This window comes from Spermophilus citellus (assembly GCF_964194105.1).
Source record: "Spermophilus citellus genome assembly, chromosome: 2".
Classification (NCBI taxonomy): Eukaryota; Metazoa; Chordata; class Mammalia; order Rodentia; family Sciuridae; genus Spermophilus; species Spermophilus citellus.
The window spans coordinates 21891694-22164970 of record NC_138183.1 but is presented as its reverse complement, the minus strand read 5'-3'; the positions used below and the strand labels follow the sequence as shown (position 1 = coordinate 22164970).

At 40.6% G+C, this 273277-nt stretch overlaps 1 protein-coding gene across 1 annotated transcript; it reads right to left on the bottom strand.

Annotated features, from left to right (window-relative positions):
• Positions 1-124672: 124672 nt before the first annotated feature.
• SUSD1 (sushi domain containing 1) lies at positions 124673-243792 on the bottom strand. Its single transcript, XM_081279303.1, has 17 exons — positions 243541-243792; positions 231498-231611; positions 228514-228669; positions 219524-219676; positions 218222-218401; positions 200821-201000; positions 190965-191062; positions 190215-190401; positions 183196-183305; positions 180643-180835; positions 159323-159414; positions 158260-158446; positions 146015-146111; positions 142401-142659; positions 139482-139521; positions 129167-129260; positions 124673-128837 (listed from the first exon to the last, which is right to left on the bottom strand). Coding segments are annotated over exons 1-17 (2247 nt in total). The 5' UTR covers positions 243647-243792; the 3' UTR covers positions 124673-128836.
• Between the last annotated feature and the right edge of the window lie 29485 nt (positions 243793-273277).

Sequence of the window (273277 nt, the reverse complement as noted above, 5' to 3'; positions counted from 1 at the left end):
TCACTGGCACTTGATAAGAAAAACCCAGTGGTCCCTTTGGCCCCTCTCCCCTGGGCTTATAACTTCAACTCAGCCTCTTAGGTCTTACCACTCCTGTGACTAGGAACGATAAATCTAAGAGGACTGGGATAATGTTGCTGCTTGAGACCTAACTGGGAAATCAACTAAGCTGCACCCAAAGTCCAGGGCAGGCTTTTCTGGAGCTGGTGGCATTCCCAGGCCTGTTTTACCACTAGCCCGTGAGAAACAATACCCTTCGCTGAAATCATATCTCAAATATGAAGAGAAAGAATAGACAATGTTATACCTCCCTCCAAAATCCTGTTGAAATCTAATGCCCAGTATGAAGGTAATTCAGGGTGGGGCTTTTGTTTGGCCCTTACCAAACACTGAGTCCACCAGCATCCTGACAGAACAGTCAATAAACTTACTGCCACCCAGTCTGGTATTCAGGCACAACAGATAAAGAATCTAAAAGGGATCTGGCTGCAAACTGCTAGACTCCACTCCAGCACCTTGACCCAGAAAATAAGCTCATTCCTCCCAGTTTGTGTACCTCTAAAGTTTAAGAAATAAAGAAAGGTTGAGTATAGCTAGACAAATCTTGAAATTCCCTCACCCTTACTCTAGAGTGAAGCAGCCCAGGTGTCCATTGAGAGTTGTGGTCACAAGGGCTCAGTAACCTGCAGAACTAGGAGTAGCCCCTGTATATAAGATAATCAGGCCATAGTACTGTATGTTCCTCCACTGGGTCATTTCAAGCTCGGCCTATTTAATAACCATCTGTATTCTAACTCCTTTTTTTGTTTGTTTGTTTCAGGGATTTAACCCAGGGGCACTTTACCACTGAGCCACACCCCAATCCCTTTTTATTTTATTTTATTATTTTTTTAAATTTTGAAACAAGTCCTCTCTAAATTGCTGAGGCTGGCCTTGAACTTGCAACCCTCCTACCTCAGCCTCCTGAGCTGCTGGGATTATAGGCGTGAGTCACCATGCCCAGCTTGTATTCTAACTTAAAAATCCTTCTAGAGAACCAGATTCAAACCTGCAAAACAAGAATGTAAATTACTATAAAGCCATTTAAGGTAAAATGCTTTACATACATTATCAATAGAGAAGATAAGTGCATACCACACGAGTACATTCATGTGAATGAAAGTGGTTCAGGCTTTTCCTTCTGAAGTTTATCAGGATATAGTGCTTGATTTGTTATTCACTTCAAGTTATCATTGCCTGTACCAATTTCATGGTGGTGGAAAGAAAACAAACATTACAAAAAGGTGAGCAACTACGCCTGTGGAACTAACTGCAAGGATATGTGTTTAATTGAAGAATTTGCTTTACAAATACTGGTTTCTGCAGGAGAGTTTAAAATCACTTTCAGCACTTTCTAAAGACAAATAGAAATATTTTTAATAGAACCAAAATGTACTTAACCTTCACAGGGTCCCTTGCCAGTTCTGGGAGAGATTGGCAGAGACTGAGTGCCCCTGGGGTGGTTTTACATGGTTATGCTCTTTAGGCCGTTAGTCATCAGGACACCTGTGCTGATAGCAATGAACTATATCTAATATCTGATTTAATCAGTGTGGGGAGATCATTTTTTTCCTACAGGACTGAGTCTCCTCTCCAACCTTCTCTGCTGCCTAAACACCTCCCATTGCAATTATGTGATCTTTGTGCTTTGGCCTTTGTCCCCAGTCCTGGGAATTCTGTCATCTCCCCTCATGACTGACAACATCAGGCCCATGGGGATGTTGGAGAAGCCCAGCAAACTGGTGCAGCTCTGCAGCAAGGGAAAGGAGTGAGGTTAAAAGTCATTCCATAGAGCTGATGCCTGAAAATAGTGAACATGATCATCCAGAGAGTCAACTGATGAGAGCTAAGGACAGAGTTTTGGGGACCTGTGTAGAGGTGCAGTGGGAGAAAAACATCCAGAAAGCCTGGCTGCCCAACCTTGGGTTAGACTGGAATTTTGGTAGCTGTGGGACTTCAGGCAGCTGTCTTAGTCTCTCTGAGCCTGAGTTTATTGCATGTAGAATGGTGGCTATTAAAGAACCTACTGATTAAATGAAATAAAGCACAGAGCCAGTTAGTTGCATTCTACCTCCAAAAAAGTAAGAAATATTAAAAGGAGAGCCAAGGGGGTGCCTTGGAAGAGAAATTTCAAGTAGGAAATGCTCAAGAGAAGGGTCACAGACGATTAGGACCAGCCGGTGAGTTCTGGAGCAGGCCTACTCCCTGCTCAGTTCATTGTGAGTTGTCTTGTGACAGGTGAAATATTCGCATGGGGCTAACATAGCTTCTTTTTTAAAAAATTTTTTTATTAGTTGCTCAAAACATTACAATGATCTTGACATATCACACATTTGATTCAAATGGGGTACGTAATCTTATTTTTCCACGTGTACAGATTGCAGGATCACATTGGTTATACAGCCATGTTTATACATAGGGCCATACTAGTGTCTATTGTACTGTGCTGCCCTTCCGATCCCCCCTCCACTCCCCTCCCGTCACCTCTTTCTACCCAATCTACTGTGACACGTTTCTCTCTCTTTTTTCTTCCCTAACATAGCTTCTTTACGAATGATTTTTGATTGACAATAACATTTTATTCCATGAGTGAGAAAAGAGTGGAACTTTCAGAGCCAGAAATTGTTCATGCCCCTGAGAAAGCCCATTTACCCCTTGTGCCAAAGATATCTTTTTGGCTGCTCCTCTACTATAGAGAGGGAAAGCAGGGATGGGACTGTTGGGTTAGGAGCTTGTGAAGAAGAAATGAAAGTTATGGGCACATATATTTGGAAACTGCAACAATGATGCATTTCTCATACAAGGTCCCAGTAATAGTAAGCTAAAAAAAGAATTTTGATTTTTTTTTTTTTTTTTTTTTTAACAAAGGGAATTCCTTGCCCTGGCCACAGTGCACATTTTCATTTTGTTTTTAATCTCTGATTTTTGCTTATGTTGCTTGTTTTATTTCCTGCTTTGTTGCTATGTTGATCTATAGTTTAACCTCTGATTTTGGCTTCTTTTCTGACCTCATTATTTAAATATATGAATTTTTCTTTTTCTTTTCTTCCTCACTCTGCCCTGATGCCCCATACTGGATATTAAACCCAGTACCTTCCACTGAGCTACATTCCCAGCCCTTTTATTTTGAGATGGTGTCTCACTGAATTGCCAGACCGGATTTTCCTGCCTCAGCCTCCTGAGTAACTTGGATTTTGGGGTATGTACCCTGATTAATTTTTTTTTTTGATGAGGGTAAGATTTAATATTTTTACATGTATAACCATTAGCCCCTGGAATTTCTTCCATTTATTAATCTTATTTAAGTGAGAATCTAATTTCTTATTATTTATTCCATATCTATTTTCATTTTAACCATATAAAACAATGCATGTGACCAAACAGAACCCTTCCCTCTTGGAAACACTTTGTATTTAGGGGTGTCCTCAAGGCAGGATGGGGTAGATATGGAAATAACTGATTAGCATTTGTGCAACTCAACAGCCCACATATGTTTTCCAAATAAAAGATCAGCCTTCCCAAATGTGATTTCCCTCCCTCTTTTCCAAAGAAAACCATTTTTAGTTTTTAAGTAACAGTATTTTCAGAGTCTGTATGTATTTGTTGTCTGAAATAAAGCACATTTGGCCTTCAGTACATTTCTGAATTCTGTTTTCATCTGTTTTCCTAATTGAAGTTAAAAAAATTTATTTTTTTTCCTATGCTCTAAAAATCTAAAAAATTAGGTGTAAGGTCAGGCAAGGGTGGCGACCAAAGGAGGAAGATTTAAAGAGGCCGCTGAATGAGGCTTTGAGACTCACTCCCGGCCGGAACTGACAGAGTGGACAGGAGGAGGGTCTGAGGAGAAACCTCGTGGGGGCTTGGCCAGACTGGAATTTTATGGGGCAGGAAGGGAAGGGCTTGGGACAGGAAAAGGGATTTTTGGAGTCCCTTGTCCCACTGGAGTTGGTCGGGGGAGCTGGCTGAACTCCAGGATTGGCCAAGGGATCCCGCTGATTGACAGGTGTTTCCGTGCTGATTGACAGGTGTTTCCGTGCTGATTGACAGGTGTTTCCATGGGCACCTGATTGATGTTTCTTTCATTTGTGGGCTGCTTGGTGCTTTGTTCCTAAGTCACCGCCACCGACCTGACATTAGGAACTCTGTTCCTTGAAAGTTTGAAAGAATTTATCTGTAAAATTTGGGGGGGGGGGGGCTGGCACTTACATAACACTTTCAGTTTATTTGATTGGTGATGATCAGTTCATATTTTCAAAAGTCAGTTTTAGTCATTTGTACCCTAGAGATGCACATAGCAGTCTCATAATTATTTCTAAACGTTTTCTTCTTCTGATCATATATACTGTCAGTCGGGAGGTTTGCAGCCCCTGTGCTGATTGAACTTGGGCCTCTGTGGTTTGAGAGCGGAGTCGAAGGCAAGGCCATCTCTCCCATGTCTATGAACTATCTAGAAAACCAGGCCCCCTTGCACCTCCTCTTAAAACCCCTCCATTCCTTCAGGATGAAGCCCAACCCTTTCTCATGGCATCAAGGCTATTTTAGGTTAAGTCCCAGCCAACTTCCAGCCTAGACTCTTGCCACTTTCTCTCATCCACTCGTATAAACTCCTTTATAATGAACTTCCTGCCATTTCTGACATCTGGCCTTTCCTGTTTTGGACCTTTGTGTGTGTTGCTTCTTCCACTGGGCCCCGCAGTTCCTCTGACTAACTCCCACTCTTCCCTGCAGGATCCACTCAGACGCTAACCTCAGGTTGGTTACCCCAGTGTCGGTGCCGCCACAGCCTCACCCTTCACTTCTGCTTAACACAGGAATGATTTTAATTGTTTTCATCTTAGATGGGGAATGTCAAGGGCAGGAAGGATCAGTAACTTACTTGGCTTTGCACGTACCAAGCACCCACCTGACACAAAGTCCTTTTCATTGAACAAATTAGTGAACAAATAAAGATAAGCACACTGCTATCACCAATTTTATACAGCCAGCTAATCACGTCGTAGTAGCAAGGAGTACAGACTGTGTAGCCGTCTTGGGTTTCATTTTCCAACATCACCATCTGCTTTTGTACAAACTTTGTGCCTCAGTGGATGCCAATGTTATCAGTTTCTCAGGGTTGATATGAAGATTAGGAGATAATGCACTGAAAAATCATACTTTCTAGAAAAAATTTGTGTTGTTATGATATGGATCTCAAGTACTAAGTCCTGGTCACTAAGTGAGAACAAAAGCCCAATGACCCAGTAGACACAGAAGCTTTTCTTCCTCCAAGACTTGAGGGAAAGAACCATTCATGGTCTGAAGCAGAGGGTTACATGATCTTTTCTAGAAGAACTGACCCTCAGCCCTTGATTATTTTCAGAGAAAATAATCTAATAATGTTAGATTATTACAGTAGCATATAAGTATGCTACTGTAGCCAGCATAATATGTCCTGAGTGTTTGAACCAATGGATGAACCTGAAAGACATCATTGCACAGACCTGTATTTTTACAAAAATAGTCCACAAAATCTGAAAGCTAAGGTGTTCCCAGCAAAACATGGCATGTACTTACTGCCTGGAGTAAGACACATGCAGAACATTGAAGAGATTTTATCTGGCTATGATATTTCTAGCTGTTACTCTTGTGTTTTATTATTATTAATTTTTTTGTTTTGTTTTGGTTCCAGTGATTGAACCCACAGATCCTTAACCACTGAGCCACACCCCCAGCCCTTTTTAGTTTTTGAGACAGGATCTCACTAAGTTGCTTAGGACCTCAGTAAGTTGCTGAGGCTGGCCTTGAACTTTTGATCCTCCTCCCTCAGCCTCCTGGGTAGCTGGAATTACAGGTGTGTGCCCTGGAGTTGTTACTCTCTTGATGGGTAACTGGTTCTAGAAAATTCAAAGACAGTTTTCAGGTGTTCTCTGACTCTGAGCACTGAGAGTAGTGAGCCCAGGGTGCTGAATCTTTTCTAGAACTAGCCATCAAAAGGCCCACCTGACTTTGCAGGTTATCAAATTGTAGTATGAATAAGAGTCATTTTATATCCCAAGAGCGGTGCCCTTTTCCCATGTAGCGAAGCCAAGGACTTATACCTTTATAAGCTTCCCTGAGACTCAGACGCAGGCACTTCCAGCCACTCTTGGAGGAACAACTCAGAAAAGGTAGATCAACAGGATGATGCATTTTATACAAGTCAGGCTTAGGGTCTGGAGGGTTAAGGCTCAGATCCTAGGGCGTCATTTTGTTGATCTCCAGGTAAAGTGACCCAGGAGAAGTGTCATCACCAGAGGTTCCCACAACACACAGGAATCTGCAAGTCAGGCCATGTGGAATGGTGGATGTTAGTTGGCCATCAAGCACTCTGTACCAGATAGGGAAAGTAGAAGCAGAGGAAAACTCATTGAAAAGATAACAGAAGATTTTGTTTTCAAAAAAACTTATTTTCTCAGAGACTGGCATTTTGAACTTTGTCACTAGGGTAACAGAAACTTAAAATTTTGGTTTTGTTTTTGTGTGTTGTCTCAAGACTACCATTGTTCTAAGGAAAATGAACTAAAGTTGCCAAATGAAAATAGGAAGCACTTTCTATCATTCCGAGTCCTACTGACTCCTGCACTTGCCCAGCGTTGGGGAATTCTGGTCCCATAGTCACTAGGACTACACAGATAGAGCCAGCACAGGACTAGACAGCTACAACGACCCAGCCACCAAACGAAGAGTCCAGACAGCTAGGAGCTCATTAGCATCTAGGGATAAGGATCCAAATCTGTCAGCCTTGCCTCTTCCTGTGACCATCTCTGTGAGACGTTGACCAATTCCATTAATGTCAACAGAACCAGAAAAAAAAAAAAAAAGGTTTAGCTTTCTTGCATTTGAAAATAAAGACCCAACTCCAAACTGCTCAACGGAAAATCCCAGTTATTACTCCATATTTCAATGTCAGGCAGCCCACCACTGCTTGAGGGATTCCAACAGCTGGCTTGACAAATCATGAGGCAAAATAAAGATCACAAAGGGAGCATGTAATTTTCTGGGAAGAGGCTAAATTGCATGACCAAAAAGTTGTGGCTAACCTAGAGGCAGAATTAATAGGAGAAATGAAGTAAATTTCAATTTGGGGGCTGGGGGGTGTGGCTCAAGCGGTAGCGCGCTCGCCTGGCATGCGTGTGGCCCGGGTTCGATCCTCAGCACCACATACCAACAAAGATGTTGTGTCTGCCAAGAACTAAAAAATAAATATTAAAAATTCTCTCTCTCTCTCTCTCTCTCTCTCTCTCTCTCTCTCTCTCTCTCTCTCTCCTCTCTCACTCTCTCTTTAAAAAAAAATTTCAATTTGGACACAATGAGGGGGAAAAACATAATGAGGACTTTTAAGGACATATAATTAGAGCATAAAAAATGAAATAATGGAGTGAAAAAGTATGGTTTCTAAATTTAGAATTCAATTAAGGAAAACCCATCAATGCTTCTGAGAACCAAATTAGTGTTTGGTGGGATCCCAATAACCCCCCCCCCCCCAAGCAAGACCAAATAAAATGGTAGCAAATGTAGTGATTATTAAGAGAAATCACCCTTACAAGACAGAGAGAACACATCAGGTGGAGACTTATAGTCTAATAATAGATTTCCAGAAACAGCACAAGATAGAAAAAAACTAAAGAAAGACTTGCTGCCTTAGATCTAAATGACTGCCCTATTTCCAGGTGAGTTTAATGAAAAGATACACTCTCGGTGTGCTGTGAAATTTCTTAGCTCCAAGGATAAATTTGCCATCCATCAGGTAGAAAGCACAACTTATTGACAAAGGAATGGGAGTTGGACCAGCAATGCTATTATAATTTAAATATGAGATGTCCCTTGCAGCCACATCAATGTTTATAGCAGCTCAACTCACAATAGCTAAGCTATGGAACCAACCTAGGTGCCCTTCAACAGATGAATGGATAAAGAAAATGTGGTATATATACATGATGGACTATTACTCAGCCATAAAGAAGAGTGAAATTATGGCGTTTGCAGGTAAACATATGGAACTGGAGACTGGAGAATGAAGGGAAGAGAGGAGAGATGAGAATAAGAAAGATGGTAGAACAAATAAGACACAGTTTCCTATGTTCAATATATGAATACACAACCAGTGTAACTGCATATCACATACAACCAGAAGAATGGAAGTTTACACTACACATGTGTATAATGTCAAAATACACTCAACTGTCATGTATCTCTAAAAAGAACAAATTAAAAAAATGCATCTCTAATCTTGGGAAAAAAATACTCAAGAAAATAACCCCAAATATAAACAGCCCCAGGGGAAGATAAAGTACAAGAAAACAATGGAGGTTAACAAATCTTATGATAGTTCTGATCTAAACAGTTGCCAGCCTGACTTGGGACAGGAAGAATTTTTGAATTGGATGAGACTGACTCTCGGGGAATTTCTAAGAGCCTCACCTAAGATTCTAAGTTATCTCAAAACCTGGGAGTTGGAGTGGGAAGACCCTGGGGGAATGGAAGTGGTTTCATGCTTTGTTGAGGTTTATGAATTGGGAGGAAGGGGTGCAGTGCCTGTCAACAGCACACTGCAAACGGCTTAGGACTCCTCAGAAAAGGCTGTGCTGAGACTCCTATCTGTTCGTACATCAAGGACTTCTTACTGGTAATAGTTTCTCCCTCTTTCTCTCCTCTATTATCATCATCATCATCATCATCATCATCATCATCATCTATATTCTTCTCTTTCTCTTTACACAGGACAAATTAACCACAGTTTGCAAATTTAGCCCCTATGCTTTTCCAAAACTCATCAAAATGTTCAGTTGAATGAAAAACAAACCTTCTCCCTTAGTAATTATACAGAGGACCAGCAGATAGCTGATGACCATGTTCTTTCCTGTTATAAGATCTGCCCTCTTTGGAGGATTGCATTTTTCAATAAGGCTTCTTGGCCATTGTTACAGTCCTGTAACAATGCGCCACTGAAAAGCTCTCAACTTGGAGGCTAAGTTGTTAGGGAATGGAGGTGAGCCAGGGTGGAGCATGGAGACAATGGCAGGGCTGGGGCATAAAATGTCTTAAAGGGCCCGTTGAGGCATTTGGCAGTAGGGAGTCATTGAACATGTTGTGCGTGAGATTCATCTGGCTGCTCTGTGGAGGGTGAATTAGAGACAAGGAGCCTGTAGGCAGAGAGACTCACAGGAAAGTTGTTGCTCTAATCCTAGTTAGGAATGCTGTTTATCCCACCCCTCTGACCTAGGGGTGGCTATAAACTTTTTTTTTTTTCCTTTTGCACTGGTCAAGGGGAATGTACTTTTTACAAAATCCTCACTATCTACAGTGGGAATTCTTCCTTTTTCTGTATCAGTCCTACACCAGCCTTATGAGGATCTGACCTCCCAAAATAAAAGTCCACATCAGGACCACAGCCCACTTATTTAACTCCCTGCCTTCACTTTACCTCCCAGGAGGTCACTCTCCAACCACTTCCTGCATAGGACCCTACTGGCTTTACTTCCTGTTCTAGTCTCCTACAACCCCTTGGACTTGATGACCAACTTGGCTTCCCCACTTTTCCCTGATACTCAAAGTTTGATTCTGTAGCATGTTGAATTAAAACTTTAGTTGAATTCACAGCCTCATTAGTCCTACGACAAAAGTTATGGCATGAATCAGAAAGAAATACATCCAAAAGAATTGATGCTTTTTATGTGACTCAGAATACCCCAAATCCCACTGCGCTTCTCTGGCCAACAAATGCAGCTCCTCCTCCTCTTTTGTCAGAGAGCCCAGAGTGATCTTGCTAGATGGAGTTAGTTACCTTGAAAGAGGAAGGTGATTCTTTTCATACCCTCTCTTCTCTGATTGCCTCTGGTCTTAAAACCAGAATTATTTCCCATCATGCCCTCCAAGTTCCAGAACCAAGAAGACGACAAAAATGTCAAAAGAGCATTAAGTTTTTGCTCATTCTTATCAGCAAAACCCTGGAGAACATGTGTGAGAATGAGAACTTGGCCAAGAAAAGAAGGACATAAATAAAGCTGAATTTTTCAATACAGTGTTCTTTTCAGAGATTTCAGATGAAATGCCAACTCCAGCAGCTGGAAGTGATTCTAATTGTTTTTTCTCAGTTTGCTGACTAACAACTGTGGCTCAAAGAAGGACCACACCAAAGGAGGCTAACAGGCCAGAAATTCCTGCGTAGAATTAACAGGATTCAATACAATGCCTTAGGAAGAGATTTTAGAGTGGATTTATCATATAAGATTCATTCACCTCAAAACCATGCCCCTCCTCCCCAATAAAGACTAACAATATACAATAAACAAAACAACATAATCAACATCACACTGGGTCCTATGATAGCCAAACTCATCCGTGGTTCATTGTATAACTGGAATATATTCAGCAATTTGAATAATTTCCAAATTGACTTCTAGACCCTTTCATGAGGACTATAATGGCAAGAAAAGCAAGTTAGGGTTTTAGAAAGCTTTGAGAAATACATTGGTTCCAGGAGTGCCAGAGTCTTCATAAGCCCCTGAAGGCCAAGGATGCAAACAGGAGAAACTGTGCTGAAGTGGTCTCCTGGATTCCAATTGGGAATGGAATGGGGCGTCGGGCACACAGGCAAGAAGACGCACACCCATGCATGAGCAGGGAACCATCCAAAGGCATGGAATCTGTAATTGGCATAACTGGCAAAAGTGCTGATGTGGTCATAGGAATAGTTTGACTCTTTGGTGGTATCTAATTAACTAATCAGAAGATCTAAAATTGAACCAAATAGGCATCCCACCCCAAATTTTATTTAATTTATAGAACCCAAAACTCTAAGTCTGGTTAAAAAAAAAAAAAAGAGTCCTTACTCCAGTCAGTACAATAGACTCCTGCCTCCTCACTCAATTCCTGGGTCTCATTCATTTCAGAGGCTCTAAGCCCCTCAAATGAAAAAGACTGTGATATCATGACAGGTGTATACTTGCCTCTTTCTTTTCATCTTTTCCAAAAGAAACAACTCTTTATCAGGGTTAATGTATAGTTAGGGAAAGAAAATATCCAAACCTTCAGTTTTGAAATATGAGAGGTCAGAAAGCCACTATGGACTGCCAGTCAGTGCCAGCCTTATGATGATCAGGTTGCTAATACTCTGACTGATCAGCTCCACACCAGGCCTGGTGAGACTTGAACTCATCTTGTGACTGACTGGATAGTTGGTTGAGTGGATAGTTGGAATAGATAAATTCAGCAATTCATTTAATTTTCAAATTGACCTAATGCTTGTCATGAGGGCTATTGAAGATAGAAAAAAAAAAATTGGGGCCTTAAGAGCAGTACTGTCCAATAGAAGTATAATGTGGGCCACATGGCCAACTTTAAATTTCTGTAGCCACTTTTTTTAAATGTATTATCTCTTTTTAAAAATATCTTTGTTTATTTATTTTAATGTGGTGCTGAGGATCGAACCCAGTGCCTCACACACACAAGGCAAGCGCTCTACCACAGAGCCACAACCCCAACCTCTGTAGCCATATTTTAAAAAATAAAAAAGAAACAGGTGAAACTAACAGTACATTCTATTTTATACAACATATCCAAAATAGGACCATTTCAACATACAATCAATATAAAACTTAGCAATGGCTTATTTTTGTACTGTCTTGAAACAGTAGTGTATAATTTCACAGAACATGTCCATATTGATTAAACAAATTTCAAGTGCTCAATAGCCACATGTAGTGTAGCTATGGTACTGGACAGCACAGTTTCATAACCTCCCTGTTTGCCATGAGAGCAAGCCCACAGCAATGCCACCATGTTCCTGAAAAAGCCTCAGAAATGCATGTGCAATCACAAGACAGCCGAAAGCTGCAGGGATATGGTGCCTCTTACAACACCTTGGTAGATAGATCGCAAGGAAATCTAGAGGACTCACAGGAACATAATTAGGTAGTGGCTCAAATTTTATCTGCTGCTCCAGATGTGGCATTTTAATAAGGGAACAAGGCACAGTTTCCAACGCCTTGTCGTGGTAGCTGTGTGGTGTATTCAAATAACAAGAAAACATCACCTGTCATTTATTTTCCCTTGGCAGGCGGGGCTGGACACTTCCTTGACTTACCTGGAAATTTCATCACCTCTGCCATTGTGCCACATTTTAGACCATGCTTGTCTTTCTCCCTTGACATCATGTTGGCCCATTATATTGCTGATATCAAGCTAATAGGATTTGGAGACCAGGATGGAGCTAGTGTTTTGGATGCCTTGAGAAAGACACACATGTGCCCGAAGTAAGAGAAGCATCCCATGAACATGTAGGGGCTACCACTTCAATGAAGGATAAGTCCCTCATAAAGTCCAGGGACTGAGTTATCACCTTCAAAGGAAGAAGTATGTGTACTTGCAACATCTAGCATTAGTGTAAACCTTGCATTGTGTAGCACTAAGAAACATAGTGTTCGGTAAACCTCTTCAGGCTTTGAGGCAATGTATGCTACATTAAAGCATGGATGGTGTTTTGATCATTTTGCTGTCATCTCAAAGGCTTGCAGGATGGAGAGAAGAACCCAAATCTGATTTTAACAGTTGACACTCAGGAGCCTTGAAGATCTAGTGGTGTTAGATGGATCTGTGCAATTATAAGATGCTAAAGAGCTGCTGTGGCAGCCCTTAACAGGACAGTCACAACTAAGACCCTGAGGTTTTAGAGAAAAGACGGGTACTCTTTGGCAAGTAACTGTTCTTGAGAAGCAGTTGCCTTTGGTGGATAGAAGATGGAATCCTGTCCATGGACATTAAGAACCCATGCAATACAGACTGTCCATGATGAACTAGATTTTATCTGCCTTCCAAGCCATGAAGTTAAGCATGATTGACATCTAAAGGTCCTGGAGTTCCTAGCAAGTTATATGAGCAGGACACTAAGAGTCTCAGTGTGCCTACTCTTTCACACTGCCACTTCTTCACTGACATATGCCTATGGTCTCATGTGGAGTCCCTTATATGCAGGCCCCCATAGCAGGAAGGAGAGCTCACCCAAGGCCCCCATAGCAGGGAGGAGAAAAGGTTTTGTACAACTCAAGAGCTCACATTTCTGCTTGCAAAGGCTGATGTGACCATTGCTGTGACATGAATGCCCACTTCCCAGCAGGATAACCAAACCAAAGCCTCTGCAGGGATGCCATGATGCAGGGGACCAGACAGCTACCTGGTGGCAGATTATTCACATTGGACTCCTTCCATTATAGAAGGTAGTCCTCCCTAGAAGAGATGCTTTTTCTGATTTTTAATTCGTCTTCTCTGCCCTCTCTGCTTTTTCCAGCTGCCACACACTCCACAGGTTCTAATCAAGAAGCTCAATTTACAACTTAAGAAGAAAATGAGCTGATGTTGATGGCACCCAGCTGCCTCACCATGTATGCTGAACTCACCGGACTTAAAGATGGTGGAATTGTTGATCGAAGACTTAGTTATGAAAAGGACTAGGAGACAAAACCTTGAAAGTATGTGCTGAAGTATGTGCTCTGAACCAGAAGTACTGATTCTTCTTCAGCCCAGATATATAGGTTAGAAGTAGTTTAGCATTTCTCAATACCACATCTAAGGAACCATTAGATCACTTTTGATTCTTGTTTCCGTAACTGTGAGCTCTGGTAGTTTAGAGGTCTTAGAAGCCAAACAAGGAATATTTCCATCAAGTGACACAAAAAATGATGATGCTGACATCTGGATAGTTTGAATTTGATAAGTCTTTTAGTCCAACCCCAGAAAAACTAGTGGCAACAAAAATTATTGGCATCCCCAGAGGAGAAAGAGGAATGGAGAATCTTTGTGGATAGTGTTGGTACCTGGTACTCCTTCACAGGAGGCCAATATCCCTGCAGGATGTTGTCCTTCTTTTCTCAGTTTGCTTCTGGACCCTCAGATCAAATCACTCTATTCTGTACTCAAAGTTTCCTTAAGCATCCAGGCCCAGGGATGGCAGGGTATTGGAAAATGAGGTGATGCTAATTATCCATGCTCCTTCTTCCTAGGCCAACTGCCAAAGCAACTCTGAGATATATTCATGAGTTATACAGCTCAAGATCAAAACACTTACCTTTCTGGCTGATAAAGGCAACCATGACACGACTGGCTTAGATTTCCTACTGCTGATCACCAAAATTGTAGTCCTTCCCTACTAAGGGTCAGAACATGTTCTGGTAAGTACATTGCAAGGGAAAGCAGAGAACCTGAATTTGCTGAGAGGAGGATGCTCCAAAAAAGAATATTTTCATCCTCTCTAGTTAGTCACTCTTTCTCTCTTGGGAAATCCATGTGAAGGATAAAGGGGTTGGAACAAGCCCGCCCATCCTTCTTCCACTTCTCCATGAGAGTATGAGGAATGGGGCAGGTGTCTTCCCTCAACACTATGCCTCCCACACTGCAACACCCACTGAGTCTAGGGACTACCAGCAGATCTAACATGTAATCCATTCTGATGGTGAAAGAGACCTTTTCCACCTGTAAATATCCTCTGATATCCTATATGAGAAACAATGATCTTTGCCGTCTTCCCTGGAAGAGTAGTAGGTCAACATGGCAGTCATATTAGAGGGAAGACTAGCAGTCTGGAAGAGCAGTATTTGGGGACTGATAGTACCACCACCTTTAATGTCAGAGCTATAAAGACCACTCAGGTCATTGAAGATTTGGGATGGGATATTGGGCATTGAACAAGTGATAAGAGGGGCAAAAGCTGAAAGACACAGACCTGCGGGTATGAATTAATCAGTAGGGCGAGATCAGCTGGAGAGCAGAGAGCCTCTCATGGGGAAAGACATGCCCAGTAGGAAAGATGGAGGGGTGAGACTGAAATGATGGTGAAGCTCTAGAGCAGCAATCAGCTCAGGCTGCTGCCCAGGGAAGAGTAGTGATTGCTCAGTTGAAGGACCTACATGGAATTCTATTCTATCTTCTGATTTCCAAACTGTGTTTGGGGAGGCCAGTAGAGTTGTAACAGGTTTGCCCTGGACCTGTCTGCATGGCCAACATATTACGCTTCATTACACATGTAATTTCATAAATCACCAACATTCAGAGTAACCTGAATCAGTTCATTTGTTACCTTAAACTAAAAGGGGCTAATAGACCAGCATTCCCATTGGCAACTGTGCTATATATGACCATATAAATTAGTATTAAAATTTCTGATCCAATAGTTTTAATCCCACTGATAGTAAGACTTGAAGTCTTAGCCAGGTATGTTGGCACATGCCATAATCCCAGTGACTCAGAAGACTGAGGCAGGAGGATCTTGAGTTCCAAAGCCAGCCTCAGCAACTTAGTGAACTCCTAAACAACTTAGTGAGACCCTATCTCAAAATTAAAAAAAAAAATCCTGGGGTTGTGGCTCAGTGATTGAGCGCTCCTGGGTTTAATTCCCAACACTGTCTGAGCCACATCTCCAGCCCTTTTCATTTATTTTAAAAATTTTGATACAGTTGCTTAAGGCCTTGCAAAATTGCTGAGGCTGACTTTAAACTCTTAATCCTCCTGCCTCAGCCTCCCAAATTGCTGGGATGACAGGTGTGCACCGCTGCACTTGGCCCTGGGGTATTTTTGATCAGCACAGAACTTGCTGTGATCATTTCTTGCATCCAAATCATCAGTGTTGCAGCTTCAGAAACCTCACTGTTGACCCTTAACCTCTTTTTCCTGACATTTCTAGCAGGGGCTTCGGGGGAGTAGGTGCATCCATATCTAGTACTCTCCTGAGGTCTGAGAATGGCATGAGCAATCAAATGCCTACAGCAGAACTCCTTGCCACAGAAAGTAAAGCACCTGGGTGGAAATGGACACCCTGGTTGTGGGCAGCTAAGCTCACTGGGGAGGGGCAGGAATACACCTGAGTAGCCAGGAGCTCCATCCTCTAGCCACGATCTCATTGGTCCAACCCACGGCCACCCCACGTCCTCACCGCTTCATCCCCCTTTTTTTTTGGCATCTGCTACTCTCTCTTCTCCTCCTTTCCCTGTCCTCCTTCCTGTCCCCTTCTCTCTTCAGGATCCTAAGTGGTATGAGTAAAGGTAAGAAAGCATTTATGGAATCCAAGTCGTCTCCTCCAAAGAGTTTCCAGTGATAAAAGGATGGATTTTTTTTTCTAAGTTGATTGTAAATTTTCTTTTTTTTTTTTTGTCACCCATAAAATTGTAAAGTTTAAAAGCCACTTTATTTACAAAGGTATGGGAGAACAGGCGCTCTCATACATTGCTGGTGGATATATAAGTTCACAACCTCTGTTTGAAAATTACAAATACACATGCCTTTTGACCCGGCATATCCACTCCAGGCATTTCTTCTGTGAGTATATTTACAGATGCAGCAAGCTTTACTTTTAATGTTTTTTAGGGAGTGTCCATTAAGAATGGCCCTGATGAGGAAGTGGCATTCTTTGGAGTTCTCTGCAGCCTGAGATATGAGATGACTCAGGTTGAAGCCAACAAATCTGTGTGGATGGAGAATGAGTAGGTAGATGGCATCTCTCCCATCAAACCTTCTTCTGATTTTTTCCTACTGAATACTCTGGATAGCACCCCATGACACCCTTGTGGATTGAAGCTGAATAACTCAAAACTATTCACCAAAAAGCTATTCTGCTTTTCTGACAAACAACAGAGGACAAGAGGATCGTGGCTGTGTAATATGAGATGTTGGGCAAGAGGTGATTAAAAAGCAGTAGCTCAAGTTACACTTGCCATAGAGGCATTGAATACCATTGCACCCCAAATGCCAGAGTGTTGTGCAAATGGAAAAGTCATCTTCAGTTCTCATCTCAAGCATGAAGGGACTCCTCTAGCCACGAAACTCCTTGTTGTCATCATAACTTGTATGAACACAGCCACTAGAGGTCAAGGGTCCCAGCAGAGTGCAAGCCAAGAGCCTTGGGTTGGCAGTTTGGAAGGCCAGCCTTACTAAGCTATTCCCACACTCGTCCTTAGACACTGGACCTTCCACATGTGCAGAAAGAGAGTTAGTCACGCAGCCCTATAGAAAGAGGTAGGTAGCCCATGTGAAACAGGGATGTGAAGGCTGCCTAAGGAGAATTAGATCCAATTTAATTTACCTCTCTGCTTTAGGGTCCCCAGTGGTATCCTCTGAAGAGCCAGAGATGAGAAAGTATTGTGAGTTTTTATTTATCAGTTTGTTTTGGTACTGGGGAGATTTATCACTAAGCTACATCCACAGCCTTTTTTATTTTGCATTTATTTTTTGGTGATAGTGGGGATTGAACCCAGGGACACTTTACCACTGAGCCACATCCCCAGTTCCTTTTATTTGAGACAGAGTCTTGCTAAGTTTCTGAGGCTGGCCTCGAACTTGTGATGCTTCTGCCTCAGCCTCCTGAGTTGCCGGGATTACAGGCCTGCACCACCCCACCCAACTCCCTAGTGGTCTTTAGCCAGTGTGTACAATAGTCCTCCTTTAGTCCTTTTCAACATTTCATTTCGGCATCTTCATTTAGTTCTGAGAATGGTGAATTGCAAAGGCAACTTCAGAATCATCTATAAAAAATAAAGACAAAGACATGCTGCCTGTTACCAATTTCCTTCTCACCGTTCTGGCCACACATCACCCCAGCTCATTTCAGGGGGAGGGGCATGAAAACTGGATGAAAAGATCACAGCACTTGCTGATTTATTGGCCAAGCCATCCTGTGCTTTATTACCAATCTGTGGTGCCAAGGCCTCTAACAATTATACTGACCTGGGAAGAATCGTGCTAGTGGGATGATGAAATAGAATAATGTTTGGGACTCGAGTGCCTGGATGAAGGGAGACCATTCAGATAGATTTATTCAGAAAATAAAGTGAGCCATTGAGAGGCTGGAAGGGAGCGAGATAGGAATCCTGCCTGTAATTGTAGCTGCGGTCACTGGGAGGACAGGTGTTTTCCCTCTGATAATAAGTAGACTGTAATCCTAGGTGCGAGTATGAGCCATTGTCAACAAGGGTGTTTCCAGAGAAATTCAAAGTAATCGCCCAAGACACAATATCAGCCCATAGCAAATTCTCACACTCAAGAATGACATTACAGGCAGGCAGGAAATAGCAGTCTCGATGCAGCATGTTAGGTAATAAGGAAGGCACTGGTTCTTCTAACTCAAAGAACATCCTCCAATGCTTCAGGAGCCAGCCAGGCAAGCTATTCCAGCAACAGAGAGGTGTGGCTCTTGTGCGTGGTGACACACTGTGAACACCCAAGCTCTGCAGTGCTCATTAGTTGCGTAAAGGATGGATGAGTCAAAGATCATGCTTCCTAGGACATCGGCCACTTGGCTGCTCCCAGGAACTGGCTCCAGTCTGCCACTGGCCCCATATGAGCAATCCTGGGGCTGAGGGTGAACCCAGAGTCACCGTCAACACCTGAGTCTCAGTGGAGTAGGTGGGGAGGCAAGATAAAGAGACTCCTGGCTCACATCCTTTAATCTGAAGCAGGGATTCAGTCAGGGACTTTGATTCTGTGAGCATCTTCATTGTCTTCAGGGCATTGTGAATTTGTGATCACTACCCAGTGGAAGGTGCACAGTAAGAATCTGGTCCCACGATTATGTATCCTAGGGCTGGAGGAGGAGGGCTTCAGCCTCAGAGTTTTCAGCTCTAGCAAAAGTCTTACTTCTAAGATAGGGCCTCCACTGACCAGTCAATTGTGACCAAAGCCGGGGTTTTATGTTCTTTGCAGTAAACTCCTTCCAAAGTCTCCCTGGCTGTAGTACTGGTATTGACACTGGTCACACTGCTAATCCAAAGTCCTAAGGTAGTTGAGGATCCCTAATGGTCCAGGAAGAATCAAGTTCTCCCATCCACAATGGTCCAGGAAAAATCAAGTAGTCAAATATTCCCAGGTCTAAATCCTGGCTGAACTTCTCAATATGGACCAAGAATTAATCTCTGGCTCTTCATTTCTATATCTGTAAAATAATATTCACTTTGTAGGTTTCTTCAGAAGATTAAATCACAACAGGTATATAAAGCAGGTAATTAATTCAGGTATATGAAGCACCTAACAGAATACCTAGCACAAGTAAAAGCCCATCAATGATAGTCCACAACAGAGATTAGTGAACGTCAGAGTTGGAAGGATTTTTAAGTTATCCAACAAAACCCTCCTGCTTTTCTGTTGCCAGAATCCCCCATCCCACACCCAAGGCATGTGACCATCCATCTTCTGCTTTGAACCCATCCAAGGCAAGGGAATTCTCCTTAGGAGTTATAAATTCTTCCTGATATGGGGCTGAAATATAGCTCTCAGGGGCTTCCGCTATGTGAAACAGCAATGCTGCGCTCAAGTAGGACTAGTCCTGCTGATTTTGCAGACTATATCCTGCTCGGCTCCAGGGTTGCTCTCAACATAGACTCTGACATAAAATGGTGCAACCCTAAAATTCTACAGGATGATGGCCCTGTTATTTAAATATCTGTTGTCAACCTCATATCCTCTGGACTCTTTCCTTCTCCAATGACAACACTCCTGAATTCCTCCAACACCTCGCTGGATGAGTTTGGCATCTCCCATCACTCTAGTCACTGTTTGAATGCTCAGCTATGTAGCTGGTTCTGAGCACCATGCTCTGCCATCATCTGACCAGCTTGAGTAGTGAGATTCACTTTTCACACCTCATCCTGCCTGTCCCTACTCCATCCTGACCTTGCACAATTTTTGTTGTTAAGTTTTAGTTCTCACTTAAGAGCAGGACTTTATATTTACCCCTGTGAGATTTCATCTTGCTAGATTCTGTTTATCATTCAGGAGGGTGAAAACTTCTTTGTATCATACAACATTCTCTTAGAATGATAAAGATTACACAAGACTCATTGGGCCAAAATAGAGCTCTTTCTTCACCTCTTAGAAAGTTCCCCTCATCTTGACATTGAATCATTTCTCTTTTTTCCTTATTTCTTTTCATTCTTGTTTGCATTTTTCTTTTAATTTTTTTTATTGCACTAGTATCCAGCTGTCTTTATTGTAACTGCAATTTTATTATGGAAGACTTTGTTTAGTTTCTTGTTCAAGTTATTATTTCTTCAGCAAACATTTATTGAGCACCTGCTGGGTCTTGGCACCACACTAGATACTTGTAGAGCAGGCAGGGCTGTGGTGGTAAATGTTTAACAACCAAATACCCAGGAAGAAAAGCCCTGGTTTGTCATGTTTGCTGACTTCTGGGAAATAACTACTTCCAATATGGCAGATTTCAAACTACCAGTATGGTGTCATTGAACATGGAATTGGTAAAAGATTCATGTCCATGATCAACTTTAGTGAACCAGCATAAGCCAACTCCAGCACACACTGATAATTGTCTCTGCCTCAGCAAATCTTCATGAGGTTCTTAGTCTGGTAATGCAGCATCTACTTCCCCTCTAGACCCACCATGGATGAACCATGTGAAAGGGTGGAACACCATGTGTCTGGTATGATTTATTCTCAGTAAGCCCATGTTGTTTTGTAGTTGTAAAGGGCTCTTTGGGGTGCTCAGAAACCATTCTTTTCATGTTTCATTCAGAATTATTTCCAGAAACAACAATAAACTCATTCACCTTTAGTTTATGAGATCTGACTTCTTTAAGACACTGACCAATGTTTGCCTCCTTCTAATCTTCTAACACTTTTATTATTCTCCATAAATCCTATAAGTTCTCCATGAGCAATTTGGAAATTTCATTCCTAAATTCTCTCAGTACCTTGGGGCAAATTTTAATCCAACACTGGAGCCTAGAATTTATTGTGACTCTTCATTCATCTTCAGCTTTGATTCTATCTAGTATGATTTTTCTCTTTTGGATCTAAATATCTTTCTACTTAATGAGGGAGATAGAAAGAAAATAAAGATAAATGTCTTTTCTCCACACTTCCAGGGAACAAAATTATTTTTTCCCCAACAGTGAAAGGAAGAATAATGCCTTCCTCCCAAAATGTCCATGTTCCAGTGTCTGGAGGGAAATGGTATGGTCCATGTAAATCTGTTGTTATATGGCAAGGAAGAGCTAAGGTTCACATGAAATAAAACTTGCTAATAGCATATCTTAAGATAAAGGACTATCCCAGTGAGCCCAATTTAATCCCAAGGCTCCTTTAAATGAGGAAGAGAGATACACAAAATATCGAAAGATGCTATACTTTGAGCTTTGAAGATATAGAAAGAGTCCCACAGATAAGGAGTACAAAGGGCCCCTAGAAGCTGGAAAAAACCAGACAATGGATTCTCTTCTGGAGCTTCGAGCAGGAAAACGGTAGTGCTGACACCGAGATTTTAGTCTAGTGAGACCCATTTCTGATTTCTGACCTCTAGAAATGTAAGATAACAGATTTGTGAGGGTGTTTTTCTTTTTGTGGTACTGAGGCTTGAACCCAAGCTACATCCCCAGTCTTCTTTTTTTTTTATTTTTATTTTGTGACAAGGGTCTTGCTCCATTGCATGGGCTGGCTTTGAGCTTGTGATCCTCCTGCTTCAGTCTTCCAAGTAATTGAGATTGTAAGCATGATACCATTGTGACTTGCTAATAAATTTGTATTTTTAAACCATCATGTTTATGGTGATTTTGTTATTGCAGCAACATAAAACTCATGCACTAACCCATCCCAAACCTCCTTCTCCCTTGCAATCTTTCACTTTAGAGGTTGGAGAGCCCAGTACTTGCTATGTTCACAGTTCTGGATGTGTAATGGAGACTCAGATACCACTTTCACCAAAATAAGGTGTTCTGGAACTTCAGAGGACCTTGACCACTGCAGAAAGTGCTTTGGCTGTCAAAACACGCTGTGGGAGAAAGTGATACTCACCTAGAGATAATGTTACTCTCACTGCAGTCACATTCATGAGGGAACTCTCCAGTTCCCCAGCTCTATCTTTCAGTGACGGGTGCACACACAGCCTCTTTCCAAAGTGTCTTCATAGCATTAAGAATGCTACATCTGGAGAGATTGCCAAATTTAGCCAACCATTCCACCTGGAACCACCTTTCTCTACAATCTCAGTATCCTAACTCTTGAAAACAGAGGTCCACCTCATTTCAATCTCAACACCCACCATGTTTTCTAACTCAAAAATCAATGCCATTTCTTCCAGAGAACAACTCAGTTTATCACAGTAAAAGTGCATTGCTGCTTCCTCACTTCTTCTGAGGAAAATGCTTCATTAATACCTCAAGCCTTTCTCTTGTCAATCAGTGTTGCTTCTCCATCACCGCTTCTCTCTTCCCCTCTCCCTCACTCTCTTTTTGGTACTGGAACTGAACCCAGAGGCACTTTACCACTGAGCTACATCCCCGGCCCTTTTTAAAATTTTGTTCTTTTTAGTTATACACGATAGTAAAATGTGTTTTGATTTATCATATACACATGGAGTATAACTTCCCATCCCAGCCCTTTTTAAATATTTATGTTGAGACAGGGTCTTGCTAAGTTGCTTAGGGCCTTGATAAGTTGCTGAGGCTGACCTCAAACCTGAAATCCTCTTGCTTCAGCCTCCTGAGTTGCTGGGATTATAGGCTGGTGCCACCACAACCTATCCATTGCTTCTCTTAACTGCTGCTACCTCTGCCCATCACCATGAATCCATCAGCAAAACAAAGCAAAGCAAAACTTTGCCACATATTCCAGCCTTATATGAATGAAAATTTCAGTAGATGAAGAAGAATTTATTTATTGCTGTTTCTTGCCCTTTCCTTCCCTCCAGTTAGGTGGGCAACCTGCAAATCTTTCCCATAACCATTGTATTTGTTCTTTCTTCTTTTTTTTTTTCCTTTCCTATACTTCCATAGAGTCTCTAGGCTAAAGGAATTGATTTCCACACCACCATAAATGTTCCTTTGATGGCTCTGTTTTCTGAACTCAGGTACCCTCTGTTCATTACTCATCAGTATGTTCCGGTGCTGTGAGGTATCCCAGCTTTCTCATGTGACAGGCATCCTGCCTTGTAGTTCACAGTCCAGTTGGGAGAATACTAGATAACTATGCGGTGAGTTAGGAAGTGGCAGGAAAGGAATTGATAAGGTGCAATGAAACCCAGACTTAGGTGAGGGATCACTCCCAGTTTGAGGTATGTCTCAAGGAGGAAGAACTTTTAAACTAGACCTTGAAAAGCATGAACGGTGTAAAGACATGAAGGGGGTGGGTGGCATCACAGGCAGAGGAGATTTCATGTGATCAAAAAGTTGAGAGGTGTGATAAGGCCAGTGTATCTGCAGAGAAGAATGGCATTCAGTGTGGGGGTGGGGGGAAATAGATAAGATAGAAATGTAGGTGGAGCCAGACCTTGGAAGGCTGTAAAGTCAGCAAACAGGGTTTGGTCTTTTATCCATAGCCAAAGAAAATCTTGGAACCCAGGTGAGTGCAGAGTGAAGTCATGTATATTGTTTTAAATGTATAATGGCTGCTAACCAAAGAAAGAAAGAAGAAATGTTTGTGTTCAGATATTTAACCAAATTGTATTGGTTGTCATCTAAACTCTGATCTCTTTCTCAAAACAATTTTTAAACAAAATTTCCAAATTAAAAGGGACGAGTGAAGAAAATACACTTTAGGTTCTGAAAGGTCCTACCTATGCATAACCCGGAGAAAACTAAGGCTGGAAACAAAATGTTACCCGGATTCCCAGGTACTGGGCTTCTCCAAGCCATTCAACTGGAGAAAGATGATAATCAGGAGGAAACAGCCCTCAAAGAGCTGCAGCGTAAATGACCTTAGAATGACATGCAGACATTCAGGAGCCTAGATTGTAACTCTTCCTCTGTCAGTGATTCATAGGTCCCTTCCCTTCTCCTAGTCTCTGTTTCTCATCTGAACACTATTGCGGTGTTTAAAGTGGCCTCTGAGGTTCTTCACTGCCCTTAGGATAGGGCATATCTATGGTGCCTCAGCCATGGATAAGATAGAAATGTAGGTGGAGCCAGACCTTGGAAGGCACAAAATGAATATACTCCACTATTCTTGTTTCATCTCTGGGACTTCTCTTGTCCTAAAATGCTATACATAGATTTCTGGATACAAAGAATTTCAATCATAGCTCCCTTAATTCTATCACCCTTTTCTAGTAGATTTGGGTAAGCAATGAAGAGAGATTTTAGCAGGAGTGATGTTGAAGAAAACCAATCACAAACCCTCTGTCCAAAAACGGCCTGCCCTAGAGCACAATTTAGAAAGAAACAGAAAAAGCATGGATTGGTACAATTAACTAGGTTGTGAAATGGGGTCAGGATCTGTATGGGTGGTAGTATTGGTAAGTGGTTCCTGAATAGGGATCTGCCCATCACAGGTTTCCTAGTCCTAATGCCTGGAATTTCAGGTAGGCCTGGGACAGAGCTCGTGGTCTGGAAATGCAGTTGTCCGTCTATTGTCATCACCTGTCACCACTGAGGGGCAGGACAGTGCTGATGGAATGGCAGAGGAGTCAAAAGTAGAGGCAGGAGTAGGGCCAAGAATGGTAAAGGAGGTAGGGAGGATCCTAAAAGCTGCCCCAAGATCTTGCAGCATAGCTCGCCTATGAAGGAGACAAACCCTTCTCTGCAGATCTTTTTCAGGGACAACTTCTATCATCCAAGGGTAAGAGCCTTCTGGAAGTTAAGCCAAATCTTGTGCTGGAGCCAAGGCTCCATCTGTAGTGAAGTCCCCCACCCAGGCCATCAGCCAAAATGATGACATGGGGCCAAGCCTGGCACTGCCCAGCTAGAAGAGTGCCTAGGTGAAGCTTACCCCTCGACTAAGGAGGAAAATGAGGCTCAGAGAAGGGGAGGGCCTTGTCAAAAGCCATCATCCAGCAAGCGGCTGCACTAGCACTGATGTGGGGCCTCCTGATACCAGGCCCGGTGGTTAGAAGAACATCAGCCCCGAAGTCAGGATACATGGCTCCAAATCCTGGCTCCACCTCTGTCCACTGCGAGATTTGATCAATTTTTCAACCTCTTTCAGATTCAGCTGCCCTTTTTGTAAATATGGTTGCCACAACAGACTATACCACTCAGGGCTGATATTCTGATCACATGAAATAACAAATGAAAAGCACTTAATATAATGACTCACGTTTAGTAACTGCTTGGTACACATTGGGAAAAGTTGCCTAGATTTTTTTTCCCTCCCCTTTGTAATAAATGATCCCCACCCCCAATTCTTGTCCCCAGACTGGGAAGATATTGGGATTTTCCAGAGCTAGTTCTCAGTGCCATCCCCTTCAAAGCAGAGGTGGTAGGGGGGAAGGGAACAGGGACTCTGCTCTCGAAGCCCCACCTTTCTCCATCCTCTGTCTGTGGAGACTGGGGTCACACATGTAAACATCCTTGGAGAACAAATAGGTATGTTACCAAGTGAAGCCTGACAGATGACAAATTGGAGAGAATGATTTGGTCCTAGACTCAGGTCATGGCCTTTGCTTGCACTTGCTGTGATGCTGAGAGCTTATATAAAACCAGTCACTATGGACCAAACATAGCTTGAGTTATAAGGATGTTTGAAATGTCACCTGAGTGAGAGCACGTGGAGGGTTCTTATGCCAACATGAGCCAGGTACCTTTTAACACGTGATCTGGGCAACAAACACCCCCGTGCTCTTGTAAGTTGCATTATTGACAGCTCAGGGGCAAATTGGTGACCACACATAGAGAGAGATCAGTGCATTTTGGGTTTTTTCTTTTATTCTATTTCATATTTTATTTTTTTTGTTTTTTTTTTAATTATTTTATTGTTGGTTGTTCAAAACATTACATAGTTCTTAATATACCATATTTCACAGATTGATTCAAGTGGGTTATGAACTCCCATTTTTACCCCGTATACAGATTGCTGTGTCACATCAGTTACATTTCCATTGATTTACAAATTGCCTTTCTAGTGACTGATGTATTCTGCTGTCTATCCCATTCTCCACTGTCCCCTCCCCTCCCCTCCCCTCCCCTCCCCTTCTCTCTCTCCATCCCCTCTACTATAAATCGTTTCTTCCACTTATATAATTTTTCTCCTACTCCTCCTTTCCTCTTATATGTAATTGTGTATAACCCTGAGGCTCACCTTCTAATTCCATGCAATTTCCCTTAACTCTCCCTTTCCTTCCCGCCTATCATCCCTGTTTAATGTTAATCTTCTTCTCAAGCTCTTCGTCTCTACCCTGTCCTTGGTTACTCCCCTTATATCAAAGAAGACATTTGACATTTGTTTTTTAAGGATTGGCTAGCTTCACTTAGCATAATCTGCTCTAATGCCATCCATTTCCCTCCAAATTCTATGATTTTGTCATTTCTTATTGCAGAGTAATACTCCATTGTGTATAAATGCCACATTTTTTTAATCCATTCATCTATTGAAGGGCTTCTAGGTTGTTTCCACAATCTTGCTATCGTGAATTGTGCTGCTATGAACATCGATATAGCAGTGTCCCTGTAGCATGCTCTTGTTAGGTCTTTAGGGAATAGACCGAGAAGGGGAATAGCTGGGTCAAATGGTGGTTCCATTCCCAGCTTTCCAAGAAATCTCCATACTGCTTTCCAAATTGGCTGCACCATTTTGCAGTCCCACCAACAATGAACAAGTGTACCCATTTCCCCGCATCCTCACCAGCACTTGTTGTTGTTGGACTTCTTAATGGCTGCCAATCTTACTGGAGTGAGATGGTATCTTAGGGTGGTTTTGATTTGCATTTCTCTGACTGCTAGCGATGTTGAGCATTTTTTCATGTACTTGTTGATTGATTGTATGTCCTCCTCTGAGAAGTGTCTGTTCAGGTCCTTGGCCCATTTGTTGATTGGGTTATTTGTTATCTTATTATCTAATTTTTTGAGTTCTTTGTATACTCTGGATATTAGGGCTCTATCTGAAGTGTGTGGGGTAAAGATTTGTTCCCAGGATGTAGGCTCCCTGTTTATCTCTCTTATTGTTTCTTTTGTTGAGAGAAAACTTTTTAGTTTGAGTAAGTCCCATTTGTTGATTCTGGTTGTTAACTCTTGCGCTAAGGGTGTCCTATTGAGGAATTTGGAGCCTGACCCCACAGTATGTAGATCATAGCCGACTTTTTCTTCTATCAGACGCCGTGTCTCTGATTTAATATCGAGCTCCTTGATCCATTTTGAGTTAACTTTTGTGCATGGCGAGAGAAAGGGATTCAGTTTCATTTTGATGCAAATGGATTTCCAGTTTTCCCAACACCATTTGTTGAAGATGCTATCCTTCCTCCATTGCATGCTTTTAGCCCCTTTATCAAATATCAGATAGTTGTAGTTTTGCGGATTGGTTACTGTGTCTTCTATTCTGTACCATTGGTCCACTCGCCTGTTTTGGTACCAGTACCATGCTGTTTTTGTTACTATTGCTCTGTAGTATAGTTTGAAGTCTGGTATCGCTATACCGCCTGATTCACACTTTCTGCTTAGCATTGTTTTTGCTATTCTGGGTCTTTTATTATTCCATATGAATTTCCTGATTGTTTTATCTATTTCTACAAGAAATGCTGTTGGGATTTTGATTGGGATAGCATTGAACTTATAGAGAACTTTTGGTAATATCACCATTTTGATGATGTTAGTTCTGCCTATCCATGAACAGGGTATATTTTTCCATCTTCTGAGGTCTTCTTCTATGTCTCTTTTTAGGGTTCTGTAGTTTTCATTGTATAGGTCTTTCACCTCTTTTGTTAGGTTGATTCCCAGGTATTTTATTTTTTGGGGGGATATTGTGAATGGAGTAGTTGTCCTCATTTCCGTTTCAGAGGATTTGTCGCTGATATACAGGAATGCATTTGATTTATGCGTGTTGATTTTATATCCCGCCACTTTGCTGAATTCATTTATTAACTCTAATAGTTTCTTTGTAGACCCTTTTGGGTCTGTTAGGTATAGAATCATATCGTCTGCAAATAGTGATAATTTAAGTTCTTCTTTTCCTATTTTTATGCCTTTAATTTCTTTCGTCTGTCTAATTGCTCTGGCCAGTGTTTCGAGGACTATGTTGAACAGAAGTGGTGAGAGAGGGCATCCCTGTCTTGTACCAGATCTTAGAGGGAATGCCTTCAATTTTTCTCCATTCAGAATGATGCTGGCCTGTGGCTTATCATAGATTACTTTAACAATGTTGAGGTATGATCCTGTTATCCCTAATTTTTCTAGAGTTTTGAACATAAAGGGATGCTGTACTTTGTCGAATGCCTTTTCTGCATCTATCGAGATGATCATATGGTTCTTATTTTTAAGTCTATTGATGTGGTGAATAACATTTATTGATTTCCATATATTGAACCAGCCTTGCATCCCAGGGATGAATCCTACTTGATCATGGTGTATAATTTTTTTGATACGATTTTGAATCTGATTCGCCAGGATTTTATTGAGGATTTTTGCATCTAGGTTCATTAGAGATATTGGTCTGTAGTTTTCTTTCTTTGAAGTGTCTCTGTCTGGTTTAGGTATCAGGGTGATGTTGGCCTCGTAGAATGTCTTTGGAAGTTCTCCCTCTTTTTCTATTTCCTGAAATAGCTTGAAAAGTATTGGTGTTAGTTCCTCTTTAAAGGTTTTGTAAAACTCTGCTGTATACCCGTCCGGTCCTGGGCTTTTCTTAGTTGGTAGTCTTTTGATGGTTTCTTCTATTTCCTCTATTGTTATTGGTCTGTTTAGGCTGTCTATATCTTCCTGACTCAATCTGGGCAGATCATGTGACTTAAGAAATTTATCGATGCCTTCACTATCTTCTATTTTATTGGAGTATAAGGATTCAAAGTAATTTCTGATTATCTTCTGTATTTCTGAAGTGTCTGTTGTGATATTGCCTTTTTCATCCCGTATGCTAGTAATTTGGGTTCTCTCTCTTCTTCTCTTCGTTAGCATGGCTAAGGGTCTGTCAATTTTATTTATTTTTTCAAAGAAACAACTTTTGGTTTTGTCAATTTTTTCAATTGTTTCTTTTGTTTCGATTTCATTAATTTCAGCTCTGATTTTAATTATTTCTTGCCTTCTACTTCTTTTGCTGTTATTTTGCTCTTCTTTTTCTAGGATTTTGAGATGATATATGAGATCGTTTATTTGTTGGTTTTTTCTTTTTTTAAGGAATGCGCTCCAAGCAATGAATTTTCCTCTTAAAACTGCTTTCAATGTGTCCCATAGATTCCGATATGTTGTGTCAGTGTTTTCATTTATCTCTAAGAATTTTTTAATTTCCTCCTTGATGTCTTCTATGACCCATTGATCATTCAGTAACCTATTGTTCATTCTCCAGGTGATGCATGATTTTTCCTTCCTTCTTTTATCGTTGATTTTCAGTTTCATTCCATTATGATCAGATAAGATGCATGGTATTATTTCTACTCCTTTATATTGTCTAAGAGTTGTCCTGTGACATAATATATGATCTATTTTTGTGAAGGATCCATGTGCTGCTGAGAAAAAAGTGTAACTACTTGATGTTAGGTGGTATATTCTATATATGTCAATTAAGTCTAGGTTGTTAATTGTGTTGTTGAATTCTATAGTTTCCTTATTTAACTTTTGTTTGGAAGATCTGTCCAGTGGTGAGAGAGGTGTGTTGAAGTCTCCCATGATTATTGTATGGTGGTCTATTAGACTCTTGTACTTGAGAAGAGTTTGCTTGATGAACGTAGCTGCACCATTGTTTGGGGCATATATATTTATGATTGTTATGTCTTGTTGGTGTATGGTTCCCTTGAGCAGTATGCAGTGTCCCTCTTTATCCTTTTTGATTAACTTTGGCTTGAAATCTATTTTGTTTGATATGAGTATGGACACTCCTGCTTGTTTCCGAAGTCCATATGAGTGATATGATTTTTCCCAACCTTTCACCTTCAGTCTATGTATATCTTTTCCTATCAAATGCGTCTCCTGTAGGCAACATATTGTTGGATCTTGTTTTGTGATCCATTCGACTAGCCTGTGTCTCTTAATTGGTGAGTTTAAGCCATTAACATTTAGGGTTATTATTGAGATTTGGTTTGTTCCTCCAGTCATATTTGTTTATTTATGTTACTAAACCTGATTAGTTTTCCTCTTTGATTACTTTCCCCCCTTTACTGTCCTACCTCCCACTGATGGTTTTCAATGTTATTTTCAGTTTCCTCTTCCTGTAATGTTTTGCCAAGGATTTTTTGAAGAGATGGTTTTCTAGCTGCGAATTCTTTTAACTTTTGTTTATCGTGAAAGGTTTTAATTTCATCTTCCATCCTGAAGCTTAATTTTGCCGGATACACGATTCTTGGTTGGAGCCCATTTTCTTTCAGTGTTTGAAAAATGTTATTCCAGGATCTTCTAGCTTTCTCTATTTCATATTTTAAAATTCCGTATTTTTATTAAGAAAGGAGTTTCCCAACTTGTCTCCCACCCTGCATTCCCTGTTAACATACCTATTTGTTCTCTGAGGATGTTTACACATTTTCAAACAAAACTATATAATTTAGAAATTTTAGACTCTTATGTAGCCGTTCCTTCAAAAATAAGCTAAGTTAGAGTTCGATAGTTTCTTCCAGTTGTATTTTACCGCAAGCACATATTATATTAGTTTGTGTTCTTTGCTGTAACAAAGAACCCCAGACCGAGGGGCTTAAATGGCAGGATTTATTTCCTCACCGTTCTGAAGGCTGGAAGTCTGAGTTCAAGTGCCAGCAGGGTTGGTTTCTTCTAAGAACTCTCTGCTTGGCTTGTACATTCCTGTTGTTTCTGCATCTTTGTGTGATTTTTTTGTCTGTGTGTGTTTGTGTCCTAATTTCCTCTTGTGAGAATACCAGTGATGGATTAGGGCTCACATTGAATGGCCTCAGCCTTAATTACCTCTTTAAAGGCCCTAACTCCCAATGCAGTCACATCCTAAGGTATTGGGGAATAGAATTTCAACATGTGAAATCCTCTCTCTCTCTCTCTCTCTCTCTCTCTCTCTCTCACACACACACACACAGCCTTATAAACCACTGAGGCACTGGACACAGGGCTTCTGGGCCCATTTTTAACTACTAGGGGCAGAACACCAACAGAACCTAGAGACACAAAGAATCCCTCAGTCCTTCACACTGTTCAGAGTTGAGACCTGGAGAAAAATCCTGGAAAAATGCAGGGATACCTTGTGCTGTCACAGAAAAGAGAGATCATGTGACCTCTGTGAAAAAAAGGCGCGAAGGGGCGTGTGTGTGTGTGTGTGTGTGTGTGTGTGTGTGTGTATTTTCAGTTGTTTATGTTTGTCTCTACCCTTTTCCTCTGAACGTCCCCTCCCTTTGGGGCTACCTTATCAGGACACATCTGGGCCTGTGAATGTGCTCTCAGCTTTTAGACTGTTCCATTTCTGGGTGACACCCATCCTCCCTGTTAGTTGCTGGCTCCTTAAGGCCCTCTGGGTATTACTTTGATGTGGCAGTCAAATCTATTTTGGTGGTTTTTATGCCATGATTAGAAAAGACTTTCCTACTTTAAGATTTACATAAATATTCATCTATATATTCTTCTAGTAAATGCCAAGTGATGCCACTTTTTTAAAAAATGGCTATCCCACTTTTCCAATGTTATTTGTTAAATTATTCAATTTTATCTCACTTATATAGCATATTGAACAGTGTATGGACAATGAGCCTTTTCAGTCTCATTGAAGACCTCTCTCTTCTAGATCTGTTTTCAGAATACTAACGTATTTACAGGCATACTACATTATGCCATCATGCATCATATATAAAAATGTTAGTTTTTATACTATTGGTAAATCAAAAGTTGCATAAGTTATATAAACTCTCCCCTTTCCTTCTCGTGCTACTCAAGATTCCCATGTACAAGGTCTAGCCCTAATTCTGCCTGATCAGAGCACAACAGATATGCCCCAACCTCTCTCCTTTAGTTTGTGTAAGACATGGACCTCTCTCATGTCTTACACAAAAGCAAGCAGGGCCAATGGACTCAACCTGTGACTCTTGAGTTGTAAATTTTCTGAAGTTATCAAACCTTCATTTTTTATGTAACAAGGAGAAAGTCTTCTGTAGATGCTTAAAAATTGTCTCAGCAGGTGGTCCCAAACTTTATCTCTAGGAGGGAGCACTCTTTGTTGAAAAAAAAAATATTGTTATTGTTTCTCTAGGCATAAAATTTCATTCTTGAAAAATTTGATTCTCAAATTATAAAGCCTGGTCATGAAGCATGGAGTAAAGAAGGGAGTTTAATCATTTAGAGAGCAAAAGGAATTATTTTAGACTCCTAAGAGGAAGAGACAGAAACAAGATAGAAGAGAATTAGGAAGAGAGAAAAGGTAGAGGCCAGTAACAGTAAAATTCCCAATGCTGGAAGAACTAAAAGGACTTTTAAGAGAGAATTTAGCCAGGTGCAGTGTCACATGCCTATAATTCCAGTGACTTGGGAGGCTGAGGCAGGAGGATCATGAGTTTAAATCCAGACTCAGCAACTTAGGGAGTCCCTGAGCAATTCAGCAAGACCCTGTCTCTAATAAAATATAAAAAAGGGTTGGGGATGTGGCTTGGTGGTTAAGCACCCCTGGGTTCAATGCCTGGTACAAAAAAAATAAAATAAAAAATGGAATCTAATATTCAAAGAGAGTTGTTAGCATTAGGGGACAGAAACTCCTCAATTTCTCCAAGTGTTCAGTATCTTCTCCTCAGATGAAGACCATGTGTGTGGGAGGGTGGGGTGGGTGCAGTTGGGGAGAATCAAGACCAACAGCTGTACTCCATATCTAGGCCCAGGTGTTGTGTAATAGCCCATAATTTAATTTATTCAGAGGATATGCAAAATGGAAACCATGAGAAGGTTATTTGTCATGACATTTGCAAAGTTTGGGGAAGGTCATTGATTTCTACAAGTTATAGAATGGGAACTTTAAATTATACTAGCAGGGTGATCTCAGCTGACAACTTTCAGTTATCTAAAATGTCACTGATTATATCTGTGTGTTTATTTGCAAAGGAACTGACATTTTTCACATCTTTGACAAAATAAATCTCCATGTTGCCCAATTCACCTCCCAGAAACTAGGGGGAGGGGGGAGGGATACCCATAATTTCAAAGTCTACCAGTTCTTTCAATGGTCTTTTTAAAAGCAGAACAAATTAGATATGATTAAGTTTTTATCTGTAAAAGGTGGCTAATTAGGATAGCTTCTTCTCAGCATTGTAGTGAAGATGAAATAATCAGTATGTCTAAAGTACTTTCAAGGGCCCCGCACACGGTAAATTTCCTGTGTTTATTAATATGATACTAATAGTCTTCCATCATTTTCCTGGTAGAAAAGGGGAATTGATCTGGGTGGGGAATTCTAAGAGGAAAGGAAACTGGAAGCCGGGAGAGACAGAGGCCCAGAAAATTGACTATGTAACCCCCACTCCACCTGCAGCATCTCAAACTCAGAGGAAAGCTGATAATTACCCAAAATGCCTGTGTGAAGTTTTTGAAGTTTTTGGAGACAGTTTCAGAAGGAAGAATCACAAAACAGAAGCTGAGCCATGGGAGAGAGAGAACAGCTTCGGGAAGTGAAATGTAAGTGAAACAAAGAGGATTTAGAGAAGTGAAACTTGAACTTGGGGCCAGAAGTGACCAGAAGCTTGCAGAAACTTCCCAGGAATCTACATACATAATGGAAAGGAAACTGTTCTTCCCACAGAATATGAGATTAAAGAAATCTTACCAGTTTTTTTTTTAAAAAAAAAACACTCAATTGATAATTTTAACTGACCTAAGGTTACATTGAAAATAGAATGTATGAGAAAATCAACAAATAATTGAAGTTAAAAATATATTAGATGAAAATTTCTGGGAAAGAGGGTAGTTTAAATGTCCATTTCCAAGGTCCCTCCCTGTCCATATCCATTAAAATAAACAAAAATATCCAAAATAGAGAAGGCCCAGTCTTCTACATATTGAGAATACTGACCAGGTGCAATTCAATTTGTACCAAACTCTAAACTGGTGCTAAGAGTCAAAGTACAGCACTCAAGTTGGTAAGCATTGTTGTTCTTGGTAAGGGACAAAATTCGGAGGGTCCCAATAGTACTATCCAATATAGAGATGGGGGAAGTTGTGGGTTACCACATTTGGGATAATTTCCCCTATAAGACATCAACAACAAGTAGCTTCCCTCATTGATTTGACACTGCTTTGACTCTAAATAGGTCTTTAAGGCAGCTGCAGAGCAGAAGCATTGTGTGGGACAAATGGGGAGGAGGCAGGTGTGAAATACATGCCAATCAACAAAAACAAAAATACCATGAGCATCTCCCTAAACAGACTTCCACCAACATGGCTGCCTTTTACCCAAACTGGAATGTAATAGAAGTTGGAGACTCACTCCACTGCTTTCCCCAGTCAGAAGGAAAAGCCCCCAAATTGCCTTGTTGATTTGATATTGCTTACAACTATAGGATTTTAAAAAAAACTTCTGAAGGAAATAGCAATTGCTCAGGTGATTTTTTTTAATGATAAAAAAATAAACTAACAGAACACAGGGAAGAGTCCAGAAGTAGAACATTCCATATATGACCTAATGATTTTGTTGTTATTGTTGTACTGGAGATTAAACTCAGGGGTGCTTTACTACTGAGTCACAACCTCAGTCCTTTTTATTTTTTTAATTATTATTATTATTTTTTTTAGTTGTAGATGGACACAATATATATATTTATTTATTTATTTGGTGCTGAGGATCAAACCCAGTGCCTCACACATGCTAGGTGAGTGCTCTACCACTGAGCCATAACCCCAGACCCCTTTTTATTTTTTATTTTGAGACAGGGTCTTGCTAACTTGCTAAGGCTGGTCTCCAACTTGCCATCTTCCTGCTTCAGCTTCCCGGGCCTCTGGGATTATAATCATGTGCCACTGAGCCCTACTTGGCCAATTGATTTTTTTTTTTTAATAAAGGTAACATGTTAATTCAAATAAGAAAAAGATCATTCTTTCAATAAACTACATTGTTGAAATTCTTTGCCTCATCCTAAATCTATACATCGACTTTTACCTGAACCTATACACAAAAATTAACCAAAAAAATGAATCGTAGACTTCAATGGAAAAATGAAAACTACAAGTCTGCTAAAAGAAAATGGAGAAATTTGTTTGCATGTTTGGCTTAGACAAAAATTTCTTAGATAAGACTTAAAAACCATAAGTCATCAAAAAAAAAAAAAAAAAGATAAATTGGAACTTCATCAAAATTTAAAACTTCTGCTCTATAAAATATACTGATAAGAAAGCAACAGTCTGGGAGGAAATATGTACATTTGCCTAAGCACTTATATCAAGAATATATAAAGAATTCTTATAGCTCAATAACAATGAGACAAGCATTCAATTTTTTAAAATATTCAAAAAGTTTTGATGACCAACTTATAAAAAAGAGATATATGAGGGGCTGGGGATGTGGCTCAAGCGGTAGCTCGCTCGCCTGGCATGCGTGCGGCCCGGGTTCGATCCTCAGCACCACATACAAACAAAGATGTTGTGTCTGCCAATAACTAAAAAATAAATATGAAAATTCTCTCTCTCTCTCTCTCTCTCTTTCTAAAAAAAAAAAGAGATATATGAATGAACATTGAACACATGAAAAGATGTGCAACATCATGAGTCACTGGGTAAATGAGAACTAAAAATACAATAATATACCATCACATGCCCATTAGAATGGCTAAAATAAAAAAGATAGGCAAGCCAGGCACGGTGGTGCATACATGTAATCCCAGTGGCTCTGGAAACTGAGGCAGGAGGATCGCAAGTTCAAAGCCAGCCTCAGCAAAAGCTAGGTACAAAGCAACTCAGTGAGACCCTGTCTCTAAATAAAATACAAAATAGGGCTGGAAATGTGGCTTGGTGGTCAAGTGCCCCTGAGTTCAATCCCTGGTACCCGCACACACACACACAAAAAGATAGACAATACCAATTTTTGGAAAGAATGTAGAATACTGGAACTCTCTTACATTGCTATTAGGAATGTGAAAAGCTACAGTCATTCTGGTAAATAGTTTGGTAGTTGGTTATAAATTTTACACTTATAATATGACCTAACACCCAATAACATGAATGAATCCGAAAAATGTCTGCTGAGCTAAAGCCAGACACAAAAGACTCCATACTGCAAGATTCCACTTATATGAATCTCTAGAAGGCAAATCTAACATATTAAAGCAGATTAGTGGTTGCTTTGAGCTGGCAGTGCTGGAAGGGCAGAAAGGAATCACTTGGAATGAGGAAAATGTTCTCTATTTTGACTGTGGGGGTGCTTACAGTGGTATACACCTTGGTCAAAAGCCATTTATTCACTTCAAATGGTGCATTTCATTGTATCTAAATGATACTTTAATAAAGTTGACTTAACAAAATTTAAAAATCAAGTATTTTTATTGGAAAAAGTTACATTATATAAGAACATTATTTTATGACGATAAACAGGAACCTGAACAGCCAACTAAAGGCTCAGTGTGTGGGGAGGTTGAATAAGCGTATTATATCCTCATTGTTTCAAAAGAAGAGGTTAGCAGACACTTAGGAAAAAGAGATTCAGATTCAGATCAAGGTAATGATCTCATTTACCAAGAGTTGCAGGTTCTCTCTCGTGAATGTGCAAGAGAAGTGTGAGCGAGAGGTCAGTGAACTCCAGAACCTAATGTAAAACTGTGGGAAAGCAGAGCAGAAAGTGCTTGGGACTTGGTGAGAGAAGAAAATGGGCCTTGGGAGCATCATCAAAATAAAAATAATAATAGTGGTCATAATAACCACTTACCAAGTGTTTACTGTTTGCCAGACATTCTTCTAAGTCTTGTATCTCTATATGAGCTCATTCAATCCTTTGAACAACCCTGCAAAGTAGGAATGACTATCCCATTTTACAGATGAACAAACTGAGGCAAGGTGAAGATAAGTCAAATGCCTAAGGTCACAGAGCTCATAAAAGCTGAGCTAGGCTTAAACGTGGGCAGTCTGGCTCCAGAATCACAGTTCCTGTCTCTACACTATTTTGCCTCCCATTACAGTGCTAGGTGTCACTGCCATTTCCTCTCCCCAACACTGTCTTCCTGGATGAATGGCAAGATGATGATAGTGGTCATGGAAGGTCAATTGAGGAGGGCTCTTCTGCTCTCCATTCCTGGTGGATTGCCTCCTGGTGTTTACCTTGCTTCTCCCCTGACCTGTAGCTGAGAAATTACAACCTGAGGACACAGTGCCAGCAAAAAAGCAGTGCCTGGATAAATTACTTGAGAGATTCCCTAAGGAGTGGAGTTGCCTTGGTCTATTGGGGAAACAGCTAATATGGAGTGATTCATCCTGGCAGAGCCTCCCCCTGCCCACTTGTCCAGAGAAAAAGACTACAAAATTGGGCTCTCATTCCCGTAGTCAGGACACAGGGTCAACTCAGGTAGCTAACAGACACGAGAAGTATGAGCTCACAAGAAATAACAATGGGACATCTGAGGAACAAAAGCACTATAAAATAAAGATCCCAGCTGAGCGTAGTGGCACAAGTCTGTAATTTCAGCAGCTCAGGAGGCTGAGGCAGGAGGATCACGAGTTCAAAGCCAGCTCAGCAATGGCAAGGTGCTAAGTAACTCAGTGAGACCCTGTATCTACATAAAATTCAAAATAGGGCTGGGAATGTGGCTCAGAGGTTGAGTGCCCCTGAGTTCAATCCCCAGTATCCCCCAAAATTAAGATAAATAAATAAACAAATAAATAAATAAAAACCACTCTGAGAAGCCAACATCTGAAAAAGTAAAATTAAAGGACTCACAAAATAAATAGTCAAATTAAGTAACATAATGTCCCCAGAAATACAGGAGAGGAATTAGAAACACAACACTCTAGGGCTGGGGTTGTGGTTCAGTGGTAGAGCGCTTACCTAGCACATGTGAGGCCCTGGGTTCGATCCTCAGCACCACATAAAAATGAATAAATAAAGGTATTGTGTCCAACTACAACTAAAAAAATGAATATTAAAAAAACCCACAAACACTCTGGAAAGGATGATAGATGTTATAAAGAAGACACAATCTCATTAGAGAAATAAGGAAAGTAAATAACTTTAGGTATACTGCTGCCTAAATAAGCAATGAAAGAAAGTTTAAAAGCAAAAAAAAAGGGTATGCCCATAACAACACATACCTAAAACTAGGCCATTACAACACAGTGGGAGAGAAGGCTAGACCAGAGGGATGAGATCACACTAAACACTTGTCTTATTTGGGGAAAAGACATAGGTGACTTAAAAGTGTATAAAGATACTGACAATATGGTGACAGGGAGAAACACATCAGCTAACAAGAGCCAAAACTAAGGTAGAGAAACACCTTGATTTCAGGAAATTTTTGGAAGAAATTTTAACATTTCCTTCTCAGAAACTGTTAGATCACACAGACTTTAAAAATTAAGTACCAGAATAGAAGATATAATAAATATGAGATTGAATTTAAATCAGAACTTTTCAACATATTTTTTCTAAACATATCTGAAGAAAGTGACATTACAGCAGTGATTCTCAAAAACTAGGAAGTCCAGTTGAGAGAGACAGGGAAAATACAAATGCACACAAATTAGCAAGAATGAAGGAAAACTATTCTTCTGATTAGAAGAGTCAAAGTTAGCTTAAAACTTAAAGATTTTAAAATTTTGTATGAAATTCTAGGACACTTGACTCAATAAGAGTGAGGCTCTAATTAAATGAAACATGGAATACTTATCTTTTTTTAAAAAAAAAACTCCAAGATCCTTCTCTCATAAGTCTTAGAACTAATATTTAGTAAGAACCAACCAACAGTGAAGCACTTGCCTGTCCTAAGCTTTCTTCTACATATCAACTTGTTTTATCTTCAAAACAACCCTATGAGCCTGGTACCATTATCACCCTCATTTTACAGAAGAGGAAACCAAGACACAGATAAAGTGCTTTGCTTGAGGTTATCTAGCTTACAAAAATGTGCCAATAACAAGCAAATAGAAAAGTGTTTACTAAGTATTAGAATGTAAGAGAGGTAATATTGTCATTATCATTTATATTTTTTAAATTGAGGTATCAGACACAGGGAGGATTAAGTAATTTTCCCAAGGCCACGCAGCTAAGAAATGGTGGAGCAGATACTTGCATCTAGTTCGCTTCACTCCAAGAGCCCCAATGTGTGTTCCCTAACTTGTTTCTCATAATGAGATAAGAGTAGCTCTATATTCTCCTTGTGAAAATGACTAAAGACTTTATTAGGTGTGTGTGGGGAGTGAGCTCCAAAGATCTCCTTTAAAAATGTAATATACATTATACAAGTCTATACATACATGTGTATGCATTGTTATATAATGTGTATATCTGTGTGTATATATATAAATATATTTATATATTTATACATAGAGACAAACAGACAAACTGAGAAAGACAGAATAATTGGGAGGCATAGGCAGCCTGAGAAGAGTGCTTTGAAACCAGGCACAGTGGCACACGCCTGTAATCCCAGCAATTCAGGAGGCTGAAGCAGGAGGATTGCAAGTTCAAGACCAGCCTAAGCAACTTAGTGAGGCCGTAAGCAACTATGTAATGAGTCTCTGTTTCAAAATTAAAAATAAACAGGACTGGGGATGTAGCTCAGTGGTTTTGAAGTGACCTGGTTTTAATCTCTGGTACCAAAACCCAAATGTGCTTTAGAGCCACATCACATGTGTTAACTCCTGCTCCACCAATTTATAAACTGGGTAACCCTGGGCAAGATACTAAGTCACTCTGTACTTCAGCTTCCTCTTTTGTAAAATGGGGACGATAATAGTGCCTAATTCCTATGGAACTGAGTTGCTTCATGGAGAGTGGTTGATACAGGGTAACTGCACTTTTTTTTTTTAAATAAACTATTTGTTAAAGGGTATTTCTAGGGAATATTGCAGTGTTGTTACTTTTTACAACTAGGGGAAACTGTTTGCAAATATTAGGAGAGACCTTAATGTAATTGTTAGGTAGCTCATCAGCCATGAATGGATGAGCAGAGAAAGGACAACTAAGGTCAACTGAAAAATCACAGGGAGGCTGATCTGACAGGCAAGCACCTGGAATTGGGGGTTGGCATGTCCAAACCTCCCCTGGCTCTAATCACATCCCTTTAGGAAAAACTACTGTTTCAAGAACATGTCACACCCTACCAGGAATGCTCACCAAAACATGCCACAACCCCCAATCACCGAAGCAACCAAAACATCATCAAGACCTTCACAAAGAAAGATTGCTGAGGGCTATTCAAAGAATAAAAAAATAATTAAGGAGGGAGTAATTTGAGCCAAAAGCAGGGAACTCCATTTCCTTAAAAACTCCAACTCTATGAGCACCATACCATCCTCTCTTTGAGGCCCAGGTGGCTGTGCAGTTTTTATGCCATCAGTCAAAAGGTGGACTTTGTTAGGACTCTCTGGAAACTTTCCTGGGAACCCGCTTCCCCCACCAATAAAATTGGAAGGCAGGAGGGATGTGTGGCTCTCCTCTCTTCCTTGATGGTGTCCTCTTTTCCCTTTTCCTATCCCTTCAATAAACTCATGCCTGCCATTCTGAGCAACGTGTCTGAAATCTCTCTGGCATGATTGCAAGAACCAGGAAAAAAAAAAAAAGATGCTGTGGCTTCTCATCGGAACTGTTCCCTGAAACATAACTAAAACCATGTGACACTGATGCAGAAATAGGTCAAATAATGAACTAGAATAGGGTCCTCAGAAAAGTCCTAATTATATTGGAATAGTTATAGATGTTGAAACTGTAGAAACAGTGGGGAAAGAATAAGGTATATTGTAGCCATTTGGGGGAAATGGTTGGCTGTTGGGGAACAATCAAAGCTGAGATCAACAAAACATCTCCATTTCTTCTACAGACATGAAGCATATGGCTGGCGTTGCAGGACAGGCTTACTTCTCCACCTCCCTGCAGTAGATATGAGTTGGTTTAATATGTTGCTTTGGCTTTCCTCTTTTCTGAGTTAGGGTAGCCACCTAGCATGGGAATCAGGTGTCCCCTTAGGACAGTGTTCTCAGCCCTTGCTGCACAGTAGACTCACCAGGGGAGTTTTTACTATTGTTCCCCTGCATCCTGAGTAATTAAGTCAGTCTCTAGATTGGGACCCAGATATTAGCATCTCCAAGCCCCCTTAGATGATTCTAATGTGCAGTCAGCCTCAATAGCTACTGCTTTATGAGATATTGTTTTACCAAACTGATATATTCAATGTTGATTTCCTAGGGGGGGGAAAAACAACTCTTCATACAAGTTGTTTAAGAGGCTTAGGAATCCCACATTCTTCCCATGAGCAGACTAGTTAACATAAATCTTGCATTTAGATTTTCCCTAATGAATGTCATTGCCTGAGCTGTCACACAAGAATGGTATTTTCACATTTCTTTGGTGGAAGTGAGAGGAGATTCTGTAGAGCCTGGCTGAACCCTGACCTGCATGTCTATCTGTAAGGCCCTTAAGAGCAAGGGATCCTGTGTGCTTGTCAGACTGGTGTATCCCTGGAAATGCAAGTCTGAGCCAGTTAAGAACAGTGCCAAGTAATCACTAACCCACCCTATATAGCCTGACACTACAAGAAAACCAAGTCTTTTTCGGGTCAAAAAGTTCTGCTTGTGTTTCCAGCTCTTTCTTCTTTACTTCCAATTGGCCAGTTACCTGAACTCAGCTTTACCTAGGAGCCAACAATATAAGGAAGGAAATGGATTATTCCAGGTCAGAAAGGTTCTGGGAAACTTTAAGTCAGCTTGCCTCTGGAGAAAACACTTTTGGCCCCTGTTCCAATCTTGGTAAGCATCTCCATCTTCTGGCTGAGGGAGAAGAAACCCCTTCATCCTTTTCCAGTTAGTGCCTCTTTCTAGACCTAACTTCCTGAGCTTATGCTGAAATCCCGTAGGAGAGGCAAGTGACTTCAGATTAGGCCACTAAAGATAAGGCTGAGCGGGGGAGCAGTTTCCAGAGTCATTCATTGATGTGTCCACAGTGCCTGCTTGGGGAAGTCCCTGTGATAGGCTTACAGAAATATATTATTATAGACATGTACAAAACATTTTGTGTGTTTCTAGAAATGTGTAAAAGCTACTCTACGGGAGCAAGGGCAAGTGGAAAATGCAAGGGCTCTGATTGAGAAGTTTAAGGAGGTATCTGTCTGCTCACATGGACAATCTCCTTTCCCACAGTGTCCATTGCAGACTTTGGTCTCCACGTGGAATCGGAGCCACTGCTAAGAAATCAAATACTGTGCAGACCAAGCCTTACACATCAAAGTAGAGTTGGCACAGGAAGCACAAGAAGAAAAAGTAAGAAGTCTCATCCAGGTCCAGGAACCCCTGGGCATCTCAGGGACACTGGAGTAAGAGTGAACCCAGGCCAGCCTCAGCCAGCTCTGCGGGAGAGGCAGAAGCTGCACTTGACTTTGGTTTCAGCCACGTGCACTCCTCTGTCAGACTGTCATCTGCTAAGCTCTTCCCATCACTCCCTCTGCTTTTATGTCACACACCTAGAGTCCCCTCCCGCATAGAGATCTTATGGGCCCCAAAGTGAGATCCTTATGAGAAAGTACAAAGAGAAGAAAAAATGTGGGTCTGGAAATCAGGCCAGAGCTCATGGACCATGTACCCGAGGACACCATCCTTTCCTTCTCTGATCTCAGTTCCATATTTTAAAGGGACAAGAGGCTCAAGATTTTCTCCCCTGCCACCTGTGTAGCACCCTGTTTTCCCCCATCACAGCAGCCCTACTGAGATTGCTTCATGTGTCGGCCTACCGGATTATGAGCTCAGCCCAAGAGGGGCCAGGTCTGTCTTACATATCCTGTGTCCTCAGTGCAGTGGCAGGTACATAGGTACTCAAAAATATATCTGTTGTATGAGAAAGGAAGGAGGAAGATATCCTCCCAAGCCCCAGGGACCTATTTGCATGAAGGCTGCTAGGAGTCCTGAAAGTTCCTGCAAATTAACAAGGAAGAAAACTGGTTTTCTCCATTCCCTAAAAAGGAAAAACAGTGAAGCAAGTGGCAAATGACAAAATAGGATGTGATCTAGATTTTCAGGCTCTATAACCCTGAAAAAGCAAAGTTACCTGTGGGCCCCCAAACCTTGTGAACCTCCCAGGCTGGTCCTTCCCAGGGTGTAGACTGACTATAGTGGCTTTTTCCCAATGGTGTTAGAGGCCTGAGGCTTTGCCAAAGCCAACAGATGAGACTCTGTGAGGGCTTTATAGTTTACACATATTTTTTGTTTATTTGTTTGCTGTGCTGGGCATGGAACCCAGGACCTCCTGCATGCGAGGCCACCCAGCCCTACACACACATTTTCTTATTCTTCAAAGAACTCTGTAGAATTGGGAGATTGCCTGGGGGCTGAGGAAGAAGGGTGACATTAGAACAGAGTGGGACCTGGGAAGGACTGACTAGAAGGGACATCAGAGTTGAGGGCCCCAGAGTTTTCCCCCTACCAGGAATAATTTGGAGGGAACTCTGGTGTGTGCCCTTAACACACACAACATCAGAAAAGGGAGGAAGGGGTGACTGAGCAGGTGGACTTGGAATCTCAGCAGGTCTATGTCATGACAAATACCTCTGAATATAATCTGGGTTCTTGATTTAAAAACGGGAGCCGGGGGAAGGAAAAACGGAGAGAGATTTAGCATTAGATTACTTTTACAATAACCCAACTCATACTCAAATTTTGGAGTCACAGAACCAAATGCTTAGCCTTCTACAGGAGTATCCCGAACTCTCTAGAACATCAACATCGCTGGCAACCATTTGGTTCAGCTTTTCCTCCCACAGGATGGGACTGGGGCGTGGTAAGTGAGGCAGTCCCTGGAGGGGCAAACCCTAAGAGGTGCCAAAAAAACTCAGTAAACATGTTCAAAAACTTTTTTCAAAGACTCAAAATCAATGCCAAAAAAGTTCACAGTGAACAAAATAACAGTACTTTCAATAAAGTCAGGATCTAGCCCTGTACTTGCTCAACTTGTGAATGCCTCCTTCAAACTCACCACAATCCTAGCTCTGAGCAAACTCCTTCTCGTTTGGGGACATTTACACTTGCTGTTCTTTCAGTGTGGAACATTCCTTCCAGATCCTTACCTCCGTGGCTCCCTCTCACTGTTTAGGCTTCTATTCTAATGTCATCCTTCCAGAAAAACTTTTCCTTCTCTGACTTAAGACGGATCTTCTTACAGTTACTCTCTGTCCTATCACAGTTTTATCTGACCACTATGCAATTGTTTTATTTGCTTATGTATTTGCTAATCCCTCTTCAGTGATTGGCACATAATACATGCTCAAAAAAATATTAGTTGAATGAATAAAGTAAGCTCCCGTCTATGAGAGCTCATGCGAAGGGCTTTATCTGTATTATCTCATTTCATTCTCCCTGTAATCCTCTCCGATAGGTTCTATTACCACTGTTTTACAGACAACCAAACTAAGGTTTAGAGAGATTGGGAGACATGATCGAGGTCACGTGACTTCCTAGTAAGTTAATTGGAGACTAGCCATCTAGAAACTATTTCTCTTCACCACCCGCCGCCACTCAGGTCCCAGTCTCATCAACTCTCACTTGAATTACTTCAGTGGCCTACTAACCAGTCTCCCAGCTTCTACTGTCGCCCTCAGCAGTCCTTCTGAAAGAGCAATCTGGAGTTCTCAACTTAGACCAGTGCACGTCTCCCCTAAGCTAATCCCTCAGTGCTGTCCATTTCTCTCAGAATATAAACCAAGGGCACCTCTTGGCCCCCACACACTCTCCCCTGGCTTGCTCAGCTCTAGCCACTCTGGCTTCCTCCTTGTCCCTTGAACACACTGGGCAAAATTCCACCTCACTTATTTCTCCTTGGACTGCTGTCTCTCAGATAGCCACATGGCTCACTCTCACCTCCTTCCCTGGGCTCAAATGCTGAGCATCATCTAAAGAAATTGCTCCCACCCCTGCATTCCTGCTGCCTCTTAGCTCTCCTCCCCAATAGGATTCATCTATCCCCCTCTAATACATTTTCCTTTTTTTTTTTTTTTTTTAGGTGTTGATGGACACAACCCAATGCCTTTATTTTTATGTGGTGCTGAGGATCGAACCCGGGTTCTGCCTGTGCTAGGCGAGCGCTCTACCGCTGAGCCACAATCCCAACCCCTTTTTGCTTTTTTGATTATTTGTTTATTTGTTTATTGACTGTCTTCCCCTCTGCAGAGGATGCAAGTCCCGTTAGATCAGGGACCCTTGTCTTTACTTGTGTGTCCTGGCCCCACACAGATGCTCAATAAAGCTTTTCTGAGTAAATGGTAAAATGGTGAAGCGAGGCTATGAAACCAGGTGAATTTTCTCTGAGCGCTCTTAACTAAATCAGGAGGCAGTGTTGTGTTGTTCAGGGATTATCTCCATGACCGCTGCTTTCTACTATTACCCAAGCCTGAATGAAGGCTCAGCCTCGCACAGCTGTGAGGTCACTTCGCAGGCATCTGACTGTAGGTACTTGACTTCCTTATCTCTCTCTTCCAAGGACAGATTTTACTCTTGTATTCCCCAAGTCACCTCTGCCTGCCTCACTGAGCCATTGTTCTGACAACAGTAACATCCCAACCCTTTCCTCTATAAAAAGCACCACCAAAGGCAGCAGTGGACCCAAGGGCCCAGGGAGGGGTTCCGGTAAGATCCACTCCTGGAGAAGCTGTCCCCATATCAGTCTGAGCTTGGGTCAGCTTCCTTCCTGCTGTCCCACCTGTAGACACAGAGTAGAACTAAACCACATGCTTTCCCACTTCTTCACCTCACATCGCTGTGTAACTCTGTGGATGAGAACTTCTCAACTGTCCTATCAAGTTTCACGAGAAAATTGTACTTCTAGAAAGCAGATCCGACCTGTGCTCTGGCTAATTTCTTCTTTGGCTTTGTATAAAAGGTGCTATGTTTCTGGCTTTCCTCAGGCCCCAAGAACTGTATGTGTGCATGTGTTTAAACAAGTTTAGATCCCATACATTTCATTCATTTTAAGCACACAATGAAATGGACTTTAGAAATTTCACCCAGTTGTGCAGCCAACACCACAATCCAGTTTCAAAATCAATCCCATCACCCCAGGAAGGTCCCTCATACTCATTTACAGTCAGTCCCCACCTTACCCTCAACCCCAGGCATCCACTAATCTACTTTATCTCTACAGATTCACTTATTTTGGACATTTAATATCAACGGAATCATCCCACAAGTCCGACTTTTTCTACTTAGCACAATGCTTCTGAGTTTCATCCATGCTGAAGTGTGTACAATATTTTGTTCTTTTTTTTATACAGTATCCCAGGTGTGTGGTTATAAATGGGATGAAATGAACAGTTCTGGTCAATGGGTCCTATGCAACTCTAGGTGTCTCCTGGAGAAGTCCTAGACCCTGGTCACAAGGCTCCCTCAGCTCTCTGAGGAACCTTTCTGCAATTCTGTCTTGGTAGGAGGCCAAGTCTTTTGTAGCAGGCATCAAGGTACCTTAAAGATCCGATGTCCTCAGATTAATGTCCTTTAGAGGTCCTGGGTCTCCTTAGGAGACTGAAAGCTCTTGGCAGGGAGAAACTGGGTTTTCAATTGCTCCTGTCTTTTCTCAGTCTCCCAAGAGCAGTGCTGAGAAGAAAGCAAGTGTTTGATAGATGTGTGTGTGAAACAGAGACACAGTGGTGGGACTGCAGATAGTCCCTCCACTCCCTCTCCATTCCTTCAGCCTCACTGCCTGGTGCCAGCTGTGCACTTTAGGGCTGCAGTACTGCACAGGTGTACAAGAAGAGGGTGGCTGTGCCACCTCCTCAGGGGCTGTGTGTCACGAGCCATTTGTGGATTGCATGTGGATCACTGTGCACGGAAGCCTCGTGGATAGAGATATTTGGTGTCTGGGAATAACTAAAGGTCAGTTGCCCAGGGAAAATGTGAATCTTTCCCGCTCTGCAGTGGCCCAGCCCACACAGCACCTAAGATGGGTATGACCTGCAAAGATGTCAGTCAACCTGCTGACTTCGAGACATCAGGAAGCAAGACTTTGCCCTGAAAACCTTGTCCCTGCCTTTGAGGTATCCCCTTAAATAAACCACCAGAGCCATTTTTCTTTTGTCTAGTTCCAGAACCCATAGACTAGATCTATCAGGGACTTCGTATTATATAAATATATTTCTGAGTATCTGGTTTTGTTATTTATTAATTATCTGAGATTATAAGTTTTAGGGTGGTTTGGATTCTCCTGCACAGAAACAAGAACCCCTTATTGAGACGCTGGCCGTCGTCCTCCCCTCAGAAAGCCGTGGACTCAGATATCCCTCTAGTCAGTTCCGCAGGATACACAGAAAGAGTACAATCCCCTTCCAGTGGGTTCTCACTCTGGATGACTTTAGACAGGGTTTCCCTTCTGCAAAAGAGGGAAAATGCGTACTCTACATAGCCATGAGGAATAAATAAGATATCTATAGCATACTCCCATTCCCTCTCTTTTCTTAGCCCTCAGTCCAGAGATGAATGAGATGGTGCCATGGCTTTAGTGGTTTGCTAAGAGTGGTGGTCACATGATGCTAAGGGTGTTCCCATCTCAGTTGGAAGCATTTAACCTGTATCAGAAAGGTATGCCAAGGACTCTGAATTCGACTTTGATCTTGGTGAGATGTTGCAAAGACACAGTGGCAGATGGGAAGCTGGATGTGTTTCATTTGATGTGCATAATTGAAGTCCCTAAAAGAAAGGGCTTGTTTTGATTTTTATGTTTATTGTTAACATTAAAAGATTTTGAGATTTCATATTCTAATATAGATTTCTGATTTCCTTCAAAAAAAAAAAAAAAGAACAGAAGATCTGGCAATCGGGTTTCATGTGTGGAAGGACAAGCACCCTCTAGCTCCGACTAGGTGAGCGTTCTTCACCCATGCTCCTTCACACTGCCAGCCTGGCTCTGAGGCTCTTGAAACCAAGTCCCTTTAAAATATGATGCCCAGCAAGGATCATTCCTGGAATGCACAAAGGTTAAGTAAAGCAGGTGAGTTGCTCAGAGATGCAAATTGCCTGCTTGGTGGAAGGGTGGGGGGGCGGCTGTAAAATTGCTTTCATCTCCTCTTATCCAATGCAGGATGTAGATGCTAAAGAGAGCCTGAAAAGGGGGGCAGAGTGGCTGAGCTTGGCCTAAAATTTTGGCTAGGATTTAGAATAAGGAGGTTTGCTTAAGAACAACTGTCCTGACTGCCCTTTACTTACTAGAAGACTGTGTATATAAAGTGCTCAGCTTGCTGTCTGGCACAGACACAATGACACTCACGACACACTGGTGGCCAGTGTCATTGCTGTACCCATCACTAACCCTTGACTTCCTGGCACATAACTAGCTCCCTTACCTTTCTTTAGTCCTGACCCTCTAATGGTCACCTCCCCTGCATCTGCCTCCTAACCTCTTCCTAATGCCTGGCTCACTCATTTGCAGCCCTGTTAAACTAGCACTAGATGTGCTAGTGTCGTGATCCTGCTTCTCTTTCTTGAGTAGCAATAAAGTCACTGAAGGGAAGTGAGCCTGCCCGCTGGCCTTCTGAGGAGGAAGTGGCAAGACATCCCTCTCCACCATGGTCAGGCTGTGCGTGGGAAGAGTTATCTCAGCCCAGAGCTGGTGGTGTTGGAGAAGTAAGGAGGACAAAGATGCCCACAGCATGGGAAGAGTAGGGACATTGGTACCAGCTGGAAAGCCACCACTTGCTCTCTGTCCTGAGACAGAGGGGGCTGAGCAGGAGAGCGCCTGCTGGAATTCTCCTCCTGGAGACAGCTCTGGTGAGAGGCGTGCTCCCAAGTTCTACTTCTAACGAGGAACTGATCTTTGACAGATCACATTAGTGAGCAACTGAAGAGATGGGGCCTGCTCTAAGGTTATCAAAAGGCCAATGCACCATAAATGCAGCTGGTTATTCTCCCTGGTGGTAGAAAACCAACAGCATCACCAATCATAAGTGTGACCTTCCTCCTCTACTTCTCTGTTGGGTTTCTCTTCTTGCTTGTTTTCTTTGCAAAGTGGGCAGTTCAGGAGGCTAAGCCCCAAACAATGCTTCCTTCCTTTCTGAGGTGTCACAGCTCTGTGAGCCCAGATTTACAGCCTGTATCTTTTCCCCTCCCAACCCCAGCCCATCTGTTCCACAAAGATGAACCCTAAAGCCCCTTTAGGTAGTGGGGGCCTAGCCCCAAGTGCCAGAGAGAAAATTGCTACTTCTTCTCTTTCCTCCTACCGTGTGATTGGCTTTGAGCAAAAGCTAATTCTAGGCAGCCTCTGTCAACTTCCTGAGGTTGATGTCTACCATGATCCTTTTGGGAATGTATGCTTCCCTGTTACTGGTGGGGAGAGAATCTGGGGAGCCCTGAAGGCTGAAACAGGCGCAGAATCTGAGCAATGTTGGGCTATGAGGATGCTGCTCCTTCTTTAGTCCTGACCCTCTAATGATCACAATTGCTACCACCATAATGGTGTCCTACTTGGGATGGGGGTACAGGGAATGTACTTCACTGTTGTGTGCACTGATGCGTCATGGTGGGATTCTTCCCTCTCACTTGTTATTCAGGACCCAGGGTTGTGCCAGCCCAACACACATGGGTGCTCTGCTTTACCTACTACCTTGTGGAGATGATAGTATAACTAAAACACTCTGTGCATTTACTTTGTTTGACCAGGCATTTTAGTATCTTTACTAACTCATTTGCTGCTCATAATAAAGTATGCAATATGTTTCTTTCATCTTTCAAATGAAAAAGCAGGCTTAGAAAGGTAAGTTGCCCAAGGTCCCCCAACCAATAAGTAGTAGAGCTAAGATTTGAATGCAGAAAATGAAACTCCAAAGCCCCCCACTCCTATTGCCATTTCCACATCTTCTCATAAAACTCAGGGCCTGAGGAAGGCCAGAGGTCTATACAAGGATTTCCTTGGGGCCTAACCACGAGCAAGCCCTCTCTAGGGAAGAGAACTGGAGGCAGCTCTCTGGTCCCCTCAGTTCTAGGCTGGCGGGGAATAAGTTGATTTCAATGAGAATCTGGCATCTGGCACTTATAACACTAAGGCATAGCTGAATGCAGCAGTGCACACCTGGACTCCAGCTACTCAGGAGGCTAAGGCAGGAGGATCCCAAGTTCAAGGCCAGCCTGGGAAACTTAGCAAGACCCTGGCTCAAAATCGAAATAAAAATAAGAGGCAAGTAGTTAAGCACTTGCCTAGCATATGTGAGGCCCTGGGTTCAATCCTCAGCTCTACTAAAAAAACAGAACACGCACGCACGCACGCACGCACGCACGCACGCACGCACGCATCTGTCTGAGTCTTCAGATCAGAAAGAAAATCCTTTTGGCAAACTCCTCAAGAGAGCCAGCCTCTAACCAGCTCCCTGGGGCTCATGATCTGGTAGAGACAGTGAACTCTTGTCTTCACCCTGTGTCTCCCCTGCCCCCCACCTGAAAGAATCCTCCATGCAAGACAACTCGCTGGGAAGAATTCCAATTTTATTGCAAAAGGCTGTGTGCTTATATAGATCTAAGGAGAGATGGCAGGGCTTAGATAAATGGCAGGCCACCGTTTATTGGCAAGTTCTTCCAGATATCAGTTCCAGAGCCCAGGAATTAGTTCTTATTGGGGCTAAGGTTCCCCGCCAGCGAGATTTGAAATTGGCCCCGGCGGGAGTGTTCACACCCGCGAGAACTTTTCGCGCCAGTGAAAAAAAGGGGGAAAGTAGGAAGAGAAGGTCTTTAGGCGCCATGTTGGGGTTTTTCTCTGGGGTGCAGCTGCCATTATACTTTTCCCAACACCCCCACTTTTTACTCTGAAAGGCCTTCTCCTGTGCCTTGACTAAAAAGAGTCCCCACCCTGAAAAAGACCAACCACTGAGCTACAGATCAAAGAACATCCATCACTTTCCTGACCCAGGGCAGCCTCAGTTTGCACTACCTGAGCCACTCTGCCCCCAGAAAACCCCCAGGCCAGCTGAAATGAGTACCACCTGGCGGACTCCACCGTGCAGCTCATGGGCCTATAAAACTGGGTTGTGCTTATGCACTCAGACTACACATACCAATTCTCAGAAGCTTTTTTCTTCTGGCAGAGTATGAGCCGAAAACACAGTGCCTTTTAAAACTCAGTTTTTGTCACTCTCTTAAAAAATCTGAGACCTGAACTCTTATTCCCACCCAGTCAAACCTTTAACCTCCACTTCCTCTGTTCTTCAGCCTTCCTTAACAGGAAAATTGCTGACAAACTGCCCCGCTCCGTGCACTCTCTTATAAACATGGGTTTGCTTTTACTGTTTACAAAAGTAAAATATGTCCAATGTGGCTTGAGATGCCTTACGAAGACAGAATTGGCCCACCTTACCCATGGACTGAATGTGGAGGACGAGAGAAGGGCAAGAGTCGGGATGGAGGCAGAGGTTTTTGGTCTGCAGTTGTGGATTGAGAAAAGACTGATAGAATTCCACAATTCCACTTCCTGAAAAAGGGGTATCCTATCCAAGAAATTGTAAAGAGAAAATCTGAGAGTTCCCCAACCCTCCTAAATGGGGGGTGAGGGCGGGTTGAAGGACACTTTGATCCCCTGTGTTTGCACCCTCTTTTGCTCCTGTGGATCAACAAAGGTCAGAAGCAGCTTCCATCAAACCAGAAGACCTTGGGGCAGCAGGGGAGGCAGAGGTCCCCCACACGGTGCGCTGGAGGGGCACCTGAGCCAAGGAGTAATTAGTATTTGGGAGAACTGGCCCCTGGCCGAGCCATTTTACCAAACACAGAGTAGAAACCACACAGATCAAAGTTGCCCAATTAGGGCTGCTCCTGGCCCAGGAGCCCGCTGCCGTACCAGTCAAGTAATGGGGGTTAAAGTTTCCACTTGCTAAGGTACCTCAAGTACAAGAATCTTGCTAATGATAAAAAAGTATGAGACACAGGTAAGGTGATAGGGGAGACTTTAGGGGCAGTGGGAAACTTCTAGAGCCTTGCAAGTCAGACCTCAAAGTTCCCTCCTGTATGTAGGGGATTTTGAGAAACCAGTGCAAATGATGCGAGTTTTACTGCACTGTATTAGAGGTGAGACAGGCCCCATTTGTTTATTTCTCCAAAAAGATCACTTTGGGCACTTGGTGGGGGGAATAGTCAATCTTGTTTATAATTCAGATGTCTTGTTGTTTCAACATCGTCTTACACATACTTGCACACGCACAAGGATTCTGCAGAAGTCCTGAGACCTCAGGGCACAAGCAGGCCAGGCAGGAGCCACAATAGTCCAAGAGGTTAATCTTCTTGTCTCTTACGTGTTGTCACCCCAGAGGCTCAGGGTTGTCTCTCAGAGAGAGGTGGGGGAGAAAGAGAGAGAAAAAAACAGAAAGAGAGAAAGAGAGAAAGAGAAAAGAAGGAAAGAAGGAAGGAAGGGAGGAAGAGAGGGAGGGAGGGAGGGAGCGAGGGAGGAAGGGAGGAGGAGGGAGGGAGAGAGGGGGGAGAGAGAATTACAGGCCAGAGAGCAGCTGCCTGAGGCCATTTTCTCCACACAGAGTACCAAATATATTTCCCAGACATGCTCAAAAATCTCTCTCCTCAAGGACCCAGCTCCCTATGATGGGCTTATGTTTCCAAGTTCTGGGGGAAATTTTCTACTGCATCCTCCACTTTGGGCCCTACCACACAAATACAAACTCAAAGCACAGGCCAAAGAAGTCTAAAATCCTCACTACCTTTTGGGGGTTAGGGATGGGAGAGGAAAATAAATAAGACAGAGCAAAACCCCTATTGTTTTCTGGATAAATTATCATTACCATGCTGACTGAAGCCTTCAATGTCTAGTTAGGATGCTGAACATTTCAGAAAGAGGATTGTCCTCCCCTCTTTTTGTAGGTGAAAGCCATGGAGAAAGAAGCATGAAGTGAAGAAAGAGGAGACACACATTAATGCAATCCACTGACATGCGAGTCACCGGCTGTCAAAGTCACAGAAACATCTCAGAGAATCAGACAGCCTCCTGCAAATGGTACAGAGGATGACATGGAAGAGGATAGGCACATTACTCAGGCCTCCTCAGCCTATGGAGCCACTTTCCCCAGAGAGAAATAATTGATGTGGGCCCACTAAGCTGCCAATATTGACAATGGTCACACATGTGGAGGAAGGAGAGCAGGGGAGACCAACTTGGTGGCCTTAAGAGCTCTTTTTCTATACAGGTCCTTGGGCACTGTCTTCTTATAAAATGCTACTTCCTACGTTTTTTTCAGACATCCCTCCTACACCTAATTGCTCCCATACTGCCTCTGCTCGCCTCCAGACTGCTGGCATCCACTTCCAATTCTTGGCTCAACCCCATGAGCTTGATGTTTAGGCTCATCTTGGCTTCCCAAGCTCCCCCAAGCAGGATTCAAATCATGGTTCTCTCTTCTCACACTGAAGCCCCAGGTTATTCCTGCTAACTCCCATTCTCTGGCTGGCTGCTAAGAGCACAGCCTGAGATAAATGCATGCTATTCTCTCTAAAGTCAAGGCCAGGCAGGTGTCCTTGTGCCAAGCTTCTGTCCATGCTTGACATGACAGCTCTGGCTTGCTGGGTCTTTCTGTGGCTGGGCTTCATATTGCTCTTTTCCAGGGATTTGGGCGATTATTCTCTACCAATTACAAATTACTCCTTGCTCCATTGAGGGGAAGAGAAGAGACCTTTTCAGTGCTGGGTCCCTCGGTCCCAAGATACTGGCCTGCTACCAATGGTACCATCTACCCCTAAGGCTAACAGCACCCTCTGGTGGCCATGATATAACTGCAACTGAGGACATTATTAAATTTATTTTTGTAGTTTTATATATTCTACTTATTCTAGTAATTTTGAGTAAATCTATAAAGGTGGGCATTATTATCATCACAACTTTACAGATAAGGAAACAGGCACAGAGATTGAGCAACTTACCCAGGATTATACAGCTAGCTAAGAATACAGCCTGACTCTGAGCCCAGAAATCTGGTTCAAAGCAAAAGACAGTAACTACCCACCCCACTAAAACCCCCCAGTCCTCCTAGAGAAATTCTGGGGCAAATGTGCATCAGGCCTCCAGGTGGGTGGTGTGGACCCCATCCTCATTTCACACTTAGCAGGTAAGATGAAAGGAGGACAGTACTTCTACTGATTGGGCAAGATACTGCTCCACGACTCCTTAGGTTCCTGAGCATTAAGCTGCATAGTACGTGGCCTCAACCAGCATAAGATGGTCACTGTCACAAGCTGCGGGTCAGGCTAGGGGAAGAATAGTTAGCTCCTTGTCATGAGGTCCAGCTCTTTGGCCAAGAGAATGAGTACCATGACCTTGAATTATGTACTAGAAAGAACTCAGGGATATATGTTACAAAGAACTCATCAGTTTCATTTTCCTGGGCTACTAAGGCCACTCTGTGAAGGGAGAAGTAAGGCTCACACTCAGCTGCCACCCTAGACCAGCAACTTGAAGGAACCACCCCAGAGCTCAGTAACCTGAAGAGGTGCCCAACACCAGTCAAGGATTACTGTATTACGTGAGGGGCAATGTCAGATTCGTCATCTTCCTCTACCAAGACTTGGCCCCAGTCTGAGCTACATGAGGTCCCTGTTATCTGAGGCTGGGGCCTGTGACAATTCTCCTGCATTCTTGGCTTTCTTTCCACTTTTGCTAGCTATATACCTGGAGCCCTGAAAACCTCATTCTACCCACTATCCCCATTGCAGGAATTGTGGAAGAATACAGCCAATATCTATAAATCCCAGCCCCAGGTAGGTGCAGACTTACATTCCAACAATGAAGGTCCACAGCTAAAAGGATTTTTCTGAGGAAACCAAATCTTTAATTTGCATCTCTATTATATTAGAAAGGATTTAATTTACAATTACTGACAAGATTTTGTGGAACAGAGCCTTTCAAAGATTGCCAGAAGGGCTCATGAAATGGGTAAACACATCTTTCTCCAGGATCCCCCCCTCTCTTTCTGCTACACAATCTGTGAAGTTAACTGCCAGTCCCCCAGTAGCTATTGATAGCAAAGTGAGGGTTGCCAGAGAGTTTGTCCCTCTCCAGAGGGACAGCCCAGTGTTCTACACGGGAAGAATAGGGACAGAGTACTAGGGTGAATGTTTATTCCTGTTGATGTTATCTTAAAACATAAAGAAGCCTACAACAAAACATCAGAGATTCTCTTAATTTAGTGGTTCCCAAACTGGGATTCCCAAAGGTAACACATTGAGCTATTTGGATTATTTCCAGTACCATATTTCATCTAATCTGAGGCTCTGTCAATGTAAAATACAGCATTATTTATGTACTGCTGAGGGAAAAAAAGGCTGTCCTTTGAACTAACTGCCATATTCCTAAGATGTATTAGGTTTAGAGATGTTTAAAATGTGAAAAGTAGCTTATGTTTTAGAATCAGTGAAATATGGTGTGTTCGTGTTGTTAGGGTGAAATGAATCACTCCTTATAGAGTGCCTAAAGCAGTACTCAACAGATTTCAATAAATGTTAGATATTAATATTAATTATTTAAATATCTTGGCTATTCATATAGTTAGGATTTAATCCTAAGAGAAATAGGAGGCCAGATTCAGGGAGAATAACTCACTTTCTCATGACAGAACAGGGAGGTAGAGGTTGAGTTGGTTGGTTACGAGGAGACTGAGGGTAGATTAGAGAGATGGACTAGGAGGGGCTGGGTGCACATACTCCCTGGGAGGACCTGTAATTCACCATATGGAACCAGGCTAGAGAACTGGAGCCCCTGCAAACCGGAAGTAAAGCCCAGCAAGGAGAGTATAGATGAAAAGATTCAAGAAATCTGTATTAATACCTTTAAAATGGGGCTGTGAACCAGGAGCACGCCTACCAAGAAAGGGTCCCTCACCATCCAAAGAGTAATTGTGTCCTTGGTGGTGCTGGGCATAATGGAGGGATTACACCACAAGAAAAGGGAAAGATAGGCTGTGCTGTGACACCTCCATCCCCCATAGGTTCTTTGTGACTCCTCATTCCCTCCATATCCTTCTTCAGCATCCCCTCTGATCCCATACTCCATGCCACATTGCCCCACGTTGTCACCTAGGACTTACTAGGGTCACAAGTTAGAACCCCAAGAATTTGTGAAGAGTGGATGTCTTCAGCCAGAGCAAGGAGGGCCCAAGGGGAAGACAGCATGTTAGCCATCTACTCCTACAGGACAAGGCCAGCCAGTTCCCAGCATCAGCCCTCTCCACATCAGATACTTGTTGCAGAAGTCATCCTCCAGCCGTGAGCTTTTCTCTGGCTCAGAATATGGAACCCACCCCTGGTGGCTAATCCCAGACCTTCACATGGGCAGGCCTGTTGAGCATGAATAACAGGGGCCACAGCCAGCATCTCATTGTGGGGGTTCTTGTTCCTGCCCAGGAGGATGTAAGCTACCCTAAAACAAAGTCTAAACTAATTAGTGAATAACAAAACACAAATAGTCAGAAATATATTTACAAAAGCAGAGCTCCTGATCTAGTCCACATGGGTTCTGGAACTAGACAAAAGGAAGATGGCTACAGTGGTTTATTTAAGGGGGTACATCAAAAGCAGGGATAAGGTTTCAAGGGTGGACTCTTGCTTCCTGATGTCTTGCAGTCAGCAGGTTGATTGACATCTTGACAGGTCACACCCATCTCAGGTGCTGTGTGGGATCTTTGGCAGAGCTTGAGGGGGAAGTTCACCTGCATCAGGTGGTCAATCCCTGTGGGGGTGCCCCAGGGAGTTCCCAAAGCCAGACTTATCCCTTCACGAGGCTGCTATGTGCAACACAGTCCACACACATCCCATGGAGGGCTTGTGACAGATGGGTATACAGTACAGGGGGCCAGATTAACTCATGTGGCTCTATGTCAGGGAGAAAAACCTCATTGCAGCAGTGAGACAGTCTGAGAGAAAAGCAATGGCCTTTGCTACTACCCAGCATTTGGCCACGGGCTGTCACAGCTACAAAGGCTTGGCAAGGGGACTGCCTGTGCTTCCTGTCCGCTGGCTATCAGGGCTCACAAGAATTCATTGACCACTTACCAGTGCACAACCCGTCTCATGCACAGCTCTTCCTCCCTAATGCCCACCCCCCCACACACAGAAAAGCATAGAAAAACCAATAAAAGAAGGGCCAATAGTTTCCCATCAAGCCTTTAGTGTTCATAGCTGACTTGGGTTAAATCTCTTCTAGAATAATATAAAAGGAAATGAATTCCTCAAGCAAACCATTTTAAGACAGAACCACTTGATTCAAACTAAGTGTTAGGAAATGTCAAGAGAGTTTACTTCCTCTACAAACAATTGTCTCACATCTCAAACTTAAGATTTATGATTTTCAAACCTCAGGTCACCTTTGAAGTGTGAAGGCTGAAAAACAACCTCCCATCTCTTGAGACTTCTAGCAAATTCCCCAATTTCTATCCCTCTCTGGAAGATATTCATTGCACATCAAAGAGAGACTTTGATCAAATACATATTGTTTTGGGTTCAAGGTTAGACATTGTTTACTTTCTTTTTGACCAGTATAAGTCAGCATACATGCGCATGAGTACACACAAAAATATCATCCTGGTTTTCTTGACTTTTTAAAAATTTTGCCCAAAGATGAACTTTACTACTGTTATTTGCTTCAAAATATTTTTTTTTTAAAGAGAGAGTAGGGGGAGAGAGAGAGAGAGAGAGAGAGAGAGAATTTTTTTTTAATATTTATTTTTTACTTCTTGGCAGACACAACATCTTTGTTGGTATGTGGTGCTGAGGATCGAACCCGGGTCGCACGCATGCCAGGCAAGCACGCTACCGCTTGAGCCACATCCCCAGCCCCAAAATATTTTTTTTAACAAGACTTGTTCCCAAAGTTAGACATTTAACTCTTTACTGTAAATAAAAGGTAGATATTGCTATCATCTCTTGCCTAAACAACAACAGGCATCTCCCTCTACCCCAAATTCTATTTATGCTTTTATTTTTCTCCTTTATGTTCTTAGGTCAGTCTTCTTTGAAACTCTACCTCTTCAACAAGCATAAATGAACCACTTCTCTCCTCTCTCCAAGGATCTAAGAATGCCAGACTGGCTGGAGTTTGTGCTGAGAGAACACTATGAGGTTGCTATGAGACAAAGGTCAAGACAATGTCCTTTAGATCACTCAGAAAATTACGAGTGGAAATGTGCACATCCTTAAGGATCAGAAGAATACTACCCTAACGCTTTAAAAAAAAAACTGTAGTTAACAGCTTGAGTTTAATGTATATACCATAAAATTCATCTATTTAAGATTCATGATTTTAATATATTTACAGAGTTGTGCAGTGATCATAACCTAATTTTAAAACACACGCAACACCCCAAAATGAAACCTGGTGTTCATACAGTCTCCCATTCTCTTTCCCTCCAGCCCTAAGTAACCACCAATCTAAGATTTGCATTCTCTGGGCTTTTCATACAAATGCCATCTTAAAGCATGCGTGCTTTTTGTGTCTGGTTTCTTTCATGAGCATGTTTTTGAGGTTTGTCCAGGTTGTAGCATCTATCAGGACTTCATTTTATTTTTCAACTGAAGTGAAATCCACACAATATTAAATACATTCACAATGTTGGGCAATCTTTATACCCATCCATTACCAGGACCATCTTTGTCTTATAAAATGGAGACATTATGAATTAAATAACTTCCCATCTCTCTTTCTCCCAGCCCCTGGCAACCACCAGTTCTACTTTATGTTTCTATTGTCAAGTAGTGTTCCATTGTAAGTCTATAAAGCTGTTTTTTTTTAATATCACCAACTGATGAACAATTGGACTGTGTCTTCTTTGACTGTTGTGAATAAGGCTGCTAGGAGTATTTTCATATGCATTTTTTTTGTATAGATATGTGGTTTTATTTTTCCTGTGTAGTCACCTTGGAATGGAATTGTGGGTATGAGTTTCCTGTTGCTGCTATCACAAACTTAATGGCTGAAAATAATGTAAAATTATCTTGGTTTTGGAGATCAAAAGTCAAAATGGGTCTTACAGATTAAAATCAAGGCATTAGCAGAACTCTGTCTTTTCATGAGACTTCATGGGAGAGTACATTCCTTGTCTTGTCCATCTGCCAACATTCCTTAGTTCATGGCCACATCATTCCCAGCCTTGGCTTCTGTTGCCTTATCTCTGCTTCCACCTCAGTTTGTTTATAAGGATCCATGGGATTACAGTGATCTAGAATAATCTCCTTGTCTCAAAAATCTTAAATTAATCATATCTGTGATATCCCCTTTTCCATGTCAGAAAAAAATATTCATGGGATCTGGGAATTAGGATGTGTACTTTTGGCAGGGGAACTGGGCTATATGGTAATTATATATTAAACATTTTGAGAAACTGAAAAAGTATGTTCTAAAGTGGCTGCACCATTCCTACCAGCAACAGATGAGGGTTTTTTTTCCCTTTTTTGGGGGGGAGGAGGGGAACTGAGGATTGAATCCAGAAGTACTTTACCATTGAGTCACATCCCCAAGTCCTTTTTTATTTTAAGACAGGGGTCCCACCAAATTGCTTAGGCTGGCCTGGAACTTGCAGTTTTCTTACCTCAGCTTCCCAAGCTGCAGGGATTATAGGTGTGCTACACTGCTCCCCGAGAGTCATAATTTCTTTACAGTCTAACACTTGTTCTTATCTGTCACATTTATTATCACCATCCTAGTGGGAATGAAGTGGTCTCTGATTGTGATTTTGATTTGCATTTCTTTAATGAGTAATGATGTTGAGGATATTTGCATGTGCCCAGGATCATCTGTACCTATTTGGTTTATTTTCATCAGAGACAGGGGAATGGTAGAGATAAAATGCACCACTGAGCTTTCCCATTGTGTGCTCACCTTTCTCACCCATGCCCCCTTCCTGAACCTCCACTGTCTCCCCACACCATGCTATAAAACCAAATATTTTTTCAGTTTTCTAGTAGTATTCCATTATGTGGAATACTTTTTTATATCACCCATTGATGGATATTTGGATTGTGTCCTCTTTGGCTATTATAAACAATGCTGTTATGAGTATTTTCACTAGGCACTCCAGTTCAGGAAGATGAAGGGCTATGAAGGAAGGGCGCCTGGCTTAGGCCTGCTTTCTTGTTGCCCCCAACTGTCCCTCACATTTGATAGTTGCCATTTCACAGCTGCCAGTACCAAATGACTATAAGGAAAAGGAAACCCTGGTTCAGACCCAAACCACAGTACCTTATTTCAACCCACAGCTGGACCTGTTAAGCCCAAGTGGCAAAACCCAGCATATCTCACGCTCCTATTTTCACCTCTCCTTTCCCATCGCTGTCAGATAATTTGGCCTATAAGACTTTGCTCTGGGGAGTATATGATCATTTTCTTTCTGCAAATAAGTGGTGCTATGAATATTTCTTGGACAAGGGAATCCAACTAAACAAGGCAGATGGCATGCATATAAGTACCTCTCTTCCTTAAATAAAAAAAAAAGCAAAAAAAAAAAAACCCACTAAAATAATAGTAAACCCAAATGTTTTTTTAGGAGGTATAAACCAACAACAGCAAAGAGAATTGTAGAAAAAACCACCATAGATTCAGATGTTGGCAATACCTTTTTTTTTTTTAATGTAAAATCAGTAGAGGAGATGAAACTGCCATTAGAGAAAGGAGAAAGGTGGGGATCCTGTATGGGAGACTGAGGAAGAAGTAAAATGACTGCCACCATGGAAGGCCCAGACTCGGGGACACTAGTACCTCCTACAGCAATGGAAGAAGCCAGAAGACAGTTGAACATCTGTAACAGAAAAGACTATCCTGGTAATTTTTTTTTTAAGAAAAAAAATGTTTGTCTTCCTCATCCTAAGAAAAAGCAACACTCAATTACCCTTGGTCTATCTTAAAGAGGATTAAGATACAGCCACATTTTTCCTGCTTTGCTATAGTCAGACCCATGTTGAATATTGTCCACTCTCCCTTGTTTGTGTTCTCTCCTCCTTCCAAGTTCTTGTCAGTCTAGACTTTGCCTTCTCCCTCCCGTCCCTCCCTAAAGTTTCCCTTGCAGTTGCTAATCCAGGGGGTACACAGTGGACCATGAAAGACTGGATCTCTCAGCAGCCTGGGACGTTCTTCACTCTCTTCTCTTTCTTGAGATTCTTTTCTGCCCTCGGTTTCTGAATCTTGGCACTCTTGTGGGGTCTGGCTTCTCCTTCATGGCCTTCTTAACAAGTTCTTCCTTTAGGGGAGAGGTCTCCTAAATGTTGCTTCTCTTGGGATTCCATCTTGATCTGGTTTCCCTCTGCCTACTAGACCATCCACCTAGATGCCTACTAGAAACTACACAAAGGTTTTTCATGGATGAATTAAACTCAACTGAACTTCTCATCTTCTCAACCATCTTCTATTTCAGAAAAAGGCACTGCCATAGAAACCATAACCCTGACTTCTGTCATTTTAATCTTAAATGTGCCCCAAAGGCCCATGTGTTAAAGGCTTGGGTGGGGCCTGGTGGGAGGTCTTTAGGTCTTTGGGGAATGCCCTCAAGGATGGTTATGAGACCCTTGTCTCTTCCTCTTTCTCTCTTTCTCTTTCACTTCCCCAGCCATGAGGTGAGGGGTTTTGCTCTACCACATCTGTCGGCATCCTGATAAGCATATCATTTTCAGCCTTACATTTTAAATGGCCTAAGAACAATGGGCCAATTGATCATGGATAGGAACCACCCACATTGGAAGATAGAACAAACATTTTCTCTTTATTATAGTAACAGAAAGCTAACATGGCGGTACTCTTACATGTCTCTCTCCCGGTCACTGTTCTGCTTATCACTACCTCACAAATTATTCCAAAATGTATATAAGCCACCACCTATTTTGCTTCTGGTTTTGTGGGTCAAGAACTCATGAAGGATCCGGCTAGGCAGCTTGTCTCTGATCTGTGTGGCATCAGCTATGCATCTGAGTTCAGAGGATCCACTTTCAAGATGTCTTTCAGTCACACGTCTGACACTCTGTTCTCCTTGATCTCTTTACCTTCACCTGGCTTCGCATCTTCCAGGGTCTCTCCACATGGCTTAGCCTTCTCAGGGTAGTCACATTTCTTAAATGGAGGCAAGGTTCTGAGAGGGAAAGTGGAAGACTCCAGGCCAGTTGCATACTACTACTGGAATTGGCACAGTGTGGCTTCTTCCATATTCTATTATTCAGAGTAGTCTTGGGGCCCATGCAGAGGTGGGAGGTGGAAAAAGCCTCCGTTCTCTTGATATAGATGGAAAACATTGTGACCAGCTGTGGAAATACCATCCGCCACCTTCACCCACACAATTCATTACCAAGTCTTATCCATTCTACCTTATAGATAACGCCCAAGTGTATTTACTTCTCTCCTTCACCACTGTCATTGCCTACAAGTCACAGTTTTTTTCTCTCCAGGACTTCTGTCTTAGCCTCCTGATAGGTTGCCATGGTACTTTCAGGGTCTCCTCCATTTCTCTATGTAATTGGAAGAGCTATCCCTTTAAAAGAGCTATCCCTTTAAAACTTTATGTTTCTCCTTATTTTTGAAACTTTTACAGGGCTCCCTATTACACTTAGGAAGATCATAACAACATTCACAAGTCTCTCCACTCATCTACCCTCATCTCTCACCCCACAACTTTTTACTCGACACTTTAGGCCGATGGAAAATTTTTCATTTCTTGAATTCACACTATCTTATCTTTCCTCTCCTGGCATTTACACATTCTCATCCCTCTTCTACCCCATCTTTATCTAGTTATCTCCTCCTCAACCTCAGCCTTTAGGTGTCAGTTTAAAATCTACTCTAAGTAAACTTTCTTAGACTCCAAGACCAAGTTATTTAGTCCTGCCATGCCCTTGGCACTCCATATGTACTAATCCTGTGCTAATTATTACTCTTAAAAATTCATCACCTTTTGTATTTCTTTGTTTGATGCCTTTTAATCTGTTCTGTATATAGATGCACCTGTATGTAAGTACCTGTTCTCTATATAAGTGTACCTCTAGTCTCTGGAACATTCCTGTCCATAGTACATGCTCACTAAATATCAGGTAAAAGAATCTTCCTTTTACTTTTTATAGTTTATTTTGCCATGAACTGATAGTGGTGTGTTAAATCTCCCATTGAAATTGTGGCTCTGTAAGTGTAATATTGCCTTCCCTGTTTAATTTCCATTTACAATGGAACTTTTTGTTTTTGTTCTCCCTTCTGTTTTTTTAATTTCTTAGAGAGGTGTTGGGTTAGATCTCTTTTAGACAGTATGTATTTTGATTTTAAAAAATAATTTGGTCTGGACTCAGGCTTGTCAGGGACAACAGGCTCTGTGCCGGATGCTATGTGCTTCAGGTGAAGAATTCTCCATCTGGAGGGTCCCCCAGGGTTAGTTGGAGACCCAGCAGAAGCCAGAAATGATGTGGCTTCACCTGCTGAGCCAGGTGGGAGCAGAATGAGTAGGGAACATGTGCCAGTCAGGAGGGCTCAAGGCACTTGAGGACTGTGACCCAGAAGAGAGCCATCTACCTCAAGCTGTCACCACTGTGCTTCTGTCATGCTACGTTTTGTGCTTGAAATCATATATTTCACTGGGAAGACTAAATATAACTACTTCTAATGAGTAATTGAAAAAATTACAAGAGAAGCCGACTATTTGCCATGCAAAATATCATTTGTCCCAAAGACCAAGGACAGCAGGGCACTGAGTGGCCGCCATCACAAGCCAATCATCAGAAGGCAGCTCCAGTAACAAAATCCTGGTAACAAATTTATAATGACTACTATCAAGGTTTACAAGGACAAATGCATTTTATGAGTGGTGATCTGAAATCAGTAATGCATCAATAAATGTAACAAATTTACAGTTATCAGATAATGACACATATCAGCTGCTGGTGTTGAAATTAAGAAGATTCGGCTTACACAATTAAGCTTTTGGGTGCAAGATGTTGCATTGATAAATTAGATGAGTTTTAAAAAAAACATTTTTAACCAAAATGGAAACCAAAACAAAGTTCGTTTCCATTATGATATGAATGGCAAAAATTGTCTAGCTCACAGAAAATTCCTATCTCATCATAAAAAATAGAAATATTTGAAGCGATGGATATTTTAGTTGGATTTAATTATTTTACACTGTATATGTATCATGGTTAGCAGAAAGACAGATAAAGATAAGATCTCATTCGTTATACTTATTTATCTATATATATCTATCTTGGGGTACCAGGTATTGAACTCAGAGGCTCTCGACCACTGAGCCACATCCCCGGTCCTATTTTGTATTTTATTTAGAGATAGGGTCTCACTGAGTTGCTTAATGCCTCGCTTTTTGCCAAGGTTGACTTTGAACTCCAAATCCTCCTGTCTCAGCCTCCAGAGCCACTGGGATTACAGGTGTGTGCCACCTCACCTGGCTCCATTTGTTTTAAATGCTACTACTAAATACTCTGGCACACAGTCAAAAACTGAACGGATTTGAGCAGTGCCTGCTATGCCAGGATACCTGGATGTTGTTTCTCCTTCAGCAATTTTTTTCCCCAATTCTGGGGATCCAACCCAGGACCTTAGCACAAGTAGACCAATCCTCTACCACTGAGCCCCACCCTCAGCCCATTTTTTCTCTCTCAAATAGAGCGTGCAATGTGGAGGGCTATTATAGCAACTTTGCTTGCTCTAACATGAATTGATCTTAGTATTTTTTCCACCCAGCTTTATTGAGGTATAACTGACAAAAATTATATATATTCAACATGTTTTGATATGTGCATATATTATAAAGTGATTACCACAATCAAACTAGTTAACATCCATCACTTCATACACTTACCATTTGGGGTATGCAATAAGAATACTTAAGATCTACTCCTAGCAAATTTGAATTATTAGTTATCATCACCATGCTGTACATGAGAGATCCAGAATTTACTCATCTTATAACCAAAAGCGTATACTCCTTGACCAACATCTCCTTATTTACACCTTCCATTATCACCCCTGGAAAGCACCATTCTACTCTGTTTTTGATGCTGATTTTTTAAGATTCTACGTGTAAGTGAGATAATGCAGAATTTGTCTTTCTGTGTCTGGCTTCTTTCACTTAGCATCGTGTCCTCTGGGTTCATCCACGTTGTCAATCTTATCTTTCACTGCCCTTTAAAGCACAGAGAAGGGCTGAGGATATAGTTCAGAGATAGAGCACTTGCCCAGGATGTATTAGGCTCTGGGTTCAATTCCTGGTACAAAAAAAAAAAAAAAAAAAAAAGAAGGAAGGAAGGAAGGAAGAAAGAAAAAATAAAGGTACTGAGAAGAAAAATATGTGCTATCAAGGAACACATACCTCCTTCCTAAAGCCTTACCTCCAATGCCAGAGGCTACGTTGGCTGTAAGTATTCATCCTTGTCTCCTTCCAACATGGAAGGAGGTTCCAGGACTTAGTTTCATCCACGTGCCAAGGGAGCACTTTGAAAGTGCTCAGGGAACTGTCCTACTGCTAACATAGCTGTCCCTATATAAGTAGAATGAACTCAGGACGGTTCTAGCACAGAGGAAGGATGAGGACAATGCAGAGTCTTGGTACCTTTCATAGATGGTTTCAAGTGTCTTCTTCTCTTGAAATATGGAAACCTATTATAAATTTTACCTGCCTCAAATATAGACTGAAAAGAAGTTCATAAGAAGCAGAAAGAAATGTACAACAAAAGTTTTGCTTCATTATATTGAACAGTAAAGACATTAAAGTTACTAAAGATAGATTCAAGTTACTAAAGATAAATTGACAAAAAGATGGATTTTCTTTAAGAGATTGATTTTCTTCCTTCTTTTTTTTTTTTTTGTACCATGAGAGTTGTACAAGAGTTGTTTAGTCTTCTAAATAGCAATATCTAAGTAACATACATTCCTAAACTTGCCCTCTTGAATGTAATTCCTGACGGGCACTTTCTTCGTAGACTTAAAATGATCACATACATTTTAGAAACCGTGTCCTCTGTATATTTCATATTTCAAACTTGAGAAATTGGACAGTTGTCGTTGAATGGAAACATGTATCTTATAGTTCTAGAAAATCAAGTTGAACTTAGAAAAAGCTTGAATCTTAGTTTGGTGAAACTGATTTATTCTGCTAAAACAAAGTAGAGGACAAGAAAGGGAATGTTGGCCAAAAGGCACAAAGTTTCAGCTAGACAAATTGACTAAGTTCTGAGGTTCATTTTACAGCATGTAGATAATCGCTAATAATAATATATTGAGCACTTGAAAACTTCTGTGAGAGTAAACTTTGCCCATTCTCATCACACACAAAAAAGAAATATTTAAAGTGATGGATATTTTAGTTAGATTTATTTTATTATTTTATTTACACTGTACATGTATCAAAACATAAATATACACATATCAAAAGTTGTACACCATAAGTATACATAATTTGATTTGTCAACTACACCTTTGAAAAGCTATGATGGGAGGATGACAAGAAAAGAAAGAAAGAAATACTCTTAATTGCTAAATGTGTTAAATACTCTTTAATTAGAAGAAGGTGGATTTGTCATATTTTCCTTAGGACTATGAGGGAGTATGGGTATGGTAGAATGAGAAAACAGTTTCTTTCTGGTAAATAAGTTCTGCAATAAATTGTTTCACTAGCTCTCAAACCACTTGCCTCGATTTTGATAGGAAGTTGGTTCCTTTAACCTCTTGGTACTGTTGTGGTAAATGCTACATTATAAATTAATGTTGACATGAATTGACAAATACGCAGAGTATTTCGTATACTTTTTAATGTTAAGCTCAAACTGAACATCTGTATAATGGATCAATTTGGAATTTGGAAGCATTTTAAAACAGGCTTTCAAATTATATACAATTAATTTTATACTTGTATTAATGTTTCCTCTGTGTCTTTGGGGTAATTTAATTTCTAGTGTTTATAAGGTAGCTATCACCTATCGCCTATTTTCTGTGGCTATAACAAAATACTAGAGGCTGGGTACTTGATAAAGAAAACAAGATTTATTTAGCTCACAATTTTGGAGTCTGAAAATCCAAAATTGGGCAGCCTTGTCTATTTGAGCCTCTGGTAAGGTCCTCCTTGGCTGTGTCACAGGAAGTGAAATAGCAGTGCACAGAAGATGCCAAATATATTGGGTGGCCTACTTTTATGACAACCTGCTCTAGTAAGAGCTAATTCACTTTAAGAGACCAGCATTAATCCATTCTGAGGGTTGTGCCCTCATTATCCTAATTACTAGGCCCCACCTCCAAAAAGTTTCACCTTCTCCCACTTTACCACACTGCAAACCAAGTTTCTAGCTCAGGCACTCTTAAGGGACACCTTCCAACCACATAACAGCGCTCCTGAAAGGAGTCTTGGTGTGAAAAATATTGTTTTCAAAAACACATCACTGTGACACCTTTGAGCGTCCTACTTTCAATATTGTCTCTTTTTTTGAGAGGCAGGGGCATAACTTAAATGATTCTGTTATTAAAAGATTTTGAAACTTCAACACCTCCAAAACTCTTTGACTATGTTCATGGCTTTAGATTTTATAACTGTCACTATTTTTTGTATACAAGGTATGTGGCCTGTTTTACAATTCAAATGTCTATAAGATATTAAGTATAAACCAAGCACAGTGGCACACACCTGTAATCCCAGCTACTCAAGAAGCTGAGCAGAAGGATCATTTGAGCCCAGTGACTTGAGGCCAGCCTGGCAACATGGCAACATAGAGACCCATCTTTAAACACACACACATACACACACACACACACAAACATTTATATACATAAATATATACATATATGTGTGTGTGTGTGTGTGTGTGTGTGTGTGTGTGTGTATATATTAACTAGCCTACCTATTTCCCCTTTACTATACCCTCAACAACTGTAAAATTGACACATTCATGATTTGTCACCAACAGACAAACACGATACATGCAGTGAGGTTGTGATTAGAAGAGATGAACCTTCTAGCAAGGTTGTAAAGAGCACTGCTCAGTTTTGAAAGAAGCATGTTTCTAAGACCTTAGGAGCTTGAGTAACCTTTTCATATTTCTGATTGGAAAATTAACATCTTAAGGGTCACTGAACCCATAGAGAAATCTTATGACCTGCCATGCAAAAGTCGAGGCATGATTGGTAATAGTGGCATGAGAAGGCTCTCTCAAGAAATCAGAGAAGGCTGAGTACAGTGTCGCACACCTGCAATACCAGCAACTTGGGAGGCTGAGGCAAGAGAATCACAAGTTAGAGGCCAGCCTTGGCAATTTAGCAAGGTCCTAAGCCACTTAGCAAGACCCTGTCTCAAAATTAAAATGGACTGGAAATATAGCTCAGTGGTAAAGCCCACCCAAGTTCAACCCCAGTTTAAAAAAAAAAGAGAGAGAGAGAGAGAGAGGGGAAGTGAAATGGATGTTCTCTATCCTGCAGAATCTAGATCAAAATGGCACCTGTTTCCTCTTTTGCACCAAACACCTGACAGATCTGTGGGTTAGAGAGGCTGTTAGAACAGTGGGATTGGGGTTTGAGGTTGACAGGGAAAGGGAAGAGAGTACAAAGTGTCAGGAGGAATAAGTTCTAGTGATCTACTGCACAGCTCGGTGACAATAGTGATACATATTTCAAACTTAAAAAAGTGGATTTTAAATGTTCTCATCACAAAGAAATGATAAGTATATTGGAAGACAAGATACGTTAATTAGCTGATTTGATCATTCTTTAATGTATACATATATCAAAATATCACATTGTGTCCTACAAATATATATTTATATATATTATTGTATCCTATAAATATACATATATATTTTTTAATTTGTCAATTAGAAATAAAATTTTAAAAAAGAAATGTGGGTTAAGGGATAGACTAGCCACCTGCATGATGACTGCTCTTAGGAGTGGCCGGCTACCTAATCTAGGCAAATGGAAGCAAGAAGTCAACCCCCAAAGTGTAGGACCCAGAGGCTGGGGAAATAAAGTTAATCTGGGAGTTACGAGAGCATGGTGAGAGATGTTGACAGTTTCCACATCACCACTGACAGCCTGGCCTGTAGATCAGACTACTGTTTGGTCTCAAGATGTGCAAAGGATAGTAACGCTTTCCTGACTCTGGAACATTCTGCCTGCTTGCCCATGTGGTTCAGCCTCCTGAAGTTGGTGGAACAGAAGCAGCTAGCATGGAAAAAAAGAATTCCACCAGATTCGGGGGCCACTCTCTTGACCCTTTTAAGGGTTCAGTCTTTCCCCAACTCAGCTTCTCGGATGGGAGTTAGTCCTGGGGAGAAAACAAGGTGGGCAGCTCGAGATGTGCAAGATCTTGAGGAAGGGAAGGAGATGCCTAGAGAAGAGGCACATTTTCTGAATGGGACCCCAAAGACTCATCAAGAGCAGATCTGTGTGGGACAGTAGTTTTGTGACATAAACTAAGAATTTTTCTATCCCTTTCTCTTCTATTTCTCTTTTTCAAACAGACTGTATATTCAAAAGTGACTTTCAGTAGAAAGTATCTTTTTTAGACCCATATATGTAGTCATATACATATATATAGCTTTACATTCATATGTACTTAGTTATAAAATTTATTTAATGCATTACTCATATTTTTCTCATTTCTTAGGAATAAAAAGTCATATTTTTTGAATGGTGTATAATAGAAAAACAATTTTAATTTTTTTTAGAGAGAGAATCTTTTTTTAAAAAAATATTTATTTATTTTTAGTTTTCGGCGGACACAACATCTTTGTTGGTATGTGGTGCTGAGGATCGAACCCAGGCCGCACGCATGCCAGGCGAGCGCGCTACCGCTTGAGCCACATCCCCAGCCCAACAATTTTAATTTTAAAATAGCTTTATGTTAGGCCCACATCTTATAAACAAGTATGATATAAATTCATTTTAAATACTGTGAAAAATTCTCTTAATTATTTTAAGGCAAAACTCTGTGCTTTCTTATTTAACAAATGACATGGGTTGAGGTTGTGGTTCAGTGGTACAGCGTTTGCCTGGAGCGTGTGAGGCACCACATAAAATAAATAATAAAATAAAGTTTAAAATTTTTCTTTAAATTTTTCTTTAAATTTTTCTTTAAATTAATTATAATTTTTCCTAATTTTTCTTTAAATTAATTATATACAAATTTATAACTTTAAACCAAAACTGTAAATGTCATGTTGAGTTTGGTTTCGGAATCAAGCATATACTAAAATGAGGAACTAAATCAACAGCCGATTATTCCATCAAAAATAGACAATATCCATTTTCATAACTATTTGGAATTTGTAAACTTTTCTTCTTTTTCTTTTTCTTTCTTTTTTTTTTTTTGGTTCTGGGGATTGAGCTCAGGGGCACTCAACACTGAGCCACAAGCCTAGCTCTATTTTGTATTTTATTTAGAGACAGGGTCTCACTGAGTTGCCTAGCACCTTGTCATTGATGAGGCTGGCTTTGAACTCAAAATCCTCTTGCTTTAGCCTCCCAAGCCCTGGGATTACAAGGGGTGCACCACCACATCCAGCTGGAATTTGTAAACTTTTGGAATATTAAAAATTGGTTTACTGTTTTAATTTTTGAGTTAAATTTTTGAATAGCAAGATCAGAAAGAAAGTTCCAGGGGCTGGGGTTGTGGCTCAGCAATAGAGCACTCGCCTAGCGTGTGCAAGGCCCTGGGTTTGATCCTCAGCACTACATAAAAAAATAAATAAATAAAACAAAGGTATTGTGTCCAACCACAACTAAAAATAAATAAATAAATATCAGGGGAAAAAAAAAGTTCCAGGCTGCTAACTGGAAACTGGAGACTTCCTCTGCACGTGAAACTATCTCAGTATATACTCTTCATTCCTAAAAATGGAGAAAAGTAGATAAATATAATGGCATTTATATACTATTTTTTTAAAAAATATTAAATTTTGAAGAACTAGAACTCCTTGTTATCCTATACGAGAACTTTGAATAAATGCAACATGTAATAGAATAAAGATTATCTTGAAGAGAATTATTATGAGTCCTTTTCCATTACTTTGTAGCATATATTTGAATACCAGGACTTCTTATGTTTTGCCTTTAATGAACATTCAATTGAGAGCATAAATAATAAAAACAGCTGTCTAATCAGGTAATGAGCCCTCCAGACAATTCACTCACTACAACACTTTTCTACTCCTCCTGACACATGTGCACTCCATGGCACCTGAAGGCTCTCAACTTTATATTATCTGGAAGAATATTGATGGAGGAAATAGAAATCAAACCAGATGCCATTAGCTACCAGGAATGATGAATCCCCTGAATGATCACTTGGAAATGCAAAAGCAATTAATATTCAAGACAGCAAGCCAATAAAACACAGTTTTAAATTATCTTAGAACTTTAAAACTGGCTTTATTTCATTTTATTTTGTTTAAATTAAGGTGAGGTCTGACTGTGTGGCCTAGGCTGAAATTTCCTGAGTATCTGGGATTTACTGGTTCAAATCATAGCACCTGGATCTCTCTTTTCTCCTCACATACAAACATTTCTGCAAATTACTACATCCAATGGACTTAAAATTACTAAAGAGATATAAACTTTTAAATGCCTATACAAATTTACCAAGATAAATGGGAATTGATTTGTCTTTAAAATATAATTGTTGAAGCTGGGTATGGGTGATGGTATGTGCCTATATTCCTACCTACTTAGGAGACCAAGGCAAGAAGATCACTTTCAAAGCCAGCAATATAGTGAGACCTGTCTAAAACACACACACACACACACACACACACACACACACACACACACACACACACAGTCATTGGAAAAGATGAAGCCACCTCTAAGCCCCGTTTCTTTCATGGAGAAAACAGACAAGCAGGCTTTTAAATAATCTTTTTTTCATGTCATGTGTTGTCATTTGCACTGGGTTACAGAGCATATTGTTCAACTGCCCCTCTGCCGTACTGGCAGAGTATGTGAGAGGGAGACAGGGATTTCAACAAGGCTGCCCTGGACTGTCCCCGGGAAGGACATCCCCAACAACTATAGGCAATAACCAACAGCTAAGAAGGGATGTGAATTTTTTGAAAAGCAACTCACATACATTCTAGGACATTGTCACTCTGTTTTTGCATCACAAATAATTGTTCTTTCAACCTGGTAAGGAAACCAACCTGCCTTGTCCAACCTGCTTTGCTCTAGAGTCCAAAAGAGAAAACTTAAATGAATTTTGGCATAACAGTTGTTTGTTTTACTGCTTTCCTTTAATGAACCAATTTTAACTGCCTCCCTCTGCTGTGTTATATTTGTTCTAACATCTGCTCATCTAATATTTTGTCCTAGCTAACTTTAGTGGCAATGACAGAGTAACTTCTTTTGGGGGAAGGGGGTAACCAGGGATTGAACCCAGGACACTTAACCTCTGAGTCACAGCCTCAGCCCTTATTTATTTATTTATTTATTTATTTTGAGATAGGATCTCACCGAGTTTTGCTTAGGGCTTCACTAAGATGTTGAGGCTGCCATTAAATTTATAATCCTCCTGCCTCAGCCTCCTAAGCCACGAGGATTATAGACATGCGCCACTGAGCCTGGCTAGAGTAATTTCTTAAGGTGCCTGAAGAAGCCATCCCTCAAAACCAAATCCAGCTGCTATCACAGAGTTCTTCAGACCACGTCATGCTACCTCAGTTCTCCTGAGATGTATGCCATGGTTTGGTACAACCAGAGAGCAGGAAGGTGATGTGGTTACCAGCATTGCACGTTTTCTCTTTTTCAGACTCACTCATATAATCAAATAAATCACAAAATTGCTTTTGCAAATTTAGTAGGAAAGCCATCCAGGAATTTAAAAAAAAAGCCAAGAAAGAAAATGCATGATGTCCTGAATCAGCCAGTGTCCTGTTTCTTTCTTCACTTCCATTCAGGCCCACAGAAGCACCACAAGGAAAGGAGACTGCAGTGTTCTCATCTTTCCAAAAAAACCCAAAGCAGTATTACCATCTGCTTGGGGTTCAGATAGAGCCTCTTCCCCCTGCTCTCATCTCACGCACCCTGCATATAACACGAGTTGGAGGGGTGAGTGCTCGCTGTGCATCAGGCACTTCTCTTGTTTGTTTCATAATAACAAGAATAGCCAAAAATAAAACATGACCCAAAGAAACAGGGCCCTCGTGGACTGATGGGGGGAATGTGAACCAGGACAGGCACTTTCTTAGAAGGTCCAACAGGCTGCAAAGAAATTTTGGAAATGAGAAAGTTCTAAAATTGTATTATGGTAATAATAGCACTGTACACATTTACTAAGAATTATTGAAATGTATATTGTATTTCTAATTCGTGATATTATGGCGAATTAGTGAATTTTTATGTAAATTATAATTCAATAATTCCATAAACCAAAATAATTCTATAATTCAATAATTCTATAAACCAAAATAAAGTACTACTGTTCCTCCATAGATATTAGTAAGACTATTAAGTCTGCAATGTGTGCATTAAGAAAGTATCGTGAATTCCTCTTCAATTTTAAAAAAAAGTCTTTTTCTACTTCATCACAATAATATGGGCAATAATATCAAAATGAGATACTTTGTTCCTTATTTTAAAATATCTTTTAAGAGTAATTTATTTTTTAAGTCAAAAATAACAATAATGTGCTATGGCTTATAATAAATATAGAAGTAAACTATAAGACAACAACCAATAGGGCAAAGTTCAGGAGAAGAGAAATACAAGATTACTATTACAAGATTCTTATACTATACATGAAGTCATATAATTTTACATCAATACATTAAAGCTATAAATTAAAAATCAACTTCTGGGAGCACAAATTTAAAAGGTTTAGATTATATACTCATAAAGAAGGAAAAAAGTATTTTAAAAAATGCTCAATTAGCTGGGCACAGTGGTGCATGTCTGTAATTCCAACAGCTTGAGGGGCTGAGACAGGAGGATTGAAAGTTCAAAGCCAGCCTCAGCAATGGTGAAGCGTTAAGCAACTCAGTGAGAACCCATCTCTAAATAAAATACAAAATAGGGCTGGAGATATGGCTCAGTGGCTGAGTGTCCCTGAGTTCAATCCCCAGTGCCAAAAAAAAAAAAAAAAGAAAAAAGAAAACCCTCAACAACAACAACTCAATTATTCCAACAGGACTCAGGAAAAGAGATTGAAGAACAGATGGGGCTTATGGAAAACAAATAGCAAGATGGTATGTGTAAACCCATCTATATCCTTGGTTACATTAAATGTAAATGGCCTAAACATTCCAATTTAAAGTAATAGATTGCCAGATTGGTAGAAGAAAAAAGTAAGACCCAAATATATATGGTTTAAATATAAAGATACAAATAGGTTTAAAGTAAAAAAGCAGGAAAAAATGTACCAGACTAGAACTAACCAAAGGAAGCTGGAATGGCTATATTAATATGAAGTAAAGTAGATTTCAGAGCAGAAAATATTATCATAATAACAATTCCAACATTATTTTATAATGATAAAGGGGTTAATTTACAAAGAGGACATAAAAATTCTAAATATGTGAAGCAAAAACTGATCAGACTAGAATGAGAAATAGACAAATCTACAATTATAGTCAGAGAAAATATAGAAGACTTGAATACTAGCAACCAATTTATCCTAATTAAAAGTCATACAACATGCCCTCTCACCACAGTAGACACACATCCTTTCAAGTGCGAATAACACATTTACTAAATCAGACCATATTCTGGACAATAAAAGTTACAATAAATTTTAAAAGATGTAAGTCACAGCTGGAGCTAAAATTAGTCAATCTTCTTGTAACTCCTAGAACTTCTCTACTATTTGAAGAAGGAACTAATAAAACTGATATAAGAGCCAGCGTAGTGGCACATGTCTGTAATCCCAGCAACTCAGAAGGCTGAGGCAGAAGGATTGCAAGTGTGAAGCCAGACTCAGCAATTTAGAAAAAACCTTAGCAATTTAGCAAGACTCTGTCTCAAAAAATAAAAAGGACTGGGGATGTAACTCAGTAGAAAGTGCTCCGGGTATTCAATTCCAGTACCAAAGGTATAAAACAAAAACAAACAATAAAACAACCTGATATAAGTTTGAAAAATTTTAAAATAATATATAATAATTATATATATTCACATTTGTACTATGTAAAGACATAATGACAATTATCTGGGTCTGGTTCCTCTTATTATATTTTTAAAGATCAAAATGTAGGAGAGAAGACTGTTATATTACATGGGAAATAATTAATGTTAATTTTCTTAAAATTGATTATTGACATACTCCATTTTTTTAAGGAAATGGAACTTAGTGGAATTGGAAAGAATACATGTGCCCTCCAAATTGGAAGGGGAGAAAATATAGTTTATATGGAAAGAAGAGACAGAATGGGGGGGGGGGAAGAGCAGAAGGGAAAGGAGGAGGAAGAAAGGAAGGAAGGAAAAATATAATTGAAATAAGATTTTTTTAAAAAAGACAAAAGCTTTGTAAAACTTTTAAATATTCCATATAATCTTGAATTAATAAATATATTAAATATATGTAAATATCATTTCTTTTATGATAGTCACAGCAAAACACCCCAACAACAACAACAACAAAAACTTTAAGTTCCGAAACATAGAACTTTCTCAGATCATATTTTCAGACCACAAAGCATAAGCAGACACTAATCATAAAATATAAAACCTGTACTATTAGGAAGGGGAACTCTTATTGGCTCCGCCCTCCCCATGCGACAGGCTTCCCTGCCTACCCTGCACCTGCCTCACACTCTTCTCTCAAGACAGATGGTCTGATAGCTGCCCTGCTCACTTGGCCTTTCTTTTGCAGCTCTATGTGCCTGGGGATTCATGATGCCACCTGGTGATAATCAGACAATCTCTTAGAGCCCAGCCAGCTCTTACTGCGTGATGTGTGACTATTTGGTCCTAAGATTTAGAGCAGAGCCTCTGTTTAGACATGACCTCAAATTCTAGGCCCCGGACTAGCTTCCCCAGAGTGTCTCACTAACCATGATTATAAATTGGCTCAGCTATGAATAAATGATACTTTGAGTCCCATTTGATTAGAGTTTCTCATATACAGATCTGCATAAACCTGTAGGGCAAATTATAGGGTGACTAGATGAGGATGACTTAATGCATTTCTGCCTTCCCATCCTTAGCCATTATTAACAAGTGTCACAGAAGTTCCATCTTGACTCCTAACATCTACCAATTAAAGATCAGAAAACACTTCTCCCTCCATCTTCAAAAAAAATGGAAATAACTATTGCAAATTATTTAGCAGATACAACCTGTCAATACCAATGGAATGCTGCCATTTAATAGTGTTTTATTACTAAATAAAGACTAATGATGTGTTAACATTTAGTGATAGGAATTTAAACAAAATTCACCTTAATGAAATCCAAATCAAGATCAAAATCATAAAAACAAAGGTAGAAACTAATTAATTAAGAAACAAAACTGGCTAGAACAGAAAAATCCATCTAGGAGCGATTTCTTTAGGAAAACGAAAACCAATTAGAAAGCAGAATTTCTCATAAACCTAATTTTTAAAAAATAAGGGAACACAAATAACTACATTTACTCTGAATTTTAAAAGGATAGTTACAGATGCAAATATTCAGAGATCATTAACAAATGCTATAAACTGTTGAGTGCTAGTGAATATGAAAATTCACTATTTTCACTCTGCCAAGCTCCTTACTAACCCCACTCCCCCAAAGCTCCCTTCTGCACCCAGCAGCCCTGAGGCTCTTAGAACAAGGCCATTGGCCAGCTCTTCACGTTTGGCAGGGCTGTTTGACCTCTTTCTCTACTTAAAAATGCAAAAAGTTCAGGTTACTCTGCAAAGCTCAGGGCACTTGCCCCTTCCTTTCAAGTGGCTGTGACCTTGTCTCTTTTCAAGTTCAACTCCAGCCCCATTCTTAGACTGTAAGAAAGACTAATTGAAAAATAAGCTTGGAGAAGGTGGAAACTAGAGGGCAGAGAGCCCAGAGTTTGACCTGGAAAAATAGTGAACGAAGGACTTTATTATAGGAGAAGAAAATGGGGGAGTGGAGCAGGTCAAGGGAGAATGATACACGTTTCATGTGGGAAAAAAATTAAACTGGCTAGCACCAGGCTCTTGAGTTAAACTTCTCATCTAGTTGCACCATTTCTAAATTTTAGTTGTATAACTTCTGATTTTATTCCTCCTGTAAATTAAAGATCATCACTACTTAGCTCACTGAAATTTTAGGAGGAAACATAGTAACGTGGAAAAATTTTGTGAAGAGTGAGACTTGAAATGATGGTAGCTCAGAGAAGAGGGAGGCTCACTGTTCATTGGGAGATAGGGCAATGCCTGCCTCAAATCTGGTCTAGAGTGGTCATAACATTAAGCTTTCAAATGCAACAGTCATATCCTGTCTGTGCAGACACAGGTGGAGCTACCAGTAAGTGGGCTGCTGTGAGCCTAAAGGCCTGCTTAAGTCAGAAGGTCCAGTTGTCATGGCCATGGTGGGAGAGCATGACTCCAGAGACAGTAATCTCTCAAGAATGCAAGTGAGGGCAACATGAGACAGCCCCTCTTGCCTTCACAGATCTATATTTCTTGACCACCAAGGCCTTTGGGCAAGAGGGCCTATGAAGCTTGAGTGGGGGCAGAGAACTGGAGAACTGACCTTTGATTATGAAACAAGTATTTGAAAGCCCTATTGGGACTCAGACTCGTGTGGGCAAGCATAGAGCCGGTGAGGACCTTAAGTAGACAACTCAGACCAAGTGAGACTAGGGGCTGTTGAGTCCATGTACTTTCATATGTGAGGTATTTGGACTTTGGTACAGAATTCCTCTGACTCTCCTACCAAATACTTAGTCAAATAACACTGGTCACTAATGCTTTCTCTAGGGAGGAATGCAAAAGGAGAGTTGAAGTTGGTGTCATTAGTAGCAAATTGGGAGGGAGACTGCATAGGAAATGGAAATTCCTGAAGCAGACCATAGTATAATGTAGTTTAGGCCAATGAAGGGGGATTGTTCTAAAAATGATGTGGTTAACCATTTGGGAAAAACCATAAGCTGACCAACCAAATGGAGAACAAAATTGATACTTTACACCAAAATGCATTCAGATAAAATAAAGATTTAAATGTAAAAAAAATCATAGTAGAATATGTAAATATTCATATGATCTGTGCATGTGAAACATCTATAGAAGCATAACATAAAATTAGAAACCACAGATATCAGTAAGAATAAAGGTTATATAAAAGTAAGCATTTTCTGTAAAGCAACAATAAGAACAATAACAGAGTAAATAAAAATTATGAAAATATTTATAACACAAATATTTTTTCAAAAACCAGCTGTATCTTGAAAATATACAAATTGAAAAATAAAAATTGAAAAATAAAATTCCAACATAAAAATACACAAAAACATGCATTTTATAACTGAAGTTATACAAGTGGCCATGAGCTTAGGCTGAAAAAAAAAAAAGATTTAATTTTAGCAATTATTGAACAAGTGCAAATTAAAAGAAAGGGGTATCAGTTTGTTTGCCAGATACAAAGATACAAATAATTACAATGTTGTCAATCATGTAAGAAAACGTTTTCCCTTCACCAAGGATGAAAATGTAAATTAGGACAAATTTCCTGAAGAGACTAGACAATATAAATTAAAAGTCTTTAAAATTGCATTTAATTTGTTCAATAATGTGACTTCAACAATTTATTCTAAGAAGGGACTAGAAATTTTTTTAATAGAGAAAACTCCCCAAATGACCAAAATTAATAAGTAGGCTACATAAACAATATTATACATTATATTATTAAAATTAAGAAAATAATATTTGTTATTTTTGAGAAATGTTCATATATATTACAAAACAGTGTATAGAGTATGATTCTATTTTCATCATATACTATATTATGATATTATATATCTATTTGCAGATTCTGAAAGAATTTAAGAGTTAGTTCTTTTGTTTACAAGAAACTAAAGTTGACCCAGCCTAACTTAATAAAAAAAAAAAAGAGGATGAATTTATTAGAAAAATTATGAAACTGAAGGAAGAATTGTTCTTCAAAAATATGATTGGATAAGGAACAAGAACAATGCCAAGATCCTTCTCAAGAGATGGATTTGAGGATTTCTTGCTCTATTTCTTTGATGAAATGGTTCCCATTGAGGTTCTGTCTATAGCCCAAATGTAAAATTTTAAGAAGAAGGTTTCTGATTGATCCAACATTGATCAAAAGTGAGTGTTTGGATGAATTAATAGCCAGGTGGAGGGCTGGGGATGTGGCTCAAACGGTGGCATGGTCGCCTGGCATGCGTGCGGCCCAGGTTTGATCCTCAGTACCACATACAAACAACGATGTTGTGTCCACTGAAAACTAAAAGAAAATAATAATAAATAAATATTTTTAAAAAATAGCCAGGTGGATAGAGGCATGGCTATGGAGGCCCTTCCCTGGCCAGGAGGAGAGACTCTGTGATCGACCAGTGTTCTCAGTGGTACTGCTAAGAATATGCACCATGATGATTCTCTTGTGGTGAGAGTATGAATGCCTTTTTATTTTGGTTTGTATAGCTCAAGAATGGTTTGGTTGCAGGAAGCCTAAACCCAACTTTTCTTAGTCTTTTGATAATGTCTACTTTCTCCCTAACAAACACATTGAGAGCAGGGCCCAGTTAACCTAGGAACAGCTGGAAACAATTTCAGATGCTGCCATTTCCTCTTTTCATCTCTCACTTCTGATTCTTTGAGTTCTTTCTGACTTTTCTCTGAATTTTCCACATAACAGGAAACATGGCTGCATGAAGATCCCTGGACTTTCCTCTCCTTGTTTCTGTACCAAGAGAAAATGGATATGGACTCTCTCTGGTTCCAAAACCCCAGAGAAGACCCTGATTAGCTTAACATGGGCAGGAATCTTTACTCTTCCTTCCATTATATCCATGCTACCTGGCATGTGGCAGAGTCGCCATCAACATGCTAAACAGGGGACATGAGGGAGATTAAGAAGCCTGGTCCACGATGACCCTGAGTTTGCATGGCTAGCCAGTGGGTGATACCAGTGACTCAACCAGGCTTCAGAGGAGCAAACAGTAGCCTTAGAGGGCCGAGAAGCAACTGCATAGTGTTTAATAAAGTGAATCTAGAGTTAACAGGATTTGAATTCCAGCTTCACCTCTGGCCAGCTGTGCAACTTTAGACAAGTTATTTTAAACTTCAAAGCCTCAGTTTCCCTGTCCAAAAAAAAAAAAAACAAGAGAAAATAACACCACCCAGTTTAAAGGGCTCATTATGAAATTTAAATAAAATATACTGTACAAAGTGCACAATAACATTGACTAATATTACTGTACTGTTCTTTCAACCACATTGTATTATGCTTTCAAATGTACTTTCATTATCTTTGAGGTTAGAACTGATTTTTTTTCTAACAGTAGCGTAAGTTTCGTGTTTCAAATTTCATGCCAGGTAGGTAATCTGTTTCTCCAGTAAGCAAGGAGTTTTTTTGTCTCCCTCAGTGGGGAGAAGGAGACTTGGAGCACCCCCCTTTGCTCCCGCCATGTCACAACAGAGTGTGTGCTGTAAGAAGAGTTTATAGGTGGCTCAGGAATGCCACCAGGAATGCTCTTGGCAGGCTTCCTGGCAGTAATAGTGAGAGATGCTGTCAGTTACATGCAGGGAACCCTGGCTCAGCCCAATAGACTCTGAGACAGTCTGGGGATAACTATGTTGTCATGCTCATTCATCACTGCTACCCTGCCCAAAGAGGGGGATACCCAAAAGAGTTTGGCTTCTCTTTCTGAATCTTAGGATTGAAACTAATTTTCTCCTTCTCTGGATTTTTTTTTAATATTTATTTTTTAGTTTTAGGTGGACACAATATCTTTATTTTACAATTATGTGGTGCTGAGGATCAAACCCAGTGTCTCATGCATGCTAGGCGAGCATCTACCACTGAGCCAAAACCCCAGCCTTCCTTCTCTGGATTTTTAGTCCCAGGTAAGGGATTGGAATACATCCTCTATCTAGGAGAAGATGTAAGTTTGAAAGCAAAAGATATTTATGTAGTCTTTCTTATTTCTCAACATATAAGGACTATAGCTTTTGAGGCTACCCCAATCCTAGAAATTTTTTATTTTTTAGTTTTGAGATACTGGAATTCCTTGCACATGGTAGGCAAGCACTGTGCTACATTCTCAGTCCTTTTTACAATTTTATTTTGAACAGGATCCAACTACATTGCCCATGCTGGCCTTGAACTTGCAATTCCCCTGCCTCAGCCTCCAGAGTAGCTGGAATCACAGGCATAAGAGATAAGTGAGTCTCTGAGGATATAAATAGAACACAAAATGAGGAAAAATTTTTGTGGATAAAATTTACTTTCTATTTTATTTGTATGGTAAAGCCTAGTATTTTATATAAAGCTATTTTTATAACATCTTCAAAAAGGTTTGAGCAAATCATATTTTCCAAAGATGGTTAGACCAATATATATTCTGACCAACAAACTCTGATTATAGAAATGTAATATCATTCAAAAGATCCTGATTGCATCCCAGTAACTATTCACATCTGAGTCCAAACAAAATTGGGACCTTCACCCTTCACACCAAAAGTCTTTTCATATACTCTATTCTGCTTTAGTACAATGGTAAAAGCCCAGGATGTGGAATTAAATTCCCGGAGTTTGAATGGCTTACCACTAACTAGTTATATGACCTTGGATGAACTAGTTTACCTTTCAATGTCTGATTCTTTATTTGTAAGAATGAGATAGTAATTGTTTCTCATAATATAGTTGTTGTTAATACAGTTATTACATATATTAGGAAAGTATTAAAAATACATCCTACACTTAATATAGGCTAGCTGGTATCATTATTCTGTGTGTTATTTCTGCTATAGAATAAAAGAAAGGGAGAAATAGTAATCCAGGTAACAAGTCAACTTTATTCCGATTCATAAGTGAAAGCAAGGAGTCATCTATGGCTATCTGCTTCTGGGCATTTCTGGGGCTACAATATCCCAACACTGCAGGACTGAGGCTATCCCTGGAGAAAGATGGCCTGACTTACATACTTTCTAGAAGCTGAGGGTTAAGAATGGATGTATGTGAGGAGGAAAATGTGGAGAGGTCAGGGCACTCCAAGGAAAGTTCACCCCAAAGGAGAAAGGACCAAATTCAGGATATTAATTGCACTGAGAATAAACTAGATATTTTATCATTTTTTCCAAGTCTGGGTACCATCTGCATAATACAGGCCACTGGTACCATCAGCCTTGGTGCAGGAGATAGGGCAACACTGGGGCAAAACCTATATAATCCCAGGTAAGGGGCAAAATCTGCCAATGAAGGCCCAGGCTGAGGATGGTAGGCCAGGAGGCAGCTTTGGAAAAGAGGAAGGGAAAGCAGAGTCATAAAGCCCTCCTGCTTTGCTCAGTGAGAAGCAGGTGCCTGCCTCCCCCCTTTCCAATTGAACCCCATATTTCCAGTAAATGACCACGTGAATCCCATTCTATTCACCCAGAGCACCATAAAATGTGGAGTCTTTTCCCATTGTTGCATGTAGTGATAGACCCAACCTGATCTTTTCTTAAAATTGGGAGCCATCTTGCCACAAAGCCATGAAAAGATAATTTCGGCTTTACTATAAATTACTGCAAATTCTGAACCTGCTTGGTATGCCTGCCCGTGCCTTGAACTCACCCATGTCTGGCTCTCTGACCAGATAGCAGCCCTCTCTGAAACTTTAGTGACACCTCATTAATATTGGCCTTCCCTGGCCAGACAATGACCCTCTCTGAGGCTCTAATGGTCCTCATAAATTCTGATGTTGGGGCCAACAAAAAATGTAAACTACCATTAGTGTGATGCTTGTCAGAGTTCTGTTATCTGTAACCCCCCTTTGTGTAACTTTCTGGGCTATAAAGCTGTGCTACAGGAAAGCTGCGGGGGCTGTCTTGTTCCCGCAGTTTTGGGTGGGAGAGGCAGCCCGGCCAGTCGAAATAATAAGCTTGCTTTAATTTGATTTTAATTGGAGTCAGTGGTCTTTTCTTGCGTCCTGGTCTAACAGTAGGCCTCAAAAATGACTGAGTTCTTTATTTTTGTTTTTGTAAAGATAAAAATAAAGTTGGTAAAGATGGGAAACTGAAGTTTGGTATTAGAAGTAAAATTTGAATCCACTGCTGGTTCCAAGGATCATGCTCTCCCAATTGCACCTTGCTCACTCCCTTAATGAAAAGTTTAAATTTTTACCCCCACAAATCCAATCATCCTGCACCCAACCACAGTCCCAGGAAAAGGAGGGAAAACTGGACAAAGGAGGACTCAATAACAACAATAACAGGATATGCTGAGCCCAGCAGAGTTCTCTGATTATCGCACACCCTAGTCACCTGCTTTCTATTACGCCTGTTTACAAGTCAGGAAGTGAAGTGAGGGGGAAATTGACAAGCAAGCAAACTCTAGAAGTTTCCCTTGGCAGTATAGTTTTCTCACATTTTGTTATCAGCAGGACAGAGACACGTCAAGGTTCCAGGTAAGATGAATGTCACACCAAATTGGAGGCCCAGTCAGAGAAATGTAATCATGAATGCTGGCTCAGCAGCCATAGAACCACAGGGACATCAGCAGCCCCCCTTACCTATGAGTCCCTCCCTCTCTGATTCAAGGACTCACATGGACTCACAGCTTCATCAGGTCTAGCACACAATGGAGGAACAAGTACCTGGTTCACACCCTGGCCTGAAGGTGTCCCCTCCTAGGGTTGTTCTGAGAGAATGAGATGACCTCTGTAAAGCACCAGCCCAGGGCAGGTTTCACTCACGTCACTTGCCAAGGTCCATTCTAGGCTTCTCCAAAAGGTGACAGACAGAGCCCTGCCAGCTCAAGACTTTAAATATTCTGAAACGGAAATGAGGAAAAACACTCCATTCACAATATCCTCAAAAAAAAAATAAAATACTTGGGAATCAACCTAACAAAAGAGGTGAAAGATTTATACAATGAAAACTACAGAACCTTAAAGAGAGAAGTAGAAGAAGATCTTAGAAGATGGAAAAATATACCCTGTTCATGGATAGGCAGAACTAACATTATCAAAATGGCGATATTACCAAAAGTTCTCTATAGGTTTAATGCAATGCCAATCAAAATCCCAACGGCATTTCTTGTAGAAATAGATAAAGCAATCATGAAATTCATATGGAAAAATAAAAGACCCAGAATAGCAAAAGCAATTCTAAACAGGAAGTGTGAATCAGGCGGTATAGCGATACCAGATTTCAAACTATATTACAGAGCAATAGTGACAAAAACAGCATGGTACTGGTACCAAAACAGGCGGGTGGACCAATGGTATAGAATAGAGGACACAGAGACTAATCCACAAAGTTACAACTATCTTATATTTGATAAAGGGGCTAAAAGCATGCAATGGAGGAAGGATAGCATCTTCAACAAATGGTGTTGGGAAAACTGGAAATCCATATGCAACAAAATGAAACTGAATCCCTTTCTCTCGCCATGCACAAAAGTTAACTCAAAATGGATCAAGGAGCTTGATATCAAATCAGAGACTCTGCGTCTGATAGAAGAAAAGGTTGGCTCCGATCTACATATTGTGGGGTCGGGCTCCAAATTCCTTAATAGGACACCCATAGCACAAGAGTTAATAACAAGAATCAACAAATGGGACTTACTTAAACTAAAAGGTTTTTTCTCAGCAAGAGAAACAATAAGAGAGGTAAATAGGGAGCCTACATCCTGGGAACAAATTTTTACTCCTCACACTTCAGATAGAGCCCTAATATCCAGAGTATACAAAGAACTCAAAAAATTAGACAATAAGATAATAACCCAATCAACAAATGGGCCAAGGACCTGAACAGACACTTCTCAGAGGAGGATATACAATCAATCAACAAGTACATGAAAAAATGCTCACCATCTCTAGCAGTCAGAGAAATGCAAATCAAAACCACCCTAAGATACCATCTCACTCCAGTAAGATTGGCAGCCACTATGAAGTCAAACAACAACAAGTGCTGGCGAGGATGTGGAGAAAAGGGTACACTTGTACATTGCTGGTGGGACTGCAAATTGGTGTGGCCAATTTGGAAAGCAGTTTGGAGATTCCTGGGAAAGATGGGAATGGAACCACCATTTGACCCTGCTATTGCCCTTCTTGGACTATTCCCTGAAGACCTTAAAAGAGCATGCTACAGGGATACTGCCACATCGATGTTCATAGCAGCACAATTCACAATAGCTAGACTGTGGAACCAACCCAGATGCCCTTCAATAGATGAATGGATAAAAAAATGTGGCATCTATATACAATGGAGTATTATGCAGCAATAAAAAATGACAAAATCATAGAATTTTCAGGGAAAAGGATGGCACTAGAGCAGATTATGCTTAGTGAAGCTAGCCAATCCCTAAAAAACAAATACCAAATGTCTTCTTTGATATAATGAGAGCAACTATGAACAGAGCAGGGAGGAAGAGCAGGAAGAAAAGATTAACATTAAACAGAGACATGAGATGGGAGGGAAAGGGAGAGAAAAGGGAAATTGCATGGAAATGAAGGGAGACCCTCATTGCTATACAAAATTACATATAAGAGGTTGTGAGGGGAATGGGAAAATAAACAAGGAGAGAAATGAATTACAGTAGATGGGGTAGAGAGAGAAGATGGGAGTGGAGGGGAGGGGGGATAGTAGGGGATAGGAAAGGTAGCAGAATACAACAATTACTAATAGGGCATTATGTAAAATTGTGGATGTGTAACCGACGTGATTCTGCAATCTGCATTTGGGGTAAAATTGGGGGTTCATAACCCACTTCAATCTAATGTATGAAATATGATATGTCAAGAGCTTTGTAATGTTGTGAACAACCAATAAAAAAAAGAAAAAAAATTTTTAAAAATATTTCAAATCATATTCCTTCTCCAGTCTCTTTTTAAATATTTCAAATCATATTCCTTCCTCAGACCACCAGAAAGCACCACCAAAACATCAATCTGAACTTGTCGTAGAAATAATGATTTAAAATTATGATTTAAAAGAAAAAAGGTTCGGAATACAACTTTAAACTTGCTTTTGTACCATCACACCACACACCTGCTGCGTGTTGCTCATTCACGTAGTTTAGAAATCCTCTGGTTATCTTGCAAAATAGCACATTCTGTGCACTGTGCTTGGGGAAAGAGATTTTCATCATTCTCAGGTTGAAGCTTCTTATCTACTATTCCTAGCTGACCTTGAACACCCTGAAGTTCTATTTAGGAGGTTTGGTTCAGAGTTAGTTCCTCTTCTGAGGCAAATACCAGATGTTTTTTCACCATTATCGACATGTAATACCTTCACAATGTTGGGTAACCACATCATTATCTAGTTGCAGAACATTTTCAGCAACCCCAAAAGAAACTGCATACCTCCTAAGCTTCACTCCCCGTTTCCCTTCCCAGCTAGATCCTGGAAACCACTAATAGACCTTCTGCCTATAGAGATTTGCCTATTCTGGATATTGCATGTAAGTGGAAATATACCAATAATGACTTTCAAGAGCCAAAATGAGCCCCTCTGAGGTTCTGGTTTGTGAGGCCCCAGGCTAATCAATCAAGGATCCCAGAGCAGAACCTCTCTGTCAGATGGTCCCCAGTAAGTGATTTTTCTCATTCGAGGAAAGATCCCTGAACTGCCTCAGTGGTTCCCATGACTTGAAAGCCCGATTTCTCTTTTCCAGGAATGTTTCCTGACCCAACCAGGCCGGATGCACCAGAGTCAACAGCTCCAAAATTATGAGGGAGACATTTTGTTGTAAAGAATAAGCTCTCTATGGGCTGAGGTTGTGGCTCAGTGGTAGAACGCTTGCCTAGCACATGTGAGACACTGGGTTTGATCCTCAGCACCACATAAATGTAAAATAAAGATATTGTGTCCACCTAAAACTTTAAGAATAAATATTTTTTAAAAAATATGCCTTGTAATCCCAGGCTCTGGAGGAAGATCGCAAGTTCAAAGCCAGGCTCAATAACTTAACAAGGACCTAAGCAACTCAGCAAGACCCTGTCTCTAAAATAAAATATTAAAAAGGACTGGGGATGTGGCTCAGTGGTTAAGTACCTCTGAATTCAATCCCCACTTAAAAAAATAAATAAAGGGCTGGGGTTGTGGCTCAGTGGTAGAACGCTTGCCTAGCACATGTGAGACACTGGGTTTGATCCTCAGCACCACATAATAAATAAATGAATAAATAAATAAATAAAGTTATTAAAAATTAAAAAGAAGCAGCTCTCTGGTAGTATTTATAACTAAGGAATTATTTGCTGTTTCTTGAGGAATGAGTATAGGATGAGACAGAGCTTTGAGGAATTTCAACACAAGAGTCTGAATAGAGGAGGTATTGATAAAGGAGACTAAGAAAAATTGGCCAGAGAGATAGAGAAAAATCCAGGATTGTGCAATATCCCAGAGGCCAAAGGAAAACATGAGAACAAACAAGAAGCAAGCTTCATCAGAGTAGTTCTTGCAGTGAGATGCTTCAGTTAGAAACCCAATTGCTGTAGATTGTAGCTGGACTAAGGAAGTGAGGGGGTAGAGACCCTGCAGTAATCAACACTTTCATGAGCTTTGACTATAAATGAAAGTAGAGAGAGTAAGTCGTATTTAAACAAGTGCATGAAGGAAGGCTGTTTTGTTTTTTCCTATGCTTGTTTTTGTATGTGAAAGAAAAGAGCACGTTTTCATGCTGATAGGAAGTTTTCCATAGAGGAGCTACTAAGAGGTGGGAAAGAGGATAACCACATATGGTACCCTCAGAAAGCAGAGCAAGATCCAGTACAGAGATCTTCAAAGGTGGACCTGCACCAGCCATGAGAATCTGCAGAGACCACCAAGAACACAGTCTGTCAAACATAAAGTGGGGAGACTCCTGGTAGAGACTGTGGAGGGAGAAGAAAATGGCCGGTGGAAGGTGCAGGCTGGGGTTCCAGGGCAACATCGGCCTCTTCCCTATAACAGCCTGTTGTCACATCAAAATGACTTTCCATAAGTGGTTTTAGAGAAGCAACTGGTGCAGAGCCAGACTGGCTCTTGTTGACACTTCCCTCAGAGACTTTCTCACAGCTGTCCGAGGGACAGACAAAACCTCTTCTGAGAATCTCTCACTGTGTAAAAGGGACATTAGTGAGCAGAAAAGCAGGATTAAAACAAGAGCCAGAAAACAAGATTCCTGACTCCCAAATTCTGATCCCAGCCCTTCTGACAGGGTGCCATCCATCAGATGGAACAGGCTTAGAGAGGGGAGCCAACTGCGTAGACGGAGGAAGTGATCAAAGTGCACAGAGCATACTGCACAGGAAATACAAACAACATTTCTGTTTTTAAAAATAAATAAATCTGGAGGTTTGTGAATCATAAATTCCCCTGTCCCTGTAGGAGGTATATCCTGAGATTTAGTTGGCCTCTCCAGGAGAGTTGGCTCCATTTCCAATAAGATTACAAAAAAAGTAAGGGCCAAGCAGGAACAGAGAGGACATTGTCACATCTCCTCTTGCAAAAGTTAAATTATCAGCCATGGCACTGGTGACTGGATGTCATAGGCCAAAGCACAGAGCACTCAGAAATATTTGGGGAAAGAGACCATAGGGATGTGAGGCATACAGCACCACCTGGAACCCTCATCCATTCTGCCCATGCTCCTCAGTCTGAGGCCTGTCCAGGCCTGTGCCATGACTTCAGTATTTATAATCCTACCCAATCCCATTGAAACTCTCCCCTCCTATCTTCTTTGGTGTTACCACCTCAGCTATGATATGATTATGTTGTGATTATACAGGGAAAGAGTTGGGGATGGCAGAGAAGAATGGTGTTAATTCTCAGAACTAGTCACAATCCTCAGAAGAAGAAAGAAATGTATGTGGCCAAGTGATCTTTGCAAAGTCAGGGCCTTATCTCTCTCCTAATATAATTGCCATAGTTACAAGCGTCAGTGCACTTGTTTGTTCTATCTGTAAAGAACTGAGAGTATATATTTTTGTCTTTGCAGGCCAGGAGTCTCTCTGTCCCTGCTACTCCACTCTGCCATTGTTGCTTGAAAGCAGCCATCAACAAAAGGTAAATGAATGAACTTGACTGTGTTCCAAGAAGACTTTGTTGATGGATACTGAAATTTGAGTTTCAGATAATCATATATGTTATAAAATATTATTATACGTTTTTGTTAAACATTTTTAAAACGTAGGGCTGGGGTGTAGCTTGGAGGTAAAGCACTTGCCTAGCATGTGTGAGGCCCTAGGTTCAATACTTTGCACCAAAGAAAAGGTCATCATTCTCAGCTCATAGGTCATATAGAAAAAAAAAATATCCATCTAGGTATGACTTATGAGTCAGCATGGTTTCCATGGTTAACTACATGATTTCCACCAAGATGCCTACAGGCCTAAATTCTTGAAGTTGAGTGTTCTGGTTTCCCTAAGGAAACATTTGTCAGCACTGAGAGCCTCAGTTTCTAGAGTCAAGGGAGAACTTTTTTGTCTCAACACACAGTCATTGCCCAAGGAGTCCCTGTCATCTTTCTGAGATTCTGAGGAGGATGGACCACAAGTCAATTGTTTACAAAAATTGTGGATGGAAGATTCAAGATGGTGGATTAGAAGAAGGCCACATTTCCAGTTTCTCCATGGTTCAGGATTCAAGCAGTGGGGAGTACTGCTTCTTAGCAAGGTGGATAAAGAGGGAATTCACTGAAATTCTCTGAGTCTCCTAAATACTCAGAAACTTGGGTGCCTTGAACAAAGTACAAGAAAGAGTACATTGAATTCAGTGTACTGGTTTCGGCAGTGACTGTGGCTATGGTTCACCACAGAGGAGAGGGATGCCACAAACAGAGAGAGAAACACAATGGACAAATATGAAAAACCTGTAGATCAGAAAAGCAGCCTGAACCTAACTTATCCAGAGCCTGCACAACAAACTAGCATTTGAAGAGTGCTCTGTGTTTCTCAATTGGAAGGCAGAGAACTGAAGAAGGAGTCAACTTGAGGAGGCCATCTTGCTGCTGTGGGAACCTGGGAGATCATAGCAAATATTGCACCTACTGTGTGGCCTAGGGTACACTTAGCAAAACATGAATGAAACAGGCACAGAGAAGGTTACAGAGGGATTCGAGTCAGAAATATACAGGGGATTGCATTTTACTTTCCCTTTGAATATGATGGCCCATCTGACTAGCCGAGGAGGGTGAGGAAACTGAACAGGTGGGCAGGAGCACACTCAGGGACTAAGCCTGGGAAGGCTGTATTTGTGGGTAACAGAGTGTGTGAGACCCATGGAGGGTTGGCTCCTCTGTCCCACAAGTAAAATCTCTGGGGGCTTCTGAGATCCAGACTGCTAGCAAAAATTGGTGTCTGCCTGGCCCTAGGGGTACGTTGATCTAATCTCTCCAGAACCCACACAAACCAACAAAGTCCCTAAGGCCTGACTGGAGTTAAGCCACAGCTTCTGAAATTATCTTAGATCTTTGCAGCAGCCCCACCCTTGGAGTGTATCCATCTGGTCTGTCTGGACAAAACTTCAATAAATGGTACTTTCCATTCCATCCTACCTTATTCTGGTGAGAAAAGAAGTTGAAACATTTTTCAACCAGCCTCAGTTTTAGGCCACTCCAGCTGGCAGTTCAGTGAGCACACAAAAGAGGAAGTAGATAACAGATAACGAACCCCAGCCCTTGATCATGCTCGCTCTCTCTCTCTCTCTCTCTCTCTCTCTCTCTTTCTTGGTTCATAACCCAAGAAGAAATAGAAAGAAGGACAGCTGGGCATAGGCAATGACCATCTATCCTTGTCTACAGTTTAGAACACCTCAGTGGAGACAATTCCTTTCATTTTTTTTTCGTGTGTGTGTGTGTGTGTGTGTGTGTGTGTGTGTCTGTGTGTGTTTTCTTCCTGTGCTGATTAATTTGTGTATGGAGCAAGGAGAATTAAACACACTCAAGCATTAGCAATACTTTAATACCAAGAATAGAAGAGACAAACTAACATCTGGGCCCCTAGTAGAAACAGCAATGTGGGGCCCCCAGGTCCACTCAAAGGGATATACACTCCTACAGCAAAAAGAAAGAGGATTAACATAAATACTGTGGATAAAATACTTACAAGGAGTCTCAATCTAGAACATTCTAGGACGTTTTGGCGAAAGAAGGCTATGCCCTAAAAAGGTCTATGCGTAAGCGTGGAAGAGAAATCCATCCCATCACATGCATAAAACCCAACACAGGAATACAGGAAACATGGAAAAAAAAAACAATACAAGGTAACATCACACTTCCTAAAGTTCATATTTCACTTGCAACTGACTCCAAAGATATTGAAATGGATTAAATACCAGATAAATAATTCAAAATTATAATTATAAAAATGATCAATGAATTGCAAGAGAACACAGAAAAACTACTGAATGAATTAAACAAGTCAGTATAGGAAATGAATGAGAAACTCAATAAGGAAACAGAAATATATAAAAAATTATAAATAATGATGCAATAAGTTTAAAAAATGCAGTTGACTCTCTCTGATAGAATAGGCTGTGCTGAAAACAGAATCTCAGAGCTGGAATACAAAGTGATCACACTTGAACAGACTACATTAAAATAAAAGAAAATAAGTAGCCATGACCAAATATGCAAAAATATGCTGGAACAACAATAAAAGACAAAATTTAAGAGTTATTGGAATTGAAGAGGGTTATGAGATGCAAGCCAATGGCATTGATAATCTCTTCAGGGAAATCATAACAGAAAAATTCCCAAACATTGAGAATGAGATGGACATCCAGATACAGGAATCATTCAGAACCCCAGATAGACAAGATCAAAAAAGAACCTCTCCATGACACATTATAATTAAAATGATTTATATATGGAATAAGGATAGAATTTTAAAAGCCTTGAGAGAAAAGTGTCAAGTCAATTTAGAGATAAGCAATCAGAATTATTTTTGATTTCTCAGCATAAACTCCAAGAGGCTTGGAATAGCCCTGAAAAAAAAAAAAAAGTCAACCGAGATTGCTATATCCAGGAAAGTAATCCTTCAGAATCATATAAGAAATAAAAACCATCCAAGATAAGCAGAAATTAAAAGAATTCATAGCTACTAAGCTGAACTACAGAAAATACTTAAAGAAATACTCAATATAGAAGAAATCGGAGTCAATTTCCAGATCTCACAAATGGGCAGATAACATTTGAAAAGTAATTAAGCAAATGAGAAACAGGACCAAATTAAAGATAAAAAATAAATCAAAATGGTAGGAATTAATAATCATCTCTCTATACTAACATTGAATGTAAATGATCTCAGAATGGATTTAAAAACAAAACCTAGCTATATGTTGTTTACAAGAGACTCAAATTACAGGCAAAGAAATCTATAGGCTGAAAGTGAAAGGACATAAATTTATATACCATGAAAATGGAGCTCCAAAACAAGCAGGAAAAGTTACTCTCATGTAGAACAAAGCATACTTGAAGCCAAAATTAAACCCAAATGAAAGAAGGTGTCTTCATCCTGGTAAAGGGAACAATCCAACAAGAAGAGATAACAATAGTAAATCTCTATGCCCTAAATGTTAGTGTACCTAATTACATAAAATAGACACTACTTGAACTAAAGCCTCAGTTGGACTCCAGTACAATGATAGTGGGTGATTTCAACACAACTTTCATCAATAGATAGGTCATTCAGACATAAGTCCATTTGATTTAGAATATATTTTAGGATTTAGGAGTTTTTTTTACTAGCTTAACAGACATCTATAGAATATTTTATCAAATAATAGCCAAATATACTCTTCTGAGCTTTTCATGGAACCCTCTCCAAAATAGACCATATTTTGACCCACAAAGCAAGTCTTAGTGAGTATAAAAAATATATATAATTCTTTACATCTTATCTGATCACAATGGAATGAAATTAGAAATCAATTTTTTTAAAGACCCTACAGAAATTATCTAAACAAAAGGAATTTAAACAACACATTTTTGAATGATCAAAGGGTGATAGAAGATATTGTAAAATTCTTACAATCAAATGAGAATAGTGATACAACCTCTGGGACACTATCAATGTGGTTCTAAGAGGAATGTATGACTATGACTGCCTATATAAAAAAATCAGAAACATCCTAAGTAAACAACCTAATGCTGCATCTCAAGGTCCTTGATAAACAAGTACCAACCAATTTCAAAACCAGTAGAAGTGAATAAATAAGATCAGAGCCAAAATCAATTAAATAGAGAATAAAAAATACAAAGGATCAATTAAATGAAGAGTTGGTTCTTTGAAAAGATAAACAAGATCAATAAGCCAAACTAACTGAGAGAGAGAGAGAGAGAGAGAGAGAGAGAGAAGACCCAAATTAATAAAAATTAAATGAAAAAGGAGAAATAACCACAGACATCCCAGAGGATCGTTAGACTATTTTGAAATAGAAATTGATACATTTCTAGACATACACAACCTTTCAAAATTGAATAAGGAGGCCACAGAAAACCTAAGTAGACAGATAACTAGTAATGAGATAGAAACAATAATACAAAGCCTTCCAACTAAGAAAAGTCCAAGACCAGATGGATTCTCAACTGAATTCTACCAGATCTTTAAAGAATAACTAATGCCAGTACTCCTTAAAATATTACATGAAATAGGGATGGAACACTTACAAAATTCATTCTATGAAGCCAATATCATGCTTTGACCAAAACCACATAAGGAAACTTCAAGGAATGTAAACTACAGACCATTATCCCTGAATAATTTACATGCAAAAATCCTTAGTGAAATATTAGCAAATCATATTCAACAAAAGATTTTACATCATGATCAAGTTGGTTTTATCGCAGAATTGCAACAATGTTTTGACATAGATGCATCAAATGTCATTCACCACATGAATAGAAAGAATTAAGGGGAAAAATCAGTAATCTCAACACATGCTGAGAAAGGCTTCAACATTTCAGCACCCATTCATGACAAAAACACTGAAGAAACTAGGGAAAGAAGAAACTTACCTAAACATTATAAAGACTGTATATATCAAACACAAAGACAACATCATAGTGAATGGGAAAAAACTGAAAGAATCCTTTAAAATTTAGAACAAGATAAGCATGTCCACTCTTACCACTCCTATTCGATGTAGTACTAGAAAACCTAGCCAGAGAAATTAGGAAAGAGAATGAAATAAAAAGAATAAAAACAGCCAAATTACCAGCTGTTATGATTCTATACTTAGAAGATCCAGAAAACTCCACCAGAAGACTGCTAGAGCTAATAAGTTTAACAAAGTAGCGGATTACAAAATCAACATACAAAAATCAATAGCTTTCCTATACACCAATAATCTGCTGAGAAAAAAAATCAGAAAATATTTCCAGTGGGCTGAGGATGTGGCTCAAGCGGTGGCGCGCTCACCCTGGCATGTGCGGGGCGCTGGGTTCTATCCTCAGCACCACATAAAAATAGAGATGTTGTGTCCACCAAAGAACTAAAAAATAAATAAATAAATATTAAAAAATTCTCTCTCTCTCTCTCTAAAAAAAAAGAAAAATATTTCCATTCACAATAATCCAATAATCATAAAATAAAATATCTAGGAATAAGTCTACCCAAAGAGGTGAAAGACCTCTACAATGAAAACTATAAAACATTGAAGAAAACACAAGCTGGAAAGACTCCCATGTTCATGGATAGGCAGAATTAATATTGTTAAAATGGCTATCCTACCAAAAATGATAAACATATTTAATGTAATCCCCATCAAAATGCCAATAACATGTTTGAAAGAACTAGAAAAAAAACAGTTCTAAATTTCATCTGCAAGAATAAAAACCCAGAATAGCCAAAGCAATCAATCTATCTTTCTTTCTTTTTACTTTCTTTCAATTGGAGCTTTTTAATTACACGTAGTAGTTGTGTCCATCCTGACAAACTCATAACATGCATCAATATTGATTTAAGCTCATAATTCCCCCATTTTTCCCCACTTTTCCCTCCCATTCACCCTCCCCTCTCCCATTCTTCTTTCCCTACTCTATTTGACTTCCTTTCACTTGTCTATTAATTTATATTTGATTGGTTCTTCCCTTTTATTTTTCTCTAGCTTCTTCATACAAGATAAAATATTTGACCTTTGAGCTTGACTTATTTTACTTAGCATGATGTTCTTCATTTCCATGTGTTTACTGGAAAATGCCATAATTTCATTCATTTTATGGTGAGTAGAACTCCATTTTGTGTGTGTGTGTGTGTGTGTGCACCTTACAATTTCTTAATCCATTCATCTAAGGACAGGCATCAGAGCTAGTTCTATAATTTATCTATTGTGAATTGTGCTAAACAATGAGGTGACCATATTGTTGTAGTATGCTGAATTTATCTTTTGAGAAAATACCCAGGAGTGGGATAGATATAGTCATATGATGGTTCATCCTTAGTTTTTTGAGGAATTTCCATATTGCCTTCCAGAGTGGTTATACTAGTCCACAGTTGTACAAACAATGTACAAATATCTTTTCCTCCACAACCTCACCAGCATTTATTATTGTTCATATTCTTAATCATTGCCCTTCTGACAGAAGTGAGATGAAATCTTAGTGTAGTTTTGATTTGCATTTCCCTGATTGCTAGAGATATTGAACACTTTTTCATATATTTGTTGTCTATTTATGTTTCTTCTTTTGGAAAGTTTCTGTTTAGTTATTTTGACCATTTATTGATTGGGTTATTTGTTTGTTCTTTGTTTTGCTTTTGGTGTTAGGTTTTTAAGTTCTTTGTATATAATAGATATTAATCCCTGATAGGAAGAGTAACTGGCCACAATTTTCTCCCATTCTGTAGACTCTCTCCTAATGCTCAATCATTTTCATGGCTCTGCAAAATCTTTCTATAGCTTGATGGCATCCCACTTATTGATTCTTGGTTTTATTTCTTGCACTTTGGGGGTCTTGTTAAGGATGTTGGTGTGAGCACCTATATGATAGAGTGTTGATCCCATGTTTTCTTCTAGTAGTTGTAAAGTTTCTGGTCTAATTCCTAAGTCTTTGATCCATTTTGATTTGAGTTTTGTAAAGTATGTAAGAGAGGAGTCTAATTTCCTTTTTCTGTATATAGCTATCCAGTTTCCCAATACCATTTGTTTAAAAGGTTTTTGAATTCTCAATCCTCCTGCCTCAGTCTCCCGAGATATATTTTTGGTACCTTTGTCAAATATCAAATGCTATATATATGTGGTCTCATCTCTGTCTTCTATTCTGCTCCATTGGTCTTCATGTTTATTTTGATGCCAGTGCCATGCTGTTTTATTATTGCAGCTGTGTAGTATAATTTCAGATCAGGTATTGTGATGCCTCCTGTTTTGCTTTTCTTGGTTAGTATTGCTTTGGCTATTCTGGCTCTCTTCTGAATGAATTTTAAAATTGTTTTTCTCTAATTCTGTGAATGTCATTTGCATTTTGATGGGGATTGCATTGAATCTATATATTACTTTTGGTAGTATGGTCATTTTGACAATAGTAATTCTGTCTATCCGAGAACATGGAATATCTTTCCATCTTCTAAGTCGTCTTCAATTTCTTTCTTCAGTGTTCTATAATTTTCATTGTTGAGCTCTTTTACCTCCTTAGTTATATTAATTCCCAAGTATTTAATTTTTTGAGATTATTGTGAATGGGATAATTTTTCTGATTTCTTCCTTGGCTGAATCACTATTGGAGTATAGGAAAATTACAGAATAGCCAAAGTAATTCTAGCCAAAAAAGTAATGCTGGAGCTGGTTGTGGTGGCACATACCTGTAATCCCAGCAGCTCAGGAGGCTGAGGCAGGAGGATCGTGAATTCAAAGCCAGCCTCAGCAAAAGTGAGGTGCAAAGCAATTCAGTGAGACCCTGTCTCTAAATAAAATACAAAATAGGGCTGGGTATATGGCTCAGTGGTTGAGTACCTCTGAGTTCAATCCCTGTACCCCCTCCAAAAAAAGTAATGTTAGGGGCATCACAATAAATGACTTCAAATTATACTACAGAGCTATAGTAACAAAAACTACATGGTAGTGGTATAAAAACAGACACATAGACCAACATTACAGAATAGAATACACAAAGACAAACCCACAGAATAGTCATAGGATCCTTGATAAAATGCCAAAAACACACAATGGAGAAAATACAGACTGTTTAATAATAAGTAATGCTAAGGAAACTGGTTATCCATATGTAGAAGAATGAGACTAGATTCTTATCTATCATCCTGCACAAAAAGCCAACTCAAAAGGATTAAAGACTTTGTAATTAGACCAGAAACTATGCAACTCCTAGAAGAAAACATAAGGTGAACACTCCAACATACAGGCACAGAAACAATTTTCTCAATAGGATCCCTAAAGCTCAGGAAACAATGCCAAGAATTAATAAATGCGATGGCATGAAATCAAAAAGCTCTTGAACAGCAAAGGAAACAATTAAGAATGTGAAGAGAGGGCCTACAGAATGGTAGGAAATCTTTGCTAGCTAATCTTCTGACGGAGGATTAATATCCAGAATGTAGAAAGAACTCAACACCAAAAAACAAAATAACCCGATCAATAAATCAGCAAATGAACTAAACAGGAGAAATACAAATGGCTAACACATATATAAAAAATGTTAAACATCATTAGCACTTAGGGAAGTGCCATTCAAAAGTGCACTGAGATTTCATTACTCAATAACAATGGCAACCATGAAGAATACAAATAATAATAAATGCTGGAGAGGATGTGGATAAAAAGGAACAATTTTATACTGTTTGTGGGATTGTAAATTAATACACCCACTATGTAAATCAGTATGGAGGTTCCTAAAAAGACTAGGAACAGAACCACCATATGACTCAGCTATCCCCTTCCTTGGTATTTATTAAAGTCAGCATACTATAGCAATACATGTAAACCCGTATTTATAGCAGCACAATTCACAATAATCAAACTATGGAACCCAGCCTAGGTATCCATCAATGGATGAATGGACGAGGAAAATGTGGTATATATACACAATGAAGTTTTATTCAGCCCTAAAGAAGAGATTATGTCATTTAGGGAACTTGAGAATATATTAAGCAAAATAAGCCAAACTCAGAAGGTCAAGGTCAAGAGTCATATATTTTCTGTTATATGTAGAGGCTAGAGAGGAAAAAGGAAAAGAAAAGGAGGATCTTATGAAAATTGAAGGGAGATTAGTAAAGGAAAGGAACCAAGAGGTGGAGTGGGGAAGGAGAGGAGGGAAAGGGGAAATACTGGGGAATGATATTGTCCAAATTATATTTATATTGTGTGCATGTATGATCCTTTTGAGTTGACTTTTTTGTGCAGGGTGATAGGTAAGAATCTAGTCTCATTCTTCTACATATGAATAACGAGTTTCCAAACCTTGTTCATATATAATAATAAATTCTGCCATTATGGACAACTATAAAGTACCAATAAAAATGTGGAAAAATATGGATGTCCATTCCTTCCCTCCAGAAACAATCTCAGCTCTCTGTAATAAGAGAACTCTACCCTTCCAAAGCCACTCCATAAGTCCCTTCCCTAACACAGTATCCTCAAATCCCTCAGGATTGAGAGGGGCAATGTCAGGAAGGGAGGTGGTCTCCACTACTACTTCTTTGGACCTTGCAGCAAAGATCTAGCCACCTGCTTGGAATGCTGGGTAATGCACAAAGGAAACCAAGACAAACAGCTCAATAAATTATCCTGCCTGGGATCAGAGCTATCTAGCCCCAGAGCAACTTCAGACCTCGACATTCTAAGCTTAAGAGTTCAATCTGTTCCTCTCTACCTCAGTGAGTTCTGGTTTTGTTTCCTCAGAAAACCTCTGAAGGGAGGTCTCAGTTACGGTGACAAAGAAGGGAAGTATGCAACTGAGCCTTCCTTGGTACACCAGGCTCCTTGAGGATGACTCATGAACTTGGCTTGTAAGCAACTTTACTAATCCCTTTGACCAGCCACTGAACCTTGCCAACCGCCCACCACAGAAGGACTCCTACTATTCTGTCATCAGAGAGAACCTACCAGGCAATTTTTACTTCTGCCACAAAAGCCAGTTTCCCTTTTGCTTAAACTTTGTGGAACTTCAGCAGTAATTCTAAGATTGGGAAGTCAAATGCCACGCTGCTCATAAAAATCTTCTATCCCTCACTCTTAACCGGTCCATCTCTGCTGACCTCAAAGTCTGTGCTCAATGGTGCCTGTTATTCACATGGTCCTTGTACCCGTGGCCTATCTCAGGTCCCTTTGGTGACATGACTGGCTTCAAGCATGGTTTCTGCAGCCACATGCTCCCAGTAGGGTGGCCAGGCTTACTGGAAAAGAAGTCCCTACACAAGGCAATTTGAGATAGGAAGTTATTCTCAGAGGGTAGTGTTGACACTTGAGCCTAGAAAATGTGAACAGTTAGTGCTGGGAAATTGCTCTAGTAGCATCCACAGAGGCAGGTGTTTACACCCAGACTTGACAGCTGTTGTTCTCTTTGGTGGAAAACAGAAACCATAATCCAGATTGATCTCCCTCTCCTTATCTGTGTACTCCTCAACTTTTGAAAATGAGATCATTTTTTTAATCCACATATATAGTATAGAGGGAAGATTCAACCAAATCTTGTTCATAAATGAACAAATGAAACAATCTCGGGAGTTTGTCCAGTATTTGCCTAATTTCCCCCACAGTTCTAGAGAAAGAATATTTTATAAGAAATTTTATCACTCCTCAGAGCTGTTATGAAGAATTCTGGCTTCACTGACTTAGGTATTTTTTAAAAAAACTTGATGAAATGATCCTGAAGCTCAAGATGGCTATTACACATCTGAGACAGGAATTTGGGATACAGGGAAGGGAGATACACTGAGATACACTGAATCTCAAAGGAAGCACCCATGACCATTGAAATAGAGACAATGCCCATGAACCATGGAAAGGGGGAAAGCACCCATGAACAGTTGCAGCTCCTGGAAAACCAGCCTGTACCCTTGGCCCATGCCGTCGACCTGTGCTCTCTGCCCACGGCCTTGGCCCATGCCCTTGCCTGCAAAAAGTAACACGGGGACAATGCTAAAGCACAGGGCGAAACTGGCATGAAATTGCATAACTTCTCCCCAACTCCTCCTCTAGTACGGCCACTAGCAACTGTCCCTCTGTAAGTATTAGCACCTCAACACCAACAGTTTCTGTTTCTGCCTTTGGAGATGGCCCACTCTCTCTTGAATGTGCCTCTGCTTTCCGAAATAAATCTCTGTCTATGCCTCTGACTGGCACATGCTGAAATTCTTTCCTCCATATATGACAAGAACTCCATTGGTCCCGAGTGGAGTTCTCTCTTCTCTCCAGGAGTCCCTCCAACCCTTCTTCAGAGACACCTCTGCTCCCATCAGATTTCAAGACAGGAAGAGAGGGAAAGGCCAGGTCACCATGGCAATTATACCATTTACAGCAAAGAGAAGGTTATACCAGAAGCTCCCTTCATGGGCCTCACTTCAGGCTAATGGATGTATCTTCCATCTGCACAGACAGCCAAGGAGGTGAAGAACTCGGGGGTTCGCCTTTTCAGACTTTTTAATGAAGGGGAGAAGTAGAAATAGGAATTATGTAATTGAATCCTCAAAACCATCCTTGGAATGATACAATTGACATTTTTTTTCCAGATGAGGAAGCTAAGTATGTTAAGTAAATTATCCAAGGTAAATTATCCAAGGCAACTAGTAAGTGATGATGTCGAAGAGCAAACCTCTCCTTGGTGGAGAAACCCAGAGGTCATGCTCTTCACGCCTGTCTTATCCTGGCTCCTTAGCAGAGCTCCAACTCTACTAGACCAGTTACCAGTGGGGAGAGACCCAGACAATAGCAATAGAGATGGTTCTCCCTGGAATAAGAGAGCATGTGACTAAATAGCCTAATTTCCTGCCCTCCTTCCATCCATGGGTTAATAAGAAACATCCTTGGAGTACAAAGAGGGACCATGGAACATACAGGATCCACCCAGAATCATAGTGTCTAAAGTCCTCTCTCTAGCTGGGGAGCAAGTTGTCTAAACTCCTCTTATTAAACAAAGAAAGCAAATTCCCTTAGTGAAGTCTCATTGCTGACAAATTGAGGATGTAGCCTGAAAAATGCTTGAAAATAATCATAAAGAAATCCTAAATAGAGCTTACAGAATAGTAAAAAGATAGACACAGAAATATGAGGCAAATGCAAATTAAATAGAGCGGGAATTATAGATAAAGTCGAATTCAAGGAAAAGAATTCAACTTGAAAAATGCACATAATTTGTAATTGATATATAATAACTGTTATCTTTTACGTATCAAATAATATGACACCAATATATATAAATTTAAAACTGCAGGAAAATGCTGACAGCATAATAAAAGTATAATAAAGTATTCCTACCAACAAATCAAACATGCAATAAGGGAAAGAGAAGCAAGGCAAAGAGGAGCTGAGTGATAAAGGATAAACTGAGGACCAATTCAGAAAAGGGTCGTTGTCTGAGATTTGTCCCTGGGTCCAGCCCCAACTTAAGTGACAGGCCTCTGCCCTTTCCCTCTGACCCTGAAGTCAACCAAAATGCAAAAATCCTTGTGCATACACACTTACATAGTGGTGCTATCATTTTATTGATGGTTGATTACTAAGACAGAAATTTTGAGGCCAAAGATAAGTACAATTTTAGTTTTAACAGATACAGTGAGATTACATTCCTAAAGACTAGAATGTTATTCATATTCCCACCACATCACCAGAGCTCTTTGACTTTTTGCCAATCCATTAAATGAAAGATGGTATTTCAGCAGGCATGGTGGTGCCTGTAATCCCAGTGACTTGGGAGGCTGAGGCAGGAAGATGGCAAGTTCAAAGCCAGCTTGGGTAACTTAGCAAGACCCTGTTTCAAAAATAAAAAATTAAAATAAAAAGGACTGGGGGATGTAGCTCAGAGGTGCTCCCCTGGATTCAATCCCCAGTACCAAGAAAAAAAATGTGGTATTTCATTAATGCTTTAATTTGTATTACTGTCTTCCACGTTTATTGGCCAATTGTATTTCCTTTTCTATAAATTGCCTATCATGTCCCTTGGCATTTTTAAATTGAGTTTCTTGGCTTTTCTCTACCAATTTGTGCTCCTTATATGTTAAGGACATTTAATGTTTATATATGTGTTACTAATATCTTTCTAGTATATCATTTGCCTTTTAATTTTGATTTTTCCATTTTTTCATTATACACAAAAAAGTTAATGTAGACAACTGTATCTGCATTTTCCTTACAAATCCTGAGTTTGCTGATTTGCTTAAGAATTTTCCCCTTTCCCAAGTTTATGCCTATCCTCCTAAATCTTTTAATGTTACCATATTTGAATCTTTGATTCATCTGAGATCTACTTTTTGTGTGTGAAGTGTCTTCACAATGCCAGCACCCGTAATGAGGTGATTCTTTTCCAATTTAATGTCTACTTTTATCTCTATTAATGACCTACATGGACCCAAGCTTATTTTTGGACTCAAGTATGTTTCTTTGATCTAATTCATGTATTCTCACGTGAAGGGCATATTGTTTGTATTATTTTTGCTTCATAGAGTTTTAAAAGGTGTTTAATAAGTAAAAGTCAAGGAAAATGAAAAATAAGAACCTATTTGATTTGGTCAGTAGGTTGTAGAAGATCATTGGTCACCTTTGAAAGAAGAGTTTCCAGGGAGATACGGGTGTGGCAGCTAGATCTGAGGATGACTGGGAATGACAAGACATATAAATTGTTCTTTTGAAGAGTTTGGCAGTGACAGAATGGAAGAAGGTGGTATGGTGAATTGTGATTGGGAAGCAGAAAAAGGAAAATGTTGTAAATCCCAGGGAAGATTTGTACCTTCGTGGTCCAAGATGAAGGAGCCAGTGGAAAGAGACTGACAACGGAAGATCACCGTGCTACCAAAGATTTATTACGCGTGCATCTTCTCTTCCCAATGCTACCAAAATTATGTGACTGTCATAAAATGGTGTTACTTAGTCACAGGCTCTATATAGTGTGTTTTGCTGTTGAGGTTTTTCATTGTCTCAATTCAACACTAAGTGCTGGATTTTAAAACAATAAAATCAACGACACCCTCCCCACAGATACAAACAATGGACGTTACTTCTTTCTCTGGCAAACATGATTTAGAAGCAGACACGGGGAGAAGAGGCCGGTGGAAGATACTATCACTGCATTCCGAGGCATCCCAGGAATATTTTTTTTTTTTTTAAAGAGAGAGTGAGAGAGGAGAGAGAGAGAGAGAGAGAGAGAGAGAGAGAGAGAGAGAGAGAGAGAGAGAGAATTTTTTTAATATTTACTTTTTAGTTCTCGGCGGACACAACATCTTTGTTGGTATGTGGTGCTGAGGATCGAACCCGGGCCGCACGCTTGAGCCACATCCCCAGCCCCATCCCAGGAATATTGATCCCCAAAAACCAAGTCAGTAAAGAAAGTTTTGCCTAGCATGTACCTATTTACTTTTGTTTTGTCCCAAACAGTAAAGTGGTTATACTTGCACTCTGGGGCTGGGGAAGTGGTTTCTGAACCATGCTCACATTAGAATCATCCAGTTATTTTTATTTTTTTAATCACAATACCGGCTGACACTCCAGACCAATGAAACCAGGATCTTCGCACATGAGACACAAGCATTTGGTATTTTTTAAAGTTTCCCAGGTGATTCTGTTGTGTAGCAAAAGCTGAAAACCACTGTTCTGGGGCTTTTAAATCTATTGATGATGTGATGATATTTTCTGAAACCAGGACATATGAACCTTGACAAGTTCTAGTGTGAAGAAATAGTAGGGACAGGAAACCCAGATGTCTTCATGTGACAGCATATTCTCTGCAAGCCGGTTTACTCAGGATGTGCTTTAATAAAAACACATTAATACTTTGAATTGGGGTATTTTCTGGTCTGCTAGAGGGCACTGGGGAGAGGGGGAAGGGGGGGGGAGGGTGAATATCACAAGAAATGAAAGAGAAGCTATTTCCAATATTGAGTTGAATGTGAGAATTTAATTACTCTAAGGAAGAAAGGACTCATTCATTCAGTAGTTTCCCCCTAGGAAACTCCTTTCTTCCTCAGCTCTCTTAGTGGCTAGAATACTGTTTAAACCAATGACCAAAAGACATTTAAAAATTAACTCTCCTACAAACTATTTTGATATACAAACACCTACAACAAATACCTATTCACACTCACCCTAAAATCAAAGTTGGCAAGACTGGAAATATGTTGACCAGGAAAAAAATGAATCATACTGAAATTTGGAAAGTAGAACACAAGGGTGTCACTGCTGACATTTGAGGAGCAAAATGAAACATGATCTAGTGTTTCCTTTTTACTCCCAGGGGTCAGTCTCTTTTGTGATCTCTTAACCTTAGAACAGGAAGTTAGGTTTACCACCCAGAGACACCTCTAATATTAAGATCACTTTGTGCATTGATGCAGATTTGGATACACTAAGAATTTCCAAGCTCAGGATTTAGAGCATGAAGCCCTGGGTTAGAATCCCAACCCTACTAAGTCCTGGGAAGTAAACTTGGATGATGACTTAACCTCTCTAAACCTCTGATCTGTCAACTTTAAAATAGAGAAGGAGAAGTAGGAAGCGGGGTGGGAAGGAAGGAGGAAGAGAAATAAATACCTACCACATGGGTTGTTTATAAAGTACTTAGCTCCAGGCCTAGCACACGTAAGCATTCAATAGGTCAGAATCATTATGTAGTTATACTCAATTTAAATTGTCTAAGAGACCCAGAGAAATGTCCTGTCATTATCTGTTATGTAAGAAAACAGTAGAAAGCTTTGGCATTAATAAAATACACATGCTTTCACTTAGAGCTGTACTGTTCAGAATCTTAATTCTTGATTCTGTTCCTTAATCTGGGAAACTCTCTCCTTCAAAATAGGACTCCTCCCTCTCTCTCTTATCTTTCTCCAATAAGAAAAAAAAAATAACCTGAGAATACACTGAGTAAACATGGTACAAACTATTGGGTTTTTTGTTTTAATTTTCCAGATTCCCCCGGATCTGGAAAATCCATCTCCCATCAGCATCCTGGCTTATGCTTGCTTTCTCTTCACCGTCTGCCACCACCATTTAAACCATTTCCATCACCCAGACTCCTTCAAGCCTCACACCCCCTCTTCAATGCCATCAGGTGCCCTCTGGGACATTCATCATCTCAGTACATTTCATAGTCTGTCTTTCTGCCCCATAATCATTCCTCTATTCAGGGTGCAGACTCTTCACATAATTTTTCACACTTTCAAATACATCTTCATCACTACTAAAGTTTAAACACTCACTTGTACACTAGTAGTGTTGTAGGGACAGACGAGGCAAGGCACCAAAGATAGTAGGAATCAGTTTTATTTGGCTGCAGCCAGGTTCAGAGGGCACAGCTTTTGCTGTAATCAACCAATCCCCTGAATCCTGAGTTCAGGTAGTTTCAGAATTTTATACCCAGCACGTAGGGGGAGGGGCTCAGAAGTTCACAGTCTGCAGAAGTTCACATAAAGCAGCTTTTTCTTTCACTATTCTGGGCAAGTTAACCCTTTAAGGACAACACATGAGAAGGCGAGAACTTCTCCCCTTTCTTTCCTCCCCCTACCAGCTGTTACCATGTAGCCCAATTGGTAACTTCTATTGTCTTAGAAATGTAGACATCTCTATGAAGCCCAGCTCAAAGCCAGAGGCCTTGTTTGCACATTTCTACAAACTACTATACTGGATAAATGTTTGTGAAAAACTAGTAAATGGTGTCCAGCACCTGGAGTGCTGATTTCTTCCAGGTTAGTAGCAGCCAAAAAAGACAGGTTAACACAAAAATAGGAAGTTTATCTACATTGAACTCTTCTGTAGAGACTGTTTTGCTAACAGTCCTAAAATCAGCCATGGTGAATATTTCTGGAGAAGCCCAGTTAAGACTTTTCTGTTGAAAAAGGGGTGCCACTACAGTAGAGATCTACACAGGACTTTATAAACGCCTAAATCTTAGGGGAAAAGGCACACTCATACATTGCTGGTGGCACTGCAAATTGGTGTAACCACTCTGGAAAGCAGTATCGAGATTCCTTAGAAAACTGGGATTAGAACTACTATTCGACCCAGCTATCCCACTCCTTGGTCTATACCCAGAGGACTTAAAATCAGCATACTATAGTAGATGCAGCCACATCAATGTTCATAGCAGCTGAATTCACAATAGCTAAACTGTGGAACCAACCTAGATACCCTTCAATAGATGATTGGATAAAGAAACTGGCATATATACACAATGGAATATTCCTCAGCATTAAAAGAGAATAAAATTATGGCATTTACAGGTAAATGTATGGAGTTGGAGAATATCATGCTAAGCAAAGTAAGCCAATCCAAAAAAAAAAAAAAAAACCCAAAGGCCAAATGTTCTCTCTGGTAAGTGGATGCTGATCCATAAGGGAGGGGGCATGGAGATAGGTAAGATGGTAGAATGAGATGAACTTCATAACTGTAGGTTCATATATGATTGCATAAATGGTGCAACTCTACATCATGGACAACCAGAGAAATGAAAAGTTGTACTACATTTGTATACAATGAAAAAGAAAATCAATTGTTTTTGTTATGTAAAAACAAATAAACACCTAAATCTAAAATATCTTTCAAATATATCTTCATAAATATGTTCTTATTCTATTCTCCCTACTCTTTTTGATATTCTTACTATATGCATTTCACACTTTCATACATTCTATCCTCCACATCTGAATCTCTCTTTTATATTTTTCAAAACCTTTTCTGTCTGTGCTTCATTCTGAGAAACTCTTTAGCTCTGTCTTCCTGTTTGGCTAATTCTCTCTTCATTTGTAACTAATATCCTTTTTAGTTCATCCACTTTAAAAAAAAAGTATGTGTTCCATCTCTAAAAATTCTATTTGACTCTGTTTTTATTTTAGTTTTTAAAAATTAAAGCCACATAATTCAAAAATCAAATTGATATTAAAAGGTACACATTGAGTTCTATTCCTACTCCATCATCTACTTTCTAGAGGTGAATCATTTCTGTAAGCTTCTTGTGTATTCTTTCAGTGTTTCTATATGAAGGTAAACACATATATATGTTCTTATTCTCTTTTTCTTACAAAAAAATTAGCATATCACATATATGTGTTCTTATTCTCTTATACAAAATTAGCATACTACATGTTATTAATTAATATTTTTCACTTAGAAGTATATCTGGGAGATATCTCAATTTAGTTATTTTTAAACCTCCCAGTCATAGTAAATGATCTCTGATTTATTTTATGTAAAATAAATGTTCTATAAATGTTCCATGCATAGTTCTTTTATATCCTGTGTCTAATAATTCAATATGTGAAATCCCTGGAGACTCCACATAATTGTAGATTCAGCTATATCTCAGTCATAGTAACTTTTTTCCTTGAATATTTGATGATCTTTGAAAATTAGTTCATAATAATCAGTGGGTATTCTAAATACCTAAATTGAAGATGCTTTCCTCCAGAAAGAATGGATATTAGTTTCTGCCAAGAACTAGGGTTGAGGGTTGTTAGTAATTTGCAATAACTTAAACACAATTTAGGGTCTTCTGCTTAATATGAGTCTCCTCCTATGTAGCCTCCCCATGCCCACAGTGGAACCAAAATTTATTATTTTATTTTATATTTTTGGTACTCGGTATTGAACTCTAAAGTGCTTTACCCTTGAACCACATCCCCAACCCTTTTTATTTTTTATTTTGAGACAGGCTCTCTCTAAGTTGCTTAGGGCCTTGTCAAATTGCCAAGGCTGGCCTCAAACTTGTGATCCTTCTGCCTCAGCTTTCTGAGTTGCTGGGATTAAAAGCATATGCCACCACACCTGACTGGGGCCAAAATTTAGGCCTCCATAAAAACACTGACACCAGAGTTTGCTCTGGATATGTTTCTGGACTTTAATTTGTTTCATTAGCAGTACCAATTTAATTATTGTGACTTTATGGTTTATTTTAATAAACCATAGAGTATCTGATAGGGATATTTTCAAAATATTTTAAGTTCTTTACATTACTTACTTTCCCAAGTGATTGTTTAAATTATTTGCTCATCTCAGGGTTATACACAATTACATATAAGAGGAAAGGAGGAGTAGGAGAAAAATTATATAAGTGGAAGAAACGATTTATAGTAGAGGGGATGGAGAGAGAGAAGGGGAGGGGAGGGGAGGGGAGGGGAGGGGGGACAGTGGAGAATGGGATAGACAGCAGAATACATCAGTCACTAGAAAGGCAATTTGTAAATCAATGGAAATGTAACTGATGTGACACAGCAATCTGTATACGGGGTAAAAATGGGAGTTCATAACCCACTTGAATCAATCTGTGAAATATGGTATATTAAGAACTATGTAATGTTTTGAACAACCAACAATAAAATAATAAAAAAAATAAATTATTTGCTCATGGACTATGGAAAAATATGTGAAGGCTTATAAAAAAATGATAGCAGAAATTCATGTTAACTCCAAACACTGTGCCAACACAAAAGAAATGAACATAAAGTACTGAAAATATCTGGGTATGGTGGCACCCACCTGTAATCCCAAGTCAGGCTAAGTCAGAATTGTTTGAGCCCAGGAGTTTGACTAGCCTAAGCAACATAGCAAGATCCCCTTTTCAAAAGGAAAGAAAGAACTGAAAATTAAGAAAATGACTTTGTTCTATAGCTAACAAAGCTCCCAACATTATACTACACTTTCTGATTAAGTCAACTGTATACAGTGTCATTTGAAACCAACCAAGAGTACCATGATCTAACTCAAATCTCTAGTGCAAAAAAATGGTAAAATGATACAGTTCCTACATGGAATAATTCCAAAGGGTCCCATCAATAGGCATGCTGGGCATGGGAAAACTCTGGAAAAATAAAAAACACTCCCCCTTGGAAGCCACTGACCCAATGTGGTGTTGCAAGAGATACTGCCTTAACAAACATACCATGTCTTCTCCATCATCTTTTATCAGATTGGGATGGTGTCTGGAGGCAAAGCTTACTTCACCATCACAAGGAGCATTAAGCAATCCTGGGCTGACACAATTTGAAAACTAGAGATCATTTCTATCCTGTTTAAACTATTCTAGAGCAAAGAAAGAAGGATTCTTGCCAATTAACACATAGATACTGCACAAACCATAGGCCCCTTGAATATGGTCATGAAGGGGACATGTTTTGTCTGTACCCCAGAGTGCAATCAGTATAGAGAAGCATGGTTGCCTATTTTCTGATCATAGGAAAGGATTTTCCTTCCTTTGCAAAAGGGCCCTAGGTGTTAGTGGTGGTGTTTTTGGTACTGGGGATTGAAGCCAGGGGTGCTCTTGCACTGAGCTATATCCCCAATCATTATTTCAAAAATATATATATTTTGAGACATGTCTCACTGAATTTCTGAGGCTAGCCTTGAACTTGCAATTCTGCCTCAGCCTCCCGAGTCACTGGGATTACAGGCATGGACCACTATGCCTGGCACAGGCACTGTTTTAGTGAAACAAAGCCAGAATATGCTATATGGTGAAGTCCAGTCCTCTTTAGATTCTGCTACTAATTTGTCTGTCTTGGGATTTGATGGTATTAGAAATTCACCCTTCCCTCCACACTATGGTTGGGTCTTTGTGGACAATTTAGGGAGAGGTTCTGATTATGAGTAACTGCATTAGAGGACAACAACCAGACACCACAGTGGACCATAAAATCTTACAAAACAACTTTTCTAGCCACAATGACAAAACATCCCCAGAATGCAGATCTACATGGAATATGGGCTCTGTGCCAACAGTCTCCTGTGGAGACTCAACATTGGCTCCTGTGCTAGGGCTGCTCAAAATGTTAGAATTCTGTCGGGGCCTCAGCAGCTCTCTTTTTCCTTCTTTCTCTTTCTCTCTTCCTTCTTTTGTATTCTGAGTCCCCAAGTAGCATTCTTTTTAGTTGTACTTTTTTTTTTTTAGGCAAAAGCTATTTGCCACATACTCCAGTTTATAAAAGAAATGTAGGGCAGGGGATGTGGCTCAAGCCAGGGTAGCGCGCTCGCCTGGCATGTGTGTGGCCCAGGTTCGATCCTCAGCACCACATACCAACAAAGATGTTGTGTCCGCCAATAACTAAAAAAATAAATAAATATTAAAATTCTCTCTTAAAAAAAAAGAAATGTACAACTGGCTAAGTTTTAATAACATATATATTTTAGATATACATATGTTTTCATGTATAGAAATAGAGACAGAGAAAACTTAGTTCATAAGACTGATGCTCTTTTATAGTTCATAAACATATTCTAAAGGCAATTACCAAAGGGGACTTCTGAAGATTTTTTTTTTTTTGGTACCAGGAATTAAACCCAAGGGTGCTTCACCACTGAGCCACATCCCCAGCCTTTTTTACCTTTTGTTTAAAGACAAGTTCTTGCTAAATTGCTTATGGTCTCACTAAATTGCTGTGGCTGGCTTTGAACTCTCAATCCACCTGCCTCAACATTCCAAGCCACTGGGATTACAGGCATGCCCACCACATTTGGCAAGATTTTTATTTTCAATACCAAATAGTACCACTGGGATAAGTGTTTAGTCTTTCATAATAACTACTTAAAGTAACAAATATAATTTAGATGAATATCTAACATTTGGGGGAGATTAAATCTCATTATGTTACTAGAGTCCTAGGCCAGAGTCCTAGGCCCAACTCTCAGGATTCCAGAAAATCAGGTCTGGCATTTCACCCCAAAAAACCAAATGGAAAAAATAATGGGGAAAAGCAGGAAAGGAATTTTAATCAGTATAGCTATACCAGGAAGACAAGGGGACCAGTGTTTCCAGTCCTGTCTTTGAGGGTACTGGCATGAGCTCCCAGATTATGAAGACCTGGGGGACCAGAAGCATGTGCAGTCAAGCAGTCCTGGTCACACCGTGATGTGGTTGCTCATTATCTCAGGATCCGTCAGGTAGGACAGGACATTGTTGGTAGCTGTAAAAAAGTTGGGGATGGGGTGGGGCTAGTTTTGAATCATCACAAGATGTTTGTCAATCAAACCTGTTGTTCCTGGAATCCAGAGTAACTGAGTCAGAGCAAAGTGGCCTCTAAATCCTTGTTACATTAGAGTCACAACTGGTCTAGATGTTCTCTTTTTAAATGTTACTTTGAAAGACTTAATAAGCAAATCTTCCCCTTCTTTTACCTATTTCCTTGCACTGTTCCAATACTCAGTCAACCCAATGCACCATCAAATTGTTTATTTTTACTTCCACCACATCTCCCTTATATTAGATATTCCCTCTCTGGTCCCTCTACTTCAATAGTTAATATTGATTTTTCTTGCAGTTTCAATGCCTTTGTTCACATTCTTGAGAGCTTGTTTGGAGGTTCCAGCAGGAGAGTGCAGTTACTCCTATATCTTTGACCTAAGAACACTCCTCCTCTATGGGGAAGGTCATCCTCTGATTGCAAAGCTTTGGAAGGGGATGCACATGGAGCTGTGAGGGAGGAGGGGGACACCCACCTAGCCAGCCAGATCAGTCAAAACAACCCTGGCCATCAGTGGGGTGACAGATATTGCAGCTGGTTCTCCCCCACACTTCTTTGTTTATGTTCTAGTGCGTGTGGGCGCAGCACAGAGGCAATTCTTGGAATTTCCCTCCTGTTCTTTGCCTAACAAAACCCTACTAATCTTTAGGTTCAATTCAGACCCCACCTGTGTTGGCTTTGCTGGCCTCTGTGCCAATTCTCTGTTATTCTTGTTATTCTCTACTATGTTATTCTCTGTTATGCTTGTTACTCTGAACCACTGCATACATAACAACTCCTTCACCAGAGGAGCCGAGTAGGACATTGATGGGAGTTGTGAAATAAAGGAGGGACGGATTCCTCAATTATGGGAAATTCAGGGTTAGAATTAAAGAAAATGTCCCAACTTCAGTTATTCAAGAGTCCAATTTGCTAATAATAAATGTGAAATTAAAACAGAAAGGACTAAATTTTACACTTCTAGTCTCATTCTTTGGGAACTGTACTGGGAAGTTTCCAATAAAGTATGTGTCTGTAGGACATGCATCTAATCATCCTTAGGGTTTAAGAAACAGGACTCATAGAGGTGTGGTTAATTGGAAACCATCAAGTAAAGAACAGGAATATCAGGCAATAAAATATACATATCTATATATTAATAGAAGTCTTGAAGATACATGAGTGTTAACAAGGATGAAAATCACATCTGTTGGTTTGGTTTTGTTTGCAGTACCAGGGATTGAACCCAGGGCCTAAGAAATGCCCAGGCTGCTCTGAAACTTGAGCTCTTCCTGCAAGTGGCTTCTCAGTGGCTGGGATTATAGGCATGTACCACCACTCCTGGCTACATGTGTCCTTTTTTTTTTATTGGTTGTTCACAACATTACAAAGCTCTTGACATATCATATTTCATACATTAGATTGAAGTGGGTTATGAACCCCCAATTTTACCCCAAATGCAGATTGCAGAATCACGTCCGTTACACATCCACAATTTTACATAATGCCCTATTAGTAATTGTTGTATTCTGCTACCTTTCCTATCCCCTACTATCCCCCCTCCCCTACCCTCCCATCTTCTCTCTCTACCCCATCTACTGTAATTCATTTCTCTCCTTGTTTATTTTCCCATTCCCCTCACAACCTCTTATATGTAATTTTGTATAGCAATGAGGGTCTCCCTTCATTTCCATGCAATTTCCCTTTTCTCTCCCTTTCCCTCCCATCTCATGTCTCTGTTTAATGTTAATCTTTTCTTCCTGCTCTTCCTCCCTGCTCTGTTCATAGTTGCTCTCATTATATCAAAGAAGACATTTGGTATTTGTTTTTTAGGGATTGGCTAGATTCACTAAGCATAATCTGCTCTAGTGCCATCCATTTCCCTGCAAATTCTATGATTTTGTCATTTTTTATTGCTGCATAGTACTCCATTGTGTATAGATGCCACATTTTTTTTTATCCATTCATCTATTGAAGGGCATCTGGGTTGGTTCCACAGTCTAGCTATTGTGAATTGTGCTGCTATGAACATCGATGTGGCAGTATCCCTGTAGCATACTCTTTTAAGGTCTTCAGGGAATAGTCCGAGAAGGGCAATAGCAGGGTCAAATGGTGGTTCCATTCCCAGCTTTCCCAGGAATCTCCAAACTGCTTTCCAAATTGGCCACACCAATTTGCAGTCCCACCAGCAATGTACAAGTGTACCCTTTTCTCCACATCCTCGCCAGCACTTGTTGTTGTTTGACTTCATAGTGGCTGCCAATCTTACTGGAGTGAGATGGTATCTTAGGGTGGTTTTGATTTGCATTTCTCTGACTGCTAGAGATGGTGAGCATTTTTTCATGTACTTGTTGATTGATTGTATATCCTCCTCTGAGAAGTGTCTGTTCAGGTCCTAAATAGGGAGCCTACATCCTGGGAACAAATTTTTACTCCTCACACTTCAGATAGAGCCCTGATATCCAGAGTATACAAAGAACTCAAAAAATTAGACAATAAGATTACATATGTCCTTTTAATAGTAAAAACTTTGGTCAACCATCTGATTTCTAGGGCTTTCTACTCTAGTGTCCTCATGTTTTTCATTTGTTGCGTCTTTTTTTTTTTTTTGGTACCAGGGATTGAACCCAGGTGTGCTTAACCACTGAGCCACATCCCCAGCCTTTTTTATGTTTTTTACTTAGAGAAAGGGTCTCGCAGAGTTGCTTAGGGCCTTGCTAAATTGTGAGGTTGGCTTTGAACTTGTGATCCTACTGACTCAACCTTCCTAGACGCTGGGATTACAGGAAAGCAGCATGACACTCAGCTTGTTGCTTCACTTTTGTGGGTGGAAGAAATATTAAAACACAGCTATGATGCCCCAAACACAGGGAACAAAAGCAAAAATGAACAAATGGAACTACATCAAACTAAAAAGTTTCTGCATAACAAACAACAAAATGAAAAGGCCACCTACAGAGTGGAAGAAAATATATGCAAACCATATATTCCATTGGGTTAATATCCAAAATATTATACATAAGGAACTCAGGAAAAAACCTGATTTTTTTTAAATGGGAAAAAGATCTCAATAGATTTTTATTTTTTTTTCATAAAAGACATACAAATGACTAATTGGTAAATGAAATAGTATTTGACATCACTAATCATCAGGGAAATGCAAATCAGAATCACGATGAGATGTCCCCTCACACCTGTCAGGATGGCTATTATCCAAAACCCCCAAAAGAAGCATTGGCAAAGATTGACATTGACAGAAAAAAGAGAAGCCTTTTTCGCTGTTGGTGAGAATGTAAATTTAGTGAGTTCATTATAGAGAACATTATGGAAGTTCCCTAAAAAAAATTTAAAATAGAACTAAGCATAAACCAGCAGTCCTACTTCTTGGTACATGTTCAAAGGAAAGGAAATCAGTATGTCAAAGAGACATCTGCACTCCCATGTTCATCACAGCACTATTCATAACAGGCAAGACCTGGAAATGACCCTAGTGCCCATCAACAGACAAATGAATGACGTCAGATAATCACACAGGTGCACACGCACATACATACACACACGCTGAAATATTAAAACCTTAAAAAAAAAAGGGAAGGAAACCCTGCCATCCAACATCGATTAACCTGGAGGACATTATGCTAAGTAAAATAAGCTAGACACAGAGTGGGATGTACTGCATTATGCATTATCTCACTTGTATGTAGATTCTAAAAGAGCTGAACTCATAGAAACAGGGAGGAAGGGTGGTTGCCAGGGGTCAGGGAGTGGGAGATGTTGATCAAAGATCACAAACTTCCAGTTAAAAAATGAATACATTCTAGAGCTCTGTGTACCATATGGTAACTAGAGATATTAGTCATAATGCAGTGTTTACTTGAAGTTTGCTATGAGATTAGATCTTCAGTATTCTCACCACACATTAAAAAAAAGAGGTAACTATTTTTCATAACCTCTGTGAGGTGATGGGTGATGTATGTTAGCTTGATTTAGTAATCATTTCATCATGAATATATGTCTCAAATCAGCTCATTGAATACCCTAAATATATACTAGTTCTATATGTCAATCCTACCTCAATAAAACTAGAAAAAATACAGCTTCCAAGGAAAATATCAATAGATTGCTGTGAATTATATGATCACTTTTTCTCCAGCAGGAAGATAGTACAGTTTATTACTATTGATGTGCAAGAATTTTATGGAGCTTACTCACTGTTCGTCAACTGTATTTATTGCAAACCACCTTTTTCCAAAGTGGTTAGACATTTATTTTCACACTTCTCTAATAAACCCATTTTCCCCATGAATTTGAAGTTGCCACCAAGATTTTACACTTGGCAGGATAAGGCTGGGAGTGTAGCTCAGTGGTAGAACACTTGCCTAGTTTGCATGTGGCCCTGGGTTCCATCCATAGCACCACAAGAATTTTTTTAAAAAATCAATTTAAAAAGAAAATATTCCTGGCAGTATAAAGGAAGACTGCCAGCAAAGTACTTCTCCAAGTGACAAGTGGACTCTACTAGGAAGCTCGGGTATAGACTCAGCAACCACAAGCTATCAGGACAAGCACATTCAGTTTTGTAGCAGTTTGAAAAGAAAGAAAGGGACTGACATGTAATTCTTCTGTGTGGTAAACTTTCCCATTTAGTTTGCTCCCAATGATTAATTCTAAGTCATTTGAACAAAAATAAAAGATGAAAAACCTATGATTATTCAATAAGCTTATTCCTGGGGGAAAAAAATTTAAATCTACACACTTTGGTCTCAGAGTACATGGCATAAATACGGAGCTTAGAGCATTACCAAAATACAATAGAATTAAAAATAAATTATGATTTCTTTTACTGCGCATCAAATCCCACCCCTTTGTGTTTTGGATGATTAAAGAAGCAAATTTCCAGGGCTGGGATTGTGGCTCAGTGGTAGAGTGCTCGCCTCACACTTGCAAGGCCCTGGGTTCGATCCTCAGCACCACATAAAAATTTTAAAAAATAAAAATATTGTGTCCAACTATAACTAAAATATAAATATTTTTTAAAAAGCAAATTTCCTTTCACTATAAATATTCAGTAGGTATCTTATAAAAAAAAACAATTGTTTGACTATAGTGACCTTCGCCACCTCATAATGGGGTTCCTGAGGAATCTCCTCTGGACTAGATTGAGAATTCACTGAGATCAGAGAATTTTGGCGCTTTTCAACTGGAAAACACTTAAAAGTTTAGTTTAGCTAAGCATTGTCTCCTTTAGGCTCAGTCTCAGGTTCTCATTTCACTTGGAAAGTACCTATTCAAAATAAGTTCTCTTTCCTATTGTTCAGTTCAAGGTATTTTTGTTCCATTTTGCCAGAAAGCAGCACAGTGGTTGACCAAGCAAGAAATCATGCAAAGCAGATGTCTGTGTAGAAAATGTGGTAAAACAGTATGAAAATATCTATCAGAGTTTCCCCAAATTCAGACTAACATGCAGCAGCAGATTAGAAGGAATGCCAACCATATCTTTTCAGAAAACTGGTGATGACCTGCCCCAGGAATTAAGGGCAATGACCTGAGAAAGTTAACCAAGGTAGGTAGGTTGGCAACCCAGTTGCAGACAGGGGTTGAGGACCCTGACCTGTCTGGTCAGCCTTAGAAAGCTAAGTATGCAATGTGATCAATGCAGACCATAATCGCAAGCCAAGTGTAGAATAAACACAGTTAGCCCTCCAAGGCAAACAGTCAGCCCTCCAACACACATCAGCAGCCCTCCAAAGCTCATAATCAATGGCCCAAGGCTGTCTGCAGTATGTGTCACTCCCACCAAAGGCAGACTGCCTCTTTCCCTCCCGATGGAGATTTATGTTTCTTTTATCTGACCCACTGACAAGCCTTGGTCTCATTGATAGTCACATGCTCTACCAGCCAGATCTCCAGTAGGGGGTCCAGCTTTGCATTCAGCTCCAGCCCTCTCTGAGTGGCATCTTTATAGAAGACTACAGGGGTCTGAGATAGGGCAGGAGCAACCTGTGGGTTGGAGGAGAGGAAACCAGAGGATTGGCTGCAGAGATGAGAGAAAGTGAAAGAATGTAACTGGTGCTAGGGATGGATTACAGAAAGATACTTAAGACACGGTTTCTAGAGGTCAGGATGCAGTCTGGTCCTTTGGGGGCTTTGAGGTTCTGCCAGTCTGTTCAATCCAGGGAATTATTTTAGATGTACGAAACTCAGATGGACATTCAGGCCAGATAACTATGTATTCATTTTCCGCAAGAAATCCAGTAAGAATGTTCATGAGTGTAGATTGCAGGAAGCCAAGTTAGATTCAGAAAGCTGCTTTGCATCCTTGGAAGCAAGTAGGAGGGACTTAGGTTGGAATCTTTGAATCTGACACCTTATATACCCTCTCCTTTATAAAGCTACATGCAGCGTGGACATTTACATTCTCTAGCCAGGACCTGGGCACCATCTTCCTCGTCAAATGCAGGAAGAGCACTGTCCAAACACTGTCCTCTGGCTTCTCCTTCCTAGGTTCCATAATGACAGTCCTTTTGTGGGTACTGCCATTTCTTTTAGGTAGAAAGCAGCCTGGTAGAGAGGCTGGTGCAAATCATCAGGGCACTGGGGCTCTCTGTGGCTCACCAATTCTGGTGTTTGTGACATTTCAAGCCAGGTGATCATCCCAAGACAACTCACGTTCCCTCTGGTCCTTCACAGGAAGGCAGAGTGCTCTTGGACAGAGGAAGTCACCATAGCCAAAAGCTATTGGTGCTTACCTTCCCCACCCACAGTCCCAGTCTATCTTCTCTGTACACAACTACTGGGAAGACCTTGGCTAGGAAGGGTGCTGGGAGCTAAGGAGGGCCTTTGTGCTCTCCAGCACTGGTGCCTGGGTTCTCACTAACCCTCTGAAAGCTTTGAATCTGGTGAATGTTGCCCTACTTGCCAAGTCCACCAACACTCCAGATGGCCACTCCCAAGGACAATGGCAAAGACATGCTAAGCTCTCCTCAGTTCAGCAGAGACAGGCAGTCCAAACTCAAAGATGCTGAATCCTGCTAACTTAAAGAGTAAGGGATAGGACACACAAACATGGACCCAAAGAATCGGGTGTCCTTTCCTTCCCTGAACCACTGTGACATTCACATGAATGTATCTGGTCAAAGATGAGAAAGTCACTTTAGACACCCAGTAGGTAATGGCCATTGGCCATTCTCTCCTTTCAGCTTTGGCATTTCTCCTTAGGAAGAAAAAAACACATAATTATGTCCCAGGCTTTTGCTATAAAGTCAAGCGAATCTGGCCAAAGTACCCAAGAAGTATCCTAGTAGAATTTAAAGTTCATAATTAATTTTCTCTTCAGCAACTCATAGGCAGAATTCTAAGATGACCTTCACGATTCCTGGCCCCCTGGTGTCCACAGCCTGGGCGTAATCACTTTCCCTTGAATGTGATTTGCTTCTAATCAATAGAAAATGGCAAAGTCGAAGGGTTTGTGCAGATATGATTAAGGTGCTAAATTAACTGATTTTTAGTGAGATCAATGGGAAATTATCCTGGATCCAGTTGGGCCTGATTTACTCAGATGCAACCTTTTAGAAGGGGACCAGGCCCTCCCTACAGTCAGCGATTCTCCTTGAGTACCTGATGAGTGAGGCAGTGGTATTACCTGCAGATGACTTCTGGGAACTGTGGTGGCATCAAGGACGTGAGAACAGCCTCCAGTTTATAGCCAGCAAAATGTTGGGGGCCCCAGCTGTACAAGCACAAGGAAAGAATTCTGCCAACAACCTTCTGTTAGCTTTTCATCACTGTAACCAAAATACCTGACAAGAACAACTTAGAGCAGGAAAGCCTTGTTTATCGGCTCACAGGCTCATGGCTGGCTTGCTCCACAGCAGAAACATCATGGTGGAAGGGCCCAGCAGAGGAAAGCTACTCAGTTCATGGCAGCCAGGTAGGGGAGAGAGAAAAAGAGGAAGGAGCCCGAAAGAAAATAAAGCCTTCCAGGATGTGCCCCCAGTGACCTACTTCCTCCACCTCTGCCCCACCTGCCTAAAACTACTACCCAGTAGTTCATTCAAATTATTAGTCCATCAAATGGATCAATACACCCATGAGGTCAGAGTCCTTATAGTCCCATTTTTCACCTGTGAACATTGTTGCATGGCCTAACCCATGAGTTTTTAGGGATCATTCCAGGTTCAAACCATAACAAACCCGAATACGCATGGAAGGGAAGTCTTCCATAATTAACCATCCAGATGAAGATGCAGCCCAGGCAATATCCTGATTGCAAATTGTGATCCCCTGAGCGGGGGCCACAACCTAACCAGGACTGAATTCCTCACTCACAAAACTAGGAGATAATAAACGTATGTCATCTTAAGCCACTAATTTTAGTAATTTATTACACAGCAAGAGAAATTTAATACATGGTTATAAGCAAATGTTCTTTTTCTCTTAATTTTCTAACAAATATTTCACCTACTTTCTAGTTGTTCCCTAAAAATCTCATTACCAAAGAAATATTTTAAGAAATCTGAATCTCACTATGCATCAAGAAAACAATGCACTCAATAAACAGCAACTTTGGGAAATTCCTAGAAGTTCCAGAGGGTTTAAATTAGAACCCAGAAACCAAATTATTCTTAAGAAGGAAACTATTTTTATTGAAAAAATAGTTTGATAAATTACTTGGATAAAGGTGGATGCTTAGGATTTCTAGCTAAATCTTTCTGCATCCCAGGAATCTAGAGGTATAATAAAGAAGAATGAAGATGGAAGGCAGAAAGAAGGTTGTTTGGATCAGCTTTTTCACTGCTGAGATCAAAAGACCTGACGAGAATTTTAAAGGAGGAAAAGTTGATTCCGGGGCTCATGGTTTAAGAGGTCTCAGTCCAAAGACAGCCAGTTTCATTCCTCAGGGTTCAAGGTGAGGCTGAACATCATGGCAGAAGAGTATGGTGGAGGAAAGCGGCTCAAGACATCACACCCGGGGCTGGGGATGTGGCTCAAGCGGTAGCGCACTCGCCTGGCATGCGTGCGGCCCGGGTTCGATCCTCAGCACCACATAACAACAAAGATGTTGTGTCCGCCCAGAACTAAAAAATAAATATTAAAAATTAAAAAAAAAAAGACATCACACCAGGAAGTAGAGAGCGCACCACTCCCCAGATACAAAATATATACCCCAAAGGCACGCCCCCCAGGACCCACCTCCTCCAGCCACACCCTACCAGTCTACAGTTACCACTCAGGTAATCCCTATCAGGGGATTAATTCACTGATTAGGTTAAGGCTCCCGTAACCCAATCACTTCCCCTCTAAACACTCTCACATTGTCTCACATATGAGCTTTTGGGGGATACCTCATAGCTAAACCGTAACAGAAGAGAAAGAAAACCTTGAGGGATGAGGACAGCTTACATTCACTTTAAATTGTTTTTATTCTTGACATATAATACTCTGTAGTACGCAGAATAAAGGTCCCCCCAAAATGTCCTCATACTAATCCTTTGGAGTTGGTGGACATTTTACCTTTCTTGGCAACAGGAATGTTGTACATGTGAGATCCTGAGACAAGGAGATCATCCCGGGTTTTCCAGGATCCTTAGGAGTGAAAAGGGAGTAGGAGTGTCAGGGTGAGAGACGTAAAGATGCCAGGCCATTGACTTTGGAGATGGAGGAAAGGTCCTCAGCCAAGGAAAGCCCTCAGCCTCTAGAAGCTGGAAAAGGCAAAGAAATGCATCCACCCCAGAGCCTCCAGGAGGAGTGGAGTCCTGCCAGCACCTCCACTTTAGCCCAGTGAAACTTCCGACTTCCAGAACCGTAAGATAATAAATTGTGTGATTCTATGTCACTAAGTCTGTAGTGCTACGGTATCAGCTGGAAATGAAAATGCTTCCCATTCACATAATTTAAATGCAAAGAGTCCTTAGCGAGATTTTGAGAAAAAACAAGAAAAGGAGCTTCATTCTACAGGTGGGTCTGTGCAGGTAGAATGAGAACCACACAAGAAGAGATTGATCCCGCAGCTGACCTGAATCCTAGGAAGCAGAAACTAGTCTCTAATGTTGATCATGAGAATGTAAAACACCTACCTCTATCTCCTCACAGGGTTTCCAGAAATCCTAAAGGCAACTCTGATCATTCCACTGATTCTGGAATGAAGAACTAATCTTATCCAAATCTTGTGCATGGGTTTAGACTAAGAAGGAATAAAGCAGTACCCATCAAATTTTGGTTCATCCTATGTATTACAGAATATTAAAGATGATACTTTTACCTAATGAAATTTTGTTTTTGAATAGCAACATACACTTACATGTTTAAATAAAGGACCCTGAAGAGACTTACTCTCACCATACCTCTGTCCTATTTTCCCTTATCCCACTTATAACTATTTGCATTAGTTTTTCATTATTATTCTAGTGTTTATGTAAAATTGAATAAATATGTATTTATGTAAAATTGAATAAACACTTCTATTCATCCTCTTTCTTACACAAAAAAATAGCATATCATATTACTGTTATGCATCTTGATTTTCTCGTCAAAACAATGTATCTTAAAGATCGTCTCTGTATCAATTCATAGTTCTTCCTCATTCCTTTTCATTCTACAACTGCATAGTATTCCACTTTGTATTTCCTCCTGAGAGCATTTCGGGTGTTTCCAAGTTATCATAATTCTTTGGACTCACCTTCATATGTTCAAAATGACACCTGTACAAGGTTTTTACTAATTTGCACTTTCCTTGTACAGGTGCCATTTTGAACATATAAAGGTGAATCCAAAGGATAAATCGCAGAAGGGAGACTTCTGGAGTAAAGGACCAAAACTTCTGGAATTATGTAAATATTCCCTTTCATAGAGCTTTACCACTTTGTGCTTCCAATGTTTGAATACCTGTTTCCCCACCATTTCAAAAAGGTGTGTGTTATCAAACCTAGGTTTCTCCAAATTTGATAATTGAGAAAATATCTCACTAATTTTCATTTTCCTTTTTTTATATTTTAAAAATTTGTTCTAATCAGTTGTACATGACAGTATAATGCATTTGACACATTGTATAACTTGCATTTCTCTTTAAAGTAAAGCTAAGCATCTTTTTTTAGGATTAGGAATCAAGTACATTTCTTATTCTCTGCAGTGTATTTTCATATCCTTTGATCTCCAGTTGGACTCTTTTGCATTGGTTTGACAAAAAAAAAAAAAAAAAAAAAAAAAAACTAAGAAAAGAAAAATAATCAGTTGCAAGAACCACCATATTCTAAAATGAGGATTTTGAGGTTGTCTTCTGACCCTCAGCATAATACTTCCTCAGGCATATAAAGTGGTTTAAATGGAAAAGGGGAAAAGAAGTGTTTTCAGAGAAAGCTGTTGGTGTGCTGAGCATTTGCATCTCATGCCAATGGTAAAGGCGAGAGGGTCTTCCCCAGCACACACCCAGAAAGGGGAACATCAGGACCTCCACTCTGAGAATTCAGCTTGTGTCCTAAGGTTTCAGAGAACTAGTGGCCTGTATCTGGTTCCAAGAATAAGAAACCCACGGGTCAAGAGGCTGAGGCTGTCATCTCAGCGGCAGGGCAAAACAAGAAGCATGTGACCTACCCACCAACTGGACAATGGGTCCAATGGGTGGCAGTCGGCAGCTAGAGCTACCCATGATGGCCAGGCAATCCTCTGCTTGGATGGAGGAGTCCTCTTGATGTGACTTTACCCAAAGAAAGCAGACTGTCCAAGCAGAAGACCCAACTCATAGCAGCAGGAAGAGGCTGTGGCATGCACTCTCAGGAGCAGGGGCTGAGGGAGGGACTGCAGTTCAGGAAAACAAAATAGAAACTAGACATAATAATATATAAATAAATAAATAAAAATAATAAAAATATATAAATATATTTATATATACTTCATATATAAAATATATTTATATATAAATCTTATTACTTATTTATATTTTATATAAATATATGTTTTATATATAAAATATAAATCTAGACATATCCAACAAAACATATGCATGAATGACTTTGTGCATTGAAAACTGAAATATTATAGGCAGAAACACAAAGGAAAACTTTACATGGAGACACATATCATGTTCTGGGTATTTAACACATCTTCCCCCCAAAAAATAAGACTTGGGAGGAAACTTGACTAAATTCTTTAACTTATATATGCAATAAGTATACATGAATAAATATGTAATACATGCTTAAAATACTGATAATTATTAGAAAAATAGTAACTTTTACTTAATATTAAAAAACTATTTTAAAGTTATAGCAGGTAGTATTGGCACAGAAGTAGGTCAGTAAAACAAACAGGGAAATTCAAAAATAGATATTTGTATACGGTTTCAAGACACGGGAGGCGAAATGGTCAATGCATATTAAAAGGACAGCTGGCTAAACCACTTAGCAACAACAACAAAAAGACACCCCAGCCCCAACCCCAGAAACCTCACACCCATACTAAAATAAATTTCAGAATGGATTAAGAAATTGTGGCATTTATACACAATGGAATATTACTCAGCAGTAAAAAATAACAAAATCATGGCATTTGCAGGGAAATGGATGGCACTAGAGCAAATTATGCTAAGCGAAGTTAGCCAATCCCTAAAAAACAAATGCCGAATATCTTTGCTGATATAAGGGACGTGACTCAAAACAAAGTAGGAAGGAAGAGCATGAGAAGAAGATTACCACGAAATAAGGAAAAGAGGAGGGAGGGAAAGGGAGGGAGAAGGGAAATTGCACGGAAGACGGAAGGAGACCCTCATGGGTTCACAAAATACATATACGATGGTGTGAGGGGGAAGGGAAGGGAAAAAAAAGAGAAAGAGAGATAAGTGTCACAGTAGAATGGGTAGACAATAGGGATGGGAGGGGAGGGGAGGGGTGGAGGGAGAGGGAGGGCAGCAGAATACAACTGACACAAGGACTGCTGTATGTATACACACGGCTGTATAACCAATGTGATCCTGCAATCTGTACACATGGAAAAATGACAATTCATACCCTATTTGAATCAAATGTATGATATGTCAAGATCATTGTATTGTCTTGAACAACTAATAAAAAAATAAATAAAATTAAAAAATAAAATAAATTTCAGATAGACTTAAGATTTATGTGTTTAAAAAAATGATAGATTATATTTGTTACTTTGAGACTGGAATGTCCTTCTATCCATAGCACCAAAAGCAAAATACATAAGGAAAAAAAATTTTGACTATATAAATTTTAAAAGTTTTTTGTAACAATTCATAACATAACAAGGTTATTTAGGGGGGAAAAGGGTTAAACTCTCCAGAAATAAAACTAGAACAATTGTTTACAAAATATGACAGATGAGAATTAAAATTACAATGATATTGATTTTTTTTCAAATCTTAAAAGATAACCAGGCCAAGTATAGTACTAAGAAATAAAGCATTTTCACAAAGAATTTTAAATGGCAAATCAATATGCAAAATTTTCAGAAAAAAAATGCCCCCCAAAATTAAAACATCATTTTTACCTAACAAATTAATCAAGAAGAACAATGCACCTTGGTGTTGAGGCTTTCTGCTCCTGATCGCGTAAATGGGCATCAATCTCTCTGGCAGTGAGCAACCCAACATGAAATACACAAAGTTTCCATCCCAACAATTTCACCTCTAGGAATTCAGCATAAGTGATAATTGCACACATGTAAACAGACTTGTATAATGACAGTAAACATCTGGAAAAACTAAATGTACAATAGAGTGTGATTAAATAAATCATGGTACCAATTTGTAATGCCGTCATGATGGATGTGAAAATGTGTCCAGAAAATGTTGACCAGCAAAGGCAGAATGTTAGAAAACCACACACAGTTTAACTCCATCCTGGTAACCCCAAGTCGTGCCCAGAGGTACAGATAAAGAGACACACCACCACCAAAGTGATTAATTGCAACAAAAACACACCCTGCTTTGGTCATCGATTTGCTTCACTGTGGCATCAGCCCATACAGTTGAGAACAAAAAGGTCCTTCCCTCCAGAAGCAGGCCTCAGCTTTAACCAACGAGAGTGTGATAGATGAGAGGTCCTGAAAACCTGATTTGACCAGTGATTTTCTCTTAGAATAGGACAGAAAAAAAATTTCTTAGAAAATCAGAATGTAAGATTAGCAATAATAAGGGAACACTGAGAATTCCTTTTTACTTCCTTTAAAATCAATTTAAATATTAACTTTAGAGCTAGATATGGTGGCACATGCCTCTAGCCCCGGCTACTCTGGAAGTTGAGGCAGGAGGACAACTTGAGCTCACAAGTTAAAGACCAGCCGGGGCAGCATAACAAGACCCTGTTTCAAAAATAAACAAAAAAGTAACTTTATTCCATAGTAATGTGGAACTTTGAGATCATTATTGCTGTTCTGGTCTCAAGCCCTCAGCTGCAATCCCGGGTCTTAGATCACAGAAAAAACTGTTAACCTGCTTGGTTGTTCGTTGTGCCTTCTAGAATTGATGGGTGAAGGTAACTTACAATGAAAAGATAGTTATAAAAGACACATATGCTATATATAAAGGAAATAGTTTAAAGCATATATAATATTGTTGTTTGGAAATTTAAAGGTCTGATAATCCCCAGAACCAAAAAGTCTGTACAAATATTAGTTCAGTAGCTAACTCAAGGGCCAGCAAATGCCAAGAAAGAAAACTAGACCTGGCCTACAACTCAAGTCATGGATCTGTCTGAACCTATTTTCCCATTCTTAAACGGGGACCAACAACCCCAAACTTCCTACCACACAGAACCATTGTGAGGATGGAATGAAAGACCATGAGGAAGTGCCTTTTGTACAGTTGATAGAAACAGAAACTATGGACACAAAAGAAATCAGCCCGGGCACATCCCCATGCCTGGGCAACCCTACAGTTTTGAATCCTGATCTAGAAGGGAGCTCATGTATCACCAGCTGGCCGGACTGGCGATAGGAACTGGGTTCAAAGGAGCTGGTTGTATCAATAACTAAGAAAACGGTGAAGAAACCACGCAGCACACAAATGTTTCTAAGGCAGGATGGCTCGGCTTGGTGACCCCAAGGATCAGCTCCAGCGCTGGAAGAAGCAAGACAGCAAGCACACCCGAAACCTTCAGTTTATTGGGGAAAAGACATTCGAGAAAATTTTACCCAAATAAGGCAAGGGAATCAGGTTTCAAGGGGCTGCCCATCCCCATTAGGTAATGCCCACGTAGGGCTTGAAGCAGGCTCTGTGGCCACTTGCCCTGCACAGCTTTCGCATGGTGCTAGACCAGTACCCCCATTATTCCAGGCAGGGGGAGCAAGCTCAGCCCAGGGGCAACGGGTGGCTCCCCACACTCATGGGCTCATGTGTTCCCCTTCCCACTGTCCTCAGACAGTGGTGGACACCTCAGGACCTAGCTGACTCTCAAGCCAGTTCAATGCCTCAGTTCACAAGGTGCTACCTGCTCAAAGGACCCTGCACTCTCCCCTTTAAAAACCCATGTTAAAAAAAAACAACAAAAGTATTATTGTAAAGCTACCAGACAAGTTTACAGACCTGGTAATAAACAAAGCAAGGAAGAGAGTAAGGGCTCAGATTCTGTCTTTTGATAGAGATGGCCTCTGAGAAAAACCCTTTCTCATCAAGGCCCTGCCCTACACTAACCACAGTAACTTGTAATGATTACAAATTGAGATTGGAAGCAGCAAAAATAGTGCAAGTTTGAATGGTTGCACTAAAAATCAAAAATAGAAAGCTATTTGGGAGTTCTACTCTATAATTCATCTTAGATGAAGGGGAAAGGGTTTTAAACACTGATCTTACGTTGGAGTCTGGGGCAGTACCTCACAGGACAGAGATCAATTTTTCCTAACACTGCCTAATACTGGCAGGGGCCAGGGGCCAGGGGCTAGCAGCTGGCATTGAATATCCAAGTATCAGAATATTATCTCCAACTCTCTGTCTTTTCACAATTGAGTGGAACACTTTTCCCTCTTCTGCCATACTATGGAGCAGCTTTTATGGACAATTTCTGCCTATTCCTATTGTCTCCTCATCTGCTCACAAGCCCAGGTGTCTTGGTCTGTTTTCTCTTGCTATCACCATATACTTGAGACTGAGTGATTTATAAAGAATAGAAAGGTTTATGTTGGATCATGATTCTGGAGACTGACAAATCCAAGAGCATGGTCCCAGCATCTGCTTGGTTTCAGGTGAGGGCCTCCTGCTGCATTAAAGCATGGTGGTACCCATGGAAGGGTAAATGGGAGTATGCAGGAAGAGACAAAATATGAGGTATGGCCTCACTTTATAACAATCTACTCTCATAGTAACTAATCCAGTCTCACAAGAGTGAAAACTCAATCCTGAAAGCAAGTCATTAATCCCTCTTAATGATCTAATCAGCTCTTAAAGATCTCATCCCTTCCAACACCACCACAAATAGCAATCACATTTCAACATAAATTTTGGTGGGGACCAACCATACCCAAACCATAACACCAAGCCACTCAGATTTACCCACCAATTCTGTAGAGGTCACCCCAGCCTCTACATTGGAAAAACTGTCCCTTTTCCTCAGGACCAAAATGGAGCACAATTCCAGAGACACAATTCTGTATGGTCCACCCTGTGATTGTGCAATGTAACTGTCATCCATGCTGTTCATTCTCCAGGAATAGCAAGGGAGGGAGAATCCACAAGCCTCTATTTCTTCTCCACTTATTTCTTACTGAGCCTTGGAGTTGAGTTACCTGATAACTCAAGGAAGAAAGCTAAAGAATATTGATGCAAACTTTAAAAATCAAATCTACCATGTTCCATCTGTAAATTCAGCACCCTCCCAATAGGTCTAGGACTGCTAATATGTAATGTTTCAGCTGGCTACTGAGGCTGTAGATAAGGCACATTACCTGCTGTCCCCTCCATTCCTGGACTCTGCTGGCCAAAGGCTTGATAGTGCATCAACCTGTTCTTACTACACTACCACCAGATCCAGACTCTAAAGGGAGGCATGTTTATGAAATGCTCTGTAATTTTTAAAAAAATTAACTAGGGGAAAATAACCTAAATTACAGAACATTTTCACTGGAATGTAGATATTACTTTTGAGCACATACAGGACAACTGGAATTGTATCAAAGAAATGCTAACTGTCAGATATTGCAGGAAACTTCCTGGATTGGGGAGGCTAGTATATTTTGTAGTTAGTATATATCAATTAATTGGAAAAAGAGCTGATTCTTCAGTGCTTGAAACATGTGCCCATGTCAATATTCTCCATCCCTCTCAATGACCTCCTTTGTAAAGTCAAATTCTAGCCCAAATGTAAGCCCTATCTCATTACATATTGTAAAAATATATATACATATATCTGTTCTGAATTAATTAAGCGATGCTGTAAAGGAGAGTACAGAGACTCTCTTGCATCCAGTGTCTATAGAAACTGACTCACAGGCATCACTCAGACCAGACTCTCATGATCTGTAGCCTGTGATCAATATGGCATTGGACATCAAGGGTCTCAAGTTCATAGACACAGAACTGGTCCTGAAGCAGGAGAGACGTCAACAGTTCCTGAGTTTTCTCCCTTTGGGGGATTCCACAGAGATAGCCACCATAGTGAATCCAGGGATGGAGAAAGGTGCAGGTCCACACGCCCGTCTGGGTGGAAGCCACACAGGGCCTTCATGCAGACACCTGAGAAGCAGTTAGAACATCTGCCCCAGCAGCAGGGCATCGATTCCTTGGAGCACCCATCTGCAATCTAGATATGGAGGAATAAAAGAGACAAATAATGAACACCCTTTGGTCTTCCCACTGTGCATCTCTGCATGCAACACACACACACACACACACACACACACACACACTCGGGGGAGGTGGGGAAAAGCAGCTGCAAGGCAGGCCGGCCACCCCACTCTGTGAGCTACAGGGTAGGTCATACCTTTCACCCAGTGACTGTGCTCTGCTGAGCCCCGGACAACATCCACCCACATCCCCTCTGACCCTCCTCATCCCCAGCTGTTCTGCATGACTCCCACCTCACCCTCCCCTCCATTCCACTCATTTCTCAAAAACGACAGTCCCACATACCACACTGCTGAGAAGGAGAGGAATGCGAGAAGGATCACAAAAGCCACGGAGCCCAGTCCAACACCCACCATCTGCTGCAGTGTGAGTGACGAATCTGTGGGATGAAACCACACACTGAGCCCGCAGCACATCACAGCCCTCCCAGGAGAGGCACAACCCAGAGTCGGGGGCCCCCTTTAAGGAAGAATCCCAAGAATGCCCCACCATGGCTTTTGTGGCCCCTGAAATGGTCCTGCAGACGTAGGGCTTTGGGAAACCACAATTTCAGGGCATTTCTGAAAATCAAGCGTAAAATAGACCATATTAAAGTGACAAGGGAGAAAAAGGCTGATCTAGTGAGCATATAAATTCTACACTTGTATTAGACCTCTCTCAGGAGAATTACACTGGATAAATTTTTATGCACAGTTATCCTTTGTATGGAGGAAGAAGTCATTCTGACATCATCTGAATTTTTGGACCAAAAATGTTAGCTCCAGTGGTCAAAGAGAGCAGAAAAATATCTTGTGTTAAATAGAAGATATTTAACATGTCATTTTCCCTATACCTCAACAAGCATAATACCACTCTACTCTGCTCAGAAAGTTGCTGTGTGGATAAAATAAGAAAAATTGATATAAAAGCATTTTGAAAGACATTCATTCTATTTGGGGAGCATTACATGCCAACTCCAAGGAGATTACTGGTTTCAAACTTTAAAACACCCACATTTGAGTTGCACATTTGGGCCAAGTGACTGAATCAGAGTTTCATGTCCCAGACCACAGTGAAAACTCTGGTTGAATTTTCAGACATTTATTTAGTACCTACTATGTGCCAGACACTGTTCTAAGCATCTCACAAATGTTAACTCATGTAGACAGTCTTCTAACCTCATTTTACACTGGATACTACTATTATTCCCTTTTTACAGATAAGGCATGGAGTGCTTAAACACAATTCTTATCTCTACAGCTGGGTTAAGAGCAGTTTGATTCTACTATAAACTCTGTAAGGTACCTGCACCAGCAAGAGCAAGCATGGAACTCACCTCTTGCTAAAGAGTCTTACAAAACCAACTGCCTCAAAAAGTATTGTCAGAGTCTTTCTAGAAAAACTGGACTACACTGTCTGGTTGCTTTTAGTATTCAGAAGAAAAAGACCTTGCCACTTTTAGAAGCTAGATTGTAAAAAGGAAGGAAGAACAGTGATTAAATTAGAAATTAGGAAAGTGACTGGAATTACCAGATATGAAGGCAGTACAGACAGGCACCATGGTGTATGCCTATAATCCCAGCAGCTGAGAAGGCTGAGACAGGAGGATTACAAACTTGAGGCCAGCCTCAGCAACTTAGTGAAGCCCTAATCAACCTGGTAACATCCTGTCTCAAAATAAAAAGAACTGAGGATGTAGTTCAGTGGAATAGCATCCCTAGGTTCAATCCCCACTACCCAAAAAACAAAGAGTCCAAGTGCAATATGCAGTGGGGTTAGGACTGGGTGTAGCAGCACACTCCTGTAATCCCAGCTGCTCAAGGGCCTGAGGCAGGAAGATGATGAGTTCAAAACCAGCCTCAGCAACTTAGCAAGGCCCTAAGCAACCAGAGAGAACCTGTCTCTAAAAAAATACAAAGGGTTGGTGATGTGGCTCAGTGGTTAAGCACCACTGGGTTCAGTCCCCATACCAAAAACAAACAAACAAACGGCGTAGAGTTTAGATCCAGAATATCCCTGAAGATTCATGTGTTAAGGGTTGTCCCCAGAGCAGCAATGTTCAGAGGTGGGACTTTTAGAAACTGATTGGATCATGAGGGTACTGACCTCATCAATGAATTAAGCCACTGATTAGTTCATAACTGAATGGGCTATTAGGAGGTAGGTCCCAGCTGGAGGAAGTAGGTCACTGGGGACGTGCCTTTGAAGAGTATATCTTATCTCTGGCCCCCTCCTTCTCTCTCTCTCTCTCTCTCTCTCTCTCTCTCTATATATATATATATATATATATATATATATATATGTGTGTGTGTGTGTGTGTGTGTGTGTGTGTATAGATATACACACACATATATATATCATACACATATGTATGTATGAATATGTGTGTGTATATGTGTGTGTGTGTGTGTGTGTGTGGTGTATGTATGTATATCCCCCCCTTTCTGGCCACCATGAAGTGTGCAGCTATACTCCATCATATCCTCCCTGCTATGATGTTCTGCCTCACCACAGGCCCAGAAACAAAGAAGGTATTTAGCCATGGACTGAAACCACTGAAACTGTGAGACAAAATAAGTCTTTCCTCCTTGAAGTTTATTTCTTCCAATATTTTGTCATAGCAACAAAAAGCTGACTAATACAACCAGCATAGAAATGAATACACTGGAACAAAAAAGAAAACCTAGAAACAAAGTCAACTATATCAAATCATTGCAAAGATGGAATACTGAAGTCAGATTGTCCAAATTTTTTCTGAACATCATACCTCACAGTGTGACTTTGGGCAAGTTACTCAGCCATTCTGTGTCTCAGTTTCCATACTGAGGAATGATATAATGACAGAGAAATGACAACAAAATATCCACATTATAAGATTATTATGAGAAATAAATGAGTTAATACATGTTAGAATAGTACCTGGCACAGAGAAAGCAAAAATCAAAGTTATATTATTAATTATCATTGTAACTATTGTTTTGTTACTATTGCAAATCAATGAGAAATGATAAATTATTCATAATTAGTGTGGAGAATGTTCATTAACCATTTAGAATAAAGAAATTTTGATCATTAGAACTTATACCTTATACCAAAATAAGATCCAAAAGGATTAAAAACTTGAATTGAAATCTGAGTTAGAAAATGTTGGCAAATATTTATATAATATTAAACTGTGAAAGAATTTTCAGGGCTGGGGATGTGGCTCAGGCGGTAGCGCGCTCGCCTGGCATGCGTGCGGCCCGGGTTTGATCCTCAGCACCACATACAAACAAAGATGTTGTGTCCGCCGAGAACTAAAAAATAAATATTAAAAATTCTCTCTCTCTCTCTCTCTCTCTCTCTCTCTCTCTCTCTCTCTCCTCTCTCTCACTCTCTCTTAAAAAAAAAGAATTTTCAAAGTATACCTATTAATGCATGAGCCTTAAAGAGAGGGAGAGATTTAACCACATTAAAAGGTATACACTTCATTTACCAAAACTTACCATAAGCAAAATTAAAAGATAAATGGCAAACTGGGCAAAATATCTGGGATTATAGTCAAGAGGTTAATACATAAAGAGTATTACAAACTAATAAGGAAAACACAAATACCCCAATAGTAAAATAAGCAAATTATATGAAAAAGTAAACCATACATAAAACATGATCACAACATCAATAAACCTTTGGTTAAATGCTCTCTTGCAAGTAATGAAAAGGTAAAGAAAAAAACTGAGATACCATTTTTCTGAGATAGCATCTCACAAAGTTATTCAGGCTGGCCTCGAATTTGTGATCCTCCTGCTCAGTCTCCCAAATCACTGGAATTACAGGCATGCATCACGGGGCTGGGCTTGATTTGTTATTTTAAGAGAAAATATAGCATTGGATATGGAGGGTGTGCATTGGGGGAGCTGGTACTTTCCTGCTCTACATGTTTCATTCAATCTACCCAGTTTTTGTCATAGCTTTCACATGTTTTTAAATTTTGATTTTATTTTTTGTGGTGCTGGGGATTTAAGCCAGGGCATTATGCACGCTAGGCAAGTGCTCTACCATTAAGCTACATCCCCAACCTCCTATTTTTTTCCTTTATACTTTTTATTCCATATATTTCTAACTTTTGATTGATGAAAATATTGAACTGACGATGACTTCGAGATCCAAGTCATGCATATTCCTGGATTTGATAACTATTAACTATTAAGGAATCGATGGCCAAATTTGCAGTCATTCAGTTTGTCCCTATACCTATATAATGACCCCATGTTCCCACACCATTCCCAAGGGGGTTGTTAAGTGTTTGCTGAAGTCAAAATACATATGCCTGCCATATTCCTCTGATCAGTGAGGAACTCCATGCAAGAAAGAGAATGACCCAGCCTCATCTCTCGGAACTCCCGTGCTGCCTTGCGGAGGAGACTGCTGTTGCCTCTCCCAGAAAGTCAGCTCTCCCTTGAAGATCTGACCCAGCCTTGACTTCAAGTTATCATCATCTATATTTTTGGTGGCTCCTTCTTTGTACAGAAATTATTGTTCTTTGCTTATCTCTAATCTTGTTACATCTCTCCTCTTCTTCCAGATTTCTCCAAGATCACTGCAATGGTTTATTCATCCCATTTGAAAGTTGCATGAGCCTACTAGAATGTGCATCATCTACACTAGGAGACCTTAATCTATGTACAGCAGTTAGCTCTTCCCTTGCTTTCAAATATCCTCCCACAAACCAACAGGATGAAAGTCAGGTTCCTCTTGACCATCCCTCAGCAGGATTTATCCTAAGTCATAAAAACAACTATTCCTTACTCTAGATATAAATATAGAAAAAATGACCTTTATATATTTTGCATAACATGATTTAGATTTTTGGCTCCCAGTATGATTCTTGCTGGTGGGACAGTTCTTGGTTGTATGTCGTTTTTGTCTCCATTGCTTAGCACTCTAAAAATCTGCAAGAACGCTTGTTTGTATAGTCACACAGGCTTCTTTAGGAACTCACTCCATGAATTCCTTACTAAAAAAATTTGCAACAGGCCAATTTGAATTGTTTTTCATAGCTTTGCCATGCTGGGGTGACCTCCCTTCCATGGTCTCATGCCATGGAACATGGAATCAGGCTCATTTTTCTTCTGAAAAACCTGTAGAATATTATTTTAGAAACCCAAGTGAGTGACTCATGCAATACGTCCCAGATTGATTACTCCTTCTTGGAGAAAGCAAATCCATTAGAACTATACTTCACCATTTTGGCTTATTTTAGTTCTTCCACTGGTAGAAACATCACAGGTACTGAAGAGTAAGTTAGAAAGGACTTAATTAAAAAAGAAATTTAAAAATTAAAAAAAAAGAAAGGACTTAATCCTACTCTCAAAATTTGTGATGACTTGAGGACTTCCAGTGGGTGTGGACATTGATTTTTTCCCACAAATTTACACATGCCTGGACATTTATCAAAAGCAGCAATTCTGTTGACCAACTAGGACAAATAATTAGCACCATTAGTGTGTTCAATTTTTCTTTGTATTTTAGGGTCTTCTCCCTTCAATTTCCTGCACCGCAGGACATAGCAAAGGAGATCAAAGGAGAAAACCAATTTAGACATAAGTAAGCAGTGCTTGGTAAGTCAGCAATACTGCTGTCTGCATTCATTTTTTATTGCAGCTTAAATTACCAGACATTTAGGGAGCAATAACTCATTTATTAGCTCACAATCCTGTGGTTTGAAAGTCCAGGCACACTGTAACTGCTTCTCTGTTCCGAGGTGGGACTTTTGGAAGGCTGAAATCAAGGTATTAGGGGGTTTCATTTCCTTTCTGGAAGTTCTGGGGAAGTATCAGCTTCCAAACTCATTCAGGACATCAGCTAAATTCAGTTCCTTGCATTTGGAGGACTGAGGTCCCCGTTTTCTCATTGGCTGTCAGCTGGGGTGGGTGGGGAGGCACTCTCAGCTTTTACAGGCCACTTGCATTCCTTGCCACATGACCCTCTCTGACTTCAAAGATAGCAGGACAATGTCTCTGTGTCAAATCCATCTTACCCTCTGAATCTCTAACTTCCCCTGTCTCTGACCTCTGCACTCAGATTTAAAGGGCTCATGTGACCAGTCAGCCCCATTGGGATAATCTCCCTACTGGGGACTTTAATTACTTCTTCAAAATACCTCATCAGCAACAAGTAGAAGAGTGTAAATGAATAACTGAGAGAAGGTAGGTATACAGCAGGGTCCAGGAATTCTAGGGAGCTACCTTAAAATTCTGACTGCCACAACTGTGAAGGCTTAAAATTAGTGTGTGTGTGTGTGTGTGTGTGTGTGTGTGTGTCCATAAACAGTATATACAGTTGTCCCTCAGTATCTTCAGGGGATTGGTTCCAGGACCCCTTGAGAATACCAAAATCCACAGATGCTCAAGTCCCTTATCTAAAATGGTGCAGTAATTGCATATGATCCATGCACAACCTCCCATATACTTTAAATCATCTCTAGATTATTTATAATGCCTAAATGTACATGCTGTGCAAATAGTTCTTATAATGTATAGTTTGTAGAGAATAATGACAAGGAAAAAAGTCTCTACATGTTCAGTTACAGATGTAATTTTGTTCCCCAAATATTTTTTTATCTGCAGTGGTTTGAATCCATGATGTGGAACCTGCAGGTCCAGTGAGCCAACTCTACATGTGTACACATAGACACTCATATCTTGATGCGAATCTTCTCTGGCTTGTTTAATAAGTATTGCACTTACTATGCTTCACTGCAGGATCCCCAGTACCACTGACTCTAATTCAGTACGTTCTGAGAACCAAACCTGTGCCACAGTGTCCCAGCTCTTCAAATGCTCTCCCTGAAGGGTTTGAAATTATTAAGAAGAGCTCAGCAGTTGCTCTAAGGTACACCAGAATGGCTAAAGAGAAGGAGAGAGGGAGATCTTCTCCTGTTGAGGAAACTCAAAAAGCTTCAGGGAGGAGATGCCTTTTGGTTTTAAGCTTGAAGAGAAGTGGGACTGTAATAAGAAGAGTCACAGACAGGGTATAGGGCAATGCAGGTGGAATTAATCAAGGCACCATGCAAGCAAAGACATTAAGGAGAGAACTCTTGGGCCATATCCAGAAAACAGCAGCAGGTCAGTCTGGATGGAGAATGAGAGAAGCAATTAGAGAAAACGCTGATATCAGACTGAGAGGTCTCAGAAGCCAGGCTAAAAATTAATGGAGGGCCAGAGAATAATTATCAGAGGAAACAATAAAATTAGTGCTGCTGTTTAGAAATAGGAGACAGGTTGGGGCATGCAGGCTGGAGGAAGAGGGAAATTCTGAGCTCTTCTGATGGAAGATGAGCAAGGAGGCTTTGGCAGCCATCTCCAGGATGAAGGCTTGGGCTGTGCGTGAAGGCCATTGGCGAAGCGTGTGGATTGGGCGAATGAGGAGTGGTCACTAATGACTCAGAGGCCTTCATGCCTGTGATGGAGAATGCTCCCTGATTACACCTTATTATCATCTCCATGACTCAAGAAACCAAAGCCTTTGTGGCTAGAAGGGATTTCAAGGGCCCAGACAGAGGCAACTGAGGACTAGCCAAGTTAAATATCATTTTAAAGACCCTTGGCTGACTCAAGCAAGGAAACCCAGGTCTCTGTATTTGCTATTGGATGAACTACTCCCTGGTAATCATCTCAAAGTTCTTTTAGTGGCAATATATAAAAAGTAAATTATATAACTTGTCACTGGGTAAAAGGCCGGAATGGGGCTAAGGGTTGACACGGGTGAATTGGAAAACAATTTCGGCACTAATGTGGATCCCACTTCTCTCCAAACTACTTTATGAAAGTCTCCAAAATTTTTTGAAAACCACTTCCAGAGAACAGTACACACACATGTGAATTTTATACATAGATAAATACATACTAGAATTGCCTTTAGAAGTTCAACATAACAGTGGGTTTGCTATTACCTTCTAGAGCTTTCCAGTGGTTTGAATTCAAAGGATCAAATTCTCTTTCAATATTAATTCTTAAGTTGAGGAGAAAAGGGCATTGCCAAAAGCCACTTGGATATTCTCACAGTGAAATCCTTCCCATTAGCTAACCCACAGCCGAATGACTACAGCAGCTCTCTGGTTATTTCTTCTACCCAGTTTGAATGTTTTCCAATCATATCAAACAGTTGCTGAGTGGATTCTGGAAGCTATTGTTTCTGTGACCACTCCTCATTCTCCCAGTCCACACGCTGTGTGCATAGCCTTCACGCACAGCCCAAGCCTTCATCCTGTAGATGGCTGGCAGAGCCTCCTTGCTCATCTTCCATCAGAGGAGCTCAGAATTTCCCTCTTCCTCAGCCTGCATGCCCCCACCTGACTCCTATTTCTAAAAAGCCACACTAATTTTATCCCATCCCTAGAATTTCAGGGAATGAACTGACAGCAGTTTTTCCAAATGTTGGAATCTGTGACTGCTTCCTGTGTCCTGCATTAAATACCTGCAAGAAAGGGAGGTTGGCCCAATTTCATACAAGCAGAAAAACAGTCATCTTAGTATAGTGTCCCACACTGCCCAGCAGCCAGCAATCCAAGACTGCTGACAGTAATTCACCTTGCCCAGCTTGCGAGCCAACGCCTTCACTTTTGTTGAAGTTTGAGCAGAGATTTTTTTTTTTAAGGAAAATAAGATTGGGGAGTGGGGGAGCAGACCAATGAAGGAAGCCTAATTCCCTGGGTCCCTCCTAAAACATGTCCTGAAAAGTACACTCGACCAACAGGATAACAGACACCACTGAAAAGTGCCATTTTTTCAAATCCTCCTGAAAGCAAAAGGATTATGCTGCTCTGAGGCAGGGGACAGGCCACAAGGGGTTAAACTGAGACTGTGGGCTGAGGGCAGAATCCTTTAGCCTGTTGTGAGGACTCATAAACCACGAGGAAAAGGTCCAGATTCCAAGGTCATAAACTTGTCAAGATTTCTGGTTTTAACTACAAACTAATGGAATTCCTGAGAATCAAATCCACTGGCCCGCTGCCTGGTGGTTTTAAAGAGATGTACTGCCTGGGAAGTCCCGAGCCTGGCAAACAGGAAACCTGCAATTGCTCAGTCCCGGAGGCAATCTGCCTCCCTTTCCCGGTGACTCTGCCAATGTGCAGAAGGCTAAAGCTGTACAGCACCCAGCCTAGCAGAGACCCTTCCCATTGCATCCCTTAGGAAGGTTCTGGAGGAAACAGACAAGGGGCACTCTCCCATCAGGCAGACCTTAAGGTAGCAAAAATGACCAAGTGTCCCATTCTGCTACCATGGCAGGAGATGCCTGCTTTACCTGTCCAGCAGGAGGTGGGCCACTGTCATGGCCCCCAACCACTACATATTGCTTTATCGTTTCCTCCTTTCTAAGTGAGAGTGTATATTGTGGTTACCCAGTTTTCCCTTTCGTGTTATACACTGCTATTTGAGAATGGTTAAACTTTCCATTTAATCACAGATGATTAAGTGGATCATGAGAAGCACATCTGGATCTGATCAAAAAGAAAGTATTATCCCCAAGATTCCTGGTCTTGGAACTGGATGCATAACCAGCCTTTGAGTTGTATTCCCCTAGGGTTCCTTTTTTTTTTTTTAATGGTAGGTGGGATAGTTCCATTCTGTTAATAGAGGACATTTTTCTTAATATTACAATGATGCATGGCATATTGACAGAGATACATTATGAGAAATGCACCACTAGGTGATACCGCTATTATACAAGCATCCCAGAATATGTTTGCACAGACTAAGATGGTTATGCTATCTCAGGTGATAAAAGCTTATGGGACCACCGTTGTATATGTGGTCCATTTTGACCAAAATGTCATTATGTGGTATGTGAGTGTAAATGTATATGTGCACATGCCACACAAACAGTAGTAGTTAAGAGACAGCTGTAGCTATTGTTTTGGTCTGTAAACATGTTTTTTTCTTGTGCCCCCTTTTTTTCCCTAAATATTTATTTTTTTAGTTGTAGTCGGACACAATGCCTTTACTTTATTTATTTATTTTTATGTGGTGCTGAGGATCAAACCCAGGGCCTCACACGTGTTAGGCGAGCGCTCTGCCACTGAGCCATAACCCCAGCCCCTTGTGCCCCTTTTCTAGGTGGGAATTTCATCCCCCTCTTAGTACAACCCAAGCAGAGCTACTGATCACATTGCTCTGCCCCCAAGAAGCCACAGGAGTAAACACAAAACACAAGAAAAGCCAATCATAGCTTCCCTATCTTCTATCAACAGTGACTTATCCAACAGATAGACACCCTCCCTGAATTAAAAACCTTTCTGTTCTCATTGAAGTAGTTCAGCTGGGGCAGCAGGGACCCATCTCTCCTACAGTAGGAAAAACTAAGACCACTGACATGGAGATCAGGGACAAGAGGCAGAAAGAGAAGAGGAGCCCCACGCATGGTGTCCTGCAGGCCTGAGCTTAGAGCTATTTTTACAGTGCTGTAAACTACCCCCCACACACATTGCATTCTTTTCAATTGTGATTTTTTGCTTAAGATAGTAGGAGCTGGGTTTCTGTCATCTGTGACAATTTAAAAAGAGATCTCAACATAAACTTGATGCTAGAAATTGAATAGGGCAAAAATCAGGACAGCATTCATAGGCAGAAAATGGTTTTACCTTTCACCTGAGCCCAAACTGCACAGGAGTATCTTCTCACCTGTAAGCAAAAAGCAAAGTAGCACATTTAACTAGGTGGCACATAGTGTCTGTTTAAACAACAGAGCTGAGAGGCTGAAACCTTTGGACCCTCAGCTTTTTTACATCTCAATTTGAACTGGAAGATCTCTAGAGTCCCATCTAGCTTTTCAACCTTATGATTCAGCCATATATCACCATTGTTCAAGGGACTGGCATGGGTAGCAGGCACAGAAGTGACTCAGAAGATCACTTCTATAGGTTTCCAAAAGATCTCAGGAAGGACATGCTACTGTAAACACGAGAATGACAAGAGCTTCACTTCACCACCAGCTCCAAGATCCTGATTTTAACTGCCTTGAAGAACTATGTTGAGAATCCTGAGGTCACAACCAAGTTCAGCAGAACTAGTGATGCATGTTATAAGCCAGGTTATGACAAGTCCTGATACATAATAATTCCTCGCCTGTCTGAATGACACATGACAACATCAGTTACCCAAAATGTATTCAAGAACAAGCAAGTGACTATCTGTTGGATAACCCAAGCAGAGCTACTGATCACACTGTCATTATGCCATGCATCATTGGAATATTAAGAAACACACATGGAAACTCATCTTGGTAGAAGAAACCTACAAACCATTGGAATGGAATACCTTTCCTTCTCTTCATCATTATTAGTGCATATTTGTCAATCAGGACTGCTGGGATTACTGAGTATGATAAAACTCTAACATGATAGACCCCAGAGGAAGTTGAACAGCAGGAGTTAGAGAAGGAGTCCTTCAACCTCCTTAAGAGATTCAAGTGACAACAGCTGGCATTCTTGTTTTCATTTTATTAGAATATTTTTAAAATATATTTAAACTGAAAATTTTCTTGGAAAAGCTGAAAACAGTTGTAAGGTTTTGATTGTGATTAAATTTCACCTTGAGGCTAAGTACGAAGTTAGGAAGGAAGGACAAGAATAAGTAGAGAAGGATGTATTTCAAGACACTGGAGAAGCAAAGGAACTGCAAATAGCAAGGTAGTTAGTTACTAGGGAAGTAAAAGGTGTTCAAGCAAAGAAATGAGTGGAAGAGGAGAGCTCTTTACATTGAGGGCCTCGACCAGATGTGCATTTTAGCACTCATCCTGACAGCAGTGTGGGGCACAGAGACTGAGTAGAAATAAGAGGCAGAAAATATGAGCTGGAAAAGAGATGTACAGAGAAGACAACAGCTGAACAATGCTGGTGGAACAGGAGAAGACTGCACGATTTCAAGCAGGCTTCAAGTGACAGAGGTGATAGACTGATGTGATGTCATGAGAGACTGGACAAGAGGTAAGGAGGAAGAAGAATTCCTCCTGGGTTTTCTGCCTCAGTGACTAAAAGTATAGTGATGCTACTTGTTAGAACAAATCCATAGAAGAAAAAACAAAATGGGAGAGTTGGAAGAATCCCCTTCCTAATTTCAAAATTCACTGTAAAGCTACAGTAATCAGGACAGTGTGATATTGCTTGGTGTGGTGGCATATGCCTATAATCCCAGGGGCCTGGGAGACTGAGGCAGGAGGAGTGCAAGTTCAAAGCCAGCCTCAGCAACTTAGCGAGGCCCTAAGTAACTTAGCAAGACCTTGTCTCTAAATATAAAACAAAAAGGGCTGGGGATGTGACTCAGTGTGTTCTTGGGTTAAATCTCCAGTACCAAAAAAACCCATAGCAACCAAACAAACAAACAAAAAAACACTATGATACTAGCATAAAGACAGATGTAGGATCAGAATACAGAGCTCACAAATGGATACTTACATATATGCCAAATGATTTTTTTTAGTTATAGGTGAACGCAATGTCTTTATTTTACTTTATGTGGTACTGAGGATTGAACCCAGTGCCTCATACATGGTAGGCAAGATTCTACGTCTGAGCCACAATCTCAGCCCTCTGCCAAATGTTTTTTGACAAGAGTGTCAAGAACATTCACTGGTAAAAAGACAGCCTTTTTAATAAGTCGTGTGGGAAAACTGGATATCCATAGCAAAAAATAATAATAATAATCGGTTGGATCCTTACCTAATACCATATGCAAAAAGTAACTCAAAATGGATCAAGGTACCCCCAGATTTCTTTGCTAGTTGGACATAGTCTTAAAAGTAACCATTGGTTTAATATCTTGTCCCTTGCACATTAGACTTGTATTCTATCTAGAATTTAATAAAGTGTCTCTGTTTTAAATATGTATTAAACCTTACACTTGAGATGGCTACATATTTTGGCCTCAAATTTACCAGTCAAGAGATGTTTCACTAGTATTAATATAACTTTGTTTAGTTTCCACTACTAACCCATGTGCATTTACACCAAGCTTAGGGTCTCTAGGTCCTTCCAGATCCTCTGTCCCTGACTGACTGATACTGAATAGTTCTTGCTATTCTGCTAGTCCAGCCCGTTACATTTACTAATTATCTAATGAATATTTACTTCTCTGTCTCATGACAGAAACACTGCTGGAAGAGCAGAGCCTTCCAGAGTGGAGAAGTGGAGCCCACTCTATAGCCAAGGAAACAAGGGTAAGGATAAACTGCCCCTCCCTCCTTCTTTGCAGGATGAGTGGAGGTAGCAACTCAGGAGCAGTATGGGGAAGTTGACAGAGAGATCTAGGTGGTCCTCCCGACTCAGATGTCAGCAAGGCAATAGAATGCAGTTATTCATGAAGCTTAGGAATAACCAAGGCCAGATCAACCCAAATGTAGATCCATCAAGGTCTCGAATGCAATGTAATCTTCCTGGTGCATTTCAGTGGTCATTACATGGACTATACATCTCAAATACTGGGAAGACACGTGTTCAACCAAGTAAACTTCATATGAAGAAGAACATTTAAAGTTAACAAGAGATTTTTTTAAAGAACTATACCTTATTCCATTCGCTTGTGATTCGTAATATAATGCAGTAATCGTTCCCTAGTTTCAAGGGTGCATTATAATATTTGCCATAGTATAGCCTGTCTCCAATAGAAATATCCATGGTATCATCTGCAACATCTCTGGCCAGCAGTTCTGCAGCCACATATCCATCAGCATCAGAGGTGTTGTTAAAGAACAAGGTAGCACCTTCAGAATCACAAGAAAATGTGTTTTGGAGAGCCAGAGGAAGCACCACCACCTGATAAGTACTGGAAGTAAAAAGAAAGCAGAGAAGTTGGCAGGGACTCATTACACTGGAGTGCCTTGATCAGATGTGCATTTTATAAAACTCACCTATTGGACCCTTGCCTGGAGGACTCATGCATTCATTCATTCATATACACTGAAATCCTACTATGAGATGAAGTACTTTTCAAGGCACTGGGGACACAATGCCAGAAAAGAAAAAGCTCTGGCCCACGTGAGATTTACTATCTGAGGGCTCAAACAGTTGTGGAGCACCAAATTGACCTTGAGTGTGAATGCCAGATAACACTGGCTGATAACCTCTCCAAGCTCCAGCCAAGGACATCTTCTTTAGCTGGGAGAAGTCTTTGGCATGTACAGCTGCCCTGCCGTGTCTGCCATAAAGTTGATCTAATCAGTGATTTTTCACATGGGCAAATAAAGAACAGCAGTAGAAAGGGTTTAACAATCACACGGAGGCCAACTGCCCAAAACAGTTAATGTCCTAAGTCTGAGCAAAGGCTCCAGACAATCATGTGGCAACTTAAAACAGAACTCATGTGATTTACATTCCCTACAGTTCACAGGCTGATACCAAAGTTCATGTGAAATAAACGAGAAGCCAGGAGTGCAAAGTCACCATGAGTTAATCTAAGCTCACAAGGTCTCAACACGGGAAGAAAGGTAAAAATGACATTTGTGCATTCTAAAACTGTGCACACAGAGACACGCTAACAGTCAGGGATCATTGTGTTATGTATTTTGTTATTATTTATCCCACCACATAGAAAACCTACCAGGAAGGAAATAGAACATAAAAATGCACCACGGGTGACTCACACCATCCTTTCCATTTCCATCTACTCTGTGCTTTTCTCCCGCCTCTGGTGCGGTACATGTTTGAACATCTGCTTCTTTGATCAGACGCAAGAGCAGGGATTTGAACACCTTACTCTGGTATCCTTGTAAATCTTTGCACATTTCTTTGGCTATGATCAGCCCCCATTAATGTTTCATGAGCTGAACTTTCAGTAAAGAGGAAGAGACTGTATCATCACCAAATGTAATTAGGGTAATTTCCAAAACTCGTTTAAGCCACATAATTCTATTTTACCACCAAATCTGCATTTCTCACTCCATATTCCTAGTGACATCTCCCGCTTCCTAAAAGTTCATGGATCACTAAGTTAAGAAGAGGGAGCCAGGCTGGGATTGTGGCTCAATGGTAGAGTGCTTGCCTAGCACGTGCGGAGCCCAGGGTTCGATCCTCAGCACCACATATAATAGATAAAGGTATTATGTCCAACTACAACTAAATAAATAAATAAATACTTTAAAAAAAAAAAGAAAAGAAGAGGGAGCCCTCCCTAGCAGCAGGTGTTGTATTTGGAAAGTCTCCAGCCACCCATCAGGTTCAAAAATATTTTAGGTGTCCTCACGGCTCTGATTTCCACAAAGTCTGGGCTCACTTTCAACAAAGGGCTTTCTACAAAAGAAACAAAATAAAACCTGCAGGGCAGTAAGTAGTCATCTCCACCACCAGTAAACATTTGCTGAGCATCCACTCCTACAGGCAACCCCTCTAATAACAAATTTCCCGGAGATCTGAAATCATTCCTATGAAGCGTGGCTGCAGGTGAGAAAGGAGGCTGCACCATGCTGTCCATAAGCACATCTTCACATCCCTCGCATCTTTCCGTGCAGGTGGTGGTGGTGTGTACAAGTTCAAGTCTCACCTGCACCCATTTGGTTTTGTTCCTTGCCTACTAAAGGCATCATTCACAGGACAGGAAGCAGCTCCCCACTCAGCTTGAGGATTATACAAATACTCAGACTCCATCCCAGACCTACTGAATTGAAACCTCCAGAAGAGCTGGGAATTCGTATTGCTAATAAAGCAGCCCAGTCAGGTGATTCCTATAACCTGGCAAAAGTGAAGACAGTAGAACTAAGGGAGCTTAGCTACAGGACGAATCTTTGGCCTAAGATCAGCAAATTCAACCAGGGGGATTTGGTGCCAGGGTCCTTGCTCCACTATGTACCCCAAGTCCCACTGCTCCCAAACAATGCACCAAGCAGACTCAGGCCTGGCAAAACTGCTAGCCCCAGCTCAAAGCAGGTGGTCAGGCTGAGGAAATCAGCCCACTGGCCTGATAGTAATGGGCCCTGATGACGTCAGGGAAGCAACCCAACCCTTCTGGAAGCACTTCTCCTCTGTGTCTCACCACCACCCTCCCCTGAATGACTCACAGACTTCCACTTCCTGTTTTGGAGGCCCTGCCCAACACAGAGCCACAAGGATAAATGGTCATTTGGCTTTTCTTTTTGCTTTACGTAATTATTTGGCTGAAGTCACATTAACTCTTGCAAATTCACTCAGCCAGTGATGTCAAAAGTTCTGCCTTCCTTGCAGCAACAGAATTACAGTGCCTTCCAGTAACTTGTCAGGAATCAAAAAACAGCAACATTTATGCAATGTCCATCCTGGAAAGACCCTGAACTTAAACTAATATAGAAGCAGGAAAGCTCTAAGTTTCATTATAAATGGACCCACAGATAATATCTCCAGACTTTCCTTTTCATAAATTTATTTTCATTATTTATTTTTACCTTGCTGGCACTGAGGGGTCACTAGACTGAAGAGTCAAGAGAGACATGAAGTTACACGGGTCAGGCGGCACACATTGTCATCTCGACCTGGTACTGTGGGCAAGCTGCTCCTCTCTCCAAGCCAACCTAATCTTCCTCTCTATCCTAACTTGACCTTTGCAAATAAAATGCAAAATTGAACACAATGTAGTCTTCCAACAGAAGTCAATTAATGCCACCCTAATTACATCTGGAATTTAGCAGCAGTCATTAACTACACAGTATTTACCCATAACTCAATTCAAAAATAGATTTAAAAAAATTACCCAAATGACCTTTTCACGACACAGTCTTACATAAAGACAAACATGTTCTGTCTCTGGCAAATGAAAGGATGCTCCTGACCCACTGTCACTAAAGGATGCACTACAGGATGTGAGTACAAAGGGCAGTGCCTGATATGGCCAGCCAAAGCTTAATATCTGGAGCCAAGCTGCCCACGTGTTTGAGCCTGGTCACTTAAAATCTCTCTCTCTTGCTGGGGTCATACCATATACCTGTAATCCCGGTGACTCAGGAGGCTGAGGCAGGAGGATCATGAGTTCAAGGGTCAGCCTATCTGGAGGGCTCTTTCGGACTAGAGGCCAGGCTGTGCCCAAGGAAGCAAAACATTGCAATGGCCCCAGTGACTCCAGTCTACTGACAGAGTCTTCTCACCCAAACCAGGGCTTCCGGAACACTCTATAGGGGTCCCTGAACAACCCCCAAAGACAAAAGACAACTACTGACCTGATAGGTCCATTTTTATCTTTGACTTTCCTCAGTCTGAGGCGCGGCAGAGGCCCTCCATGCACCATGAAAAACTCTACTTCTGGAAGTGGAGGCTCTAAATATGTTGAAAAGAAGGAAAGAGATACGATCAAAACAAGGAAAAAGCACAAAGTGGTCCTTAATTTAAAAAGTGATCAGCTTATTCTGATGATCCTATGACATGGATAAAGCTTGAAAACATGATGCTCAGGGAAATAAGCAGAGGCAAAAGGACAATAGTACATGTCTCCACTTTTATGAAATTCCTAGAATAGAGCAATTTCTAGAATAGACAAATTTCATAAAGACATAAATCGATGAGAGTTTGCAAGTGGGAAATTCTTGCTCAGTGACCAGAGGTTCTGTCTGGGGTGATGAAAAGTTTCGGAAATAGTGGTGATGGTTGCACAACACTGTGGATATTCTTAGTGCTAGTAAACTGTGTACTTAAAGAGTTAAAAGGCATATATATATATATATATATATATATATATATATATATATATGTGTGTGTGTGTGTGTGTGTGTGTATATATGTATATATCTGCAATTTTTTAAAAAGTGATGAGCACACTCCATCACTGACAGGATGGATACTATGGGCATTACCATTTGCTTAGTGAGTAGATCCTTGTTTGGTGGGTGCTATGATTTGGATATGGTTTCAGTGTGTCCCCAACAGATTCATGTGTTGAAAGCCTGGTCCCCAGTGTGCTGACGTGAGACGTGGTAGAACCTCTAAGAGGTGGGGTCTAGTGAAGGTAATTAGGTCACTGTGGAGGGAAGGGATTGACACTGATCACATGAAGTCAGTTCCCAAGAGAGTGGGTTATCCTAAGAAGACTGGACCCATCCCATCTCTGCCTCCTGCCTCACCATGTGGCCTCTTCCACAAGCACCATATTATGAATGCTGTCTGCCATGAGGACCTTAACACAGGAAAAACCGATGGGGCAGTTTCATCTTGGACTTTCATTCTCTAGAACTGTGAACTAAATAAACCTCTTTTTTTATACAAAGTACCTAGTCCTGGGTATTTTGTTATAGCAATAGAAAATGGACTAATACAGTGGGAAAAACCAACATATCAGACTTCTAGATCCTTTAAAAATCACAGAGATATCTGTTCTTATTTTGTCCTCCCCTTCAACCAGATTTCCCAAATAGGTTTTTCCCTGGGAGAGAAATATTACGACTCACTGAAACCAATGTTCCAACATCTCACTAGGAGTTACATTCACAGCACCAGTGCATCAGCTGCCAGTCTGCCTGTGTGTGCCATGGTGACGATATACTAGGCATTAGCCATACACTAGATGTGTCCTGTACATGCCTCACCTCATTTAATCTCTCCAGTCCTATCAAGTGGATGGTATTTATGGAAGTAGTCACCTTCTCCCTCTCTTGGTATTCCACCTTTGCCTGTGCACTACAAACTTCTTTCCTCTCAAGTATTTGGAAAAGAGCTCCCAGCTGCCCTTCTGTATATTTGATTTGTGGGAGAGCTAGAGTTTGCCTGTTGTGGCCACATGCCCCACATTTTTTCTTCTTCTTCTTTTGTGGGATGGGGGCAGCCTGAACCCAGGGCAGAAGTCCCCACCTCCTGTCCCCATAACTAGTGCAGCAGGCAAACCCTGAGGCCAGGCAGGTCTGCAGCCAGGTCTGCACGTGGCCTACAGATTCAGCTTCCCCGCAGCTGGGTTGCAAGGTTCAGATGTGAGAGGAAGTTCCAGGAAGCTTTCTTTTAGCCCTGGGCCCAAGCCAGTTTCAGCAGCAACCAAAGTGATAACTGGATCCTTACCTTACTCTTGTGTATATTTCTCAATTTCCCTAAACTTGCAGGTAGAACAAGTATGATTCTTATTTTCCAAAATCTCATCTTATAGTTATAAGGATACAAAATTCATGCAGAAGCTGAATTTTTGTCCAACAGCACACACAGTATAGCACGGCTAGGATTTGAACTCATTCTCTACTCTACACCTTTCTCATTCACCTTGGGGTGACTTGAATGTCTGGTTCCACCAAATGGATCTAGCAGGGTTTCCTCACCTTTGAGCAATCTAATAAAATCCACTTATTCACTTTTAATACGCTGAATCTGCAAAGACTTTAGGAACATGTTAACTCTGGGGAAAGAATCCATTTGCTACAATCAGTGTGGAGTCACAGTTCTAACCAGTGTGGCTCACATCAGTCCAGAGGGGCTGGACTCCAGGTAAGATGCAGAAATAAACACTATCGGTGTAGTGGGTAAGACCAGGGGCTCTGGGTTAGTATGCTGGTCCCACTATTATGCCTCCAACTGCCTCATCAATAAAATGGGAATAGAAATAACCCTCAATTTATAAGCGTGTTGAGGAAACTCGTGAGTCTATTAATGATAATTAACAATTATAGTTCACTATTCAGCACACACACAGAGAATAGAACAGAGCCTGTAACACAGCAGCCCTCGGTGTATGCTGGCCATTTTCAAAACTCACTGGAGTTACAACTACTGGGTGCTGATATCGTGCTAGGCATTTTGCCCCTGCTCTTTCAAGTCCTCACAACAGCCCAAGTGACCATCACCTTTATTTGATCAATGAGAAAAAACCAAGCTCAGGCAGGTTGAGTCATAGCACTGAATACAGTTGCATGGAACCCAGGTTAATTTGACTCCAAAGTCAATTTTGTCACATTGCCATGTTAGGACAATGTTTTTGTTCACTTTGCCTGAGATTCAATAATGGCCCAGGAGTAGAAACCTAGAACCGCAAATTCCTGACACATGGGGACTGGGGTTGTGGCTCAGTGGTAGTGCACTTACCTAGCACATGTGAGGCTCTGGGTTTGATCCTCAGCACCATATAAATAAAACAAATTCTTGACAAATAAGGAGCCACTATGCCTTCTCCAGACGGAGACTATAAGGAACAGAGGCTGAGAGGCCTTGGGATAGGAAACCCCAAGGATCTCTTAATTAGCACAGGTTCAAAGGGAAGAGGTGAGTGGAAAAAAATTACTTGGGAATGACCCCAGAAAGGGAAGCTATAATTCAGCTCTTTCCCAGCTCTGGCGCAAGAGATATGTCATTCAGGCCACTATAAATGAGGTATTTAATATAGTAAGGGGTCCCCCAGTGGAAACATAAGCCAGAAGGAGAGGCAGGATCCCTAAATCAGGGCTGGAGAAGATTCTGCAGAATGAACAGGGGGCTGAAAGAAACCAAGCCTGGAAGAGACCAAGGAAAGCTATAAACCTGCAATTGCAAAACTCCCAGAAGATGGGACCCGTATGTCTGAGATTCTCCAAGTCTATATATGTTATCTTTTCAAATCTTATATACTCTGTTGATTGTGTGTTCAGTGTCCCTTTTTCTATGGAGAACAGCCCTCTCCCTCCATATGGTTCTTATGGGGCTGTCACAGTGTTCCAAACCCCCTCTGGACTAGGCTCTGATGATCATGGATGTCATCCCCCAATGACAGGACTGGTCAGGGAGCAATTCATTTAACTTTAAGAGACTACAGGACCTTATTTTTCCTCTTGAATTATAGCTATGAGCCAGAAATATGATGCCTATCCCAGAAAGAGCTCAGCAGAAAGTGGGCAGATGGGCTGACAGAGAGAGCCACAGGGCTCTGGAGGACCATTTGTGGCTGGATCTCGTTGTGCTCTAAGCAAGATCCACTTGAGTTCTTCCTAGTTTTGATTTAACGAATTCCACATACTCAAACTGGTTTGAGTTGGATTTCCATCACTTGCAACCCCCAAAGCCCTAACTAATTATAGAATGCACCCAGCATCCTGATGGTCTGCTGAAGGGCAGATCGCACAGCTGTGCGCTTGAGGGAACCCTGGCACTGGGCCAGATGGAAGCGATTCTTAAGCATCTGTGTGAAAAGAATGCTATGAATCCCAGGAACATCCCCGGACCCTCTGGTGGCAGACACAGTGAGGACAGCAGGAAGAAGAGCCCTAATTAGACCCTATACTAAGCCATCTCTTCTTTAGCTTCTACCCTGCATCAACTCAGTAGAAGGGAGAAAGGGGGACATGGTGGGAAAAAGAAAAATGCACACATGAATGTCTCCCTGCTGCTGCCTCCCCCAAAACCCAAACCCTGCTACAGTGAAATTTAAGATTAGGAAGCCAAATAGACACTCAAGACTCTATTTACTGGATTAGAAAATAGTTTGGGGGTCGAAACCGTCAGATCCTAAATTATAATAAACTTAGGCCTATCTGAACTTTCAAAGTTTTTGAAGCCCTATGGCATGTGTTATTCCTGCATCAACAGACACTTTTCGACTACCTGATGCAATAGGCTCCATGCTAGGCTAGGGGAGACAGTCAAGGAAAACAGACTTTCTGCTTTCTAGGAGCTCAGAGCCTAATAGTGGGGACAGTTTTGCAAACAGGTAGCACTTAGAGCTACGATAAAGTTAGATGCAGGGTGCTCTGCGGTGCAGAGGAACACCCGACCAAGGACAGGAGGATGAGCCCATCAAATACAGAAATACATTCATGCAGAGGCGTGGGGTAGGGGTGGGCAGTGATGGAACTACATGGAGCTCATGACTGACAGGATGAGTTCTGGCGGCAAAGAGGCAGATGATAAGGTTAGAGAGGGTAGGTGTAGATCAGATCTGAGGACCTGGAAATAATAAGTCACTTAAAGATTTTATATGTCAGAAATATGATTTAAAGAGCTATTTGGAGGATGACTAGAAAAAGGACAGAAGTATGGTTCATCCCCTAATGTAGGTGAGGAATGCTTGAGGTCTGAGGCAAGCAATGGCACTGAGAGCAGAGAGGGGACAGACAGAAGGGCTCCTTGGGGAGAGGAAGAACACAATGTACTAGGAGAGAAGCAAGGGGAGAAAACTGGATTTGGGTTTTGTCACCTAGCAGGTAACGATGCCCTTCGCCAAGTCTGGAGGGAAGATGGGAGCAGCTCACTTATGGACCTGCCTAGGTGGAGTGCATGTGGAATGTTCCAGAAGCGGCTGGAAACCCAGCTCCAGGCCTAGAAGCAAATTCTGTGGGTGAGATTTGGAGTCAGCTCTTAAGTAGGAGTGGGCATGGCTGCCGGCGGGGGGCACCGGATAAAAGAAAAGAGGAGGGCGGAGGGTGGCCAGGGAACAGCCAGGTGTAAGTGAGAGAACCCTATAGTTTCTATGAAACAGGGTTAAATCTAGAATTTCTTCCAAAGTCACCCAGATTGGTGACACAGATCCTGTTTTTCATAAACCTGCAGGACTGCCAGGGACCCTGGAGCATCACCTGAACAGCCCCAGCTTATGGGCAAGGCCTCACATAACACCCTTGTTGAAGGTCTATGTTACTTTGAAGAAGCGCCCAGAAGAGATTCCATGACACCCCCGAGGAAAACCTGGCTAGGTTCCTGCAGCAGTGCCCCAGGGAAGCAGGATGTCTGACCAGGACAATGCACCCCTCCAATTGGAGAATTACTGCCCTCGGGCCTTTCCGCCATTGTGTCATTTTTGATGCTTTGTTGTGACAAAGACAGAGATGAACTGTCATTCTTCTGTGTGAGAACCCTCAGGCTCTTTTAAATTATTCGGTTGTTCTTCTCCAAAATAAATATTTCCAGTTTCTCTAATCTTTTGACTAACCCTCTGAAACCCACTTAGTTTTTTTGCTATCCTCAGTAACAGAACAAAAATGCTGGCTCAGTGGGGAGAAGGCAGGTCCAGGCCGCTCAGGCCATCCCTTGCTTGCTCCAAGCCACACTGCCCTTTTCCAGTCCCATGTGGTTCTCATACTTTTAAAGGTGCCATTGTCACCTGGTTGATTCAATCAACTTGGGATCTCTAGGCTTCTTTCTGCCCTGCTTCCTGAAGCCTTGCTCACTTTATATATTTTTCTCTTGAATGTAGAAGCTTAAACCTCAGTAAACTGGTTCTCAGCCACAATCTGAAATGAAATGACCTTGACTTCTTATTCTGTTTCCCAAGGTGCTGTTCCTTGTCTCCCAAGCTGCTGTCCCTTGTCTCCCAAGCTGCTGTCCCGGGCAAATCTGCAGTCCTTTCCCTGAGCCTTGTGACTTGACTCAAACTACACCAGACCTCAGGCAAGAAATGGGTCATGACTAGGCTAGAAAATGTAGCTCTTTTACCCTGAGCATATGACATGGAAGGCAACCAGAAGGCATACCATTCCTATGCGTCAACGATTTCAATTCTCCATAGCAGCAAATGACAAAAGAAAATCCAAGGTCACCATATAAGAAAACTTTGAAGAATAAGGAGAAAATATTAAATATGTTAAAAAATACAATAATTGAAATAGTAAGGTACAAACAGCAGAGAGGCAAAGCAATGGAAGATACTAGGCAGCCCAGAAAGAGACCAAAGAAATGGAGAAAATACTGTATGACATGGACAGTATTGTGAAAGGTAATAGGGAACTTGCTTATCAAAGTTAAGGAAAAAATTATCACGTAAGTTTAGGCTCATGTAACACATCCAAATGAATTCCAAATGGGCCTACATTTTAAATGCAAAAGGCAAAACTATTAAGAAGCATAAGAAAATATTGAAGAACAAGAATCAATCGATCTGATTTCAGGTTGGGGAAGGCTTCTCTTGGCATGATCAGAGACAGAAATTTTAAAGCCATGAATAAAAGTGGTGACATAGAAAATTCAAATAAAATGTCTAAATATCAAAATAACACTGAAAAGAAAATTAAATAATAAATAACCTTGAGGTAGGAATTTGTACTATGTATAACAAAAGATTAATTTTGTTAATATAGGCAAACTATTAAAAATTTAATCCCAAAAAGGAAGAAAATTAAGGAGTAAATAAACTTAAGGCAGTAAAAATAAGATTAACATTATCAATATAGGCAAATTATTAAAAATGAACAAAAAAGAAAATTTTATCTACCAAAATTAAGCAAAGATCCCAAGTTTATACCATCAATTGCATGTAAGTACAGGAGTTGAATTAAAATATAATTCTGCTGTCTGAGAAACTGGTATCATCTACTTTTCTGAATTTTCTATAATAAAAAGCAGGAAGAAAAATGAAGTCACCAAGATAGTTTTTCCCTAAACCTCAAGCACCTCTCCAGATATATCATACAACCCAAAGGAAGAAAAATTGAAATTGATGGAACAAAAGAAATGGGAGCTTCCACCATGAGTCATCAGCTATGTCAAGGTCAGACAGGTCTTCCCAGTCAATGAAATCATGAGAGTTGACTTCATGGTCATCAATAAATATTTGCTGAGTTAGGTTGTTAAATCTCAGCATGACCCTCCCCGGCTCCTACCCCCACACAAACTCTGGTTTTTAGGTTTCTGATCTAAGGAAGCTTTTCATACATATTTTATAAAAGCTAAAGTTAATATAAGGAAATGACCCAGCCAGTCCATTTCCCTCTATGGTGGATTATCCATCAGTGACTGGGGTTCAGATGGCTTTAGTGAGAGGACACAATCCACACACAGCCATTTACCTGGGGACCTGGGATTAGAAAGTAGTCAGGAAATTTCTAGAAATGGGAGAAATGTGTGGATCACAGAAGTTTGGAGGGGCTTATGAGCCACTCCTGGCCTGACCCAGTGTTAGGTCTCCAGATACCAAAGAGCCTTTAACCACAAAAGGCTTGGAAAGGAAACAACTGGGGTGAAGGCCAACCTCTATGGACCCCTGATGCAGCTTCATCCCCGCCCAGGAATGCCTGTGAGGTCCTGGAACCAGCTACAGGGCACAGGGATCTCACCAAGGCCATAAGGATGTCTATAGATGACTTGTGGGTAGCCAACCACAAAAGGAAAGCCTATAGCAGAAGAAATCAAGAGAACCAGTCCTGCACAGTCCTCCCCAAGGACACCCAGCGGAAAGAGAGGAGGCAGGAAGAAGCAAGGCAACCCTGGCTGACAAAGTGACAGTCTGATGATGCTTGAGACACACCTGTGTTTTCCTAACCATCTGAAAAGCACTTTCCCTTCTTCTTGTTATGAATGCAATTAGAGATGAGAAAGGCCCCATGTAAGCTGCCAGCCCCGGTACTGAAGGTACATACTCATTTGACCTCAAGCGACCACCACGTTTGTGTAGTACTCATTTACACACACATCACATTGTTTTCTTCCTCCCTCTCCACCCCTGCCCCAACACCACCCTCCCTTTTTCCTCTCCAGTTACCTTCCTTTATGAAAAGAAAAGTCCACCTACAAGCTTTTAGACTATGCAAGAAAATAGTATAAACAATTCATGAAAGCTCTTCATACTCTTTGGGGTTTATATCAAGGATGAAAGTTTGTTCTCTACCCTGTCCTAAAGGGATATGAATGCTGGGAATACTCTGAAGAACTCAGTTCCATGGCCACTCAAGCCAGCACATTAGCAACCAGCCAGGAACACTGGGACAGAACCTCCACCTCCCCACCCCCTCTCCAGCACCCTCTTCCCAGCTCACTGAAACACTTGCCTCTGTCCCTCAACATTCCTAGAACTTTCACTCTCCTCTGAGGTCAGCAATATATTTAAAGCATTTGCTTTCATCCTGTTCCCATCTGTAAGACTGAGTTTAATGGAAGATACACAGAAGGGAAATTCCACTCGCTTTTCTTCTGGGAAATCAGCCGGTCCATTTCCAAACCCAAATCCTTAACTAACATTTCTGGTAATATTCAAAAGTTCATGATTTTACTGAAATAAAGCCACATGCATGTTAGGTGAGGAGGAGGAGTGTCTCTTTACATCAACACATGAGGACCTTTCTTGCCCCTTTTATAAAATGAAAGAGGGTTCTTTTAAACTCTTTAATAAAGTCTTAACAACTTGAATTTTTATGCTTTTTTAAAAATGGCAAATTCTCCAAGTTAGGAAACAGTCACAATCTCAAAGACCTTGAGCAGCCTCCTGGTCTCAATGAACTTGAGCAGCTCAACAGCGTCCCCTGGTGGCCTTGAATGCAGACACTGGGAGCTTGAGTGACTAGAGCTATGTTTAGTCTACAAAACAAGGTAGAAATGTGTCTCATCAAGAGGAAGCCCCTACCTCTTACTCAAAAAGTATGAAATATTAATTCAAATCAGAAAAGTAGTCTACCCAAATATGAAAAGAACAAAAGAGTAGGAGACTAAATAGCTATTCATTTTAATAAGTCACCTTGGGAAGGAATAGCCAGATGGAATACTACTTGTCCCTCCAGCCCAAACTGTAATGAATTCTTTTTTGGTGTAAAATATTTATTGACTGACCAGGAAGGTCCCCAACACCAATACCACCCACCCACAAAATCATGAGGCCACTGTTCAAAAAAGTATTTGTGGTGGTCTATTAGTACTGTCCTTATAAGCTGTGCATTCAATTAAAAAAAAAAAAAAACACAGACAAAACCTTTGCCTTGAAGAGTGCTATTTTAGTAGGAGAGAAAGAAAATAACCAAACCAAATTTTTTTCAGAAAACAAGTGCTTTGAAAAAAATGGAAGCAAGGTAAATGAATGGAGAATAATAGAGTGGACATTGAGGAGGATACTTTTGAAGAGGCTTCTCTTATTCCTGAAGAAGCAGGAGCTTCTTCATGAATTCCATGGTTTGAATGTGTCCCCCAATTTTCATGTCTTAGAAACCTACTCCCAAAATCATATGTGAATGGTATTTGAGAGGCAGGATCTTTGAGGTGAGTGGGTCAAGAGAGCTCTGCCCTGACGAACAGATTAATCATTCAAGGACTGATGGGCTCTGGAGGGAGTGGCTTCAAATAACAGCAAGCTCCCACCTGGTCACTCTGCTCTGCCTTGCTGCTCTTTCATGTCCGGACCCAGCAGAAAGGCCCTCACCAGATCTGAGCAGATGCTGGCCCCAGGCTCTTGTATTTACCAGCACTCAAACCCACAAGCTAACTAATGCTGTATTCTTTTACAAATGATCCAGTCTGTGATGTCCAGGTTTAGCAACACAAGAGTGATGGTGTTTGACTAAGATACCTGCATGATTGTGTCCCAGAAAGCACTAACATAGCAAATGAAAACATTCAAGAGCCTGGATGCAAAATAAGTGTGACCTATTCAGGGACTATCAAGAAGGCCAGGGAGAGAGCTGGTGCTTGATGAGAGAGGAGGAAAGCAGGGGAGAGGAATTCAATGAGGTAGGCAGGGGCCAGTTCATATGCTCCATGCTAAGGAGCTTGGCTTCTATTCTTCCTTTAATGAAAACTCATTGGAAGGTTTTGAGCGGCGCTAACATAGTCTAGTACTTATATTTAAAAGCACGCTCTGGCTGATGAGCAATCTTTTTAAAGGTACGGTGAAGATGAAGACTGTGTCCGGGGTGGAGTGGAACAGGCAAGAGTGAAAGAGGAAAACAGGAAACAACTGCAGCTGGTTGTTGCTGGATGAGGATGCTAGTGGCAAAGGCAAAGGAGAGAATACATGGCTTCATGCAGAATACATTTTGAACAGCAAACCAATAGGGCTTTTGGATTAGAAATTTGGGAGTGGAATACAATCAATTAGTTCTCCTTTTTTTTTTTTTTTTTTTTTTTTGGTCTTACCAGTTTACTGGGTGAATGTCAATAACCCAGGTTGAGAAGCCTAGGTGGAAAATAGATTTAGGGGTAAGGGAAAAGGCGAGAAATCAAAAACTTGTTTGATTTACCTGTTAGGTGTTCGATAGGGTATATGTAGAAGATGGGTGGATATATAAGTTTGGGACACAGAAGAGGTTAAGACTAGAAATACATATTTGGAGATCATCAGCATGGAATCATTACAGCCCTGAGATTGGTGGTGATCACCTAAGAAGAGTAGATAGTGAAGAAAAGGGAAGAGGAGGAAGCCAAAGAGGGATCAATAAAAGCAGATGAGCTTATCAAAGAAGACTGAGAAGGTATAGCCAGTAAAACAGAAGAACCCAAAAGCAAGGGGAAAGATGTTTTGAGAAGGAGCGTCAAATGCCATAGAGAAAATCAGAGAAAAAAATTGCCCACTAGATCTGGCAAGATGGAGGCTGAATGGAGACCCTTTCTGTAAAGCAGTAAGTCAGATGCCTCCCAAGTGGGGTGAGTGAAAGGAGAACAGGAGATAAGGATGCAGAGCCCATAAACCAGATATTCCTTTAGGGAATTTTAATACAAAGGGAGGTTGAGAAGGCAGAACAGTTGGAGGGGAACATGGGCTCTGTGGCAGTGTGTGGACTTGTTTCATTATTTTCTTTAGTAAAGGAGATAGTTGGCTGAGCTGGGAATACTTCTATACTGAGGGAAGGGACGACTAGACAAGAATGGATGGAATCCAACACCTAGCGGAGGGAATAGCAGCTTTAGATAGGAGCAGAGACCAGAGAAAAGGCAAAATATATGGGTGACAGGTAGGAATGGGAGATTTGAACTGGAAAGTCCTCACCTGATTACTTCTAATTTCTCAGTGAGACAAGAAGCAAGAAGGTTATACTTAGCCTGGTGCTCAGGAGACTGAGGTAGGAGGATCCCAAGTTCAAAGCCAGACAAGGCAACTTAGTGCCTTTTTTTTAAATAGTCTTGGGATGCAGCTCAGTGATAGAGAGCTTGCCAGGCAGGTGTGAGACCCTATGTTCAATCCCCAGTAGTACAAAGAAGGAAAGAAAGGAAGAAAGAAAGACATGGAGAGAGGGAGAAAGGGGCTAATAATCTTAGTAATAGCTTTGGCAGCAGGGAAGCAGGATTCACAGATTTAAAGACAGTAGAGAAAATGAAAAGAAAGTGAATTTACTAGGTGTCTATGGTGACACTTCTGATCTCTCTCCCCTGATACTAACCTACTCTTAAGGTGCTTGCAGCAGAATTCCAACTGAATATGTTACTAAGAAAGAGTAACAGGAAATCTTTAGTATGACATATTTTAAACATTCCCCATATAATTTAACCAATACTCATGAATACACTACCTGGATTTAAATCGCACTAACATTTTGTTTGAAATAGATTTTTAGGAAATAAAAACATGTGGTCACAGTTTCAAGCTGCTTAACATCTCTCTCCAAGTCCATATCCTTCTTCCTCCCTCCCTCTCTCTCTCTCTCAGTTCGCTGTATAATGAAAGAAAGCAATAGTGTTCCTCCTTTTTAAAATTTGTTTATTTATTTATTTTAATTAAGTATATATGACAGCAGAATGCATTTTGATTCATTGTACACTACAGTGTTCCTCTTTACCTAAGCCTATCAACAACTCTATGGTGACTTGGTTAATCCAAATGCTGTTATTCAAGATTTACCTGCTATCTGGGTTGTCAGGGAGATGACCACAGGAAGTTCTGAAGACAAAGCCCAGAGGCTGACATTGTAGTTGGTACCTGGATACAGGTCCAGGCACATCTCAGGAGCTTGGCTTCTGGTAGTGGTATTAAAGATCATTTCCTGAGAAAATTCCTTCTGATACCATCTCTGGCCCCAAATGCGAAACTAAAACATAAAAAAAGTTCACTGGGTAAACTGCTGGATTGAAAGGCTCTGGATGCCTTGATACCTGAGTATCAAGGCATGAGTTTCCTTCCTCTCCCACCCTCCCAACTGTGGCTTCTTCAAAACATAAAATGTAATAGTAAGCAAACAGTAAAGCTGCAATACTGTAATATTGTGCTTACAATATGAGGATTATACATCAGTATTTAAATAAAAATGCACAAGACTGAAGCCTCAGTGCTGGAAACTTGCTGTTTCTTGGCCTCACATATCTCGTGTGCATGCCTAACACGGAAGCCTGTTGGTAAAACAAGAGCAAGGCCAAAAATATTTTCCTGGAAATCAAATTAAGAATCTGAACTAAGCAGAACCTGACTTAAGATATACCTAGCAGGTAAAACTCAGGAGAAAATTTTCTCCTCTGCTCACCCCTTTATGGTGACCCTACACTTTCCAGTGGTATCCAAGCACACAGGTCCTTTTTCTTCCTAATTTCTTCTAGTAGCAGTTTATCCCATGGTTTCTCAGGTTCTTACTCACAACCATGTCTAGCTTCAAAGGTTCCCTCTGACTCTCCAGGCAATGCATCTAGATCCTGCTCAGACACACTGGTTTGAATAGACACAACTGGATGCTTTTCAAGGACAGACACTGCCTGAGCATCTACACCAGGATGTGTGGACAGAGGAGCACATGGTTTTTCTCACCACCCAGCAAGGGTTTCTGCCTTTCAGGAGAAGTGCTGTTTTCTTGCTTCTTGGTGCAACTACTTCTATTGATGATGGAAGCTACAGAAGTAGTTTTTAGGTTTACAGATTTCTTTAAACCTCCCACACAGGACAAGCATCTATAAACCAGTAACATTCAATAACTTACTAAATACATCTCTTCTGCATCATCTGTCTTCAAACTTCTCCATCTCAAACAGGTGTCGTTAAATATTGAAATATTACTGATGATCTGTTTTTCTGCAAGTGGAAAGGTGGGAAATCAGTTTACACCCTATACAAAAAAAAAAAAACACTAACTTTTTAATTGAAGCATTTTCCAAGAATAAACATTTGCATAGATGAATTCAACAGTATTTTAATTTAGAAATTAGTGGTAGAAGTATTCAAGAGACACTACTTTTATATTTAGGTAAATCAGTCCTGATAAAAGAGCTAAGATCTGAAGATAACCAATTAGAGAAAATAGCTCTCTTCACTGCAAATTCCCTTGGTTTACTAAGTTTAAATTACAACTTACTGTCCTGGGTTTTGGACATCTTTATTTATTCAGATAAGCATCAGTTTGAAATCCTGAGATGAGAGATACATCTCAGCAGAGAATTGCTCCTTGAGGAATTGAAAACACAGTATTTGGGGCAGTTGGGCTTTTCATGATGAAAGGGCAGTTCTCTGGGTTTAGGCTTCCACCTCTCTTATGATCATAGAAGGACTTCCTGGCCTCTGCTCAGTTTTATGGCAATCAACATACAGCTTAGTCCAAATTTGGTACAGTTTATTGTAGAGGCACACTCTTCAAATTTGTTGTTGTTGTTGTTGTTTTGTTTGCTTTTTGCCATTTTTAAAAATTATAATTTGTTATATATGACAGCAGATTGCATTACAATTCATATTATATATATAGAGCACAATTTTTCACATCTCTGGTTGTATACAAAGTATATTCACACCATTTGTGTCTTCATACATGTACTTAGGATAATGATATACATCTCATTCCACTGTCTTTTCTAACCCCATGCCCCCTTCCTTCCCCTCCCACCCCTTTGCCCTATCTAGAATTCGTCTAATCTTCCCATGTTCCACCCCCCAATCACACTTTGAATCAGCCTCCTTATAACAGAGAAAACATTCAGCATTTGGTTTTTTGGGATGGCTAACTGCACTTAGCATTACATTCTCCAACTCCATCCATTTACCTGCAAAAGCCATGGTTTTATTCTCTTTTATTGCTGAGTAATATTCCATTATGTATATATACACATTTTCTTTATCCATTCATCCACTGAAGAACATCTAGGTTGGTTCCACAGTTTAGCTATTGTGAACTGTGCTGCTATAAACATTCATGTGGCTGTGTCCCTGCAGTATGCTGTTTTGTTTTGGTTTTTTTTTTTTTTTTTTTGGTTTTTGTTGTTGTTGTTGTTGTTTTGGGTTTTTTTAAATATTTATTTATTTTTGTTAGTTTTTGGCGGACACAACATCTTTGTTTGTATGTGGTGCTGAGGATTGAACCCGGGCCGCATGCATGCCAGGTGAGCGCGCTACCGCTTGAGCCACATCCCCAGCCCCAGTATGCTGTTTTTAAGTCCTTTGGGTATACATGGAGGAGTGGGATAGCTGGGTCAAAAGGTGGTTCCATTCCCAGTTTTCCAAGGAATCTCCATACTGCTTTCCAGATTGGCTGCACCATTTTGCAATCCCACCAGCAATGTATGAGTGTGCCTTTTCCCCCACATCCTCGCCAACACTTATTGTTGTTTGTATTCTTAATAGCTGCCATTCTGATTGGAGTGAGATGAAATCTTAGTTTTTATTTGAATTTCTCTAATTGCTAGAGATGTTGAACATTTTTTCATATATTTGTTGATTATATGTCCTCTTCTGAGAAGTGTCTGTTCATGTCCTTGGCCCATTTATTGATTGGGTTATTTGTTGTTTTGGGTTTTTTTGTTTTGGTGCTTCGCTTTTTGAGTTCTTTATATACCCTAGAGATTAGTGCCCTATCTGATGCATGAGGGGTAAAAATTTTCTCCCAAGCTGTAGGCTCTCTATTCAATGATTGTTTCTTTTGCTGAGAAGAAGCTTTTTTAGTTTGAATCCATCCCATTTATTAATTCTTGATTTTAATTCTTGTGCTATAGGAGTCTTATTAAGGAAGTTGGGCCCTACTCCAATATGATGGAGATTTGAGCCTACTTTTATTTTCTATTAAACACAGGGTCTATGGTTTAATTCCTAGGTCCTTGATCCACTTTGAGTTGAGTTTTGTGCATGGTGAGAGATAGGGGTTTAATTTCATTTTGCTGCATATGGGTTTCCAGTTTTCCCAGCACCAATTGTTGAAGAGGCTATCTTTTCTCCAGTATATGTTTTTGGCACCTTTATCTAATATAAGATAACTGTAGTTATTTGGGTTAGTCTCTGTGTCCTCTATTCTGTACTACTGGTCTACCAGTCTGTTTTGGTGACAATATCATACTGTTTTTGTTACTCTTGCTCTGTAGTATCATTTAAGGTCTGGTATAGTGATGCCACCTGTTTTACTCTTCCTGCTAAGGATTGCTTTAGTTATTCTGGGTCTCATTTTTCCAGATGAATTTCTTGACTGCTTTTTCTATTTCTATGAGGAATGTCATTGGGATTTTGATTTAAATTGCATCAAATCTGTATAATGCTTTGGTAGTAAGGTCATATCCAAGAACAAGGGAGATCTTTCCATCTTCTAAGGTCTTCTTTAACTTCTTTCTTTAGCTTTCTGTAGTTTTCATTGAGGAGGTCTTTCACCTCTTGTGTTAGGTTGATTCCCAAGTATTTTATTTTGTTTGGGCTATTATAAATGGGTTAGTTTTCCTCATTTCCCTTTCAGAGGATTTGTCACTGATATATAGAAATTACTTTGATTTATTGGTGTTGGTTTTGTATCCTGCTACTTTGCTGAATTCATTTACTAGTTCTAAAAGTTTTCTGGTGGAATTTTTTGGGTCTTCCAGGTATAGAATCATATCATTGGCAAATAGTGCTAATTTGAGTTCTTCTTTTCCTATCTGTATCCCTTTAATTTCTTTCATCTAATTGCTCTGGCCGGTGTTTCAATAGAAATGATGAAAGAGGGCATCCCTATCTTGTTCCAGTTCTTAGAGGGAATGCTTTCAATTTTTCTCCATTTAGAATGATGCTGACCTGGGGCTTAGCATAAATAGCTTTTACAATTTTGAGATATGTTCCTGTTATCCCTAATTTTTCTAGTGTTTTGAACATGAAGGAGTGTTATATTCTGTCAAATGCTTTTTCTGCATCTTTTGAGATGATCATGTGGTTCTTATCTTTAAGTCTATTGATGTGATGAATTACATTTATTGACTTCCTCAAGTTTTTTTAAACAAAGACTACCTATTCCAAACTGATATCAGAGGTTACTTCTGTTAACAATGATCTCTGCCCCTAAACTAGAAATAATATAGCAGACCTGCTAGGAAGTTTCATAGGAACACTGAGATGATTAATGCTTAATAAAGACAATATCCAAACCACCTAAAAGTAAGTCCCATGGGAGGCAAGGCTATACTGTATACCTCTCTGGCCTGACAGGCTTCTATTAATGAAGCTAAGTTGGTAGATGTGACTCCCTATCTGTGCATTGAGCAGTTCTGCACAGAGAAAACCTATTGCCCAGGTCACAACTATATTTCCAGGGCAGAGCAAGTGAAGAAGTATAGATGATCCAGGGCAATGAAACCACTGCTAGGTATAAAAAATGGTTATAGAAATGAGTAGTGGTCCATGGGCCCCAGTGTTTTGGAAACATTCAAACACATAATGTTTAAATTATTTATACTATTATTATCAATATTATTTAAACAGTTTCAGATAATACAAGAAGTGGAAAGTTTCCCAATTCATTCAATATGACTAGATCATTCACAATGCCCAAGAGGTACAGAATAGCACAACCAATCACTGAACTCACTACACCAGATTCACTTGTCAATATAGATACAAAAATCCAAAACAAAATATGAGCAAAGGGAAGTCAGCAGTCCTTTCAAAGAACAATGTTCCATGACCAAGGAAGACTTATTCCCAGAATACAAAGGGAACATTATTGGAAAAGCTATTAATAGGCTAAAAGAAACCATATGGTTACTTTTATAATCATAAGGGTTAATACATTCTTGATTTAAAATCTCAATTAACTTGGACTTGATTTGATAGAAACTCCCTAATTTAATAATGTTTATTAGAAATTCCCATACTCAGTGGTAAAATAATGAAGCAATTTCTTATACAGTTAATAATAATGCACGTTAGAATATGTGATAAAGAAATCATCCATAGTATGCACATTTGATATAAGGTTTAATTACCAAAGTATAAACCTGGACCTTAAAGGACAGGACTTTCTCTTGTTTAGCCTTATTCCATTTAAAAAAAAAAAAAGAAAGAAAGAAAAAAAAAAGAATATGAGAAAGAACAATTCAAGGATGCCTGGTCTCAGCTGTTATCTAGCATTAGTCAGGAGATTCCAGGCAATGTAGAAAAAGTAGCAAGAAAACTGAGCCACAAATACCAAAAAGAAAGGGACAAATGATGTCACTGCCAGTAAGTCTAAGAGAATCAACTGGAAACCAAACATGGAATCGTTTGAAAACAATTGAAAAACAAATACAAAATAATAGGAGTTTGGCAAGTACACCCCGCTCAAAGAAACATACAAAACCAAATCATTTTCTACATACCCACAAAAACAAGAATGGAAGTCTGAATAATGAATCCCCAGTCCCTGGAACCTATAAATTTGTACCTTTATGTGGCAGAAGGATTGGTAGGGATGATTAAGATAAGGAGGTTACCTTGGATTAGCCAGATAGGCTCAAGGTAATTACAGGGATCCTCACAGGAAGGTTAGGACAAAGAAGAGGTTCACCTGCTGAGATTTAAAGATGGAAGTCAGGGCTACAAGTCAGGAATGTAGGCAGACCCTGGAAACCAGAAGCACTAAGGAAAAGGCTTTTCCCCTGGAGCCCTAAAAGGAACACAGGCCTGTGAACACCAGCCCAGTATCCAGAGACTGACTTCAGACTTCTGACCTCCAAAACTATAACGACAGTCAATATGTGTTGTTTTAATCCACTAAATTTGCACTAATTTGTCAAACCAGCAACAGGAAACTAATATACATAACAAAATACAACAGAAGAATTAAAAGACCTCCATTCAAGAAAGACGCCATAAACTTCAAATAGCTAGAAACAAATCGAACTAGCGATGTCAAAAACAAACATGAAGGTTTTACTTTTTTTTTTTTAATGTTTCTAAAGGACATAAAAGAAAATAATACAGAGAGAAATGCCATGTCCTTGAATGGAAAGACTCAAAAACGAAAAAATATCAATTCTCTATCAATTCATCAAATGTAAAATATTTCCTCAGGCAATTGACAGTGGGCCTTCTGGGGATTCATTCATTCAATGAATATTTTAGAAGTTCTTACTGTGTGCCAGACATGCTCTAGGGGCTGAATATCTAAGTGATGAGAAAAGAAAGTCCCTGCCTTGATGGGATTCATTCTAGCAAAGGAGGCAAAAACTAAGTCGAAAGTTTTATACGTGTATTAATATCATATGTGGAATTTTGTGCACCGGTAAAGGCTGTGAAGAAATGCAGGGAGCAGGCGACACAGGATGGCTGGGGAAGGCCCTCTATGGAGGTGACAGACAGGAGTGAGTGAGTCACCATGGCCTCCCTCCCTCCAGGAGGAGGAGGAGGAGGAAGAGGAGAGGTCAGGGAGAGAGAACCCCAGGGCAAAGTCCCTAAAGCAGAAACCAGTGTGACACACTCAACAAACAGCGAAACAAGACTGCTAAGTTTCTTTGCGAAGATGAATGAAAAAATCAAGAGGAAAAAAACTAGAAAGAAAACTATTGAGAGGGAAGGTGACCAGACACCAGTACCTACTATTAAACCAGAGCTCAACTCTCTTTTGTTTTGGCCCCTACAGGGGACCTTCTGAGAATGCTTTGTTTTGTTTTATTTTTCCTGATTGCTCTTCTCATCCCCTGTAAAACTGTAATACCACAGACATGCTGTATGTCCCCTAGGCACTGCACATTAACCTAGACTTCACGCACACAAAACAAATTTCCTTTACCCCTCAAGAACAAATTTTTGCCTCTTTGTGGGTGATTCTGCCCCCCACCCCCAGTGATACCACCCCCCCCCCATGGGGAATGCTAGAGTGATTAAACATTGTGTTGTACAAGCAAAGGAAATAATAGATCAATGGAGTAGAATCCAGAAATAGATCTAACTCTTTGTGGGAATATATAAGAATGACACTTCAGTGGGAAATAAGTTGGAACATAGCTAAAATGATTCCAGTTGGATTAAACTTTTTTTTTTTTTTTTGCAGATTTTACAATAAAGTTTTATTAACTGTTCTCCTCTTTCTCATATATGGAATGGAGAGTGTGGCTACTTCTTTACAAACCAGTACTCATTTAAGAAATTTTAATGAGGAGGTTGTCAAAAACCGCATGTTTTAATAAACAACTCCAAAGAGCAATGGGAAACCAAATGATATTAATAAGAAAAAGGACCAGAGAAATTGATTTCTGAAGTAATTTCTACCTTTCACTAAAATGTCTTAAAATTGCTCACCATGACGATCTGGGCAACTCTAGTGCAGAGCAGCTACATAGGATGAAAGGTGTCTGAGGGGAAAACTCACACATAAATAGGGTTTTTGCCTGTTTTCTTATTCATAAAAGGAGGAGAACTGGAAGGAAAGGCAGAGAACCAAAATCAAACCCAATGACAAGAAAAATGACAAAACAAAAACAAACACCCCCTTCCCCTGGGAACCTTTTGCAAACTTCTGTACAAGAGGAGAACATGCTCATACTTTTACTTGCAGTCTAATTTTCCTAGAGGCTTCTCCTCACAACCACTGTACTCCTGCTTTCAGTTCTCATGATTAAGGAAGATAAGTTTGATCAATTTATATTTAATTTAAAAACCAAACAAAAAGTTAGGAGTAGGTGGCAAAAGAAAAATATATTTTAAATATATATGTTTGTGTGTGTGTGCAACTATGTAAAGAAAATAATTCCCATAGTTACAGTTTAGTTAAAGATATATATATATATATATATATATATATATATATATATATATATATATATACTTTATTATAACAAAATAGGCAGTTATTGTGGGTAAGATATTCATTAAAATCTACCCTAAGAATACATTTAAAGTTTTTAGACTATGAATTGGACTCCTTTTCCATCGCCCATAATGATTACTACATCTCCATTCTAAGATCTTGTCTGCATTTACATCTATAATGTTTTCTCAACCTTCTGTACGGTAAAAGGTGAGCTCCCCTAGCACCTAAACATGGCCTTAATTCAGAAAATGTGATGATCATTATGTATGAACAATTTTTGTAAGAAACTAAATAGTGTTGCACAAGTAGATTAAAAACATTTGAACATGGTTATTCCTAGCAAATGCACTGGGGGAAAAAAAAAAAGAAAACCTCAAACAATAAAAGACTTTAAAGACTTATGTAAAATGAATATCCCTTGTGAAATTATGAAAGTCAACTCAGACATTTATTTTGAAATTAAAAAACAAACATTTTTCTTATTTATCTATAATGACATAATTACTTTGATAACAGAAGTCAATTGAGAAAAGGACTTGAGAGCTAATAACATTGGCCTGGATCCAACTTTTAAGTTTAAGAATATACTACAAAAGGGCAGGAAGAATAGTTCAATAATCTTGGGAAGGAAAAAAAATAATAAGAAAAAACCTATGTTTTAAAATTTCACTAAATAAAGTCTTAAAGAGGCTGGGGATGTGGCTCAAGCGGTAGCACGCTCACCTGGCATGCGTGCAGCCCGGGTTCAATCCTCAGCAGCACATACAAACATGTTGTGTCCGCCGAAAACTAAAAAATAAATATTAAAATTCTCTCTCTCTCTCTCTCTCTCTCTCTATCTCAAAAAAAAAAAAGGCTACATATCTCAGAATTCTTACTGAATTTCCACTGTTTAAAAAAAAAAGTCTTAAATTTTCTCTATAGCAAAAAGAAATGTGTGTATGTACATATATGTGTATGTGTGTATATATATATATATATATATATATATATATATATATATACACACATACACATATATAACCAATTTTGAAAGACAAATCACAAACCATGGGACAAGGTGGGGGAGTTAACATATTGAAAAGTCAATTGTCCTGATAGCTAGAGTATCTATGATAAAGAAAAAATACCAGTGACAAAATCTAAAAAAAATTGGGCATGAAGTAGAATAAGTGATTCATAGGAGAACCATAACAGATAGACCTTTAAATAGTCAAAGAGTTATATATTAAAACAAAATTAAATGTGTTTTTATTAGACTCTCAAACACTAAAAATGGCCATATCCGGTGTTTGTAAAGGTTGGTAAAGGGAACTGGCCTTTATACACCACTGGGGTGTGTGTAGGCTGATGTAATCTTTGCAGAAAGGAATTTATGAGAATCCTTCTCTTGGCAGTTTCACTCCCAAGGCTTAGTTTTATAGAAATACACTCCCCAAGGATGCAAAGGTACAGCATATTTCATTAAATCTTATAAGATAACTCCAATATCTTATGAATTATTAAGAAAGAAAAAATTCTGCCACAGAGACTATGTCACACAATTATTTTTTATCTCATAGAATTATTTTATATTAGTTAAAAGATTTTTTTAGACCCATGTGGACACTAAATTTTTATCATATATCCTAAAACAAAAATGTAAAAATCTGAAAATGTCTTCATATTTTGTAACTAACAAAAACAAAAATCTGAAAATGTCTTCATATTCTGTATCTAACACTTCTCAAACACTTTTTTTTCCCCTTAGTACCAGGAATTGAACCCAGGGGCACTTAACAACTGAATCACCTCCCCAGACTTTTTTTTTATATTTTATTTAGAGATAAGGTCTCACTGAGTTGCTTAGGGCCTCAATAAGTTGCTGAGGCTGGCTTTGAACTCACAATTCTCCTGCCTCAGCCCCCCAAGCCTCTGGGATTACAGGCGTGCACCACTGCACCCTGATCAATCACTTTTTAATTGAGTTACTAGTGTCTATATTTTCCACGCAGCATCCTGTGTGCCTTTCACAGTCTTGATGAGGCAGTGTTTCTTTAAAAGGTACCCTACTAGGCTTCAGAAGTAGTTCAATGGTAGAGCATCTGCCTAGCAAGAAAGACGCCCCAGGTTCGGATTCCCAGATCTTCTTCCAAAAGCCACCGTAGCCATTCTGGTGCTGACACTTGATCTTACACCTTGTTATTGTTTTCTACATACATGATAACTTTCTGTCTCAATGTCAAATCATAGTATAATCTTTTCTGAAAAAAAAAAAAAAAAGCTGTACCAGGCACAGTGGCGCACACCTGTAAACTCAGCAGCTTGGGAGGCTGAGGCAGGAAGATTGCAAGTTCAAAGCCAGCCTCAGTAGCTTCATGAGGCCCTTAGCAACTTAACAAGACCCTGCCTCTAAATGAAATATAAAGAGGGCCGGGGATGTGGCTCAGTGGTTAAGCGCCCCTGGGTTTAATCCCTCCTACCAAACAACAAAAAAGTTGTAATGGGCAATTGAACCCAAGTCATAAACAGAACCACAAAACTCCATAACTAAATAGATATGATGACGCATTAGGTAGCTATGACCAGTACGGTGCATACATGGGCAATGACAATTATATTCATGAAAGACACCTGACTCTACAACAATTGTAAGATTTTCTATCAAAATGTGAAAAGATGAGCACCTGAAAATCAACAAAACATAATATATTCATCTATATTAACAGCTTCATTGTCTATAATAACAAAAACTTTAAGGGGGGGAAAAAAGCAAATATCCTTCCACAGTGAAGTTAATAAATTAGTGTACCTTCATACAATGGAATACTATGCTTCCCTCAAAAAGAACGACACGACATTACATGAATTGGTATGAAAGTATGTCCTCAGAATATTGTAAAGCCAAAAATTAAGAAATTTTTTAAAAAAGCAAGATGAAGAATGGTTCACGTATAATGACTCTATTTAACATGTAACATGGCAGTAGTGGTGGGTCTGTGGTGCTTCCTCAGAGATCTCCCGCTGCTTCTTGATTGGGAAATGACATTGTCACTCCAGGTCACCTTCCTCCATTCGAGGGGCTTTATGGTTTGAACCACAGGCATCGTGGACCCAGGATTCTAAATCTTTTCCTCCTGCTTTCGGATCTTTTGCTACAAAAACCCTTTAAATGCCCTTGTCTCTCATCCTTCACTGGCTCACTTGCAGTGGCCACTCTTTCTCTACCTCCCCCACCCACTGGGCTAACCCTAAAATTGAAAAATCAAACCTGCAAGAAAGTCTCAGAGAAAATTGGGCTCCTAGTTAATCAAATTATTTGGAACTTTGTTTCTGCTTCATTATGTGGGAGAGTAACTCTGAACAAATTCAGTAATTACTTCCTCTCTGCTCCTAAAGTACCCTGTAAATACTACTTTATGCATTATATTATTGTTATTATCATTAATATTTTGGTACTGAACTGAACCCAGGGGTACTTTACCACTGAGCTACATCCCTGGTCCTTAAAAAAGACAAAAAAAACTTTTTTTTTTTTTGAGACAGGGTCTCATTAAGTTACTCAGGGCCTTGCCAATTTGCTGAGGCTGGCCTCAAATTGTGATCCTCTTGCCTCAACCTCCCAAGTCACTTGGGACTATGGGTATGCACCACCACACCTGGCCTATGCATTTTATTACTGACACTTGTCTATCGTCCCCATTGAACTAATCTTTGTGTTCCCAGTGTCTAGGACAGTGGCAGTCACAGCATTTCTCACTGTTTAGATGCAAACAATGAGCAGTAAGAGGAAAGCTCAAGGCTGGGGTTGTAGCTCAGTAGTAGATCACTTGCTCCTCATGTGTGAGGCACTGGATCCGATCCTCAGCACCACATAAAAATAAACAAATAAAATAAAGACATGCTGTTCATCTACAATTACAAAAAAAAAATTTTAAAAGAGGAAAGCTAAGCAACTAATATTGTATTAACCCAATGAAATAAAGGTACTTGAATAAGACAATTTCAGGGGCTGGGGATGTAGCTCAAGCGGTAGCGCGCTCGCCTGGCATGCGTGCGGCCCGGGTTCGATCCTCAGCACCACATACCAACAAAGATGTTGTGTCTGCTGAGAACTAAAAAAAAAAAATAATAATAAAATATTAAATCTCTCTCTCTCCCCCTCGCTCTTAAAAAAAGAAAGAAGACAATTTCAGCCCTTAGAAGAGGAGTCCTACCCTCTACTCTGACTGCAGAGAAAGGGGAAAAAGTCAATGGTCATCAGGTAGCATTTTGAGAAAGTAATGACTTTTGTAGAAAAAGGGGCTAAGAAGAAAGGACTGTGTGTCCCTGGAGACCAAGTGGCAATGGGGAAAAGAAGCAAAGGTCACTGCAAGACCCTATAAGGTAAAAAGAGAACCCAAAGCTACATGAATACACAATGCACCCCCAACCTTACCCCAAAACAAAACAACAAACCCTTTAAAGAAGCTGTACTTTCCCCGATGACAGAAGAGGGCAGTCTTAACCCAGAAATCCTGTTAGCCACCTACACCACCAATTCTGCCCAGAGGCAATAGACAAAAGCAGTCTTCCTTTGCGGACCCAAAGTCAGACTCAAAACCTTTCAGCTTGTGAAAAGCTCTACACTCTTTAAAACCCACAGAACTAGGGGGAAAACCTCTAACAAAATAAACATCTGCCAATAAGCATCTGAGGTCTGAAAGAGACACCTTTAGTCAGAAAATTAAAAACTAAGAATAGAAATGGACACAAAGCAGGAGGAAATGGAACCGAAATGACTGAATTCAGGAAAGAAATGGAAGAAAAAGAGAATCCAGGTCAGAAATAAAAACTAAATTTTTTGATGCCTTTAAAAAAAAGATTACAAGGAAACTGAATAAAGGACATTGAAGAAATACAGAAAAACAACCCCCCCAAAAAAAAACATGAGATTAAAACAACTAATAAAAAAAAACCAAATATATAAAGTGATTGAAATGAACTATACACAAAGATCCAACATATGTATAATTAAAGTCTCTGAAGAATAAGAAACATTGAAGCAGAATTAATATTTAAAATATAATTCAAGATAACTTTACAAAAATAAGACTGAAAAATAAATTATAAAAGGGGACACCAGGTACCTAAGAAAGCAGATCCAGAATAATCATCCCTAAAACCTTTCTAAAACTAGGTTAAAAATCCTCTGAAGCTCCACTAAAGACATAAATAAACAAAAATCCAAAGACAAAAAAAATTAACCTTTGTCTGATTTCTCAAAAGCTACATAAAAAGCAAAAAGGAAAATCTGAACATTTTTTTAAAAAACTCAAACCAAGTACATGGGAACTAGGATTTTTACATCCAGCTACACTATCTTTGAAACCTTAAGCCTGGGTTCACTTGATGCTTTCACTATATCCCTTGTGGCTTTGAAACTTCACTTTTTTTTTCCCAACCTTCCTCTTGCTGATCTTCTCCTCCCTGCTCTTCTTTTCTCTAACCTTTTCCTGATTTTCCCTGATCTTCTCTTCCCTGATCTCTCCTTCCTAATCTCATTTTCTCTGAATCACCTGTTTAAACACTCCCCCTGCCACCCCATTCTTGCTGATGGCCAGAATCGCAGCCTTTGGGACAGGAGTCTCCTGTGTTTCTTCTTTGCTAGCAAAACAATAAATCTTCTTTTTCTTTTCTCTCAAAACCATGTCCTCATCATTGGATTGGCTCTGGAGACAAGAACTGAGCTTTCAGCAACATTAAGGCAACAGAGAACTGGTCTAAACATGAGAGAACTCAGGCAATACCCTTGAGAAGTTTCTAGATGATCTTCATCCAAGAAATAACTGAGGAATTTCAGTAAAAGGATTGATGGTAAACATTTGATACAATGAACTATGACTCTTAGACTAAAATAAAGATAGGGCAGGGTGGAGGAATAATATATAAATGGTATATGTTCTGATATTGATGCAACTGGAAAACAGAGAAGGAACTGCAGAAAAGGGAAGTAGAATAAACTAATTGAATGTCATAAGAGCAACAAATAGAGTTAAATATGCCATTAAAACCAGCAAATCATGAGCTGGGATTGTAGCTCAGTGGTAGAGCACTTGCCTCGCATGCATAAGGCACTGGGTTTGATCCTCAGCACCCATTAAATAAATAAATAAATAAATAAATAAATAAAGATAGATAGATATTGGGTCCATCAACAACTAAAAAGAAATATTAAAAAAAAAAACTGGCAAATCAGCTGGGCGTCACATGCCTATAATCCCATCAACCTGGGGAGGCTAGGGCAAGAGAAGCACAGTTTGAGGCCAGCCTGGACAATTTAGTGAGACCCTAAATCAAAAAAAAAAAAAAAAAAAAATTTAAGGGCCTGAGGGTGTGGTTCAGTGATAGAGCTCCCCCAGGCTCAATCTCTAGTACCACTCCCCAACCTTCCCCAGCCACCCACCCACCCACACACACACACACACACACACACACACCAAAAAAAAAAAAAAAACTGGGAAGCCAGATGTTTAAAAAGTTAAAGGGGGTGTGGGTACAGGAAAGATGCTGGAATGAGGTGGACATCGTTACTCTAGGAATATGTATGACTGCACATCGGGTGTGATGTTACACCATATACAACCAGAGAAATGAAACGCTGTGTACAATGAATCAAAATGCATTCTGTCATATCTATCTAATTAGAATAAATTAATCAATTTTTTTAAAGTTAAATGAAATAACAAGAGATAGGTGTTTTGTTCTGTTTTGTTCATTTTTTGTCTTTTTTTTTTTTTTTTTTTTTTTGTAGGCTGGGAAGTAAATAAATAGTATGATACTTTTTATCCAATAATCTCTCTTGGCCTATTTCAGTGTCCCAAAGTTTATTTAAAAGAACAGACAGGGCATTTTAAAATGGCACAAAGACAAAACAACAAAGAAGCAATAGAAAAAGAAATACAAGAACTGTAACACACACAGTAATTATAATATAAAGTAATAGGACAGAGTTGAGACCAAACATATCAGTCTATCAGTAGTAACTATAAATGGGTTTAATTTACTAATTTAAAGGTTTAAAAGATTTTCAATTTGTCTTACAATGGAAGATCCAACATTAAGCTGTAGATAAGAGGGATACCTAGAATGAAGAGATTCAGAAAGGCTAAGGATGAAAGCAATGGCAACAATTTATCAAGACAAACAGAAACCATAAGAAAGTTGCAATCCTGATACAAGACAAAGCACAATTTAACCTGAAATCATTAAATAAAACAAAGGACCCATTTTAATGCTAAAAACCACAATTCACAATGAAGATATGCTGCAACCACCTTTATAAAGCAAACAAAAACAGAAGTTTAAGAAAGAATATAATAATTATAGCCAGATAAAATGGCATACACCTGTAATCCCAGTGGCTCAAGAGGCTGAGACAGGAGGATGGTGAGTTCAAAGCCAGCTTCAGCAACTTAGTGAGGCCCTAAGCAATTCAGAGAGACCCTGTCTCTATATAAAATATAAAAAAGGTGCCCCCCCAGGGGGGGGCAGGGTATGTGGCTCAGTGGTTAAACCCCCCTGGCTTCAATCCCTGGTACTAAAAAGAAAAAAAAAAGAATATAAAAATCATGAAAGTAGAAATTAATGACATAAAACAAGAATCAAGATTTTTTTTTCCTATAGTAGACCAGATAATTAAATATATTTGGCTTTCAAGGCCAGACCAGTCTGTCACAACTACTCAACTGTGCCTTTGTTCCAATAAAAATGCTTTTATGGAAACAGGCAAAAGACCTGATTTGGCCTGCAGGCCGTAGTTTGCTAATTCCTGATGTTGAAAGAGCAGAGAGAAAAAAAGAGGAGATCCAATTAACGAACCTAACTCTTGGACAGTCAGGCCTTTGTATCCATGGACTCCAAATCCATGGATTCAACCAACCTGGGATCAAAACTATTTGGGGGGAAAAATTAGGTCAGTAAACTGAACATATTCAGACTTTTGTTCTTGTCTTTGTTCCCTAAATAATACAGTATAAAACTATTTTCACAGAACTTGCATTGTGTTAGGTGTTATATTGTTAAGTTAGAGAAGACTTAAAATATACAGGAGGCTGTGTGTAGGTTATATGCAAATCTACACATTTTCCATAAAAGACTTCAGCATCTTCAGATTTTGGTATCAGTGGGGTGCTGGAACAAATCCCTAAGGGACAACTGTATTAACAAAATAGACAAACCACTAGCTAATTTAATCCAGAAAAAAAGAAAGAAAATAAAAATACAAGGAAGGATAATCTTCGAGAAAGAAGAAAATCCAAACAGTTAAACAGAACTACTTTGTAGGCCACTATGCAAATAAGTTTTAAAATTTAGATGAAACAGGTAATTCTTAGGAAAATCCAATTTACCAAAATAGACCCCATTCAAAAAGTTTAAACAGGGCTGGGGCTATAGCTCAGTGGCAGAGCACTTGCCTTGAATGTGTGAGGTACTGGGTTTGATCCTTAGCACCACATAAAAATGAACAAATAAAATAAAGGCATTCTGTCCATCTACAACTACAAAAAAAATTTTTTTTAAATTAAAAAGACCAGTTTCCATAAAAGGTGCTCCATGCCCAGATTACTGCACAAAATTTGATGAATTCTACCAAACCATTCATTAATTTGGATAGACCAAATGAAACATGAATTGTCCCAGGGCATAACCAATAAAGAAAGCCTTTCAAATTATTATTAAGAAGCAAGGAAAATATTGATCTTTAAATCTGATAAAGATAGCACCAAAAAAAGAGAAAATTTTAGACCAACATTATTTATGAATATTAGTGCAAAAATACAAATATATAATATTTATTTATTTATTTATTTATTTATTTATTTATTTATTTATTTATTTCTAAAGAGGACCTGGGGTTGTGGCTCAGCGGTAGAGCACTTGCCTACCATGTGTGAGGCACTGGGTTTGATTCTCAGCACCGCATATAAATAAATAAAATAAAGGTCCATTGACAAATAAAAAAAATACTTTTTAAAAAATATTACTGAAGAGAATTTTCAACACCACATAAGGAACAATGCACCACAGCCAAATGGGATATATTTAAGGGAGAGAGAACAAGAGCAAGAGGGATAGAGTTCATGCAAGTGAAAAGGGAAATTTTTTGAAATTACAATAAAATTTAAAAGTTACAAGTGAAATTTTAAAAGAATATCTTATAGTTACGGTTCCTCTGCATTGCATTAATAGCTATTGAATTTGTCTGTTTTCTGTTGCTATAGCTGACTACCATAAGCTGGATAATTCCTAAGGAAAAGAGGGTTTACTCGACTCGGGGTTCTGAAGCGTGGCACTGCTTCTGCTGAGCATCTGGTGAGGGCCTTCCTACTGGTCATGGTCTGGAGAACAATGGCATCACAAAGTGAGATACAGCAAGCATGCTAACTGGGGTCTCTCTTCCTCCTCTTATAAAGCCACTAATCTAATCATGGGCTCCCCACCCTTATGATCTCTTGTATTCCTAATTATTCCCAAAGGTCCCACCACCAAACACCATTAAGATGGGACTTAAGTTGGGAATTAAGTTTCAGCGTGAGTTTGTGAGGGAAAGAAAACACTGAGATGCATGTTCAGTCTTGGAGCTTCGTGTTCATACAGATGATTAAAATATGGAGATCCTGAGAAGAATGAGATGAACTTGTTGCCTTCACAGCAGTTAGGATCATTTAGTGGAGGGCTCCAATTCTAAATAACTTATTCATCTTTATGAGTAAAGATAATATTTTTAAAATGCCAATTTCTGTCTTGACCAATCGCAGGTACAATTTTTCTCAAGCTAATGGGTCCTAAGAGAAACAAGTAGATTGCAGATGTGACTCTTTCATCACAGATTACTGGTATATCATCTTTTATTTTATGGAAAAGTATCAAAAACAATGTAAATTATTGATAGCCTTTATTATCTATTGTTTGAACCTGGATAATGAGTACCTAAATCAGTCACCGGGAAAGATTTTTCAGGTCAACAGGGATCTTAAATTGCACATTTGTTAGAAACTCGGCATCATAAATCCACTTTAAGAGTTTTGATTGTGGGGCCAGGGACATTGTGGTAAAGGTTTGCCTGGTATACACGAGGCTCTGGGTTCAAATCCCAGAACTGGGGGGAAAAAAAAGAGTTATGGTTGTGTCAGGAGTGGTGGCAGACACCTATGATCTCAGCAATTTGGGAGACTGAGGCAGGAAGGTAGCAAGTTCAGGGACAGCCTCGGAAACTTAGCAAGACCCTAGGACTTAATGAGACCCTGACTCAAAATAAAAATAAAAAGGGCTGGGGATGTAGATCATAGAAAAGCACTCCTGGATTAAATCCCTGGTATTCCCCCCTCAAAAAAAAAATTATGATTGTGCTTACTTTGGCAGCACATATGCTACAGTTGGAATAATAGAGAATATTAGCACAGTTGCTGTATAAGAATGACATGAAAATTCATGAAATAATCCATATTTTATTATAGTTAGAAGAAATAAGTTCTGGTGTTCTCTAGCACAGCAGGGTGAATATAATTAAAATGCATTAAATACCTCAAAATAGCTAGAAAAGAGAATTCTAAATGTACTCACCCTAAAGAACATAAAATCTTAAGGTGATAGATATATTAATTACCCCAGGTGGATCAATCATTACTCAATTATTACATGAATCAAAACATCAAATTGTAGTTCATAAATTTGTACAAATATGTGTCAATCAAAAAAATGAGAAGAGTGTGGGATTTCTAGGGCTTTATTCCCTTGGAAAAATATTCTGTCCTCTCTTTTCATATTTTTTTTAAATTTATGAAAATTATTTTAGAAATATCTAATTGCATGCAAACCACTGCTAAAAGGAGCTAAAAAACAAACATGGTTTTATATATAAATGATAAGGTTCTAAAATCCCTAATTAGAAATAGTCTAAATAGAGAGTTGGCTTTGCAATCAAAATATTATCAGAAAGAATGGCTATAAATCCACTATTCTGAAAGCAAAGTTACTCTTTTTATTTCTGCTCTATAAATAGCAGTTATCATTTTGGTTATCCTCGATGTACATTTTGGGAGCAGTTTATCTTAGAAAGAACAGGAAGATAGAACACTCTCAGAGACTGGGAGTTTGTTATTTTTTAAAAACTCTTCTTTAGACAAATTTGGTATCTGGTTAGAACCACTATGAAATTTTTCAAGCTAAAATTATGTGACTACATTATTATATGGAGACGAATTTGGGGGGCTCAATCATCCATTCACTGGAAGATAATGCCCTGGGCTCAAACTTCCAACACAAGTGGGTAGCCTTCTACTCAAGCTCAAGTTCTTGCTATTCTTGTGCCACACAGAATAATGCTCCCTGGGGATTGTGAAAGGGAACAGAATGACTCAACTTCAAATTTCAATTGAGAGAAGCAATATTTAGGGAACACTGCTTGAAAGAAATGGCTTCCAATCATACCCTCCAGTAGTCTAAAAGCCCTGGACCTGGTCCTGGGTCAAGCCGGATCTGTAGGGGGGCAGGCATTCCCAGCGCATCTTTCCTTGAACACCCACGCTGAACTGTGCTTTCCCATAATATAATGAGCCATGTGGGCAGGCAACATAGAAATCAGACATATAAACCCCTCACAAAATGCTGTTCATGCATCGTCCTATTTATGAGACCCTTGAAATCAGAAACGCCTATCTGATCTTCGTGTTAGGAAAAATATATATACTTGTGAAAAACACTGCCACGTTATAACATTATGGACAAGGTAGCAGCTCTCTTTCTGACCAGACTGGTAGAAAGCTTACATCCAAATACGTGAACCACCAATGAACAAGCAAATGGGTTATAAGGATATAAATTATTCTTAACCTTGTTCTTATTTCTTTTATGTTCCTGCCATTTTTTACCTTTTTTTCTTTAGCTTAGACTTATAACCTATTATCTTTTATGTTATATACTCATATGAGTCACTTAAAGTTTTTCTTATAAGTAGGTGGGATTTAAATATTTTTATTTTTAAAAATTACACATTTAATATTAATGTAATAAATTACAAAGGAAAAGATTAGTAGATTTGATTACATAGAAATCTAAATGATTGGGGCTGGGGTTGTGGCTCAGTGGTGGAGTGCTTTCGTAGCATACATGAGGCACTGGGTTCGATCCTCAGCACCACATAAATGTAAAATAAGGATATTGTGTCCATCTAAAACTTAAGAATAAATATGTTAAAAAAGAAAGAAATCTAAATGATTTATATCAAAAGCATCGTTTATCAAAATTAGAAGAAACTGTAAAACAGGAGAAATGTTTGACATATAAATAATAAAAGATTGATGTTTTAGTACATGAATAAATAGTATGTAACAATAAGAATACAACATTTGATAAATGAAATAAATACGGTAAATAGATCAATCAAGAAGTCTGGATGTTGAAAGAAATGAATTGAAGGAACCTAAAAATAATTTGAATTGCTTTCCTAACATAGACTCCTGGGACTAAAATGGACTCTTCCTGTCCAACCTCCACATCACAGAGGTCAATTACCTTGCTCCAGTGTGCTCAAGGTCGCTTACTTAACCTGTCTTCTCATTTCCATAAAGGAAAGGAAAATTCCCTACTCATTAAACCTCAAGGAAGGAACAGTAAATATGTAAGCTGACTGATAGGAGGCTATCAGTGGGTAGAGTCCATATATCACAAATCACTGCCCAAACAAGACACAGACTCTTGCTCTCTGGAACTTGCATTTGCCCAAGTACAAGGGGCACTGCATGTATCTCCAGTCTCCAGGAAGTAACAGTCTGCCCACTGTCCCTCTCTCTGTTGTTCAGCCTAAGGCTGGGTGGGAAACCTAGCCAAGGCTCCCTTGCAGATTCAATTGCCCATGTACTTAAACCCCCTCCTTCTCCAATGTAGCTTTTACCTGAAACCTGTATTAGGGTAGTTCCTGGGAACTCCCCCAGATCAATAAAGTGGATGCTTTATTTCTCATCTCATCCTGTGTAATCTCAGGTGAAAGGAGGGTTAAGACTCAGTTTCTCCCTGTAAAAATGTGGATATACTGACCAGGATGTGGAATGTAAAGACAAGAGATGCTGCGGGAGAGTGGAACACCCTGGGGAGAATTGGGGACTCTCGGTCTCTGCAGCTGGAATGCAGGAACTGATGAGGTACATATCTGACTATCAGGAAAACTTCACCAATCAGGCAACACAGTTATAACATGCAGGCTTCTTATACATGAGCAGGTAGAATTATTTTAACTACCACTTTTCCCCCTGCCTTTTTTTTTTTTTTTTCATCATGTTCCTGCCCATGAAGGCCTTTAAATTGCCCAGAAGTAGCTAAGATCTATGTGGTTAGTTCAAAGTTGCTCAAAATGTGGGCTAGCAGTCTCAGCAAGGCCTGGAAGCTTGCTAGAAACAAAAATTGGGGGTGCCCACCCCAGGCCTGCTGATTCAGAACCTCTGTAATGGATCCTGGGAACCAGTATCTTAACAAGCTACTCAGACAACTCTGCTTACTAACGCCTGAGACCCCCATGGAGAACATTCGTGTCTCATGCCTTTCAGAGTCTTTTGAGTGCAAAGACCAAACTGTCCACCCGAGACAGCCATCCAGAGCTGTGGCAAATATGAGAGAAAGATTCAGGATCAGAGCTGGCCCTGCACTATCCTGCTGTTTTCCTTCAAAGGGACAGGCTCTTGTGGCTACCTGGAAATTGGGTGTTTGTTATACCCCAAGATTCAAGAACAGGAGAAATGGTAGAGATTCTTTGTCCCTTCCCACTAGGGGGAGCTGTGCAGTTAACATAGCCGGCCTCCATGCAGCTTCCTCAAAAGGCCACAAAGGAAGTTTCCAAGGTGCCTGACCTTCACACTCTCTATCTATGTTGAGTAAATGTGCTCACTTATGGCCCAATCAGGGAGCCTCTTGGTTCTGCTGGTGCCAGGCACAGTAAGCTCACATTTTTTATCTCCTGGAGGTTGGTTCTAGTTATACATCCCTGAGGTGAGGAGCATCTTAAAGTTGGGGTGAGTCATAAAAGGCTTTACAGAATTCTCAATCTAGGACTACCAGGGATCCCTGGATAAAGCAGTCTGTTCCCTCTATAAGCCAGAACCCTGTGGGGAAAGGGCTAAGTGGTAGGGTTAAGGTATCCTGAACCCCAGCCAAAGCTGGTAGTTTGTTAGAACTAGAACACAAGTCTCCTGATCCCCATCCTCCAAGCTCCCCAACACTGTACAGTTCAATTTACATATTTACCTTGTCCTGAGGTACAAAAACAGGAAGTCATCTCCACCTACCTGTTGGTGCAGTTGTTATCATTATCTGTACTGAGTGCTGCTCAGGAGAGCTCAGGAGGGTGATATTCACTGTATACCGGGTTGCCGGGTACAAATCCAAACACACTTCCAGAACTCGTTCCTTCGTTGTGAGGTTAAAAGATGTTGCGTGATAAAAGTTATCCAGATACCATCTTTGACCCAGAACTTTAAACTGCCATGAGATTAAAAGAAAGCGCTGCATTAAATTTTCTGTTGTCTTGCAGATGTCTAGACTATAAGCAAAATGGAGACAAAGCAAGAAAGTTTCATTTATCTTTACCTATTGAGAATTATTTTTAATACTACAGTGAACTAAACTGGGAATGTACTTACTAGAGTTATTTTACCTTACCCATTGAATTTCTCTCTCAACCAGGTATAAGACTATGACTAAATTGCATAACAGACTAATCTTGGATGAATAAATACATTGCAGAATAATAAAATCTCTTGATGCCCACTCAAGTGAAAAGGACTGGACTAGAGCTATTGGGCAAAAGTCTTTTGCTTTCTTTTCACTGTAAGGAATCCATAGATGAGCTTCACAGTCCACAGTACTTAAACTTTTTCAGGACTATCTCAGATTTTGCAGTAACTGTACAATGGGACTTCAGCTGTTCCTTCCCATTAGAGCTCTAGTGAAAAGCTTTTCATCCACAGAGTCATTCACCACACGTACTGCTAACCAATCACACTTGACTCACCGCCACTCAAGCAGCAGATAGAGTTACAGGGGAAGATCCCAGAAGTCAGATGATTGGCCCTGGGTCAACCAGTGCATTTTATCTGGTAGAGACCATGGGTTTAGCGTTGGCATTGATGCCAGTATTCCTGTCTATCCTATCCTTCACCTCTCCCCATCCCTGTCAATCACTCTCTTACCCATCAGTCTTCCAGGTCATTTAAGACCTTGACCCATGGTTCATAAGGATTCCTTTTGCCCCCAACTCCTTGAATTCTCCTAAATAACTTAAGTGTCCTCATAGATTAGCCATCAAAATGTGGCCTCAGAGTTCCTTGAACTTGATGCTATGAACTTCCTCCACTCCACTTCAGTCACCTCGGAGCTGCACCCCCGAGATCTCACAGAACCCTTCTGGACCATTACTGGTGACATATAACATGTGCTCATGAGTGTTTTGACAATAAGTATATTGTCTTGTGCAAATTGCTTTGGAATGTTTACTTTTTTCCTTTGGACTTAATTAAGACTGTTTCACATATTACATAAATTAATCTTTGTCTAACACATTAAAAACAATCTTGAAAAAACTTTACTTTTCAAGGGCTGGGGTTGTGGTTCAGTGATAGAGCGCTCAACTAGCACATGTGGAGCACTGGGTTCATTCCTCAGCACCACATAGAAATAAAGGTATTGTGTCCAACTACAACTAAAACAAAATATTTTTTAAAAATTTTTTACTCTTCAGTCACTTTGATAAAAGTCATTTATTTTCTTAACCAAGTAGTTGGTTAATGGTCCCAGTCCATTCATTCAATAAACTTTGCTTTCTCAACTGATTTGAAAAGAAAAAAAAATCACCTTCATCATATATTAAGTTATTTGGGTGCTGGAATATATTTCTAGGTTCAGGGTTCTTTCTAATGTGGAAATTTGAATCTTTCACTTGCCATTTAAAAATTCTTTGCATAGATATCAAAATAAAATTCAAATGCAGAAGCACAGCATACAGGGCTTCTCACATGGGGCTGCTGCTTAGACTCATTTCTTCTTACTGCCCTTTGCTTTCTCTATTACCCAATATCCTACTCGACTCACCACAGCACCCTCTTCACCCTCACCCCAGTTCTTGTAACTGTCTAATTCCTGTTCATTTTTTATGACTCAGCATAGCCTTTGCTTCTTGCTAAAAAATTTTTCCTAGAGACACACGTGTGCATACACACACACACACACACACACAGATATCTCCCACTTCATTCTTTATTTTTTTATCAAAGTCCTCATTATACCATGATGTAGTTGCCTGTTTATTTACATATTTGTTTGAATTGGAACTTCCAGGTCCTAATAGATGATATTCTTGGAGTAATCATTATAGAATAAATACTTAACTTTAACTTAATACTTACTGCTCTCTGCCAGATGATTTGCTAGTCACTAAAAATGATAGAAAAGTAAAGCTTAATTCCTGTCTGAATCAACTTATAATTTGACTTATGTTGTTAAAAAAAATAAAGTTAAATGAGGTCCAATAATCATGCAACGAGTTCCTTAAATATCCTTGTCCAAATATGAATTTGATAGTAAGATAACCTGTAATTTTTAAATGCAATAAAATAAAATATGAGTGTGAAATATTCAGGCAGGGGAAATAATAAGTCACTAAATACAGTGTCTTTCTTTCAATTCAGTCCCTCACATCCATCTCATATCCATCTCTAAAAAGAAAAAGCACAAACTGTCTAAAACTTTATTCCAATAATTTTTAAATGCTATGGATCATCACTTGGAGATCACCCACATTTTTAAGACCATTCTTTGACAGATAGCATAAGAGATCTTCTTACTTGGTACATTCTTTCTGATCCAACTTTCCTAGAATGCCTGTTCAATTTCAAACAAGTTTCATTAAATACTGAAATATTGAAAATTCCATCATCTTCTAAGAGATCATCTTCTAAAAGACAAGAGAGAACACAGGGAAAGGTTGCATCATTTTAGCAAAACATATCATGGCTAAGGACAGGTGAGACTCCCAACACCTTCAGAGAGCTGGGAGGGCGTATAAAACCAGGAAGGCCATTCACTCAGGCATCAGCATGCTTAGCTTCAAGTCCTGGCTCTACAACTTCCTAGTTGTATGAAAAGCCAAGTCCCTGAACCCTTCTGAACCTGTTTCTCATTGGTGAAATCCAATAATCCAGCTTGCTTTGTTATATCATAGGCTGTTGAGAGAATCAAATGAAATATTTAAATATCACTGTAAATTAATAAAGCTGTGCCCTTTTTAGAAAGTTAATCGGATCACTTGGATACTCCAGAGTAAAATGTCATGAAGATAAGCAGACAAGTAAGTAGCCAGAAAGTCTGAGAATGAGGAAAACGGTGAATAAAAATCAAAGATCCTGGATTCAAAGTCTCAGGGCAGGTGCTTTTCAACCTAGGAAATGACCAGCGTAGATAACCTGACAGGAAGTACTTGTTCTCAGAGAAGTCGGTCTATCAAGAGCTACTCAGCTGTGTTCACCAAAGGCCATAAAATAATCAGAAGGCAGACTTGTTTCAACCATTGTACAGAAAAAGTCATTTCATCCCTCTGGCAGTTGAATCCATTCCTGCAATGTATTATTTTATTAATGTAGTAAAAAAAAAAATACAGGTTTCTTATAACAAACTAAAGAACTCACAGAGAGTCCAGGAGTAACATGGTAATTTTTAAGGAAAAGCAAATTTCCTAGTACACAAGTCTCTATATTTTCTGTCAATGAGAAAAATATGCTTGTTTTTTTTTTTGTTTGTTTGTTTTGTTTTTTAATTTTTGTTTTATGGTTCTGGGGATCAAACCCAGGGCCTCACCAGAACTTCATCGCCATCCCCCAAGAAAAAGCTGAAATGTCTATCAGGCAGAAACTATTTTATAGCTACCTTTAATATGTATTTTTCACATGGGGAATCTCTGCCACCTAAAGAGGTATCAATGATAACAATAAGTTATCCTAGTCAAAATAGGGACTGTCCACAATATTTTCAATATCACTAACGTACTCAGCAAAAGGCAATCAGCTGAGAGAAAATATTCCTGACTATTATTGAAAAATGTATAAATTTGGTTATGAGAAAGAATTTGAAGACCTATCATAAATGCGCTTCCTTACCTTTCCAACTTTTCTTTTAAAAATTTCATAAGGATATCAGAGAAAAAATAGCCACATGGATGCATATGATTTTGAAGGATACCAGATGTATATATGAAAGAAATATATGTTCGTACGTAAAAAATACCACATAAAGTCTGTGCACAAACAGTACGTAAGCAGTTCTGTCTGCAGAGCTCCCACTCAGGATGATGCTCACATTATACAGCCACTACAGTCTGAATTCAGGGGAAGATGGAAGCATGAAGAAAGATTTCCATTTCCCACACCCACTCCTAACAGATATGACTGAGAATAAGTAAAAATGGGTCAAAATTTGCATTCAAGTTGGGAAGAAAGGCCAGTCATAGGCAGTCAGGGCAAAAAAAAAAAAAGTACATAAACTACTATTATTATTGCTAGTAATAATTTCTTAGCACACTGGAGATCAGTAACAAGGAAGAAATTCCAAGTAGAGCCCTGGGGACCTGCAGGTTCCACTGACAGAAAGCCTGGGTTGACAAAAGAGATGGGCCTTCTTCCTGCCTCAGTGATTATAGCTCCATAATGAAGCCAGGCAATGCGGAGCTGGCCCAAGGCCAACAGTTTACCAATTAAGATAGCAAGTTGCCCAGATTAAAGCTCAGGCTGTGGGCTTTCATGCTGCTGCTCCCCAAAGGAGGCTGGCTCACCCAACCAACAGTGAATTCTTCAGGAGGAGATCCGAGATAAGCACATTAATATTATCCAGGAAAAGGTGAGATCAAAAGAAATGCCATCCATCTTATTATGAGGGAAATATCAGACCTAGACAGAACTTTCATCTTCCCCAGACAAGTAATCTAGAAGCCACTCCCCCTGCAAAAAAAAATTTTAAAAGGTGGGGGGTACTATGAAATGATTCTACTGAGGACAGGGAAGGAGGGGAAATCATGTTTAGGGGACAAAGAGTGAACATACTTCTGGGGAAAAAAAAATAAGGAAAGTGATGATAGAATTAGGCAGCAACCATTTTGTACTTTTCATTAAAACATTTAAAAATGGGGGCTGGGGATGTGGCTCAAGCGGTAGTGCGATCGCCTGGCATGCGTGCGGCCCGGGTTCAATCCTCAGCACCACATACAAAGATGTTGTATCCACCGAAAACTAAGAAATAAATATTTTAAAAAAAGAATGATCAAGGTCCTGGGTTCAGACTCCAGTACTAAAAAAAAAAAAAAAAAAAAAAAAAAAAAAATTAAAAATGGATTTCAACAAGAGAAAAGGATGACACAGAAAAAGAATGTGACAGCAGAGGAAAAACTAGTTGAAAGAGGCAGAAATAAAAGGGGAACAAGATGAGACCAAGAAAAAAAAAGAGGAAGTGAAAGTGCGACATCAGAATTCAAAGTGCATTAGAAATGGCAATGATGAGAAATGCCAATCTATAAATGCACTGAGTATATAAATGTATAGAGAAAACAAGCTTGCTGCATATTCCCGGAAGGCAGAGGAAAAACAACAGACCTTACAAAGGAGGAAATGGGAAACCAATGTGGACAGACAGAAATTCCACAGTTAACTGGAAAAGCCGAAAACAAAACTTAAAAAAAAAAAAAAAAACTATAATCAGAAATTTAATGAAAGAAAATGTTCCTAGTATATGGATAAACCAAAATAAAGATTAAAAAATCTTACAGGGTAGTAGGAAAACTCAGTAAAAAAAAAAAAAAAAAAAAATGAACATTTATGTCCCCGACAGACTAACATTTCATGAGGAAAGAGATTCCTGTCTCTTCCCTATGGAACTCCCAGTGCCTACAACGATGTCAGACACAAAATAAGTAGTCAATAAACACTTACCAGGCACATGCATAAACAATTAATGTCTTGAATTTTACTGTTAATATACTGCTAATTATGATATCCAAACTGAAAATCAGATTGCTTACATAGGATTAAAAAAACAAGAGAGAGAGACTGGGGATGTAGCTCAGTAGCAGAGCTCATGCTTAGCATGTACAAGGCCCTGGGTTTCATCCTTACCACCAGGAAAAATAAAAAGCTCCCTTTTCAAAGCTTTAAATTCCCAAAGCCAATGTGAACTGCTTTCAGAATCCTGAAAACAAAGGTTTATGTCTGGAGAATTTTATCTTCAATCAGGCCTTATTCACATGCGAAGGCAACAACAACAACACAAAAAAAACATTCTCAGATAATTATGGGCTCTGAAAGTATCCTATTCCCTCAGTGAGGAAAAGACAAAAATCACCGTTCAAATAGATATATAAAAATAGAGGAAAAATACAAAAAAGTGGCATTAAAAGATTGGCAGTAAGCACTGAAACTATTGAAACACATACCTAGGGACTGGGATTGTGGGTCAGAGGTAGAGCGCTCTCCTAGCACAGGCAAGGCCCTGGGTTCATTCACCATATAAAAATAAATAAATGAAGATATTGTGTCCAACTACAACTAAAAAATAAATATTAAAAAAACCCACATAACCTAAGCTTAGATAACTGCTGTAAGTATTGCTATAAGTCAATATAGACTAAAGAAGCTGAAAATAAAATGCCATAATAGACCAAAAAAATAATTACAACAAAAGGGAGAGGGGAAGGAATAAAAGCAAACAGAGAGGCTGACTTCCCTGTCTCCTTCAGGGAGAAGTTAATAATATTTTCAGTCTTAACATTAGTAATCAGAAATATGCACCCAATTAGGGTTTTCTTAAAAGTGTGGTCAATTGTAAAGTAGAAGCAAAATCTGTACTACCTGACTCATTGAAAAAGAAATTTGTGTAGCAAAAAAGAAAACAAGACATAAAAAGGTAGCCTTAAAAAAGAAAATAATAATTAAAAAAAGAAAATAATAATAAGATGATAGAAGAAAAGGAAATCAGGTCACAAGTAACAATAATTCGAATTAACTGATCGACTCAAAAACAAAAGCTTTTCTGGAAAGGTTCCCAGCATGTGCTAACTCCTAGAGTTCACCTATATCAATGTGATCCATGAGCCATTTGCTACTAGTGAAAGAATGTGTAATTAAGGTAGGTCACAAACACAAATATCATAACATCAATATGTGTACAACAAATCAATTAGAATCTCTAAGAGAAATTGAGAAAAATGACCGTGTAAGAAAAAAACAAAAACAGAAGTCCTGAATAACCTTTTTAATAAAGTTGACTTAAAACTAGATCTTACTCCACCCTCCACTCTATCAATCAGCAACTACTGAAATGACAAAACTTGGCCAAATAGTGAGGTCCAAGAAAATGTCAATCAATCCCCCAAAGCATATAAAAATGTAATAAAACTAGAAATTAACAATGAAGTGTAAAAATTAAAAAGGGAAAAAAACTACCACTTGTATGACATAATTATAATTAATTCTTCAATCAAAGGAGAAAAATCAAAATAGCAATTATATAATGCTTTGAAAGTAAGGGTAAAGAGAATATATATTAACATTCTCATAAATAATTCTTCAACCAAAAGGAAAATCAGAATAACAATTACATCAAGCTTTGAAAGTAAGGATAAACAGAATATGAATCAATGCCTCAGGGATTCTTCGAAAGCTCAAATCCAGAAAGAAAAAAAAAAACATTAAGGACTTTTATCATCAAATAGGAAAGAATGGGGGTAAATTGAATTATGTATTCAACTCAAGAATTCAGAAATAGAACAATATAATCAACTTAAGGGAAGCATGGAGATGAAAATAATCAAGGTAAGAGAAATTAACAAGTTTGAAAAGGAAAATACAATTTTAAAACCCAAGAGTTCATTCTTCCAGAAAAGAAAAGTGTAACAAGACAACCCAAGAAAATCAACTTTTAAAGAGAGAGAAAAAAAATTAAGGATCAGTGTAACCTGGAATTATGTAACCTATAGCCCCAAAGGAGTTGTAAACAAATATTCCATATGCCATTCTGCCAATATATTTAAAAATCTCTACCAAATGAACATTTTTGGGGGGGGGCGGTAACTGGGGATTGAACTAGGGGTGCTTAATCACTAAGTCACATCCCCAGTCTTTTTGTTTTTAATATTTTAGTTGTAGATGGACATATTACCTTTATTTTTTTATTTTCTTATTTTCACGTGGTGCTGAGGATCAAACCCTCATACTTGCAAGGCAAGTGCTCTACCACTGAGCTATAATCCCAGCCCCAGCCCCAGAACTTTTTATATTTTTATTTTGAGACAGGGTCTCACTACATTGCTTATGGTCTCGCTAAATTGATTACAACCTTGCTAAAGTGCTAAGACTGGCTTGGAACTCACGATCCTCCTGCCTCGGCCTCTGGAGGCACTCGGATTACAGGCATGTGCCACCGAGCCCAGCCCAAATGGACATTTTGAAAGAAAATTTAAATTATGGAAATGGACTCAAGAAAATCTAGGAAATATAAACTGACCAAAAATCTTGGGAAAAACTGACAAAGTTGTCAAAGAAACATTTTCTTAACGAGGTGAAACTTTTATGAGCAAATGTGTCCAACTTTAACCAAAGGGAATCAAACAATGGAATGTGCAGGACTGAAGGGCAGAGAATGACAAATTTATAGAACAGACATAAACAGAGAAAGATGGGAAACGTGGGATGACGATAGAGACGTACCTTGCTCCCAGCTGGGATGCCCCAGTATAAATGCTAATTCTCACTAGATGAACTTGCAAATTTAATCCAATTCCATTTAAAATTTCAGACAGAGGAAAGCAGTCCAAAGACATTAAATAACTCAGCTATAATTGTGCTTGTTCTTAAATGGTTGCAGAGTTAAGATGCAAAATCAGGTCTATCTGACCCCAAAAACCCTGTTTTCTCCAGTGAAAGTCACTTGAAGAGGTAATCAGATATTTATAAACAAGCTGACTGAACAGCCAACTGCTATTCTGACTCACAGTGACAGGTAAGTTTCAAGTCCTGTGATGACCTTTTAAAGACATCCCTGTAAATCCATAGCAGTTCATTAATTTTGTAGTTTCTCTAGGTGCATATTAATTTTATGATATCTTTCCTATTATTTACTTAAAAAGAAATTATTTTATTTTATTTCTCTATAGATGCTGAGAGGTCTAGCCTATGTGATTTCAGAGTTGCTTTTACATTATTTAGGTTGACAGACTTTCAATGTCACCTCCCAGTACCTAGCAATATCTGAGGGTTGAGGTAGTTTTTTCTAAATGAGTTTGTAGGGATTGATTGATTGACTGATTTTACAGTAGAATGCATTTTGACATATTGTACACAAATGGAGCATAGCTTCTTATTCGGAGGTAGATTTTCTTAAGTGGGACATCAAACAGCTAGTTAACTCCCCCAAAATAATAAATAATACCAATGGTTTCTCAAGGTATGTGTATAAACCTGTCTTAATATTAAGAATTCTATAAAAAAAAAAAAAGCTTACTGTAATTGTCACAATGCTGTTTTTAAAAAATCCATGTGACAAGTATGCTCCCTTTGGTCTACTCCTCTCTTCTGCTAACAGTGACATCTTATCGCTGCCTTCACTTTTCAACTCTGTAGGAACTGAATAGGAATCTTCCTACTAGACCTGCTATGGTTCTGACCCCTGAAGTAACTATACACACACACACACACACACACACACACACACACACACATCTCAGAAAACCAACAGAAACTCTCCTGCCCAGTACATGCTAAAGCACATTCCCGGCACCCTACACTTAGCATTTTTCTAGAGGAAATGAGACTTCGCCTCCACCTACCAGCTGTCTGGAAACCAAGGATGGCAGGCACAGAGTGCCTGGGAGGGGCTGTGGAAATGCTCACGGTGTAGTTGGTGCCTTGGTACAGGTCAAGGCACGTTTCTGGGGTCCTGCTGTCTGTAGTCAAGTTGACTATCTCCTCATGAACTGATCCCACAGGGTCCAGCCGTTGCCCTTTTATGTGTATCTTTGAGAGAGAGGAAAAGACAAGAGACCCCACTAGGACACTGGTCTGATCAACTAAGACTCCAGCAGGGAGGACAAATGGTCAACCTCAGCCATCAGGTCTCTGATGATGAGGTCCGATCAGCCCAGTAATCAATAAACCCTAAGAAGCAACCTAAATGAGGAATCTCTCTAGGGAGTGCCACGCTGCCTGCAAATAATCACTGGTAAAGGGAGGAAGTCACAACCCCAGGGCCGCTGGCTGCATTCTGTCACCAACTCAGCAGATGTTTCCAGGCTTGCTCTGGGGAGAGAACACGAGTGCTTGGAAATAGCAATAAGGATGACACCAACTATAAAAGCAGCCCCCATGTTTACATCCTGTTGAATGACAAACAGATTAAACCCAAAGTACAAAATAATAAAACAATCGAGATATCTTAAAAATTCCAGTCACCTTTTAAAAATGGCAATGGGATTGGAAAGCAATTAGACTGAGATGTTCTTACAGAACCAAGTCCTTCTGAGTCATATTTCCCTAGGTTACCGTTCCTGCCCCAGCAGGAAAATGATCATTTAACTTACCACGTACACGATCTCTGAGTTTACTCTTCCTGAGCTCGTTTGCCACCTCACACAAGTGTTATTAAACACTGACACTTCATTAATCTCTGTGGGCTTTTCTAGAATAGAAAAAGAGAGTCAACTCAAAAAATGCATCAACAGACTTCAGGAAAATCCTAGTGGTGGATAGTTTATCCGTCCAGCTGGTGTCTCTGCCCATCACCAATCAGGCTCTGACTCTGATCCCGTATCAGCGATCTAAGCCACTCCAGACCGGTCACCCAACTTCTCTTCATCAGGAATGAGTCTGGCCCAGGAGAACATTCCTGCTTCAGGATGGAGAAGAGTTCCAACCTGCGATTAGTCCCACAGGCCACTGGATGCCACTGGCGTTCCACTCAGGTAGGATGGAGCAAGGCCCAGAGCTGTCCTGACCGGAATCTCCCCTACACCTGCCCAGGTCAGATCCACGTCCACTTGCTCATCCCAACTGAGTGGTGGAACCATTCACAAGGGGGCAATGACAGTCACCACCGATCCTTAGGAGCAGCTTGGGGTGAACTAAAATGAATTCTACACAAGGTTCTGGTTACTCCTGGGACTCCTTCAACGGGAACTAAGTAATCCTGGTCAATTAAGAAGCCATGATTTCTGCTTCTCTTAAGTACTCTGAACCTATTCCATCTAACAATTCTGGTAATGTGGTGAAACATTAGGGATTTGGTTCTCTGAGGGAACAGTTTCCAGTGGACCGGGTCAACCAATGACCTAGGAAGTAGTTCGGATGGGGGTCAAGGGACATCCAAATGTTCATTTCTTTAAAATCAAAGTTCCTGAAGAGAAGCAAAACTATCACTACTGTACATGATGTCATCTTTCTTATACAGAGAGAACCCTAAGGACTGGACTGTCCTCAGGCAGAACCATAAGGCAACCTTACCGTCGGCTCTCCTTCTTACCCTCCCTTCCGATTCTTGGTCTACACTCCTGGATCCTTGAGCTGCGTTTCCAATTACATAATAAATATCAGCCCTCTACCTCTGGCTTTGTTTTCCAGGAAACTAAGGCAAGATCCCAATCATGAAGAGTGAGAAAGGTAAATTCTTCATTCCAAAAAAATTAACCCCTCAACTCGGCTCTTATTCCTTCCTTCTACTAAATTTCTTCTCAGGCTCCAAGTGGGAAAGAAAGCCTGAACCTCTGGCATGCATAGGGTCAATTCATTTTTCCCATACTCATAACCAGTGCCCAGTGTGGATTGCCCGAGTCTAGTGATCTCTCTGCCCATTAACTATTCTATATCTCTACTGAATAATTCCATCCCACACTACCTGGATTCTATGCTCCACATTACCTGTTCTTGGGTAAATGAGAATAAATGGAGTCTGAGAGAGATGATAACAGGCAAACTCCTACAGAGATACCAAAGGATCACCTATGGTTGTTAGAGTTTGGTTCTGGAACATCTCCCAAAGACTCATGTATCTTGGCTTGGTCCCCAGCTGGTGGCACTATTGGGAGGTGGTGGAAACTTCAGAACATGGGGCCTAGTTAGAGGAAGCAGGTCACAGGATGTGGCCTTGAAGAATTTATTTTGTTCCCAGACCCTTCCTTTCTCTGCCCACCCCAACCTCTCTTTTATCCCCCTCCCACTCTCTCCCCTCCAACTTACTGGCCACCATGAGATGAGCAAGTTTGCTTCACCATGCTCTCCTTCATGATTACAGCCTTACCACAGGCTCCCCCCCCCCCAAACAGCAAAGTCACATGATCATGGATTGAAGCCTCTAAAACTATGAACCTAAATAAACCTTTCTTTAAGTTGATTTTCTCAGGTGTTTTGTCACAGTGACAGAAAGCTGACTAATAGCTGTCTAAAGAATTCCTGGGTCTCTACATATCCCCAAAACACAGATTATGTAAAATCAAAGAAATATTCCAGTTTTGGAGATGGGTAACGTAAGGATACGATGACCTTGTCAGTTCACCTCCGTGGGTAACATAAAGATCATGTTGGCACCAGTCTTTTGTCAGCCTGAACAAGCCCTAAATGTTCCTGGCTCCTTCCTCTCTGCTGCCCTTCAAAACCCCAGAGCCCTAAACTTTAACTGTGCTTCCTCAAAACCCTCTAATGCTAATCACCACCTGATCTAGAAGGAAAAGAAAGTATCTCACCCCTCACCTTCTCTCTGAGTTGCCAGTAAAGCAAATTTCCTTCTCACTTTGGGTCCCTCGGTCACCCACACAGAGATAAGGAATTTTCTTCCTTGTCCTTCCTTTTTGTTCATTCATTATGACAACTGAAGATGACATCTCAAAGACGCCATCTGCCTCCACCTGTGCCACACTCTGCACAGACGGGACCCAGATATGATCGTAGAGATGTCAGTTTAACAAAAGCAGTTTAACAAAATTGGATGGAGGTTCTCTTCGGGCATCTATAAATCAGTTGGAAACACCTCTTTACAAACATGTCAGATGCTAAACCTCTATATTAATGTTCCCCTTTTAAAAGAGAACCCTTGAGGATATTTGCCCTTATTCCTATAGTACTAATGAAAACATTTCTGGAAGTCTCCTTTGGAACTGCCTCTAGGGCTCTTCATTCACTATTCACCACTAACAAAATGGCCTCCCAATGTGCAGCATCCTACCTGCCAACCACTGGACTGTGAACACTAGTCCTTCCCTTGAGGATCACAGTGCCTCATGGAGGAAGAAGACACGAAAGTAGGTAAGTTGCAACTCAGAAGTATTATTACAAAGCTGCACACAAGTAACACAGGCGTAGAGAAAAAGGAAATCCACTCTCAGTGGAGGACCTGGGAGACGAGCTTCCTGGTACTCATGACCCTAATGAGAAGACGGAATAGCAAGTCTGAAGCCCGGGACAGCAAAACGGGCATGGCATATTCAGAGTGAGAAAGGGAAGCCACATCACTGAGGAGGAGGAAAGATGGGAAGGGAGGCTGCCCGGGGAGCACAGGATCACTCTGGGAAGACGTTGCTTGCCAAGTTAAGTACAGACTCACTTCTCTGAGCAATAGAGAGCTAAAAGCAGGAGAATGACAGGAACATATGTTTCTTAGATGACTCGAGTCCATTTTGAAGGAAGCACTAGAGCACAGAAGAACTGGAGGTCACAGAGAAGGAATATAATGCTATTTACTCAGTGATTCCCAAGCATCACACATAGCTCTTGATAGACTTGATCTCACATTCTCAGCAGTCAAAAGAAGCAAGAGTTAAAACCAGAACAGAGAACATACATCAGATATTACCATGAACCAGATACTGTGCAAAGTATTTCAATTTTCAAAGTAACCCCATGAGCTAGACATTGTTGTGCCATTTTATAGACCTGAGGTTTAGGGATGTTAAGTAACCGGCCAAAGGTCCTAAAGCTAGGAAGCAGGCGAGTCGGGAGTCTTAATTAGATGTCTCAGACACCACAGCTAGGAGCCTTGACTTTGAAGCTGCTCGGCCAAGAGGTCAAGAAATGGAATGAGGGCACTTATTACAAAAACAAGAGGCAATTCTGAACGAGAATCAATATGAGGTGAGAAAGAAGGAAGCACGAGGAGGCTAGGCTGCCGGCCAGCCTTAAGCTCAAGCGTCTGAATGGACCTCCTTTTACTGCTCTCCTAAGAAATACAAGAGGGGGCAGACTGGGCCTGTGAGAAACAGAGGAAGGAGCCCTGGTGAGCCCTGTTGCTAAATCTGAGGTAGCTGCTGACTGTTCAGACTCCAGAGCTGGGGGTCTGCAGGTGTAGCTGAAGGCAGAGGTGCAGGTGGGACATCCAGGTGGTCCAGAGAGGACAGTAGCAAACAAACACCAAGACCCAAGGGAGCCAGGGGAGAAAGGGCGATGCAGAAGAGATGAAGGGGCTGGCCATGCAAAAGCGGTGTCCAGGAAGTGGAGGAGAGAGAGGAAAAAGGAGAGTCTCTCCCTTGAGGGTATCTCCCTTCCTACTCCACAACCTCCTCATCCCAACCTGAGTCAGGTTGTCACAGTCTTGGAGGCAAGGTCTACCTCTCTGTCCCTTTACCTGTGGCTTTCTCCCCTGCTGGCGTGCCCACAGTGTCATGACCAGATCTGAGGTTTGACCTTGGGTAGAGGCAGGTAGAGCAGGCCTGTCCAGCCGGAAGACATTCAGGTCTCAATGGCTTGAAAAATGAAGGCCCTTACAGCCTCCAGTGGAACCCTCATGGAATTTGGGGAAATGAAGCCTCAATGGGTGAACAAATATGCACTTTGGTTTTTCTTTACTCTTGTGTTTGGGGAGGGGGTGTATAAACACACAATGCACCTATGTGAAATAAGTATTTTGATATTCTGTTAGAGTCTAATATTGCTCTGTGTGTGCTACTTATCACATTTGTAACTAAATTATAATGCAGTTCATTTTTTTAAATGTCTATCGCTCCTGAGCGAGGCTTTACAATGACAAGACCATGCTTATCTCTCCATCCCCAGACCCTAGCACCTTCCTTAGACATAGACAATCAAAAAATATATGTCGTCTGGTTGGATGAATGAATAGATGAATGGATGGGTGGATAATCAACAATACGAAAGTTCTGGAAAGGTTAAGAGGAACGAGGACTGAAACTAGAACATAGATTTGGCAGTTAGGTGGTCATTAGGAACCTTGAAGAGAGAAGTGGGATTCCTGGATGCCCTTGTGTCCCTTCAGTAAGCTGACGAAGAGGAGAGGAGGACACAGAGATGGTGGGCATCGACCACTCTTTCAGAAGTCCCCTGGAAAGTCAGGGATTCCATTCTATATTCTTTTTCTTTCTTTTTTTCTTTTTTTTTTTTTTTTTTTTGGAAACAGTAAATGGTCATTCAGAATTCACATGACTCAAAATGATGGTCAAGCTCAGTGCCATCTCTAGTTGAAACAGTACCTGACTGTAAAGATAATATGATGATCTTCTAATATGACTCACAGACCACTTCCAAAGGCCATCCCCACACAGAGAATCCAATGCATTTTGATAATGGCAACAACACTGAAATCAGGGTACAATTTTCCAAGGTGATTACCTCAAATAAATGCCTGTTTGGCCATACATGTCTTAACATGTCTTTTCTTTGAGTCTTAATTTAAAGTTAGATAAAAAGGGTAGACATATCATGGCTTAGAGTAGGGTTTTCCAGAAATGCATTACACACACTCTAGAATGATTTTTGGTAGCACATGAATAAATTTTTATATGTTCACTGTGTATTGATTTTCATGCATACTAGAGAAAATACACCTCATTCATCAAACACATGACATTACAAACACCAGAAAGTACCCTTTACCTATACATTTAAGTTTAAAATATAAGTTCTTTTGCTGGATGTGATGGTACATAACTGCAGACCCAGCTACTCCGGAGGCTCAAGTAGGAGGAGACATTATCCAAGTGAGCTCAAGACCAGTCTGGGCAACACAGCCAGACCCCATCTCAAAAAGAAAAAAAAAATACACACACACAAATATATTTAAACGTTATTTTAACAAACCTATCAAGTAAATGATGGTCTTACTATGGAAAACATGATCAGGATAGTATGAAAATGATTCAAGCTTGGGAGACCCAAGTATAGGAGAGAGAAAGAGAGCGGGCTTTCAGGGTTTATAGACCTGAGTTCAAATCCTTGACCATTTGCTAGTTATTGAATAACCCTGTGAAAACTGCCTGACCCTTTATGAGTCTCAGATTACTCATCTGTGAAACCAAACGAATACTTCACAGGGTTTGTCTGAGGATGAAACAAAATCAAGCATTAAGGTCCCCAGGAGAGCCCCAGGCATGTGAGCTGGTGCTCAGTCAGCAATGCCAATAATGTTTGATGGTCCAAACACTCTTCACATATTCAGACACAATCAGCCATGTGGCTACTTATAGGCACATCCCCATTTATTCCAGCTGACCTTTCTTTTCCATCTGAAATGTGCAAGGTTGCAGGTGAGCGTTCACTGGGCTAGAGAGGAGGGTCAACAACCAAACAGAAAGAACAAAGGTCAACAAAGGTCAGCAAAGGCCAACAAAGGTGCTGCAGCCTTGGCCGCAGCACCCAGAGCAGGTTAGGGGCCACAGAGAGGATCCTGGCAGAGGAACAGTCTGTGTTCCAGTGGAGACACCACTCTCTTGAGAGCATGGAGTGAGTAGCGTCAACCTTCTAATTATTAACTCAGGCTCTAAACAAAAAAACCAAATGACCTGTGCAGAATAGAAGTCAGGGACAGCCTTATCAAGAATGAATCAGCCTCTTTGATCCTGAGGTAAACCGACTCACTGACATCAAGCTGGGGTTTTTCCAGACACTAACGTGGTTGCCTAATTCCCAGCTGTCTGGAGTTTCCAGTCCAAACTGGCCAAGAAAAAAGTCCCACCACCTCGTTAGAGTTCGCACTCCATTAAAAACACATTACGGATCTGTGCGGCTAATCCTAAGAAACAAGGGCTCCAAAAATCTTTTTCAGGTGATTTTTAAAAATCCATATAAAATGAAGATAAATTATTCCACTCGGTTTGGAACTCGACACTCAAGTATAGGAGAGAGACAAGTATGGGAAGGTGGGAGTGGGGAGCCAAAAGTGAACACTGAGGAAGGCAAACACAAAATGCACAGAGGGAGGCGGGATGGGCGGGAAGCAGGGTAAAGACATGGGTGAAAGGCAGGGGAAAGAAGAAAGAAGGGGCCGCTAGGCAAGAGCCATGATAATCAGCATCTCACACTACATTTCTAGAAGCCTCTCCTACCTACCCACCCAGAGATCATCTACACTGCACCATGAATTAATCAGCATGTAAATCATTCCCTTTATCTGCGGAAATTGAATTTAGCTGCCAATCCAGTCTGAAGGCACAGAGGCCTCGTCACAGGAAGCTCTCAGCTCGCAGGGAGAAAGCCTTTCTTTCCCCTTAGATCAGAGCTAGCACGGGCCCACAGAAACAGCTGCAGCTGGAGCCACAGGCTTTGTGAAAGGTGGCAGGCAGGTTGAGGATGGTAATTATAATTAGCAGTTACATAACATGTTTGTTCTTCAAAGTGCTCTACAAGGATGAGCTAATTAATAGCTTACTATGCCCCATGCAGATCCACTGTTTTTTCATGTAGTGACTCATTCTTGGGCCTCACTGAATTCTGAATGGCAGAGGCAGAGAAGCTGGGGCCATGAAGCAATGGCTGATGGTCCAAAAGCTATACCCAGCTCTCTTATCCAGTGACTCCACGAGACGCTCTGGGTGCTAGGAATGCTGTCAGGAGGCAGCTGCCTTGTTTCCTCCAAATAACACTCAGAGGTGCTGCTAGAGATTCAACGAAAGGTTGGCGTGACCATCAGTCTAGTCCAGCACCAGTTCTTCTCCATTTTCTCAAAGAGTTAGACTGAGACCCTGGAATCCCTGATGTTCATTACAGGTTTGCCCTTGCTTCTCTGGTGAGTCAATGAGACCTGTCTCAAAGGTGGAGCTCTGTCTCAGGATTCTCATCCTTTTTGTTTCTAAGATTTCAGTATCCTTTTGCATTGATGACGGAGATGACTGAATGTAGAAATGTCAAGGCAGAATTGAACATAGAAATTTCACACAGGTCCCAAGAAGCAAAGCTGCATTTTGCAGCTATTCCAAGGATGCTCTACCCAAGAACTCCAGAGGTCTTTGAATTTCTGTGCAAAATATTATATGTATACATGCATTTTGTTTGCGGGGGTGGGGGGGGTCTGTTTCCCCTATTGCCCCGTAAATTCCTAGAGGGTAGTACCTCCCAAAGAACCACATACATAACGCATACTAAAGATGTCTATTGAGTGAAGGGATGGATTACATCAAATTCCTATCCCCGAAATTAGGAACAATCACTCTATGGACAAATAATCACCTGAAGTCTACAAGTTTTACTTGCTCTGGCTAGACTTTCCCATGGAAATTTTTGGCAAGACTCTCTATCACAATTCCGCTGCTAATCAATCCAGAGACCCAAACCAAAGCCATCTTGAGATTTCACTCCTTAGAGACCTGTCTTCAGAACTAACCAAGTTGCAATGCAGAAATATATTCCAAGAGCCATTGAAGACTATGTGACAACTTTCTGTCACACTCCCTGACCAACCATCACAAATGGTAAGAATAACTGCCTTTACCCACTTTATCTCTTGGGGACTGAGGGTAAATTGAAGAATGTAGTGGTACACACTTCTGATTCATGAGAAGATCTTCACATGAAGCTCATAATTCAGAAAAAGACTAGCATGTGCATGGTGCTTTAAATTTTTCAAAATGCCCCCATAGATTATCTCATTGGATTCCCTCTCAGCACTCTTTGAAAAAGGAAAGGCACACTTTTTTAATGTTGTCTCTTTTATAGATGAGGAAACTGGGGCTCTTAATTGTTGAGAGCCATCGTGGGTTGTGTGTGCACTGTTGCACATGGCAGCCTAAGGAATAGGAGAATCTGGTGTCTGGGAACTTCCAGTGGACATTTCCTCTACCCAGACACATTGTAGCCCTATTCAAGCTCTGCCAAAGGTCCCACACAGCACCAGCGATGGGGTGACCTGCTGTAGCCACACAGCCCCTCTGAGATGGGTATGACCTACAGAGATGCCAATCAACCTGCTGACTGAAAGAAGTCACAAAGCAAGACTCCGCCCCTATAACATTATCCCTGCCGTTGGTGTACCTCCTTAAATAAGCCACAGAAGCCATTTTCTAATTGCCTAGCTCCAGCTCCTGTGTGGACTGGACCTATCAGGGGCTCCAGCTTTTTGAAACTATCTTTCTGATTTTGTCTCTTGTTCTTCACTAATTTATTTTAGACTTTAATTTCTTAGGAGGCTTATCCCTCCAAGCAAGCAAGAATTCCCTGGTGAGGTGCTAGCCACCCCGTGATACAGAATGCCTTGCCTAGTGACACACACCTAATAGATGGCAATGCTAGAATTTGAAAAGAAGTCCCAAAACTCCTTTTTGCCAGCAATTCCACTTCTGGACATGTATCCAAAATAACTGAAAGCAAGATCTAAAAGATATATTTGTACACCCATGTCCATAGCAGCATTGTTCACAATAGCCAAAAAGTAGAAGCAACCCAAGCGTTCATTGACAGATGAATAAATAAAATGTCTATGCATACATACAATGGAATATTATTCTGCCTTTAAAAGGAAAGAAATTCTGATGTGTGGCTATACAACATAGATGTACCTTGAAAATATCATGTTAAGTGAAATAAATCAGTCTGAAATAGAAAATGCCATAAGACACCTAAAGTAATCAAATCCATGAGACAGATAGTGGGATGGCAGGGTGCCAAGGGAGGCCTGGGGAACTGTAATGAGCATAAAGTTTCAGTTTTGAAAGATAAATTAAAAATGCTGGCAATGGGTGTTCAATAATGTGAATATACATGACACTACTGAACTATACACTTAAATATAGTTAAGATGGTAATTTTGTATCTTTACCACAATTAATAAAAGAAAAAAATTTTAAGCCTGATTTTCCCATCATGTCATCTCTTCTCTGAAAAGCTACCATGCCAACATACGCTAAGTTGGGAGTATGTCCCTCTGAGAAAATGGCTCATGGTGTAAAACTTCTTAGCCCACAAAGCCAAGGAGACAGGAATCATAGTGGATTTAAGGTATTTCCAAAGAGATGCATACGATCTTCTATCCAATTTATCTTCCCAATCCACCTTCTAAATCTTCAGGATTTAGCTGACAAATCTAAAGCCAGGCAGCCACCCGGGTAAATGGCAGAACCAGGCACAGTAGGGAGTGAGGCTGTAATCAGGCCTCACATTTTACATTCCCTGTTCCCCCTGGCTGTTCTGTTCCCAGATAACAGGAGTCCAGCAGAATGGAATCTCTACCTGTACAGGTGAAAGTGATTTCTCTCCAAGTGCCTTTCGATGTGCAAACAGAAGTGATCTTTCCTGCAGGGCTCTCAAAGCCCTCTTGACAGACATAGTGAGCTACACCACCCAGGCTGGACCTGGGATTCTCCACCAAGATGGCATTCCGCACTTCCGGAGGGCTGCCACAGTCGATCTCTGCAAAGGGAAGCAAAACGTCACTAGTGATGAGCCCCAACTTCTAATCCTAAATCAGCATTTTGGAAATGCACATTTAATAATCATAAAGGTCACACACCTGGGAAAAGAAAATCCTAACTTTATCAAATAATACAAATGTAGGTTTATAAAATACAGTTGTCAAGAAATACAGCAAATAGGTATGTCTGAAATTTCCAAAACATGCACACCTAGAGAATGGTCAAATTATAAGATTATTTACTTATAAAGAATTCCTCAGTCTATGAAATAATACATCGTAGGGTTCTTTAAATATTAAATTGTCTAGAACCTTTTACTATGTGTCTTTAGGTAATTAACTTCTGAGTAGATGATAATGCAATTGTAGCAACTCTTGCCAACTGAATATTAAATGAAATATGTAAGAAATTTCTGAACTTTTTAAGGCAAAGTAATGGAGAAAGCATTTATCTTCTAAACATTCAATTCATATGAACCTTTCAGAGAAAAAAAAATATTAGCAAAGAGGGAGATAGAATTATAAAATTGACATAAAATTTCTTTTCTACAACTCTATCTACTAATAGTCAAGAGACTATTTACAGAGAACTATCTGAAGAAGGAAGATTATGATATTACCATTTTAGACCCAACCAAACTATACTTCACACAAGAGCATAATAAAATCATTTTCTGACATTTTAGAATTTTTAAAAATCCAAATGTGTGTCATTCTTTTTTATAATGTCAAAAATAACTATAGTCCAGTCAGGCTTGGTGGCACATGCCTGTAATCCCAGTGCCTAGGGAGGCCAAGGCATGAGGATCCCAAGTTCAAAGTCAGCCTCAGCAACTTAATGAGGCCTAAGCAACTTAGCAAGACCCTATCTCTAAATAAAATACCAAATAGGACTGGGGATATGGCTCAGTGGTTAAGACTGCTGGGTTCAATTTTTGGTAACAACAACAACAAAAAAAAAATCCTCTAGTCCAACAAGAAAATGAATTGAAACAAATAACCTAAGAGGGTCTAGGGTTGTGGCTCAGTGGTAAAGCGCTCGCCTAGCACGTGCGAGACGCTGGGTTCAACTCAGCACCACATAAAAAAAAATAAAATAAAGGTATTGTGACCAATTACAACTAAAAAAATATTTTTAAAAAAAATAACCTAAGAAAGGGGGAGAAGGCAGACAGGTCTTAGAAGAAATACTAATGAACTATGAAATCAGCAAGATGTACGAATAAGTTTCCAGAATCATTTAAATTGGAATCATAGAGCTTGATGTAACTATCAGTAAAGTATTTTAGAACTAAAGGCCAAGCAATGTAAAAAATAACAACTTGGAAATAAACTTCCAAACTATCTCAATAAAACCTGAGCAATGAGATGTATGGAAGGAGAAAAGCATGCTAATTTTCTCATGTTGTGCAATTGTAGGGAGCTAGTGGATACAATGCTACTCAAGAAAGAATATAAATATAATGTAAAAGGCAGTAATGATTCCAAATGTAACCAATAGTCCCTGTTAGGCCTGAAAACAGAAGGGGAAAAAACTTATGGTGATCATTCTGATTTTTTGTTTTCTCCTCAATTTATAGAAAGAGCCAAGAAAACAAAGCACTCCTGACTTCCAGGCTTTTAAAACAGAAGCATTCCAAATAGAGAAAGTGATAAAATATGTTCCTGCCTCTCCATCAACCATGCTTGGCCTTAGGAACAGGTGGATTCAGAATTAGTGATTTTAGTAGAATTGCTCTCCTCTGTCTCATTATGGATGCTTGTTTGGTCTGTTCCAGAACCTCAGTTATTTCCCTAAAGGGATTTTCCCAGATCAAGGTCTCATCTGTTGGCACTGTCGTGATCCCCCAAAAAAAGAAAGAAAGAAAAAAAAATCCTCAATAAAACAGCCCAACTCACTTGACCAGTCTTTTGGCTGAGATTAAAAGAAAAGGAGGCTAGTTTCCAGTCGATAGAAACTGAAGTCATGAGCAGTTACGGGACCAGGATGGGGCAGTCATTTCATAAATCTCCAGTTCTGTCTACTCTCGCAGGGCTTTGTTCTCTTTTCACACATATTTACCAGACACAGGACCCCCTGCTTTCTTCATGTTTTCCCACATCAAACTTTGTACATATTTACTACTAGCCCCAAACATTCCAAGACATGAGTTTATTTGTGTGTACATAAGCAACAAACCAAGCAGGTGGTTAATAATTTATAAGACTGCCCAGTCATTGTTGACATCCAAAACATCTTCTAGTTTAAGCCAGGGTTCAGTTACTGCAGGAAGCAGAGTGGACATTATGAAGAATGCCATAGTATAGGTTTATGTAGGTGTGCGTACCCTGAAGCTGGAATCCTAAAGAGCTCAGTGGAGAGACTGTGAAGGTATCCCAGCAACAGGTAGTTGCATTAGGGAAGAACGATAGAGCCTAAAAGAATGAGAGTGTGAAAGCCAAACAGCCTAGCTTCCATCTTGGACGTGTCCAAAAATAATGGAAGGTACAATGACTTTAGTTGTGACTACAAGAATTTTTTTATATAGTAGCAAAAATATTTTTCTTTTAAAAATCATCAGATTAGTAAAAAATCATTGACTTGATCTCCAGGAACTAAGCTGAAAAGCTAAAGGAGATGGCCCTGTAGGGCCCTGAACTTGTGACTCTGAATTCCCATCTCAGAGTTAGTCAGGTTGAACAGTCCCATAGCAAGAGATGTTTAGAGAGAATCCCAGCCCACCCTGGATTAAACACACAGTTCTAAACAACAGCTGTACACCTAGGAACTTAGGATAAGTACTTGAATTGAAATTCTACCCTACCCCTACTCAGAACTCTTCTGATTCAGTAGAACTGAGTTAAAGTCTTGGCATCCACATTTCTACAAACTTCCAATCTGAATTAAATACTAGTAGGAATGACTACCAATTATCATTATGTGTATTCCAAAGAACCCCAAGTATACATCATTACTATTCATGTATAACCCTTCATAGTAAGGACTGTTTTCCCCTTAACTTTTACAGGCGAAGATGGCTCAAATGGTCTAATGACACCCAAAGTCACATAAGCAGTTATGGGTGCCCAATAGTGGAATCAAGAGCTGCTTCATCTCTGAAATCCTACGGTATCTGCCCTCCCACCTCAGTTCATTTCCCTCCACCTGGACTCACACTCTTTCTCTTCCCCATGCACTCCTTCTCCCGTAGACCTGGCAAAACCCTTCTCAATGCCTAACATCCTCCATGACTAACAGAGTCATGGCTTAAAGTCCTTGACCTTTTGTGGTCCATGTTAATTTGTTCACTTACTCACGTACTTATCAAGAAACTAGTACGTGCCAGTCACTATCCCAGTGAACAAAATGGACAAGATCACTGCCCTCATGGAACTTAGGGAAAGAGTCAAGAGACAAAAGAGTAAATCAGGAAGATAATTTCAGATTGTGGTAAAAGTTACATAGGAAGATAAAGTGAGAGGATAGGAAAGACTTTTCAAATAGAGTGACTGGAAATGCTTTGATCTCTTTGAAGGGGTAGCATCTGAGTTAAGATCTGAAGGATGAGAATGATCCAGTCATGTTTAGGACCAGAGAACATTTCAATCCAGTGAAGTATCCAATCCAAAGACCCTGAGAGAAAAAGAGTGACAGAGACAGAGACAGAGATAGAGACAGTTCTTGCTCTGTTCTGAAAAGGGCAAAGTGACTGGAACCCAGTGAGAGAGAGAGGAGCATGAGATGAAGGTGGAGAGAAAAGCTGAGCCAAACAGCCCTGTCAGTTTGGGGGGAAAAGCCTGGCTGGATCTTATTTTTAAAATCAACAGAATTCTCTGGGAGAGTTTTGAGCAAAGGAATGAAATAATCTGACTTAGGTTCTTGAAAGAACACTTGGACTAGCAGGTATAGAAAGTATGGGGAAAGAACAGGAGTAAAAGGAGAGAGATACTGGAATGTAGCTCAGTGGTACAGCACTTTCCTAACATGTGTGAGGTCCTGGGTTCAATCCCTAGTATTAAAGGAAAAAATAAAATAAGATAAAAGAAAAGAGAGAGAGAGATCAGTCAGGGTCCATAGCAATAGTCAAACAGAGATGATGATGTCCACACAGACTTCCAAGATGTGATGGAGATGGAAAGAAAATAATAGATTTGAGATGTATTCCAGAAGCAGAACTGGTGAACTGGATGTGAAGGTAAGGGAGGGGGTGGAATCAAGAATAAGTGTATTACCTATGTTGGGGAGTGATACTGGCCAAAGTATACTGTTATGTTGTGTGCATGTATGAATATGTAACAATAAATCCCATCATTACAACGGTGATGCACCAACAAAAAAAAATGTGGAAAAAAAGAATAAGTGTCATCTGTACTTGAAGATACAATAAGTAAATAGCCTTTTATTTATTTACACAAATAATATCTATGCTCTTCATTTGGCCTTTGTTTCCTACCTTGAGGATTTAGTGTTTTATGAATATTATGTCTTCCCAAATATATGGACAGTTCAACTTTGCTTATAATTCTTGTACTCCACAATGCCTACTTAAAACAACATTTTACATAGTAAAAATTCAGTGCACAGTTATTTGTTGATAGCTTGCTATGAATTTATCATTATTCAAGTTGCAATAAGACTTTATCATTATTCAAGTTGCAATAAGTGCGACTTTGATATGATAACAGCCCCTTAGGAAAGGAAACAGATATCACTAAATTGCAAGTATAAATAACAAGACAGACATTACTTCTGTGTCTGTTATCCAGCATAGGTAACTCACACCTACCAACACCAAGTAGCTGAGAAGGAGACCCACAAAAACTTAGCATCAGCCTTGTACCAGGGAATTCTAGGAAACCTGCTCAAGCCTCAGTGATTTTAAAAACAATAGCACTTACTGAAATCCTATTACACACAAAGAAGCCTGCTACATATATACTATCTTGTTTTATTTCCCAGAGAAAATATGGGATATAGGGTTTTTTTTTTCCTCAAGTAGTTTACAGATTTGAAGACAGAGGCCCTAAGGAGCTTATGACACATTCAAAAGTCATAACACTAGTAAAAGAGTTAATATTCAAACTGTGGTTTGTGGGACCCTGAAATCCAGGTCCATTCAATCTGGGCAGCCTCACAATGAAAGGGTCTGTTCTATGCCCCAAGTAGGGCTGAACTTTAGGTTAGCTAACACCTCTAGAGCAAAGGTAGCAGGCAGGAACATTAGATCTAGTCTAGAAGGGTTCCATGACAACTCCCCCTACCCACTCTTGTCTCTGAGAACTTTCCCAAGAGCAGGAGAGCTTCTGGAATTAGTCTCCCCCTGTAGTTGTGTGACCCCATAAAATCTTTCTGGCACTGAGATTTAAAACCATGATATGAGGGTCCGGCCTGGAACACGGCCCTATCACAGACACTCTAGCCACTACCACTTCTACACAGACCAATTGGAAAGTAGCTGATTCCTATTAGGAAACATAAGTCAATCCAACAGAGGCCACAGTAGTTAATAAAAAATATAATTCTACGTGAAACTCCCCCATGTTACAAGGAAATGAAATTATAAATAAAACAGTTTATATGCAAAGCAAAGAAAAAATAAGCAGCACAAATTTGCATGGCATATGCATAGAGGTGTTCATTAAAGCTACATGTTTCTCTGGCTAATTATATTATTAAGTAACAGGGTTTGAATCTGCATCAGGAATATAGTCAACTAATTATAAGCATGGCTGGGAATTTTTCCTTACTCTCCCATTATCTATGATTTTATTCAAAGAATCAACTTCAAAATAGGTCTCCCTGGGGGGAACATGGGTTGTCAAAATTTCGAGGACCAAATGTAACACATAATGTTTATCTCCTATCTTGAAGATAAAAAAGAGTATCCACTCTGCTAGATTTAATACGCTACCCAAGAAAATATTCCTTCTGGAATATTTTCATTTCATCTATACTCTGATAGATGAAAGGTTTAGGCAATTTATGGCATCTAATCAACAACTGACTGTGTCACAAATGTCACTACACTGGCTGCTGTTTATTAGGAACATCGGCACAATAACATCGACAATAACATTTCTGATGACAGAAATAACGCAGCAATAGGAGGCTTCATCTAAGACTTTTAGAGATCAATAAATAACAAGCTAAGAAAGAAAACTGACCAATAACGCCTATAAATTGGGGTAGACATTTGGCCAACTGCCAGGGGAATGAATAATAAAGCTATTCCACTTCTTGATGTCAATCCGTCCTCAAATCTTCCCAGAAAAATTAAAAAAAAAAATCACAAGATGTAAAGTTCTTCAGAAGAACAGAAAAAAGAGCAAAAACTGAACAAAATCACATGAAAGTCAAGTTTTCATCTTTACCCAACAATAGGAATAAGTGTCTATCATGCCTCAGAATCAAATCCAAAGTCTACCTGTCATCAGGAAACCAGCGGAATGTAGGTATTTGTAAAGGGCCAAGTTGTTGAGTCAGATTAACACCAGAATCAACACTCACTCAGACTCCAAATCAGGTAATCCAATACCATACCTGTACTTTCCTCATTGCTTCATTTGTGAAAGCATCCTCACTAAATGGGCTGTGCCTGTATCCTATATTATTAAAATGCCACCAGCAATCATGTGAGTGACTGAAGACATCCCTCTTGTGATATTCCCTGTAAGATGACCCAAAAATTGGGCTGGCAGACTCTGATAACCAAGGGTCAAATGTTTTCTCTCATATGTGGAAGCTAGAGAAAAATAAGGGAAAGAAAGAGGTGGAGCTGGATATCATAAATGGGGAAGATCAGTGGAGTAGAAGAAGAAGATCAAGAGAGAGGGAGAAAGAGCAGAAAATGGTAGAAAATATGGAAAGATGGAATGAATTTAACAAAATCACATTATATGCATATATAAATATACCCCAGGGAATTTTACCTTTAGTACATGTAGAAAGTACCAATCAAAAATAAATAAGTGGGAGGCTGGGGTTGTGGCTCAGTGGTAGAGCGCTTGCCTAGCATGTGTGAGGCCCTGGGTTCCATCCTCAGCACCACATAAAAATAAATAAAATAAGCGAATTGTGTCCACCTACTAAAAATAAATATTTTTTTAAAATTTTTTTAAATAAATAAGTGGGGCTGGGGATGTGGTTCAGTGGTAGAGCACTTGCCTACTGTGTGTGAGGCACTGGATTCGATTCTCAGCATCACATAAAAATAAATAAATAAAATAAAAGTATTGTGTCCATCTATAACTAAAAAAAAATTTAATTAAATAAATAAATAAGTAAATCAGTGAAAGGAAAATCAGTAGAATACAGGGAAGAAAATAGGAGGAGGAAGGAGAGAAGGGAAAAAGCAGGAGGAGCAGGGATTGAAATCAAATTCCACGCATGTATGATTTTGTCAAAAGAACCTAACTACTCTGAATAACTATAATGCCATAATTTTAAAAAAAGAAATGGGCTGAAAACTGTAAAAAAGTGTCATATATCTTATAGCACGTTCTGAATTTGGCTACACATAATTAGACCCTCATTCCAGAGTAATTTGGGACTAAATTTGTATATGTCATATACAAGTAATATATGTGTATAAGTTTGTATATTTCATATATATATATAATTAATGTTGGAGGTTGGACTGTAACTTCTCAATATGTGGCAAGTTGAATTTTGTAACCACCAAAGGAAAAAGGGTTATAGTATGCTATGAAGTTCATTGTCTACAGCAGCTTATTAGCTGCTCCCAGCTAATGAGCTCATTAGGACCAAAAAGTCCACTTGTACTCAAGGCAGTAGAAGGATAAAAAAAATTATTTTTGATGTATTTTATAAACCAAAATCTTACTTAAGTTTTATCCTTGACTAACAATGCATTGTCTTCAAATCGGACTCGCAGAGAGAGCTCATTTGGAGGAAAATTTCCCTTTCACATCACAACACTGTCAATAAATAATGTCTAGTGAGGAAACAGCTAGAACCTGAACATTTCAGAACCTGCAGAGGAGTGGGGTAAAGGCGAAAGCATGAGGAAGGGCGAGGGGTTACCAGGGTGTTCCCTACAAGAATCTGTTGAGGTGATCACAGCTTTTGAGCTTTGAGCTGCATATGAATGTTTCTTTTTTCAAACAAGAACATTGGAACCATTCATTTTAATGTTCTAGTTGCACATGGAATATCTGAACTTAAATGTATAAGGTAAAGTGAAAGCTGAAGAATTTTAGACCCTCCCACTTTATGACAGGACCTTTTGAACAGATCTTAAATTTTTATTAAAAACACATCTGCCACTCCCCACTTGTTTATCATAGCAACACTGATCCAGCAGCTACTCTGAATTGGGCCCAGTGCCCAGGGCTTTACATTTATTCTCTCATTAAAGCTTCATAAGAACCAAAGGATGAAACACGTTTTATTCCTTCCAGAAGGAAAGAAGTTGAGAGAGTTTTAGAGGCAGTTACACAACTAGCAAGTGGCTCAGCCAAAACTCACACAGGTTTTCCTGACTCTAAAGCTCTTGTTTCCCATTCTGGTGGTCTTACAACCAATGGCCTCAGTCACTGTGCCCCATCCAGTGAATCCAAACACAGAGACACATTTTGATGACATCTACTTAGCAAAAGGGTAACCCAAGAGATTTGTCGCATGCAGCGAGTAAGTCAATACAGTTTTATAAACTATACTGTGAATAAGTCAATATGGTTTAAAACTGGTTTTTAAAGCAAGCAAATCAATATAATTTATTAAAGTGTTTTAAAAGATCAGTATATAATGAGGTACCAGAATACGTAATTTCAAATGAACAAAACCTCCCATCACCTGAAACAAAGGTGTTAAAAACAAGATGGGCTTGCTGCCACTCCATCCTCTGTCACCCACGGTGGACACCATGAATCAACCACAGCATTCTTCTATGCTAAGTTCAGATGTGGTCTCAGAATCCTTTCCAGGGCCAGGAATAGTGACACACACCATAGTCCCAGCCTCTAGGGAGGCTGAGGCAGGAAGATCATTTGAGCCCAGGAGTTTGAGATCAGCCTGGGAGATAGAGTGTCCCCTTCTCAAAAAAAAAAAAAAAAAAAAAAAAAGAATCCTTTCTACATCAGTACTAAAAATTCAGAGATTCAGAGGCAGCGTGCAATGACACCTGCCACCCCTTTACCTGAATGCATTTTCCAACTTATGTGCAAATTTTTTCAGACCCTTCTGAACTTTGCAAAGATGAGATCTGGTTCCATTAAGAAAGATGAAGAGTTGACTGAGTAACATCAACACCCTTCAGGTGTTGCATAAAGGAATCTTTGTCCGAGCATCTCTCTTTCTAGGGCCCTCCAACTTCTTCATCATGGCCTTCCATCTCCAGGGCTCACTGGCTACTTTTACATGGAATCTGCACTTGGGAAAAGTGCTTTGGGTTCTCATCTTGGTACACAGCTAGTGGCCTAAGGTAAACTCCTCTGTGAAATGGGAAATAAATCCAACCTATTAACCACATTCATCTTCAGATGCTGGCCACCTCTACAGAACCAGACTCTGCTATCAGTGGATATTAGCCATCCTGTCCCATCCTTGTTGACCAACTGAAGGGAGAAGCTCTGCCTCTGTAATCAGCCCACAGTGCTGGGTCTCTGGGGGCCACATGCACACGCGGGGGAAGCCAGGAGTCAGCGCTGAGGCCTCTCTGCTCCGGCTTGCTCAAAGCAGAGATGCCATGCCAAGTGCGAGAAGCAAGCATGAAGGTCCAGAAGACAAAGGAAGAACACAGAATCAGGAAAGGACATGGAGTTTGAGGATAAAACAAAACAGGAGGCCAGGGTCTCCACAAGGCCTGGCCAATCCCACAATGCCTGCCATGGTCTGTGGCACCTTTTGAGGGGGATCCAGGCCTCCATAGGCCACACACTGGCCAGGTGCTAGAGAGTCCCTGTGGAAGAAGCCCACCTGGTTGCTGAGCTCCCAGATTTATAGTCTAGCAGGGGAGACTGACAAAAGCCATGAGAATCATAAATAATATAGGAACATATTGGTATGAAGACAATAATGTCAGAGGTGACCTTTAAGCTGAAACTTGAAAGACAAGATGGTGCTGGCTTATAGGAAGGTTCCATCAACTGATGAACGGATAAACAATATGTGTATATAAAGACAAGGGAATATTATTCAGATTTGAAGAGATAAAGTTCTGATACACACTGCAACGTGGCTGAACCTTAGAAATATAATGCTAAGTGAAAGAAGACATTAAACGACAAATATTGTACCACACAATATGAAGAACCTAGAATAGGCAAATTCTTAGATTCAGAAAACAGAAGAGAGGTTACAAGGGGCTTCAGGGATAGAGAAGTGGAAAGCTATTACTGTTTACTGGGTACAGCGTTTCTTTTCTTTTTTTAAAATACATTTGTTTGTTTTTATGTGGTGCTGAGGATTGAACCCTGAGCCTCACATGTGCTAGGTGAGCAGTCTACCACTGAGCTACAGCCCCCACCCCTGGGTACAGGGTTTCTGTTTGGGATGATGAAGGATGGTGTTTGTGTTCACACAACATTGTGTGTGAAATTAATACCACGAAGTTGTGTACTTAACAAGTGTTGAAATGGTAAATTTTATAGTATATATTTTTTAACACGATTTTTTTAAAAATTTAAAGCAGGGAGATGAGTATTTCAAAAAGAGAGACAAGTTTGACATGTGGCTGGGGGAGAATAACGGGGGATTTGACCTAGACAGAAGCCAAAGGGCCAAATCTTTCCGTCTTACAAGGCAACATTTAGCAATTTGGGCTTAGCTCTCAATATATGGCCATTTTAATGCTTCAGTGGAGTTTTAAGTACATTTCAAGACGTTCATTCTTGCTGCTGTGTGAAGAGCAGGCTGGAGTGCGAGCAGAAAAGTGGATTTTTTTTTTTAAGACAGGGCCTTGCTAAGTTGCCCAGGCTGGCCTCAAAATCGCCATCCTTCTGCTTCAGTCACCCAAGTTGCTGGGCTTACAGGTGCATACCACCATGCCCCATCATAAATGGATTCTTAAAGGGACTGTTTAGTATCAGAACACTGACAATAAAAATTACCAGCCCAAAAGGATTGTCAGGCACTGTAAGGGAAGCGAGCATATATAAAGACAGATGTTCCCAGAACCAACACCACAACCAGTCCTCACTAGACTCTTCTATGTGGGCAAACTCCTCCATGCTCAACAGAAAGAGTACAGATGTCTGTTCCACGTAACCACCTACTTCCCCACCTGACCTCTCTTGGTCATTCACACATCTTCCCACAGAATACTGGGATCCCACCCCATCTAATAGATAATGCTATACCTGTCTTTGTCCCCTCTCAGACTCTAGATTTACTTTTTTTTTAATGTTTTTATCAGTACATTATAGTTATACCCAAAGGTAGAGTTCATGTGGACGTCATTTGACATGCACAGAATATAATTTGCTCCATTTCAGTCCCCAGTGCTACTTTCTTTACCTCCCTCTCTTCCCTCCCCCTACTCTACTGATCTTCCTTCTGTGTATTTATGGTTTTTTAATTGGTGCTCTATAGATGTGCATAAAGGTGAAATTCACTGTGGAATATTCATCTGTGTTCATAGCTTAATTTGGTCAATACCCTTCTGCAATTCCTCCTTTTCCTTTCCCTCCTCCCTCCCCTTCGGTCCCTTTCCTCTACTCCACCAATCTCCTTCTATTTCTGGGATCCACTCCCCTGACCCCACACCCCATTTTTCCCCTTATTTTACTCTAGCTTCTGCATATAAGAGGAAACATTTGACCCTTGACTTTCTGACGGACTCTACACTTTCTTAGCCCAGTTTCTACCATATAGAGCATTAGATCTGAACTCTGGATTTGCTGTTGATAATAATAATAAGAGAGACAGATGAGGATGGTGGGAACACGAGGCTAAGAAAATAATCCTACAAAATGGGCCCACTGTGCATACTTTCTTTTCTAAGAGGCAATTTACCTGCAGCCCTGCCCAGCCTAAGTAGACAGGATATGTCACATTCCTCAGCAAACTACGGATCTGCAAGAGAAATGCAGGCCCCAAAATAATGTTGATGAGAGGAACCCAAGTTACCCTGAAGGGGGAGACTTTTGCGACCAGATCCTGAAACTCTAGGAGATAAGGAGAGTTCCTCCTAACCATAAAATCTGTAAGAACATATGGTGAAGAATTCAATTAGAGCCTGTCAGCAGGGGCCAAAGTGACCTAGAGTTGCCATGGCAGTGGGTACTTGAAAATCTGATGACATCTTACTGTCAGTCAAGAGATAGACCTGGGCAGGACTCTCTGGAAACTTGTCTGGGATCCCCAATAAAAATGGAATGCAGGACAGGCATATTGTCCCTCTCTTTTCTGAGAGGACCTACTCTCTCCCTTGAGAGTGTCCCCTTTCCCAGTGACTATCTCTTCAATAAACTCCTTCCTGTTATTCTGAGCAACATGTCTGAAATCTTTCTGACTTGATCACAAGAATTGAGGTGTGAAGGCGGGAGGGTCTTCACACTGCCTCAGTTTCTCAGAAGGCCTCAGCTCTGTAACAATAACAGTTAAAGTGATTCCCTCCCCTTGCTCCTGGCTTGGTTGAAATTCAAAAATGTAAGTTCTTTTAAACTGCCACTGTCAACTAGCATATTTTCTGAACATTTTTTAGAAAATAATAACAATAGGAAAATAGGAAATGAAAGCTAGAAATTCCACCTTTCCTGGAGAGTTAATGGAAATGTCTGACTGGCATTTCAATACATTCCTACCCAAACAGGAAGTGGGCCCTTGTGGTCCTACTGGAAGTTTCCAAGATTCTCTTCCAGCTGCATCTCTGAGGCCTGGTAGGATGGGGCCCCATGTTCCAGGCACCCCTACCAAGGCAGCAGAGCCTTCAGGGACAGAGTGATCTGGGAGAAGGCAGACATGATGGTCCACCAACTGTGCCTTCTCTCATGGGAAAGCCGGTCATCAGACACAAAAGCTGTGCTCTGTGTCACAGCTGTCCCTTTCACAAGCCTGCTGCTCCTCAGCAGCAACCGAGTTCACAGTTTGTAAGTGTGTTTTGTGAAATTCCCAATTCCTGTGGCTTCATAACACGGAGCTAAAAATACAGTGTCAACTGGCACACGGCCCAGATTCTGGAGCCCCAAAGAAGGCTGAAGCGTAAATTAGAAGGGGTGTGTGTGTGCTCCAAGAGGAGCAGACAAGAGGCAGTGAGAAGCCCAGGCCATGTGGTGACGGGGGAGGTGGAGGAGGAGGAGGGTGTCAGCACGCAAGGGAACAGGTAATAGAGGAGGGAAACAGAAGCATGATTTTAAAATATCCATTCCTGGGGGAATGGAGCAAGCACTGGCCTCTAAATTAACTCTGCATTCTCCATCCAAATTACTACTAATTTTCAAAGTAATAAGTTATTTTACAAGGATTTTCCTATATAAGTTATTAGAGGGCTCTTTGATGTGTATTATAGTCTATTTTATTTATTTTAATTGACTCATAATAATTGTACATATATATGAAGTGCAGTGTGATAAAACTGAAAGATGTATATAATGTGTAAAGGCCACATCAGAGTAACTAGTATTTCCATCCTAAGCATTTATCCCCTCTTTGTGTTGGAAGTTCTTCTTTTCTAGTTCATTATAAAATATATAAACAATTGTTGTCAACTACAGTCATCCTCTTGTGCATAGAGAACTTATTTTTCCTACCTAACTATATTTTGGTACCTGTTATCTTACCTCCATTTCCTTTCCCTCCTATCCTTCCAAGCTCTAGTGACCACTATTTTAATTTCCAGTCCTATGACATCAACTTTTTTTAGATTCCACATACAAGTGAGATCATACAGTATTTGTCTTTCTGTGTCTGGCTTATTTCACTCAATATAATGTCTTCCAGTTGGTTCCATGTTACTACAAATGACAGGATTTCGTTCTTTTTCATCACAGAATAATACTCCATTGTGTATATATATTACATTTTCTTTACCCATTCATCTGTTGATGGATACCTGGATTGATTCCATATCTTTGCTATTGTGGATGGTGCTGCAATAAACAGAGGTATGCAGGTATCTCTTTTGTGTGCTGACTTCATTTTCTTTGCATATGTACCCATTAGTAGGAAAACTAGATAATATGACAGTGCCATTTTTAGTTTTTGAGGAACCTCCTTATGGTTTTTCATAATGACTACACTAATTTTAGTCCCATCAAAAGTTCCCCATCTTCCTCATACTCACTCAAATTTTTTTGTTTTGTTTTTGTCTTTCTGATAATAGCTAGTCTAACTGGGGTAAAATGAGACATCACTGTGGTTTTGATTTGTACTTCCCTGATAACTAATGATGTTAGGCATTATTTCATATATTTATTGACTACCTGTATATTATCCTTTGAGAAAGGTCTATTCAGATCATTTGACCATTTTTTATTCAATTTTTTTTGTTTTTTGTTCCTTATATATTCTAAATATTAATCCCTTGTTAAATGAATAGTTTGCAAATATTTTTCCCATTCTGTAGATTCTCTTTACCCTGTTCATTGTCCCCTTTGTTGTTATAGCACATTTAATCTAAGGTCTTCGGTTTGATCTGAATCATTGAAAGCTCTTAAAATTAAAATGTACCTTTAAAATTCCTTAACCTTGAAGATGATAATTAACTATAGAATATGTTTAAGAACCTGAATTGCAACTCAGAATATCCAAAGGGCTAACTTGCCATGCACATGACTGTTTCTTAGCTATGCAATGAATTCAATGAAAATTGGTTTTCTTTTCTCCAAAATGGAAACTGTTTTATTACTTTGTCTAGTATATAAAAATTCTTTCAATACAGAAACTACATTTAAAAATAAAAAAAAAATATCTAGAATCTCCCAGTGAAAATATTACCAGTGAGCTGGGGTTGTGGCTCAGTGGTAGAGCACTCACCTAGCATGTGTAAGGCCCTGGGTTTGTCCTCAGCACCATATAAAAATAAATAAATAAGGATATTGAGTCCAACTATAACTAAAAAATAAATGTTAAAAAGAAAAGAAAATATCACCAGTACCATTTGATGAATAGTTCTCTAAATCTTTTTCTAAGCATATCTGTATATAGAAATTTTTTCAAAACTAAAATCATACTATTAATAGAGTATAACTCAAACTATTAATTTTATGTGTTAATAATATTTTCTAACATAACTTTTATTGGCTATATTCCATGTTATGGATATGCTATCATTTATTTAACCAATCTCCAATCAATAGGCACTTGGAATTATTTCCAATATTTTAACTACTATAAGTAGGTACAAACAGATACAACTACAGAATATTAGAACTATGAGTGCTTATACTTCTCTCTATAAATATATCTGAAATTCGGAGTAAATAGATGATTTCCTATATAAACTACCAACAATGATCCCAAAGGAAAAAAAAATCAAGAAAATTAAACGTACCAGTAAGTATAGGAAGTTTAAGGTTTGGTTTTGTTTTGGTTTGGTTTTGTTTGTTTATTGTGGTTTTGATTTGTACTTCCCTGATAACTAATGATCAACCAGTGATTGAGCCCAGGGGCACTTAACCACTAAGCTATATCCCCAGTTCTTTTTTTTTTTTTTTTTTCCCCAGACAGGGTCTTGCTAAGCCACTTAGGGCCTTGATAAGTTGCTGAAGCTCGCTTTGAAATTGCAAACCTCCTGACTCAGCCTTCTGAGCCACTGGGATTACAGGCTTGTGACACCGTGCCGGACAAGTATAGGAAGTTTTGAAACTACTCCAAGAGCTACCTCTTCTGAAACAGGATGTCCAGATTGTTTCCCAAGTGAAATTTCCCAAATCTTTAAAAATTCCATTTTAGAATTCCAGAGAACAGAAAAAGAAACAGTTTCATGTTCTTTTTTTTTTTTTTTTTTTTTTTTAATTCTCAGTACCAATTGATACCAAATACAACAAAAATGGCAGAGGAAAAGAAAACAGACCAATCACACTTGTGAATAGGAGTGGAAGAATCTAAGTACAATTTAGCAAATAAAACCCAGATTAAAGGAATAACACACCTAAAACCAAGGATAATTTATAATAGCAATTAGCACTATCATTACCAGGAAGGTGACTACTATAACCCACCATATTACTGGTTTTTTTTTTTAGGCCTTTATATTATTTATTTATATGCAGAGCTAAGAATCAAACCCAGTGCCTCACACATGCTAGGCAAGCACTGAGCCACAACCCCAGCCCTCACATTACTGTTTAATAGGAGAAAATAAATATATAATCACCTTCAGTAACTCATTTTTTAAAAAAAATATATTTTAGTTGCCAATGGAACTTTATTTTATTTTTTAATATGTGTGGAGCTGAGAATCGAACCCAGGGCCTCACACATGCTAGGCAAGTGCTCTACCACTGGATGACCACCCCAGCCCAAAGTAACTCATTTCTAACTAAAAAAAAAAAAAAAAAAATCCTAGTAAAATGAGAATGAATGAAAGTTTCCCTGAGATTATACACAGCCCCAAACTACTAAAATAGTAGTAGATAGTGACAGAAAGAGAAAGCAAAATAACAACAACAAAGCCACCATCATAAAAACAGAATCAGTGTGACAGAGTGATTGAAAACCCAACCTGTGACACTAGGATCTCTGGGTACAAATTTCATCTCTACCACTAATTATCCAGCTTTAAACAAATTACTTAGCCTCTCCATTACATTATTCATTTTCAGAGGACTCTTTTCATCTGTAAATTGTGATAAAAGTATCTTCTCACAGGGATTCTGTAAGGATTAAACGAGCTGAAAACAGTAATGGGCTCAAGGTTCTAAGTAGATACACACAGTATCAAAAAGCCAAGATCACAAATGGTGAAACACCCCCAACAATTTCCATGGAAGTCAGGAACGAGAAGAGAACAAAGTCAACATTACTATTTAAGTTTTCGTCCTAAAAACATTAGCCAAGTGACCCATCAAGAGAAAAATATATCTCAAAAAAAAAAGAGAGAGAGAAAGAGAAAAGAAACATAACCTTCACAAATACAGAAAGCTAGAAGATAGAATTATTATCTGCACTTGACAAGACACTATTCCTAAAGTACCAAGAGAACCAACTGAAAACTTGCTAGTAACAAACAGGGACATACTGGACTTACTTTATTTACTAGCCCAAAGTAGAATTGAGGGAGAAATATGAAACAATCTCAAAATGATATAACTGAAATCCTGGACCTTTTGAAAACTCACCTTGGCAATATAATTTTGGGGACTCCCACGTGCCCAGGGCTGTGCAGTTTGAAACTGTATGTTCTGGAACACTGAAAAATCCTTCTTTGCAACCATAACGGACCTGGCTGCCCAGCCTAGAGGTATAATTTCCTATGATGTAGCCATGTGGGACATCAGGAGGGGTGCCACAGTCTATTTCTGAAAACAAATTCATTACCAAGTGAATGTAAAGTTTTAAAATTCACAATCTCGCTCCACATTTACCCCATTCCTCACACACATACCCCAATCCCTGTTTTAGATACACTGATTTGACTTTTTTTTTTTTTTTTTTTGGTACTGGGGATTAAACACAGGGCTACTTAACCACTGAGCCACATCCCCAGTCATTTTTATTTTTTTATTTTGAGACTAAGTTGCTTAGGTCCTCACTAGGTTGCTGAGGCTGGCTTTGAACTTTCGATCTTCCTGCCTCGGCCTCCTGAGTCGCTGGGATCAGGGGCCTATGCCACTGTGCTCAGCTTTTTCCATATGAGTTCTGGCCATATTTCTAATGATTATCTTTATTCAATCTTCTGACCTTCTCTAGGTAATAGCATCTATACATGCACAAAGATGAAATAATCTAGAGATCAGTCCTCATTAATTTCTACTAAAAAAAACACCTAGTCTGGGGCTGGGGATGTGGCTCAAGCGGTAGAGCGCTCGCCTGGCATGCGTGCGGCCCGGGTTCGATCCTCAGCACCACATACAAACAAAGATGTTGTGTCCGCTGAAAACTGAAAAATAAATATTAAAAATTAAAAAAAAAAACACCTAGTCTAGGGCCAGGGTTGTGGCTCAGCAGTAGAGCGCTTACCTAGCACATGTGAGGCACTGGGTTTGATCCTCAGCACCACATAAAAATAAATAAAGGCATTGTGTCCATCTACAACTTAAAAAAAAAATTGAACACCTAATCCCATGAAGTAAAAACTGAATTGCAAAATACCTTAAAATATATGTACCTTTATAATTTTCAACATCACTTTTGAGATGCTAGGTCTTTACCAGATTGGCTATACCTACCCTCTAACGTCACAACTGATGTCAAATATCTGTTAACTACTAAAATACCTCATTTGCTAGTTTTAACTTTTTTAACACGGCCCCTTCTATGGTGATCAGATCACTATCTGCTTTAATTCATAGGTTGTACAAAAGTACAAAGGAACAGATCATCTCCACCCACAGCCAGAACACAGACCTAGGAACATCAGCATGTGTGAGTCACACCACAGATCTCACCTCGAGGGCCTGCACTCGTTGGCAGACACCCACCTGTGCATGCCGTGGCATCCCTGGCCGGGTGGAAAGGCTCAGGTCCATTCTTCGGCAAGTATCCATCCTTACAGTAGCATTTGAAGCTCCCGGGAGTGTTGACACACCGTGCTCCATGCCGGCACACGCCGGAAACTTCACACTCATTTATGTCTTCAGACCCACACCAGATACAGGAAAAAGAAAAACAGAAAGAAAAAAAAGAGGGTGGGGGGGACATTGTAACAGCTGTTTTCTCACTTTTTCCATCTGTCCTTACAAATGGACATGTGTTTGCAATTGTATGATGAACTTTCTGTTACTCCTTAAGAGTTCTTCTCATATAGTCTTCACATAATAAAGCACTGAAAACATGTGAAGTGTTCAATAAATACTGTCAGTGTGTTTTGGAAATTAATAGAAACCAATGACCATCCCCAGTTCCCTAACACCCAATAAAAAGAACACGTTCAATTGCTATAAATAAAGATAGTCCTAACCTCATACTAACATGGAGCTCCAAATCTAAAACGATTTGCACAAGAGTGAAAAATGCGAGCAACTGACAAACAGCGTCTCAGTTCCTGAGTACAGGATGACGTGGCAGGTAGAAGTGGGTAATTAAGAAGGGGCTCACTAATTTTCCCCGGAGTAGAGGCCTTAAAATAAGCTTCAAGAAAAACAAGATATGCTCCTTGGAGTCTTCTCCATTTGACTGAAGATTGCTGTTTTGGATTGGATGTGAGGTGTCCCCCAAAAGCTCACGTGTGGGGCAATGCAAGGAGGTTCAGAGAAGAAATGATTGGGTTATTTGACCCTTAACCCATTCAATGAATTAATCACCCTATTGGATTAGTTGAGTGGTAACTGAAGGTAGGTGGGGTAGCCAGAGGAAGTGGTTTACTGGGGATGTGGCTGTGGGGTATATATTTGCATCCGGTGAGTAGAGTCTCTCTCTGCTTCCTGATCATGATGTGAGCTGCTTCCCTCTGCCACACTCTTCCACCGTGATGTTCAGCCTCACCTCAAGCCCTGAGGAATGGAGCCAGACTTCTATGGACTGAGACCTCTGAAACTGTGAGCCCCCAAATAAACACTTCTTCCACTAAAATTGTTCTTGTCAGGTCTTTCAGCAGTGGAAAAGCTGTCTAAAACAATTGCCAAAGACAGCAGATACAAGGGTAAACATTGTATAGCATTTCAGAGGCTGGAGAAGAAACCTCTGTGGAGTAAGCAGAGTGTTTTTCCCCAGAACAGCTTAAAAACTTGAAGAATTCCACTGAGTGTGGTGGCACACACCTGTAATCCCAGCAAGTGTGGAGGCTGAGGCAGGAGGATTTCAAGTTTGAGGCCAGCCTTAGCAACTTAGTGAAATAATGTCTCAAAGTATAATTAATAATAATAATAATAATAATAATAATAAAGGCCTGAGGATATCTCAATGCTCAAGTGTCCCTGGGTTTAACCCCCAGTACCAAAAAAGAGAGAGAGAGAAGAAGAAGAAGAAAAGAAAGGAAGGAAGGAAGAAAAAAAAAAGTTCCCTGATTGAAATGACAATCTTCCTAGGACACCTACAAGAACCACAGGAATGAGTGGTGGGCAGTGGACAGGAAACATCATGAATAAAGAAAGTCTGGTTGCACCTAGGCTCTGGGATTTCAAAGACCTGTAACTTCAGAAGGACTGATATTAAATGGCCAATATTCTATTCTGCCAGGCAAGATCTTTTTTTTTATCCCCCCCCGCAAAATTACTAACACCATAATTTCATAAAGAAAGGACAGATTGGGGCTGGCGTCCTGGCTCAGCAGTAGAGCGCTCACCTAGCACATGTGGGGCTCTAGGTTTGATCCTCAGCACCACATAAAAATGAATAAATAAAATAAAGGTATTGTGTCCAACTACAACTAAAAAAAATTTTTTTTTAAATAAAGAGAGGACAGATTAGCACCTCAAAACAGAGAAGAAAACTACTTCAGAATCCTTATAAATTTGTTTAATGTAATCTTGTAAAAATTCACTCTAGTCTCTCTCTCTTTGGTCTTGGTCCAGTCACACCTGTCAGTCACACTGATCCCTGTTTGGGAGCCAGCAGTTCACTCAGTTGCTGAAGGAGCCCACGCAAGCTACCTATTCTGATGAACCTATCTGTTCCTTCACTGGAGCAAACTTTGGGAAAATCTGTGGAAGATGGTCTCTAAAGACAGCTACCAACAATTCCTCCCCTTGCATGCTATATCTCAAGAATCTGATTCAATTTCAAAAAAAAAAAAAAAAAAAAAAAACAGTGGAATCAGTTCCCCCTTTTGTTAGGTTGGTCTCGAGACTTGCTTTGCCCAACAGAACAGAGCAGAAGTAACAGTAGACTGTCAGACCCAGCTTATAAGAAGCGTGGCGGTGGGGGCTAGGGCTGTAGCTCGGTGGTAGAGCACTTGCCTGGCATGTGTGAGGCACTGGGTTCCATCCTTAGCCCTACATAAAAATAAACAAAACAAAGAAGAAGCATGGCAGCCTCCCCTTTCCTTCGCTTGGAATTTGGTGGCCATTCTATAAGGAAGTCCAAGCTATTGTGCTTGGGAGAAAGGCCACTCAAAGGGGGCCCCCAAAATGAGACACCATGTGAAGATAGAGGCCATGCGAAAGATAACTGAAGTGCCCTGGCCTCTAGTCAGCATGGAGGCCCTATACATGTGGGCAAGGCCTGCTATTACGTGCTATTACCTGCAGCTCATCCCAGCCACTGGCTAAATGTACCACAGCAGATGAAGCAGAATCACCCTGCCAGTCTGTGGGATGGGACAGCACAGGTGCCGGTGGGCTATGCAGCAATAAATAACCAAGACCCCTTGACATGTAAAGAGTCAGCAAAGTCCAAATAAGTGAGATTAAGAAAATAACACATCAATTTTAAAAGGGGACCTCTGAGAAGACAATTAATCTTAGAAACTAAGAAAAATATGAATGCTAAAAATAAAAACTCGGTGGAGGCATTGAATATAGGTTACTTGCCGATGGAAAAAAAAAATTGCAAATCCCAACTTGAGGAATTCTCCAAAAATAGATAGTAAAAAATTTTGTGAGACAGAAATAACAGAACAAACGCCAAATGTTATGGAGACAGATCCAAAATATTCAATATCCACTTAAGAGGAATTACCAAAGAGAAGGGAGTGAATATACAAAAACTAGTCTCAAAGGGGAAAAAACAAAAACAAAACTTCAGCTTATGCTTCAAATCCGAATAGACTTTTAAGGCAACAGGCGTGTCATTCTCCTGAGGATGATATAAGGCATTAGCTGAAAAATAAAACTTGAGCGTGGCCAGCAGGCTACGGGCTGACCACACCTGCTGCCTCCCTTTGGGGCTCTCACCCCTATCTCCAGGATTGGGATCCCTTGGGACCACCCCTAATTTTTCCATACCCCAAGTGCAGGATTCCTACCCTCCTCTTTTCCCCATAAGGTAGAAAAGACAAAGGTGTGGCAGCTAGGGAAGGTAGTCTTTGATAGAAATATACGAACCACTTCAACACCTCACTCTAACACGCAGGCCACATATTGCCTGATCCAGTTCACAGGAAGTCTCCAGAACATGCAAATCTATAGAGACAGTTAGTGAAGCTGTGATTGTCTAGGTCAGCAGGAAGTGGGAAGCAGAGAGACAATGGGCATGGGGTTTCATTTGGGGGAGACAAAAATCTAAAATAGGTGGTAATGGTTGTGTAATTCTGTGAATATATTAACCACCACTGAATTGTTCACTTTCACTTTAAATGGGTATATTTTAGGGCATGCAAATTATATCTCAATGAAGCTGTTACTTAAAATGAAGGGGCTGTGGTGTAGCCCAGTGCTAGAACACTTGCCTGGCACATGTGAGGCCCCAGGTACAATCCCCATCATTGCAAAAATAAATTTTAAAAAAAATTAGAGCCCATTCCAAACCTCACAGAATAAGAGAAGATTATACCTTCTGAGAAAAAGGAATGGTAACCTATGAAGAGGAGACCCATTCTGACCTAGGACTTCTTGTCTGAAACACTAAATGCTACATGGCAGTGGAGTAGTATTTATAGTTCTAAGGAAAGGGGAACGAAACATCATGCTCTATTTAAGAAAAGAAGTGACATTTTAGAACATGAATGATCTCGAGAATTATACCACTGACATTTCTTTTCTGAAAATAATTCTGAGAAAATACTCCAGCCGGTGAAACATCCGAATAAATAAGGTCAAGTAAGGGGAGGGGCTGCTTAGAGATGCAGGGGTCATGAAAAAGCTGAATATCTTCTTCAACAAATATATTCATCATTTGTTTAGGAAAATGGGTTTTGTAGATGGTTTGAGGAAAAATCTGAGTCCTTACACCAAGGGAGTCTTAGAAAAGAACCCTGTGAACATATTTCACCATATTCAAGAGATACTTGGAAAGGAACCCAGAAAATTGATATCCTGGAGCTTGAGCAAGTAAAAGAAGGCAAGAGTCAGATGTGGGAGACGTTAACCTGGAGCCGGCACTCAGGCATTTCCTGCTCACTCCAAAGAGGAGCAGTGGTGTCTTGTTCTGGACCTCTGGTACTTAGGGGATGGAATTTTGCTTTAACCTCCTTTGATCCAGAATCTTTGGCCTCTCTTTCCTTCCTAGAAGCTGGAGCAGTATCATGGCCCATGTCTAAAGCAGAGTCAGCAAGACTTTAGGGAGACGTCAAGGAGCCACACAGCTCTGAACAGGAGAAAGCAACACACTCCAGGGAATGTACTTGCCCTTGGATTTATATTTCCTTGCTTCCTCCTTCTTCCAGAGAAATAGAACACAACTCTTTAAGAATAAAATCCAAAAAGCCAGGTGCAAAAGTACACTCCTGTAATCCCAGAGACTTGGGAGGCTGAGGCAGGAGGATCGCAAGGCTTGACAACTTAGCAAGGCCCTAAGCAATTTAGCGAGACCCTACTTCAACAAATAAAAAGGGCTGGGGATATGGCTCAATGACAAAGCAACTCTGAGTTCAACCTCTAGTAGCAAGAAGAAGAAGAAGAAAAAGATAAGAGGAAGGGGGAGGAGAATAAGAGGGGAGGGGTGGAGAAGATCCAGCTAAACAAAGGAGTGGGAGGGAAGTTCCATTTGGAGAAATCACTGGGAGAAACCTCAAGACAGCTACAAGTTAACTGGGCAATTCCCCAAAGAGAGCAAGCAGAGTCTCAGCGGCCCGCATGTTTGTGTCTGAGGCCACATCAGGCTGCTCCAGAACCCACAACAGCAAGAGCTGAAAAGCTTGAGGAGATGGCTCACGTGGGGAACAAGCCTCCTGCCCTGGGATCTCTAGCCTCATCTCTGAGGGGGTAGGACTAATGTCTAGGAATGACCTCACCACAGGCAAACCTACAGGATCCAGGCTTGGGCAGGAGGTTCCGGGAACTGATGAATGGCAAACATGTGTTCCCTAAATTCTTTTCCTGCCTTTACCCCCCTTTCTTAGCCAGGGCTTAGTGCTGCTACATTTCACTAGCAGCAATGGCATCAGGCCCTAATGCCCCAAGAGATGAACTTATGAAAAAGAAGGTTGCTCCTGTAATCCCAGCAGCTCGGGAGGCTGAAGCAAGAGGATCATGAGTTCAAAGCCAGCCTTAGCAAAATCAAGGCACTAAGCAACTCTAAATAAAATACAAAATAGGGCTGGGGATGCGGCTCAGTGAGCCAGCGCCCCTGAGTTCAATCCTCGGTACCAAAAAAGAAAAAGAAAAAGAAGGTTGCTGCTGCCATCAGGTTGGGACGCATCCACAGAATCTGGAGAATTCAAGGGCACATAGAAGCTAGTTTGCAGTTTGCAGGTTTTGCTGTAGAGCCTGGCCTCCCTAGAATCCTATTGGTAGGGAGATGACTGCCTTAGGCCTCGCCCCTGTTAGTCGTCAGTCAGTCTCGTTTCTGTTTCTCTAGCCCACCCCCGCACACCACCCTCACACAGAATTGCCACAGAGCTTCTTCCTGTGCCTCATGACAAAGCTTCCGTGATTCCCCAGAGGCATTCAGTTCTGGAGCCAGAACATCTTCCGGTTCTCCAGAACTGGCTGGAATTATCTCCCTACTAGAACGCCTGCAACTCATTCCTTGTCTATTTTTGGTGGCCTTCCAGGAGGTCTACCCGCAACCAGCTCTTAAACTTGACTGTCACTCTATGAATCACAACAAACATCTGGCAGCAGGATTCTTCAGAATCTAGGAACCAGGCAAACACCAGATAATGGCTAATACCCCCAAATTTGCTAAGCTCCACTAATGTTTCCCTGGCAAATGTGATTTTGAAAGAAACTCAGTACCAACAAGAAAGTCACCCATCAGTTTTTATAAGGGGCTAACCAGAGGCCTCAACCAGAAAGGCCATGGGAATGAGTGCCGACGGTTACGGGGTTTCATTTTGGGATGATGAAAACACCTAAAATGAAATAGTAGTGATAGTAGCATAACTCAAAACCACCGAATTGTATACTTCAAAAGGGTGAATTTGGGGCTGGTGTTGTGGCTTAGTGGTAGAGCGCTTGTCTAGGAAGCAGGAGGCCCTAGGTTCAATCCTCAGCACCACATAAAAACAAATAAAGGTATTATGTCCAACTACAACTAAAAAATAAATATTTTTTTAAAAAGGGTGAATTTTGTGGAATGTGAAGTATATCCCAATTTCCCTAAAGGGGAATATCACTAAATAATTGCAAAAAGTAGAACAAATAGCAGCAGATCCTGGATCAGGATTCGTTCTCTTGGCTGACACTTATTGGACCTTTGCAAAAAAAAATATTTTCTTCTTCCTGCTCCTCTCTCTTTCCTTCTCACTCCCCTTCCCTCAAGTCCTCTTCTCCCTCCTCTTCTTCCTCTTCCTTCTTCCTAACTTTCAAAAGTTGACTAAAGCCCTTGGAACTATACTAATAAATAAACAGTTATAAAAGGTTTTCCCAGCAAACTCCCATAGCCTTGAAAACACAATTTCAGGTGTCACATCCTCCAGAACATTTCCCTTCCTCGTTGACAAGATAAGTGTCCCCCCTGGATTCCAGTCATCACCTTTGCTTTCCTGTGACTAATACCTATGAGGGTAAAATTAGCTGTCTGCCTGTCACCTCTCACTGGCCCAGCCGAGTCAGGGAAGAAGTGCATGAGAAACGTGGGATGAGTGAACTGAATCCTAGAGCGTCATCTTTTAAGGTTTCCATTAATCACTATCTTTTCTTGTTAACGTGCCTAATTTAATCTGTCAACACTGGACTTCTGCAACCATGTAGCTGGTAATTTGCTATCTGAAACCAAGAGGATATTATAATACGTTTACTCAGAATGCATTCATTCATAAATCAGCCAGATCCTCTGAGGGTTTCGCCTTGGTGCAGGTCAAGAGGGAGAATGGAGCAGAGCATCAGAAGCTGGCAGGAGGGAATCAAAGCATGTTCCCCCCTCCCTCTTTCTTTTCCCTGAAAACCTTGAAGTAACTCGGAGTTTTTCAGCAGTCACAAAGTCTTTGCGATCCATCTCAGGACCAGGAGTACTTTTCTGCCTCTCCTTCTCAAGGCCATTCAAAGATTTTCTTAGAAAGTCAGAGAGCCAGGGAACACAACGAAAAGATTCTCATCTAGGAAGGAGATCCTCATCAGACACAAAATTTGCCTTGATTTTGGACTTCCCAGCCTCCAGAACCTTGAGAAGGTTGAATTCATGTTGCAAGAAACTGGAAGAGTTCTGCCCAAACCTAAGAGCTGCGTGACAAGAGGCTGGCGGTCCCTGAGCGATGTGTCCCCATCATGGGGCGATGTGTCCCCATCATGGGGCGTGTTCACAGAGGGTCAGGGTGAAGCAGCTTAATGTGGACCCTGGGGCAAGTGAAAAATCAAGAGGTCCTCTGCACCAGCTGTGTTCCCTGTCACTTCCTGATGCCTGAATTACAGTAATATTCTTTCTTCTCAGTTTATTCATCAGTGAGCTGAAAATAATGCATGGTACATGCCACATATGAAATAAAAAGACAGCAAAATGGTGAAAATAAATTAATACTCGTCAAGTACAATGCAAACTTATTTCTCAGCGCTTCCTTATTTAATATCTACCTCCGCTCATGAACTATATGTTCCTTGACTTAGGATCTGTGTCTTTCTGGTATTTTACTATATCCCAGGACCAGGCACAAATATTTTTATTCATGAATTGGAATATAGGTGGTTTTTCTTTGTTTTAATAAAAATTTTAAAAGAAAGCTAAAGAGCTATATTATTATAACATGCTGTGAATAGAGCTCAGACAATAGAAGAGCCACTGAACTTTTTGGAGTTTTTTTTTTTCACTTTTACATGCAACCAACAGATGACCAGAAATTTGACCAATAAAGCTATTGTGATTCCAAAAGTTGCACACCTCTCTCTCTCTCAGCTTGTTCCTACAGCAGGCCAGCCCACCTCACAGGGACAATGTTCTGACCCGCTGTGAACTCACAGATCAGTCCATCCCCATGTCCTTAGCAGATGGCTCAGAGCCGGTAAGTGCCAGAGACACCCCAAGGACACCCCATTTGTAGTTATAAGAATTTGCAGCTGGCACAGCTCTCAGAGGGTCCCCCCTCAGGGTTCATGAGAAAAGTGTTCCAACACAAACACACAGAACCAGAAAAATAATATTACAATAACTCCCACAGACCACCTGTCACCATCAAAAATTCAGGAGATTTTCCAGATTCTGCAACTTAAAGTATCTTACAGTCATCATAACACTAGATACTTCATAATAACATCACTGGACACTTCAGCATGCATCTCCCAAAATAAGAATTTTATTATCCTATCTACCCCCACACCATTAACCCACCTCACAAAATTAACATTGATTCCCTCATAATCACTAACACTTAGTCCATCGTTACTCATAAAGGACAATCCCTCCCTTAAGTCACACTGAGTCTGGGATGGTCCTCAGCCCCTCCACAGCCCACATGCTGTTCTGCCTCACCAGGTGGCCAACAGCGCAGCCCCCTGAGTACCTGTGCAGAAGGTGCCATCATTGGGAATGAAGGTCTCGTTGTTGTTGGTGGCTCGATAGCCTTCCAGACAAACGCAGTAGAAGCCTCCCAGGGTGTTATGGCAAGACGTGTGTTTCCCACAGACCACCGGGGCTCCAAACTGGCACTCGTTTTTATCTGTTGATACATGGAAACAACACACAGAAAGGCCACCGTCCACACAGCATTCAGTAGCCCAGACTGTCTCTCTACAAACCCGGGGTAGCTGTGCTGTGACAAAGCTCACTGATCTAGTTTCACACCTCTTCTCCTTTCACATGCTTCCCAGACTAGAGGACCCAGGACTCTCTTGGTTGTGAGGCAGGTGTATCCAAATACCATCAGAGAAACCCCAAAGCCCAACTAGGCATCCATCTTATAAGAAGATTGGGAGAAGGGGACTCTTTTGAAACTTTTTCATACTTAAAAAATAAAATCAAATCAAGGGCTGAAGATATAGTAAGGGGTAGAGCATGTGCTTAGCATGCACATGTGCTTAGCATGCCAGGTTCAACTCTCAGCATGATAATAACAACAAGATTATCGCTGTTGGTATCGTTATGTCATCAGCTTGGGGAAACAAACCCAGCAGAATCCCATTTTTTTCAGCCCAGCCATTCTCTTGGTTTTTCATGAAAGCCACAAGAGAAAAATATTATATCCAATGATTGAAGTGGAAATTTTTTAACATCTGAGCTGCCAGGAAACACAATGGTATCAGCACTGAAACCTCATCCCAGAACAGGGCTAAGATTATGTCAGGAACAGCTCATGCTAATAGGGACTGTGAGTAACGTCAGTGAGGAGGGGCTGGAATGTGGATGCCTGTGAGGTCACAGATGCCTGCCCTGTGAGTCTTTCATTAAACAATTTAAAATTGAAAGAATAAAATGAAAGTAAATCTCCATCCCACCTCTGTCCTCTCGCCCAGGGGTCAGCAAACTTTATCGCAATCTCTATTACATCTACTCACCCATGCTTGTAGAGCTCCGAAGCAGATATAAAAAAACAGATAAACTAATAAGCAATGCTGTGTTCCAATAAAGTTCTATTTACAAAAACAAGCAACAGGTCAGATGTGGCTTGTGGGCCATAGTTTGCCAACTCTGCTCCAGCCTCTATCTTCAAAGCGAACTCCTGGAACCAATTTCTTGTGTTCCTTTTAGAGCTGTTCCGTCCAGCTAGGTTTTCATTTGTTTGTTTGTTTGGAGGGGGGAGCTCATTAACTTGAACATAAACTAGTAGTTTGGCTTTTTGTTCTTTAGTGTTTGATTTCACTATGGGTTCTCTTGAATCTGTTTCATAATCTCTCACAACTTGCACTCAATTCTTACTAACTCAAAAATGCCCTCCAAGAGATCTGGGTTCTTTAACTTTTTCTTGTGTTACCATTTTAAAATTTAATGAAATCTGGAACACAATTAACAGGTGAAACTAGTGGTAGTAAAATTAGAGATGTTTGGCCCAAGGATCAAAAAGGTACACAGTGCTTTCAGATAAAAGTCCAGCTGTTCATAAAACAGGAGATTCTTGTCCTGTGTCACTGTTTCGGTGACACTGGGTTGGTAAAGGATTCCAGAATTCTGAAATCCCTTGGCTAAATACCATGGTATAGTGCTTTTGACACATGTATAACCTCACCTGTAACTGCTGACCAAGTACTGTGATGTGCAGCATTCAGTGTTAGGGAATACATTAATGAGGCCCCCTCCTTCCTTTAAGAGAAGTGTCTATTGTTTAAAAGTAAATGGACATTGAGAGTACAGCCAGCCTCCTTAAGAGAGGGAATTCATCTAGAGAAGGGGCAGGAAAGCTCATCCATGCTCCTCAACTCCAAGTACAAAAATTTCTGATTTTTGCATGTCTCTGCTAGCAAAGGGGCTGCAGAGTGAAGAAGGTTAGTAGGATAAATTCCCTCAGGAGCCCCAGACTGCCAAGCAGCCACACCTTGCATGGGTAGAACCCTAAAAAGCAAGGGTCAAAGAAGATGCAACTTCAGGGTGCAGGAGGGTGATGATGGGTAACTGACAGCTCCTTTCAGCCTTCCCAATAGCTGAGACCAGCAGCATAGCACCACAGCTTATGAAATATGACTTTTTTCAATGCAGGACTGATTGTTATTTTTCTTTAAAAAGGAAACACACATACACACACACACACACACACACATGCACACACACATGCACACACACACACACATACAAAGATATCCCAAGGCTGAATACATTGCCTATCTACAATTGCATGGCAAAATTATCAATATTTTTACTGCATGTGACAAGGTTGCAGAGAGGAAACTAGGTGATTATTGTCACATTTACTATTACAATACTGTTGTGAAACTCTCTCTCTCTGAATTGGACTTAAATTGGGATATTGTCCATCTGTTGTGGCTTCTTATGGAAGCCACAAGGCAAAAAAATAATCTCAGATGCTTCCAACCTGAAGGACTTTGTATTCAAGTCATCCAAGTTCCCCAAAGGGTCATACCTACAAAAATTTCAGAGGATGGATTTTGGTAGACATAAGACCAAAACCAAGTTAACTATTTTGCTAATTAACCAAAAAATCCAATAGGAAATTATGATTTGTTTTTCCCCATGGTATTTATATAAATATTTATATATTTTTTAAAAACACAGAAATCTAGAAATGCAATATTCACTTGAGTTGTTAAATTAACACAAAACTTAAAACAGATCTCAAATTTCGGTTAGGTCAGAGAGTCAAGAGTCAAGTTTCCAGAGTCAAGTTCAATGACCTCTAACAGGAGGGATACTTCCTGGAAAACATCAGAAAAAGGATAGATCAAACACTAAAACAAAGATCTATTATAGTAGATAAAATTTCACATCACAAAATCATGTGAACAAAATGTTTTCCCCCCAAGGACACCAACTCTTTTACACTAGAGAATCCTATTTCTTGATTCAATGGTTCAATCTAACCCACCAGTCAGAACTTACCAACACAGGTAGTCATCCCATTGCCCACAAAGCCATAGTTACAAATGCAGATCTTCTTCCCTTCTCTTTGCTGGCAAGTAGCATGTTCGTGGCAAGTGGCACAGACATCAATACCTGAATCATAATTTGTATATTTCAAAAAAAGGAAAGTTCAAGGTGGGATACATTTAGTTAATATATTTTAAGATAGTCAATTTTCTCTCTCTCTCCCCCCCTCTGGTACTGGGGATTGAACACAGCGGAGCTTTACTACTGAACTACATCCCAGTCTATTATTATTATTATTATTATTATTATTATTATTATTATTATTATTATTATTATTTTGAGACAGGGTCTCCATAAGTTGCTTAGACTCTCCCTAAATTGCTTAGGTTGGTTTCAAACTTGCAATCCTCCCGCCTCAGTCTCCCAAATCTCTAGGAATATAGGCATGAGCCACTGCACCTGGCGGGAACCAAGGATTGAATTCCAAAATAAACAGGATGGATCTAATCTCATCTTTAAAGACCTTCAAGGGCGACTTATTGCCCATGAATACAGGGCAGATTCCTCCAGGTGTCAATCACCACTCTCATTCACCTAACTCCTGGCAGACATTTCCTGCCTCCATGGTTCACAAATCCCAAACATGTGGTACTCTCTGGGCAGAAGAGGCCAATCTTTCCTAACAGACCATCTACTGTCCGATCTCCGTGCCACGGTCCTGACAATCCTTCACCTAGAATGCCTACCTCCCTGTACACCTAAGCTGGCACCTACTCCAATTTCAAGACCCAGCCTGAGGATCTCATTCTGTCTCAGTCTCCCCCATCCCTCCATTTGTAAGAAAAAGGGAGTGTCTCGTCCTCTGTGCTGACCTAACACCTGCACGTTCCCAAATCAATCGTGTTAATTTCTTGTCATATCTGATCCCAGCTCTGTCTTCCCAGTTTGGTTTTATATGAGCCACTCAAAGACAGTAATTATGACCTTTGTCCAAACCTTATTATGGCCCAGCATAGACTCTCACTGTATTTTTATTGACTGGCTGGCTAAAGGGATCTGAAATCCAACTTGCTACAACTCAAAAAGTAAACAGAGGGGAGAGGAACACAGCTGCCTGTTACTCTATCCATTTTCCTTTTAGGGGCAAAAAAAAAAAAGGAATGAGTTTAAGATGTCAGGGAGATAACAGCAATTTCCCCACAGGATAACCACACCCCAATTACTTAGATAAACAGCAGAAATGTTTGAGGCTAAAACTCCTAAAACATCCAGATTTACCAGATGGTGATATCTGGCCCAAGATCAAACAAGAATTTCTACCTGAGGCCATGGGGGATACTGTTTCAGTGTCTCTGTAATTTCAGAAGTGGCCCAGTTAAGGAAGATTCCAGCATGGAATTTTATCTGTGTCTTGGCCCCATTATTAACCAGGCAATACAGGCCAGCCCTCAGGCTGCTCCAGGCACAAACCAACAGACACTAGGAGATTTCTAAATATTCTGCGTCCTGTTTTTCTTCTTCTTCTTCTTCTTCTTTTTTTAATGAATGATAACATAAAAATAAAACAAATTAATCATTACTAACTAATAAAAAATTAATCATTACTAATATCAAATTAACCATGGAATATTTACAAAATATATCTCAGACCATGAAAAAAATGCAACTAATTTTCAAAAAAAAAAAAAAATTAAAGGTATTATCTTCCTGCCACAGAATAGTAAATAATAAAGCTACAAAACATAATTCCAGCATCCCCTAAACGAAACTACTTGGAAAACTACAAAACATTCTCTCAAATCACTTTCGGGATACAGAAGATATCCAAAAATGAAATGTTTAATACTTGCTATAAAACTTATATACTCCAGAAAATTCTAGTTTATTTATTTTTTTTTCTTTTTTCCTTCTAAATTTTAATATTTATTTTTTAGTTCTCGGCGGACACAACATCTTTGTTTGTATGTAGTGCACGCATGCCAGGCGAGCGTGCTACCACTTGAGCCACATCCCCAGCCCAGAAAATTCTAGTTTAATGTGTCTTTATGGGCTGGGGATGTGGCTCAAGCAGTAGCGCGCTCGCCTGGCATGCGTGCGGCCCGGGTTCGATCCTCAGCACCACATACAAAGATGTTGTGTCCGCTGAAAAACTAAAAAAAAAAAAAAAAAAAAAAAAAACTATTAATGTGTCTTTATACTTTAGCTTTGACTTTTTTTTTTTTTTTTTTTTGGTGGGCAGGGATCAAACCTAGGGTCCTGGGCATGCAAGACAAGCACTCTATATCACCAGCCCCTTGTCTTTATACTTTAAAAGAAGGGGAGAAACCTTGACATATTAGCACATTACCCATCTGATGACATGGAAAAAAATCAAAAAGAAAGAAGGGAAAATAAAATACATAAAACTCATAGACACTATCAATTTGTAATCACATAATACAACCAAAATTTTGGAAATTCTTTTTAAATAATGGTTCTTGGGTGCTATGGTTTGGATACTGTCTAAGGTTGTCCTCCAAGGGTTCCTGTGTTGGAAGCCTGGTCCCCAGTGTGGCAATGTGAGAGGCCATGAAACCTCTGACAGGTTGGGCATCGTGGGAAATAATTGGGTCATTTGGAACATCACCCTCCCAGGGGATTAATTAGTTCTCATGATACCCCATTTACTTTTCACAAGAGAAGGGAGTTAAAAAGAGCAAGTCAGGCCGACTCCACCCTGTGGTTTCCTGTCTTGCCAAGTGATCTCTCCCTCAAGTAGTGCTTACGCCATGATGCCAGCTCCCAACAGGCCCTCACTGGAGGAAAACCAAAGGGGCCACCCATTCTTAGCCTTCTGGCCTCTAAAACTGTAGATTAAATAAACCTCCTTCCTTCTTTTTTCTTTCCTTCTTTCTTTTCCTTCTTAACTAAGTTATCTCACTTCAGGTATTTCATAATAGCAACTGAAACAGACTAATAATATACTGGGTCAAGTCAAAATCTTCAGTTGCGCTCAACCACACAATGATGAATACTCACTCCAATTTAATGGGTAGATAGAATGCAATCCTATTAAAAAACCTCAAATCTTGGGTGTGGAATTTCAGTTTGGTATGATGAAAAAGTTCTAGGGATGGATGGTGGTGGCAGCTGCACAACAAAGTGAATGTACTTGATGCCGCTTGGTTGCACCCTCTGAGATGGTAAATGGTACCACTGTATGTCTGTTTTACCACAATGATAAAAAGATACAGAAAGTTACATTTTAAAATAACTTTATTGGTACATTATACAAATACAAGAAAAGGGACCCTGGCTTAAGTGTACAGTTCAATGAGTTTGACAATGTATACAACCATGAAACAGTTGCCTCAACCAGGATACAAAATATGTGAATGGATAAACACAATTTCGTGTATCCATTGACAGCACAGAATGAAGTTCAATAAATGTTTGTTCCCCACAGCAACACAAAGGACAAGACAACGGAAGGCTGCTCAGACCACCTGTAGAACAGAAAGTGCTGGGGTGGGGATGGAGTTGAAGCTTATTATCCAGCCAGGAGGACCCTAGTTTGCAAGGCCTTGTAGAATAGTCCTCTGAATTCTGGTGATTTGAGAGACCAAATGGTCTCCTGAAGAAAGAAACTTTATACTGAATAAAGAGGAAGGGAGCACAACTCCCACCCAAGGACAGACTGTGGGGACTGCTTCTGACCACACATCAGAGTTCCTTGTTCAACACCTTCAAGCTCAGTTAAGAATCACCGGGAGGGGCTGGGGATGTGGCTCAAGGGGTAGCGCGCTCGCCTGGCATGCGTGCGGCCCGGGTTCGATCCTCAGCACCACATACCAACAAAGATGTTGTGTCCACCGAAAACTAAAAAAAATAAATATTAAAAAATTCTCTCTCTCTCTCTCTTTAAAAAAATAAAGAGTAACAATCATATGCCCATATTATTTAAAAAAAAAAATCACCGGGAGATAAGAGTGACCAATTCATCCCATTTTAATACTAAGTCCTGTGTCCTAGGAACCCCTCGTCTGGGTACAAACCAAGGTGGCCAGTCACCCTGAAAAGAGAGGCTTGTTAAAAATACAGAATTCGGGGACTGGGGTTGAGGCTCAGCGGTAGAGCACTCGCCTAGTACGTGCGAGGCCCTGGGTTCAACTCTCAGCACCACGTATAAATAAATGAATAAAATAAAGGTTCATCAACAACTAAAACATATTATTAAAAAAAAAAAAAAACATAATTCACAGAGACTCCGATTTGGTGGGTGTGGGTAGGGCCTGAGACTCTGCCCTTCCAAGAAGCTCCCGGGTGGACCACACCATGAGTAGCACTGTAAGTCTAGCTCAACCTCAAGGACATCAGCCAGAATTCTAGAAGGCTAGGGGGAGGCAATAATGAGAGAAGTCTTCCACCAGTCTAGACTGACACACTATGCAGCTACAGGAACAATGTGACAGGAAGAACAAGCCATAGGAAGGGGATTCTCCAGGCCAACAGAAAGGTCACCAGGCCTCTGCTACAGCCTGCAGGAGGGCTACGTCAGGGGTAACTGCATCCACGCCAAACACGACTTTAGCTGAGTGTGGTGGCACAGGCCTGTGATCCCAGCTATTGGGAGGTGAGGCAAGATGATCACAAGTTCAAGGCCAGCCTGGGCAACTTAGTAAGACCCTATCTGGAAATAAAATAGAAAGGATTGTGGGGTGTAGTTCAGTGGTAGAAGACTTGCCGGGCACGTGTAAGACCCTGGGTCAATCCCCAGGACTGCAAAAAATAAAAAGATGACGTCAGCTCTGTCATCAGCAGACTCAGTACCTGAGAGCAGAGAGGTGGCCCCATATAACTGAAGGGTGGGGTCCCCCAGGGACACCTAGAATTCCTGGCAGAGAAACAGGAAAGTTAAGAGATTCCAAAATCTCAAAGGAAGAAAAGCCTGACAAGTACTTTCTGTAACTATCACCTTATCATCCTGCTACGCTACCACCCCAGGTTCCCTCCCACTCCCCGTTCTGCAGAGACCAAGCCAGCCAAGCCCAATTCACATCCAATGATGAAAGGCTGAGAGGGGTTTAGAGGTCTCACCAAGACTAGAGTTGTCTCTCTTGCTCCCCAGTTATGTGATCTTAGGTAACTGTCAGCCCTCCAGCTTTAATCCTCAAGAAGGAAATGGTGTTGTCAAAATTAAATGAGAAATAAGGCTGGGGATATAGCTCAGGTGGTAGGGTTCTTGCGTCGCATGGACAAGGCCCTGGGTTCAATCCCCAGCACCACACACACACATACACACACACAAACACACACACACACACACAAAAAAAAAAGATTAAATGAGAAATAGAAACACTGAAAAAACTTCTAAAGCACTATGTAAATTATATGAATCATATGCCTGTTTCCATAGACTGTTATTTTTGCTAGAAACTGTCATACAAGATGCAGGACTTGGGAGCTGGGGTTGTGGCTCAGTGGAAGGGTGCTTGCCTAGCAAATGTGAAGCACTGGGTTCGATTCTCAGCACCACATATAAATAAATTAAAATAAATATCCATTACCAATTTAAAAAAAGATGCAGAGCTTGGTATGTGGCAAAGTGGCAAGGAAAATGGGAGTTATCATCTTGCCACTTACTAGACATGTAACCTTAACAATCTCCGTGCTTCAGTTTCCTGTAAGTCTGTGAAATGCGAAAAATACCAAACCTACTTCATACAGTTTCTGTGAGAATTAAAGAGTAAATGAGTTAATACACACAAGGCAATTAGAATATGTTATGCATAGTTACACCACCACTCAACTCAACAACCCTGTTAGTGAAGGTATTAACTCCCACGTTAGCTACTCAGCTCCCAATTATGCTAATGGAAGCACAATGGATACTCTTGACATAGAAATCCAATGCAATATCTTTGCTTGGACAAAGGCCTACCTATTCCCTAGCATTCATTATAGGAATCATAATATTCTAATTTACATAATCACTCCCTGCTTTTCCCACATCCTCCCAATCTCCTGGGTAATACCTGGCTCACAATTTAAAGGTCAGCTTTGTCATCCTCTCAGCCTGCTCACCTGTCCCTCCTCTGCACAGCCATCAAGAAAACCTGTATCTCGGGATGGGCTGGGGCTGCTGCCTCCCTCTTTGCCTCAATACGCAAGCAAGCATTTAACTGCACTTCTGAGATATCAGCTGATGGACTTTAACAGTAAGATGAAGAGATGCTGCTCACACTCAAGGGAAGAAGGGTGTGTAAAAGCACAATGGGAGTGCCTGAACTCATATCTGTCCTCATCTAACCCCCAGTCATTCACAGCGAGCCCAAACCAACCCACTGCACCACCTGCCTGAGATTCTGTCTCTCAAACTTGTGGACACAAGGTAGGACCATCTAATAACCTCAGAGGAAAGCCAAAGGGGCCCAGAACTCAAGAAGAAAGGCCATTCCCAAGTCTCCTGTGACATTGCATAACACTGCATTGCTCTTAAGAAAGTGCACTAAATTCCAGAGATGGAAGGAACCTGAGAACACGTATATTCTCTCCTCTCCAACATTCTTGACAGGAAAAAGAAAGGAAGAAAGGAAGGAAGGAAGGAAGGAAGGAAGGAAGGAAGGAAGGAAGGGAGGGAGGGAGGGAGGGAGGGAGGGAGGGAGGGAAACAAAATGTAGCCTCTGCTTTAACACCCCCTGCAAGAGGGAGGGCAGCGCTACTCCCTCAAGCAATGTCACCACAGAGCAATTCAACAATCACATATGCCCCCACCTGACCAGGCCCAGGACTGACACCACCCTGCTAGAACCCTTAACCTTTCCTGGAGTACAGTGGTTTTCAGAACCTGCAGCTTCCATTTGTCACCAAGATCAACCAGCAGTGGGCCCCACACCTGGCCTCCAGACCAGAAACCAACCCACCAGAGTGCCCCAATCTCAACTCTGAGTCTTGAGTTAACTTACTAGACATGTAACCTTGCCACTTACTAGACATGTAACCATTACTTCAGGCCCTACCCCAAGGTTCATGACCTGTGGTCACCCACTTCTCCCACGCTGCTTCACTCCTGACATTCTTAAGCCAGCTGTGCACCTTTTTTCTTTCTTTTTTTCATTATTTTATTTATTTATTTTTATGCAGTGCTAAGAATTGAACCCAGTGCCTCACACCTGCTAGGCAAGCTCTGCCCCTGAGCTACAGCCCCAGCCTTGTGCACTTAAAAAAAAAAAAAAAAAAAATCCCTGCTTCTCATTTCCCTTTCCCCTTTGCAGGGCTGAGTCCAACAGAGGACTCTGCTACCTTGAGCTGCGGACACACAGACACTAAGGAGCTCAGTTTTAGATTTGAAAAAGAAGATGAAGATGTGCCCAGGGCCAGGTCCCTGGAGGTGGAACACGGGCCACAGTAGGGAGCTTCATCAATTCTGATCTTGCTCCCTTATTTATTTATTTTATTTTTTTATTTTTTTTTAATTATTTTATTGTTGGTTGTTCAAAACATTACATGGTTCTTAATATTGCTCCCTTATTTAAAGCAACTTTGAATCACTCCAACACCGTTCACTCTCATTTGTCCTCCCATGCCCTCACCTCCTCTCTGAGGAGTAAATAGGCTGCTGTAATTCACAGAGAAGGAGCGAAGACCAAGCCAGTGAAAGAATGGTTAGTGAAGACAGGGGGCACCTCAGACAGAGAGGACAACTTCCCTGGCCCTGTCTACCTTTGCCCCCCCCCATGCTCCTCAAGGTCTCTGCCTGTCCTCTCTCTGGCCTTCCCCAACCCCAGCCAGGCCTGACCCAACAAGTCCCAGAGCCACTCCCAGACTCAGAGCAATGCCAGAGAAAGGTTAAGAAACAGGACAGACTGGTTCCACCCCTCCTCACCCATTCCTAACCTCTGGATCCCTCTGGGGCCTGGAACCCCACCCAACCAACAACACCCCACTGCTTTCCCAACTGTGTTTCTGGAACTTTCCTCACAGCCTAGCCCCATCCCCCAAACATCCTCCATACCAATTAAATGTAATTCAGCTCATGTGAGGGACTGAACAGACAAGTGGACCATGGCCAGACATACATAAAAATAGAACTCAGGCCCCCACGGCAGCCATCCCTCCAGGAACTCAAACCTCAACCTCTGTTGCAATCGCCCGAGATGGACTTACTCAATAATAGCCAGCTTCCGTAATCTTTGCCCCCATTTCTAACTTAGGACCAACCAGAGAAAGCCAAATAAGTCCCCCTCACAGTCACACAGGATATCTGCTGCTAGTCAGCAGCCTCCAGCCGCCCCAGGCTGGACACACCTGCTGCCCTCCCTCAAGTCTCTTAAACTCTCCCGCCCCCTTGCCTGCTTTTGAGACTTTGCCAGACGCAAGTGTCCTGGTTGACTCCCATCTACAGCAAGCGCTCAATCAATAGCTTTTGCGTGAAGAGGCTTTCTTTGCAAGAGAACGAGAACTCCTTGGAGTGATCTTTTTTTTTTTTTTATTTTATTTTATTTTATTTTTTTAATTATTGGATGTTCACAACATTACAAAGCTCATGACAAATCATATTTCATAGATTAGAATCAATTGGGTTATGAACTCCCATTTTTACCCCAAATACAGATTGCAGGTTATGCTTAGTGAAGCTAGCCAATCCCTTAAAAACAAATACCAAATGTCTTCTTTGATATAATGAGAGCAACTAAGAACAAAACAGGGAGGATGAGCAGGAAGAAAAGATTAGCATTAAACAGAGACATGAGGCGGGAGGGAAAGGGAGAAAAAAAAAGGGAAATCACATGGAAATGGAGGGAGACCCTCATAGTTATACAAAATAACATGTAAGAGTTTTTATTTTTTTTTTTAATTGGTTGTTCACAACATTACAAAGCTCTTGACATATCATATTTCATACATTAGATTGAAGTGGGTTATGAACCCCCAATTTTACGCCAAATGCAGATTGCAGAATCACGTCGGTTACACATCCACAATTTTACATAATGCCCTATTAGTAATTGTTGTATTCTGCTACCTTTCCTATCCCCTACTATCCCCCCTCCCCTCCCCTCCCATCTTCTCTCTCTACCCCATCTACTGTAATTCATTTCTCTCCTTGTTTATTTTCCCATTCCCCTCACAACCTCTTATATGTAATTTTGTATAGCAATGAGGGTCTCCCTTCTGGGAGATCCTTGGAGTGATCTTTATTTCCAGTCACATTCCCAGCTCAAGCCACAAGCCCGACCCCCAAGGCTCTTAGCCTGATCAAGGTCCCATGGCCTGGCACGGGATCTCTGCTGTGGCAGAGAGAAGTGGGTAACTCTGATGGGCCTCCCGGAAGCCAGGACAACTGGGCTGGTTTTGAAATATGAATAGCACTGAGGAGATGGTTTCGGGAGAAGGAAACAGCAGTTCTCTTCCATTCTCCTCCTCCTTCCTTCCCCTTCCAGAGAGAAACCTCTCCTACTTAGAGTCCAGCTTTCCTTGGGCTCCATTAAATATCTCATTGATTTCTGCATTTTCAACTTCTCTCCCTCTCTACTGAATAATTCCTCTGTGTAAAATATGCTTAAGTTGGCTTTACTCCACTCTGACCTGGCCAGCCCAAACAAATGGTGCCCTCCTTTTCCTTTTTTGAAGAGTGCCCTATAGCCGCAGTCTCTGTCCTCACTCTAGTGCCTCTGCATCTGGTTCTCACCCCCTCTGCTCTGCTAGCTCTGGGTTGCTGCTGGCCAGGCTCTCAAATCCAAAGTCTTTCCTGAGTCTGCAGCCCCTGACTTCCCCGGCTGTGGTTTCCTCCATACTCTGCGAGTCCTGTCCTCCTTACCTACCCCGACCTACCTTGACTGCCGCTCCTTCTTCCCTCCTTACATCCACATCTAAACTTGGTCTTCCCCAAGAACCTGTCCTGGGTCTTCTTAATCTGGTCAACCTCAAGGCTTCAAATGACCTTCAAGCTTATGCATGCCACTTGCACCTATCTAGTGGCCAGTTGTGACTCCCTATTGATTTCATCTGTCCAAAATCCATACTAGCACCCCAAATTCAGGATGTTCAAAACAATCATCTTTCTTCCCAGTCTTTTTTCTCCTCCCACAGAACCACAGATCCAAGTCACCCAGTCCCAAAACCTTAGTGTCATCTTCTTCCAATGCCACTCCCACTTTCTCACCCACATCCAGTCCTCCTACTGTCATTACTATGGATTCCATCCTCAGAACTGCCAGGCCAGAAACCCTAACTGCCTCAGTGAGCTCTAAGCCCCCAGGCTTTCTCCCCCATATTGTCCACTATCGAAAAACCAGTCACACATAAAACCAGATTCTCCAAGACTGGAAAAGGAAGGAGACTTGCTTCATCAAGAGAGGAGGCTCCATCAGGCAGTCCATTTCCTGGAATTCACCCCACCACCTTTACGAAGTTGCAGGTGGACTGGGGTATAGCTCAGGGGTAGAGCACATGCCTAGCATGGCCTGGTTCAAACCCCAGCACACACATACAGAAAAAGTTACAGGTGACCTTGGGTACCTACTGGCTCTACCCAGCCATCTTAGCCTAGCAATTCAACAGGACGCTGGACAGTTTCCTAGGCTAGAGACTTCACAGGAAGATCCTGAAATGAGCTCCGAGTCTCTACAAGCTTTCATGGGCGCTGCTTTGGGAGACCAAGTCGGGGAAGGAAGGAGGAAAGATCACCAGAGGGTCCGATATTACAAAACCAGTCACTCCGGAAAGTTGAGCCATCAAGACAAACACCCACCAGTGAAGGCAAATGTCCCAAAGAGAACTCAGGGGACAGGAATCTGAGCCACAAAGTCTCCTTACATGGAAATTCCCATCATTTCAAGTTTAGTGTTTGGTGTTATTAAGGAAAGGTGAGTGTGTGTGGGGGGGGGTCCTTGTACACACTTTTCATATCACTTCCTGTACAAAAACCCACAATGGCTCCCAGTGGCTTCCCACTACCCAGGAACAGCTACTCCAAATGCAGAGGTCTGCCAATCAAGGTACTTGGCCTCCTGGTGAGATCCAGTCTGTGTTCCCATTCCCCTTCCCATCCATCTGCTACAGGCCAAGGGAACCACGGGCCCCATCCTGGGTGCCTCTGTGTTGCTTCCTCCCCTTGTCCCTCATCTGGAATTCACTCACACATGTGAGAGCTGTTTGCCCTCTCTGCTAAGAGTTAGCGCGACTTTGTTTTCCCAAATCCAATATTACCAATCCTCGATGGATGGCCCAGCTCACGGGGCATTCGTGATGTCCACACCCCTTTCCCCTCCCCACTAGACGTGATTCTCCTATCTTCTGACCACCCACCCCTTCTCAGAGCACTCCGATCCTTCTGCCTTCCATCACAGTACCTCCCCTACTTGTCTGAATCCTCTATGGTACAGTAACTCCCTCCACGCTCGCTCGGTGTTGCGTTTTGCAGAGGAGGAAAAACAACACCTACAACACCAATTGCCTAGAAATGGATCATCTGCTTGTCTGCCTCCTCCAGATTATGAGTTCAAAGGCGGCCAGCCCTGCACACTCCTATCTGGAGCGGAGAAGCTATTCAAGGACCCTGTAGCCAAGGAATGAATGAGCGGTCTTCCTGTAAACTTCCTCACCATATTTAGCATCCAGTTCTTCAGGGAGGTGAAAAAATTAAAGAGTAGAAAGTCAAGTGCTTGGGGTCAAGAATTTGTCAGGCAAAAGCCACCGCAGAGCCAGAAGCCCCACAGTGCAGCGGAACTCCCTCCCGGGCCCTCCTACTCCGGGTGCGGCTCCCCGATCGCGCCCAGCCCCCACCTCGCCACACGCCCCGGGGCAGCGGCCGGTTCCCTAGGGCGCCGGTAAGGCCGCCTCCAAAACCGCTTCCCCCGGAGGCCTGGGGCTGGCGTGGGGCGCCCCTCGTGTTTCTTCCAGCTCCGCCTTCGTGATTCCAAAACGCTGGAGCAAGCTCCACCTGCGCTCCACGCCCCGGCTGCACGCTGGCCGGCGCAGGGGCGGGGAAGCGTCCAGACGCGGACGCGTCCTCCAGCGCCCAGCTGGGGCCTCCCGGGGCCCCCGCGCCGCACGTGTCCCCGCCCACACTCACCGGGGGCGCTCGGCGCTCCAGTAGTGCCGCGGGCCATGCAGAGCAGCAGCAGCAGCTGCACCAAGCAGGCGGGTGGGCGACCCGCGCCCCAGGGCCCCCGGCCCATGCCGCCGCGTCCCTCCAGGCGCGCCCGCGACTCCCCCTGCGGCCCTGGAGGCGCCGAGATAAGGCGGCGGGTGCCGCGGGGAGGGGGCCGGCCCAGTCGCTTCCGGCGCCGCGCGGGGAAGCGGAGGGCGCCTCGGGGTCCCCAGGAGGCCGAGGAGCCGGGGAGCCCGAGGGCGCTGGCCGGAGTTTTCAGTCGCGCACCTCCTGGGTCCCGGGGGCACAGGACAGGGTCCGGCCCTCTGGCCTTTACTTTCGGAAAGGGGGACAGACATTTAAAGGGGAGCCCCCAGACTGTGCTAGGGAGGAAACGTCCGCGGTGTGTGCACGACAGGGACAGAGGGAGGCGCCCCCCACCCCGGGAGGCCAAAGGAGAGGGGCGGGGGGCCCGGGAAAGGACTCTTCCAGGACGTGGAAGAGCTGGGATGAGGTTGCTGCGGCTCCAAGGGAGAGGCGAGAGGGCGGGAAGCCGCGAGGCCCAGGCACCCAGAGATAGAGACGTGACCAGGTGACGGGACCTAAAGAGCCCAGCTGTGATGGCCCGAGGGCAGGCAGGAGTTCCCGCTGCTCAGAGGGCGTCCAGCCTGGGGCGTAAGGGAGGAAGGAAATAACCCGCCTGAATGATGAGATGGACGTGAGGAAGGCATCTTAGCGGCGAGAAAGCTGTGCTGTGAAGGGACAGGGACAGAGAGTGTGTTCTAGAAATGGGGTCGTGGTGCCGGGGATGGTGGCGCACGCCTGTGATCCCAGCGACTCCGGAGGCTGAGGCAGGAGGATCGAAAGTTCAACGCCAGCCTCAGCAGTTTAGCAAGACGCTGTCTCAAAATATAAAAAGGGCTAGGAATGTGGCTCAATGATTAAGTGCCTCTGGGTTCAATCCCTGGTACCAGAAAAAGAAAAAGAAACGGAGTGGGGACCTCCTTAGTGTGAGGAGCGGATATCTGGAAAGAGACATTAAACGGCAGCGGTAAACAAATCCACATAAGCCAAGTAAAGGAGGCTGCTGAGAAACTGTAACAACAGGGAGTCGCTCTATCAAGAAGTGTGCCTGCACTGTGGGGTTGGGAGGCCTGGGGGCAGTCCCCTCCGGAGCTGCTGCAGGAATTAAGGCAATACAAGAAAAGCTCTGGTAAAAAGAAAAAGAAAAAAAAAAAGACTTGTTGACATGCTTTGGAGTCTGGCATTGGCAAGTGAGTGAAGAAGAAGAGAAAATGGAGTCCACTGGATTTTATGTCCGGAAAAGAGACATTTAAGTAGAATGTCTGGAAAAGAGAAGGAAAGAGAAATTACAGATGTCATTTAGATTTATGGTTTGGACAACTGGGGTGGACAGTGGTGGAAGCCACTGAGATAAACATCCGAAAAGAGATGCAGCTGGGGTAGAGCAGGCTGCGGGAAAAGAAAGATGATCCTGAGTGAAGGCTTTGAGCTTGTAATGCCCGTGGGGCCATCCAAGTGCCAGAGCACCCACTACTTCAACCCATATCCACACTTGCTTTCTCTACCATGAGCTTGCCCTAAATCTTAACCACAGGAGAACACAGCCATATAAGGGCTGAACTTGTGCAGCCTTAAAAAGAAATTGTTAAAAATAAACTTCTAGACTCTTTTGTAGCAGACTTTCTTGCAAATTATTTTTGTTCAACAAAGATAGGGCCCTGCTTTGGAAAGTAGTAGATAGACAGTGTGAGTTTTGCAATTATTTAGGCCTTTTTTTTTTTTTTTTGCTAAGCTCAGCTCACCATGAACTTTGAAATTATGAAATATTGCAACAAATTTGCCATTTATTTGAGACATTTCTTAACCAACCTATATCTCCATCTCCCACATACTCCTCTGTAAAATAAATTCAAATATTTATGCAGGTATATACATTTTCAAAATATTTTTTAGTTGTAGATGGACACAATACCTTTATTTATTTGCTTTTATGTAGTGCTGAGGATCAAACCCAGTGCCTCACATGTGCCAGGCAAGTGCTCTACCACTGAGCCACACCCCCAACCCCTACTTTTTTAAAATTAGTGATGTCAGGAAAAATTCTCCAAAACTTGAGAATGGGCAAGAGAAATTACTGAGTGTCCTTTCCGGGTGTTGCATCGGTTACTGTCTAGTAGCCATTCAGAAATGCTCGCACCTTCTCGGGCTTGTTGCTGATAATTGTTTTCTACTCTGTAAGGGTAGAAGTTAACTTGTAGAAAACTGATGATAAAACAAAAAGTTCTTGTCTATAACAACGAAGATGAATATTTTTCAGGAGAAATATAAGTGCCGCCTTCTTTTGTCCTATATATCATATCAGCTGGTTAACCAGTTTGGAATCTACCAGCAAATCCATTTCATCATTCTCAACTTCAGATTTTCCTTTGAACCTTAATATCTTACTGGTTCTTCTTTGAAGTCACTCTCTTACTGAGTTCCTCATTAATTAATTAGTTGAACAGAATCTCAGGTTTTAATTTTGTATTTGCATGAGTCATGTTTTTAACTTTGTAAATTACACTTTAGCACAAAACATGTTCTATATTCTATATTAGATTGAGTTATTTTTATGGGCTTTTTTGGCTTTTAAACAAATTTTTTTGAAAAGTAGGACAAAAGCATCACTGAGCTTTCTGTCTGTTTGTTTGTTGTTGTTGCTGGAGATGGACCCCAAGGGCACTTTACCATTGCCATTGGGTACTTCTTACCCAATGGTAAGTTCATTGAATCACAAGATGAAAGATTATCTCCTTATAAGTATTTGTCAAAAACATTAAAGCAATATTGAATGAGTGTAAACTTGGAGCAGTGAGATTATTGCTGAGAAAAATTGTTCTCTTTTTGGGAGACAGTGGCCAATACACCATCTTTTAAAAGAGAATCTGTAGCGAGTTCTTTCCTCCACAACATCTGGATTTTAATACTTCATTAGAGAATTTCAAGTTTTGGTTTCAAGATGGCATCTTCAGTTCTGAAAGTTCTTTCTCCTTCCCTCCCTGATCCTGGTAAAATGGGGAAAGATACACTGTGTACATACAGTATTTGTTGTTTGTCCCAGCTTCCTGTCTCAGAACTCCTAACACCCTGGGAGTTTCCTTAGTGTAGGAGTATCTTCTGTTAATCATAATGACTCCTTTTAATAACACCTGAGTTTATGCTAATAAGATTGAAACAGTTGGGGACCCCCATGAAAAATAGGACCCCTTAAATTTAAAGGAATAAAATCTCTCACCAAGGTGGGGGGGCAGTGAAAAAGCCAGACTAGTTCTTTATCTTATGAAAATGAGGAGTTTAAAAGTGGACCAGTTTTCAAGGCTATGGAGTTAAGATAATGCTGCTTGAGCATTCTGCTCAGCCTCCTGAGATGATGTGCTCAGAAGAAATGCCAAGAACTAGAGCCAGACAAGACAAGGTCACTGAAATCAAAGCCACTGAGACAGGGTAAGCATTAGGAACTTTTCCAGATGATAAGAAGCAAATTCCAAATGATGCAGGGCAGAAATGTGCATAGAATAGTCACTGAAGCAACCTATAAAGTCTACTTTAATAACATTGTATAAAACAATCCCAGTGGGGCTGAGGTCATAGTGCAGTGGTAGAGACTTGCCCAGCATATGTAAGATACTGGGTTCAAGTCTCAGCACCACTTATAAATAAATAAAGAGGGCTGGGGATGTGGCTCAAGCGGTAGCGCGCTCGCCTCGCATGCGTGCGGCCTGGGTTCAATCCTCAGCACCACATACCAACAAAGATGTTGTGTCCGCCGAGAACTAAAAAAATAAATATTAAAAATTCTCTCTCTCTCTCTCTCTCTCTCTCTCTCTCTCTCTCTCTCTCTCTCCTCTCTCACTCTCTCTTTAAAAAATAAATAAATAAATAAATAAAGATTCAGTGACAACTTAAAAAAATTGAAAATGAATAACTACAATGAAAAAAAAAATCCCAGTGATTCCAGAGGAGGGTCGCAAGTTTGAGGGCAGCGTCAGCAACATAAGCAATCTAACGAGACCCTGTCTCAAAATATAAAATAAAGGGGGTTTGGGTTGTGGTTCAGTGGTAGAGTGCTCATCTAGCATGCACGAGGCACTGGGTTCAATCCTCAGCACCACATAAATATAAAATAAAGATATTGGGTCCACCTAAAACTTAAAAGTAAATTATATATATATGTGTGTGTGTGTGTGTGTGTGTGTGTGTGTTTGTGTGAGTGTGTGTGTGTGTGTGTAAAAATTTTTATAAAAATCATATATATAAAAGAGTTGGGGATGTGGATCAGTGGTTTAACACCCTGGGTTCAATCCCCAGGGAAGGAAGGAAGGGAGGGAAGAGAAAGGAAGGAAAAAGGAAAATTCAGTCTAGCTCCTGTCCTTTGTGTACCCTTATCTGATTCTTTTAATAGTGTAAAAACCCATTGAGCAGGTGACTTGGGGTCTCTAGAAAGCTCAAAGATGGGGCTCATCACCAGAAAGACCAAGTGATTAAAGGGTTTGAATGTTCAGCCCTCCCCTCCAACCTTCAGGAATGAGAGGCTGAAGGTTAAGCTCCATAAAACTTTTTTTCCCCCTTGGTACTGGGGATTGAACCCAGGGGTACTTTGCCACTGAGCTACACTCTTGGCCCTTTTTATTTTTTTAAATAAAAAAAAAAAATAAAAGTTGCACAGGCTGGCCGGAACTTGCAAACCTTCTGCCTCAGGCTCCCTAAGATTACAGAGTGTATCACTATGCCCGGCTCTAAAAAAAAAAAAAAAAAAAATCTTGAACAAGGAGATTTGGTAGGCTGGGTGTAGTGGCCCACACCTATAATCCCCGCACCTTGAGAGGCTGAGGCAAGAGGATTGCAAGTTCAAAGCCAGCCTCAGCAATAAATTGTTAAAACAAGACCCCAGCCCAAAATTAAAAAAAAAAATTATAAGGACTGAGGATGTGGCTCAGTGGTTAAGCATCTCTGGTTTCAATCTCTGGTACGGAAAAAAAAAAAAAAAGGAGAAAAAAATTTGGTAAATGTAGGGTAGATGGCTAAACTAGTGGAGGGGCTGGAGAGGTGGTACGCCCAGAGAGAACAGGGAAGCTCTGCTCCCCTCCCATACCTTCTCCTGTTCGTCTCTTCATCTGACCATTCATCTGTATTCTTCACAATATCTTTTATAACAAACAGAAGTGTTTTCTGGGTTCTGTAAACCATCCTACCTACCAAGTCAATGACCCCATAATGGGAACATGGGAAACCAATTTGTAGCTGCCAGGCAGAAGTACAGGTCACAGCCTGGGGCTTGAAATTGTCATCTGAATTGGGGGACACAGGCTAGTGGGCAGTCTGTCTCCAGTAGCTAGTGTCACAATTGAATTCAATAATAGGACACCCAACTGGGGTCTGCTGGAGAACAAGGTTTGGGTTTTAGAAGCCTCTGAACCAGCCCAGTCCTATGTAGGACACTGCAGCCTAATTTAGATGTAAATAACTGAAAACCTCATTGAGGAATTTGCTTTTGTGACACATAATTGAGTCTCAGCTGATCACAGCTGAGTGTCAGTCATTTGCAGGTGGCCAACTGTTCAAGCCACCCTCACACAGGCAACCACCAACCTGGAAGCAATCCAGCTGTCCCTGCTCCTCACTTCCCTTTTCCTTCCTATAAATGTTACCCAGCCCTGGCTGCCTGGAGTGCTCGGTCTCTTCTGGTTCGGCGGGCTGCCCAATTCTTAGTTCTTTGCTCAATTAAACTTAATTGGTCTAAAATTCTTCTTTTAATAGTAAGTGAACTATTAAAAGTAGATGTGGCTTGCACGCATCTGGGCACACAAATATTCTGTGTCGAGTGTGAGGAAATCGAGTTTTGTTTTATTTTCGGACACACACACACACACACACACACACATACAAATTTTTTTAAATGCAACAGTGTTTTTAAAAAGGAAACATGCTATCAATCACCAGAAATCTTTGAAGAATACATTGAATTAGCTTGTCTCATGTCCTTCACAAAAATGATCTATAGTGGGGGGAGTTAGGGTTAAAAAACAAATAGTGTAACTTAAAATATATACATATGCACACTTCCAATTTGTTATTTGTATATATTAATGTAATGTGCATATTTTATTATAATATTTAAAATTTTTTTGTTTGGCATCAGGGATTGAACTTAACCACTCAGCTACATCCTTGCTTCGGCCTTGTTAACTTGCTGAAGCTGGCTTTGAACTTGCAATCGATCCTCCTGCCTTAGCCTCCCAACCACTGGGATTACAGGTGTGCACCACCATGCCCAGCTTAAATTTTAATTCAGAAGCACCATGTAAGAATTGTTGAAGAAAATGCAAAGTACACTGTTTATTAATTCAAACATTTTATTTTGCTCCTATCTACACATTGTTTACTAAAATCAGTCCTTTCTTCAGCCACACAAATATCAGTTTCCTGGCCTCACAAGAAAAACTATTAACTTTCACACCATTAAAAAATTATTTTTGCCAGGTGTGGTGGTGCACACCTCCCTAGTGACTTGGGAGGTTGAGTCAGGAAGGTCATAAGTTCAAGGCCAGCCCTAGCAACTTAGTAAGGCCCTAAACAATATAGTGAAACCCTGTCTCAAAATATAAAAATAAAAGAGCTAGGCTCAGTTGTTAAGTGGCCCTGGGTTCAATCCCTAGTACCAAAAAAAAAAATAATTTTCAACTTCATTTTTAAAAAAGCTTTCTTATACTAATTTACTCATCAGATAACCTTCATATGGTTAGATAAAATACTTAAATCCCACCTAAAATATTGAAATTACTGAATATCTGAAGCAATCTTAAAGATCTAGAACAGGTACTTGTTGTCAAGAGAATCTCCCAAAGAGACTCCTTTCAGATCTCTTGGAGGCCCAGGAAGGAAGCTTCTGATAGTTGTAGAATTGGCAGTGTATTTCAAACTCTGTCCTCGAAGGTTCAGAAATATTGAGGGTTAGTTTAATGCATCTTGCTATGCCATCAAAGCATTCTTTCACAACAAAGATACCGGTACATCTATGTTCATAACAGCATCATCCACAATAGGCAATATATAGAAGTAAACCTAGGTCCATTGATAGATGAACAGATAAGCAAATGTGGTTTTTACCTACAATGGGATATTATTCAGCCTTAAGAGGGAAGGAAATTCTGACTCATGCTACAGCATGGAGGCACCTTGCAGACATTTTGCTAAATTAAGGAGTACAATCACAAAAGGAAAATACTGTATGATCCCATAAATATGAGATGTTTAGAGTAGTGAAATTCATAAGGACAGAAAGTAGAATGCTGGTTGCCAGGGAGTCAAGGGCAGAAGAGGAACTCTGCTCTAATGGATGTAGAGTTTTAGTTCTGCAAGGTAAAAAATGTTCTGTGGATGGTTAGTAGGAATGGTCACACTACAACGTGAATGTACCTGATATAGAAATGTATATTTAAAAATGGTTAAAATAGCTGGGTCTGGTGTTGCACACCTGTAATCCCAGCGGCTCGGGAGGCTGTGGCAAGAGGATTGCGAATTCAAAGCCAGGCTCAATAACTTAGCAAAGCACTTAGCAACTCAGTGAGACCCTTTCTCTAAATAAAATATTTAAAAAGGGCTGGGGCCGGATGCAGTGGCGCTTGCCTGTAATCCCAGCAGCTTGGGAGGCTGAGACAAGAGAATCTTGAGTTCAAAGCCAGCCTCAGCAAAAGCAAGGTGCTAAGCAACTCAGTGAGACCCTGTCTCTAAATAAAATACAAATAAAAAAGGGCTGGGGAGTGGCTCAGTGGTTGAGCACCCTTTGGTTCAATCCTCAATACCAAAAAAAAAAAAAAAAAAAAAGGTTAAAATAGTAAAAAAAAAAAAAAAAGGAAAGAAAGAAAGAAAGAAAAAGAAATCTACATACTAATTTTTTATTATCATTTGATCAGCAGGCACTAATATATAGAACTTTCCAAATCAATTCTGGATCCTGACAAATCCATATGGGATCAGATTCACAGGACCCCACAATTCCTAAGATAAAAGTGGATGGGATTCCAGAAGAACCCTGAGTTAAGCTGTGGGAGCCAGCAGCATGGGAAGGAGCAGGCAGGCAAACAGAAGAACTTCCTTCTGAACACTGGTCCACTTTCTCCATAGCTTCCCCCACAGCGTCTGCATCCAACATAAAATTTGGAGTTTTCCTTGTGCATTCCAATAAGGCCAAAGGAGAAGGAGGTAGGGAGTCTGTGTACCAAATACCCTGGGTCCCTTTTGGAGAAGTCCATTGCTTTGTTACCCACTCCTGACTAGAAATGATGCCCTGCCTTTTCCAGAGACTGGTTTGAGAAGCTGTTCAACCCCAGGGCTGCAAAGGCCCCCAATGTACTGTGTTCTAATCCCAGTGAAAGAGCTTGGAGGGCTCAATGAAGAGGGTGTGGACATTTTATTACTCCTCCCCTTCTCAGCATTGGCCGGCCAGGGTACAATACAGGGCTGTACTACATCCACAAGCAGGGGTAATATGTAGGATAAGTTGTGTGCCCACTACACAGGTGATTTATCCAGATGTTTATGAGTACATTCTTTTACTTTACAACCAAGGTCACCCTGCTTTGATCCTCCCTAAAGATTGGAGACAAGGGAGGTTCCTAGTTCCCCTCTGTGATCACATTCTTTAGAGTCCCTCTTATCTGACTGCCAGGAAGCACAAGCTTTCCTAGGCACTGACCAGTGTTTACCCCCACAGCAGGCGGGTGGCACGCTTGTAAATCAGGCAGAGTTGGGCTGGGGATGTGGCTCAAGCGGTAGCGCGCTCGCCTGGCATGCGTGCGGCCCGGGTTCGATCCTCAGCACCACATACTAACAAAGATGTTGTGTCCGCCGAGAACTAAAAAAAAATAAATAAATATTTAAAAAAAAAAAAAAATCAGGCAGAGTTTATACATGGGTGTTGGGGAGTGGAGAGACTATCTCACTACAGTGAGCTTGGTGTTTCTGATGTTCCACTCCTTGCTTGAAGTTGGTGCTAACAGGAATGGTTCACATGTTTGAAGCTTTTGAATTATATTGGCTAAAACCTTGTGTTTTTGAAACATGAAAGAAACAGTCCCTCTGTAACGGCCCACCCCACCCCACCCCACATACATCTATCCCTAGAAGAAACATCTGAGGAAAGCAAGAGGGTCACCTTGAAAGGAGTCATGTCACCCCTCCCAGAATAAAGTCAGATTTGTAGAGGTTGACAACAGGGACCTTTCCCCCTGGGGAAATACCCCTGCTGCCACCTCTCTGTAATAAAGGTAGACATCTCATTCCTGGGACCTCAATGACGCTCAGACACAGTTGCCATCGGAGGAACAGCAGGATTACTCTATTTTCTCCAACATGCCTCTCCCTCGCCACAAACACACCCAAACAAAACAACCTCCCTGTGATTAGTTTGTGGACTTTGACGGCAGTGTGTGGCTGTGTTACAATCAATGGATTTGACTTGTAGCCCACTGTCTTAGTCCCTTTGCTATTGTTACTAACACAACTCCATAGAGTGAGTGAATTATTAAGAAAAGACAGGTATTTGGGCTCATGGTTCTGATCCAGGGTTGAGGCCCTCCATCTGGTGAAGGCCTTCTTGCTGGCAGAGTCCTGAAGTAGCATGGGGCATCACATCACGTGTGTGTGTGTGTGGGTGGGGGGTAGTCTCCCTCTCTCTTCTTACAAAGCCACCCTTATTCAGTCATGGCGGCTCCACTCGATTCTAATTCTAACCACCCCCCCCCAAGATCCCACCTGGAAACACCAGTGAGATCAAATTTCCAACTTCCTAACACCTCACAAGGGGAGTTAAAGTCCAACATGAGTTTCAAAGTGACAAACCTTAGCACCCACCCAAAACACCAGCATTCTCAGAAGAGCAAAATAAATCCCAGTGGGAAGGGACAGCTCAGAACAGCAGGCAGGCCCCCTCAGCTCCCTGTTCTGACAACGGTGCCCTCCTCCTCAGGGAACACTGGCAGGCACACTGTACAGGGCTCGGACTCTCCAAGCCTCCACCAGCAGCACCTGGGGCACATTTGTGAGAGCACATTTCAGAACCCAGTAGATAAATTTAGGGAGCAGCTGGTGTAGGGTTTTGCCTGACCTCAGGTGATGGGGAGGTCACACCAAGTGAAAATGGGTTCTATCACCCAGTCCCCCCCGACACACACACATACACACACACAGAATCACCTGCCTCACTTGAGGAAGCCTCAGCTGTTGGTCTGTTTGCTCCACACCCTGCAAGGAAGCCACTGACAGCCCACTTCCGGACCCAGGATCTTTTGAGGAGCTTCACAGCTACCCAGTGCCCTGAAGAGAAACCAGCCAGGCTGCAGAAGTGAATCAGCAGTGACCAGCGCAATTGCTGAGGAAGCCCAGCAGCTGAGAAGGCTGATCACTCTAGATCTTCACTGATGAAGGCCAGCAGACAGTGAAGAGGCCTATCCCTGACCTTGCCAAAGCAAGCTTCAGAACATAAATGCTTTATTCCGTTATCTTGCAGTGGACTTAGCTACAGGTTCTACTGGGCCCTTTGCGCACCACTAATTTTGAGGCATATGTCTTCCTCTTTCCTCTCCACTTCCTCCTTCATCTTTGAGTTTGGGGCATCTTTGAGTTTCTCTCACGGAAAGTGTTCCTGGATGGTAAACTTTCTAAATCTTTGCACCGGTTGATTTTGCCCTCGTAATTAAATTGTACATGAACCAAGTATAGAATTCTGGATTCAAAATATTGAAGTGATATTTAATGGGGTCCAGAAATCTGGTGTCCAGGGTTCAAAATATTTTTCCCAGAACTTTGTCTTCTAGAATTACTGTTGCAAGCCTGGCATGGTGGCACACGCCTGTAATCCCAGCAACTTTGGAGGCTGAGGCAACAGGATCGTGAGCTCAACAACAACCTAGCAAGGCACTAAGTAACCCAGCGAGACCCTGTCTGTAAATAAAATATAAAAAAAGACTGGATATATGGCTCAGTCGTTAAATGCCCCTGTTTCAATCCCTGGTACCAAAAAAAAAAAAAAAATTACTGTTGCAGATGAGAATTGCATGCTAATTTGGTTATCAATCCTTTCCCAGAGATGTGTCTCTCCATCCTGCTGCTTCTGGGATTTGTGTGTGTGTGTGTGTGTGTGTGTGTGTGTGTGTGTGTGTGTGTGTGTATCACAGGAATCCAGAAATTTCATGAGGTTGCAGTATTTCATTATTCTTGCTCAGCACCCATTGGGTCCTTTCAATATGTAGACTAGAGACTTTGAGCAGAGACATTTAAAAAAATTACCATGTTATTTTATCCTCTCAAATCTTTCTATTTATCCCTTCTGGGACTTGTGAAAAGCAATTTTAAAAAACAATTTGTCTGTAGCCTCCATGACTCTTACTATATATATTTTTTACTTCATTTTCTTGCCTTTATTTACTAATGTGGGAAACCGCCCTGACTCAATTTAGTGAACTTCCTGTTGATAAACTTGAGCTTCATCTATACCCACCCTGCTCTTCAATTCATCTGTAGAAAGATTTTTTTTCTTTTCTTGCTTTCTTTTTTCCTCCTCCTTTCTTCCTTTCTTTCCTATGTGTGTGTGTTTTGCTGAGGATGGACCCCAGGGCCTCGGGCATGCTAGGCAAGCACTCTACACTGAGCCATATCCCCAGATCTGACAGATTCTTTTGTATCAGCAGCAATCATCAGCAATCATGCTTCTTCCAGTATCTAAGAACTCTGCTTAAAAAAAAAAAAGTTTTATTTATTTATTTTACTTCTATAATTGTGATAACTTCTAAGTTGTCTGCTAATTATTCAATTATTTGTTGAGTTCTACGATTCCATCTCTGAACTGGTTTTCTTCAGTTGTGTGATATATCACTGTTCTTATTTCTACATAAGTGTCTCGTCCATTTGGAATCAGTAGTTTGGACATATTTCTCGAGCCCAGGGAAGAATCCTGCTTTCTCTGGAATCAGTGGAGATTGTCTGCAGTGGTTCTGGGTCTCAGGGTTGGGTAAAGCAGGACGTGAGAGGTGCAGGCAGGGAGAAGAGGGGTTTATGGCCTCCCTCATAGCTGCTACAGCAAACCTGGGGCAGTGATCACTTTCTGTGGCCCCAGTACCTTCTCAGGGAGCCTCTGGAATCATGATTTTCATCTTATTTGGTAAGCAATAAGTTTCATTTAAAATATTCACTTGGGGAAAAAAAATCAAAACTAGTGACTTTTTTTTTTCTTCCTAGTGATGCTGGGCATAGAACCCAGAGCCTCACACATGCTAAGCATGTGCTCTACCCCTAAGCTTTATCCCGGCCACTATGTGCTTCTAAAAGAGAAAATGGGCCTGGTGTGGTGGCACATGCCTGTAATCCCAGCAGCTTGGGAGGCTGAGGCAGGAGGATCTAGAATTCAAAGCCAGCCTCAGCAATTAAGTGAAGCCCTAAGGAAGTCAGTGAGACTTTGTCTCTAAATAAAATACCAAAAAAGGCTGGGGATGTGGTTCAGTGGTTGAGTACCCCGGGGTTCATTCCCTAGTACCAAAAATAAAAAGTAAAAATAAAAGAGAAAACGAGTACAGATGTTTGCAGCTCATGAATTAATTACCAGCTCATTCTGAACTTGGGTTTTTTCCTGGAGTTCTAAGTTCACTATTCTAGGGAAGCTCTCTTCCTGCTCTAATGGAGTTCTAGGTGCCTTGACTCTTGTGTTTGATCAGTCTAATCACATTTGCTTCATATCTCATAAATTATCTTTGAGTTCTCTGATGATACAATGCCTCAATTTCCAATGCTACCTTCTTTTCTTGCTGAGGGCCATTGCCAAGTAGGAATGACGCATCGAAATTTCCTTGCCAGCGTACCCCATGTTAAATGGACTTGCCTTGGAATTTCGCTGTTGACATTGCATGTGTGTTTGAGAAAGGTGACCCTGCTCAAGGACGAGGGTGGATCCAGATTTAGGGTGTATCCTGCAGTTTGAGGAAGTATCCCGCTCCTTGGGTTTAAGGCGTTCCTGGTTTAAGACAAGTTTAAGGCGTTCCCGGTTTAAGACTATATGGGTTTTAGGGAAGTTCCAGGTTGAAGATTATTGCTGCTGGGAATAGGGCGTTCCTGCTGCCTGAGTTCCCGTTGAGTTCTCGTGAGATTCAGAAAGTATTTGGAAAAAAGCCTCGTGGAGAATTGAATTGGGCGGCAGCAGAACTGGGATTTCCCCAGAACGTGTGTAGAGGCCGGTGTGAGTTCGGGAATAAAGAATTGCTGTTTGAATCTACAAAGCTGTGAGTGGCTCGTGATCTTGTGCCCAGCCAAGACTGTGGCATTTGGTGGTCCGTACGCGGAGCGTCTGAAACTTGGAGGTAAGTGAAATTGCTCGCCCCTGAGGGAAGGCGAGAGAATGGGTGACCATTTTAAAAAACAATGTGTTCTTGTTTTGATTTATTTCGTTTTTGTTTCAAGCTGCCTATCCCTAGAAATTTCTCAGGCAAACTGGGAAAAATGGTTGACTCAAGGTTTGAAGTTTGTCAGCCCCAAGGAAGAGAAAATTGATACAGCGAATTTTTATTCCGTTTTTGTTTCATTCAGTTGCGGTTTTGTTTTGTGTTATCTTATTGGGTTGCGTTATCTTTATAGTAGATTAGAAATTAGTAAAAAACAAACCGAAAAGGTGTTAAGTAAATTGTTAGAGGTTCAGACCATGGAGAAAGACATTTTAGATCAAGCAAAAGAGAAGGTCTCTTGAGCTAGTCAGACAGAGGAAGAAAATTTAAAGGAAAAGGGGTTATTAGGAAAAAGGCCACAACAAGAGGCTGTTACTAACTCCGTTTTATTACCAGAGGGCGTAATTCAACCAACAGCCCCACTGATGGAGACAGCTGAGTGGCCCTCAAACCCCGTAGTTGATAAGTGGGATCCTGAGACAGGACCTCAAAGATTAGCATGCCCTGTACTTGAACAGGTAGGAGGGCAGTGAATTCACCGTGCTTTAGATTTTAAAACAGTGAAGCAGTTAAAGGAGGCTGTAACAACCTATGGTTCTCAAGCTCCCTTCACAGTAAGCATGGTCGAGTCCATTACTAACTTGGACATAACGCCAGCAGATTGGGCTAGCATGTGTAAATCTGTGCTAAATGGAGGACAATATTTGTTATGGAAGGTTGCCAATGAGGAATTTTGCACGGAGACAGCTAGGCGAAATGCAGCAGCCGGTTACCCTCAAAGAAATCTAGATATGTTGTTAGGAAAAGGACCTTATGAGGGTCAACAGCAGCAAATTGAATATGATCCTGCTATATATGCACAAATTGCTGCAGATGCAGTTAGGGCATGGAAGACTTTAGAAGGACATGGAGATTTACAAGGTCAGCTATCTAAGGTAATACAGAGAGCTAATGAACCTTATGCTGACTTTGTAGATAGGCTTATTCAAACAGCTACCAAAATTTTGGGGGATACAGATCAAGCAATGCCATTAATAAAACAACTGGCTTATGACCAAGCAAATCGTTGCTGCAGAGAGGTTATTAGACCATGGAGACATGAAGACTTAAACACATATATTAAATTATGTAGAGATATTAATGAACAAGGGCAAGTCTTGGCAGCTGCAGTACAACAGGCTTTAGATGCCAGGCCAAATACATGCTATAATTGTGAACAAACAGGACATTTTAAAAGGAGTTGCCCCGTAGGAGGAGGGTTTAACAAAACTAGAAATCAAAGGAATAGAATACCGGGTATTTGCCCACGATGCTGTAGAGGGAGACATTGGGCTAATGAATGCCGTTCTCAAACCACCATAGAAGGTACTCCCTTATCAAAAAACGGACAAGGATCAGGTATTTACCCACTATATCGTGGAGAAAGGCATCAGGCTTCATTGCCAAAAAACGGACTGGGGGGCCCAATGCTCCGGGGCCCACAACCACAAATATACAGGGCAGTGGAGGAACCCAGCAACACCATCAGGGTGGTGCCCAGGACACATTGTCCATTAAATCCCTCATCAGACAAACCCGAGGGAGCGCAGGGTTGGACATCTGCACCTCTGCCAGAGCAGTACTAACTCCAGAGATGGGAGTTCAAATCATTCCTACAGGAGTAAAAGGACCTCTTCCCCAAGGAACAGTAAGCTTATTATTGGGACGTAGTTCATCTACATTAAAAGGACTTATGATAAGTCCTGGGGTAATTGATCCCGATTATGTAGGTGAAATAAAAATTATAGCTAGTTCTCCAAGAGGTATATCAGTAATTTCACCTGGAGATAGAATAGCACAGTTGTTAATAATACCCAGCCTACATAATAAGTTCTCTAGTCATAATGTAGAAAGAGGTTCCAGGGGATTAGGCTCCACAGGTGTAGATTGGGCTATGCTGTCTTTAAATTTAGATTCTCGCCCAATGCTAAAACTAAATATTCAAGGTCACGAGTTTAATGGGCTACTGGACACAGGTGCTGACCTTAGCATCATATCTCTTCAAGAATGGCCAAAACATTGGCCATTACAACAAGCCACTCAAACGCTTCGAGGCGTAGGAGTGGCAACAAATCCCCATAGAAGTGCTATGGTACTGGATTGGAAGGATCCTGAAGGATATGAAGGAACTATACAGCCATATGTATTAGATCATCTTCACATAAATTTATGGGAACGAGATGTCCTAGATCAACTAGTTTTGATGTTAACAAATAACATCAATCCTAATACGCCCACTACTAGGACTAGACAAGGTGTTAGGAAAGAAAAAAGATTAGGAAAACAAGAACAAGGTATAGCAGCACCAATTCAAATAGATCAAGGAACAGACAGACATGGGTTGGATTTTCAGAAAGGGCCACTGAGACAATCAAAATTACTTGGAAATCAGAAAGATCAGTGTGGGTTCCTCAGTGGACCCTGACTAAAGAAAAGATACAAGTAGCCCATGATCTGGTCAAACAACAATTAGCGGAAGGACATATACAACCTTCTGTATCTCCCCATAATACTCCCATTTTTGTCATCAAAAAGAAATCTGGTAAATGGAGATTATTGCAAGATTTAAGAGCCATTAATAATGAGATGGTTATTATGGGACCTGCTCAATCAGGGATTCCTCAATTGTCTGCTTTGCCAAAAACCTGGCATGTTTTAGCTATAGATATTAAAGATTGTTTTTTTCGATTCCAATTCATCCAGAGGATAGTCCACATTTTGCATTTACTATCCCTGCATTAAATCATGAAGGTACTGATCAGAGATATGAATGGAAATTACTCCCTCAAGGGATGGCTAATAGTCCAACTATGTGTCAAATCTATGTTAATAAAGCAATCCAGCCACTTAGAAATCAAAATCCTGAACTAAAAATATTTCACTATATGGATGATGTATTATTAGCATATAAAGATAAAAACACATTGCTGGAATGTTATGCCACACTTACAAACTTGTTAAAAAATTATAATCTAGAGATAGGAATAGATAAAGTACAATTAAATTTTCCAATTAATTATTTAGGAGTTCTATTATCCTCAACCATGGTCCGTCCACCAAAAATTCAAATACGAGTAGATCAACTCAAATCACTTAACGACTTTCAAAAGTTATTGGGAGACATAAATTGGATAAGGCCTTATCTAGGCATACCAACAGGAGAGTTGGGACCTTTATTTGATATTCTAAAAGGTCCATCAGATGCAAATTCATCCCGAATGTTAACTCCTAAAGCTAGAAAGGCATTAAAAATCATTGAAACATATATGGAAAATATGCATCTAGATAGAATTGATATAAGTTTGCCTTTATTATTTATTGTACTACCAACAAAAAATATTCCTACAGGAGTATTTTGGCAAGAAGGTCCATTATTGTGGATACATTTATCTTATTCTCCTAACACTATTCTTACTAGGTATCCTGAGGCTGTAGGACAATTAATACTCAAAGGAATAAAAGCAGCTAAGGGAGTATTTGGGATTTCTCCCAATAAAATTATTACTCCATATACTATGGATCAAATTGATGAGTTAGCTAATGAGTTAAATACTTGGGCAATAATCATGTGTAAATCTAATGTTTCATTTGATAATCATTTACCATCGAATCCTTTGTTGTCTTTTTGGTCTAAGCATCCTGTAGTTTTTCCTAAAATGACAAGGAAAACACCTATCATGAATGCTCCAAATATATTCACTGATGGGTCTAATAATGGTACAGCAGCAGTAATTACCCCTGATCAAACTTTTACATTTTTAGTACCCAATCAGCTCAAAAGGTAGAGCTTAATGCAGTTTTACAAGCTTTTGTGATGTTCAAAGATTCTGTATTTAATTTATTTTCTGATAGTCAGTATATAGTTAATGCTATTAATTCCCTTGAAGATGCTGGTAGGATTTCCCCTTCCTCTACTGTTTTCTCTTTGCTTTCCACTATACAAAGTCTAATCTGGGACAGAAAAGATCCATTCTTTATAGGACATATTAGGGCACATACAGGATTGCCTGGAGCCCTTAGTTTGGGCAATGATTTAGCAGATAAAACTACACATGACATACATATTTTCTCTACACTAGAAGAAGCTACAAATTTTCATAAAAGGTTTCATGTTAATGCTAATACTTTACAAAAGCGTTTTAAAATAACTAAGGAACAAGCCAGGCATATAATAAAACAATGTCAAAAGTGTGTGACCTTTTTACCACAAGTTAATCTTGGAGTCAATCCTAGAGGACTGATACCTAACCATATTTGGCAGATGGACGTCACACACTTGCCAGAATTTGGAAAATTAAAATATTTACATGTTACAGTTGATACTTCTTCCAGATTTTTGATGGGCTCTCTTCATGCCGGAGAAAAAACTAAAGATGTTATAGCTCATTGCTTACAAAATTTTGCCACTGTGGGCGTTCCTAAACAGTTAAAAACAGATAATGGTCCTGGTTATACTTTTACCTCTTTTAAACAATTCTGCTCATCATTTGGTATTACTCATATAACAGGAATCCCATACAATCCACAGGGACAAGGCATAGTTGAAAGAGCTCATCAGACTATTAAAACGTACTTATTAAAGCAAAAAGAGGGAATTGGAAGGGGGTATATATCCCCCAAAGATAAACTTAAAATAACCCTTTTTACTCTAAACTTTCTAAATTTGGATTCATCAGGACTTAGTGCTGCGGAAAGACATATGTATCCGAAAAATGTACATAAGCCTAAGGTACTTTGGAAAGATATTCTAACGGGACAATGGAAAGGTCCCGACCCAGTTATTGTCTGGAATCGGGGTTCTGTTTGTGTTTTTCCACAGGGAGAACAGCAGCTGATTTGGATTCCAGAGAGATTAACTAAAGCAATTTCTACAGAAAAAGAAGATGATTTGACTCAAATCCATAACAGCTGATATCCAGAGCTCCAGCTTGGCTATTCTTACATCTGCGACAGTGATCAACCAGGATGCTTTTTTCAATATCTATTTTATTATTGCATTTTTTCCACATCATAAAGTTCTATTTTATTTTTGAGCTCATACAAACCTAGGTTAATGTTTTTTTGATCAGTTTTATTTTTTGACTGTGGAGTTTTTAAACATTGCAATGGAGATTTCACCTAGGTAAAGCTACAAGGCCTTTATTGTCTTATGTGTTGTATGTTATGTGTGCACACTTCTGTTTTGTGTTGTATGTCTATATGTGTGTATGTCCATATTTCATATATGAGGAGCACTCATGAAAAAATGGATCTGAATTTTTTTTTTATTCACGTGATTTAAATGGTTTAATTTAATTCAGGTAAACAGCTGTTAAGGATTGTTTTTAAAGGTGGTTAACAGATCTGTTTGTTTACTTTCACCTTTCCTTTTCATTATATTTAATAATTCTGTTCAGGATAATGTCTCTTTAGCATCTTTGCCAGAATTCCCATCTCCATCCCAGTGCTGGTGAAGACTGAGATAAAACCAAACTACAGCTTCTATGATAGCTATCACAGTAAACTGCATGAACTGATGCATCAATGAATATAACTCAACAAGTAATACTCAATCAAGGACTCGATTTACTTTGGGAAGAAGTGGACATATTGATAGACTCTTCCACTTTGAACTGCTTGCAGAACTTTCCTGGACTATACATCAGTTGTATGCATTGTGAACTATCGTCTGGTACAGCGAATTGTGGTACTGCTGGCATATCTTTGTTGATGGTGTCACCAGTGATGCAATTTCCTTGCCAGCGCACCCCATGTTAATTGTGGTAATGCTGGCATATCTTTGCTGATGGTGTCACCAGTGTCGCAATTTTTCCAAAGGAGCCATCAATTGGCTTGGTATCGTGGCATTTCTGTATCTTCCTCCCTTCTACTAGTGATGGTCTAAAATTTGGGGGCCAACAGAGGTGAGGCAAAGAACCTCACCCCCCCACTGGCACCAAGGCTAAATTTGGGGGCCAACAGAGGTGAGGCAAGAACCTCACCCCCCCCCCACTGGTGCATAGGCCTATCCACAAGCATGGCTGAATGCTGGACCGGTAGTCAGTGATGGGTTGATCTGATTGCAGTGGATTCAACCTAAGACAGGAGGCTGACGCCTAAAGGTCAGTTTTCCCATGACGGGTAAGAACCATATGTTGAATTGGACAACCTACCAGGCACGGTCCTTAAGCCACATTGCTTGTTGTTTAATCAGAAGGGGGGAGATGCTGAGGGCCATTGCCAAGTAGGAATGACGCATCGAAATTTCCTTGCCAGCGTACCCCATGTTAAATGGACTTGCCTTGGAATTTCGCTGTTGACATTGCATGTGTGTTTGAGAAAGGTGACCCTGCTCAAGGACGAGGGTGGATCCAGGATTAGGGTGTATCCTGCAGGTTTGAGAAAGTATCCCGCTCCTTGGGTTTAGGGCGTTCCCAGTTTAAGACAAGTTTAAGGAGTTCCCGGTTTAAGACAATATGGGTTTTAGGGAAGTTCCAGGTTGAAGATTATTGCTGCTGGGAATAGGGCGTTCCTGCTGCCTGAGTTCCCGTTGAGTTCTCGTGAGATTCAGAAAGTATTTGGAAAAAAGCCTCGTGGAGAATTGAATTGGGCGGCAGCAGAACTGGGATTTCCCCAGAACGTGTGTAGAGGCCGGTGTGAGTTCGGGAATAAAGAATTGCTGTTTGAATCTACAAAGCTGTGAGTGGCTCATGATCTTGTGCCCAGCCAAGACTGCGGCATTTTCTTTCTTTCTTTCTTTCTTTCTTTTTTTTTTTTTTTTTTTTTTGGTACCAGGGATTAAACTCAGGGGCACTTAACCACTGAGCCATCTCCCCAGTCCTATTTGTATTTTATTTAGAGACAAGGTCTCACTGAGTTGCTTAGTGCCTTGATAAATTGCTGAGGCTGGTTTTGAACTTGCGATCCTCTTGCCTCCACCTCCTGAGCTGCCGGGATTACAGGTGTGCGCCAAGTGTCTAGTCCATTTGGAATCAGTAGTTTGGACATCCAGTGTTACTTTCTTTCTTTTTTTTAATTTTTTTTTTTTTGGTTGTAGATGGACACAATACCTTTGTTTTGTTTATTTATTTTTTTTAATGTGTTGCTAAGGATCGAACCCAAGTTCAGAATGAACTTAGGCGAGCGCTCTACCTCTGAGCCACAACCCCAGCCCCCATCCAGTGTTGCTTTCTAGTGAAACTTTTTTTCATAACTTTTTAAAAAATTGAGGTATAACTTAGTAGAAAACACAAATGAAAACTTGGTTTCTCCTGTTACACACTCACCACCCAGAGCACTAAAGTGACCCCAAAAGGTGTTGTGGATTTCTCCCCACCAGCAAGCAACCAAGCAGTCCTGCTGCAGATACTAGCTGGGTGTCCCCCAACCCAATTCAGCTTGGACCCAGTCTCCTCAGAGTTCTGACACTATGTACCTGGACTTCACTTCAGACGCAGCTGGAAGTCTGGGCTCTGGAACTTCTGCCCAACTGACTACAATTTGGGGTTCCCATAACCTGCTCCTAGGTTTGATTAAATTAGCCAGAGAAGCTCACAGAAACTCAGCAAGATGCCATTCTTATATTTAGCAGTTCATTTTACAGGATATTTTAAGTACAAATAACTAGCCAGATGAAGCGATGCATATGGTGAGGTCTGGAAGGGTCCCCATGGAATCGAGGATGTGATAGGTCTTGTTCTCCTTCCTGGGAGTGCCACATGGTCAGCTGTCTAGAAACTCTTAGAATGCAGTCCTTCTGGTTTTTTTATGGAGACTTCATTGCCCAGGCATGGTTACTAAAAGACGGGGCGGGGAAACCCAGCAAAGCCTGTCGGCTTAGATTTTTCAGCCTTCCTTCTTCCCTTCTGGGTATGGTGCAGGGACCTTCTGGAATGCAGAAGGTCTTGTGACTTACTATTGAAGGCAGGTTAGAGAAAGCTTTTATGGCTAACTGAAGGCAGGGAAAATTAGAATTTCTTTGACCCATCTTGGAGAAGATAATTATTTTTTCCAGTACTGGGGTGTTTTACCACTGAGCTATTACCCCCAACCTTTTTAAATTTTTTATTTTGATACAAGGACTCTCTAAGTTGCTGAGGGTGGTCTCGGAACTATTGATTTTCCTGCCTCAGCCTCCTGAGTTGCTGGGATTACAGGCTTGAGCCACAATGCTTGGTATATATCAACTATGAATTTTTACATACATACACACCATATACCCACCACCTGGGCCAAGATACATAACATTTCATGCTCCCAGAAAGCTACCTCGTATATTTTACCAGTCAGTCCCCTAATAGTAATCAAGGTTCTGATCTATATTGCTTTAGATTAGTTTTGCCTGCTTTTGAACTTCTCATAAAAGAAATTATACACTATTTACTTTCTTGTTTGTGACTTTTTAAACTCAGCATTATGTCCAGGAGAGTTATCCATGTTTTTACGAGTTGAAGTTTATTTTCTTCTTTGATCCATAATACTCTATTGCATAAATATGCAATAATTTCCTTACCTATTCTGTTGTGAATGGATGTGTGGACTGTTGTCAACTTTTAACCCCAAATATAGCTGCCATGAACATTCTTGTACATATTTTTTGTTTTTGTTTTTTGGTATTGTTGGGTAAATAGCCAGGATCATAAGATTTACATATGGCTAACTTTAGGAGCACTGCCAGTCTTCCAAAGTTATTTCTACTACTTTTGTGACTGAAGCATGAGAGTTTCAGCCATTCCACATCCTTGTCAACATTTGGTTGTGTCAGTCATTTTAATTTTAGCAATGCTGATGGGTATGCAGGGGCATCTCATTGTGGTTTTAATTTTCAGTCTTAACAATATGATTTAAGGTTTGACCCAAGTCCCCAAGGCAAACAGACTCCCTTGTCAGGCAGAATGTTCCAAGAGTGCAGAAATTAACTCCCAAAAGTCAACAACAAAGACTAGATCTTTCTCTTTGGGCAAGGCCAACTTCTCTACGTATTCCACTGTATGAACAGGCCACATTTTGTTTATCTGTTTCATTTGTTGGTGAACACTTGGGTTGCTTTAACTTTTTGGTACTAGTAAATAATTCTGCTGTGAACATTCACGTACAAGTTTTTATGTGGCTAGTACTTTGCAATTTTCACTTGTTTGATATGCAACTGAATCTTATTTTTATATTTTTATATTATTGCATAAGAATTAGAAAGAGAGACAGGAAAACATGTATTCCAATCATCCTTCTTAAGCCGGAATTAAAGTGATTTGTCTAATATACGAACCTGCTAATAATCTTTCAATTGCAAGAATGGGAATCCCATTTGAACTAACTTAAGCAAAAGGAATAATTCTTTTAGAGGTTTTCATGAAACCTAAGGAAATAAATAAAGGACTCAAGGACAGATTGCAGTCTGGAATTGGGACACCATTGGGGCTGTGTTCTATCACTTTTCCATTGTATCTGCTATATCTGCTTTCTTCTCTGTCTGTAAGCTCCTGGGTTTCCTCTTTTCTCTGCTTCACCCCTGCACCTGGCTGAAAGATGATCACCAGAAGCCTATAAGATTTCCTATTTTTTTGCAGGCCCACATACCTGAAATCTGGTCTTTTTTTTTTTTTTTTTTTTAAGCAGGGGCAGTAACATATGGAGCAGTCTTGATGGGTCTGACTCCTAGCAAAGAGGAAAAACCTGAGCTTGCTTTATTTATAGCAGTACAGACCAAAGGGGATCGGTAGGAAATCCTTCACAAAAAAACCAGGATCAAGACTGGTCTTTTTGGCCCTTTTTTGGGGGGGGCGGGGGTAGTGGGGAATGAACCCAGGGTGCTCTACCAGCCCTTTTTACTCTTTATTTTGAGTCAGGGTCTCACTAAATTGCTGTGACTCGCCTCAAACTTTTGGTCCTCCTGCCTCAGCCTCCTGAGTTGCTGGGATTACAGGTGTGCACCTTTTTTAACCATCTTAACATGCTTATCCTTCGCCAGGAGTAGACCTGGGAGAGGGTCTTGAGTGGTCAGCTTTGATCAAGTGTAGATTAGAGAAACATGAGTGACACAGAGTGATTAATGAGGAGTCATCACTCCTACAATGTAACTGGCAGGGAGGGCTCTCATAGAGATGGGGGTCAACCAACAGATAAATATCCTCTCAGTTACATCTTTGCTAAGCACTCCCTGCTCCCCACAACCTTTATTTTATCCTGTGCTGGGAATTGAACCTGACATCTTGCACATGCTAGGCAAGTGCCATACCATTGAGCCACGCCCCTAATCCTGCTAACACCCCTTCTAAGACTCCTTTTACCCACCTCCTGAATTTCATCATCTCTGACATGCCACACTAGACTCTTTGTGATTTGCTCCCTGCTAAACTCTCTACCCAATTCCCCCTTTTTCTCTTTGCTAGGAGCCATCAGTCACATTTAGCACTTACTACCTGTACAGAATGGTCCTCTTGTGTGTTTTTGCATTAGACTGTAAGTTTCACAAGGGTATGCAGTATGCCGTATATACTAGCTATCCCTGTATCTAGCCAATTCCCGGGCACCTAGTGTTCTGTGTACTAAGGGAAGGAAGGATTTGAGTCAGTTACTGTCAGTCCTGGGTTGCTGGCATCTCAGCTGTGCATGGTTGGAGCAAAAAAGCTTGAGATTAGTCATCGCCCTACATGTCTCATTTCCTGTTCATTCAAAGGCTTGGTGCTTCCAAGATGATATATCCCCAGGTGACTGTCTCCCACAGAACTGTCTCTAGGACTCAGATCAGCCCTACATTGTACCAACTTGCTCACACACTTGTTTTACAATGGATATGAGTGAGAAACTTTGAATCTGTGCCAAAGTGGGTAATGGAAAAGGAAGCACATATTAGCCAGTTCAAAAGACTTCTTATGCTTTGATTTTCTCTGGCAAGTTTGTAGAATAAACCCTAAGTACTCACAGGTAATTTTAAAATCAAATTATTCTTTTGCATCATGGTAGCTACTTCATAAATACAATTTGCTAATATTGGCCACAATATTGGGATGACAAGCTACAAAGCTTATATCCTCACATCAAACATAGGTTGTCATGTGCTATTTAAATCAAGCCACCTGCACCTGTCCAAACAGGCCTACTCTTGCCAGGTGCTGTCAAAGTTCCTCTTTGCTGGATCCCTCTCCATCATCACCCTTCTGGACACTGCTCAGGGAAATTTTGGTTTAAATGACATAAAACATGAAACGAAATGTTGAAAGAAAACCTGGGATTTATTGGCCCCCACAATGCAAATGTTTCAGTGACAGATTGGACTTGACCAGAGACTCAAAGCCACTAGAATCCAGTCTTCCCTCCCAGCTCTGTTTGCTCCATTCCCAGGTTCTCCTCTCCAGACCATAAAATGGCCTGAGCAGCGGTTCTTACATCCTCTCAGCTTCAAATCCAGTGGACAGAGAAAGAGTGACACAAAAGCTTTGAGCCTACCTCTCCCTGGGACAGGGGCCCACAGCTAAACTAAGCACACCACCGTACTACATAATAGGACCAATAGTTCACCCACAGCCACCAGGGCTCAACCCATATGGGGGCAGCCTCCTTCAAACCCTCAGACTGAGCTGGGGAGAAGCAGTTCCTGATGGAAATTTGGGGTAATGTTTTATCTGACAGGTAAAGGGGTGCTGGGCATCAAATCAGCAGATTTCACAGTAACTGTGAGCTTGCTGGCTCTTTAGAATCTTTCCCGTCCCAGTTTAACTAAGGTGCATTTTTACAAAGAATAACTTACTTGAGTTGGAAATATTTAGCCCCTTCTCCATGTGGTATTCTAGGACTTGGCTTTGGGTCTCTTTATGTCATTCTGGGTACCCCAAACTAGACACAATACTCTGGGATAGTCTGATCAGTGTGGAATCAAGTGGATCTTTTCCCCCAGGTCCTGATATGTAAGCTCCAGAAATACACTAAAAAAATTTTTTGTGGGGAAATAATTCAAGTACAGATCCTTAAATGGCTACCCATTACATTTTACATTATTAATTTCAGTACAGTGCATCTTCCCTATTTGAACACATGATTATTCCAGAATATACTTTAAATGGCTTTCTGGAGATCAATTCTGCACCTAATGCCACCCCGGGATAGCTCCCATGATCTCTCCAGCGCATGTGAAAGGAAAGGTCGGGGGTGAGGAGATGCATGGCTCATTGAAATCACGCACTACATTTATAACCTCAGCAAACATACAGGAACAACGGTGCCTTCCAAGTCGATCTAGTTTCTCAGAATCGTTCCTGTCTGACTCAAACAAATGCCCATGGAGCCCCCCAAAAAGGAAAGACCCTTTAAGCTGCTCTGCCCAGGAAATGCCATTGAGGAGGAGGTCTTCAGTTTTCAGTGAGTGAAATGGGAACCCAGGAGGGAAAACAAGACAGAAAGAAAAGAGTTTTTCTCTGAAATAACTGCATATGAAGAAATGTTTTTTAAATTCTTTTTATTAACTTTATTTCATTTATTTATATGTGGTGCTGAGGATTGAACCCAGGGCCTCACACATGCTAGGTGAGTGCTGAGTGCTTTTACTGCTGAGCCTCAACCCCAGCCCCCATACATAGAAATTTTAGGGGAGGAAGTTGTCTGATTTGTCATGGACACATTGAAAGGGTTAAGTTTCTAAACTGCAAAGCATGGGTTAAATTCCTGAGGCAGTTAAGACAAGGCCCTACTGGCCATTTAGTTGAATTATGGCCTGGGGTCCTGTGCAACTCCCCACGTAAGCATTCAAGACCCTGTGCAGCTTGTCACGTAGATATTTAGGGTCTGAACCAATCAGTTTAAATGTAACCCCCTCTTTAGGAATGACCTATCACTCCAGCCAGCCCTGTTCCCGCCAATGAATGTACTAATCAAGTCTAAAAATAATTGTTTGATTTTCCCGAGGTGTAAGGTGATTTGTTAAAGGAAGCTGTGATGTATGCAAAGCGTCCCCCCCCCTCCTCCCCAAAAGGTGTACTTAAGCATTGTTCAACCCCTGCTCTGGGCTCTGGGCTCTGGGCTGCTCTCCTTTCTGGAGTGGGCACGGAGCCATAGCATGCTGGTTCAATAAATCCCCTTTTGCCAATTGCATGAAGCCAGTCTCTTGTGGTCTCTTCCGCCGACGTTTCGCCGGTCCCTTACAACATAGAAAAGAAACTAGAGCTATGGATGTACCTTAGTGGTAGAATGCTTGCCTAGCATGTATGAAGAAGCACTGGATTCAAGCCCCAGCACTAAAAAAAAAAAAAAAGAAAAGAAAAGAAAAGAAAAAATAGAAGACCCTGTTTGTGCCCAGCCCTAGGCCTGAAGTTCTCAAAGAGGTTGCTCCAGGATATGTCTATAAGCCAGAATGCTCTTAAGTGGTGACAGCAGGAACCCAACCCTGAACTCTGCTTTTTTGAGTGGCCTGTCTATTACAAAACATATTTTAAAAAGTAAATTGTTTTATTTATTTTTTTTTTTATAAGTTGTGACTCAGTGGTAGAGCGCTTGCCTAGCACATGTGAAGCACTGACTGGGTTCGATCCTTAGCACCACATTTAAAAAATAAATAAAAAATGAAGTTTTTTAAAAAATAAGTGTATTAACATATAAAATAACACATTTTAATAGAAAAAAACATAAAGAAAAATAAAAACTTGGCAAAACATAAAAAATTAATTTATCAAAAATCATATGCTCAGGGCTGGAGCTGGGGCTCAGAGGTAGAGCACTCACCTAGCACGTTCGAGACCCTGGGTTCGATCCTCAGCATCACATAAAAATAAATAAATAAAATAAAGGTATTAGGTCCAACTACAACTAAAATAAATAAATAAATAAGTTGCAGCACAGTGGGAGTAAAAACTATTTAAAAAAAAATCACATGTGCACCCTGTCACTCAAGGTCCTGTTCTTATCCTTAGTGTATCCCTTCCATCCCTGTAAACATCCACCCATATCACAGCGCCCCCCTGGCCCAGGAGATGCTTCTCCATGTCTCTTGCCCTGCATTCTCAAAATAAAAAGTGCAAAAAGTGATGGCTTCCAAATGCCTGGGAAGTGTCTCACTGAATCACTGCCAACATTAGAAAGAGAGAAAGAGATGCTTCAAAGTGTGTGTGGGTAGGGGGGGAGTGGAAAAGTAAAAATACATAAAAAAGAAAAGATAGGTTTAATTAAATTATTCAACCCTCCTCTGACACAGAACAGATGAAACAGATTCTGGCATGATAAAATATTGGTTCCTGGTAGCGATGAGTGGCTGTTGTTGGTTTTTTTCTTTGTATTCTAATTGGTGGCTCCAGAGGTACTCACATCTTTACATAGTATTTGCAACTCTTGTTCTAGAACAGGCTGAGGAATATTTGGTAACAATCATCATTTTTAATTTACAATATTATATATATGCAAATTTTGTACATCACATTTTATTTTTAATCCTAAAAGCCAAATCTAGTCAGTCACTTTTCTTTTTCTTTTTTCTTTTCTTCTCTTTCTTTTTTGGTGATGTTGGGGATTGACCTCAGGGGTTCTTTACCATTGAGTTACATTCCCCAACCTTTATTTATTTTTTACCTTGAGACAGGGTCTCACTAAGTTGCCCAGGTTGATTTCCAACTTGTCATCTTCCTGCTTCAGCCTCCCGAATAACTGGGATTACAGGTATGGGCTACTGCCTCCAGATCCACGTATGATTTTGTAAATAAATTTTACAGTTCTGATGCTGCTCATTTGTTTATATCTTGTCTGTGAATGTTTTCGAGTCCTGGTGGCAGAGCCGAATGGCTTTCATAGAAAGCACATGTCTCACAAAATATAAAACTCTTCCTACCTAGTGCTTTATAGGAAAAGTTCGCCAATCTCTGTTTTTAGATGATTATTGCCAACGGAACACAAATCAACATAATCTTGTAACAACATAATTTTGTATCAACATAATTTTGCTGTAAGGAACATAGGAAAAACTAATTTTATGGAACACACATGTAATAGTTAATAATTTATATTTTTACCCATCCAAACTTCTTCTCAAAAGAACACCCAGGGGCTGGGGATGTGGCTCAAGCGGTAGCGTGCTCGCCTGGCATGCACGCGGCCCGGGTTCGATCCTCAGCACCACATACCAACAAAGATGTTGTGTCCGCCGAGAACTAAAAAATAAATATTAAAAAAAATTCCATCTTCTTTAATAGCCCTGCCAACTTTTAGCCATGCAAAAGTCAGAGTTTTCACATATTTTTCAATCTTGTATTTGTGGAGGAGCAGTTTTCAATACAAGGTATGCTTAGTTTACTCTTGCCCCAGGCTCTGAAAATATAGAGGAGGACAGCCAGAGTTTGCTCTGGAACAATCCACCTTCTGCTTCAGTGAGAGTGGGCTTGCTTGGCTGCTGCATCTGAGCTGGTCCTTGCCTACCATGGTCATTTGTGAGGAGAGTACAGTTCTAGACCAGTAACACACCTCCCTCTGTTTCAGCTTTGCTGGCCATCGGGACATTCAGACAGACACCATGCCTGCAAGGACTCCTCTCCCTTCCTGTCACTGAGGACCAGCTGTGACCTCAGAAGCCCAGGTAAGCTTCCAGGCCAGGTGCATGGCTTTCTGGCCCTGAGAAAGGGCTACTATCAGGCCAGAGACTGCAATTCTGGTCACACCAGCAGCCTTCCATATCCTCTAATGGCCGTGGCCTATGTAATCAATATAGTTTAAAGAAATAAAGAGGGGGGGGGGGAAGCCAGTGTCTAGAGATCAAGGACAGCTCAAAATGAGTCTTGTTGAAGGTCTACAGGGGCCTGGTGTCAGAATGAGGACAGAATGGGCCACAACAAAAAACTCTCTCTGTCAATGCTTGGCAGTGGTTCCAGAAGGTGAAGTCCTTATTTCTTGGTGTGGCATTGCTCTGGGCATCCTCACCACCCCAGTTCCCTGAGGTCCAACCGCTGCCTCGCCTCCTACCCACCATCATTGCTGCTGCCCAAGCCTCCCAAGTCCTTGTTTCTCTTCCTTGGCATATTGGGTCACCCTCCCCACCGCTTTGAGGTGAATTCCAACTTATTGTCTGCAGAGGGATGCTCACAGACATTTGCTTGTTTCCCTCCTCCCCAGCCTCTCTAGAAGTCAGGTTGGGGTTGGTGAACCTGTAGCAAAAGTGACATGTGCTACTTCTCAGACAAGGTATTTAAAAAGTGGAGAAAGGAACCACTACTGCTGGACACAGTGGCCTGTGTCTGTGACCT

What these genes read in the sequence shown, in the direction of transcription:
- SUSD1 (XM_081279303.1), bottom strand. Translation starts at nt 243,646, where the DNA reads ATGGGCCGGGGGCCCTGGGGCGCGGGTCGCCCACCCGCCTGCTTGGTG. An exon ending in GATCAGAAAGAATGTACCAA is followed by an intron (nt 180,836 to 183,195) that starts GTAAGAAGATCT and finishes ATCTCATGGCAG; the next exon opens with TTTAAAGTTCTGGGTCAAAG. An exon ending in ATGCAGAAGAGATGTATTTA is followed by an intron (nt 158,447 to 159,322) that starts GTAAGTTATTGA and finishes TTTATGTTTTAG; the next exon opens with TTTCGCATTTGGGGCCAGAG.